The following is a 279,684-nucleotide window of genomic DNA, read 5'->3' as shown; positions in this document are numbered from 1 at the left end:
ATCCTCCTCTGTGGCTCGGGCAATGCAGGGGAGGTGGTGGTGGTGATGGAGGTAAATGCACCCGGGTCCAGAGCCCAGGGCTGGGGAGGAGAGCAGGGATCCTGCTGGATAGTGATTTGCACCCTCGTAAGGCCACCCAGGGCACAAGCTTGTACAGCATGTCCAAGTGAATCCTGCTCATTTTTTGCCCTCTCCATGGAAATAGCATGTATTTAAAGCCGTGATCCAGAGGGAGGGATGGACAATCTCACGAGAGCCATGGTTGGCTGCTGTGCGGGATTTTCTCGATTCCTTCGGGATGACTAGCAATATCACAGTCCTTCCCATGCAATGCAGGCAGGCTCTGTGCTGGGTGGGAGCCCTGATTTTGGATTTCTCCTGCCCATAATAGCAAAACCTTCCTCAGCCCCAGGCATGGCCTGAGCATTTCCTGATGACTCAGATTGGTCCCTTGGCTCCTGCTGACCTGCAGATTCACAAGCGAGTCACCAAATGTAGGGACTGGTGTGAACCTTCCTTGCTCTTGCTTCTGGGAACTGTCCTGCCTTGCTGTGTGGAAAGGAGGAGCAGATTTTAAGCCAGAAACCCCAGAGCCTAGCCACAGGGCAACCCTAATGGCTAACATGAACATCCCTTGCTGCAACCCTTGACTTTGGCCCTCAGTAGACATGGAGAACAGCTTATTTCCTTTGTATCTGCAGAAATCTTTGGGTGTTTGAAGACTATTTTCATATCCCTCGAGTCTGCTTTAAGTTGGACTCCTGTCCCTTCAACCTTTCTCCAAGGACTGTGTTTCCAGTGTGGTTTTCATTGCTGTCTTTGAACCACCACCAGCCAGTCCCTGCCTTCGTAGTAGTGCAGTGTGCTGGTGGCAGCGCTGCAGCAGAGCTGGACCTGGTGTCACCTTCCCACCCTGCTCTTCTTCATGCATCCATCCGCCTCTTCTAAACAGCCTGGTCCTCCCCAGCACCCCCGTTTCTGCAGGCATGGGGCTTGCTCCACTCTGCAGACGTGCGTGTGTGCAGCTGGCATCTTCCTGCCCTCGCTCTGCACTTGTTCCCCCACTCGCCTTTTCTCGCTTTCACACAAGCGATCCAGTTTGCCAAGAGGATTTTGAACAACCAGTCAGTCCTGCAGCAAATTCGCAGCCTCTTTCTGGCGGGTATCACCATCGCATTTAATATGCACACACTGTTTTCCATAGTGGCAGTCAATAATTGCAGTATTGATGAGTGCTAGAGCCAGGACAGACACTTGTGCAATTAATACAACCTCCTCGTCTGGCAGGGAGACAGGACAACTGCTCTCCGAGCCGTTCTTCCAGCCACTTCTGCTCATCTGTCGGGCTTGAAACAACTTTGGTGTATAAAACGCTTTGCACTGGGGTTGGCTCAGGTCTGTCTCAGTTTCCTCCCTGTGAAATGGGGCTGATCTTGCTTTCCTATTTTTTCCAAGCGCTTTGATACATTCTTGGCAGAACTGCTCCAGTGTCCGGCAGCCTGGTCTGGGCAGCCTTTGGGGATGCACGGTCACCTGCCACATCCCGGAGAGCCTGGCACACTCCTCTGATGCTGGGGAGAAGTGACCCTTGTTCTTCCACATCCCACCCAAGCAGCCCACAGGAGCCAGCACAAGGCAAACGGCCCTAAAAATATAAAGGATTACTATTATATATGTTGCGCTGCTCACTCGCCCTGTTCCTCCTCCACTTCTTGGCCTCTAAAGCCTTTAGGATATTGTGTCCTTCCATGGTCACTGCCACAAAAGTGACGATCGTGCTTCGATGCCTCTGCAGGAATGACTCCGTTCAGGGCAATAAGAGAGGTCACATCTTTATTGTGTCTGTTTGGGAAGGAAAAGGAGAGGGAGGCAAAATAAACACAACCACAAGCAAAAACCTGGTCATAAACATCCCAAATTAAGCTGGCTGCTCAAGGAATTTCAATTAAATGGCAGGCAGTGTCAGCCAGGGAAGAAATGCTAGCAGCATAATGAATGCTTTGCTTCTTTTACAGGTTAGTAATCCTGTTCACTCATGAGACGGGTTTAGCTTTGTAGCTGAACTAATCGTAAATGTTGACTCTTTCACTAAACTTTGCCGGATAAAGTGCCCACCCTTACATTTCTGATATTACCATTCAGGGCCAGGAATGTCCCCAGTAAAAGCCAGATTACCTTGTTGCTTGCATTGCATTCCTCTGGGAAATACTTGAACTTAACTCAAGGCCATAACCAGTCTGTGCTGTTATGAATTTTCTGGGATTGGTTTTTGTTTGTTTGTTTGTTCATTTTTTATGTACTAACTGTATTTGTACTAGAAAATTTTGGCATATGAGATTGAATCTGTAAGTATTCTTCAGTGTAAATGTTACATCTGGACTGTGGTTAGAATATTAAACATTGGTCAAAAGATAAAGATACATCAATCCAACTCTTTGACTGGCTCTTCCATGTCCGTTACTAATAAAATGGAATAAAACTTACATTTTGTTACAGTATGCAAAGTGTGCGGTGTTTTCATGAGATGGGTGCTGAGTGTTGATGAGAAGAAATTCTTCTCAATCTATTATTCGCCTGTTTTAGCCACATAAGAGCTCTATTTTCCCAGATACGGTTATAAATCACTGCAAAATATTTTTGCCTTAAGAAACAGTTGACCTTCTGGTTGTTTGGGGTCTGTTGTCTCTCTGTGTGATGAATCACTGCCTACGATTCCTTCAGGCATGGAGCTGAAACCACTTAGAGGAGCCTGTATTTCCAAAAGCAAGGCAACTTTGCAGAGTACACTGAGTTCCTCAGAATTTGAGGGAAGTTGATGATTCGAGCCGAGTGAATGATGGGAAAGTGCTTGTGAGAAAACCTGCCTTTCCGAAAGACCTCAAAGTTTGTTCGCAGTCAATGGCAGGAGAGCTCATTCACAACCACTGGGAATCTTCAGGAAAGAGTCTTCAGGAAGCAGTTAGAAAATCCGGATGGAAGTATGCATTTTTCTCTGTTTCTCTGGCAGTTTTTTTTTTGGGGGGGGGGGTCTACAATTTCTTTGCAGGACCAACTGCAACCAGGAAACAGGAGCAAGAGCCTGTAAGAAGCCTGCAAGGAACACCAATAGTCCAAAGTCCTTTAGCCTCTCAGCTCACATGCCTTGCAGTGCTAAGTGAAACCCCCAAAAAGAAAAAGAAGCTTTGTTAAATAACAAGGTGTCCACCAAACCAGCAAGCACTGACGAATAGGGTAAATTAGCCCTTGCAGAGCTGTTTGCTCCTGGGTTGACACCTGGACCTACTTGGACGTACAAGCACCACTGGGTGGCTGGCCTTGCCTTGATACCAGGCATGGCCAAGCAGAAACGAATCCTGTAGTGAGTCTCCTCACTAGTGACCTTAACCCCACGCTGTCCTGCTCGCTTGAGGTCTCTGTGTCCCGGCCTGCACGTAACCACGTCTTGCCCCAAGGACTTGACACCAGCCCAAATCTGCTTTGCTCAGGTCACCTCCAAATCCCTGCTGATGGAAAGCTGCTGCTTGTGACTGCGGTGAGGATGGTGTCCATGGAGGGAGGGCAGAGTCAGCGGGTGATGGGGCCCCTTTTACTCCCAATCCTGATCTCAGCAGAAGGAGGAACAGCCAAAGCTGCCTCAGTCTGCCTGTATTTGGGGAACATGCAGAGCCACTGCAAAAAACTCATTTCTTTAGAAATCCAGGCTAAAAATACCAGTGACTCTCCAGAGTCCCTTTCTCTCTGGGATTACAGGATTCATCTTTTTCATTAGCTGCCCCATGTTGCAGATATTATTCCTGTCAACAGCATCTCACTAGCTCTTAATCACTCCCCTCCAGGAAACTGTAATAACAGCTTTACCTTCATTTTCAGCCTCACTAGCACTGCTCAGCCGCTTCTGTGCACAGGCTCACTCCTTGCAAACTCTGTCTGGCAGCCAGGTTCCCCCAGCGCTGCCTCTTTGCTTTTTTTGGGAGGGTCCAACCTATTCCCCTGGCAAATCATCCTATCTTCTGTAGGCCTCCCTGGCTTTAACGTTGTCCTGTGCTTCCTCTACCACGTGCCGAATAATAATTGCAAATGGATTAGGGCTTATAACAACCAATGTTTTTTTAAGGGACTAGACAGAGACTAGATCAGATTTCTTACCAGCAGAGGATTGCCACTGTAGAACAAATTTCCCTTAGGAGCAGCCTTATTGGTTTTAATGCGGTGCGTGTTAAGCGTCTCATTAGGGGTGCATTACCCAATTGCCCTGGATCGCAAGGGACCATGTGCAAGAGCTTGTCCAGATTCCCACGTAATCACAGCTAGCTCTGTGCACGCAGTCCGGTTTCTTTAAACCAGCTGCAACCTGTGTTTCCCCTTCCAAGGCCAGGGGAGATCGTCTCGCCCCCAGCCGGGGACCCTGCCAGGGTTTACTGCAGCCCTGAGTCCCCGTCGATGGCGGCCTGGGACAGGAGCTCCTGGAGTGCTGCTCGGGGAGTATTTAATGCGCAGGGCTGGGGTTGCACAATTGCAGCTCCCGTGGATTTGTGGAGGAGAGTTCATGCACACTGAGAAAAAGTTGGAGAAAACGAGTTTTCATACCAGTATTAATCCAGAGGGCAGGCAGCTAAGAGGCAGCAGACTCATTCCTGATTTATGTTAGCGTAGCTGAGACACAGATGAATAAACACCGAGGCCGAACCCTCGCGGGCGGCAGCCACAGGCTGCTCTGCCGCCATGAGCCGGGCGGCCAGCAAAGCAAAGCCCGACGCGGCAGGGTTCGAGGCGGTGGGACAGCAGAGAGCTGCTGGAGCAAGCCGCCCACCGCCGCAAGAGGCTGCCGGCAGCTTGTGCAACCGTCCTGGGATGGCTGAGGAACAGAAAGAGCATTTCTGCCCTTTTTCACTATTTTTGTAGTTGTAAGAAGCGTTTCTGCTTTGCCCTGATACTCCTACCTGGACGTGAGGTGTATTTCAGTGGCAGGGGGTGGATGAAGGGCTTTGGGCTTAGCTGGGGACACCACATCACTCCAGGCACAGCCCTGGGCGACTGGCTCCCCTTCCACTAACGCAGAGACCATGGGGAGAAGAGGCACATTTAAGGTGCAGTTCGGGTGACTTGGTTTACACAAGGCTTCAGGATGAAACAAAGCACCCTGGAGTGGTCTTTCCCCTCCATGATCTACAAAGGAACCCACTTGGGATGTCCTCATTTGCGTAGAAGAACCTCACGAAGGAGAGGACTGTTTTCCTGGTTTAACATCAGATATTCTACCCCAGAGAATTTGGCAGAAGCTGACTGAATATAGCAGAGAACTTGTCTTTCAAAATTCCCCACTGCGTCTGTCAACCCCACTCAGCACCAAGGTATTCGGATGGTCCTAAGCTGCCTTTGAAGTGTGGACATGAAGAAGTGAACTGAGGACACAGACTCCTTCCCTCACGTTTTATTTTTCGCGCGGTTGTTGAGCCGAGACTGTGGGCTCAGGCGGCGGGACGGAGAGGGCTGTGGGTCAGGCGGCGGGACGGAGAGGGTCGGCGACTGCGCCTGGGAGCTCTGAACGCAGCAGAAAGCCCATGTGGCATCATGCCACACTTGTCGCTCGAAGCGCAGCAGGTCAGATGCAAACTCAGCATCAAATGTTACCAGCAAGGGAGATGACATTACTCAGTCTCACACTATTAATCCTCCAGGAGAGTATTAGCCAAGTAAGGAATTTATTGTCATGAATCAGGGCAAGAGTATTTGACCTTTACAAGCAGTGCTGAGCAGTGCAAACCCCTACGAAGATAAAATCTTGCTGGCTTCAGAACGGGCCAAGAGCTTAGAAAAAAGGAGAGAGTTCACCAAAGTGCTTTTTTCCCCATTTTCTAACTTTTTAAAATTCATCTGGAGCTGAAAAGCTCAGGCACACGCTGTGAGATGAAAAATGAGAGGCGGTGGCAGGCCCCACCGGGAAGGACAACGTGCTCTGCTCTTCCCTGCCAAGATCGTGGAGCAGCCCTGGCCGTGAGGAACGACAAGGGTCACTGGAGCAAGCTGTCCCCGCGTTTGGCTAAATCGGAGCAATCGGCTCATTCGGCCCCACGCGTTCACAGCAATTCTCGTGTAAGCTGCCTGCTGGAGACGCTCACTGAGTCCTGCTGCATTAGCGGGGTTTAAAGTCACTGTAACTTCATCCAAATGAAGTGTTAAACCACGGATGTGGAGGAGGGGGAAGAGGCCGGCAGATGAATTTTGCCAGGCAAATTCTCTGCTCTAGTAACCCCGTGTGTGCCAAACTCATCTAAAGGAAAGCTCCAGGAATCACGTTGTGCCTGTGACTAGGTTTCAGGTCACTGACATTTAGCTAATGTGCGAAGCCTTCAAGTTCATCATTTATACTCGCTTTACAACCACTGGCACAAAAGAGGCCTCTCGAAGCACAAAGCATATTATCCGTGGGTAGATCTCTAACATACTGCTGCTGGGTTTTATTTTCTGATATTTCAGAGAGTTAAACTGGCTCACGGAGGGGTCTGGCACATGCTAGGTCTGGCTGAAAGCAGCAGGAGCTGTGGGCGGTCAGGAGTGCAGGCATGGCAGCGAGGAGGTGTCCCCTTTTCAGCAGCAACCAGTCGCTGCGTGGGCTCGCCTTGAAATGAAACCTGACCCCGAATCCAGCGTCAGGTCTTAGGATCAGTTTGAAAGCACCGCAGCCACCTAATGTGAAGCGCTGTCCCTCTATCAGCTTTGTGCTGTGGATAAAAATTGGGTAGAGAGACAGAAAGAAACGAGCCAGTTTGTTGTGCTGCATCCTACAAGTCCGAGGTTTTCCTTTTGAAAGGCAACAAGGAACCACCGGGCACATTTAAATACTACTTTATGGGCAGCATAACTGTGCCAAAAGGAAAGAGATCCCAGAGGAAAGTGAATCAAAGCTGTAAAAAAGGAAAAAGACTCAGAAATTGCCTTCATGGTTCTCTTCCATTTCTACTTGTCTTTCTATTGCCACTCAACCCCTTTTTACCCTCCTGGGTAGACAGGGGCCAAAGCTGGATCCAGCTGTTGGATCCAGCTGTGGGTCCTGTTTGTACACAGCGCATTTTAGACCCTGGCGTTTCAGCTCAGTTGTAATTCCAAATATGTGACTTCCCCCCCTTTTTCTGGATGTCTAAAAAGCAAAGAGCAGTGCATATTCCTGTCACATCCAGGAAGAGAAAAGTCTCTGCATCTTCAGCCCTGGTTTAAAGGAAGACAGGTTTCCAAAGCCCCTTTTTTCGTATGCAGCACAGAGGGACGATGCAACTAGCTTAAGGCCACGCGGAAAGGGCTCTAACTACCGGCGTGTCCTGCCAGCCGCTTCTTTCATGCCCTGCGCGCGCCGAGCAGCCTCCGCACACGTGCCAGCAGCCGGGCAGAGCGTGTTTGCATGCCCGAGGTCACCTCAGATCACATCCGCTGCCTGTTTTTAATCCCTCCTCCTGCTCTGTTTACGCAGCTGTCCGACAAGCGTTCCCTCTGAGCCGTGGACAGCGCCGAATTCGGAGTCGGCTGGGCCGCGCTGCTCGCCGCGGGGCACCGCCGGGTGCAGACCTCTTCCCGCGCCCCGAGATGGTGACGTGTGACAGCACACGATAATTTTATCACCGCTGGTGCACACGGAGAGCGGTCCGGCCCTGCCTCGACGGCCGGCTGGTGGAACGTGCTGCCTGCTGCCGGCGAGTTTGCAGCTCCCCAAAAATGCGTCCCTTTGCTCATAGTTTTACATGCAGCGGCCCGCGGCTCTGTGCTGGCCCTCGGCACCGGCGTTGCCTTTGAGCAGGGTTCGTTTTCGGCCCGCTGATCTCTCTGCCCACACAGCTGTGGGAGCGCTGGTGGTGGCAGCAGCAAGGGGGGAGAACGGGCTTAAACGGGCTCAGGGCACCTTGCTCCATGCTTCTAACGTGGGGCTTTTTACCTCAATGCAATGCAACATAATAGAAATTCCCACTGTCAAACCTTATAGTTTATTCTAGAACAAAGCAGTGACGACTTTACTCTGTTAAAAGAGGAGGGGGCTGCAGAAGGGTCCTATAGAAACAGAAGAAGCAACAGCGCATGAAAATAGAATGGAAAAAAAGAGCCTTTGGCACGGCAGTGCTTTCCAGTGCGCTGGCCAAAATATCACTGGAGGAGACTGGGTATGTACCCTATCTACCCTTAGTTTCCAGAGGATTAAAGGCTCAGCAGAGAAAGGAATGACTAAGGGGACAGGCACGCCGCAAGCAGCCAGAAGAGCTGCGGCGAGGTAGTCCGGGTACTCGCCAAGAAATCAGACAATAAAGAAATAAACAGTAGGCTGGTTTATTTTAAGCTGTTTCCTTTACTTCCTTCAGAGCTCAGGTCATATTTCTGCTCGGGGGCGTTGGCAGGTAAATAGGATCTCAACCGTATTTCCAAAGCTCCGGAGAAAACCGGTGCAGCGGTGAAGTGATCCTGCCAAAGAGAAGCGCTCCGCCTACAGAATCAAAAGCGGTGACATTTTTATATTGATGTGCCTTAAAGCCCCGGGTGACACACAGGAAACTGTCATTTCCACAGGATACCCAGGTTCAGAGGACACCCCCTCTTTATTCCTCTTTCTGGCCCCCACACAACTGTCACAGGCACCCGAGGCACAGCGGGGAGACGCCGCAGGGGCACCCGGTGCGGCCCGCCGGTGCGGAGGGCAGAGCTAAGGGTGCCCAGGAGCAGCTTGGCAATTTTTTTCCTAAACTCTTCCGGCTCAAACGCCCCCACCCCGAGGCGAGGGGCGTTTTCACACAGGACAGCGCCGGGCTAGCGGAGCTGCGCAACGCGCCTCAGGGCTGGAGCGGCCGGGGCGGGGCCGGGGTGGGAGAGGGGCGGGGCCTGCAGCGCCCGTGCGCCGCCAGCAGGCGGCACCCTGACCCGCTCGGACACACACAAGATGGCGGCGGCAGCGGCTGCCGCGGGGCCGCCGTGACGGAGCGCCGGCCGGCCTGCCTTGCCGCCATGTTGGTGAGGGCGGGCGGCGGCGCGGCGGCGGGCCTGCGCGGGCTGTGGCGGCGCGGCGGGAGCGGGGCCGGGGCCGGGGGGGGCGGCGCCGCCTGCTCCTCTCCCTCCCTGCCGGTGGCCACCGCCGCCGCCTGCTTCCCGCTGGGCCGCGCGCTGCTGCGCGTGCGGGGCCCCGAGGCCGCCCTCTTCCTCCAGGGGCTCCTCACCAACGACGTCACGCAGCTCGCGGGGGGCGGGCCGCCCGCCGCCGCGGCCCCGCCGCGCGCCCTCTACGCGCATGCGCTCAACGCCCAAGGCCGCTGCCTCTATGACCTCATCCTCTACAGGTGAGACCAAGCGGCCGGGGGGGGGAGCCGGGAGAGACCACGGCGAGGCGGCGGGGGAGGGGGGGGCGGGCTCGCCGGAGGCCGCGCTGTTGCCATGGAGACGGAGCAGCCGCGGCCTCCCGTGGTGGGGGGCTCCGCGATCCCCTTTCCTCCCCCCATGGCTCTCCCTTTGCTTCCGTGCTTTGGGAGAGAAATCCCCCGTGTAAAAAGGATATATTTGGACTATATCTGAAGCAAGTGCTTCGGGTTTTCCCCTGCCTTACAGTTAATATAGTCATTTACGTGACCGCAAGCTAGGCAGGAATATAATAATTATATGGTGCGGCCACTTACCGCGTAAATCAGTGCAACATCAGGCTCTTGCCTGTCGTCAGCTCACTTTAATGCTGTGGTAACTAGTGCGAGACGCAGCTAAACGAAACACTAGGCTTTGTCCAGTAATAGCATTGCCAGGCCCTTCCCCGAGCTGCTTTCAGTCAGGAAGGAATAACGGGTGGGTGAGGGGGAAAAAAGGGCACGTCGCTATTGGAAAGGGACAGTAATATCGAACGTGATATTTGAAGCTCTTCAGCATCGCTCGTCAGTAATTCCAGCTTTCCCCCCTCTTTGAAAGTCAGATTAGCGCCAGCGCTAGCGAATAAAGCAGGGAAGGGCTCAGTGTAAAATACGGCCCGTTTCTTTCGTCGTGGGAGGTGGGGGCATTTTTTGTTAGAGAAGAGCAGAACTGATGGCAGAAAAAGTAAGATTCGGGTATTTTACTGAAGCGAGGTTAGTGCCGTTCCCGCGCGCGCCAGCAGCGTTCAGTGTAATTCCTCGGATGGCTGGATCGGGACCGGGATCAGGATGAAGAGCGCCTGCTCGCTCCGTGGCGGAGCTGCGGCTTCTGACCTGTGTGCGCGTTACTTTTCTAGGCTCCACGAGCGGCCGGAAGAAGAGCCGCACATCCTGCTGGAGTGCGACAGCACCGTGCTCGACGCCGTACAAAAACATCTGAAACTGTACAAGATCCGGAGGAAAGTCAGCATTGCCCCCTGCCTCGACCTCTCTTTGTGGGCCGTTATCCCCAGGGAGCGGCCTGGAGACATTGCCGGTTCCCTCAACAAATGCGCAGACCAAACTCTGGTTTTAACTCCCGACCCCAGAACAGAAGTCATGGGCTGGAGACTGATTACAAAAAAAGAAGCAAATCTACTAGATATTATCCCTGGAAGTCATATTGGAAATATTCAGGATTACCACAGGCACAGGTATAAACAAGGTAAAGCCAAGTCCTGTTTTACGCTCCGTGTTATTGGATTTTGGAAAATAAATTATTATGAAGAATCCATGCTCTAATATAGGACAGTGGAAGAAATTATAAAAGCTGCAATGATATGCCCGAATGTTTAACATGTTCATATGTTCAATAATTGTTTACTATTTTGAGGATAGAATTGATCCAATAGTTACAATTTTATCTTGTGGCAGAATCAATATTTGAGTACAGTTTCCCATTACAAAGGTTATGGGACTGTGGGCCAAGAACACTAACAGGAGAAAAAACAGGATTAGTCATTTTCTTAGAGTAAAACTTCCTTGGTTTGTGTCATCATGATTATTTTTGGATTACACACAGCCTACGTGTTTTCTCTGTTGCTAAGGAAATAAAAGGAAACACTCTTAAGTTACTTCCCTAAAAATATGTTGTTGGATTCATGGAGTTAATTCAGAAGCCGAAGGAGTGTTTGATCTGAGAGGGAACCTGACGGTGAGAGCCCCTGTGCCCATGCAGGGCTCCCATTGCTCTTACTATGTCTGCACAGATAGTGGATTAAATTAATTGGTGGGCTGAAAGATGATGGTCCTCCGCACATAAACACTGATTGTAAGCTCAGTCTATCTGGTACAGAAAAGCAGGGGAAAGTTTGAGCAACTGTTAATGGGCCAAACCGGACTTGACCGTGGTGGTATGACACCTTTCTGATATACCAGCGCTAGTCTTGCGTGCTGCTGCAGAAAGCTGGGTCCAGCGGTCTGCTTCGAAAAACTAATATTGTTGTGGTGTTGGTCAAAAAAAGTGTGCAGTTGTAGCTACTTACGCAGACATTCATCAAGGATCAAAGACTGTGTGTGGATGGGGGTGATACCCTGCACGTGGCCGCACTGACATTGGTAGCGGGGAAGCAGCTGGACATGTGTTCCTCACATTGGCAAAAAACCAACCAACCAAAACTCATGCGTTTTTGACTATATAAGCACGGGAAGAGGGAGTAAGAATAAGAGTGTATCTTTTATCTCAGCATCTCATAGTGTATATGCATAGAATATTGTTCACAGTTGGCATCCGTGCTTTAAAAAAGATATGAAAGAGGATGTGAAAAAGATGCCCTAGTGATTTGAGGAACTGAAAAAATCTTATAGCTGGCAAGGTGAGAACCTTGATAAGGATTTCATGAAAAAGATAGATGGTCACCAAGTCCTCCTCTTGTATAGGAAGAAAATGCCAGGTTTTGGAGGGCTTTTTAAATTCCCAGGGAATGGGGATCAAGAAACAATGGTTGGAAGGTAAAGACAGACAAAACTGTATTCATATTTTCCAATTTGCTCTTAGTTCTGAGAGGGGGTTTTAGAACAAACTACCCGTGGAGAGAAACGGGCCTCCATCAGCTGGTATCTTCTAGCAGAAAATAGATGTGTTTCTGTAAGCTGTGCTTCAGCCAGACAGGTTATACCTTGCCCAAATGCTGGAAGTGTAATGGGCTTGATAGACTGGCAGTCAAACTGGATGATCTAATGGTCCTGTTTCATCTCCGACCATTAGGAACCCATGACTAGAGGTTGGCCTCTGAAAACATTAAGATTTTGAATTTTACGGTTTCATTATCCAAGCTAGCCCTTAATTTTAGGTTTAATCAATAAAAAAAGAGGATTTGGGGGCTGTTATTCTGAGGTTCAAAGTGTCTGAAATTTTGAGAAATTGACACTTGCTGATTGCGGAAGATGATGAAAAATAGTGTTTAAAGCACTGTTTTATCCAAGAATTTTCTGGTTCTGAATTACAAGGAGCATCACTTTCAGTAGATCCACCATGTGATCCCTTCAGTAATTCTACAGGACGATATGCTTATTTTCTAACAAAAAATAGTGACCATTTCATAAAGCTGTTGTCTGTAGTTTTGTTTTTAAACCTTTCCTGTCCTCTTTCCCATATACTCTGAAATTTAGGATAAAAGATAAAATTTAGTATTGTTTATTACTACAGAAGCAGTCACAGAAGCATTTGTAGTTGGCCAACTTATGTTCATTAGACAGCTTTGAATAAAATAACTCTTACTGCCATTAAAGTCTATTTAGAGGATGTGGTGAGAAGAATATTGCCATTGGTATTAAATGTATGTTGATGCCTTTATATGTGAGTCCACATAGTTCTGGGTGCTTTGAATTTCCACTGGTACACTTAGGAAGTGCTTTAAGCCTCGTGAAATTAGGTTCTAGTGCAGTTTTCTGTTTACCTTTAAAAATAATCTTTGCTAGCCGTGATCATTCATGGCTAGTGATTTCATTTAGGCCCAAACTGGAGTACTGGAAAGCCCATTATTTCACATTGCTGCTTCTCGCTTACAGGTTATCTTGGTTTTATAACACACAGAGGAGACATACCCCTGAAATCTAGAATACTGCGTATCTTACCATATTTACCTGTTGGTTTTACTCTTTTCCTAGGAATTCCTGAAGGTGTGAAAGATCTCCCTCCCGGAGTAGCCCTCCCACTGGAATCAAACCTGGCCTACATGAATGGTATCAGCTTTACCAAAGGTTGTTACATTGGACAGGAGTTAACAGCCAGAACCCATCACATGGGTGTCATTCGCAAACGTCTGTTGCCAGTTCAGTTTTCGGCTTCTCTTCCCCTGCAAAGTATTCCTGAGGGTGCCGAGATCTTAACTGAATCGGGAAAGTCAGCTGGCAAGTTCCGCGCTGGAGGAGATGAACTTGGTATAGCTTTGCTGAGGCTTGCTAACATAAATGAACCACTTTGCCTCAATATGCCAGGTGATAAAGTGAAGCTCACTGCAACTATACCTGAGTGGTGGCCAAAACCCGCTGGTAAATAACTGAGGAACCACTTTTTGCACAGTTGCCTTATTGAGAATATCTTTTTGTCTGACGAGCTTTTCGAAGGTAACTCTGCCTTCAGCTTCTGTTTGCAGTGTTTGAGTGGAGAGTGTATTAGCAGCATCCTTCAAATCAGGACTGAACAGCAGGAACCCAAACCAGCAGTGAGTCGCTGATGGAAGGAGAATAATCTGTTAACACTTTGTGGAGAGATCCTTGGAGGATAAAGCACACAGGGAAGCGTGTAAAATTCAGTTTCTCTGACTGCTCCATTAAGAAGTGTAGGGGTAAGTGGGACTGGGCTTTTCTAGGCAATGAAACGTGGAAGATCCTTGACTTGACCATAGCACCCTCATGGTCCGACCACTTTCTCTAATATGCACAAAATTACCTCTGAAGGAGGGCAGAGAGAGGCTGGTTACTGCTGCCTACACCTGACATAGGGAAAATCAGAGTAAAGCTCGTTATCTTGGTACTGGTTCCCCTTGCATACAGCAAGATTGCTTAAGTTATTTACAGAAGAATATAAAAGACTGGACTACGCTGGCATCTAGTGGGGATGTTCAGCAGGCTAGCTTTATGTCAGGGTGCCCGATATTTATTTAGATGGTGCCGCGTGCTGTTGGATTGGACTCCTGCTGAATTTTTAGTCCACCGTTCACTAGATCGAATTGTATTCTGAGTATGGTGCTGTGTGTACTGAGACACTGAAAGAAGTGATAGGAGTTTCGTTATTGTACGTACTGAATGTTTCTGTTCAGAATAACCATTCTGTGGTATTACAAATTATTTAATTGAGAGCATGCTTGCTACACTTATGTTTGCATAAGATACATCTTTATCATACTCAGGCTAAAGTGTTCATTGCAAAATACTCCTTGCATTGAGCTTCTTATTAAACTTGCTGGTTGGATGGATATTTTTTCCCATCACTATTGCTGCCAGTTGTGTTCAGGGAGAAGCAGGCCTTGTACTTCACGTTTCAGATCTCGCTTTCGATACCTCACCACGCTGAAAAACGCGGGAAAGCCCTCAAAGGTCCCTGTCCATTTCCCTGCTGCGGGGCCAGCAGAGGGAGCACAGCCAGCAGCAGTCTGCAGTGGAGCTGCACTGCAGTTCCTCATCTTCGTCTTGCACACACCGTTTCCCCCTCTTTCAGTGAGGAATGTGATATTTTACAGAAGTGCATTGGTACATGTCCCGCAGTGACTCTATTATACTGGTGTACTGGTGCCTGGCAGGAGTAAGCTATTGCTAGAAGCAGCTTCCCTCCAGTGTAGCTAATTCAGCTGCCAACAACAGTCGAGGGGGTTTGTTGGCATCCTCCTAATTTGGATGTGTGCAAGGTTACCTAGGAGGAAAGCTTCCTTGCACAGGGGATTGCACTGTTTTATTTATGCCAGCACAGCTGATAACGAGGGAGGTACCGAAATAAAAGTGTTGTGATTAAAGGCACGAAACACTAGGATGACGTGCTCTGAATCTTAAGAAAGATCCTTGAAGCCTTCAGCAGGTAGGTTACATCACTTTTTCCATGTAACCGCTGCAAAGCTGGTGAAGGGACAGCACGTCCCCATCTCAATGTGAGATGCTTTCTGCTTCCTTTAGTGCAAGCTGCAGTCTCTGGAGAAGTGCGTGCTACTACTGAAGGGCACAGCGCTGCCCTGGGTGAAAAGCAAACTGGAGGATACCAAGCAGAACCCGTCCAGGTCCTTGTGGGTCTCATGCACCCTTTTCACAACCCTGTCAGCATCTTGCTTTTTGCTTAGCTTGGTGTTCCTGACTGAGGGTTTTCTCCACACTCACTTTTCTGGCTTCTTCACTGCCACTCTTGTTCTCCTAGGAGCTCTCTGCGGCCTCCACACGAAAAGGCTCTCTTTGGCCAGTCCCTGCTGCTGTCTCTAGCTGAGGTTTTCTCCATCTATCCTCCCCTGTGGGTATTCAGAACAGCCCAGTACTTCAAGATTTCTTTGGCTGCTGCTTTTTTTTCTGGCTCCTGCTGCTCTTCTGTCTTTGCACTTGTTCCTGCTTCCACAATCAACTTATTCCTCTCTTTGCTCTCCAAAGCCAGCCAGCTCTGTGCCTCCTCACCCTGTCAACCTGTGCTAATTTATAAGTATTTTTATATTATAATAAACCCATTATGTGTCCAGTGTTGAAATGGTATATGTGAAGAAGTGGGTGATGAGAGAGACGAGTAGCTGAGATCCCATTCTGGCAAAAGAAGAGTTCTTGTATACATATTTGTAATAAAAACCACCCAAAGCACATTCTGTCACTGTATTGCTGTAGCCATTACTGTGAAGGAAATTTATCTGTGAAAGATGCTCGTATTGGTCAAAACTCCTTATGCTTGCTGTAAAATGATTCTGTGGAATATCTCATTAAAAGTTGATTGTATCAGTAATTTTAAATCTACATGTCTGAAAGAAAAGAGACACAACCTTTTATTTACTTAGTGTGAAGATATATAATGGAGTAGTGGTGGTTTTTTTGTGTTGTTTGCTGACAATAAACACATCCCCAAAGAGCTTTAGCTCAGGATATTTCTTTAGACTGTGTGTTACCTCTTTGTCAGGTTTTAGATTGCTAACAAAGTCTTTCTGCTGGAAAAAGAAATTAAACTGTAGTGCTTTGCACGTTCTGGATCCTCTGACTGTGACAAAGGCAGGACTGTGCTGCCTGCGTTCACGCTGGTCTGCCAGGAGCAGCTTTTCCTCCCAGCCGCCCATTGTGCAAAGTCCTCGCAGAATAGTTACATTGTGCTACTATATATGCAGCATGAATAAACACTACATTTCTTCCATTTGGGGAAGCCATACGTATCTTTTCTGCTGCACACACATTTCTTTTGCCTTCCCAAGTATTTGAAAGGCTTTTATGTTACCAACAGCTGCATTTTTCAGGGTGCAGGATGCTTAGACCCAGGATGCACATGCAGGTTGATTTTTTTTTCAGAGGTACTAGATGACTTCTGGAGGTGAGAAAGGATGTAGCAGGTATCGGAGGGGCAGCCCCGATCCACCCTCTCCTGTTTTATCTTTATTCTCCCTTCCAGCCTGCTCCATCATTCATGTATTCAGCTGTGCTGGGGCTGCAAGGTCAGGGTATCAGTTGTCCTGGTCTGAGGTTGCCGTGGCGTATGCCTTATGGACAGTGAATAGTGGAGTAAATCACGTTCAGCTAAGGTGGACTGAATGAAGTGCAAGAAGAAATCTATTGCGGACTGAAGGTATGAAAGGTAACCTAATTAAATGCTAAGTGGAGCTATTAAAAATGGGGGAAAAGACCACTGAACTTCTTTCTGTTAGTCACATCACCTAAACGTTTGCAATGTCCTCAGAGGCACTTTTAATAATCTCCGCAGGAATGCGGAAAACCTGTAGAGAAACAAACCACTGGAGCGCTATGGTTTGCACGGCCTGACACCTGCACAGAGCCCAGGCTAAATATTAAGGATTGCCTCACTAAATGCTCTTTTCTCAATTGCTGATATCCTTATCCATCTTTAAATGCTTGCTCAGAAACTCCCAGCCAGATGGAGACAGCAAGAAATAGAGACATCTGCACTCGACCCCTTACCGTCCCTTTGCAGCCTGGGGAGAGAAGGAGCACAAGGATATTAAGACTTTAAAGACTAAAAGCCCAGGGTAGCGCAGCTGCGAGCATTTACCGTTCAGACACCAACGGGTAGGTGAGGCCAACCCCGCACCAGGTGTTTGTCTCAGACTAGATATCACCAGCCCATCCTCAGCCAAAACGGTTCAACATTTGTAAATAGGAGGTGGAGGGCAGCCTCTTGCTGTGACTTGCTTTAAAGGTGTTGAAGAAATTGCTGGGCTTTGCGACCTGGAGCAGGGACTTGAAAAGTGCCCAGGAAGAGGGGGAGGAGATGGTGTGTCATTTCTGTCAGAAAAATGTCCTTAAGGGGGGTTAAGTTGTAAATGCGTTGTCAGCTCCTGAGCATTTTTCCCTGGGTCTCGGAGCCGGGCAACGTGTCTCCTGTGCTGTGCGCAGGCAGCGTAGGAGTTGGAGCCGTGCTGAGACGAGGAGTCACAGGGCAACAGAGGTGGCACCTGCGACGGGAAATTGGGAGCCTGGACTCGGAGGAGAAAGGATCAGGCTGGGAGCGACAGGTATTGTCTGCCCTAACCCTCTCGATTTGCCACCAAAATGAACGTGTGCTTCACGCCTTCACCCAGCCCTGCCTCAGTTCCCCTCTGCAAAAAGGCAATAGCAATGTTCCTCATTTTCCCCCAAGGGCACGATAAAAATAAATTGAATAATGTTCATAAAGCACACGAATATCGCTGTAAGGGGAGCTGTGGGATGGCTGATGAGCAGATTGACATTTCTGCCTTCGGAGAGGGTTTGAACCGCCCGCAGTAAATAAAGCTTGGGGCTGCACACTGAACAACGAGGAGGAAAATAATGGTTTAGTATCTGGTCACTGCCACACGTCTTGCGTGCTGAATGAGGCAAGGTCTTGTGGAAGAAGCGCTGCATGACTACGTAATTAAACATTATATATAATGGTTGTGCACAACAGGAGTGAATTAGGGCCACATGGAGAACTTTAATTCCAGTATTTAACTTTTAAGCGTTACAGCCTTCATTATGTTCTTTATAGTTACTGCATATGTTACTGAAAATTAATAGTGCACCGTTTTTGTGCACTGTTTGCTTTAGGAGCTTTCCTTAGTCCTTCTGTTAAGGATTGAGTCCGGCACGCGTTCAGGAGCGTTATTCCCCGAACAAACACCACAAGAGGAAGCTCCAAGCGTGCCCGTTTGCCTGGCAAGGCCAGGTTTGGGGGAAGAAACGGTAACTTTCACGAGAAGCAGCGGCGACCTTAGGGTCGGGCCGGCGGCGCGCAGCGCTGCCCCTCGTGAGGTAACGGCTGCCTCCGCGCAGGGCGGGAAAGCCAAGACCTGAGTAACGGCTCCACTCCTCCCCCCGCCCCGCTCCAGAATGGTTTCTCCCCCCCCCCCGCAATGCTTCACCCCCCCCTCCTCCTCGCCAAGTGGTTTCTCCCACCTATGGCCGTTGACCGAGCCCCCCCCCCCCGCCGCCTCTGCCGCCGCGCGCCGGGCGGGGCGGTGCCTGGCAGCGCGAGCGGGAAGCAGCGCGCGCTCGGAGCGGGGCGGGGCAAGGGGGGGGGAGGCTGCCGCGCTGCCCCTGCCCGCGCGCGCCGCGGCCGTTGGGGCGGCTCAGCGGCCAGCGGGGGGGGGCGCTGGCGGCGCGCGCTGCCCCTCACGGGGGTGGAGGGGGAGGGACGTGAGAGGGAGAATAAGATGGTGGCGAGTAGCGCCCAGCCTCTGGCTTCTCGGCCTGACGGGGCTTCCCGGTCAGAGGTGAGGCGGGGGCGCTGCCGCCCGGAGCCGGGGGGTGAAGGGGAACGATGAGGCGCTTCGCTCCTGAGGGGAGGAACCGGCCCTTTCGCTTGTGACGAGCGCCGCCGCTTTGTTGGGCTCCCTTGAGGCGAGGGGAACCCCTGTGGCTGCTGATAGAGCAGAGCGATGTAAATAAAGAACGTATCTGTGAAAATACAAGGCTGTTTTTCCGTTCCGCTTGTCTGTCACACGCACCTTGTCAGAGAGCTGTGCGCACTCAGAAGTTAAAGAGCTGCGAGCACTGTTGACACACCAAAAATGACTGATGTTTCTGAAGAGAGATAGCAGGAGCGAGCTGCGAAGTAAGCAAGTATTATAGCTTGAAATCCCAATAGGATAAGACAGGAATCGCTTTCTGAGACTGCTGAGGGGAATATATTGAAATGTTTGGTTTCAGGAGAAAGAAGGATTTTTTTTTCCCCCCTAATTGTTTCTGGAAGCAATGTTTGATTTTTTTTTTTCCCCCTTTTTAAATGTTTTAATTTCTTGTAGTAAAAAAAAAAAAAAAAAGTAAAAATTTGTCTTGATGTGGTGAGGGGTAAGGTATCCAGGAAAGTGAGTGCTATTACTTAAGCCTACTATACATACAGATGTTCTACTGTTATTAAAATGACTGCAATCTCCTATTTTAAAGGCACCATTAACAGAATGAGTTCACAGTGCAGTGGCCAGATTTATGCTAGGAGATTGCATCTGAGCATCTTTTTCTTTACACTGAATTATTTAAAGTTAGTAGATTTTCTTTTAAAAGACTCCTAACAGGTATTTGTAGCTTTATTAATATTTTGCATATATTGGTTAGTTGGTTAGCTGTTAATATTTTCCTGAAAACTTTGGTGTCTTTGGTGTATTAGGTGATTGCACAGATGAGTGTCACAAACACAGTGCATTCTTCAAAGCCTGTGATGTTTCTGCTTTTGTAGCAGGCGCATATTCTCCAGTGTTTTCAGTACAGCGTAATTTGGCAGCTTCTATTGACTTTTGCACAGCCATCATTGATGAAATTCAGCTCTGCTTAAATGCTTCTATATAGTCAGCAGGGGCATTTTGCATGTTATTTTGAGATATGGGTGTAGGTGCTAATACTAGTGACTTTGTAAAAATATTGTTGGGAGCCCATTTTTTTACCAGATTATGACTAAATTTTGGCTTCAAGCTATTCTGTCAGGCATTGCCCTTGTGTCTGCATTGTGTTTTGCTTTTACTTAGATAGCAAGTCCTCCAGAAAATACTGTCTTTCTGGAACATGCCGTTCTTAAGCTAGCGGAAATATTTTATGCCTGAACTGTTTTTGTGGACTCACATCTGGATTTTCTCTCTCTCCCTTTCTCTTGCCCAGGTCAAAGAAGTACAAAATTCTGCTTTTAGACTTCATTTATGGCTATTAGTGCCTATCTGCATTACTAAAATCAGTGCATGTTTTTCGGTATTATGTATGCTGTTGTAATGCTGGAAAGGTTTGAGCTTTCTCTGTTTCTTTAATTTCTGGTCAGAGCATGGCTTGAGGTCATAATTCTTTAAACACTTGAGTGCAATCCGCTTTATGGTGTACGTTGGTGTAAATACGCTATCGCTAACTAATAATGCTGTGTCTGATAGAATCTGTCAAAGAGTGTCAGTGAAGGAGGACCACGTTTGTCATCTGTGTGGATGAAAACATAAATGCGAACTGTCTACAGAGTTGCTATATTTTGGTGGAATGTTTAGCTGGATTTGCAAAGACAGGGTGGAGAGAAGGTGGGAGACAGTAAGGAAAACACATCTCCAGCTTTTAGAAAGATACTTAAAAGTCAATTGAATGTTTGAGATCTTAAACACTACTTGTGAATGTACTATAGTTTGAAATGTCTGGTGGTGGAATAACTGACTTACGGACTTATACTGCAGCTTGGAAACCCCTGCTTTAGATGTACCATTAATACAAGCATGTAGGTAGAACCCCGCTTTAAAAACAGCGAAGTATAACAATGCATCATCAAGAAGGAAGAGGCCTTATTCCAAAAGCCTAAATGTGGAAATTGATGTAAAAGCTTTCTACGCCATGTTTATGTATGTTGTTAGTCTTAAATGATTTTTGTCTACGTAAGACTTTTGGAGAAGCTGGAGAAGGACATTCGTGCTCTTTGAATACCTTTGCAGCTTCATATAGATAGTAATCAAAGGGAGAATAAGAATAACATTTAAACAAGGGCTGAGATTTTAGGAATGGGTGACCTCATTTCCTATTTACTGCTGTGTTAGAAAAGCTATATGGAAACATTTAAATAACATTTTGGGAATGTTACTTGCTGTGTGGCATTCTTTCTGCGGTGTTGCTTTTAGCAATGTTTTCACTGACACGAAACGTAGAAAATACTTTGGGAACAGACGATAACTTTAGACAAAGTCCTTTTTTCCAAAAAAAAAAAAAAATTTCATTTTTAGTCTGCTTGCATTAAATTGTTCAAGAATTTAAGACAATGATTTTTTGATATCTGCTCTAAATTCTAGCAGTCACAGAAGTTTTCTCTTGTTCTGTAAGATGGGTCTGTAGCATGATAAACACTTCAGTTTTACTGTTCAAGGCTAAGAATGTATGTTTTAGGTTTAACTCAACTAGCTTGAGTGTATGTTGAAGGGTGGCTTGAGTTTCTAGAAAAAAATAATCAGAGCTTGTTAGCTCTATGCTTTCTCTCTCATTCTAGTCCTGAAACTCTATAGAAATACTTGGCTAAAAACTGATTACCGTTCCCAGCAACCAAAATGTTTTCATATTATATCCGTTTTGGCAAGTTGATTGCTTTTGTGTTGTTTTCTTTGTAAAGATCAAAATAGTTCTCTTCCATTATCTCTGTGGACCTCTTAATTTACTTAAATTATATTATTTCTTTATTCTTGTTATAGCTTAAGAGTATGGTAGTGTGAGAGAATGTTCAGGATTCACTATCTGTCTGAATTAACAAGGCAAAGAATTGTGGGAAAATGATGGTGTTATTATGGAAAAAAGATGTGTAAAAGGTGATAATACGTGATAATGTAAAAGGTGATAATATGCCTAAAGAGATATATGACTGATAATGGGGAGAAGTTAAGTCAGGTACAGCACATGCATATTAATATGCAAGACAGCCTTTAAGTAAAATAATTTTATTTTTAATTCTTGTTACAGGAGCGATAGGGCAAATTGTGCAAGTCTTTCGTGGTTACTTAGCTAAGGTGAGCCAAATGATAGTTTTCAGTGGGGAAGATAGGAACAGCAATGGCAGTTCCATCATGACCACTGACAAAACATATATTTGAGCGAATTATTTTTTCATGTGGAAATGCCAGAACCCCAGAGGTACAAGGGACAAAGAAGTTGTTAGAGGAACTTTTGTGCATTTAAATACAATGCTAGAGCGCCTCATAGGTATTCATAGTTCCTCAGTAGGTAGTGCTTCCTGATGATGATTTTAAGTTAAGGTTTTGGAAGTACATGATCACCTGAGAGGAATTGCTTAGAAATTACTGCATGTGTGGGAAACAGAAGAAGGTGCATTTCAAAACCTTCGGTACACTTTTCTTCTTTCCAATCTGAGAAACAGTTCCTGGGTAAATTAGTTCGGATGTATTTCACGGGCAGTTCCCGTAAGCCTCTGTGTTAAGCAGACTGTTTCGAAGCCTCAGAGCTGGAGTCCTGGACCTTGTAGCTATTGCACAATAGAGGAAAGACTACAATTCCCATAGTACTTCCACATACTGGTACTCCAGTGACATCAGACATTACATGGCTGAGACTGGTTGTAAAGCAAGAAGACCAAAAATGTAAGCTCGGTGTTTCTTTCACTTCTGTAGCAGGGCCTTTGGCAGTGTGAAATCTTTGCGTGTTAGGGGAGGTTTGCAGGTGCTGCAGAGGTATTTAAAATGGAGTGTATCTGAAGAAAACATGAGGTGACATTTAAGGGCGAGCAATTTGTACTGTTTCTCTTGGTGTTAGTACAGCTTAGAGACTCCTCTATCTAGGAAAAGCTATGTGGAGTAATTGCTTAATGCCAGCGCTGCTATTTTGTCTTGAGGGGCCTTTTTCTTTCCCACAGCCTGAAATCTGCCTGCTGCTTTCTGCTGTTTTTGTCCTGCAGCTTCAGTGGGTGGAGCAGAGACGCTGTCCAGAGCCTGGCAACAGTTTCTGTGTGCGTATAGTAACTGAGGTGTGTAGCGGGTGTCCCATGGCAGCAATGTTAGGGAAGGTAAACGAGGTGCGGCGGTAGCACTGCTTCAGCGCTGGCTAGGCTACGCCACTGGACTCGAAAGCACCGGGATCAGCTGCTGCCGCTGCTGCAGTGCTTCGGTGTGTTCAGTTGGCATGTTTCAAAGCCTGTGCTGCCTTTGCTCCCTCGGTGGCCTGTGTCGGTGGAAGGAATGCATGCGGGGAATGGCTGGTGGTACCATCTGTGCGGGTTTGTCTTGAATGGAAGTTGATTCTCACAGTGGGAGTTGAGATTTGTGTGGAATTTATTGATCAGGTGAGATGCTTGCTGTCTGAAGTAACACTGATATTTTAGGAAGCTGGCAAGCAATTCGGCAAAGCAATTTTTTTGCAGTGTAATATTTGATAAGGGTGCTATAATGCTGTAGTTTAAAGTAACTGTGATAATTTATTTGCCTGACAGTGCCCAGCTTTTCACATGATTGCATATTATGAATGCCTGACACAGAAACATAATTCTCCAAACACAAGTGTCTCTTAGTGTTCACCACCAGAACCTTCTGATAGAGACAATGATGAGAGACTTACGAAGAGGATAGGAAACTTGGGAATACTTGCTGTCATCCCTACTCCGAGTAATTTAATAACTTTTCAACCAGGTAATAGTTCCCCCTTCGTTTCTGTGTTTCTGCAGTTTAGATCTGTTAAATGGTATTGTGACAGTATTTACTTAAGTCTGCAATCTCTGAGACCTCTATTACTGGAATTTCACAAGCTGAGGAAGTGGTCAAGTGGGAAAAGTAGCTTTATATCTGATCTTAGCAGTCTAATGAAAATAAGATAAAATCTCTATATAATGATATATAGTGTATATAGATCTTTGTACAACTGATAAAAATTCTATTTACTTGATTTGTAACTTCAAAGAGTTTGTTTTTTGTAACCTCAGAGTTTGTTTTGACACATTCAGTAATTGGCAATTTCATCATTTTCATGTTTGTTTAAAAACAACTTTAAAAATACATTTGGAACTGATTTTTTTTGATTTAGTGGAGTTTAAATTGTACTAGATAGTCCATCTATCAAACTGAATCTGGAAAAAATATTTAGTCAGTCACCAGTTGGAATTTTATATTCCTAAAATAAAAGGTTTACTGATAATATATTGAATCCTATTCTGAAGAAATATATATTTGAAATGATGTAATCTACAAATTGTGATTGGTTTTAATGCACTTAAACAGCTTCTACTCACTTTAAAAAGTCAAATAATCAGAAGGTAAAGTTAAAAACTCAGTATCTGTTTATTTAATACTCCCTTGTGTTTTCTTGCTCTACCAGAAGATAACGGAATGTGACACATGTTAAGAATTCCAAGGTGAGGGTGAATATATGCAGGTAGCTAATATGAAGTTCTGTTATATTTCCATGGAGCCTGCAGTGAATATGAAATCTGCTATTCACATACTTAAATATGTATTTGGTTACTCAGAGTATTTTGAATATTGTAGGCTGCTTAGAGATAAACATGTTAAAGTGGCTGTTTTTCCCCACGTAAGTAAAACTTCCCGTCATTAGTCCCAAATTTGAGCTTTTGGGTAATGGCATTTTGCACCTGACTTGGTCATAGTTCTTACAGTTGGTAACTTCATGTCAACGTTTCATGAAGGTGTTTTTTTATTATTATTACTATTTTTTAAGTTGGGGACTACTCCTTATGATGTCTTATAAACAAAAACCATGTGCTGAAACTCGAGAGAGTAAGGGCAGCAGGCATAAGCCACTGTTGCGGGAAAATGTAGTTGAAAATAGCAGGGCTCCAGTATTTGAAGTACTTGTGACTTTGGGCCACGGTTACAGTTTGTTTATGATTAAAATCAGCATAAGTAACTTTTTTTTCCCCTTAATTGAAATGAATTACAGACGAGGGCTTTGTTTCTAAGCTACCTGCTGGCAAATTACTCCTTATTTTTTCAAATTAATAAAACAAAAAACACAGTAAGTGTAGAGGTTAAAAATCTGAATTTCTGAATTATTAACTTTAGAAAAGGTTGAAGCTATAATAATGGCGCACGCTGTGTTCAAGGGTAATGCTTTCATTACCCCTTCCATAGGGGGCAAAGCAAGTTGCACAGAGGCACCAAAATCAGTAGAATGACTACAAGCGCTGAGGGGGCTCACTATTTACAAGTTAATTTGAAGTTTCTAGTGTTAGCTTTGAAAAGTGTTGAGGGGAAGATGCATCTTGTGGACATTCAAAATTTTTTATACTTTGTGTGAAGGATTAGGAGGATTTTTTTTTCCTCCTTCGGGGAAAATGAAGGTTAAATTGTTGAGCAGTCTGTCATTCCTCCTGTAAGTTTTGAACCATTGGTCAAATTCACTTAAACTGAGGGAGAGGCGAATAAATGTCTCGGCGATGATAAATTTCTGTAAATGCTGTAGAAGTAGACAGATTCACAGAAGGGAGGTCCAGATAGTGTCCTCCCGGAGAGAAAGGCCTTGGCATGGTTGTAACTGTTCAGTGTGGGCTGCTGGTCAGCACGCAGCTAAAACCAGTCCTGCCACAGTGGGCTCTTAGCTGATGGTCATTAGGACAAGCTGGGAGGGAGCGGAGACACTGGTGAGGCCAAGCGGATGTGGTATGGAAACTGCTGCTGGTGTGATTAGCTTCGGATAAGGCATGAATGCGTAGGAAGCCAGTTTTCCCTGCTGGTTGATCTACTTGTTTTCTTTTGGTGATGCTCTTGTTGCCATTCATCTCTTTGCTCAAAGTTTATTCTTGATCAGCATCAAAAGAAAAAAAAGAAAAAAAAAAACCCAAACTCTTTTGAACCAGTTAAAAAAAATTCAGGACATGACACTGAAGTACTCGATGAGAGACTTTTTCATTTAAGTTTGTCAATTTAACAAAATGCAAGCTGGCAGTTTTTCTTTAACTAAAGCATTTGCTTCTATCAATGCTATAATGTAGCACCTCATATGCTTAAGATATCCCAAAAGGCTTTTCTAGGAATGAATTATTTACCAGTAGCGCAATAAGCATGCGTTTCTATCAACCCCTAAAAGCTAAGTAACAGCTCACGGAAAGTGATAATTGAAAATCTATTTTTCTGAAAGAGGGCATGTTGGCTAGCGAGCAGAGGTAGAACTCTTATCTTTTTCAAACAGCTATGTAAATTTTAAATTTCGGTTGGACGCTCACATAGGTTGTGAAGGCTAATACAGCATCTGCACTGCTTTGAATGTTTCCCATGATTTGAAGTAGTACCCATTTTAATTCCTATTCCGAAATATAAACGGATTGTTGTTTGGGGTTTCAAATTACAACTAATGCCTTGTGCATCCCTATTTTAAAGTTGCAAAGTCCTTATTCTTATAAAGTACCCGGTGTTACTTTGTGTCACTGATGTAGTGATTAGCTAATTGTGTTTCATTAAGTTTGCTTTGACAGAGGAACGGCTAATAAATCGCAAGTAGTTAAAAGATTTGTAAAGGTTGGTGGCTTAGACACGTGTTGACTGAAGAAATAATCATAGATGGTATAAAAATCTTACTAGCTCTGAAAGGAAACTGTATACAGTAAAATTAGCACCTAGTAACAATTGCGTGCACCTGAGTCATTTCGGTGCAGAACCCTGTATCTTAGATTAAATATAGGGTGCTTAACCTTTCCATCTGTGTGGGCCACAGAGCTTTCTGTAGTGTTGAGAGGGTGGCGTTACTGCGGCTCCTTCCTCGTTAGAAGACTGGTGCGTTACACACGCGTAGAGGACCGGCTCGTACATGAGTGGCAAGCCCGGCACTTCCCAGAAGCATCATGGTTACCGTACAGACATTTCACAGAACTCTTCTGCAGCTTGCTCCTGCCTACAGGCTTTCCTGTCTGTTGTAGCATGTTTTTCCATTGCATGATGATGGAAATGCTGTGGGAATCTTGAGAAAAGCGACTGTCAAGAGTGCTTTGACCAATTCATCCGGCTCTTAATCTGCTTTCAGCAGGCCCTTGGAAAAGGGAACAGCACAGACTTGACTGTGGGCTAAATGATTTATTGCCGCAGACTCTAGACTGGGCATCAGCCTAGGTAAATCCTTAGCTTCAGTAGGTCAGAGTAGGTCAGCCAGAGTTGGGTGTGGGTACAGTTTGACATTATCTTGTTACTTTGCGTAAGTGCAAGTGCTTTTTTACTTTTTAAGAATTTATCGTGATATAACTGTTGCAAATTTTATCTTGCTTTATCTTGATCTGAAAGCAGCCGTTCCTGTATTCATTGCTTCCACCAAATAAAACTTTTTGTCAGTGAAGATGAAGCCTTACGTTCACATAGTGCACAGACTTGCTAAGCTTGGACGCTGTTTTGCTGTATCGTGCAATGTAAATGGGTGAAGTTGGAGAAATGGCACACGTGCAAACTGCAGGCACGGCACTAGGCAGTGGCAATTTGATAATCCGTTTTTCCTTAAGGGAAGCATACGACGTTAGGTTGTAACGCATGTAAATGGATGTCCAGAGAGCATAGAAAAGGATTTGCAGAATCAGCATATTAGACTTCCTTGGAGTGCTCCTGGAAACGTGTTTTTTTTTCACAGCTGTTTTTGGATAGCGGCGTGTGGTAAGAACTACTTTGCCGTTGCCATTGACAGAAGCTATGAGTTTGTGAAGGTGCAGGAGAGTCCTTAAGTGGGCGCGAGCCCACGTACTTGTTTGTCCTACCATGTAATGGGGGTGGATGTTCTGTTCTGTGTGGATGCGTGCCTGCGAGTGGGATCGTGCGGTGAGATTATATACTTGCGCGGCAGATGTGCACCTACGTGATATATCCGTCTACGTATGTGAGGGGACAAAGCTGAAGAGAGGAGACTGTCACTGGGCAGTACGCCCCTGCCTGCGTGATCCCAGGTGCAGTGCAGTGCAGCTGCCTTGCCCGTTCCAGGACTCCGTGTGACCTGTGGTCAGCAGATCTCGTATCAGATGAGCTGTTTTGTCATGTGGGATCTCACAGCGATAAAGAAACATCGTCACTGTTCTGTGAATGTGTGAGATGTAGGTGGTATTGGCATGGCTGTGGGTGGTGTGACGTGGAAAGGAGGTGGGAGGAGCAATGGGGGGCAGCTAGAAACGAGTTTCATGCATAATAAGTAAGACTTTGACGGTCCTGGTAATTGTTGCTTTTTTGTGTTTAACTTTTTTTTTTTTTCTTTAAATAGGCTAACTCTGTGCTTAAGAATCTAAATTGCTGCTCATATGGCAATGCTGCATACTTCAGAGAAGAGAACTTTTGTACTGATAGCAAGGACATGGTCAAACAAAGCGCCACTCTTGGTCATTACAAGCCACAGGTGAGTCCAAAAAAGTGAGTTTGCTTAGGTAAACAGAAATAAATAACTTTATGATCTATTGCTTGTTCTAACTAAATGTGTAAAACAACCTATAAAAGAAGTCTGGAGAGAATTCTGCGCTACAGATGGAGCAGATCTCTCTATTTTGTGTTTGTACGGGAGAATAATCCTCTATTCCTGGAAGTCAGCCGTTCCCCATTCCGTCTGGCTTTGAGTGGCTCTTGTCAAGGGCATTTGTGAGATTGCTACCGCAAAGCCTTCTAAAGAACAATTGCCAGAAGTTACCTGGATGAAAATTCTTTGGCTACCTGAAATGAACATATTTAGATGTTACTGTTTTAAAAAAAACACAAATAAATTAAAAAAAAAAAAAAAAGCAATGCCCCAATAGTCCATAAGTATTCTTGATAGTAATTGTGCTATAGAACCCATATATCAAATAAGCATCTCCAAACTGTACATTTCCCCCCCTTTTTTTCCCAAAAGTGTAGGGTTTTTTTGTTTTTTGTTTTTGTTATGTCATTTTGACCCTGTTGTCTGAGTGAGGTCTTGCAGACTTGATTCCTTTTTCTCAGACAAAAATTTCCTGATTCTTTGGGTGTTGAAAAGCAACATTCCCCTCTCCTGCTCTAGTAGGTCTTTTAAGATATTATGAAGTTCTGGGATATAGAAGCAAGTCTGCAGTAATCTACCATTTTTGTATCTTTCTGTCTGTAGTATTAAGAGAGATCTTAATAGCTGATCTGTTCTCTCCCCCAGGTTTAGTTTTCATTTGTCCCCATCACACATTTGCTTCTCCTGCTGGTTAGTTTCCCAGGTAACACAAGAAAGCAGCTTATAGAATTCTTATTATTTTTCCCTGGTTTCAGCTTCAGAGAATTAATAGCAGTGCATCCTGAATGGGTTAACCAATTCCAGTGTGCTTTAGGTTAAAGTGGCTATGGGTAGGAATTATTAGAAATCTCAAGTCAAAAGACAATACAAGACGCTGCTTTATCTTATGTTTAGTTTATCTTGTCAAGGAAAAACAAGAAATGTTTGTCTTGCCAAGAAATCAGAAAAGAATATACTCAAGGTAGAAGTAAAAATGCTGTGCAGTGCTGTTACTCATGTTACAAATAAGTTGTGATAGCTATTTATAAGGAGTATCTGGGAGCAATACTCTGCAGCTGTGAGTTCCTGCAGTTTTAGGATAAGTGACTGTAAAAGATCTTTTATATTAATTTAGCTAAAAGTTTTTTGGGGGAGGGGAGAATCATGTACTTTCTGTTAGCTAAGACTTGTATATAGGGCAATACAAGTAATTTCTGCTAATTATTTGTAAGGAATGAAGCAGAGAGATTTAGCTGTGATTATGTTATATTTTAACTTAGAATATGTCCTTTCAGAGAATTGCTTTAGTATTAGATACTATTGCTGCAGCCTTGTATAGGCTGTATACTGTTCCTGACTCTAAACAGGAAGATAGCGACACCCTGTTGAAATGTTTTTAAACTCCACTTTCACTAATGCTGTAGTTCAGCAAGATACTCCAGATCTCCCTAACTTCATTGCAGACTTTTCATATGATTTTTTTTTTTACATGATGTAGTGGTCTCTATGAAAGTCCCTAAAACTTTTCTGTTCTGTTTGAGGGGCCTTTGCTAGTCTGTCAGCAGCTATAGCTGTCTCAAAATGTGAGGTTACAGTCTTGAACTGTGTTTCCAGTGCTTAGCTGGAGAACTTACTAAACAAAAAATTTTCAGTAATGAGGAAGAATATCTGAATCTTTTACTCTACTCCCCGTGCTGTTAAATCTTTGGACAAAGGATCAGAGGATTTTCAGAAGCTTATAGATGTGCATCTCCTGGCTGCCTATCTCAAATAGTGATGGTGAGGCAGAAACCTCTCTCTAAGGAAAATGTATCCTGTATTTGTAGCACAAGGTAGTGGGGAGGCACCCTGGGATTTCTGTGCATCTTCTATCCTGCTCATCCTTGGAGATACCCCAAACTCGATGGGCCAAGGTCCTGAGCAGCTTGCTCTAGTTGACCCAGCTTTGAGCAGGGGAAGGGGTTAACTGGATGATCTCCACGTGTCCCTTCCAACCTCACTATTCTGCGATTTCTCTGCCATGTAGGATCTTCTGTTCGCAGTACAAATTACTCTTTATCGAGTCCTTTATAGAGATCTGCACGTCTCGTCTGACTGCATGCGTGGCAGCTGTGCTAGCTGGGCACTTTATTGTGGAATGAGACGACAGCAGGAAGAAAAATATTGGAACAACAGCCTCCCTTGAGGTCCTTTGCTCTCGCTGCTGCAGCAGTGAGACCACGCAGATAGTAACAGCAAATCTTTAGGAAGCAGCGTGAAGGAGACGGAAGCGCAAAGAGGCCAGGTGGCAAAAAGTGAGCCAGCTTGGGGTTAGGAATGGCAGTGTGCAGTGTCACAGATACCCTAATAATATCGATGTCTAATAACTTTGATACTGTTTAATTTCATATATATTTATAATTGCATAGTTACTGTTACGCTGACAAAGTTCTGTTGGTTTGTTTATTCCCAAATAAACTTTAGAAGAGCTTCTGAATGTGATGAGCAGTGTGAGGCTTTTGGAAGCGGTGAATGTTTTTTGATAAATGCTTGTGTTTGTGTTCACTCCTCAGTTATGAAGAACTTCTGCAGGAAGTTAAAAGCTCCTCTGTGTGCATTTGAAGATACGATGTGACTTAATAACAGTGGTAGATGTCTCAAAAAATATATATATATATTATATATATATATATGGTCAGGTATGTTTGCAGGGAGAGAATTTAGCACATTCACATTTCCATTTTACAAGAACGAACAGAAGCTGTATCCTGTTATGCTTTGGAAAAAAAAAAATCCACTAAGGCGATGTGTCTAGGTTTTAGATGTAATAAGGTTTTTTTTGTTGCTGTTTTGAGAGGTAATTTAGTGAGAATACTGGCTATCCGTGATTTGCCGGGTGGGGAGAGTGAAGTAAGAGCTCTGCCGAAGACTGTGGGAGTTGTCATTTGATTTTGTTGGAGATAGCATTTCATTCATTCGTTTAAAGTTGGAGTTCTGACTGAAACAAGTCTGTTCCTCTGCAGGCTGTCCTTTCTCCGTAAAGCCAGTTATTTAGGTTATCGCTCTATCTGAGATTCAGTGAAGAATTTTGAAACAAAAGTACTACTGTAAGAGACAGAATAACGTTTTATCTCTTTCTTTTTTACTGTAACTTGCTGTTAGTTCATATTTAAAGCACAGATGAGAATTTCTCAGTTATTTTGAACTTTTTTTTTTTTTTTTTAACTAGCTAGAATGAGTCTCCACTGTTTTGGAAGTGCTGACTGATGAGGCTGTATCTAGGGTACATGAAGTACCTCCTCTCCTGAGCTTTAGTCACATTGTCCTGCACAACTCACATTAGCAGTGACTAATGGCTCTGAAAATAAAAGATAATCCATTAGTTACAGCTCCTGTTTTTAAGCTCTGCAGAAGTATTTTATACTTTAGCCATGGAGCATAATTTATATGTTGATTTCCAGTAGACTAAACAAGACCGAGGCGCAGGCACGTGATTGTCAGTGTTGCTAAATTGTTAATACAATTTTGGCCTTGGTCAGCAAAGGCTTTCCCAAACAATTCCTGCGCGTGGTTCAAGAGTTAGCACAAGCGAGGAGACGTTTGGAGTAGGTAGTTTGGATACTGCCCTCCTGATCCGAAGGGGTAAAAGTTCAGCTGTATCACGCGAGCACCGCGAGCCTTTTAGCCTCCGGGCGAGGAGGCGTTCTTTCTTTTTATTTACTGATACACATATAGACAGCGTGCCCTTACAGAATGTTACAGAGTATGTGTCCAGCCTTTCTATGGTTATACCACCTTAATTTATGTTATTCGGTAGGAATTTGTTTGGATGTGTAAAGCAAGTTTATAGAAACTGATTAAACCCTCAGTGTAAATTATTTTTATTTTTGTTAAAGTACCCTACAGTGTCAAAGATTTGTTCTGTCCAGGTCAAGGTAGGAGCACCCTTTGCCAGGTCATACCACTTTACTTCTTTTTCAGCCCAAGAATGAGGAAGAGAGATCTTTTGGGTCTATGACAGCTTTCACTAAACCAAATTCAGGCCTAAGATTTGTAGTAAGCAAGGCTTTATTGTTCTACCTTTGAGAAAAGGGTCACAGGGAGAGAGAAAAGTTCAGGTTAACATAGCATTTTCTCTTTTAAAAGGATGGGGCATGAGATAGTGGAGTGACCAATATCAAATTTTTGTTCTTTTATGCTATTTAGGTACAAATAACTTTTGAAAAGCCTGTCAGTGGCTCTTGGTGGGCTTGATGCATAAGGCTACATTCAGACACTGAGCATTTCTCCTAAAACCTCTATTTTCTATTGGCTTGTTCTAGGCTTCAGAGGTATTTCTCCAAAAGCAAGTACCAGTCTCACAGAATTAGCTAAACTTTAGGCCATATCAATATGGTTTCTAGTGACAATGTAGTTTTTATATCAAACAATAAAAGGAGAGTTTGGTAGATCAGTTTAATGTTCTTAAGTATGATGGCCCAGTCTTCATGGTAGCACTATTTGTTCCCGTCATGTTCTGTTTTTAAGCCTTTTCAGGATTTTAATAAGTACATGGTTAAGGTCTCTCTGCAGTTATTCAAAAAGGGTTTAGCAAATTGTTTGGCTTCTTCAGTCCAAAGCTTGGTTGACCTGATGAAAGTATTTTTTAGCTAGCTAAAAAGTGGAGTCTCACTTTTTGTACCTATTCCAGCTGCATTTACAATAAGCAGTATATACTTTGATCCTTCGTGTAACAAAAGTGGTTTGTTTGTTTGTTTTTAATTGTCATAGTCTTAAAGCTCTTGATTTCCATCCCCAGCAGCCAGGTAGCAGGATTTCAGCAAAGCTTCTGAACGTTAGGGTCTTGCATTAAGCTAGCTGTACTTTTTTCGGTGGTGTGTTCAGAACTCTTCCTGCTGCCAGACTGTATATGCATCCAGAAGCAGCTCTGAAAATTGCCGTTTCTTAACGTCCTAGTGCTGTGCCCTTCTCTGGTCTGTAATTGAGGTCCTGGAAAGAGGGACAAATCTGATTACTAGAAGGGGTTTGCTAGATAATTGAGATGCACGACCCAGTGGTGCACGGCATAGGAAGAAGCGGAAAACATGGTTTGGGCTGCGTTAGCCCTTAGTGACTGTGTATGTTTATGCTATAAACATATCAGTCAAATACTTTGTCGTACCAGCTGATCTGAGGAGGCTGGGTTTTCAAGCGTTTTTGGTAGTGTGTTGTAGTTCAGATCTCTGCAAGAACCTTGGTAAAAGTCTGGCTTAGTTTGTGGGTCATATAAGTTTGTAATTGTGCCTTCACTTAATAGACATCTTTATATTTCAGGAGTGGTTATGAGTGAATGTTTTATTTTTTCAGCAAAGCACAGAATGGTTTCATCATCAGAATTTCCTGTAGTGATTATGATGTTTCTGTATTTCTGTGTCTTGCACCACTTGGGTGAGATTCAGTTAGCAGATTTAAGGCATCTAAACTTAGCTGTCTACATGTTGCTAGTTGTCTGAATGCCTGTTACACGAAATGATGATCTGGTTGGTGCTATCAGTGGAGCCTGGAGAGCTGTTCTTTTTACCTGCTGTTGTTCTGGTTCAAAATGGATGGTGTACAAACTTCTTCCACTCCCCCAGTGTGATGTTCTGTAGAGGTAGATGTACAACCAAAATTCTTACTAAATGTTCTTTTGAATTTGAATATATATTGACATAAGTGTATTCCAATATTCATTCTGTCTTTTACCCCAAGTCATGTGACATTCCATGGAGTCCAAACTTGTTTTTTTTGAAATTCTGGCCTTTTGCCACTAAAATAGAAGCACCTCATCAAAGAACTCCATTTTTTTTTCATGTTAATCAATTGCTTAGACCTTTGCTCTCCAGAAGCTATTGAAAATAGTTTGAAGTAACTATTAAGATGCTCTGTTTAGGGTTTGTGCATGGTCTGAGAACCAAGGCTTGAGTGGTGTACTTGCAGGACTGCTTTATATGAATTGGCTTTGACACTGGCTCTTCTCTTTGTAGCCACATTGCAGAGACGTGGAAGATGAGGTGGGTGAGAAACTGGCTGGACCGTCAAGCTAACTGGGTTGTGGTCAGCGGTAGAAAGCCCAGCTGGCAGCCAGTTGCTAGCAGCATCTCCTGGGGATAACTGCTGGGGCCAGTGCTGGTTAATGCCTTTGTTCACTGCCCTTGCCCCACTGGTTACCCTTGCTAAGGCAGCCCAGCGTTTGGGTGGCCTTGCTTTGCCGCAAGGCCACACTGCTGACTGGTGTCCAGCTTGTCCACCAGGACTCGCAATCCTTTCCTGCAGAGCTGCTTTCTAGCCAGTCGCTCCCAGGCTGTCCTGTGGTATGGGGTTATCCCACACCAGGTGCAGGACTCCATCTTTACTTCCGTTGAACTTCATGAGGTTCCTGCCGGACCATTTCTCCAGCCTGTTGAGGTCCCTCTGAACAGCAGCCCTGCCCTCCAGAGTGTCAACTGCTCCCTCCCAACTGGGGCTGCCCACAAACTCACTGACAGTGCTCTCTGTCCCATCATCTAGGTCATGAGCAAAGCCACTAAATAGCATTGGTGCCAGCAGTTTTCTCCAGGGACGCTGCTCGCCAGTTGGCCTTCCCCAGCAAGGGGACAAGCACAGGACCTGGCAGTGCCAGGAGATGCTCGTATGTGGGGAGTGGGGCGGGACAGCCTTTGACAACAGGCATGGACACAAGTTGCATCTTGATATCAGTAATTTTCTACATCTCCATCTGTGTGTGTGTGTCATGTATATATATTTTGAATAGGACAGCGGTCAGCTATTAGAACAAGTTGCCCGGATAGAAGGTGGTGAGATCTCCATCCTTGAAGATACTGAAAATTCAACTGGGCAAAAGCCTGAGTAACCTGATCTGATTGGATCTGCTCTGAGCAGGGAATTAGACTGGATGACTCCAGAGCATCAAAGAGGTTCCTTCCAGCCTAAATTGCTCTCTGATTCTGCCTAAACCTTTATAAATCACAGCTTCTGTTTAGGCAGCTCCTAGTTCAGATACGGATTTAGGTACAGTCCTTCATTGTTACTTAGGCCTCTGATTGCCCGTTCTTTGAATGGTGATTGTCAATCATCTAACTGTAATAGATTTCCTGAAACAAAGCTTAAAGTGAGAAGAGAGTTTACTTCTCTTAAGTGAATTTTGCTCCATGGAATTCTCAAACGAATGTTCTTCCCTGCTTACGTGGAGCTCTTTGCAGGAATATTTTGTATGTTCAGGGGTATAGCAGGGATAATTGCTCTGCTCTTTGTTTTCTCAGAAAAGATGTGTATGCCCGTGGCACGTGCATTTTCAGTAATATAGGTTGGAAGAGTCTGAGCTTGTGGATTTGAGACACAAACACCCACACTGTGAAATCTGTAGAGAATTCCTGTAATTTTATAGTAAAAAAAAAATATATATATATATTTTATATATATATATATATATATTTTTTAAGCAGATACATAAATTTCTTAGGCCAAAGAAAAGTGCAAATTTTAGATTGTATCCTTGTGTAATGCCTGCTTAATTGGTATACATTTAATTTTCCTGAAAAATCATTTAGATCAAGATATAAAAGGAAGGTCGTACTTTACTTTGTTGTCTTTGCTGCTCGTTTATATAAAATCGAACATTTAAAATTTTTTTTCTTCTCTTTTCAATGTAGGTAAATAACAAGAAACAGAAAATGGACACTCAATTATTCTCCCCGTTATTAGGAACAATTACTAATACGCCACCTTCACTAGAATCTTCACGTCTATATAGTGACTGGGCTGCATGTGGAGATGATATCAGCGCAAAAACTTCTTTTCAAGACTGCACAAAAAAAAGGTATGGACCTCCTTGGTATAATCTTATGGTGATATTTTAGAAAACTGAAATTGTTACTGGGCAGCACAAGTGGGATTCCAGGTCTCTTTAGAAAGAAGTTATGGGATAACTACTTTGCTAGAAACTCTATAAATTATCTTTATTCTATAATATTTCTTATAGAGCTTGTGAAAAATGGTAGGAGGTCTGTGTGGGTTTATATTTATATATTTTGTATAAAATTAAATGCATGTATATAAACATTTTTTATATATATTTTAAAAATTGATTAAAAAAATACTATTTTTAGGGAATGAAATGGGAACCTGTCATATGTAATTGAAAACTGCTTTAAAAAGACCCCTCTTCTTCCTTACCTCCCGTCCCTTGGTACTATAGATCATTTTGATCCTGCTTGATGATTTTTTCCTGGAACATCAATAATACAGAGTGTGTTAGACACAGGACAGATGTGAGTGGGTAGCCCTTTGCCACTGACAGCATAAATATGTATACAGCTACTCTTGAAAATGCATCAGCTTTCTATAATATCCTGCCCTTGACATAATGCCTTCAAGTATGATTTTTATATTCAAAAAGCTTCATATTTTCAGAAGCTTGAAGAATGCAAAGGGTCTTTGTTATTTGAATCATGCATTACAAATACATAAGTGAACTTGTTTGTCACCTAAAAATAGCTAGTTCAATAAATGATTTATGTAGTCCAATAAACTTTTTGGTGGAAAAGATCAACACTCATTTCTGAGATTAAAAACTGTATTTTCCCTATAATTAAAACAGGCAACCTTGGAATGCTCCCTAAAGAGAGAAGGATCACTTTGGCTTTTCTCATTAAATTGTAATGGACTTTCCAGTCTTGATTTTACCTGGATTCCCAACATTAACACCCAGGTTACTTTCTCTCTTCAGCCTTCCCTTGGTCGTCTTGTGGAGTCCTCCATGATAGATCTTTGAAAAGTTCACCTCAATGCTTAGTATTTGACAGAAGGGCAAATAAGGTGTTGAGGTTTATCAAAAAATAAATTAAAGACAAAACCAGAAACATTTTTATTACACTGGAGAAATCTACTCTGACCAAGTCTTGACTATTGCAAGCATCTGTGGTTTCTGATCATCCAATCTTAATTATACCTTTAATAATTCTACTGCGTTAGAGGAGGGCAACAAAGCTGGATAAAGGTTTGAAAGCTTCCGTGTTAGGAGAGAATAAATAAAATGACTCTTCAGCTTTGAAAAGAGACAGCTATGCAGGGGTATGACCTCTATAAAATCATGAGTGATGTGATGACTATGAGGAACAGGAAATGATTATTTCGCAATATAAAAATAAGGGTTGAAAAAATCAGGTAGCAGCTTAAACTAAAAGAACGCTTTTTCACACAATCCGTAAATATGTTTTGTTACTTCACTGTCCAAGAAGCGCAGGGATAACAAAAGGGAACTAGGCAAATTCATTAAGGGTTGGTTCATTGACTACGTAAATGCAAAGGTTTGGAATATTGTGCGGCTCAGAAAACTTCCAGCCTGTTGACTGCCAAGCCGAAGGATATTCTAGGAGAAGGATCGCTCTGTCCTGCTCTCCAGACTTTTGCCGCTGACTGGTACCAAACGTGGAAGCGTGGACTAAATGGAGCTTAGGCGTGATCTAGGTATAGCAGTTCTCCTGGCTGGTTTTGTGATCCACTCGGTTAGATTTAAGAAATTCTTGCTGCAGCTGCTTGCCACTAGACTAATTTGACTTGGTGTGTTATCTATTCGTTTCTCTCCTTGGGGTCACTTTCATACTCTTCAGAATTTGCTGCTTTCTCTTTTATATGGGTGGGTGTTCTCTCTCTTATATTGGTTATTTAATGGTTTGTGTACAGTAACTGAAATAATGTTAAAACTCTTCCAGCTTTAGAAATGCATAAACAATAATTTAGTGTTAGGCATCCTGCTCTCTTTTTTTCTAACTTAACGTCAAGTCCTGGCAGTATAATATTGCCTTGTTCTGGGGGGTTGGTTGATGCTGATTGGCACAGTAGTTTTTGACACTTGATACTTATGACGACTTTATTAGCATTTCTAATATCAATCTCTTTTTATTATTATTTTTTTAATCAGTTACCTAATAAGAAAGAGGAAGTTTGAGGTGCCGAGAAAGGGGAGTCCACTGGTTCACAAGAGTTGAAAGGGGACAGTTAAGAAAGATGCATGCATTGTGAAGAAGCTAAATGCTGGGTTTTTTGCTAGTCTACATCAGGAAGAGTGTTGCAGAGATGTTTATTTTGAATTTTGTTTTGAGTAAAAGATCATATATCTTTATTAGTAGCTGTAAGTGCAGGGATGTTTATTTTGAATAAAAGATCATATATCTTTATTAGAAGCTGTAAGTGCTAAGCTTAATCTCAGAGTGGCAGGCTGCTAATAAAATATACAATCTCTTCTTAAAAGCAGACTCTAAATTATTGTAAGACAGCAAACACAAGGTAGCTGAAAAAAAGCAATTCAAAGACCTAAACAAATAAATGTTACTTGTCTGTTAGTGATAATCCACGTGTACACTCATGCTGAGAATGTAGATATGCAGAATTCCTTGAAGTTGCTGTTTTTTTTTCTTGTAATATTTTAGAGTGCTTGGTGCCTAACTGTGTTAAGTGTAGTACACCCGTATCATTTTAGTTTCTCTAAACGGCTTGGTGAGAGTGACTAGTCCATCACTGGATATTTCTTTGCAGTGTAACTTTGCTTGTGCTTTTGTCCTTTTAATTCTCATCTATTTCATCGCTGAAATTATTTCACACAATAAATTCAAGGACCCTCAGTGCCTTTTTCTGTGCATTGGCCTTTTGTTAGACCAGTATTCTTGTGCCACAAGCTTCCCTTGAGGGTTGTCCCTTTGGAAATGCATCCTTATTCAGCCCTAGGTTGGATGAAGTTATTTGCAGCTTTGAAGAAATCAGGCATATTCTCAAATGTAGTATCTCCTGAAAAAGGTGACAGTTCCACTTAACTTCTGTCTTTAAAGACTATGGATGTGTCCCAAGTTTCAATTCTGGAGTTATTCACAACAGCCAGAACAGCACAAGGATGTGCCAAAAGGTACTACTACTATTTGTTGCTCTTCTGCTCATCTTCTACAGCCTACTCCCCCTGTCAGTCCCTTGGAAGTTTTGCTGAGGAGCTGTAGTTCTTAGTTCTTGTGTCCTCTTTCTTGCTCTTCCTCTGTCTTCAGGGACAGGCTTGCTCACTACCACGAACTCAGTGTCAGGTTGGATGTTCATACTCTGTTTGGTATAGTTACAAGCAATTTTATTTATTTATCTATTTATTTGCTCCCCTGTGAGCCAGCCATGTGTCCTTGTGGCCAAGAAGGCCAATGGGATCCTGGGGTGCATCAGGAAGAGTGTTGCCAGCAGGTCAAGGGAGGTGATCCTGCCCCTCTCAGCCCTGGTGAGGCCACACCTGGAGTGCTGCGTCCAGTTCTGGGCTCCCCAGTACAGGAGAGACATGGAGCTACTGGAGCGAGTCCAGCAAAGGGCCACTAAGATGATTAAGGGACTGGATGGAGCATCTCTTTTATGAGGAAAGGCTGAGAGAGCTGGGCCTGTTCAGCCTAGAGAAGAGAAGGCTGAGAGGGATCTTATCAACGTGTACAAGTATCTGAAGGGAAGGTGTCGAGAGGCTGGGGCCAGACTCTTTTCAGGATGAGAAGCAATGGACGCAAACTGAGGCACAGGAAGCTCTGTCTGAACATGAGGAAAAACTTCTTCACTGTGAGGGTGACAGAGCACTGGCACAGGTTGCCCAGAGAGGTTGTGGAGTCTCTTTCTCTGGAGATAATCAAAAAACATCTGGACACAATCCTGTACAACGTGCTCTAGGTGACCCTGCTTGAGTAGGGGGGTTGGACTAGATGATCTCCTGAGGTCCCTTCCAACCTCAACCATTCTGTGATTCTGGCCTTTCCCATGTACTGTTTATTTTCATGGATTCTTTTCATGTTGCTGTGCCTTTTTAGAAAGTAGGATGTCTTACAACGCTGAGAGACAAAGATTTGACCCCTTGATGTTGCAAAATCAAGAGATTTTACAGCAAGTATTTTCCGATACGAAATTAGAAAGGATAATAGCAGCTTGCCATGGTCTTGAGAAAATTGAATGCCTTTAAGACTGAGATTGTGACTTTAACATGAATTATCCGACTTTTGGTAGAAGATATTTTATTTTGAAGCCAGAAGACATGAACTTAATTGCCTTCTTTCATGTATGTGTCAGTGAGGTTCATGGGAAGTATGGATCAGGATGGGTCAGGATTTTTAGATGGTTCTTTGACATGTTACAGTACCAAGAATTTTCAGATTGCTGGTAGTGAAAAGTACTTGCATGAGACACAAGGGGGTGTTTCTAGTTCGGCGTTTGAACAACTGACTGATTTAAGAAAAAAGGATTCACGAAGGTGCAGATTCTCTTGCCTTGAACTGTGTTGTAGCGCTTCTGTGCGCATCCAGTATGAAAGTCTCATCTCACTTCTGCCACATCTCTGAAGTCTGGGCAACTTTAGACTTAATGCTAGCCTGTACTTGGTCTTTCCTAGGAATGTTTAATTCTGCAGTGCATCCAGCTTCCTGCTACTGTCCTGTCCACAGTTCTAAAATGGTCAACAGTTTGGGTTTTTTTGTTTCCATACCACTTTGCCAGTGGTCTCTGATTACTTTCCCTTACTTACTGATAATCTTCTTCTATATGCAGCTTCCACCTATGATCTCCAGTTGGTTGCACACCAAAACCAAAATAAATAGGCCTTGTTCATAAAAACCAAGAGTTCTGTCTGAGAAAGATACAGAAGAGGTCTAATTATCCGATACCAGTTCACAGTTCTACATTTCATTGTAAACAGCTCTATAAAGATCTCATTTTGAAACTGAAATAAAAGACAAAAGTTGGGATTGTGTAAGAAAAGTGATGGTTGAACACCTTTAGAGTTTATCCAGAATATTTAATGCTGTCTTGAACAACTGCTTTCAGAAAAGAGGGTTGAAAAATGATTCAATTAATGCCTTTTAAGTATATTTAAGTAAGATAATATTTTTAAGATTAAAATAATCTTCAGTATCAAAACTGAATAAATTAGAATCTTCAAGGTTTAGAGAAGACTTATCATATTTACCTTTATACGGAGACAGAAAAGATAAAAATGTCGTATCTGTGTAATATTAATAGTTCAAAGAAAGTTTATTGGAAAGAGAGAAGAATCTTTTGTTGCTCCCATCTCTTCACAGAATGCTAGAGACATCTCCAGTGAAGCAAGAAGGTGGGAAAATAGGAAATGATAAAGGAAAACTGTTCTTCTACCTGTTTTAGCTATAGAACTCACAAATGCACAAAGAGTTTTCAGTTTGTGTAGTGCGAATACGTTAAATGCAGAACATTTTACTACTATAATAAATTAAAGCTAAATTCATGTTATATTACTCCTGCCTGTTTTGTAAGCTCTTATTTATCTAGGTGTTTTATTTTTTCAGGGCACAGATAAATCTTTCGTATTCTGGTAATGGTCCCGATATGTTTGGGCTGGTGACAAGCATTTTAGAGGAGCCAAACAAACCGGAACCAGTTACAGATTGGTAAGTTTATTCCGAAAGTTCTTATGTTACCTATCTTTTTTTATTACATCCTTTTGTTACCAATGTATGACATGCATTTTGCATGATTTCTTGGAATTGAGTGACAAAGGACTTATTTTTATCATTTAAATTCCCTTAAAATGGTAACTTTTTTTTTTACTAGCAATTGAAATAAACTGTTAGAAACACAATTTTTTATAGTCTTCCATCAGTCTACAGCATTTGGGGAAAAAAAAACCCCTCCTTTTAAAATAAACAATGGAGAGTTAACTATGAATACAGTTGAACTTAAAATAATTAATGAATACAAATAAACTCTGCAGTCTTGAATATAAATATTATAAACAGTCCTGGAGCTGATATTATTTGATCACTGTAGCTATTATCACTTTGGGTGGCAAGCTGTTGGCTCACAACAGTTTTGTATAATAGCTTATAGGTTATGAAAATAAAACATGAGTATTATCCAAATCAAACTATTAATATTAGTTAACATGTCTGTGTCTCCTACCTTTTTAGCCTCTAAATCCGATCAGGGCAAGGGTCAGGTAGCTTAACGTTCTTTGCATGGTATAAAATTAATTGGCTTGTTTTCTTGCCTTCCTAATTTCAGTTTATGCAGCATTATTGAAATTTGATAGGGGGAACCATGCGCCTTACTTTCTAGCAATATGAACATAGCAGAAATTCTGTTTTTTTGTTTTTTTTTATGAGAAAATGATTAAATTTTAGTGAAAAATGTACATGTCACTTCACTTTTTTTGTTTTGTTTTAGTGGAAGGTAATGTGACAGTGTCTTTATATTGGCATATACTGCTATTATATTATCTTGAATTTTGGTGCCTTTTTGAGAAGTGTAATACCCATAGCATCAAGCAAGTCTATGATTTGGAACTGAAAACAGAGTTTGTATAGGAAATTTGGAAGAATTATTTGTCTCTTAATACAAAAAGTTTTGGTTTGCTTGTTTTGAATTGGAAGATATAAAATGTAAGGAATAAGTGTCTGCAAAATTATGCTCTCTTACGGATTTCAGGGATCTGTGATACTGGATGGTAAAGTTAATATCCTCTTGCTTGAATTTCATTCAACTTGCCCTGAGATGTATGGAAAGGAAAACTTCACAAGGATGTTTAGTTATTCCCCCTTCATATGAAAAAAAACAGGCTCTTGAAGTTCAGTCAAATTGCAGGGATTTTGATGATTTTTGTTAAACCTATAATATCAAAATAATTAAAGTAGAATGGAGTGATAGTGATATATTAGAATATTGTTCTTTTTCAGTTCTCATTTTTCTCGTCTGAAACTCGTTAGACATGCAGGTGAGTGTTAGGGTGATCACAGGAATAATATAATTATCTGGTAGCTTACAAATACTGTTGGAAATCAAATCAGATGATATGTGCTTTGCAAGTGATGGAAAAAAACCTCCACGTTTTTGTCGCATTTTTCTCAACAAGTAGCAAGAGGTAGTAAGCGTTACAGAGCCTGGCACTACTTTTATAATAGTAGCATTTGGCTGAATTTTTCTAAAGGATACACTGAAATTTTGGGTTAAGTGTGTGGCATAAGTTCACATCTTTGTTTTATTCTTCTGACATTGCGCCAATAAATGTATTTCATAAATGACAACTAGAAGTAAGAGGCTGTAGTATTGTAACACTTTGGCACACGAAAGTATGAGAGGGAGCCTAAAATTGTGGTAGACAAAGTGATTAATATTAGAGAACAGCACTGGCAGTCAGATTTCATATAGCTTTTACTCACTGTAGCAGCCTTTTTTTCACCTTAAATTTTGTAACAAAGCTTTATATGATAAGCCAAAGACGTAACAGGGATTTAAACATTTAGTGTGGGGGGGAAATAACTTTGAAATGTGAACTGTTTTAGCGTAAGAAATGTGTTCAGTGATTCCTGAAAGTTTGTTTAATTTTGTTACAGGAATTCTCTTTCAAGATTATTTCCACCGATGTGGGCACCCGATCTTGGAAACAGTGGTGAATTCTCAGGGCTTTCATCTAAGCACTCTGTTGAAAGTAAGGACTTTTCAAACCTGATTGGCACGCAGAGCTACTATCAAGAACATTTGCAGAAGTCGCACGATGTGGAGATGTTACACAGAGGATTTGAAGATCTTCATCTCATAGAGTCTTGGCTTTCTCCCTCTGACTCTTGCACTCAGCCTGATAATATCCTGAAGAACAGTTACCCTGAAAATTCCTCTTTCCCAAATAATACTGTAATTCAGCAAGAAGGGTTTTCGTTTCAGAATGTGGACTATAATCAGCATGTGTGCAATTATGACCATATGAGGTTAAACAGAGACTATGAAAAAATCAGTTCCAATTTTAGCACCTTTTCTTCTCAAAACAGAATTAAAGAAGGCACTAACTTTCAGAAAGAGTATTGGAAAGCTGAAAGGTCAAGAGGCAAAATTATGAAAAACGATGCACAAGAACAAACAAAGTACTCCCCTGAGCTGTCTAACCAGCCTGTTGATGACCCTTGGGATAAAGTATCCCAGGACAACCACTTGTTTTCTAAAAGATATGAAAACTTTACAGCTACTCATAAATCACAGTCATCCGTTCATCCATCTCTATATTTTTTCAATCAACCACCTAAAGAAAATCATTTTTCTGGAGGAGCAAACAGAAAGCCACAGGAAACCCATGTGCAAAATGGTCATAATACCTTTACTTTGGGGGATGCTTTTAATAATAATGAATGTACGATCCATATTAATCCTAAAGAATGCTCTCGTAAAATTTCGGAATATGATTTATCTGTAAAAAACATTGTGCAGAATGGGAGTTATTCATTATACCATGGGCATTCGTGGCTGGATGGGAAGACTGCAAGTCCCACAGCTGTGTCAGATATCACTTATCGAAAACAAATGGTAACAAGCCCGCAGTCATCTTCAGGGGTTTCAACCATGTCTGGTGGCTCTCCCACCCATCAGTCTATAACACAGTCCTCTTATTACTCACAGATCTCACCTGTCCTCTCTTCAAGGAAAGATGGAAGGTTACAAGTATCAAATGGTGTTTCTAATAATTTGGCAGTTTCTAATTTCATCTCAGAGAATCATAAACAACTGAAACCCACTGGACGCTCCCAACATGATTCCTTGACTAGTAAGGAGGGGCAGTACCGTGAATTTCCCATTAATTTTTCATCTGACTGGTTGACACGGCAGAATTCTGTAAGTGAAGACTCTGAAAAGTACCACAGATTTCAAAAAAAGCAAACCCAGGAGAACAGTAATAAAGATGATAGAAGAGGCAGAAGGAACTGGATTCCTCATTTTGGGTACACAACCCAAAATCGCCAGCCATTCAATATGTTCCGAAAAAAGCAAGAACAGAATGGTGGTAGCATGTCAGATTTCATCAGTCCTTCTTTTCTTCCTTCTTTCCCATTAATGTCTGATTTTAAGCAAAATCCCAACTTTCCTCCATTTAATCACCATCTATTTTCATCAGCAAATAATTTCAATTTTCCTCCTTCACCATTCCCATTCTCAGACCTGGTTGACCTTTTTCATTATGACGATTTTAACCACTTGAACCCTTTCATCAATGATCTGTTTTGTGGGGAAATAACTGCACCATACTTTGCCTTTCCAACACCATTCAACAAGTATAGACCTCCAAGAAATCGCAGTGGACCTGCCAATGAGCTTCATACACGACTGGAGGAGTGTTATGAGCAGTGGAGAGCTTTGGAGAAAGAGAGAAAGAAGGTAAAACATAACTGATGATAATTTTCCATCTAAGGTGGTGATTGCAAGAAGCAGTTATAGACATTAGGTATTCTGGCCTGTCACTCCTTTTTGAGAAGGAGAAAATCCTATTGCTGCATTAAATTGGTTTCAGATATTTAAAACACCGTGTGCAACATCTGCTTTGAATATAACATTTGCGCTGTTTGGTACGACTGCTTTTAAATCATGCATGTGACTTTGGGGTTCAGTTTCTAATGTCTCTTTCCAGTGGGATAGGGCGTTTCTTTCTATTAACCGAAATTTGATGTGAATGTTTGCTACAACAAATATGATAAGAGCGTCACCGACCAAAGCACTGAATTGTCTTCAGCTTGGACACTGTTTTTGTATTTCTGTGGTCAATACAAAATCATTAGCTAGTTGTTCATCAATTCAGTAGGCTTTTGCTATGATTTGAGAGCTGTCAGTCTTGCATGAGGATACAGCAAGGCCTTCACGAGCCCAGGTGGTTCTTCAAGTACTGGTGTAAAATGCACCTTCGTGCTCTAAGTGTTCTGCATCTCTTTCCTTCTCCCAGCCCCCTTATGCCCAACTATATCTTTAACTGAGGTTATCTGAAACCCTGCATTTCCCCCACAGTCATTTAAAAAAACAAAACAACCCCCCCCCCTTTTTTTAACTGTCACCAATCTTCTAGTGTCTTTCCCTTATTCCTTTTGTTTTTGTCTTACTAAATTTTTGGTTTAGTGCTGGAAGAAAATAATCCTGTTTGAGGCTGTAGAGAAAAACAGTAACAGTGTCTTGAGTGGATGTGACTTTTCAGAGGAAGCTGCAGTTTATACCCTTCTCATTACAGTCACTTTCCTGCCTCAGCCCCTCTCGTTAAGAACTGTTGTCCACGAGGAGATCATGCTACTAACAAGCATGTTACCACTTGAGAATTAAAGCTCAAAAGGGGCAGGAGATACGTCCCCAGAAACAGTCAGACCTCTGAACTTCAGATCAGATCTTTGAAGCTAGGATGTTTTCTTGATGATTCATGGTCCTATTTTACGTTGTCTGAATGCCTGTCTGCTTCTTCCATGTTGGAGAAGCCTCCTCGTCAGTGGAGAAGGAGGCAGGTGTCTGACCAAACTGTATCTCTGGAGAGCACCTTTTTCTTTCCAGCATCGACCCTTTGCTCGGAGACCTTGTTAACAGCCTTTTGGAGATCTAAATAGAATATAAAAACTGCCTCTCCTGTCTGCTTGTCGATGCCTTTAGACAGTACTAATAGTTTGTGAAGTGCAATTTCTGTATTAAAAATGCTTTTTTATTTGCCAATATCTTATCTATTTAATCTTTGTTTGCTATAGTTTCTACTTGTTTGCCCAATACAAATGCCAGAGCTGATGTTCTGTAGTTCTGTTGTTCTCCATCTGGGACTGTATTTAAAAATTACTCATCTTTGCCACCCTCCGCTCCTTTGGGACCAGCTTGGTGTTAAGCAGGAGGTCATATGCTACAGTTCACTTACTTCATCCCTGAGTTCCTTTAACACTTGTGGGTGAATATCACCTTGTCCTCACATTTCCCCCCACCATAACCTCTTCATGCCGGGCAGCAGTCTCTGGGTCTGCTGCATCCCACCATCAGTTTTGTCACCTTCTCTTCCAAATTCCCCAGCAGTTCTGCACGTCGTCCCTTCTGCTTCATATAGAATGATTACAAGTGGGAGATCAGAACAATGTCTTTCTCTTTCAAAAGCGAGGGTGTCCCAAGACTGATTTTTAACTTCAAATATCAACAGGAAATAACAGGTCTCAAGTTCTACGTTTGTTTGTATCCAGGATCCCCTTTAAATGTATTGCTGATACTGTCCAGTCTTCTACCAAGAATTCTCTGTATGATGAGAAAGGGTGATGATGGTTTTTGCTCCAGTGTGTCTAAGACAGTAGTGATTTCAACAACTCTTCTGCTTTCTATAATGACAAAGAAGTCTCTTCCAGACCTGCTTTTGCAGGATTTGGGGAAATTAAGTCATATGGAAAGATCGAAGTCCTCAGCTCATAATATACGTTTCATATGTATTCATCATTAAAGAAAGCTTTTTTTGATCCTTGTTCTATGATGTTCTTAGTCAGAATGATGTGATCAGTGAACTTGTTCTGGTCCATGCTGCCTGACCAGACTTTATCCTAGTGATCTACTCAAGCTACAGACGTTTTCGGTCCTTGAATTGTGTAGTTACAAGACTGCATCTGTAGAGAGTTTTGAGTATCCACTGTTCTCAGTCCCCGAGGCCAACTGCCGTAGCACGACTCACATTCCTACAGCTAAAATACATATTCCTCTTGCCTTGAGATTCTCGCCCTTTTGAGAGTCGCACCCTGCATGAATTTCTTGAGCGTAGAGAGAATCTCCCTGCAGTGGAACCGACCTGTGTTTAATTTTAGCCTGTCTAATCCGTCAGCCATCTGAGCTCTCAAACCTCTTCGTTCCTGCTGCTCTGGAGTTCTCAGTAGCAAACAGTGAGCTTCCGTGTTTTCTTTTCTAAATTTTACTCCCCCAGGGATCTCTCCATTAAAGAATTTCTACTAATTGTATTAAGTGTGCATATAGAATAGCACTGAAATAAAGAAGTGTTTTTTAGCTGTGATTCTTAAAGATGTGGTATCTTTATGTAAATTCATGACCCTTGCTCCATCCTTTTTTTTTTTTCCAAATACCTTCCAGGTTTTTGAGTTGAAAGCAATTGAGCTCATTCAGCTCCTACAATTCATGTTAGGTGAGAGCAGAGACTAAGTAATATGGATCTGTGTAAAGCAAAAATAAAGTCTTCAGCACAAATTTCAAATGTGAATATGCGTAGTATGAATATCATAGTATGAATGTGCTCTTAACTTTACCTTGAACTGCTACTTGGTCTATATATTTAAATATATAGTTGTACACTTTGGTTCTAAATGTTGCTTTTGAACGTTTTACTTTGAGGTACAACTAAATGAGAGGCGTATTCATGTTCTTACAAGAGCTGGCTGTACATCTGGATACAGATATTTGGGGACTTTTTTTGTAAATGCAATCAGAAGAAAAGCTAGCAAGCACACCTCTAAAATATTTGAAAACTCAAAACCCCTCAAAATTGTACATTGTAATATAGTACTGATTACTCATATTTAAAATAGCTATCTATTTGCTTTTCAGACTGAAGCTGACCTTGCAAGAAACTTTCCAGGAAAGCGCGTATCTAGCTCAAATAACACTCCTGTGTCCCGACTTCCGGCTAACCCGTCACGAGTTGATCGTTTGATTGTGGACCAGTTACGCGAACAAGCCAGAGTAAGCTTTCTTGAAGTATTGTCTCGTGAGTCATAATACCAGGTGAAATATTGTGTTGTTTTTTTATGGAGAATTATAAATACCGACTGATTTTGGTGTTTTCGATGTGTCCGGTAGGTACTCACCTTAATAGGAAAAATGGAAAGGCTTCGGGGCACCCCGGTGCATGGTAACATATCCGCTACTTTGGAACATCATTTGGAAGCCATTCACGTAACACAAGCGAGGCGCAAGGATGAGATTGTTAATGCTGCTAATCCACAGAGACAAGGAGCACCACGCTATAATAATGAAAAAGGTAAATGATTTCTATTCCTGTGGTTCTAAAACTTTTTCAAATATCAATTGTGAAAATACGCGATTTGAAATGTGCAGCAAATTCCAGTTTTATTTACTGTAACATCAGCAAAAAAGGTTGTAAATCTAAAATAGTTAAAATAGGAGTCAGACTTTTTAAGAGTTAAAAAGATCTTCTCTCACCTAATTTTTCTTTTCTGTTTCTCTCTGACTGGTTTAAACACTTAGAAACTTTCTTCTCTTGACTAAAAAGTAAACCTAAAATCACTTTTTTTTTTAATATATAACCATAAGTAATTCTCTTTTAAGTCAAAATATACTCATTTTTAAACAAATTTAGTTTCTTTGTTAATGATATTTGGCCAGTCTTTCACTTCTCTTTATAATAAAGTGAAAAATATGCTTGCTGCTGAGTTGATCTGTGCTGCCTGTCTACCTTATCTAAATTAAAAAAAAAAAAAAGTCAGAAATAGTGTTTTGTGATTCCCACCTCATGTTGACATATAGCAAGAATGATGTGCAGCACAAGTATAGGCTTCTGAAGAGCCTTTTCTTGTGTGCTGTTCGTGTAACATATGTTTATTCTTACCTAGCACAACTGTAAAAGATGAATTTCAAAGATGGACCCTAAATCTGCTTTTTAATTATGACTTTGAAAGCATTTTAATTGCCAGAAAGTTAACAAATTGTCGCTCATTATATTATTATAAATAATTATTGGAAAATAATCTTAGAAAAGAGCCATGTGATATAAAGCTGAAGAAATCATTGTTTTGCATGTTTATTTCTTTTCAAAGTTGGACAAAACTTTGGACAAAACTTTTGTCCAACAAGTTGGACCAAATTAAGTAACTTCTCAAAGTTATATATTAAATGGCAAAAAAAATCTGCTTAATTCATAGCAGCTTAATGTTCCATGTATTTTCATCTATTACTAATTCATCAATAAAGCAAAACTAAGACAAACTGCATTTTGTTCCACTAGCGCAGGGTAAGTGGTAGCTGCTATTCACTATAATGATTGTACAGCCGATACGTTTAGGAATTTGGGTTTTGAAAGTTAAGAACATACTCTTTTTCTTCAGACTAGACTTATTTCTCAGAGAGAGATTTCCAGAGAGTAACACAATTTTTTTTCTTCCCCTTTCCTCTTTTGGATCCTTATTGAGCTATGTCTTTTATTGCCTCCCTGTTGCTGCAATGAAGCCGGCAGTGTGTAGTTCTTTTGACTTGAAGCAATGTAATAGGATCGCTCCCCTTGCAAGAGGGGAAAGATAAATTGTAAAAAGAGTCAAAATATTTTGCTTTCGCAAGTTAGGTGACAAGCACCTTTTTAATGATGTTATATACTTAAAAGTAATAGTCCTGTAGCCAAATAAACTTCTCCAATTAACCCTAATTAGCTCAACTATAGGTCAAGAAGTAGGTAGTCATCATCTTAACAAAAGAAATGTCCCACAAGCCATGGTTTTGATGAACTCATCTTCACTTTGCAATGAAGATACTTGGAATCATTATGTGAACCATCGGATATGGTACCTATAATTAGAAGTACTGCAATTAGTCTTTTACGGGTAATGGTGACCGTTCTGGTGGGATTATGTCTCTGAAGAAGAGCTATGCTGCTTTTGGATGTCTAAGCACAATCTAAACCACATATGGAAAAGCACTGAGTGTTTTCCACAGTGAAATATTTGTTTCTTTGAGTTCCACTGTCGACGAATATGTATCTAAACATCAGTAGCGAGTCTTTTCTCACTGGGAGGCCGGATGCGTATCAGAGCCACTGAAAGGGAAAAACTGTTTCTTGAGCAAATTTTGCATATGAGTGATGAGCTTTGAATGAATTCAAAACGTTTTTAATGCATTAATATTATCAGGCTCGTGTATTAGTTTTACCTGTAACATGTTTTTTTTTGTTGTTGTTGTAGATGTTCTGGCTCTGGCAGCTGCCATTAGGGAGTTGGCCGCTTCCACGCGCAAGGCTCGTACCGCTTTATGGTGTGCGTTACAGATGACTTTACCAAAAACCTCCTTAAGCAGTCCAGAAAATCAAGAAGAAGTTGAAAGGGCATTGCAAGAGCTTTGCCCTGCAAACACAAGCACACAAGAAAAAAGCAACATGGAGCATGAAAACAAAGGAAGCAAAAAAGAAAAATCTGAGGAATCAATGAGGATTCTGGAATAATAGCAAAAAAAGTAGTAGTAGTAATAATAAAAGGGAGGCAGAAGGCTGAGGAAGGAGGGAAGGGGAAAGTGGCTTGCATAGTGCTATGGAAAATGTTTCTGATAGGTTATCAAAAAGCAAAAAGTTAACATAACTGATCAGTGCTGCAATTTTATTACTGTGATTCTGGTGTTGAGAGACACGTCTTGTAATAGTGTTAATGCAATTTTAATATTGCTGGTATTGCAATGTCTGCTACATAAGAATTTTATTAATAAGAGGAATTAAACAATAGCTGAGCATTTCCTTGTCTGCTTATCCAAAGCTATGTATCAGCTGTGACTGAAGCCATGACCTGAGAAACCAGTGAGTGGCAGAACTTAATTCTCCTTTCTTTGTTAATTATACAATTTATCGCACTTAAATCCATTTGTAAGGTATTTCATAATTGTTCAGGGTTTTTTTGTTTGGTTGGGGTTTTTTTGTTGTTGTTTTTTTGCACCATTCTATAGTTCTTTTAAGTGCCAAAGTGATCACTAAATAGTTTGCATCCTGTCACTCCGTACAGACTCATTCACACTTCTGTACTGGTTTTGTGACAGGGAGTCGGATCGTTCAGGTAATTGCTAACAGTTTGGCAAGAATAATCAGTGTTTAATTGTTGGTTGCGTGAAACGCTTCAGCAGTTGTGCTGCCAACTCAGTTTCCAGCTAAAGCAATGTAAACCAAGATTTCCTATAGCGTAATCCGTGTAACAAAATGTTTTATGTGAAAAAACTAATTTAAGGAGTTTGTAGCTTTTCAGTAAGTACTATGTTGGAGTACACATTAGCAGGTGATATAAAATTGTCACTCAGGATTAGAAATTAGATTTAGTGATTCCTCAGTGGGTTAAAAAGCAGTAACTATATAACTTAGTATGCACTTAATTAAAAAAAGTTATGGTTATTAATATAAGTTCATGGTACTATAATTTTTGAAAACATTCCATATTTATTTTAATGTGTTTTTTGAATGTTTATTTAAAATTCTCTTTTAGTAATATACAGTTGATCTTTTGCCAAACCTTCCAAAAAATCAGATTTAACGATTTACTCAGGAAATATGTATATTATTATATAAATATACACATGGTATATAGGGATTTTTTGGGGGAAGGGATGTTTGCAAAATATTTACACAAAGCTAACTATATACTAGGTTACCAAAGCTGTTTAACTGATTTGTTTTAGCATGCGAGGATTTCATATATTTAATTGCTGTTAACTAGTCTCCATTCTGTGGCTTAGACAATCAGAAGTATTATGCATCAGTGTGAATGTTTGGGGTGAGAATTAGAAAAGAATGAGTAATTCCAGTTTTGTTCGTAGAGTACTTACACATATTTTAATGCTTTGACAACTGTGTCTTAATGTTAGATTATCTCTTAACACGTACTAATAACCAACTAAGGTTCTTAGGTATCAGTATATTAATGAATGGCTTCAGAGGGCAGTTCTTATTTTAAAAGCAAATTCAGTTGGGATGTGAGGAAAGTTCGAAAGACAAAACTGAAGATTTAGCTGTGCTTCATAATGTTTGATGTTGAATTCGACATTTTGTGGATAAATATGTAATTGTTTCCGTATATACGTACTTGCAAAACGTTCCAAGAAGAGGTCTGTCGTTTTGGATCTGATAATGTGTCTAGAACAAACGTATTCTCAATAGTACCATCGTTAACTGCAACGAGGCAGTAACCACATAACTTCATAGACAAAAGTTACAGGCGCCTCATTTTAATCCACGGAATAAAGTTTAAAAATGGGAGTTGATAGAATTCAGAATCTTAGTATAGTAAGATCCTTTCTTTTTCCTAAAGAAAAGTGAATTCAACTTAAATGTTTTCAGCCATAGCCTAAAAAAGTGAGTACTGAAGAGTTATTTTAGTGCCGTGCGAGTGTATGTGTGCATGTGCAGTTCATTTGCACAAATTAATTTCAGAAGGTTAAATTTGCTTTTGTGAAACTAATTATACTCCATGGTTTTAAAAAGAAAAACGGAGTCTACAGTATTTGAGTTCATGGCTAATTTTGTTTTTGAATTATGATTACTATGTTGACGGGAAATCAGAACCTGAGTCTTGATTTGCATTTCTGTTTACAGAATAATTGTAGTCCTGCGGGATCGTTTTGTAGTGGTGAACGTATTGGGCCCGGCAGGTCCTTACCGTATCGTTTGCGTGTTGATTATTATTGCGAAGGAGTGTGGTCTTAATTGGCTCACACTGGAGTTAATGTGCCTTTAACAGTCTTATTTTTCAAAACCAGTAAATAACTGTATGCTTTCAATTGCAGTCTTAAAAACGCATTTAAAAAAGGTTACAGTTTGGCTGCATTTGAGTATTGCTGACCCCCCCGGGGTCTTCATACAAAAACGTTATGCCCGTTGTCTTTAAATCCATTGCTTGTGGACAGCGTTAGACCTATAAAAGCAAAAGCCCTTTCAGAGTGCTGAGGTTCTGTTGCTTTGTTACGTAGCCTTTTATAGTTCAGGAGAAATAATACTGTATTTTGTAAAATAACCGATTCGCAGCCAGTGTCGCAGTTGCACTCTTACAGGCGCAAAATATTTTTTAGCTGACTAGCGTTTAATTTGGCAACGAGGTACAAGTTCTGTGAGTATTGCATTGAGTTGTTGGCCTGGTTAAGCGTAATGCTTCTGTTTTTAAGGGATTAATTCTATTCCCAGTTCATTGACTTCAGTGGAAGCAGAGTTGAGGCACCACGTTACACTTAAGCTAGAGAGGTGGTTTTGCTTTGGAGCTTGATTTCTGAGTTTTTCTGTTTGTGGAGCAATGAAGTAAAATTTTGCTGATTTTTTTTTTGTTTGTTTGTTTGTTTGTTTCAGAGTAGCTTTGCTGAGATTCATCTCTTTTCTTCTGGTTTGGTTTATGCAGTTTGAGTTTTTGTGTGAGGTGAAGGAGTTAGCAGAGTTGTAGCTGGTAGTGGCAGCAGTGATACTAGATTGCTCCATTTTAAGAGAACAGGATGCTTAAGAGTCCCTTTTCAAATCAAGATTACGTGTTTTGATAGATATGAGTGAATCTTAAATGCTTCAAAATCCCAAACTGGTAATCCAGTATATCATAGATTTAAAAAAATATGTGTAGATAACTGGAGACTTCTGGTGACTTCACCCGATCGTTTCTCAGGAGAGGGGCTGCTTCAGAGTAAGAACCTTTTTTTTGGTCTCCCGATGGGTTCAGTATCTCTGCTTTTCTTCTGTATTTACAGGGTCCCTATAACTGTTAAGTTACTCTGGTGGTATTTGTGTAAACCAAAGCTAATGAACTGGTATTAGTTTGTCGTGACTGCTGTTAGAACAGCTCGTGGAGAGGTTGTCTAGCTTTCTGATGCTTGTGTCGCTGAGCCTTTTCAAGAACAGGCGAGTCTCTAAGATTCTGTGAGCTCCCAAATGACTGCTGTTTTTTCCCCTAAACTGGATGCTCTTCTTTGCTGTTGGTGTTTGCCATTGCTATTAATCTTTTCTGGGTACCTGGATATGTATCATTTGGAAATGATTTGCCTCACAGCTTGGGAACTGATGCTCTAGTGTTCATAATAAGTCTCTTCTTACTACTCTCAGTACCTTTTCTCTTTGATGAAGTAAGTGCGTTGTAGAAGATGGAGAGTATACAAGTGGGAGGCTTTTGGAGGTACTTGCTGGTATTTTGGCCTTTACTGCCTTACCAGGCCGTGTGCTGTGTTTATTTCTTGCCATCCATGTTAAATGGTGCGAGTTGGCATGTGTGTTCTTCTGCTCTTTGAGGCATGGGACACTCGAATGTCCCCGTTCCCCCCCACCCCCAACCCCGCACCCCCATCGCTTTCTTACAAACTGGGATGAGACCTGACAAAGAAGGGAAAAAAAGGAAGGCCAGGTTTATTACCGACGGCTAGGGGTAATTGAGAATCAAGCAGACAAATAAGAATTACTCTTGGTGTAGTTGAAATTTAAAAAAAAATAGGTGTCTCTGCCTAGGAATGTCCTCTCTTCAGAGAAGTGTGAAGATATTCCAGAATTTTGTAGAAGACTTCCTAGCTTTAGTCCTGTGTGCTTTTCCTGTGGAGACCATGAGCGCAGCTTCCTGGGATTATCTTTGATCTGCTCTCCAGGTTTTCTCCCATTCTGCTTGCAGAAATAAAGAAGGAAAGAGGAGCCATAAGAACCCCTACTTGCTGTGGATAGGATCGCTCCTCTTAACAGCCATGGCTCCAGTAATCAGTGTGAGCCTGAGGGTCCAAGTCTTTCTCTGTCTTTCCTTCAGCTGCGCTTCCCTTTTTCCACCTCGGCTGGTCATAGAGGCCGCCAGTGTTCAACCGCTGAGACTCGTGGTAGAGTTGACTTGTGCCAGTCGTGCTCTGGTAGCTGTTCTTCCACCCTTAAATGGTGTAATCATGGAAGCAATTGGTGCTCTCAACTACGTACCAGCCTGAGGTGGCTAGGATATGGTTTGGGAACAGCTGGATGTGGTCCTCCTCTTAGAGCAGGTTCACCAACTCTTGCCTCTCCACTACTGTGTCCGTCAGGAACAAGAAAGAAATAGGGTTCAAACCATCTTTTCTAAATGCAGTATAGTTCATAGAAATAACAAAGGTCCCAAATGACAAGGAAACATCTAGCATAAAAGTTGCATTGAACTGTTTGTTTGGGGGGTTTTTTGTTTGTTTTCTTGAGATTTGTTCTTCCTAAAATGATAGCATTCAGCTTTGCTCAGCATGGTATTCTCAGATACAAATTTATATTAGTTTATAGCTCTGATTCTGTTGGATGTTGGATTTTTGTTTAATTGCTGTAAAGATTATGCAACAAACAAACCTTAAGCCTATATGTATTTTTAAAAAAGTTATTTCCTTATCTGCTCTGAAAGCTGATTTTATTCTCTGTTCAGGAGCTGTGATGTCAAAGCGCTGCATGTTGGAGCAACCCAAAGCAGTAGGGGTCTGGGGTGGGTTTTTGGTTCTTTGTATCTTTGGTTCTTTTGGCAGTGTGTGTGACCTTAGTTGTAAAATTAAATTTTTAATTCTATTTTATATCTACAGTATTATGTAGATATAGATATATATATATATTTAAATAGAGTCATTAAGGTGGAAAGTCTTGAGTTCAGGATTATTTTTTTAAATCTTCAAGATTGTATATTATATTGAAAAAGAATAGGGAATGTATGAGAGGAGTTAATGTTCAAATATACTTTTTTCTTTTTTTTTTTTCTTTTTAAATAGGTGCATTTGCAATTAGGCTACTGATGAGCTAGGTGTGATCCTGCTTCCATTGAAGCCAGTAGCTTTAACAGGTTTTGACTTCAACTGGCTCTGTTGCTTTACTGGCATGACATCTCAAGTTATGTGGGCTCTTTGTAAATATGAGCTTAGTAGTTCACCTTGAACAGTTGATATAAAGAAACTCCAGAAGGATGTGTTCCCGACCTTTTTTTATAAGGTTTCTCCCTACGCCGACAACTTGGAATTAGAAGGATTATTTTGCTTTCTTTCGAAGCTGAGGAATATACCTACTGCAAAAGCTTTGGCCGAATTAAATCTGTGGGTTTCTGAGAATTTTGCACCTTGTTTTATCCTGATTTGCATGGATGGAAATACAGCCTTAACCATGCAAAGACCTTGATTCATTTCCTCTGCGGTTTACCTGTCTCAATCACCAGCACTTTTTTGTTGTGTAGAATATTATATAAAAATTAGGCATCTATGAATTTATTTTTTGTTATAGATTGCTTTATAATTTGTTTAAAAAAACCCACATTTTTCCTGTCAGTTCTATCAGTTATATAATATGAAGGGTCATTATTTTTCTTCATTAGCAATACTGTAATCAAAGGTGCAAAAATAAGATGCATTTGATGTACGTAGTCTGTGCTGTTAGAGGTTGAAAATACATGGGATTATGAGCAACTTACTAAAATATTGAGGAACTGGAGCTATAAATCCTCTTTGCTGCTTGTTTGCCAAATAAGCTTTAAAAAAGGAAATCATTTGCATATAGTGTGTAAAAGCTAGTTAGACCAGAGTCAAATTAAAAAAAAAACAAATCATTGCTAGGCAAAGGTTGCTTTACATTTTTTACTGTATAAAATACAACCAGTTTAAAACTTGTTTATGCACAGTAATAACTTAATGAGCATAGTTTTTTCACAGAATTAGGCTATTTCCAATATATATGGGAAAAATAAGTTTCCTTTTATTTTTTATGACAGATATACAAAGATTAATAGTGTCTATATTTTAATATAATATTTGGTGTCTGAAGTATATCTTTTACATGTTTGTTGGTCAAACTCATTTACTTAAAGCAAATTTTACACCGCTGCTGAAATATTACCGAAGGAGGGTTTTGTGAGTTGATCCATTTAGTACACCCAACAGGAATATGTGAAAGTATAATTTAGCTTAAAAAGAAAAAAAAAAAAAGTCAATTGTTGATTATACAAGATTTTAATCAGTCAGTTTGGCTTATTTAAGTATTTCCGTCAAACAACTGTGGATATTGAATTAACGCTGCAAAAATCTTCCTTCTACCTCCTGCATAACATTCTTAAAATTATACTTCACAGATCTCTTTGGGGATATATGTTATTACAGCAAGCTGGTCCACCTGAACTCGTGGGTTCCCTGTGCTTTTCCTTTCCTCCGTTCGTCGTTTTATGTGGAACACCGGGATGCCTTGTGGCTGAGGCTCGATTACGTTCACTCGTGCAAAGGGGCTTCAGGCGAGCTGTGTACGCTCGCGCGCGGTTTCTGTTACAGCGGTCGGGAGATTGCGAGGTTTGCGTCACGTGTATGGAGGTCTCAGATGTGTGAGAATTCTGTAATAAATCATGGCCAGTGTGATTTTTTTAGTATATTTTTATGTATGCGATCGATTCCTTTTATTTAAATAATCAATTGTGTTGTATGTATGTCCCTAATAAATAGTTACAGCTTGTTGTTTCATCTAGTTCGATTTATGCTGGTAATCGGCTGCTGGTCTCCATGGGAGATGTGGGGTGGGTTTTTTTGTTTTGGTTTGTTTTTTTGGTAATTCAGCACTGAAAAAACAAATCTTATGTGTTCTGGGTTAACACAGTTACAAAAATTAAAATGCTTTATGACACCGATTTTATCACTTTAGCAAATTTTCTGGGAGAAGAATTGGAACGTTTCCCATAGTTATCCCTAGACGGCATTTGTTGTACTTGGGCGTTAAGGAGTTTCTCTTACTCTGAACGCAAGGTCACGCGCGGAGGAGACTTCCTCTGAAAACGTAGAACTGCGTTAAATGGCTGAAAACGCACAAAAGGAAAAAGCTTAAGTGATTTCAGTAAGTTGCGCTCATCGCTTCGCCCAGCATTACCGGGGAAAAGCGGTCGGGATGAACGCTCCCCACGCGAAGTAACTTCGCAAAGGGTCGTAGAGCCCGCTTTGGTTGGAGTGGAGGTTAGCGGCTGCGAGCAGGCGCCTCGCTCTGCTGCGCTGAATGTCGTAGAAGACGCTGAAAGCCGGCGCGCTTTCCAAATCGCTGCCCTCGGCAGAGCTTGATTTTTTTTTTTTTTTTTTTTCAGTAAGAAGAGTTCACGCAAACCTCGGGTACATGCAGACTCGGAAGCTCTGGAATCCCACGTAGCCGATGAGAGCGTCTCCGCGTATGCGCATCAGGTAGGTTTAGGCAGTGAAAAAATGATGTGTGTTGCTGATATATTATAAATTCTTGTTTCATTTAATTCATGCCATGCATAAGCCACCCTTTGTAGGCTTTTGAAAATGCCTTCTATTCTGCGTAAAATAGCTAAGCACTTTATATACCCCATAATCTTTGAGGGAGGTTCATCTTTATAATATGTAGATATGTAACTTAGGTCAAGCAGGTTATGCTCTTAAAGTACCCATTTTTTTTCCATTACTTACAGATGGAGCATAAACTGACTGCCTCAGCTGTTGGTGACACTGTTCATGTGATTAATCCCATCCTGAAGTGTTGGCGAATGTATGGCTGATAGCAAGTCATATGTTGTACAGCTAGCGTAAGAATTCAGCTTGTTTGTCTTGTGGAATCTAGTGTGGAATTATTTCAAACTGGGGGAAAATATTTCTAAGCAGTCTCTCTTCCAGTGATATAAAGGAAAAAAAGAAATCAATTAATTGTTTTTCCTTAGTGGACAATTTTATACGCTTTCATGATGCTTGAATAATTTAAACCTTTGATTTTTCAAGCAGAGCATTTCCATATTCAATTGATTTATACATCTCAAGTATCTCAATGTGGAATTGTTTGAGCTCTTTTTCCATACCTCACTTTTTCCTGGCATTCCTCTCAAAGCCCAGCCAACATTTTTGGTTCCCTTTTCCCTTCGTTCCCTTCCCAAACCTGCAAGTATTTGCATTTCCTATATTGCATAAGTAACCAACTCTTTGAGTCCTAGGAAGCATGGACCAAAACTTTTGATGGCTAAAAACCACGGGGCGTTCGTATTACACCTCAGAGAACTGACAGCAGAAGTTGTGTCAGGAATGGTCCAACGGAGGAGATCGCAGGGGCTTCCCGACGCATCCCACCGCTCCTGCGTGCGGTTGGGTTGTACGTGCTCTCGGGTTTGGGAATGATCAACGGATGTCACTGTTGGCAAGCCACAGGAATTTAGGTTACCAAATAGTCCTCAGTGCCGTCACGGCCCTGCTACGTCTTGCGATAATGTAAGAACCAAATTTGAAGTCTTCCTATAAAAACGTGTAACTAGGATAACTGAAGCAGACCAGATTTTTTTTGTTAGTTTGTGGACCTTAAATGTATTTGGCTACTCTGCAGGTTTTGGTTGTGGTTGCTGCTTTGTATGCATGTTTCGGAAGTTAATTTTGGGGCACTGCTAGAAACTTTTTTTTTTTCTTTTTCCTCTCAACCTCTTCCCCCTCCCTTAGGTAGCGAACAGGATTCCCAAAGCACTGTTATTTAGCAGATCGTTAGAGATGGAGCTCTCCACTGATAGCACTATTCCCTGCCTCGTGCCTATGTAGGGAGGAAGGGGAAGTTATCTGTGGTGCAGACCATGCTGGAAGTGAAAAAGAGCTTTACTACAAATTCATTTCAGCCTTTATTGTATGTAGAGGAACTAATATAGGGGCTTATTTGAGAGCTTTAAATAAGAGCTTTAAATGAGAGCTTTAAATATCCTGCCCAAGATTAAAGATCACAGCACGGTAATCTCTTCAGCAGTGGGGATATCGAAATTTAGCCTCTGGTCCAGAAAACCAGAAACAAGAGACGCTCTCGGTAGCATGCAGCACGTGATATTTTTGTTACAAAAGAAGCAGAGCGAGGAAAAATGGCCAATATGCATGCATAGTAGATATTAATAGAAATATTAAAAAAAAAAGACATATAACACTTTTATTCAAATACAGTGTGGTTGCTTTGATACACGTTCCAAAACACCTGCAAAGAAATAGTGGCACCTATTTTAATACAGCTATGCTGGCAGCTTGCCTGCGAAGATACTTTGGAAATTAGTCACAGTGAAATGTTTTTCTCCTCGTCTATCACACCCTGAATTAATCTGATAACATTTGGTCTCTTGCATTGATTTTTTTTTTTTTTTTAATGATGGTAGTTGAAAGTATTTGGAAGACACATTTGTTTGATAGCCTGATTTTTGTGAAGCCCTGCAGTTTGGTGGTACTGCTCTGATTTGAATAAAAGTTCCTTATCAAAATGAAAACGCTGCGTTTCCACAGTGCTGGCTTGTTAAGGTTACTGAGAAGACCTGTGATATTAGCTGGTGAATCATGCTGTGTATGGGTATCTATATTTCAAGAGTGTAAGGTTACAAGAGATGCAAAGCTCAGTAAGTAGGTGGTTCGGTCAAATATTCCTGAAGAATTATTAGTAGAATAACATTCCTTTGCACAGCTTAAAGGCTGAAGGTTGCTGGATTGTATTTGTCTGAAAATTCAGTGATCTTGCAAATGGATTATAAACAAATGTAAAACCGAAATGCTTATTTGCTTAGAATCAGTGGGTGGAAAGCAAAAGGTGAACGTCTTAAACAGAGAAAACATTTAGCGTATACAGATCTTAGTCTAGCTGTTAAAAGAGAAGTAATGATCAATTAAACTAAACTAACAAGTGTTTATATGTGTCATTTTAACTTGCTCACTAGTGTGTTGTGCTAGAAACCTACCTTATCAGCTGTTGCAATTTTCGTCCTCATTCTAGAAGTCACTGACAGCCTTCTAGATTTTAGGATAAAACACTATCTTAGACGGTGATTTTGGGCTATATTATTGCCTACCAAGTAGATTTCTGCTATTGTTTGCAGTCTGAATCTCACAGATATTTGTGGTTTGGGTAAGCAATTACTGAAGATAATATGTGACATGTAACTCAAAAGCAGCTTTTTTTTTTTTTCCTTCCATGTTTGTGACCTTACTAGTCTGTGATGGTGCCTGAAGAATGTCTGTCATAGCAAACGATTAATGTTGCAGGGTAAAATAGATGAGGATCTCTCACAAACGGCAAACCTGAACATGAGGTTGGTAGATTTTTGCTTTTAACTTTGGCTTTTAAGTCACTCTCATGGGTTTATTGTTTCCCTTCTGGTGTTTCAGGAGAACTCAACCCTCCCTCTCCCCTCCCCTGCCTCTCCTCCCCCAAAATAGTACAGAATTTAATAGTCTTATTTATTTTTCTTTTCACAGATCTGCTTGTAAATCAGGTGCCAGTGTAGTTCCTACTATGATTTTTTCATGACAGCAGTAGGGAGATAGATGCAAGCAGCAGGATACGTGCTCCAATGGTAACGTTACAGTATTGAGAAAAACCTATTTGAATGCTTTGAAACTTGTGCTCAAAAAAACCCCATACACAAGAGTGTGTGTGTGTGTGTGTCAGAACAGATGTGAACAACTGGCTACGAAGGGATGGACAATTAGAAAATACTCTCTAAACCCGCTTTCAGTGTCAGTTTTGCATGCTAAATTCTTCCATTGTTTTCCCACCACCACCCCAGATATCACTGAGGCTCTTCCACCTTGCTGTGATACAAACCTATTGAGTGAAAGAGTTCCTCTGGATTTTCATGGGTTTGAGGCTGACTTGTTAGTTCCTGATGTAAATAGGGGAGGAGAGAACTCAAGCTCCGCTTAAGTCGGTATAGTTGTACGAAAGTGATAGTAGAAGTTCGTGGTTATACCCGATTCAGGACAGGCTGTAATCAGCGTAAAATATGACTGCTGAAGATGCAGAAGCGTTGTATGGTTGACTTCTTGCTACGTGAAGGTGTAGAATGACAGTGTAGAAACGAGGTGTAAAAAAGCTCAAAGACTTCTGAAAGTGCTTTCAGATTTCCCAGCACATTATGTATTAAAGGCAAGACGTGCAAAACCAAAACAGCAACAAAGAAGAAAAAACTGCTGATGAACTATTTTGTTTTTCTTCACAAGGAAGAAGAAACGTTAGGTTTAGAGAGCAGCATACAGGAAGAGAAAGTCTTTCCCTTCGTGAAGACGTACAGCCTTGAACAAGGATGAGTAGGCAGTTAACATCAATGGTTTCAGAGAGGCAATCTAGATGAACTGGTGGGGTGCCACTGTCTTATTTCTCTGCAATCCACCAGTCCATTTTCAACAGATTTTTAATTAGCCTGTTTATTTGTAGATAATAAATTATGAAGCAAAACATGCTTTTAAGTTACCTTGTCAGACCACTGACGTAACAAAGCTTATAGGGCAATTACATCAAAATTCGATGTCCAGAAGTGCAAACAATTTAATAGGTAGGAGGGATTAGTCATAGAAAATTGCAGTAAGAATGAGGAAGACAAGATCTGTCTTGCTAGTGTCTGGGGTTTTTAATCAGAAGACTTGAGAGTGAATGGCGTATTCAGATATGACGGCTATCTGAAGAAACGGAGATGGAGGTGTGGCTAGAATTTACTCAACGAATTGTTTACTCAGGCCTCATAAAGTCTTTATAGAGTGAATTACTGCATTCTTCTTGCAGATAAGCAGTTTGCATTTATCGGTTGATTTTTAACGGGACCTTTAGCAAAGCTTATCCGCTGTGACTATCTTGATTCAAATGCACAGGGAGATGATGGTGCATGAATGGCTCTTGTGTATGGGGTTCTTCTAATGTTTGGGCTACTGTTGCTGTCCAATACAGGCTAGAGTTAGTACGGTTTAACTTAGACCTCCATAAAGCTGAACGTATACGCTAGTAACAGCTTCCTTTTCCCTGTGTCCGGTGTAGGGATCATTTAGCAGCAAGCGAAGTTATATTCCATTTTAATCAGAATTACCTCTAAATTCAGTCCTGCTATTCAAATGAGATTTTTGAAGGCAGAGATAGATGCTGGCAGCGATTATGTATCAATCAAGATAGTGAGGAGCGAAGCTGGCCTACGGATTTATATGTTTGTAAGTGCGGGCTTTCCTCTTTTATCCTGGATGCTTTATTACCTGGTAAATGGTTCACCTGGGTTCCAGCTCAAGGTAATCTAATGACTGAATTCAGTTGTGATGTGGAAATAAATTGCTTTGCTGTGATTAGAAATCCTTTGTGCAGGCACTCTGCTTTTTTCTGTGGTTACGCCCTTCAGTCCTGTACGTGCCACTAACTACAACCAAGAGTTATATAAATAGCTGTCATTAGGCAACTTGCAAAAAATTTTGCCTTGAAGTTCAATTTAAAGCCATTTATTTCTGTGGCCTAGATTCTGCACTCTTGCTTCCATCTCTTTTGAGTTTAATGAGATCTTCCTAGGAGGCCAGCTTTTTGTTCCTCAGGAGGCAGAAAATGATACAAATTTAGTCCTTTACACTTTGTTGTAGTTGCGAACAGGCAACAGTTAAGGTACAAGAGCCAAGCTTATGCTAGCATGCAGATCAAAGGACACAAAATCCTCCCCCCAGATATTTTAGAAGTGACTGCAGGAGTCTGTAAATCAGATGACATGCGTACCCGTTTCACATCATTCATTCTTTTCCCTAGAGAATGATACACTTTCCATGATTTTTAGCATTTAAAACAGGAAGATTAAAGATTATCTTCATTCTTAATTTTTGTAAGGTGTGCAATGTTAATGCCTTTTTTATTCCAGTACAGATACGTTCTTATTATCTGCCTATGTTTGTAGTAGGAAATATTTCCACTAGTTATCTTGTAAATGAAATTGTCCTTATAATAAGTCGCCTTCAGAAGAAAAGACATGAATATAAATTTTGTGCTTACTCCTTCCTTCTTCCTTAAGAGACCTTCCCATTCCTTCCAAAGATTTTTATAACCACTTTTCCTTTTAATTCAGAGCTGGGAATATTACATCTCTTTCAGATTCAGCCTTTGACACAGGTATTGATCATGACTGGAATGTACTCAGGCAACTTGGTGATAAGGGTGTTGGAAGGAATGAGAGGTTAGATATCAGTTTTCTTTTTCCAGCACGTCCCAAATAGGCAGTAAGTAGGGCATGAACTCAACTAGATGGATTAAGCTCATGACAGCAGAAAGCACCACACCCAATAATAACGTAGTAATGAGTTTTATTTTTGAGTAAAACATTCATTATCTTTGATATTACTGATGTGTCCAGGCAACCACATTATAGGGCACTGTATTAAGCTGAAGGAAAATGCTGTCCCTGCCGCTGCGAGCTCAGCCGATGACAAAGTGCAACAGATGGGTGAACTGGACAAGTAGAAGAGAGGATGAGGTAAGAGTCAAACGAGCATATTTCTTGGGCGCCCATCTAGCCTTGTCGGGCCGCAGTGTTCTGCAGGCAGTGCGACAAGCTGAGTCATCAGGCAAGGTCTGAAGAAGGCTTTGGATGAGAAAATGAGACAGTGTTATCAGTGTTGATGCCTCCTCCTTAACTGAAAGCGCTGAAACCGAGGAAGAGATTTATGCATACGACTAGCTTAGAGTATCTGACTAGTCCCATTGACATCAGTGGTGCTACTCAAGCACTTACCTAAAATAAAGGCAATTCTCAGCTTTCTGAAATGGATTAAACTTTTTGTGTAAAAGACATTTCATAAGGTAAATTAGCTTCTAATTTCTTCTGATATTTTGTTACTATCTCAATATGTCATACTTGCATTTACATACAAAAGCTTCTGCCCTGCTTCTCAGTCTCTTCAACTGACTCGGTGTGATTCAAGAGATATCAAGATAGTTTGCATGTTAAGATCTTCACCACTCAACAAAAAAACCAGATTATTCACAAGCAAAAAGCACCTATGTCAGGATTAAATCCTAATGTGCCTAATATAATTTTTAACCTTGCTGTAAAGATGCTGTTTATCTCGGGTAGCAAGAAAAAAAACTAGCAAACTACTGACACTCAGCGATACAAAGCTTGGTCGGAGGAGCCTCCTGTGGAAGTGCTTCTGGGTTTAAGACTTCAAGAAAATTAGAGTTGCTCAGGAGGGAAGACTGCTTGTAAAAACTGTGTGCACTTCAAGAATGCACATCTTTCTGAAAGGAGAAAATACTTAAAGATACGAAGTTGTAACAGAAATGAAGTGATGGAAAAGAGGAAGCAATATAAAGGAAAATACACACGGGAAGATATAGTGAAAGCTTAAAAGCAATGGAAGAATTTTTGAGAAACAATTCTATTAACAAAGTGACTATTTTCTACAAAGAATGTTACTTAGCTATGACAACTGCACTACTGTCCACAGTGTAAGAGAAGAAATAAATCTAGTGTTTATTTCTAGCAGCATAATTTTTTTTTTTCCATGAAGAGAATGAATCCATGGAAGAAACTAGTGAAGCCTTTTACTTTATTTTATTTTATTTTTTTAATTCCCTTTACATCCGAAACTGCTGCATTTCATTCAATAAGTATTAGACAGGTTTAAGGGGAAAACCTCCAAGGAACATATTCTAAGAGAAGAACTTATCAGCTCATAGACTAAAGTAGCTAGGATTGAAAGGGACTTCTGGCATCTTTACCCCAATCCCTGCTCAAAGCAGGGCCAATTTCAGAGCTCAGGGTCTTGTCCACTCAAATTCTGAATACCTCCAGTGATGGAGATCCCACCGCCTCTCTGGGTCTCTGTTCCAGTGGTGCACCACTCTCATAGGGAAGACTTTTCTTCCACCTAGGTGGGATTTTCCTTGTGTCTGTCACCTCCTCTACATGCTGCATACCTCTGAGAAAGGTCTGGCTCTGTCTTCTTTATAACCTCCTCCCCTTAGCTTCTGGTATGTGTCAGTAAAGCCTAGGAGGAATATTAGATCATGGGATGGAAAGTAGTGATGAATGTTCCTTCAAAAAATTTTTTGTTTTCATTTGCTGAGACTAATGGGAGCACTCTGCATATAATTATGTAGAAAGCAACTATTCAGGCTCAAATGTAATTCCCTCTTTGTCAGGAGTCTGGGGAATGGAGTTCAGACGTGTATAATGGATGGGGCTGCTGCACGCAGCTGAATTTGAGTTGCTTTCAGAGACATGCTGATGTCCTTGCTCAGAGTGGAACCGAGCCTACAGGAAAGGAAGATACAGTAGTTAAGGAAGCTTAGTGGAAAAAATAAACTTGCCTGTACTTTCATCGTTCTGACTGGAGGTAGGTGCCCTCAAAGAGGGGGTGTGCCTGAACTGGGCTGAGCACGGACAGGTAGCCGAGTGGGATAGGTCAGAGACAGCATGATCACACGGGAAAAAAAATGGGAAAAGATAAGGCACAAAATGAGATGAAAATTGCAAGTGCCTTGAAGAAAAAATTGGTCTATACTCAGTAGAGCAGGAGAGGTGTCAACAGACCCCCCCCCCCAAAAAAAAGCAGGCTGCAATAAGATAAATATCACAGTTAATACCTGTAAGAAAGGGGCTAATAGATCTATTTCCAACAGGGAGTAGGTTAGCTAGCTTGACTTCAAGTCCCAATAGATATTGGAACAAAAAAGTGAGACTTGCTCCATAAGCACTGAGAAGAGGCTAAGGAGGGGAGTAACAGTCAGTATAGCTATGTGAAGCCGTGGCAGCCCAATCTGATTTCCTTGTACAACAGTGTTACAGACAGAAAGGAAACAAGAGAGTCATGTAAGCTGACCTTTTTTAAAAATTTTTGTCACCATTTTCCATGACGGTCTCGTAAATAGTTTTGAAACATGGTCTAGGCAAAGTACTCTAGAATGGGTATAGAGCTGATTGGAAAACCTTACTCACCGTGTAGCTATTAAAGGTTGCTCGATACAGCCTTCCATTTTGACAGTAAGAACCAAACACTGCTGTTTGTGCACTGATGCTTAGCAATTTTAATGAAAAATCTGATTTTGGCAGGGTCTTCCAGGATTTGGTAGGGCAGGCTTAGAAATCCATGATCACAAACTGGAGAAAATACATGAGATTCTGTGAAAGGGAAAGAGTTAAAATAATCTAGTGCACAAAGACAGCATAGGAGAGAGCTGATCAGGTGTAGTTCTGTGAAGAAGGATTTGGGCATTACTGGGAAGCGCAAGCTGACCATGAATCACCAATGCCAGACTGCTCTGAAGCAAGCAGAATCCATAAGTGGGTGTACGAAGGGCCTCTGAGCTGCAGTGTGTCTGAAGTAGTCCTCCTGCTGATCCTGGTCCATCCTGGTACGGCAGCAGCTGGAGTGCTGTGCCTTGTTTTGGGCCTCTTCAAACGTACATAGACAGCTGGAGTTGGTCCAACGGAGAGCAATGAGAATGATCAGAGAGTCAGAAATGAATTAAGGTTGTTCAGTCCAAAGAAGAGAAAACAGAGTCAACAGTTTTCTTTTTTTGGCAGGAAACCTTTACATGTTTGAAGGGCACGATACATCTTTTGTATTCAGGGTGCGTGGGTTTAAACTATAGGAGGGCCGATTCAGGTTAGCTGCGTAGAAAAAGGTCTGATGTTAAGGACAGTAAAGCACTGAAAAAGATGATTGAAGGAGCTTCTGTAAGCTTTTTTTGGAAGCCTTTAATACCAAATCAGGTTAGCATGTGTCAGGGATTGGGTAAGTGAAGGTGATGCTGCTTTGACATGGACTAGATGACCTCTCGAAGTCTTTTTGAGGTCTATGAGGGTAGGATTGGCTGGGATTAAAGACAAACACCAATGTTTGCTGAGAAGTCTTCTTATGCTTCCTCTGGTTTTGCCTTAAAGTCATTTCAAAGTTTAAAAACAAGAAAGAAAAAAAAACACCTTTGCCTAAGGTTTTCCCCAAACTGAGGTATCCTCACTGTTTTCCCATAAGGATTTTGTGATGTCAGACCCTAGTTGATTATGTCTGAAGAACATATCCAACCCCTTTACTATCCTTCTTGGATCTAACTGAATCCGCCTGCTGGTGTGGACAGATAGAGTTGTCTAACACACTATTATCCATTCTTTATTGTCTGTTCACAGTTTAATTTTTCTCAAAATTCTGAAGAGCTGCCTTTAAGAAAATTTAATCCAGCACCTCAGCTCTTTTTTTTTTTTAACCTTATACTTAGATTTGCCTTTGTAATAGAGTCAATCTCTGTGTCCCTCTAAAGATCTAGCTGCTAATTAATATTGCCAGGCTTTTGTAATCTTTTTTTAGGGAAATGCTCTTTTAAATTAGGAGCCCCTTTGGAAGTAGGCCATCAGTGCTAGTGACTGGAAGATATTTAGCACAGAATAGGTGGTCCTGTCTGTCAGAATTAGATGTGGTAGAAAAATATCCTGTATTGGCTGTGGGTTGTTGGCATTTAAGATTTTTATTTGCATTGATCTTTTCTTTTCATGAAAGATTCTTAGCAATAGATGGGGAGACAAAGCCTCAGAGGGTTTTTATGGGGGGTAGCAGGGTTCAATAGAAACTAATTAAACACACCGAAAAGAAAAAATGGTGACAATTTTTAAATTTTCGTGCAGTATTACATGAAGAAAATCAAATGAAATTCTCCTGTAGGGAGAAAGAGAAATCATTTTTGACGAAAACCTGCATTTTTATGCAAAAGTTCTAGTACTTAAAAAGGAGTATTGAAGCCGGACATAACACCCCAAGCCTTGCTAGTTAATCCAAGGAATTTCATTGATTTCTTTGAAGAAAAACTAGCAAAACCCAGCTTCTTTCAGTGTCTGGAAATCATGGTTGAATCAGTTTGGACTCCTTTAAAGTTTCAACTTGCATGAAGTTTAGATGAGCAATTTTGGAGGTTAAAGATAGCAAAGCTTTCAAGCAGAAGGAAGGATTTTTCTGTATTTTAAAACCTCATAAATAGCAGTTGCTATTTAAAGCACAGTTCCCTAATGTTTGCGGGTGTAGAGGTGGGGAGAGAAAACATACTTAAGGAAAAGCTGGCTGTGGGCTTCCAAGGACAAAAAAGGAACAGTAACAGGCCTGATTACGTTTCATGTGCTTTCATTCAAATGCAGGTCCTTTCAACCCATTCATCATTTGCTCTCTAAATTTAAACCTTTATTAACTCAATTTCTATAGCTTTTCCTTTTAAATTAAACCTTTGACACTTGGAAATTCCTGAGTAGATAAATAACTCATTGCTACTTTAGATACTTCAGCCCGTCTCATTTTTAGTGACCTTCTTTCAGAGTACCTCAGGCAATCCACTCATGTCAATATAATTAAGGCAAGTCACACAGAGTCCGAAAAAGTGGCTGACGGTGTGAGAACGTGGAGAGATTATTACTTGTTGGTGTGGTGCCTAGGAGGTGCCAGTCCCGAGTACTGGCAGACACAGTAAGATGAGCTCCAAGGAGTTTACGGTAAAATTATGAGATAAATGCTCCGTGAAAGTAGGCCAAGCTGGAGGGCAATCCCGATAAGGATCCTCTTTCCCATTAGGTAAGTATGTGACGATTTGCTGGAAGGTTAAATCCAGTTTTGCTGCTTTCTCCTCTCAGACTGTGGGAAAGATTGTTCTCCCAGTGTGAAAGGATTACAGAAATTTGCTGACTAGAGTATATTTAAAATCCTTCCTTAAAATAAAAATAAATAATAAAAAAAAAAACATCGTATGCATGTCTCTCTTTGCATGTCTCTCTTTGCATTGAGTTCACTATTTCGATCAGGAAAATCCCACGGAAGTCTGTATTAAATAGAGAATTTTACAGATGCTCTGTCAAACTTAGCGGTCTGGCAGGTATGACTACCAGAACAAGGGATACACAGGGCTTCTGAATTGTGCACATCTCTGGGGACTTAAACAGAGGGTGGAGAATTCTCCTGGTATGTATGTATGTATGTATGTATTTATCTTTTTTTTTCTGAGAAGGGATCAGCCACGATGGGTCCAGCAGAGTCATTGAGCTGTTAATCTTGACAGTAGTAAAAATAGACCTGTCATTACTTTGTAATTCTAGTGCATATACTTGGCCCCTTATGTATATCACAAAAAGAGTGGAGTGCGTAAAGTGCTGTTTCTGAGCTCTTCCTTAAAGAAAACCGGTTGAATGGAAGGCAGTTTTTTGCTCATTTAATCCTGTAAGAATCCACCTCTTATGCCTCTGGCAATTTCTGTTCTCTACAACTTGCTAGATCTCATAGTACAGGGAAGCGTAAGCAAGGTTGCTTCATGGGGGGATTGGGAAACAATTATTTGGTTTGGTTTGCTCCACATGGGGCATTGCTGTGTTCTAGGTTTCAGATTGGAATAGACCTTAAAATGAAAAGCAAGACTTGAGAGAAAATAATTTCTCTCATGTTAAGCTTGTGGAAAATTACAAATTACCCTGTCCAGAAATGAAACCACACGGATTCAAACCCATGCTGAGTTTTCAGTTACTAACAAAACTTGAGCAGCCTTTCTGTGTCTTTGGGAGGTCACTGTAAATATGTTGCAGAGTGCTTTTTGATAGGCATCTGCTTTCTTATAACTTTGAACTGTCTGCGCAACAGAGGGAAGAACCGTGCAGAGTGGCCAAAATGAGTTTCAAAAAATCGTGGTTAAACATCAGATAAAACTACAAACTGTTCATAGCGAAAAGCTTAGTACAAACCTGTACCTCTGTCTCACAAAGGAGCATTTGCTTTGGCAAATGATATGAATTAAGCATGACTGTTTCAGACTTTCCAAGGATTTTGTTCAGTTGTGTAATAAGGATCGAAAGGGAAGGACAGTAAAATAGCATTTTTGTGCACCTGAAGTCTTCTGATATGTCTGAAATAGAATGCTCTTACAAAACTGCGGGAAAACAGGCTAAAACTGAGGTTGTATGTCAAATCAGAGATGTTAGTGTTGTCTTAGACTTTGTCTTTCGACTTATTTGATCTTCTGTTCATAACAGAGGATGGGAAGTCCTGAAGAAAGCACCTCCTATGAATGCGGCTTTATGGCACTGAATGGTGGCACTGATCTTCCTGATCTCTCAGCCAATGCGTAGGAAGTTCAGAAGTCACTGGCCTGAGCTCTCCTTTGGGTAAGATATAAAAATAAGATCCAAAGCCCTAAGGTGAGTAAAGATCCCTGTCAACCTTTTGGGGGTGGCTTGGAGACCCGTAGAGCTGTAATGTACTGACCAGCACCAGCAGAATGCTTTTTGTCATGTCTATTTTAATTCTATTAACTGTTTCAACTGGATATCGTATTTCATATCACTTTCTGTTGCAAACAGTCACAAAGTACTGCTGAAGGTGTGCCTTGGTTTAACTGTTGAGTAGGATCTGGTAACTTGGTTATTCAGGTTAAGAGTTTGCAGTTGTTTGTTATGTCTGGAATTGCTTGTCTATATAGCGGAGAGCAAGTAAATGACTATTCGTGAGATTGGGAAAAAAAAAAAAAAGGGATCTGGAATCTAGTTCAGAAAAAGTTGGTCAGGCTGCCTAAAACTGCTCTCAGTGGCTGGTAAACAGCACCAAACTACAGGCACAGTAAAACCTTGCAGAGACCCATCTAGTTCCATGGACTCCATGGCTCAAAATCAGTGTCTGAATCCTCTTACACAGAGAGATATAAAGTGTCTTCATGGAGTCACCAAGGTTCATCATCCTGTCAATAGCACCTCTATCCATAGCAACTGATATAACTAAAGTAATCACTATGAAGCAAACTAAGCATACACAGGTCCCTATGACCAGATGGGATGCATCTGAGGGTGCTGAGAGCTGTCTGATATCATGTCAAAGCAACTCTCCATCCTCTTTGAAAGGCTGTGGTAACTGGGGCATGTTCCTGAGGACTGAAAAAGGGTAAATGTTATGCTTCCAGAAGGGCATCTTCAAGAACAGCAAAAAAGAGGATCTGTGGAACTACAGACCAGTCAGTTTAACCTCAGTCCCCAGAAAGATTGTGGGGGAAGTCCTCCTTGAAACCATGTCATGGTACATGAAAGATGAGAAGGTGATTGGAAACTGTGGTTCTGTGAAAGGCCAGTTGTGCCTGACCAGCATGGTTGCCTTCTATGATGAGATGACAGGATCTGCAGATGCAGGGAAAACAGTGGATGTGGTTTACTTTGACTTTATCATGGCCTTTGTCATGATCTCCAGCACTATCCTTATAGTCAAATTGGAGAGAGATGAACTGGATGGGTGGACTGCAAAGCAGGTGGAAAACTCTCTGGACTACTGGGCTTAGAGGGCTTTAGCAGTTCACAGTCCAATTGGCAGACTGTTCATTTCCTCTTCTATCAGTAATGAGGCCTTCCAGTTTTACTATACTTATCTCCTGAGGCCCAGCATTAAGTAGGTGCCTTCTCCCTTTTTATTTTTCCTGCCATTCCTGATCAAACTGTCTTCTTATTATTGATCATGAGCTGTATCATGAACTGAGGCTCCTAGTTCCTCTGATTATTCTTATACTCCCTGCATTAATTAGTGTATAGTTGTCTAAAATGTTTAGCGGATTGAACAACCCTTTTACTATTATGAAGATTCCTTTCTCTCTCTTTAAACTTTTTTTTAATTTTTTTTTTTTTACACTTATCAACAGGCTTTTGTCTACAGTACCAGTATTTCTCAATTAGATGCCTCCTCATTAGGTTTACAAACCTGTGTCTAGGTCTGTTTTTCCCCTTCTTTGTGATCTAAACACCATTCCTTCTTAACTTTTCCTGGTTCAGCAATGCAAAGCTCTTCCCATGGTACCATAAGCCATGCCGTCATCTCCAGGATGTGTCTGTTTCTGCCTAGGCCTTCTCTGTTGACCAGAACAACTGGGGAAAACACCACCTGAGATCTAGGTACCTTTTCTCTCAGTCCTGCAGCTTTATAGCCATTTCTGACCTGCTGCAGGTCTTTTCTAACTGTATTCTGACTCAAAATGGATGAGGAGCTTGAGGCAGTAACATGCTACCTCCCTGCAATGTCTCAGATTTGATCACTGGTGGGCAGCATATTGCTTATGGTTAGATTTGGGAGATTGGTCCTTCCATCTCCCTCATCAGGGAGTCACCACTCAACCACCACTCTTTATTTCCCATTTGGAAAAGGATGGTATATCTTATGCTTGCTGAGACACGTGGCTTTTTTCTCCTCCATCCGTGTCACTTCTCCACAAGGTGCCAACCCTGCTCTCACATGGGATGAAATACCATCTGCTTCCACAGCAAATCAGTGCCCAGCTTTTTCCTTGCAGAGGAACCAGCTGTACTTGTACTGCTGGGCTGCTTTGATGTCTTCCACTGGCCAGCATCCTTGTCTTTGGTGGTTCCATCGCATCAACTTAACATTGAGTCCTCCTGATCTGATTGCTTTTCAGCCTTGTCACCTCCTCCTGGAGCTCTGCCCTCGGCTTTTAATGAGATCCCATTAGCACGCAGCTCACACTAGATGTCTTCCACATTCTAGTTTTCAGTGACCAAATGCCCTGAAACCATGCAAGATCTAGGCAGATGCTTCAAACGTTGAGATTCCTGTTACGAGCAGCTCTCAGTTGTAGACCAAGGCAGAAACGACCTTGATAATGTGATACTTTAGAGCCACCATGCTTCCTTTTCTTGGGGGTGAGAAGAGTAACAGGGATCCTGCTTCTAAAATCCCTAATAAAATTCCCTTTTGCTCCCCTACTATTGTATTTGTCCTTCTCCTGAAAAATGACTGAGTAAACAAAACATACTGTTGTGTCTTCAGCTGATCCATGGCCTCAGACTATGCACCATGTTATCTGTTTTGTTTACTGCTAAAAATAAGTATATCTTGTAGTTCACTCCTGATAGCTGTGCAGAGCCAATGTAGTTGTGGGAGAGTCTGCTGTATTCTTTTCTGGCTCCTATAGCGTTAAAGGAATTGGCTTTTAAATTCAAAAAAATTCACACTGGTGGTGTGAATGACTGGAATGCAAGATGTATTTCAGGAAATAGAAAAATAGCATTCTTACTGGTGAACAGAAAAAAAGATGATCTAGAACCTGTGAGTACAACTCTACTATGCCATTTTTGTAGACTCTGCTTAGAACAGATTCATGCCGCAAAAAGATGGTGTGATGCGCTTGGTTTTATTCGCTTGCTATTTAATCTCCATTGTAACAATTTTTTTGTGGAAGGTTATTTATAAACCTACTATTGATCTGATGCCTGTGAAAAGGAATTCCTCTCTTGTGAGGAGCAAGCGTGTAATACTGATAAATTGGCAGCTGCCTGTTCCCGAGTCCCTATGTCACGTTTATCTTTTGGCTCTGGGATTGACCCTTGAGAAGCAGAAGTGACCCACCCTGTCACCGCAGCCTGTCCCCCACACCACCAAGCTCTGATATTCTTCCCCTGTGGCTGGACTGTCCATCCCAGCGAGTCCCTAAAACGATGCCCTTTGCCTCTCTCCTGCGGGAAACTTAATCTCCCCCGTAAGTGACACCCAGAGCTATTTTGGAGCTGGGCTGCAGAGGGAAAGCAAAGCACGTCAGCAATTTGACTGGAGGAGGACAACGGAGAGGAGGGGTGGGGAGGGGGGGTGGCACAGCCTAACCCCGAGCAGCAAAGGCACTGCAGGGGGACTTGGGGGACCTTCTGCTGTGCGTCCCTACCATCGCTGGGGTTTCTGTTTTATTTTACCGGAGGGCAAAGGGGGGAACTGAAACCAACATGGTGTCCCCATGTCCTCTGTTCCCCTTTTCCCCCTTCCCCCTTGTGTCATCTCAGTAGGAATCGGCTTTCTCTTGCTCTGCCTAGAGCTTTGTTCCTCCTCAGACTCTGACAAGACTCCAGGTAAGCCCTAAACCTTCCACTACAGATAAGGAGAGTTGGGGACTTTGGTAGCCAAGAGAAAGTGGAGGGAGTTGCTCATAGCTGAGGGAGGGGTGCGATTATTTCTATGTCAATGTTCCTATGCTGGGATATGTCTTGCCGTGTGAAAGAAGATGGAGCTGAAGGTATTAATTTTCGTCCTTCTGGCCTGAACCAAATATGGATTACTTTGCTTAACTACTTCTGGACACGTTATCCAAAGAGCAAAGAACAGCCTCCAAAGGAGAGGAGAAAAGAGAGTAAAAACAGGTTTGAAGCTGTTGGTTGTACATGATTGTTTTCAGCCCCAAATTGTGGATAGCAGTGTGTGTGAAGAGCCTGAAGGAAAAATGGTTCCTCTGGAGAAGTGGCAGCAAGGAGTGGTGTGTTTTTTGTTTTTTTTTTTTTAAGTTTAAGGCATAATCTCAGTGCTGCTTTTCTCTTCAACGAGGACTTTTTTTCTCTGAGCTTCTCTCTGCTCCTGTGTCGATGCCAATTCAAACTGCAACCCCCCACCCTGCTCGCATTTCTACAAATGGCTCTGATGAGAGATGGAGAGAGATGGAGCTCGACAGCTGAGGCTATTTTCAGCCCTACAGCTCAATGGGGTGGAGTGGCTGTAATGATGGTGACGTTCACTTGTTAAAATACAAGCGTTCAGGCTGGAGCCTTGCAGCTAGTTGTCACAGAGGGAATTCTTCATCCTTATGGGAGCTGTGATCCTCCAACTGCTCGCACAGGAAATCACACTCACTAAAACTCAGGGCGGTGTTACTAGCTTGAGATAAGCAAGTTTGTTTTTCTTTTACTGCCGCTGACAAAGGATTTAAGAGTTGGGATTATTTGGTTCAGTGCTGGTAAGAACCTGTCTTATTCATGGCAGTGTGTGTTTGAGGGAGAGACAAGAGCGTGTGTGCAGAGAGGTAACATATATGGTCGCATAGCTATATTATAGTATGTCCAGCCTCAGATATGTAAAACTTCTAAACCATGAGACCACTGAAGTAAAATAAATCAGTGTAAATTCTTTTTTTCTTTTTTCTTTTTTTTTTTTTTCTGACAGCTTGAGTCAGGTGAGCTTTAAAGATTCAGTCTTTGTAATCTGAGCGCAGGCACTAGGGTGTAACTAAAGCTGGGATTTTGCCATAGCAGCTCACCTCCAGCTGTGTTTTAAGCAAAATCCAATTTATGTGAAATCTGTGGTGAAACCAGCCAGACCTGATAATACTGATAACAGTTCCTGCAGACCCCTGTCCCCAGCGTAGCCACCCCAGAATTTGTCTTCTCCCTCTGTTCATGTCCTATATGCTCATCCCCGCAGACCAGGAAGGCATTGCTATATGCGTGAGACCTCCCCTGTGTTGTAGCTGTTTACACACTGTGAGAGCAGCCTTGGTAGCCTTAGGTTCAGAAAGATGATAAAAGGACTAGATCATTTATCATCAGAGGGACTCATCTGAGCTGTCTTAGTCCTTCAGAAGTTTCTGGGGTTGCTTTGTAGCTCTGTCATGGGGAAAATCCCAGGTGAAGCTCCTACTCTGGAGCAAAGCCAGAAACTACTGATGTGTTAGAAGGAAAGTGATTGACCAGATGGTTAATAGAGGGATGAGCTTTATGAGAAATAGCTCTGTCTCTGCAGCAAGCAGGAGAAATAAGTATATGCTTTAACCATGTAAGTCATCTAATTGTTTTAGGTCTCCCATGTTTTATATTAAGAATACACTTATGTGACTGGAGAGGGATCTGAGTGCATTGCTCTATAGTGCACACAAACCATGTGAATGGCGCTTGTTTCCTGCTGGTATTTTCTAACGATTTGTCTGATTTTTTTTGTATGTTATCAGTCACTGGAAATATTCAGGTTACTGATAAAGGGTTAATAGCAAGAACATGAGGTGATGGAAGTCCCTTCCTAGATAACTGGTGCATATTTAGCCCTACCCTGAAGGTCATAATTGAAAGACTGTTTTGCTTTGAGCTTTAGTCATCATTTTGTTGAGTGACACTCAAAAGTTTACCACCACTTGTTGTTAGCCATTGACCAGCTGCAAAATTTCCCCTAACATCTCCTGTGAACTTTGGCTTACTATGGAGGGAATAGATGAGCCGTGTTCTGAAATGAGTTAGAAGCTTATTGCAATAAGGTGAGCATATTGCAGGTTCACCGAGTCCTCTGCAACCGACAGAACTCCTCAGAGTATGGAGACAGATCCCCCAAACCACCCCAGAAAGCTCTTTCATGTGCTCATCAAATGACCTTTGAACATGCCAGAATCTGTCGTCCCTCACTGACGTGGAATTTAGAGTAGCCCGAGCTAAGCTCCGAGTCTAGCTCTTCAGTGACAGATATACTTCTTCTCTGATGAAATGGGCGTCAGATAAACTGCCATCTCGGATTAGTGCATCTGTGCAAATCTCTACTTATAGCTGATTTAGAGATGTAACGGGCATATAGCACTGGGTGTGCTGGTGTGCATTTCACCCTTGAAGCCTTCTGTCTCGTGTAATGGTTTGTAGGCATCCATCAGTGCCCAACTGAGTCATCCAGCTTGCAGCTGGCACAGAATACATTAGCTATTTGTTTTTAAAGTTGGCCCATTCCCTGGGAGACTGAGAAATAATAAGGCAGCTGGATTATTGCAGTTTGCTCTTAGCAGTACTTCTGTGAACATCAAAGGAAATCAGCACTTCCCATTTCATGTCCATCAACTTCCCTTCCCACCCACAGGTATTTCATGCAGTTTCCTGGTGTTTTTAGATGGAACAGCACATACAGTTATGTCATGTAAACTACAGTAATAACAGTGCTGTCTTGATTTTTATCTGAAGCTTTCTGTTTTAGCAGTTTTCTTCGAAAGGCCCAGGTCCTGGAGTCAGGAGGTTCCCTGAGATTCTTACCTTTCATCTCAGGAGAGGGAGGAGTGTAAGTTTGTAGCAATTGTCATTATGCAGAAAGTCCAGGTAACAACTCTAAAAGTGAGAAAAAGACCCCAAACCAACAACTTGCTGATTTGGCAAAGAAAGAGTAAAAACTGACTGAGAAAATAAGCAAACAGGCATATGACTGGTCTTATACCTCTAGGTGGTGTCTGAGAGAACTTCATTATTCCTGATTTGTATTTAGTCTTTAGTAGCCTCTTAGATTTAGGCATCTGTCCTCACATGTGCTTTATATCCTCAAAGTTTTAGGATTACACAATTGTGCTACCCATGGTGACATTTGTCTTGGGAACATTTTATGAGGTGGATTGCCCAGTGTTTTTTGCCCTTTTCCCAAAGTCGTGGTGGACAGGATTTCCCTTCCAAACATTAAATTGAAAGGCCTTGACAGAGAATAACCTGCAACCTCTGTCCTCCTTCATGCCAAAGAGCATCATTGCAGGCTGCTGGCTGCTACAGCCTTGAAGCCTTAGAGTTGTTTAAGGCTTTGCAGACACACTCAAAATTGGTGAAGCAACGTGTTACCAACCTGTGCATCACAGGAGGTCAAGAGACTGATGACACTGCCTGTACGAGGGGTGACATTTAATAACCAGAGCAGTGCCTTGCTCCAGGGGCTGAGAGAATGGATAAGCTTCAAGTAAGAGGGAATCATTCCATGAATAGATCCAGAGTCTTTCTGCAACTCTTGTCAATGGTGCAGCAGGCTAATTTGCCTCTCCCTGAGGTCTGCTGTTGGCACTGATGTCAGCAGAGTGGCCTGAGATGAAGTCTCACTGAAACAGTCTCCAGGTGCTTCCAGGGGCTGCCAGGGGCTTGCTCACTTGCCTGTGGGTAAAGCAGGTATAGGGCAGAGACCGAAAGCAGTGCGGAGAGGAGGCGTTGACTGGCTGCGCGGCCGTGAGTTAGTTTCTGTGCAGTGATCTGATTTATTTGCGTTATTTTGACACGTTTGTTCACTTGTACCTCTTCCCCCAAAAGGCTTATTCATGTTTTGTTGTCAGTCTGACTACTTGCAAGACAACTGTCCTGGCACTTGCAGAGAATTACTGTTTTGGGTTTTTTTTTGAAGTTTGTAAGTACACAGAAAGAATCTGAATGAGTTTATTTGCTTAGTAAATTGTTGAACAAGTTACACTGTAGAAAATTAAATCTTGTCCTTTCAATAATATTTCCACAAGGCCGTCCTCTCTCTCTGGCTCCTAATCTGTCTGTTTATCACAGTCTAATCCACTATGATGTATTTTATCTCAGCTAATCTATAAGATAGGTTGGACTAGATAAACTATATCTAAACTGCATGATCTGCCTAGCTGTTACGCTTACTGTGGTTTCATCCTTGCAGCATTGGGATTTCATGCCTGTTATTGGATTTCATGCTCTCAGCGCCCCAGGAGGCAATGTTTTTACGCCCTTTTTCAGACAGGAACTGAAGATACAGGGATTTAAATGTCTTTCTCGTGGTTACAAAAGTAAGCAGAGGAAGGAATAAATCCCCTTTTGTTTTCCTAACATATTAGATATTCATATAAAATAATACTGATGAGCACACTGTTTTTGCTAATCCCTGAATTTTCCTTTGACATCCTGGCTGTTCATAGTGGCATAAGAGCAGTTGGGTGCAAGGGTGCATGGCAAAAGCTGGTAGACAGCAAGATGCAATGTAGGTTACAGCATGGGGTCTTGACCTTGCACCAGCAGGTCTGTGTCTGCTGGGGCACAACAGCTTCTTCCTCTTGGAGTGAAGAGAGAAGTGAGATGCAAACATCGGAGAAGTGTTTGGGAGAAATGGGAAAGGGAAGCTGGAGCTCAAGGCTATGGGAAGAATGGTCTTGGATGGATGTGCTACGTCAATCTGGTTGTGGGAAAAGGCGATAGGCACCTGATGACACCCTTCAGGATGCAGCAGCTTCCCTGTGTTTTAATCATCCTTGACTATCAGAGATACCAGTGAATGGCTGAAGGCTGCTTGGGCGCTGTTTGGAGTAGGGACATATCCAAGCAAGCAGGCTGTGGGTGGAAGGAAAGCGCCGGCAGGGCAGGCGAGGCAGATGCACAAGAGCTTTAGGAAGTGAGAAGCATTCTTGTGCTCGCGCCTTGTCTGTGCCTGCCGCACGCCCACAGAACGGAGCTCTTCTCTAGCCGTGCACGTGTCTCCTCGTGCCCGGGCGAGGAAGTCTGTGCTCAGGCACCCAGGTGGTTCGGGGGAAGTCGCTGTTTGCTGAAGGGTCACTCGCTGGCGCCAGGTCAGGCAGCTCTTGTGTCCCTAGCTGTCTGCATGCTCCACGCACTTCTCCATGTTATGCAGAGCCTAGTTTGAAGGAGAAGTGAGGCAACTTTTTTACTCTTTTTTGACACCGTGGATTTGAAGCTAGAAGTGGGTTGGTGTGACACATCTGTCAGAAACTACCAGGGATCTAGGAAGGATGAGACATGGCAGTGCTTTCTGAAGAAAGATCCAAGTACTTTGCTGACATGATGCAGCTTAAAATTCAGGCTAATGGGTGGGCAAGATTAGGATGCGAGTTCCGAGTCCATTTTTGATTGTTAATTCTTAGTTGCTGTAGTGATTGCTACTGCTGGAACCGGAATCCCAGCAGCCCACACAGAACGTTAAAATGGTCCTGCCCCAAACAAGCACAAGACTCTAGTCTTCAAGGAAGACTTCAGTGGAAATTTCCACCGAGTTCAATGCACTTTGGCTCAAGCCCAAGGCCTATATGTGCATCTTCTAACCATTCATGCAGCTTCTGTTCTTGCAGTTTTGCAAGTGCTTATGGAAAATATATTTTAAAATAAGTGGAGACAGAGGCTGAATGACTTGCATGGAGACAGAGGCTGAATGTAGTAAGAGTGACCGGGAAGTGCAAACTCCTGCATTCAGATTTATAGACTAGTTTGAGACCAAGGGAAAAATACTTTTATATTTTTCAACTAGTAAAGCTTATGAACAGAATGCACTGTGTGATTCTCCTTAGCTTCTTTTTAAGAGTTTCATATGTTTTTTGGAGTGCGAAGGATAGGATAGGAAATAGTGTGTATTTTTCTTGGTAAGTATAAAAAGACTACACTTTTTTGGGCTTATATATAATCTGTGGCCTACATGAATTTTGAAGGTTAGTTCAGTCATACCATCCTCAATGATAGTAATGATTACAATGAATACCATGCTGGATTTTTGTACCAGCACTTTCCCAGTATTTAATTTTTATGGTGACTTGTGTGTCTTTCAATCCCCAGCGGAGTAAATGGAATGGAAAATTATCTTACAATTTTTCACTCATGGTTTATCCTATACTCCTGCAAATATGTTGTCATATACACTGTGCATATCATTATTTGAGAGACTGTGCCTGTCCTGATGTGAAGAAGACAGGGGAGGGAAGCCAAGGCACAGGGAAAAGAGGCAGTTTCCCCAAGGTCATAGAGCAGGTCAGTGGCAGAGCCAGCTCCCGCTCCCGTGCGCCATCACTTGCACATTAACGTTAACACGTTGCAACAGGAATTGGAGGAGGATGGAAAAAGTAATGAAACCACTGCCCAAATGGTGAATCAAGAAATGAAAGTGCAGGGTTTTTGGCCTTAGTGATTTCTGCTGGAGGTGGAGGGAGATTGTGAGGGCATCTGTCATTGGGTGAGAGAGTGGGTGGATGTGTGGCCAGCAGGGAAGCCAAACTGCTGCAGGATTAAGAAGGATATTTCTGTCGCAGTGACCGGTTATTATTTCCTTTCTGAGCTCCTTACAACATGCAGTACCCTAGGCATTTTGCTTTGTGTGCCACTCTGAAGGTGAAAAAGCACAGACGTGAGAGCAGCAGTGCAGACCACCCCCAAGGAGAGAACTTCCGTACAAATTAGGGGTGCAACTTGCTGAGATAGGAGTGTCTGGCATTATAAGGCCAGGAAGATATAGTAGCTTGGTGAGAGAAACGCCGATCAAGTCACCTGAGTGAGACTTCCAGAGAGGCTTGGAGCTGGGAAGTTTGCTCTCCTTGATGAGCACTCCTGTCAGGCCTAATCCTCCTCCCAAGGAGACTCTGTTACTGGTGCTAACGGGGTCAAGACAGAGCCTTTAGCTGTGCTGTACTCATCAAGCTAAATACTAGCCAATGCACAGAAAAGGGCTTCTGCTCTTGGAGGTTTAGAAGTAGATTCACCCCAGCAGCAAGAGAAAGGACAACCAGGAATCCAGGTCAGGAGTAGTGAAGCCCCGTGAATAGTTTTGTGTGCTAGGTGCACTGTAAGTGCAGCGCTGTCCGTTGCGTTGCTCTCCAGCTGCTCAGGGACCGGGAGAATGTGTGCGCGAGCGAATGTTGCTGTAAAGATTAGTGCCAGCAATCGCTTTGACTTTCTCGGGACATAAAACACAAGAATTGCCCTGAGCTTTAATTTTGAACACAGCTTAAGCCACGTCCCCGTGGCTGATCCCTGCTGTCAGACAGCTGCAGGCTGCTGAACAGCAAGCTCAGAGAGCAGCTGAGAGTAAGCGGGTAATGAGAAATCTTTCCTGTAAGCCCTAAGCCACGTGGTGCTTTTTTTGGAGAAATCGGGCCCTGTTTGGATTGCAGCGTGCGTTCCCCCGTCAGTTCCTTTGCACTGCCGTGGGCATGAGCAAGAGGGAGAAGGTGGGGGTCGCGAGTCAGCTTCGTCCTATGTGGTGTGCGCGCCCCAAGCCATACGTGTGCACAGACACCCGTTCCCACTGCAGCTGTGTCTGGTCCGGACTGTCCAGACAAGGCTGCCTATAAGTGATGGGTACTCATTGGCTACCATCTGAGGGAAAGCAGCTATAGCTAAATTTGTGTTGAAGAGCAATTAGAAATAAAGAGAAGTATCATCAGTAATATACGACAGGCGTATCTGCATGTCCTCCTGAAGGCTGGCCCCTAGAGGAGAGGGGTTTACCACAACCCTGTGTGAATGTGGTGGTCTCTGTCATGTGGCGCTTACAGAGACAAGGTCTAGGGATGGGCAACGACCAGAGAGGAGTACAAGAGGAGAGATGGAGAATGGCATATAAACAGAATTTAAAAAAAGCAAGGAGAAAGAAAAATTGAAAAGGGTAAGGGAAATGAAGTGGAAAAGAGAGATGAAGAGGAGATGAGTATGAAAGAGAAGGTGTCTTGATGGGCAGACGCATCCATCAGAATATAATGTCTGTCTGCTTCTCCATGATTACAGAACTAGCCTATATGTTATATAGCTGCTCCTTTATAGTATAGTATAGCACTATTATATAGTGCTGCTCCTTTTGCTAGTGCCAAGTCTTTAAGGCTGAAAGGGACCATTATGTTATTTCCGTATGAACTCCCAAGGGTTGTACTTTACCCAGTGATCCTTGTGGGGAAGTGAGCTACCTTCTCCTTTAGTGGATTCACATCACTGAGCTGAAATCTAAGAAATCTGTAAGACCTAAAATGTTCCAAGACCTTTTCACCCATAATAAGAGGGACAACGAAAATATCATCCAACTAGATTGTTCTAGATGACAAGCATCCTGATGCCATGGAAGTGTAGCAATTCTTTGCCTCCACTATTTAATCTGCTTTCTCTTGCTATTTTTCTTTCTCATTCTTTAGGAAACCAAGATGGATTACAGCTCGTTTAGTGGAGTCCCCCGGTTCTTGACCCGGCCTAAGGCCTTTATGGTCTCTGTGGGGAAGGATGCCACCTTGAGTTGCCAGATCATTGGAAACCCCATTCCAGCTGTGAGCTGGGAAAAGGATAAACTTCCAGTCCAGTCTGGAGGAAGGTTTAAAACCGCCGAAGATGGGGATCTCTACCGGCTAACAATCTATGACCTGAGCCTAGAGGACAGTGGCCAGTACATCTGCCGGGCCAAGAACACTATTGGGGAAGCTTTTGCAGCTGTCAGTATCAAAGTTGGAGAGGAGACCACAGTAACAGAGTCAGCCCCATACTTCATCCAGAAACCCACCTCCATCAAAGTAACTTTGGGAGAAGATGCTATGTTCAAATGCAAAGTTCAGGGCAGCCCGCCACTCTCTGTGAACTGGGAGAAAGATGGGAGACACCTGCGGAACCGGAGTGATGCCAACCGCTTCCAGATCGAGTCTGCTGGGGAGTCAAATGCGCTCACCATCCAGTGTACCCAGCTCGGAGACAGTGGCACATACACGTGCCGAGCAGAGAATCCCATCGGCTCTGCCAGTGCTTCAGCAGCGCTGGTTGTGGAAGGGCAGGGCTCTCACAACCCGGGCAGCAGCAGCTATTTTGATACCAGCTGCGGCAAGACTGTCTCCTTGTTGTCTCACTTGCAAAAGAGGCGGGAGGAGATCAGGAAGACGGATATTGCCCACGGCGCTCTTGATTCCTTGTCCGCTCAGTCTTATTCCATGACGGAAGGGCTGTCCGGCATCAGCTATAGCCTCTCCCGGGATTACGAGAGGGCAGCGGGCCTCACCGCCAAGGGGGCCCGCAACGCAATGTTTGGGGCGCTGGCACGCGCGTGCAGCGTAACTGAGGGGAAACACGCCAAGCTGAGCTGCTATGTGACAGGGGAGCCCAAGCCAGAGATCATGTGGAAGAAGGACAACGAGGTCATTTTGGAAGGGCGGCGGCATGTCATCTATGAGGATGACCAGGAGAACTTTGTGCTGAAGATCCTCTTTTGCAGACAGGTGGATAATGGGCTGTACACCTGCACAGCCTCCAACCTGGCAGGCCAGACCTACAGCTCTGTGCTGGTCACTGTCAAAGGTGGGTGGTTACCTTTGCAAACTGGGGTGGGGAGCCTTGCACGGAGACAAAGTCAATGCACTCCCGAATTGGCGTGGGAGTGTCAGAGTCCAATACTCTCTGACCAGGTTCTTTTAGATATTCCACACATGGAGGGTGTAATATTTAATGTCAAATTCATGCATTTGAAGATTTTGATTTTTTTTTTTACTTCAATTTTAATATCAATACTGATTTTACTTATTTGAGATTTTGATTTAGTGGTGTGATACAGCAATATACAGTGATACAGCAAAATCACAGTGCACGTGTAAGTTAGACTTAGCAATAGATAGCAATTACAATACACAGTTGAGTCACAACACAAATGTGATTTTCATTACTGGTTTCTATGATGTGCTCACCATCACGATAGTGGGCATCCCCAATCACCAGGAAGGAATACATGGGTTGAAACCAGCTCAAGCCCATTGCCATCTTCAAAATTCTTTCCGTGAGTTGTTTGGTTTTTATACTCTGTGTTGGGCTGAGCCATGTCCTCACTCCCTCCATGCTGATCTGGCTAACTAAGGGAGACATTCACAATCTTTTGATTAACTCAGGGGAGAAACATTTACACCACCATTGGTCCACTGTGATGTAGTCAGTTGATCTACTCAACTGATGTAGCTGTTTATTTAAAAGAGAGGTGCTCTCCAGTCTCCTTTGTACTGACATAAATTCAGCTTTTTTTGCAACAGCTGCGGTCAGTCACTCCCTGTTCTTCCCTGAGCTTCATGGGCTCATGGTCTCTGCCCATCTCTTCTGAGCCTTCTTCCTTTGCAGGAGTTTATCGGTCGGTCACAGGGAGTATGAGCAAAGCTTCTGCCACAAAGCTGCGGCAAGGGAGATGTGGATTAGATGTGAAGAAAAGTCCTCTTAGCTGTAAAGGGTGTTAACCACTCGAATAGATGACCTGGGGAGAGGGAGAGCATCATCACTGGGGATTTATAAGAAGGGCGTAAACAAGCGTCAGTGAGGGTTGGATGATGTAGAACTGGCCTATTGTGGGGCAGCTGGGATGGACTAGATCTTTAAAGCTCTCTTGCAGCCTGGTCCTATAGTAATCTAAGAAATCTGTTACCATCCTTTGGTTCAGTGACTGCAAAAGCCCCATCCTACCCTCCAGGGCTTAATCAAACCTCACATGTGCCAGTTTAAGCAGTAGTAGGGGAAACTCCTCCCTGCAAGCTGTGTGTGTCAGGCTGCCTTAGATCCCTTGGGGACCTACTCCAACTCTGATCGCAGCCCCCCTCAGTTCTCCTGCCCACCAGCGGCCTTGCTTTCTGCAGGCCTCCTCAGCCTTTTCCCAGCTTGTGCCAGTTCCAGGGTGCCTCTGCCCATTGTGGTCAGTAGTGATAAGGCAAATCTGAACTTGCCTTCAGAGAGTCCTCTGACTCTGGCGGGGGTCAGACTGAGTTCTTCAGGACTGTGGGGAAAAATGTGACACAAATATTTTTACAAAGGAAGTTCTAAATTTTTTAGCTGCTCTCCCATTTGGCAAGGTTTCAGGCAGCACCTATAAATTAACTTTCGGATGTGAAAGCTTTGCTTCTGTAATGGAAGTGGTAAAATAGACTTTTCTGACTGACAGCAAAATGTTTTAGAAATCCAAATGAGTAGGAAGGCTCTGTGTCTCGTACTCATCTTCAAGAGTCTCATCTTTTATTTGCTTTTCTGTTTTCCCTGTTCTGGACCTCTCCTTTCCCATTCACTGTCTTTCGCATCAGTGATTCATTCCCTGTGTCCATCAGAGACACCTAATCCATGGAGCTCTCTGGCAACAGTCCCACTCATTGCCATCCCTGGGAGGTGCTGAGTAGTGTCAGGAAAGGCATTTGGCCTCTTCCATAAAGCTTTGACTGCTTCATGAGCCGGGACTCAAAGGAAAAGACTGATCCTGGCCCTCCGGTGGGTGTTCAGTCTGAGGATGGCTCAAGCGCCATTACTTGCCCAGTACCTGTCTTGCAAAGACAAGTTTCTCCCCAGGGCCCGTGCTTATTTGACTGCACCAGTGGGTGCAACCCCTTCCAAAGGAGATGGGGCAAGCATGCAAAGCAGCAGGTCCGGGAGCAAGCAGCACGGGAAAAGGTTATTTATCAGTGTCCATTGTCAAGAGACATCTGTGAGTCAGAGGGATAAAGCAGAAATGTTTACAGTCTGTTTCTTTGCTACTCTATAGCCATGTTGGGCTTTCTGATCAGGCCAAGGCGGCATGGAAAAACTGTGTTTGTTGGTTATAATTAGGCCCTGGGTAATGACTCTCCTTTGTGCCACCAGAAGTCCTTCTCAGACCTTCAAAGACACAGCTCCAAATGATGTAGCCATGAAGGGAGCTTTTCATCTGCTATTTATGCCATTGGTGATGTGTTATTAGCTCATCTGCTGTCATGTTTTTGGGGGTAGGTCATCTTGCCAAACAATCTTCTCTTTGCTCAGTAATGCAGAAGAGGCTAAATTCTCCAAGCAGCCACCTTCTGTCAGCATGATGCTGCTGCATTGGTCTTTATAAAGGTAACAGCATATTTATAGAGCCTGTGGTACTGCATCCCCAGCAAGCATCTATAGATGCAGATACCTGGGAAGACAAGCTTCACAGATTTAATACTCTGTAGGATTCTGAGTCACACACAATTTAAACAGAAGAATCTGAGGGTATCTGTGGGTGTGTTAAAGGTAAGAACGCAAAAAAGGCCATGCAGCCCAGCATCCTGCCTCTAAGGTGGATATTAGCGGCCTCTCAGGTATGGGACTGAGCACAGGTCAGAAATCCACTAGTCTGTCCTCCGATACTCTAGTCTAGCTTCTAGGCCTAGGGGCCCCAGCACATTCATAAGCGCTTTGTTGAACCCAGGCCTTCCAGATCACTGAGCTAAAAAGAAGAGATTTTTGAGCTGTTCCTAAATGAGATGTAGTGAATCAGATGTGAATCTCCAAGGAGAGGCTACAGGGCAGATTGTCATCTCACAATTAAGGAAAACCTAGAGTCAGTTATTCCGATTCAGAAATGTGCTGGATTCTAGTGTTTTCAGCAGGGATAAAAATCACATGCCATGTGCTGAAATTCAAGCTGCAAAAGAAGTTACAAAATGCTTCCAAAGAGTAAACCACCTCTGACAAGTCATTTCCAGAAGAGCAGAGAGGGTGGCAGGAGCATGAATAAATGACCTGAATTTCATGAAGGCTTTGGTGATGTCTCTAGGCTGTTTGTAAAGTTAGCAAGAACAGCGTACAGGTCTCCACCCTTGCTCCTGGGCCAAGGAAGGTTCATCTGAGTAATGGAATTTGGGACTGGGTCCCTGAATTCAGAGGGACTAGTTCAGTAATCAGATACTGTATGTAAAGGTTAAAGGTTGCGAGTCAAGTAGGATAAAGAATGGAAAAACGGACTAGTACTGAGGCCAGTTCTTTCTTCCTCTGCTCTGAAGTGATTTTAGGTGACCACTGACTATCATGGCAGTGAGATCTGAGATCTGAAAAAGAATTGAGACATGAGAAATATGGAGGCACAGGGGAAAGCTGGAAACCACCATAAATGGGAAGAAGACCAAAGGTTGCAAGCTTGTCTGTACCCCTTTAGATTGCTTCCTTTGAAAAGATTCTCCATATTCTCACCATCATTAGATCATTTTTATTTGACAGAGGGAAAATTTGACTTTGAAGTAATAAATGGCCAGCCCATGGGAAGCCCAGGAGCAGGCAGGAGGAAATGCAGGCAGATGAGAAGACCAGCTCGGAGACAGATGCCTTAAGAAGGTTGAGGAGACGCTGGCTTCTTTGCAGCCTGCACCTGTTCTTAGCAAAATATGTGTTAGCAGAACCTGCTTTTGAAAAATAACATCATCTCATTGCTAGTTTGGTTGGTATGGACCAAACAAAAGTGTATGACTCTCTGGAGAAATATTTTCTCAAGACAAGCAGCCAAATTCATAGCTGGTCTAAGCTCTTGCAGCTACCCACTAACTCCATGAGCTGCTCCTGCTCTACGCTGGCTCTGGGTTTTGCTTTGCTGTTTCCATCTCACATTTTTCCCAATAGGCAGACTTTTGTAGATCTCTTATTTTGCAAGTACTTCTTTAGAAATTTTATTATTGGCTTCATTATATGCCTTAATGTGCATTTCTGCTTTGGCTAAAAACAGATTATAGGAAAATGTGTACAGTTAAATTGCAGAGAACTCATCATTTAACAAAAGAAATGCTATTGATACTAGAGATGAATTTAAATGACCTCTTGGGGCACTGTGAGTTAATGAAAATGAGTCATGTGCTGTTAGAAAGCAAAGCAGAATTGCCACCCAGACTGAAACCTCTGAGCTTTCATGAAATTACCTGTTTCTACAAATGATTGGTGTGGAGTGATCAGAAAAACATAGTTTCACGCTTTGGATCTGATTTTGTATTAAACTGCATCCACCTGAACTGCTCTGTCAGCTCTGTCTAAACTGTGTCTTCCATGCTTCGTGACACTCGTTTTCCTACTGTTGTGAGTGGTGGTGACTTGAGCAGAGATGAAAGTGCTTTTGTACTGTGGCAGATGCAGCTCAGCTGGGAGAGTGCCTCTTAGGAGAGGACATGGTCATGAAACAGTGAAACCATGGCTTCCAGAAAGTCAAAATGAACTGAAGAAAAAAGATTTTCTTGAACGCTCCTGAATATTTCAACTCTTGTCATTGTGACACAAATCACTTAGATCTTGTCGATGAAAATTCGAATAGTTGAATTTTGAGCATAATCAGCATTTTGCTGTGGAACATAGAGATGTATCAGAAATCACCTTTCTCATTGAATGTTAAATAACTTCTAAGTAGCTCTGATATTTAAAAGAACTATGTATGGGAATTGATGGCACTTCTGATCTGAAATGGAGGATTCCAGTGAGAATTATGTCTCATGTAACCTCAGCTGAGTGCACTTTTTGCTTATCTCCCAAGGACATTTTCAGATGTTATGAAAATTTGAACAGTAAGGAAAGCAGTAGATAGCCAAATGGTTTTAGCTTCTCTACTACATACTTAACATGAGCTGCCATTTATAATTACCTTGCAAAAGGGTAATACATGATTAATAGGCATTCAGAAATGAGCAATCAATAGTTATGGGATCTGACAGATCAAATATAGTTATCTGCAGGAACTCTTCCTGATGTACCTATGTTAGTCGTAGCACAGAATATTTCTGTATCATTTTCTACCCCTTTATGAATGGGAACTTTGAAATATATTAATTCCAGCCAAAGGTCAGAATACCGACTGTGCTGGGTGCTGTACAAATAGGTAACAGAGTACGCCTGCATTAGAGAGTTTGCAGTGTAGCCTGTCAAGATAAGACAGGCTACAGACCAACATGGGATGAAAGAGAGTGATATGGAGCTCTCCGCTCAACTCATCATTCGGGCCAGTGGGAGAATGGGCATTTTTGTTTATTTTCGCATTTAGCTAGTAATGTTGATCATCTTTAAGATGAAAAGCCAGTATGAAGTCTTAGGCTTCTTTCCTCAGGACATAGCTTTTTCATGTAAATATTATATGGTTATATAGTCAGACTGTGTTTATTAGTCTCCTAACAAGGAAGATCAACCAGCTACCTTTCATAGATCTTTCCTTGAGATCTTTCCTTGATTCTTCTGTGTTTGTACACTTAATAGCTTTTTCTTAGAGAAGCTTTTTTTTTTTTTTCCTTTCTTTTTTACTTTAGATACTGTTGAGTGACTGCAAAGGGGCAGGGGTTAATGATGTGGCTAATTGTTCTAAATACGGAAATATGCTTGTGTGCTTCTCCTGCGCGTCTCGTATTTCCTTCTGGCCCTTTGACGTGTCAGGGTGTCCTCATAGTCTGCTCCAGATTCCCTTGTATCTCATACATCACCATTGTATCCAGTTCCCTGAGGCTGGCGTCCTTCTGATAAATGCTTTCTTGGTCTCATCCTCTTTCTTGGTCCCATGGCGTGAGAGTTGCATCCACTGCATTCCCCTTGACCGCATGCGGTGTTTCCAGAGGTGATATACCGGATTGCAGGGCAGGAGTCTGAGCTGCATGTTGGTTAGAGAGAAGAGGAAAAATAACATGCCAAGGAAGGTCAGAGCAGGTCTGTGTTACTGTAGCTGAAGGCTTTTTTGGGAAAGACTTTAACAAGCCTTGAAATGAGGCACGTTAGGGCAGAACCTTTTCAAGAAAATAACCAAATCAACAAGATAAGTTAGTGGCAGGTGCTCATTTGGAGCCACACACCTGCTCTTGAGGTATTTTACAGGTTCTCAGTCAGGTTTTAATCTCTGGATGACAAGTGAGATGGCAGATAGCATTGCTCCCTGCTGGTGCCTGGGTGCCTGACAGGACAGTCCAGGCCGTGTTCAGCTAGAAATGATGGGAGTTGTTTGGGTGACAGCTGCAATCTTGGCTGTGCCAGGGGTGGGATGAGGGACCTGCAAAACTGAATGTATGGCTTTCCAGGGCTTGAGTTCAAAAGAGAACTAAACAGACCAAAGAGAGCCCTGCTCCTGTAACAGGCTCCTGCTTCCTAATGGTTGGGACAGGAGGGGACAGATGACGGACTCAGTTTTACACTGAACTGCCAAAAGCAGGAGAAGCCACTTTTACACCATGCTCCATCCGACTGGAAGTGTTGCGGGCTGGGAAGCAGGTTTTCATGCTGTGTGTGTGCATGAGCCTGCGTGCACATCAGCCCTTCTTTCTCAGAAGTAAGGGCAGTTTTGTGCCTCCTCTGCTTTTCCCTACAGCAACATACCCACCACACAGCTCTCCCTTTTGTAAAATGTTTTTTCCTGATTGCCAAAGCTTAGAGCTGGGATGTTTGAGGGCCTTGATTTTTGTTTTTCCAGACTCTAGAGCAGGGTGACTCTGAGCGGGATGTGCCACTGCAAGCATGGGATCAGGAATTTAAGAGAAATTCACTTCTGTCTGACGTTTAGGCTAACGCCTAGCATTACAAGCTGCTGGTGAGCATGTGAAATTATCTGCCTGGGAGTGGGTAGGGAGAGGGAAAAGGGAGTCATAAGAAAAGACTGGAAACGGGTGCAGTAGTTATCAGAAGATGAGGGGTACATGTCGGGATGTGATCTCTCACCAAGTGTGAGCAGTGATGCCTTAGCACTGGCTAATCCAGGTTTGCTGTGTGACTGTCCTGTGGCTGTGACCAGAAGCTGTCCTGTTTAGTTCAATTCTTCCTTCTCTATGTCAGTGCTGGGGTATCAGGATGCTCTCACAGCTCAGCTGTCACTGGATTTAAATGATATCTATATTGTTCTGTTCATAAAGTGTCCTCCATCACTGCCATGCGGCTGTTTCGCATGTTTGATCTACGCTCTGGTTTCTCCCTAAGCTGGAGCAGTGCAGCCCAGTTGCTGAAAGAAAGATGTGGCAGGTGGGAGACATGGGCTTTTTCTCTCTTCTTTTTTTTTGTTGTTGTTGTCATTGACAAATCTGATCCAGGGACTTTGGTGCTTTTGGGGAGAACAAAAAACTTCTCCATCAGTTACTTCTGTGCTTTCCCCCATGACTTTCCTGTGTGCACAGCTGCCTCTTGTCTTTTTGTGCCCTTTCAGATCCCTCCACTAAGCTCACTTCTGCTCCCAGACCCATAAAACATTGGTTCTTGTAGCAGCTGACCACCTCAACTGCTCACACTCCCCCAGAATGGCTTCCCTCTTTCCTCTCCCTAAATGTAGCTTGTTTGCTATTTACCCACCCAGAGAAACTAGTTTTAATAAAGGCTTTTACGCTGAAGTGAGGTGGCTTGTGCTACGTAGAGGATCAGGCTGGATGGTCTCTGCCCTCCATCTTGTTGGCCTATGGGACAGAGTGCAATGCAGAGAAGTTCACTGTGGAGGACAAGCAGGCCAGGAGAGCAGAGTCTGATAACCTTGTGCTGCACCAACGCGTTCATATTTCTTTGGATTAGAGCTAACACCTCTGTGTGGTGCTGTGTGGCAAGTACCATGGCTCAGACTGACACTTGTTCACTTATAGACAAGTCCCGTAAAATAATTCTGCTGGGATCTAGGATTTTATGGGCTAGAATGGCTCTTTTCTTACATGAGAGCAGAAAACTACTGCAGTAGGACTTGATTCTGGGTTTGGATGGTAGCTCAATACAAAACAACATCATTAATAAGGAGCGTTAGGTTTTTCTACCAAGTTACTTATTTGCACATATCTTATCCCAGACTCTCACAAATTCTTGTTTCTCCTTTTTTTGTATTCCCTTAAGAACCCTCAATACCCTTCAAGGAAAAACTGAAGGATCTTGAAGTTCGGGAGAAGGAATCCGCCACCTTCCAATGTGAGGTGCCTGTTCCTAGTACAGAGACGGCTTGGTTCAAGGAGGAAACCAAACTCCAGCAGAGTAAGAAATACAACATCGAAGAAGAGGGCACCTATCGCCGGCTCACTGTCCAGGATGTCACCACAGATGATGATGCTGTCTATATCTGTGAGATGAAAGAAGGGAGCAGGACAATAGCAGAGTTGTCTGTCCAAGGTAAGAAAGAGTCTTGCTACTGCAGATGATCCAGGTCTCGCCCTGAGATTCGCACATGAGGCTCCAGACTCAAGCTTTACGATCAGCGTTTGTCCCGTGTGTGCAGACAGTACAGCACAGTAGGCTCCCTTGCGGTGTGTGCAGATGAACCACATGTGGCTGGTCAGTGGGTCCCTGGGATCTCCTGGCAGGATGCATCTGGGATACAGGCTCACAGAGCTGGAAGAGATTGTGTTGCTGCACGATGACTGCAAATACATAATGGAAGGGGGCCCTGTGCTTAGGGGGTCTTCCTGGAAGGCAAAATCCTTGAGCTGTAACTTAGCATTGCTGCCTTTCCTTGACATGATCCCAAGTACTGAATGTATCCCCTTGCGCACTCTCACGCAGATCTTGGCAGGTGTCTTGGGAACACAGCGGTAAATCCTGTCCGGCAGTGGTGCTGAGTACACTGGGAAGTTGGCTTAGCAGCTGCATTTCATGGTCCGATGTGTGGTGCAGACTGTAGTCAGCATCAGTGTGATTTTGTCAGAAACAAGACCCACATTCCCTGACATCTAGAGCTGTGCTCTGGGGTCTGGAAAAATGAGGAGTTGGGGCAAAATGTGGATGTAGATCCAAGTCCAAGTTTCCCCAGAGTTTTTAGGATTGGAGTAGATCCAGGTGTAGGCTCTGGTATAGCATAGGTGTTTCACAGACACACAGCCACATCTGAAGGAGCACCTACCAGTGCAAATCCAGGACCTTCAATGCTGCTTATGCTGGTATTATTGACACGTAACAGGAATTGAAGACCTGTTGCAACAGCTCAGGATAGCACTTGCTTTGTCTCATTTAAAGCCTGTCTTTACAGCCACTGAAACCAGAAGTTCTCCACTACATAAATTGGTGTAAGATAAGAGAGCTGTGCATTCCTGATACGTGCTTGTGCACATTTCTTTTTTGTACCATTAGCAAGCAGACAAGAGTGTACTTGGGAGAAGACCTAAAGGGAAATTTAGCCCAAAGACATGAGAGTTCAGACAGACATCCTTTTGTTACAGCTCTGCCAGGAATGAGCCAGCCAAATACCGTAAGCCTTTTTGGCCCCAGTAGGACAGATGGTATTTGTTTTACTTGTTTGTGTTATGATACTACAACATGTTCCATTAAAAAGAGAGTGACTGAGTCAGGTGGAGCCCTCAGGAGGGAAAGGAGGCAGAGCCTTCTTGTGGGAGCCCTATGCCTGCCCCGGGGGAGAAGATTCGAGAGAGCAGGGTGGGGTAGGGATAATGTGAGAGCTTGGCAGGATGCACAGCTCCATGGCGCTGCAGAGACTGGGACACCGCTGAGGGCACCAAGGAGCAGACACAGAGCCAAGTTTAAGAAAGGATGAGCAGGGACTTTCTGGGGACTGCAGAGAGTCATCTGCAACCTATGAAGGTGCTGAGTTGTGGCCTAAAACCAAGCTTGAATGAAAGGCCCCATCTCTGAGGGCAGATTTTTTTTTTTTTTTTTTTTTAGAAACTTGTTTTATTTCTGTGAATTTAGTCATTCCCAGCTTGCCTGCTCTGATTTTTGATTGAATAAGACCTGGCTCTGAAGTTTCAAGTTTCAGTCCGCATGAGGAGCTCACATGAGAGACAAAGTCAATACAAATCATGCTCAAAGCTCTGGTCAACATCGGTCCACTAATACTTTTTAGAGGGCCCCACCTGTGGCTAAAATAATGACACGAATACTTAAAACTTGCAGCCATACAACAATAGTCATTTACATGTGTAACACAGCTTCATATTGTAAGACAAACAGGTCTTATGTGGGCATTGGAAGGAGTCTTTTCTTTCCAAGGTCATAGCATGGCTTTGTTATTTGAGAGCATTCTGGTTTGGAGTTGGGGTACTGAATCCTAGTGCCGAAAACATGTGCATGATCTGTTATTTCACAAAACAGTTCAGCATTGCTTCTCATTAAATAGCTTTGGGTGCTTTGCCTTGGTGAGGGCGCTTTTGCCTTGCAGGGACCATTCCTAGGGCTAAAGTGAGTCTCTATCTGTTGGTAGGGATGGTCTCCTGATATTCTGTCCAAACTTACCTGTAACTTTGAGACTATTCTAATAAGTCATAATCATCCGAATAACTTGGTAAGGCTACCAGTAAGTGAAGTTCATTCCATGCGAATTTCTGGGTTTGCTGTAAAAAGAAATCTCCGAAGTTCTCAGTGTATTTTCTTTTATGGTCAGGAGACCAGTATGTTTGGACCCTTGGTTATGTAACATGTTGGTCATTTGATGGAGGCAAAATCCTGAAGACAGCAGAGGGACCTGTCTGGTTTTAGACTGACCTACTTTAGCAAAGTTTTCATGTGAATTCCCAGTATATGCAGACAATAAAAGCCACATCAGTGTCAAATCTGTCCTTGCCAAGGCCACATACCTTGTATTTATTTAACACAAGATACTGCATGTTAGGCTAGAAATGTGGGTGACCATAGTCAAATAAAAGATTGTTTTTCTCTCTTTGAAGGCCAAAACGAGCCATTGGCATTACCTGTTCCGACTTGCTGTATAACACAGAGTCCAGAATTTCATTTAGGGATGTCTGCGTAGTGTCTATAATGTTTTGATTAGGTGAGAGCAGTTGGCTGGTTCTGGTGTAGTCTGGCTGGTCCAGTGTTACTAGAGACTTTAATCTGCTATATCTGCTATTTGCTGATCATAATTGGTTCCTCATTTGAAGGGAACATCATTAAAAAACTTCCGCGAAAGACTGCAGTCCACGTAAATGATACAGCCGTCTTCTGTGTGGAGCTGGACAATGAATGCCAGAAAATCCGCTGGCTGAAGAATAAAGAAGAAGTGAAACCCAGCGATCGAATCACCATCACATGCTCCGGCAAACAACACACCATGATCATCCGAGAGTGTAAGATGGAAGACGCTGGTGAGATTGCCTTCCTGGCTGATGAAAGCAGGACTTCTACCCAGTTCACTGTGACTAGTAAGCTTCACTTTTATTCAGCCTTGCTGTTGTATTTTCCCCAGCAAGCAGGTGCTCCCGTGTTAGTAGTGTTCTCTCCAAATACTGCCATGGTAAGTTGTGTGTTGGCCAAAGACAGTGGAAAGTTCTGTGTCTGCCACAAAAGGCTCGCTACCTGAAAGGGAACTTTGTAAGATTTTAGGGAGAGATCAAAAGAAAAAAGACAAGTCCTGGGGAAGAGCATAGCCTGTATGTGTGTTTTCTCCATACTGGTCTGGAATGAGTATAAAATGATGACTAAGTAAGACAGAGTACGGGCTATGGGACTTCTCCCCACTAGGAGGTGCCTAGAAAACAGTTTGTAAGTTACATACATGGCAGTTGTCCTTCTTCGTTGCACACACAACGCTGTGAATGTCCTAAACACTTACACCAATGTATAAGACAAGCTCTGTTTTCCAAAAGCATTAGGTTCTCTGAGGGGCATTTACCATTTCCCATTGGGGGGCTAATGCCTTTTCCAGAAAACAGGGGCTTCTCACTTCTCCCTCTCTCCTCTTCACTGAGGATTTGGAGGCGAGAGTTGGCCAGCATTCAGTTCCTTCCCTAGGCTCTGAGTCTCCAGAGACGTGAGGGTCTCTGATGAGTGCGTTGACTCTTACTGGGAAGTAGAGAAGGCCCCAGAGCATTCTGTGGGGAGTGTGAAGTTTATTTGTATTCTAGCAAGTAAAAAACTCTGTGAAAGAACATCTACGCAGGTACACACAATGCATTTCAGGTGCAGTAAAGTGTTTAACAAAGCTGAAACGTTTTGCTTTGATTTTAGCTTCTTAAGCTGCTTGCTTTACAATAAAACAAAAATCCTGCAAGGAAAAGGGAAGATTCTTCCTGCTAAAAAGTAATTTCCTCCCTGTCACCAAGACCAGCAAAGCCATGTCATTTCTTTTCCCCTCTTTGACACGAAGGTGCCGACAGATCCCTATTGATGCAGCTATACTGAAAAAAGAGACCTTTGGCTTGTTTAGCTTTACTTGGGAACACTGATGTAATAGGCAGGCTGAAGAGTTCCTTCAGCTGGCAAATCTGATCTGAGCAAGGGTCTCAGTTGACAGAGCTGTAGCAGCAGGTGCAGTGTGGTTGAGACAGGACCTGAAATGAAATTTTTGGTGAAATTGCCGTAATTTTATTAAGTTGCTCCTATTTTGATGGCACTGCATTTCCCAGGCAAAAGCTGCTTCATCTGAGAGAGAGTGCTACATTTGGTTTCTAGCCCTGCTGCAGTTCCTATTTGCATATTGGAAAAGTCACCAGCTGTAGTGTTTTTGTCACCTTTTCTCCCACCACCACCTCTGAATTGTAATTACTCAGTGGTAATAAATAAAGGCTTATAATTGCTACATGACCTCAGCTTGGTTGGGGCATGCTGGTGCTATTAAGCTACAAGTATTAACAAGGAAAAAAGATCAGGCTTGCACTTAGCATTGTGACAGTCTCGAAGGTATTTGGAAAGTTGTCACATCCAACCAAGCACTCTGTGATGGGGATGACAGACAAAGTCTCAGTCAGACTTCTGACTCTGCTGTTCAAGTCATGAAGCAGGAGCCGATTCATGTAACTGCAAAAGTTAAGCTCCCTTCTCATACGCAGGTATTTCTGAACAAAATATTACATTACATTTGCTGATGGTAAGGTCAGGAGATTTGATTCCAGTGTCTAGTCTTCAGCTTAATGCTACACGAGTGGGACCTTTGGCATCTAGCTCTGACCAGCAGTAACTGACAGGGTGGTAACTGTGCACCCCAAAACATTTAGGTCTCTGCTTATGTAATGAAGGAAAAGTGCATCATGTTTTACGCTTCATGTATGCCTAATTAGCTCCTCGAAGAATCCCATGTACTATGTTCATGTCTTTTTTGATTAGCTGGTGTTGGCAGATTTAATAGCATTTATGAAACAAGCAATATTAATATTGTGTTTGCTCCGTATCTTGCATTGTTTCTATGCTCATTTTACAGATGGGCAAACTGAGGCAGAGAGCAGATCATTTGTCTCGGAGCTTGGCTTTTACTCTAGGCTCATTGCACAGATCCCTCTAAAGTCAGGAGTTTCTAAGTATCTGCAATGTGCAGTTCATGTCACCTGTCTCACACACTGACTTTAAGCTGGGATGAATTTTGCCCGAGAGTGCTTTTCTGCACAGATTATAGGGGAATTCTGGGTGACTCTTGGGAGACAAAGCTGCAAAGGGCCTTTGAGTGGGGATGGCATAAAATTCAGAAGCAGGACAGAGGAGAGATTTTCAAGTGAAATTGGCTGAAGAGAAAGGCCAAGCCTGCGTGACAAGCAACTGAGGCGTCCGTAAAGGTGTGTGACCCATACGTTGCTCATTCATGTCTACTGCATCCAGTTCTGGGCTCCCCAGTACAAGAGGGATGTGGCACTACTGGAGCAAGTCCAGCGAAGGGCTACAAAGATGATTAGGGGACTGGAGCATCTCTCTCATGAGGAAAGGCTGAGAGAGCTTGGACTGTTTAGCCTAGAGAAGAGAAGGCTGAGAGGAGATCTTATCAACGTGTACAAGTATCTGAAGGGAGGGTGTCGAGAGGATGGGACCAGACTCTTTTCAGTGGTGCCGAGCGACAGGACGCGAGGCAATGGGCACAAACTGAAACACAGACACTTCCATCTGAACATGAGGAAAAACTTCTTCACTGTGAGGGTGACAGAGCACTGGAACAGGTTGCCCAGAGAGGTTGTGGAGTCTCCTTCTCTGGAGATTTTCAAAACCCGCCTGGACGCGATCCTGTGCAATGTGCTCTAGGTGACCCTGCTTGAGCAGGGGGGTTGGACTAGATGATCTCCAGAGGTCCCTTCCAACCTCAACCATTCTGTGATTCTGTGATTCTATCTTGTATCTCTGAAATGTCCCAGTTGTACGATGTTTAGCTGACCTCTGTTTAAATCTGTTGAGGATCTGCGCTGAAATGTTTCAGTATAGTGTTGGGGCAGATTCTTGGTAAGAAATGGAGCAGATGGACTCCTGGCACCAGGGACCTTTTAGGGAGTAGATTTATATTGCTGCACAGGATGCCACATCAGTGTGTAAAGCATTGCAAAATATCGTTACACTCCTCCTTGATAAGAAGATGCATGTGCCACAGGTTGGTTCTTACAGGCACATCTACATTCTTGACTGCAGGGACTTATACCGTTGAAATTCTGGCAGAAGGTTAATACCAGGAGACTTGCAGTATTAGTGCAGATCTGTTCTTTGCAACTATCCCTGTGCAATGATGTCTAGTAAGCAGGTGGATGAAGGGTTTACTTTGCCAAAGTAAGCCCACTGATGTCTCTTGTTTTAGCCTGGATTCACACCGGGGAACTGGAACAGCAGTTTGGTGCATAGAATTCTGAACACCCTCTGGTGGTGGCTTACCTGTTGTCCGAGTGAATATATCACATTGAATGTTAATCTGCTTTGCCCAGGAGCCATACAGGAAGTGGTATGGGTCTGTATTTAGCGCTGAAAAATTAAGCCTATGAGTTGTTCACAGTAAACTCTTTGTGCAGACAATCAGTAAAGCTGTCTAGGAATCACATACGTTTAGCTATTAAGAATACTGTACGTCTTTGTGTAAGGGGTATAATGCAGTCTGGAACTACCTTTTACGGATTCCTTTGCTTTTCCATCTCGCATCAAGGTTTTCCTGAGGTTCATTAACCCTCAATGTGCTTTAGACCCGTGCAAGCTCAGATGATTTTCTTCTGTGAGATACAGTGGATTTTCAACTCTGACACAAATTTCTTGTCCTCTTTTTATTCCTGTGCAGCTCCCAAAAAACCTCCCACGCAACCCCCAGTTGACCCTGTGGTGAAAAATAAAACAGAAACCTCAGTGATGCTAGCATGGTCCCCTCCAAAGATGGACCGTCCCCTTCCAATCGATGGCTACGTAGTGGAACGCAAGAAGCTAACTGGCTTTACCTGGGTGAGGTGTCATGAGTCTCCTGTGCCTGTCCCCGAGTTCACGGTGAGCAACCTGTCAGAAGAGGCTGACTATCAGTTCCGGGTATCTGCAGTCAACACGTATGGACAGAGCCCATATCTGGAATTCCCAGGAAGCATGCACCTTGGTGAGCACAATGCCCCCTAAAAATGGACGGGTCCGTGCTGATCTGCCATGCCAACTCTTTAAAGATATGACCATGACCATGAGGAGGAGAGAGCAGTAGCATTCAAAAAACTCTTTGCCTTTACTGGTAGTTCTCCTGTCTCCTTTCAACCACTGACCACGCATAACAAAAGGGATGCAGGGTGGGGTTGTGTGCTACAACCAAGAGGATGCTTATACTCGTCTCTCGCATCAGACTGTGAAAGGCAGAGTACTTCACAATGAATCTTGAGCTTGCAAGTGCTTCTTCCAAAGCTGCTGTGAAAGGAGAAAGAGAGACACGCTTAATGATGCAATCTTCAGTATAGAAACGACATACTGAATGTGCAGCTAGAGGATATTTCTGTGATGATAATACTGTCAGGAAAAACAAGTTCCAGTCTCTTTAATCGCAGAGTTCCTAGGAGAAATATGGGGATTTTGCTTTATCTCAAGGGCGCCAATGTGTGGGTAGAATCACTGTGTGCAATGGGATTTTTTTCTTTCTTTAATTCATTGCACAGAGCAATATTTGCTCAGCCTTGATCATGCTGTGTCTTGATACTGTGCAATCCTTTTTCCCAGCAGTCAGAACATGGCTGTGTTTTCCTAGAATGTCTGGAAGTGGCTAGTGGGCTGGGTGACCTCCTGAGGACCCTTCTGAAATATGAGAATAATACTGCTTGATAAATAAATAGCACACTTGCTATGGATCCTAGGTGGTTCAGGCTTGCTATGCCCTTAAAAATCTAAGGAAAAAATAAGTCAAATACACCCATTGTTCTGTCCCTGCAGAAGCAGGACTTAAACTAACACCACAGGTCAGTTATTTGCAGCTGTAGAAATCAAATCCTGTTGAGTGTGTATTGCCTTCAGTCCATACGAATTGTATAAGGGCTGAAAGATTTTTTTTTACTTCTTAATTCCCCGTTTACCCCCTGAGAACTTTGTTCCTAGGAAGGACTCCTCTTCAGCACGGCAGCCTTGTGTCCTTTTTTCTCAGCCATACGTGTTGTTGTTCTTCCCCAGCACCAGTCCTGGCTGTGAAAACCCCACTGACAACTGTTGAAGCTGTAGCTGGAGGAGAAGCCACGTTTACTGTTGACCTTACGACGACATGTTCCGGCACTTGGTACCTTAATGGTAAAGCCTTACAGGAAAGTGAGACCTGTGTCATCAAGAGAACCCAAACTACTCACACCTTGATCATAAAGAATGTCACCAAGAACGATGATGGAGCAGAAGTGAAATTTGTCGCCGGTAATGTTGATGCCAGCACGAACATGAGAGTGAGAGGTATTTGCTTTCATCTCTGCCCTACCTCCAGTAAAGGGACAGTTGCTGTGACATGACGATTAGAGTCAGGGCTGGATGCCCTCGTTGAGCGGGGCCTGCACTGCAGGAAGTACCCAAAATCACATTCTGTGAATTAGCGTGGGTCCTGGTAATAACCTGGCCACGGCAGGGCGAAGTTCAGAGTGAGTTGCTTACCCAGCTGCTCGGTATCTGGACTGCTTAACATCAGCTCAAGAATTTCTGTGGTATGGGGCCACCAGTCAGTGGATTCTGTGACCAGATCTACCACTGAGTCAACGTGGGACCTTAGATCGGTAATTTCAGCTCCAGGTTTGGCTAGCCTTTCTGACTCTAGTGCATTCAATTCAATTCAGAATTAAAGGATCATTAATTACTAGTGAAGGCTTTCCTTGGAGATTTTTTGATCTGCCACAGACAAGTATGATACGCAAGTTAGTATTGTATAACTCGATGCAGCATTGAGACTTAGGTGCCTTGGCTTTCCTCTAAGAAATGACAACAATATCTGTATCTACCTGCTTTGCAAGGCAAAAGGTAATAAATAGGCATTCATTCTGGAAAGATACGTTTATCTCTGGGTGAAAATCTCTGCAAAAGCATTTTAAAAATATTATTAATCAGTAAAAGGACGTCCATGTTTTTATCTCAGTGACACTGGCAATAAAACCAGATTGAGTCTCTTGAACTGGAAAAAGCTGCTGTATATTAACGTGATTATGAGAGCAAGAACAGGACCTAATACTTTTTGAAAGATCCTGCGGTCTGCAGCAAGACATATCAGGGAGACATTAGTCTGACCTAACTTGAATTAACAAGGCCTTTGCTCCTGACAGGTGCTCCAGTGAGATTTACCAACAAGAGCAGAGATATAGAAAAGGTCTCTGCTCGACTGCGCGAGGAAGCCAAGCTTCAGGCTGACCTTTCCGATGCAGATGCTACTGTGAAGTGGATGAAGGATGGGAAAGAGCTCAAGGCCAGTGAAAAATATGAACATCAAACTGTGGGGAAGCGACACGCCCTGAGAATTCACAGCATCGCAGCAGAGGATGCTGGACTTTATGAGTGCATCTGCGAAGGGGATAAAATGGTCTACCAGCTTTCAGTGAAAGGTATGTGACTCTCTGGACTACTCTGCATTAAAAGCCCATTCCTGCCCTTAGCAAGCAGAGAGGACAGAAAGGGAGTACTCCAGAGGCAAGGGCATGAGCCACTGTAGCAGGGAGTGGTTATTGCAATCAAGACCCAGCATACTGATCTCGGAGATCAGAAAGAAGCTTCTACGCTTTCAGAAAAATAGGTAGCTGGAGGGAAAATTTAACCCTCGCTCTACATCTGTTTAAGGAGAGGGAAAAAAAAAAGGCCATTATAGAATGATAGCTGGGTAAATGCAGTGTTGACTGTATGTATGGTCATAGAGGTGGAGAGCTTGGGAGTGACTACAAGCCCTTACACCCATCTCAGTGATCAATCTGAGCGAAAATACAGCTCTGTAAGTCTGGAAAATCCCCAAGAACTTGGTGTTATTTCATGCGCTTGAATTGTGGGTAGCGAAAAGATGCTCTTGTGATGAGGAAATTCAGCCTTGGAGGCAGGACATGACACACATGATCCCATATCTGCCCTGTATTTGCTATGTGATAGTAGACAAGTGACTTAGAAGCTAGTTCAGCTCTGGTTAAAGCTGATGGACCAAGGTCATATTGGACTTGGGTTTTTGTGTATTTTTTGTTTGTTTGTTTGTTTTTCTTCTGTCAGTACCCTGGGGATTAAGAACAGACTTTTCCAGAGGACGTTGAATAGCTTTTCTCATTCCTTTTTGCAAGGTATTCCGATGGAGAAGGTGTATAAACCAGCAAAACGTCAATTATCTTTTAATGCTTCCTGTTTGTCAAATTAGGGCCAATACAGTTTTACAGCTGCTCCCTTGTACAGCTCTTCTCTCTTTCATGGCAGTCCCTTCCTTCATGATTGCTTCATATCTGGCTGGCAGGCACTTTGACCACACATCCACACTCGGAGCCAGATGTTGAACCTTTAACCTTTTCCCTGAAAGCAATGGAATTAAGCCTCCCTCTTATAAGCCTTCCCATCTGTGCAAGATTTTATGAACTAATTTATAGGAGTGTTTCCCCTGACTTGAATAGGACCTGGATTTGGCTGAAAAGCACCAGGGTATTCCAAAATCATTCCCAGTGGGTGTCATCTAGGTAACTGCTGAGGTTCAGAGTCTAAGACCTGACTCCAGGACAGTCTCGCCTGCTGTCAGACATGGTTTGGGACGTGCTCAGTAGCTGTATTGCTTTGGACTGGCAAAGGTCACTTTGTAGACCTGGAGCATTTGGTATCCGAGTTCTATCCTGTAAAATCCCTCTCGGATTTCTTCAGAAAGGGTTTTGTCAAGGAAAAGATAGGAAGAAGAGCAACATAGCCTTTGCCTTCCTCCTGTTCTCTCAGGATGGCTATGAGGGAGGATGTAAATAGCCTGTTTACAACAGCGATCAAAAACTTTAGAGAGGAAGAGAACTGTGAAGAGTTACAGGAGAGTTTGCCCAGCTGCCATTCTGTAATGGTCTTCGTGCACCTTCTTCCCCGCGGTGGTGGCACTGTTTCTGCACCGAGTACGTGTGAGGCTCCTCTGCGCTGCGTTCTGCTGGCTTGTCACCTCCTCAGCCTTTGTAGAAACAAGAGAGCCCCGGAGTGATGTTTGTATTTTACACACGACAACTTACCTGCTTGGTTATTCTCAAAGAGCAAACTCAGAAGAGGCACGAGGACAGCTGAAAAAAATCATTCAGAAATGTAACTAAACTTATGCAGGGATGAATTTCGTTCTTAATTTTGCTTTTCTTCTCTCTCTCTCTCTCTCTCTCTCTGCCTCTTTAGCATCATCTTTCTCACTGACAGATCTACCCACCTATTTAATTGAATTAGCTGAAGGATGTCTCCGTGCGCTTTTCGCTATGATATGACTATCAAATGAGTAATCAATGCTATTATTTCAGAATCAGTGTTGGCAAGTTGCACCTTAAACATCTGCTGTTAGTAGCTTGGTTACTGGAGAATCAGCTTTGATAAATCTCATACTTGGAGTAGGAGGCTTGCAGAACTGATTCCCACAATCATGCTCGCCCAGTAATTCACCTTTCAACATTACCACCTATTTTTTCTGTTCTTCTATAAATCAGACACAGTTAGCTGGTGAATCATTTGATCTGCAGGTCAGCTGTGTCTGGCACATGGGCATCACGTGGCTGGCGAGAGGCCACTGCGTCGAGCTGCAGCCAGCGGTGTGTCACTCGCTGGGCCTTGTGCCCGAAGGAGCCCCGCTAGAAAGTGCACTTGCCACTTGCCTCTGCGGTCGCTCCTCTGCCATGAGACTTCACGTGCCAGATGTCCTCTGACACGTGACCGCATGTGTTGAAACAGGACAGCTGAGAAGTTTCTTTCAGGCTGCTGTGGCTGTGTTTTTTACTCTAGTTTCCTAAGGAAGTGAAAGGTGCAGGAATGAACCATCTTCCTTCCTTCCTTCCTTCCTTGTAGAAGTCTCACCAGCAATCAGGCTCTGCAGGCTTCATGAGCTAGGTAGAGGAGAAAGGCGACATCCCGCTGAAGGAAAGGCTGCGCTATGACCTCCACTGTTCTGAGTCACCAGGGAAACCACTGGAAACAGGCCCCAGGACACAAACCAATAAGAAATGGGGCTTCGTTGGCTTAAATGCTCGTGGTATGACTTGTTTACCCGTAGAAATTGCTTTAGCAGACTCAGTGGGCCCTAGAAGGCAGGGCTGGGAGAGACCTGGAGAGGTCAAGTACTACACAAGGCAAGTTTCTGTCTCTGCAGAGGTGGTGATTGAATGGAATCACGTGAGGACCAGAACTAGAGAGGCCCTTGACTGCACCATCTAGTCGTTCTCTTCCCTTTCCCTGTTTATTTGCTTGCTGGGTATTTCTCAGCCCTAGATTGGGGGAAGATTTGGAACCGAGATTTTCTTTTTTCTTTCTTGCCTGTGCACTGTTTGGCAAATTAATCCACTCTTCATTTTTCAGGTCTCCAGACCTTGCCACTGTACAAGCTGGTGAATATTAGGTCCCTAGCAAATATTTAATAATCTGTCTGTAATTAAAAGCACTGCCACAGACTTGGAGAAATCTGAATAACCCATGGAATAGCTAAAAGCAAGGAATCCAAATGCAAAATCCATCCTTGCGGAGAGGGTGTTTTGAGGTCTCTGAGCTAGAGAAGAGCCCCCGTTTGTTGCACCAGGGAATAGCATTGATAATAGCACTTTCTGAGGCTGCAGCTTGCAGGGCAGAAGAAAGTCCGAGAGAGTCACACTTAGCTCACCCAGATCAGGGACTGTAGCTGCTTGTTGCAGTAGCAGCAGTGCAAGCTAATAACTGCTTTTGGATGGACTGGGCTAATATCCAGCAGTGGTAATGGGAGTGCTGTTAGAAAGAGCAGTTATTGAAAAATAAATGTTTAAGTCTGACAGAATTCTAAGAGGGAGTTAAACTTATTTTCCTCATCTCTCCTATTTCAGATTTTTTTCTTAAACCTCTCTTGTCTAGAAGTCCCTCTGCCCTTGGTTCAGCACAATGTGTGATGCATTTCCTTTGGCTTTTGAACATATGATGACGTGGTGTAAGGTTTATAAAGTCTGAAAATTTGGAAGCTTCTGCACTGAAATCTAATAATTAGATCCCTAATTAAGCATGCATATTTGGCCCTGTGATAAATTAATACCTAATGTAGATATAAGTGTATGTATTTATTCGTGTCCACACAATTCCTCAAAGCACTGTGTGTCCGTATTTTGTTTCAGCACTTGCAACTTTCATAAATAAAGAGAAAACTGGAGGAATTATCAGAGTCATCACTGGAAAACAGGCTGAATTTGTTTCTGAGACCTCTGAAGCTAACATCATGGTTAAGTGGTACAAAGATGGCAAAGAAATCACAGCAAGCAAGAAATTCACTTTGGAAGATAAGGGCAAACTGCATAAGCTTGTGGCTTCAGCTGTGGCGAAAGAAGATGAGGGAACATACACCTGCAAAATTGGAGATGACACTCTTATTTTTGATTTAAAAGTCTCAGGTAAGTTCATGATCAAAATTTGGGATCAGGTTGTATTACACACTCAGGACTTGGCTCATTATACCTGTTACTTCTTAGATTACCAGTTCTTTGGGCCAGGATTGCATAGTACTATTTCAGAGGCTCTAACCCTATTCAAATCCACAATGCAGGCAAATAGTATAACCACGCTGTTATGTATTCAGGTCAGCTCAAGGCTTTACTAGGGTTGGATTCATGACTCAAACCACCTCACTTGTTGGACAGGCTGAGAGCCATGTCTGGCCTGTATTCTTTCAGTTTAACAATTGCTCCACCATTTACGCTGTCTTTGAACCTCCTGACTGAAGTGGTACTAAAGTCTTACTGTGAAAGTCCTGTGTCCTCCTTTGACAAGCTTAACTTCTGATGCAGACAGTCAAGCACCTCCTGTTATTCCTAAAGGACACTGTGATCTCTGAGACAGCTACGTATGCTCCCTTAGGTACTGCAAGTGAAGCCATTAGCTGATGGCATGTGCCCATCAGCATAAAGCACGTGTAAAGCACGTGCCTATCAGGTCAAGTCCAAAAGGGAAATGCCTGCCACTGATGTATTCCAGTGCAGGACAGAGCCGGAGTATAAGATGGCACAAGAAATTCTTTGAAATGCAGTATCTGTGAAATTCAGCTGATTCAATTTGCGTAGCCTGGTGGGAACCTCTCCTCTAAAAGTAGTGTTCTGGCTTACGTTTTCAGCCTAATTTTTTACCAAGTCTTAAGATACACATTGAAACACCAGTGAAACTTTCTCACAGTGTGTCTACGTGCTGCAATGCAATACAATTTAAGAGAAGTAACGGTTGAGTGTCATGCAAAGCTACGTGCTTGTGACCTGTACATCCATATTACTATGATGCTCTCCATAGATTAATTAGAAACTCAGCAGGGCTGATTGATCTAGCACAGCACTGGACTTGAGAGATTGCTAGAGGGTGTACTGAGCTAGAGGAATTGCTTCCAGTTTCCAGCTGTTGTTTGCTCAAGTATTCACGTTGCATCATGCCTCCAGTTCTCTTTGGTTGAGAATCCAATACTTTGCAATTTCACTTTGGGTGTAATTCATAGTCCTTGACTTTACTTATTGGAAAATTGCTCTAAAATAGTCAGCTAGGATCCATCTGAACTGGTTGATGCAGAGTAAAGGTACCCCCAGAGGACAATGTTTATGATCTGATGAGAGGTATTTAGGACAGATTAAAAAATATATATATTTTCTGGAACTGCCTTTACACATCAAGTGTAGAAGGAGTTTGCATGATTACCTGAAACAGGGTACCTAAATTTTTGATGGCTGAATGTAGGTTCAATGAATCCCCCCTATAGCTCCCATTACAACACATCACGTGGTTCAGACAAATAAAATCAATATCTGCAAAATATCTGTGAATCCCTGTGAACTTCTTGGTGAACAGGGGTTGAACTACAGCCTGTTAACAACACTAGCTAGGACAACTTCCACCTTGTTTCATATTTCACCACCAAAAGTTTCCAGAGTGCTGATAAGAAGCACTGCACAATCAAGGAAGGAAATTAGGGCAGGGAAGTAATCTGCCTTTTATGGTAATGAGTTATCCCATTAATCTTGAACAGCAGGACTCTGGAGGGACTATCCTTCCTTGGTAATCTAATTTTTTAAAATAGATTGCTCCTAGTGATTACAATTTTTAATGAAATATTTGTTCCCTGATGCCACATGCCTGGCATGGGTGCAGCATACCAGTTGTCCTTGGGATACTTCTTAGCGACTGAAAACAACAGTTGCTGCAAAAAGAGATGCAATACTAAGCTAAGGTTGCTTATAACTGATAGCCTTCAGCTTGCTCTTCAGGCAAGCGCTGGTGTGGTGGAGTCAAGGGTATGAAATACCTGACATGCTCATCAGATACTGCTCGTTAGTGAGTGGCAAGGTGTGTTGGATACACTTTCTCACATTTCACAGACAAAGTACCTGTCTCCGCTTAGTTGCCTTCGCTTCTACCTTGAGAAATACATTGGCAAAAAATTAAATGGATAAAAGTGCTGTATCGTTGCTGCATACATGATGCATGCTGTTTGTGTGTGCATATGCACAGCTCATATATATGAGCGCCAGCCTATGCAGCCAGCAGGATGTGAGCTGAGGTATCAAAGCAGGAATCTCTACCGCTGGAGCTAAATGAGTTGTGAGCAGTTGCGAGTTCTCTGCTGTGAGGATCAGTTTCAGCAGGCAGATGTGACTCACATATTACTTGGTCCTCTTGAAAGTGGAGAATGTCTTATCAATGAGATTACCCACATGTACCCTGATCTGGTCTGGGGAAGAATTTATCCAGTGGGACAGGTCATGTGAACGAGGGGTTGCAGATATGGGCTCCGAAATACGTAAAAGAAGGTTTTTCGTCACTTTTAACAAGCTTCTCAGAGACTTCTTAGATCTTCTCAAAACTGTCTGTGGACTCGAACGTCAACACATGTTCCCTAAAGCTTGCTTGAAATCAGAAACAGTGAGCGGTGATTAAAGTGTCAGTAACCTGAATGCATCTCAGCTTGATTTGAAAGAGCTGGGAAGCGGGACAGAGGAACGAGACTGAGCTGTTACTGAGAGCAGTTGTCTAAAGATGAGAGAAGGAGCTTGTAGCATCTGTCAGAAAGTTGGGGCATCAACATTTATGTTTGTGATGACACAGGAGCTGTGAAATAAAGCAGAGAGACTTCACCTGTGAGGCTTTATGATCTCGTGATGTTGGGCCAGATTCTGCTCATGGCTATGTGTAGATACAATTCTGTTAGTAGAAACCACCTTGTCTATGCTCTGTAGCAGCATGCATGCCTGATTCCCAGACAGGAGGCAAGAAATGACCGCACATTAGTTAGGTGGATTTTGGTTATGACTGCAGATAGGAATAGATCCACATCTATCTAGAAGCTATTCTCTTCTGACATAGGGCTAAGTATTAATGTCACAGTGTGCACCTGGTAGGCTGGTAGCTTGTCAGGGTAGACAGGAGCAGGGTATCAGGAAGTCCACTTGCACTGTAGCTAATCACCACTTCAGAAGAATGAAAATACAATTACAAGCATTTTCCAATTCCGTGTATTTGACCAAAGCGTATTGAGTGTTATTTGTATGAAATTACATGTCGAGGACTGATTCTCCTGCCATTTTACTCATGGAAACAGTCACACTGAATGCGGTGAGGTTTATCATTGTTAATAAAGTATTCTCATATATATATATAAATGTGTGTGTGTGTGAGAGAGGGATACACACACATATATACGATAGAATAGTTTATTCATATGTATACATATATTAAAGGCCCTAAAGAGACTATGAGCGTGAATTTCTGTATCCCAGACTTCTTTTTTATCAAGGCTTGAGGCAGCTTTTTTGCCTGGATTCATCCATACCCAGCTCCCAAACAGGAAACCAACAGATACCAACTCTCTGGATGATTTAGAACTTGGACAGTGAGTTTCCTAGTGCAGACACCTCTGCTGTAACTTGGAGAGGATTTTTCTGGCTGGTAACCGTAGTTCGTTGTCATCATCACGCTCAGCGACATCATCACGCTCAGCATCATCGATGACACACTGTCATACTTACGTTGCAACAGCACCTCCCCGCCACCCGTGCCTATATACATTTACTCCTCCGGCGCTGAGCAGTCAGCATGGTGATGTGACTAGCAGAGGAGTAACATCTTTCTTAGCCTTGTGCTGAGTAAGGCTGAGTAAGCCTGAGTCAAAGCAGAAGATGTTTTCTGCTTTGTTTCTTCTTCTTCTTCTTCTTTTCTTACTTCTTTCAGAGGAACCTAGGAAATTTGTAAACAAGCTCCAAGCGACTCTAGAACTAATAGTCAGTGCTTATGAGAACCTTGAGCTGCTATGTGAGGTGTCAGCAGCAAATGGAGCTGTGGTATGGAAGAAGAACCAAACTGAGATTAAGCAGGACCAGAAATTAGTAGTCACCTCTCAGGGAGCACAGTGTAAGCTCACGATCTTGAACGTGACTCAGCAGGACCAAGGGAGCTATAGCTGTGAAACAGAGGATGAAAACCTAACATTCCAAGTCAAAGTCAGAGGTGAGAAAATGTTAGAAATGGCAAAGATAAAGGAATGCGCCGTTTTGGATAGCACCTTACCTTCAGGGGGTCATTTCACCACCTCTCTGGGGTGAAATATTTCAGCTGTAGTTACTTGATTTTCAGCCAAGTGTCATACCAACATGTGTTTGTTTTTTTTTTATACACACATTTTTTTCTTTCATGACTAACTGCAACTGCAGCAAATGGTGGGCATGGAGGCTAATATCTGCACCTCTCGCAATCACCTGATGTGTCTGCAGAAGCACTCCTGCAGAACTACAGTGAAAGGCCATAGCAGCGATAGAGGGGTAGATAAAAAGGGAGGGGGAGGTGAAGAACTCTGGAGGGGGAATCACTGAATTTGAGTGACCCAAATAGGCAGAGGGGACAGCTGGACTATCAATGAGGAATTTTGTTTCGACATAAATTAAAATCTGATAGAGCACAAGTGGTAGATTCTGCAATTAGCAGAGAGAGATTGAACCTCGGAAACAGGTTGGGTCTGGTACATGGGAGAGCCATCTGAAGCATGGTCCTTGAGTAGCCTGGTACTTGAGGTCATAAACACGTTGAAATAGGAGAGAAAATTTGCATTTGTACCAATGCTGGCTGTACCTTCTTTGGATGTCATTTCTTCTGTTAGACTAAAACAATTTTATATTCACTTTTTCTTCTGGTCAAAGTGAGGGGTAAGATGGCACCTTCTATATAGTTTTGCACAAATTCACCAAGCTTGAGGCATTCTAGATGCTTGGCTTGAGAACTGCACAAGTGCAACAGGAATTGGTGAAGTCTGTGCACCAGCTCTAACCTGGTAGGTGTGCAATGGAAGTGGAGAGCAGCTCTTAAATTGTGTGAAACTGAGAAACTGTCTTTTTAACCTAATTGACTGATACAACTTTGTTTTATTGCATTTGCTTGATCAGCAAAGAGGATTCCTCTAGCACATAATCTGAAGTGGGGCATCATAGTGTGGGTCTTCAGAATACTGAGAAGATTGAGAGAGAGGGACTCATCCTTCTCTCCTGCCCCCTGTACCGCACTCCTAGCAAATACATTTTAGGCTGCAATGAGAGTGGTGTCAGTGTAGCAATGTTTCTTGGTCCCTGGGTATGAGGGCTGTTCCATTCTGAATCACTGGCAGCTTAAAGAGGCACCAAAAGAGAAAAAAGAGAGATGAGGGAGGAGGGTTCAGGCAGAGGGTGGTGGTGCCCTACGTCCTAGGTTCAAATCTGTGCTGAAATTGTACACAGATTTCTTAAATTTATCGCAGAGCATCCCATATGATTTTGGGAAAGTCACCTATTTATTTCTCCTCTGCAAAATACAGATGAACGTACTTTCCTGTATTAACAAGCCATCATGGTACTGACTATTGGGGCAAATATAGTGAAATAAGGGGAACTTTTGTAAGCACTGCAGAGCACTGCAAAAAACCACATGCGACTATTCTGTCCTCATTGCAGAGGCAGAAGAGGTCTTTGCAAACAAGCACAAGGTGCAGAAGACGACACAGACGGTCCTGAAAGAGAACGCCACGCTGAGCTGCGAGGTGGCCTGCGAGGAGACCAAGGTGAAATGGTACAAGGACGGGAAGCTGATCACCTCGAACGAGAAGTTCAAGGTGGAGTCGGAGGGCACATTGCGGCGGCTGGTGTTGAGTCAGGTGGAAAAGGAAGACGCTGGCGAGTACACCTGTGAGACTGCTGGCCAGAAACTGAACTTCAAGATTCTCATCGCAGGTGGGAGACACATTTTGATTTACATTTCATCGCCTTTTCTTTGTTTCTGGGTGTTTTCTCATGTTCGCTCTGTCAAATTACTAGAAATGCTGGTCTAAACTACCAGGTCAGAGAGATGGTGCAAGACTGGGCAGATCTATAGTCACGTGTCAGTGCTGTGATGTCAGACCTCGCCTCACAGCTGTGGGTCTCCTGAGGCTCACATGTCGAAACCAGAGTATTCGTTGTCTTCTCATTGCTCCTTATCCATAAAAGTCACTGTTTTCTCCCCTCTTTGTGTCATCTTTTCTCTGTGGAAAGCCCTCCCTCTCAAAGAGCTGCTTTTGAGCATTCCACAATCTGGCTGTGCAAACCCATGTGTGAACGCGCCCTCAAGACTCAGTTTGCCATGAAACATTTGTGGATCACAGAATCACAGAATCGCTGAGGTTGGAAGGGACCTCTGGAGATCGTCTAGTCCAACCCCCCTGCTCAAGCAGGGTCACCTAGAGCACATTGCACAGGATTGCATCCAGGCGGGTTTTGAATATCTCCAGAGAAGGAGACTCCACAACCTCTCTGGGCAACCTGTTCCAGTGCTCTGTCACCCTCACAGTGAAAAAGTTTTTCCTCATGTTCAGATGGAATTGTCTGTGTTTCAGTTTGTGCCCGTTGCCTCGCGTCCTGTCGCTGGGCACCACTGAAAAGAGTCTGGCCCCATCCTCTCGACACCCTCCCTTCAGATACTTGTACACATTGATAAGATCTCCTCTCAGCCTTCTCTTCTCCAGGCTAAACAGGCCAAGCTCTCTCAGCCTTTCCTCATAGGGGAGATGCTCCAGTCCCCTAATCATCTTTGTAGCCCTTCGCTGCACTTGCTCCAGTAGTGCCACATCCCTCTTGTACTGGGGAGCCCAGAACTGGACGCAGTACTCCAGATGTGGCCTCACCAGGGCTGAGCAGAGGGGGAGAATCACCTCCCTCGACCTGCTGGCAACACTCTTCCTGATGCAGCCCAGCATACCATTGGCCTTCTTGGCCACAAGGGCACATTGCTGCCTCATGCTTAACTTGGTGTCCACCAGCACTCCCAGGTCCTTCTCCGCAGAGCTGCTTTCCAGCAGGTCAGCCCCCAACCTGTACTGGTGCATGGGGTTATTCCTCCCCAGGTGCAGGACCCTGCACTTGCCTTTGTTGAACTTCATGAGGTTCCTCTCCGCCCACCTCTCCAGCCTGTCCAGGTCTCTCTGAATGGCAGCACAGCCCTCTGGCGTATCAGCCACTCCTCCCAGTTTTGTATCGTCAGCAAACTTGCTGAGGGTGCACTCTGTGCCTTCATCCAGGTCATTGATGAAGAAGTTGAACAAGACTGGACCCAGTACTGACCCCTGGGGGACACCGCTAGCTACAGGCCTCCAACTAGACTCTGTGCCACTGATCACAACTCTCTGAGCTCTGCCATTCAGCCAGTTCTCAATCCACCTCACTGTCCACTCATCTAACCCACACTTCCTGAGCTTCCCTATGAGGATGTTATGGGAGACAGTGTCAAAAGCCTTGCTGAAGTCAAGGTAGACAACATCCACTGCTCTCCCCTCATCTACCCAGCCAGTCATTCCATCATAGAAGGCTATCAGATTGGTTAGGCATGATTTCCCCTTGGTGAAGCCATGCTGACTACTCCTGAGCACCTTCTTGTCCTCCACATGCTTGGAGATGGCCTCCAGGATGAGCTGCTCCATCACCTTTCCAGGGATGCAGGTGAGGCTGACTGGCCTGTAGTTCCCTGGGTCCTCCTTCTTGCCCTTTTTGAAGCCTGGGGTGACATTGGCTTTCTTCCAGTCCTCAGGCACCTCTCCTGTCCTCCATGACCTTTCAAAGATGATGGAGAGTGGCTTAGCAATGACATCCACCAGCTCCCTCAGCACTCGTGGGTGCATCCCATCCGGGCCCATGGATTTGTGGGTGTCAAGTTTGCTTAAATGATCTCTAACCCAATCCTCCTCGACCAAGGGAAAGTCTTCCTCTCTCCAGACTTTCTCTCTTGCCTCCAGGATCTGAGGTTCCTGAGGGCTGGCCTGAGCAGTAAAGACTGAAGCAAAGAAGGCATTCAGTAACTCTGTCTTCTCTGCATCCTTCGTCACCAGGGCACCCACCCCATTCAGCAAAGGGCCCACATTTTCCCTAGTCTTCCTCTTGCTGCTGATGTATTTGAAGAAGCCCTTCTTGCTGTCCTTGACATCTCTCCCCAGATTTAATTCCAAACGGGCCTTAGCCTTCCTCGTCACATCCCTGCATACTCTGACAATGTTCCTATATTCCTCCCAAGTGGCCTGTCCCCCTTTCCACTTTCTGTATACTTCCTTCTTCTGGTTGAGTTTTGCCAGGAGCTCCTTGCTCATCCATGCAGGTCTCCTACCTCCTTTGCTTGACTTCCTACTCATAGGGATGCACCGCTCTTGAGCCTGGAGGAAGTGATCTTTGAATATTAACCAGCTCTCTTGAACGCCCCTTCCTTCTAGGGCCCTAACCCATGGGATTCCTCCAAGTAGGTCCCTGAAGAGGCCAAAGTTTGCTCTCCTGAAGTCCAGGGTTGCGATCCTACTTGGTGCCCTGCTGCCTCCTCGCAGGATACTGAACTCCACGATCTCATGGTCACTGCAGCCAAGGCAGCCCCCGACCTTCACATCTTCCACCAGTCCTTCTTTGTTTGTTAGTACAAGGTCCAGCAGCACACCTCTCCTCCTTGGCTCTTCCACCACCTGTGTCAAGAAGTTGTCACCAGTGCTCTGCAGGAACCTCCAGGACTGCTTGTGCCTAGCTGTGTTGTCTTTCCAGCAGATATCAGGGTGGTTGAAGTCCCCCATGAGAATCAGGGCCTGGGATCGTGAGGCTACTTCCAGCTGTCTGTAGAAGGCCTCATCGACTTCCTCATCCTGATCAGCTGGCCTGTAGTAAACACCCACAACAGTGTCACCCATGCTAGCCTGCCCTTTGATCCTTACCCATAAGCTCTCGACTCGCTCTTCATCCACCCCTAGGCACAGCTCAATACATTCCAGTTGCTCTCTCACATAAAGAGCAACTCCACCACCTCTCTTTCCTGGCCTGTCTTTCCTAAAAAGCACGTAGCCATCCATGACAGCACTCCAGTCATGTGAGCTATCCCACCATGTCTCTGCAATGGCAATGAGATCATGGCCCTGCGACCGCACACAGATCTCTAGTTCTTCTTGTTTGTTCCCCACTGCTGCGGATGATGAGCAGAGACAGTTACAGACATGTTCAACTGGATTTGGGTTGAATTTAACAGCCTTTCATCCAACTCTTCCCCAAACGTTTCTTTCATCAGAAGCTGTCACTGGATATGGAACTGTAGTTTTCAAGCCGCGATAAGTGGTCCAACGCTGGTCTACTGAGTGATATTTACACAGCAGCATTTAGAGGAACCCTATTTTGTTGTGTCTGTACTGAGAAAGTTGGGGAGTTGATAGGGGTGTATTGTCCTAAAAATTTTGAAATAGCTGCGCTAGATGTATCCGTGGCCTGTCGAATCCAAAGGTGATGACTGTTCATTGCGAGTACTGTGTTTGTAATGACCAGTAGTGCGTCCAAAAATGCTTCTTTGTATTTTCATTATTCTCTTTAAACAACTTGATTTGGAGTCAGAGGATTTAGGCCTTTCACTCTGACTACAGTGGAGTTTCCTTTTGTCTCGGTATATTTTTTGCAAGATGTTCAGAGGTGCAGTAAACTTTATCTTAGGCTCCAGATGGCTATGGGCATGTCAGATACGTTCTGAGTGGTCATTTCTGAATTGGCTGATAAGAAGGGCTTTTTGTTTGTTTTATTCAAAGTAATAATACTGTGCTGCCTTTGTTTGTAGGCCAGATGCCTCCCTGTAAACTTTACAGTTCTTGTCTCCAATTCTGACGGAACAGGGAATCTGTTCTCTCTTCTGCTTTCCTATGGCATCAGGCACACTGGGAGCCTAATCCTGGCAGAGGTCTGGCACTTTGTCAGCTATGTAGAGGAGCAACCGCACTGGGAATCTATTGACTTTCCTGCTTGCCCGCATGCTAGAGACCTGAAGTCCTTGCAGGACATAGCTCGCGTTCTGTTCTCTTGTAAAGGTTGCAGTCTTTACTGCTCTCTTAGTGCCTTGGGGCATCCTGCTCTCCTCGGTCTTCTGTGAGCAATATGCAATTGCTCCTGTAGCATAATGCTTTGCTGCTCCCCGTAGCATATGCTATAAACCATCAGCTGTCAGGTGTCCCCACGCTGTGCGCTATAGACAGACTGTGAGTTGGGGACCTCAGGCTGTTTCTCCTGAGTTGCACAGCTCATGCTTTTGGCTCTGGAAATTGCCAGCTTCAATGCAGGATGGATAACAGCGAGGATAGGCTTGAGAGACGTCATTCAGAGAAAACGCAAAATGGGCATTAATAGAAAGAGCACGGCACGGTTTGGAGGGAGCTAGGTTCACGCTCAGCTGTTGATGCCAACTTGTCCATTAGTCCAGAGGTGTAGGGGAATTCAGGGTTGTTAGATTTGAATTTCTCTATCTGAGGGCTATTCTTAGCTGTCTGCCTCAGAAACCAAAGGTTTTCAGTTCTCTTTCAAACTGGATGACTTCATGGCTGCGCAGGGTAATGTAACACCTTTCCCCCTCTGTCGTAAGCGGAGAGTGCTTGCCTAGCTACAGTTGCTGTATTTCTCATGTGTACGACTGTAACATGACATGCGAGTCCCGCAGCTCATTGGAAAATGATCTAGTGTGAAAATCAAGAGGGATTATGAGTACTCTTTGAGTGGCTGGCTCCTTCATGCAGAAATCCTCATCTTACCAGGTTATCCCAAAGTGCTGTGGCTTTCCGAATCTTAATTTATCCTGTTACCATTGCGCTCGGAGAGCTTTTCAGAGCTCCTGTGCTCCAGTGTTCCACTGGTAGCACAAAACCTTCCCTTTTAAAGGACAGCTTGAAGGTTAGATGCTCAGTATTGAGTGCTGGGGGTAGCTACTGGCCCTTTGATTTAATGTAGGAAGAAGTGAATGCTGCACACCTTGTGGGCTGAATTAAATATGTGGCTGAAAGAGCTGATTCTGCAAGCTCATTATCTTGAACGTTCACTGCATGCAGTGAATTGCTTTTAAAATCCTTATATGAAGCGGGCCAAAGCTCTGGGGCTTGAAATCCTTTTTTCTCAGTGTTAGTGGAACTTCGTTAACCACTCCCACCTAAGACTTGGAAGTGTCATCTGCAGTGAATACTTGCTTAGCTTGAAAATAGATTTCTGAGGCAAATTAATGATTAGTGGCAGTCATTTGAAGTCAGTCGTTGTTATCTTTGAGATCAGTTTGAATCCAGAAGAACTACTAATCACAAGTCAGACTGATTAAGCTGATTAAAAGATTTAGTCGCATTTTCTCTCATTATAAAAATGTTTAATATTAAAGGAGGAGAATGCAGAACACAAGCAAGTAGCCTATCTGGAATATTCCTGCCCTGCTAATCTGTCATTTTAAACACAACACCCATTTACGCAGACTGATTTGGAACTCATTTGGTTAGTGTGCCATACATGTTCGTGGTCCAATTTGTAGACTGAGGCTGAAATGTTAATATTTTTGCAGCCAGTTTTGCATGCAAACCATGGTGTGCGCTTGAGGTCTTTTAGATGTCTGAATGCGGCTACAAGTCAGCTGAAATGTCCCTTTGGGGAGTTTCACATCACCCACCACAGGCCACGTACTCTTGCCTGTTAATGAGCAAGCCTTGTGGTCTCCAACAGTCCTCCTACAGTCAATGCCAACAGAGGAACTCCTCCGGTTCAGAGCACGTAAGCTGGCTTCCTGCTGCGGCATGCTCCCTGCAGGACCCGTCCCTCTCTGCGGACGGTGCGATATTGTCAGTGAGCCTATGGCGTGGATCCCGGGGTTGCATGTACTGCCGTGGTCAGCAGCATAGGAACTTGACCTGAACTTACCCCACTCCTTACCCTCCCAGGCAGCTGCTGCCACTCAGAGTGCAGACATGATAGAGACAGCGTGCAGAGAAGTGGAAGTCATCAAGGAGAAGAAGAGGATGGTGCTAGGAGGCTGCAGAGAGTGGCTGGGGGGAGGAAGGCAGTGGCAAAGGTTATGGAAGAGGCTATGTATTGGCTATTTTAAAAGGAGAAGTGTTGGGACCTTGAGGTTCTTGCCCAAGACCGCAGAGGAAGTGTGCTGTAGAACCAGAACTGGAAAATGGATCTTCTGACCCTCTTCTGACCCTCAGAGTTCTGTGATCTCAGATCACCTGTCTTTTTGCCCTGCTGCTAATTAAAGATACAACCGAGTGAGAGCACCAACTAGACTTTGTGTGAACAAGTAGTATTCACCCAAGGGAAAGTCAAATGAGAAACTGAAACCTCACACTGAAGGCAGTTGTCTGCAATGGAACCATAACATGTGAACTTAGGAGTCACTCATTTAATTTTAGTAGCTATATAACCTCTATTGGTTTGTTTCTGCAGGCAAAATATCTACCGTAGGCTGAGGGTGAGGTCCAGAGGGAACAAATTAGCCTATAGGAGAATATTTTCTAGGAATTTGCTAGTTGTCTTCAGAGGTGTGATACAAAGAGCTCTGAAACCTGAAGCCCAGCCTCTTTGCATCATTGCCCCACTTCTTTCCTTGCCCACTTCTGTTTCTAGTGTTAAAGGATCCCCTGCTATCTATTTTAACTTCCTTCGCAAGCCTGGATCCAGCCTGACTTTTGGCAAATCTTGCTTTACCGCTACAGTTCTTGACCTCAGAGACGTAGTTTTTTTGCAGAGCTGTGCTTTCTTCCATTCCTTATTTGTGTTTTGCCTTATAAAGGATTTTAGAGGATAGTTCAGCGACTTTTTAGCCGGCCAGTCCTTTCCTTTCTGTTCTTCCACTGTGATGAAGATTTCAAGGATATCAGATCCCGCATTGAGTCTTGAACAAATAGCTCTTTTCTTCACTGATCAGTTCTCATAATTCAACCAAGTTTGCCACTTTTAAATAAGTGTATTATAAAGATATTTTTGTTAATCCCTCCGTTCACTTTAAAGTAGATGGTCTTATGGTCACTAGATCCAAGGTTATTTCCTATGCCCAACTTTTAAAATGATGTCCTTAGGATATACCAAAACCAAGACTAAAACCAAATTACTTTTGTTAATTCAATGTCTGCTTGGTAGAGAAATTTGCCAGTTATTACATCAGGAAATCCAAAAGGCTGTTGGAGCAACTCCAGTGGAAGCCTCCATGATAATAGGGGGTTGGAGCACATGACATATGAGGAGAGGCTGAGGGAACTGGATTTGTTCAGCTTGGAGAGGTGGAGGCCAAAGGGGAGATCTTATTCTCTAGTCGTGTAATGGGAGGATGTAGAGACCATGAGTCCAGACTCTTCTCAAAGGTGCACCGTGATAGGACAGGAGGCAAAGTACACAAGCTGGAACATGGGTTGTTCCGATAAGATATTAGGGAAAACCTTTTCACCATGGGAGTGGTCAAGCACTGAAATGGGAGCCCAGAGACGTTGCGGAGTCTCCATTCTTGGAGATACTCAGAACTTGACAGGGCCCTGAGCAGCTTGAGCTAATTTGGCCTGCTTTGAGTGGGGAAATTGGCCTGGATGACCTCCAGAGATTGCTACCAACCTGAATTATTCTATGACTCTCTGATTTTATCCTGTTGTTAGTAGCACACATTTTGTAGAATATATCCTGGAAGTTACGCTGTTCCGTAAGGACACAACTCCATATAAATCTTTGTGAAGGTAGTCCAGATGTTATGCAGCTATTTCATAACCCTTACCATTTTTTCCAAAAACAATTTAGACCCAGGTAGGGGGACAGCGTTGGCAAATGAATGATCCTGTCTGCAGCAGGTGCTGTTTGCTGTGAACATGCAGCCTGGTCTCTTCTGCAAGTGAACAGAATGTGTCGTTCTTCCCAAGAGTGCCCACCCTGCTTGGCTTGCGGAGACTGACCCTGCACAGCATGTGCAGGAAAGCTGGTGTACACCTAGCGATCAGGCACCGTAATTCTGCTGTCAGCCTGCTTGCTGTCCAAGTGAGCAGCAGCCAGGAACTGTGCTGTTTGGAAGCAAACTGTTCCTGCCAGTGCTTCCACAAGCATTTTCTTAATAAGCCTTTTTTTCGTTTTACAGTTGGTTTATTTAAATCATAACCTACCAGACAATCTCCCATTGAAAACCCCATACAACAGGAACTTGGAGACAAAGCTTTAAAGCATCATAGGTTTCTTAAAATCTACCTGCAGCTTCACTGAAATTGTTTGGAAACATGTCTAACCTTGCATGAACTCTGTTCCAAGGTGGAAATGAAACTTGAAAGCCCATCCTGTCATTCTTTTATGCAGCCCTGATGGCCTGGGTGTAATTTTTCCTTCTTTGCAATCTTGCAGATGATGTGTTTGAAGATAAAATGCAGAATGAGGTGAAGGCTGTCCTGAAAGAGAATGCCTTGATGAGCTGTGATGTGACCCAGGAGAAGACTGAGGTGAAATGGTACAAGGAGGGGAAGCTGATCACCTCAAGTGAGAAGTTCAGGGTAGAGTCGGAGGGCAAAGCACGGTGGCTGGTGGTGCATCAGGTGGAAAAGACAGACGCTGGCGAGTACACCTGTGAGGCTGCTGGCCAGAAAGTGGTCTTCCAGATGGTTGTCACAGGTGAGAGAAAGTTCTTTGGTCCATCCTTCCTATTTCTTGAATATTTAGGAAACTGATATATATATATATATATATTTTATATATATATATATAAATAAAATCTTTGTGTGATTAATGACAAAGCAGCTAAAAGATTCTTTAAAAAAAAAAAAAAATCACAATCCACATGTCCTTCCGATAGGTTTAGATGGACATCGTCAAGCCAGAGAGGTGGTTTCCAGTATTCCCTGTAAGCTATGATACAGAGTTTAGGAAACTTCAGCTCAGGGATGCACTTTGAATTAATCTCTCTTTTCAGAGCCAGAAGTTGTGTTTACAAACAAGGACAGGGTGCAGAAGGAGGTGCAGGCAGCCCTGAAAGAGAAGGCCACGCTGAGCTGCGAGGTGGCCCAGAGGGGGACCGAGGTGAAATGGTACAAGGAGGGGAAGCTGATCACCTCAAGCAAGAAGTTCAAGGTGGAGTCAGAGGGCAAATTGCGGCAGCTGGTGGTGGAGCAGGTGGAAGAGAAAGATGCTGGCGAGTACACCTGCGAGGCTGCTGGCCAGAAACTGACCTTCAAGATTAACATCACAGGTGAGAGAAAATTCTTTGGTCCATCCTTCCTATTTCTTGAATATTTAGGAAACTGAATATCTTTCCATAAGAATCTTTCCTATTAGGGTTTAAATTTTTGGAGAAAATCATTGGGATGGCCTAGCTCTGGTAGGAAAATGGGCCAAGGAGTTAGGAATACAGTTCTCTTCATATTGTTTATATAAAACATTCTACAATCTTTAGGAGAGGAAGCTCCATCCTTTAAAACGTTTGGGAGCTAGCCATCACTGTGCAAACAGGGCTATAAAAAGTACTGATTTTTCCTCTCCATCCCCACACCCTGGTACAGCTAGGACAGCTCTGCAACTCGGCTGATTCTCAGGAAGTTTCAGAGCAAGGGCGTAGTGGAGAGCCAGAGGGTATCTGCGGGGTGCACCTTTTGTTCCTCTTGAAAGTGCTCATTTCAGCCTGGAGGGGAGGGTAGGAGACAACAGAGGAATGTAACAGTAGGCTTTTATGGAAGTTCAGGTCTCTAAGGCATCGGGCAAATGGCAGATAGGGGAAGAAAGTGGCATGGAGACTCATTCAAGGCGAATCCCTGCACTGGGACTCCAGAATGAGGGGATGGATTCAGTTTTCCAGCTCGCTCCCTACCTCCTAATCCTCTTGCTAGCAGCCTAAAGTAATGGACCTTCTGTAGGGGAAGGGATTTCACCAGTTGGATGTAAGGATGAGAGGTGGGCTGGGATTTTCTCAAGGTCGCATTGGAGATAATGTGCAGTCTTGAACACTTAAGTCCTGGTCTCGTGCCCTAAGTACTGTATGAAATGACCTAGTGCCAAGCCTGTGGGACAGCAGAGGCAGCAATCTGGAACAAAAGAAATCAGAGATATGGGGCTTTGACACAGCAGGAGGCAGTTGCTGCCGCTAAGAATTCATATGCTTTTACTCAACTTCAACCAAAAGAAATCTTCCCTTGGCTGGGGCCTGCCATCTAATGCTACTATGAACCATCCATCCAAAGTCCTAGCTTGCTGACACAGATATTATTAATCTTTGTGTGATTAATGACAAAGCAGCTAAAAGATGCTTTAAAAAAAAAAAAACACCATCCACATGTCCTTCCGATAGCTTTAGATGGATATCGTCAAGCCAGAGAGGTGGTTTCCAGTATTCCCTGTGAGCTATGATACAGAGTTTAGGAAACTTCAGCTCAGGGATGCACTTTGAATTAATCTCTCTTTTCAGAGCCAGAAGTTGTGTTTACAAACAAGGACAGGGTGCAGAAGGAGGTGCAGGCAGCCCTGAAAGAGAAGGCCACGCTGAGCTGCGAGGTGGCCCAGAGGGGGACCGAGGTGAAATGGTACAAGGAGGGGAAGCTGATCACCTCAAGCAAGAAGTTCAAGGTGGAGTCAGAGGGCAAATTGCGGCAGCTGGTGGTGGAGCAGGTGGAAGAGAAAGATGCTGGCGAGTACACCTGCGAGGCTGCTGGCCAGAAACTGACCTTCAAGATTAATGTCATGGGTAAGACTGATACTCTTTTCAAAATTTCAGTAGAGAATAATAAAATAATAATTGTGGTTCCATATTACACAATGACCCAATTGCAATAGTCTGGGCTCTACTGCAGTCTGTAAAGTTTATCTGATTTGCTGTGTGCTGGGTCTGGTATATACTGAAATATTTGGTTTTATCATGTCACAAAGGCTTGTCACATTCTTAAGTAGTCTATATAATAATAATTGCAGAAATGAATAGAATAGAAATAATAGTCAGCATGTTGTTCAAATCTTTCCCATTCCTGGGATCCCAAAGGGTGATTCTTGTGCACTGAACCTCTTGACAAAGACAAGCACGTGTGATAGGAGTGTACATTTTGCATGAAGCATGTCAAGGGAGGAGTAACATGAGCTCCACCAAGCAGCACGTTACCCCATTTACAATGCCGTTGAGTAGGAAGTCACAATCAGATAAGCGAGTCTGACATTCATTGTGTGAGGCTTGATCGGTCTGTATTGGAACTGCAAGTAAAACAGACTATCTGTAAAACACGCAAGGAATAAAGGATTGGCTTTGCCAGCCAAGAAATGGAGGAATAACTTAAGAACCATCAGTGTGAGGACTAAAGACTTTCAGAATTTTCAAAAGAAATTTGGAAAGAGAGTGATGAAGAGGTACTCACCTGGGCTGTTCCAGCCACAGGCATTTCTGAGCATAGTGCTGGACTAGCAGTGGTGAGCCTGAAACCAGTTGAACTGTGAGAGGAATTGCTGAGGCTTGATGAGTGATAATCAGTAAAAAAGTACAGATTAAATGAAAACTAGCCCAGACTGTTAGAAAACAAGGTGGCTAGTTAGATAGCAATTAAACAGCTTTTTTTCTGCATTCTGCTTCATCTGTTTCTTCTGCATCCAGCTGTAAAGCCTCTAGTTACCACAACAAAGTTCTCCTCAGAAACATATTTTCTGGAAGACACAGAAGTACTTGGTCATGTGCTTTTCTGTTGTAGTATTTCAATCCTGAAATGAAATTCATTCAAAAATCCTTTCCTTGTTAGATTTCCACACCCAGTTCTAAAAACTGAGAGGTTGGAATGTGTTCTGCCATTTGCAGTTTTAACAGCAGAATTTATAGAGGTGGACTGAAAACTCAGCACTTTTTTGAACTCATGCTATTGTGTATTTGAGGTCCTAACCTTCTGAGATGCTTGTAACACTTCTGCTAGATGCTAAATGCCCCTTTGTCTTGAAAGATTGCTAGTACTTGGTCTTTTAGAACTGGATTCAGAAGGTTCCCAAACTGTTCTAAGCGTGTGATGTTGAAGGGAGTGTTGAAGTTGTAGACATGCTTGAGTACCTTGCCGCCCACAGTCCTGGGCTAACTGACTGCTGTAGGGAAATTGTATTCCTTTGTCATTTTGACCGTCACATTTGTGACAGTGGAAGAGACTATGAAGAGTGTTCCAGAAGCCAACAGTACTGTGTTGGGTTAGGATGGACAAGTGAACCAGGAGACCATCATTTCTGCTATGACATGTTACAGTTGTGTCCTTGATAATTCACTGTAGGTCTTAATGAAAAGATATTGGGGGGGGGTGTTGGTGATGTGCAGGAAAGATATTCTGTGGAAGTTTCTGAATTTGACATGTTTTGCATGCTTGCAGTCGTGGGAGTGGTCCTTTCCATTCCTGGACTCTTACTCCCCTAATTTCCACGTTGCAGTTTGCTCACACAGAAGGGTAGATACTGTCCAGTGAAGACATTTGGTTTTAACATAAGTGGTAACCTTGATGTTTTCCAGGCCTGTGCACACAGATGGCCTCATTTGAATCCCTCTGTCAATATTCTCTCCTTTTTCTGCACTCAGAGCCGACACCTGCGTTTATAGACCAGGAGAAGGTCCAGAAGGAGGTGCATGCTGTCCTGACAGAAAGTGCCAGCCTCAGCTGTGAGGTAGCAGAGGACACAACTGAAGTGAAATGGTACAAGGATGGAAAACTGCTCATTTCCTCTAGAAAATTCCAAATCGAGACTCTGGGCAAAACCCGTCGTCTGCTTATAGAGCGGCTGGAGAAGAAAGATGCTGGCGAATACATCTGTGAGGCTGCAGGCCAGAAGCTGACCTTCAAGCTTGGAGTTACTGGTGAGTTTTCACTTTGGGCATGTTATGCAGCTTTGCTGGGTGGCTAAGATGAATAGTGATTATTCTGTACCTAATGGCCACGGTGCAGCTACGATCTCTCCTGGAGCAATATCTGTGAACCATGCTGCACATGAATTTGGCCATTTGAATTTAGCAGTGTTGAGGAGGAGAAACTGGTTGGAGACTCCTTGGCTAAAGCGATGCTAAATAGTTTTTTTTTGTTTGTTTATCATCTCCTTCACACACGTTATCATACAACCTTTTCCAGTGATGGGTAGCTGAAAATGAGCTGGAAGTGGGAAGTTTTAAAGCACAGAAATAGAGCTGTGGGGAAAGGCTGCTAAGAAAAACTAGATTGCCACTGTGTGCGCCCTGTTCTGGGGCAAAGCATTGTACAAGGTAGAGGAGAATGGGAGTAAAGCAAACAGATAAGAAAAGAGGCTGTAAATTCAGGATTAGCATATTAATATTTCTTCTTAATTAGATCTAGAATCATCCAAATAAGAGAAGAAAGATTATATAGGTAATTTTACCACTAAGAAAGAAGCATTTTATGAGTGGCAGATAAAATGTATATTTGCATTTCCTTTTCTTGGCTCCTCTTATAAGCAGAAGCTCTGAGTTACCTGACAGATTATTTTCTCAGCAAAAGTTTATACCAGTCACAAATATTCATCCATATTTCCTGGGTTGTTACAGATTATGCCATGAACTGGAACCCTATTGTGAGAAGAGACAGTAACTGAATATTGCTGGGTTAAGGACCTGGAAATGAAGCTAATAGTTTGTCTTTTTTAATGCCTTTCCTAGAACCAGAGGCCAAATTTGAAAAGAAGGTTGTCCAGAAAGAGCCCCTCATTGTTCAAGAACATGAAAACATCACTCTGACTACTTCAGTAACGCCTGAAACTGCTTCAGTCAAGTGGCTGAAGGATGGAATAGAAATCAAGGCGAGCAAGAAGTATGAGATCAAGAGTGAGGGGGCTTCCCGGACCCTGACGGTGAACCTGGCTAAGAGCACGGACACTGCTGTGTACACCTGCTGCACAAAGAATGACAAGCAGGAATTCCAAGTGAAGGTGCAAGGTGAGCAGGCAGCTGCCCCCAGGTCGTGTCCCTGCCTAACAGCTCCGTTTCCCTCGCGGGAGGATGGAGGTGAAGGAGTCCAAACTCCCCCTAAAACTGCTCTAGGCTCAAGACCTGAACTGCTGTTGCTGCTACTGTGGCTCCCATGCCATGGGCTAGCAAAGCTCCTCCTGCCTCTAAAGACCCAGTTGATGTCCTTTGCTGGGCTTTCGCTCAAGGGAACAAGAAGGCCTCCGATGGGCGCTTTTCCTGGTGTTTGCTTTCCACAGTCATCACAGCATTCCTATCACCTCCTATCCTAGTGGCTGGGGAGTGGGCAGGGCTTTAGCTCTTCCCCACTCTGTCCTCCAGCATGACAAAGCTGATGAGGAAGATGTGCAGGGATGTTGTGTGAGGGTAACGTTTGTAAGCTGGTCCTGTGGGAGGACCTAAGCAGGGCCTAAACTGTCGCCTCTGTTCCTGGGACAGTGCACAGGGTTGCTGCTCCCTCATCAAGGCTAAGGCTTTAAATTGACTGTCTCATCAGAAGGATGGGGTGCAGCTGGTGCTCACACAGAGAGGAGAGGGCTGATGTCCAGGACCAAAGGGCTAATTGGGCCCACTGCTGCAGTATCTGCCCCCAGGCAATAACTCTATATCCCTTTACTGTCCCCAACAGCAGAGCATCATAAAGTCCAGCCAAAGAAAGGAAGGTGCTGTGCAGTGCAGTGGCAGAGAGGCACACAGGCTAGGGTTCATCTCCTTTCTCCTCAGACATCCACACAAGATGTCTACAGCTGGGATGCACCCCCTCAGCTCTCTTTGGAGTCAGCGGAGAGGAACGGTTGCTAGTAGGTCAGAATTCGTCCGACCTATTGAAACATCTACTTCAGGATGAGATGAATCACGCCCTGGATTCGTTTAACTCCACTGTCTGTGTCTCCAGGGACGGAAGAGACAAAGGTGGATGGGGCTTATGCCTCTACAGATTTTTTTATCTAGTCAGGCAAATGAAGCTCTGATGTGAAAGAACAGATGATCTCATTTGGTAAAAGATGAGAAAGAAAGAAAGGCAAAACCAAAGCCTGTTTAAGGCACTGTTATTGCTCTACAGAATAATATTAATAATAACAAAATTCCGTGTCAGAGGAATCTCCCTAAGTTTCCACATCTCTGGTTTGTCTGTCTCCTCTGATCCCCAAATGTGGTTTTTGTTTGTTTTTAAGTCAGCCAGAACAGGTTTCTCATCTTTTCCTTTTTTATCATTTTTCCTTCTTCTGCATCTCAGAAATCCCACTGAAGTTTTCCAAAAAACTGGAACCTATTCACGCTGAGATTGGAGGCAATGTCTCTCTGACCTGTGATGTGAGCCATACCAAAGGGAAGGTGGTATGGCGCAAGAATGGAGTTGAGATCAAGCCTAGCAAGCATTTCCAGATTCATGAGGATGAGGTAAAACGAACGCTGACAATAACAGGGATCCGGGCAGAGGATGAGGGAGAATATTCCTGTGAGACCAGAGATGACAAGACCAGCGTTATGGTCACCCTCAAAGGTATGTCTCTAAAACTGAAGAGTGAAAATGTGAAGGGATTCTTTTCTGTCTTTCTCAGCTGTTACAGCCCTGCAAAGTTCAGTTTGTTCATGTGTCTGTACTGTCTCCTGTCATGAACAATGACGTATGAAACTCTGCTTCCTCTTTAAATGTCAGTGGAACCTCTATTTTTGAAGGTCAGAATGGTTTTGAGGCCTATTGAACTCAGGTCTCTTGGTATGTGGGCAAATTGACCTTGATATTGCATCTGAGGCTGAAATTAAGGATCTTAAATTTAAGCCAGGATTTTTTTTCCTCTGTGTTTGCCTCTTTCTTCTGGCACCTTTATATATAAAACTTGGGTCAGAGACAGAAAAAGTGGTGACCCATTATTGTGATCACTTGCTGTAAATGATATACATTGATCCTTTTGATAAAATCATTGAATCTGCCTGCTTTGTGAAAGTGTTCACCCCATGTCTCAAAGACATGCTCCTAAGTGTTTTCTTCCTTTCCATCAGCTCCCCGAGTGGTGAAATTCATTACGAGTCTCAACAGCGTGGTCTCTGAAGAAGGAAAAGAGGCTGTGTTCAAGTGTACCGTCTCTCCCAGTGATGCTGTGGTTACATGGCACAGGAATGGTGTCAAGATTGAAGCCAGCAAGAAGTATGTGATCTCGCAGAGTGACACCAACCACAGCCTGACGATCACTGATCTGACGGTGGAAGACGCAGCTGAAATCTCTGCCAATGCTGAGGGTGTAGAAAGCAGTGCCAACCTCAGGGTGCGAGGTAAGAGACAATAATGTCCCTTTGACAGGCTATCACTGATGCTGTGATCTCTGCTTTATATGGCCTTCCCCTTGACGGATTATATTCGTAGTAGGGGATTGCTGCTTTCAGTTTATTAAATAAAGATGCCCAGAATGCATGGGCCACTATTTTAATTCCTCCCGATAGCCCGTTTTCTGGATCCTGCACGTTTTTGCTAATATCTTTCTCCTTTGGCAGAGGCCCCAGTCTCATTCAAGAAGAAACTGGAGCCCAGAACAGTTGAAGAGAGGGACACAGTGATCCTGGAGGTTGAGCTGACCAAGGCTGCAGAGGTGAAGTGGATGAGGAACAAAATTGTGCTGAAGCCCAGTGAAAACATAGAGATCAAAGCTGAGGGAACGAAGCATATCCTCGTGGTTAAGAACATCTCCTTCGCAGAAAGGGGCTTCTACTGCTGTGAGAGTCCTGATGACAAGACCCAAGCCAAGATCAATGTGGAAAGTAAGTTGAACGGTTTCCCATTCTGTAATTCCCCTGGATAGGGTTTGGAGATGGATTCTGGTCTCTTCCATGACAATTACCCGTCAAATGACTGAGAGAAGGTGGAAGCAAGGGCAGTACGAAAGGAGCAACTGGCTGCTTTTTGTTGCCTCCATCTCATTGCACCAGCTTTCAGTCATGCTGTCGACCATTAAGCCTCCTAGCTCATTCTTCTCCCTCCTCTGAAATTTCTCCCTCTCTGGTTGACTCTGTTTTCTCCATCTTAGGGCTTTTAGCAAGCCATTCCCTGTTCAGCCATCTGTTGCCCTAATTCTCCTCTGTAAAGCACCTCTTTCAGAATGTCTCTTTATAGTCAGTCAGGGTTAGAAAAACTACAAGAGCAAATCTTCTGTCCGTGGGTGCTGCCCTTTCAAGTAAACGAATGGTCTCTTGGCTGTAGCTCTGTACTTGTATCCTCTTTCCTACATCCTTTTGTCATGATTGTTACAGGATAAATGAAGACAGGATTTAAGCACTTAAGGGCTCTCTAATTTTGTCTTTAAAGCCCCTGCCACCAATTGGTGCTGTCTAAGTCATAAATAATAGGTAAGGAAGGACTTGATAACAGACTTCAAGTACCTAAAAGGCTGTTGTAAAGTGGAAGGGAACAATCTGTTCTCCATGCGGAAATAATGACAGGAAATAATGGGCTTCAATTGCAATGAGAAGGATCCAGGTTGTACAGTAAAAAAGCTTTCTGTTGGTTGGATGACTGAATAGAATCATCTGAAGAGGTTTTGGAGCCTCCATCATGGGCTTAAGAAAAGGTTAGTGAAATATCTGTCTGGAATTACATAAAGAGCTGAGCATGTCCTAGAGCAGGGGAGAAGGGCTGGATGATCTTTCTAGGTCTTTCCAGCCTTATGTTTTTGTGATTTTTTTTTTTTTTTTTGGATGGTGTGAGTACACACCTTTACACAAGATGAAGAGACTGATTTGATGCATTGGTTCAGATCTTTGTTTTAGATTTTCATCAGTGCACAGAGGTCTAGGGCAAGGTTAAAATAGGTTAAGTTCTGAGTAATTGTGACTTTGCACTGAAATAATGGGGAATTTTTGGATTTGGGTGATTCAGCATCATCTTTTTGTTGTTTTGGATGTGGTTAGACCCAGATGAACAGGAATCTGAGCCCAGGAAAATATAAGCAAAAACTTCTGCAAAGTAAGCAAACTCTTGTAACTCATCTCTAATCTGCTTAGCTCTAGAATAGCCTTACGGTTCCCCTCTCTAAGATTTCTTGTACATACCGACTGCTTAATTTTAACTCCTGCTGCAGGACTTCTCGTGAAATAATTGGTAAGAGTCTCTCATGAGGCTGGAATCTTTGCCGTTGTCCTTTGCTTCGTGACTCTGTGCAGCTGCATGTGCCCTATAGCTAAAAGCTGCTTTTCCTTGAGGACACCTGCGATTTCCTGTCATTCCTCAAGTTAATCCACCTTAGTCTTTCTGCTAGTGCAGATGTATTTTGGTTATGCCCCTGCTGTGAAGTGTCTTTCTCTACTGGCTATTTGAGGAACCACGGGGGACTGAGATCCTGATTTAGAACTAGACTTAGGCTTACTGTTTCTGTTAAATGGGATGAACTGGGATTGTAGAGCGTAGAGCAGTGTAGCACTTCCATGTTCACAATGTCTTACTCCATCCTCTTTCACGTGTTGCACCCCAAAGCATTTTTTCAGACTCTGGGTGATATCCAGTTTCCTCCCAGCAAGGTATTTCATCACCACTAGCTGTAGCTTCGGTTACTGCTGTTTGTAGGCACTGGCTGTTGCTATAGCCAAGTGTAAAAATGAAAGTGATGGAAGAGTGTTTGTACAGAAAGGAATTGGTTAATCCTGATTGCTACCAACAGTGTTTTACACTGTTTTGGATAAGGTGAGTCGTGTAAGCATAAATGGGTATCTGACTCTGGTTTAGAAACTTCCCACTCTGAGGGAGGAAGGGGGAATTGGTACCAGATCATTCTGGGTCTTGTGCTTCCCAGACTTTCTTATCCCTTATGCTTAGTGTCACTATAAAAGGTAGCTCCACTGATCGACTGAGACTGTTTTGTGCAGTGACTGAAACTCAAGGTGATCTGAGATGAACCGTGAACACCTCATTGCATCAGGGAATGTTCCTGTCTAATTAATTTTATGTCGGGGACAAAGAAGTCCACGGTAATGGGCAAAAGAGATTCTTTTTGTGGATGCAACAGGAAAGGTGGCCATATGCAAGAATATCATTAGAACATATGCATTCTATATCCAAGTCCTCCAGAGCTCTCGCTCTGCTTTACAGCACAAGCAAAACTCTAAAAAGTATGAGTTTAAAATTATGTTCCATTTTTTGGCATTTAAGACCATGGCCTATTTCTTTTAGATGAATACATAAGAGCTTATATTGAGGTCAGCAGAAGCTTTTTAAATGCTCACAATCTGGGGAACTGGGCTACTATTACTTGGTGCTTGGCTTTGGACTGAGAAGCCTGATTTTAGATGACCTTTTTTTAAACACCAGACTGGACTGATACTCTTTGGCTTGAGCCTGCGTACAGTGCTAGGTAAACAAGGAATAATTATGTGAAACTATGTTGATTTACTCCAGTATAAAAGATGCTCAATCAAAAAATAAGGCTCTATCCTGATCTTAGGATGTCAGGAGAGCCTAAAAACAACTGAGCTGATCAAACCAACAGCCTGTCTGTGTGAATACTTTATTTTCAACTGTGAGAAGGAGGAGATGTTTGAGGAAGGCTTAAGTATGTAAGTCATGGGTAAAGTGATCCTTCCTCTGATATACCTATAAACATTCAGCAGGGAAAAGCATAATTAGGTTAGTTAATTATAGCAGAAATTATACTGAGAACATGGGTATGAAATTTCGAATCCCTTGACATGAAATACAGTCTATTAAATCCGGTAAAAATTCCATCATTCCCCAACTGTCTGCTACTTTATAAAAGACAGACCTTTGCAAAAATGATTTTTTTTCAGTCCTATATACAATACAAGCTGAGGCTATACCTAGGAGGTAACTTACTGAGTTAGGAATTGCTATTTATTTACTTGACGTTTTTGAAAATCACTTTCCCTTCCTCTCCAGAATAACTGCAGTTTGATCCGCAGCCCATTCACTGTTTGAAAGGTTGGAATATCTGTTAACCGAAATGAAAGGTTAGACTGTCACAGGTAGACTGTGTTTAGTTTGGTGATCAAGGTAACCGGGAAGGGTCAGGGACCAGCTGCTAACTGAGATGAGAAATCGGGAATGGATGCAACTTCAAAGAGAAAAGCCGGAAGAGTTGGTGTCTTAGTTCGGGAAGGAAAGAACGAGCTTCTTCCCGCATTTGTGAGGTTCCAAACACGTTCTTGGGGCAAATTTGTGCTTACGCAGTTGAGGCCCGGGAGGGGACCGTGAACGGGGAGCCAGTGTGGTTTCCTTGGGAGAGGAGTTGGATAGGATCCCGCAGAGGATGCCTGTGCTCCTCTGCAAACCTGCTGTGAGGCGGAACGGAGCGAGAAGGGCGGACGGGAAAGGCCCAAGGAGCTGTCATTGCGTCAAGTCTGCGGCCTTCTTCCTGAGGCGATTGGTACTGTGCCGCTGTAGCACTTCAGGGCCTCCATCTATCGACATAGATTCGGTGGTCCCCAGAGATGTTCACAGGCTGAAAGGTCCCCGGTGTGGCTGGGAGCTAGCTGTAGTTTGGGAGCGAGAACGTTTCTGTGATTGCTCTCGACAGGCCGCTTTCATGCAGGCCCCCTGTTTTGGAGGCTAAAATAGCTTATAAGCGTGGACAAGAGTTGTTCCAAGCCAGGTGACCTCAATGCCCAGGAAGGTTCCTGGGTACAGTTCAGTCTGTTATTAAAAGCATAGCCTGAGTATACCACTGCCGTGGAGCCTCTGGAGGAATAGTCCATACCCCGCTGCCCACCATGTACCGCAGGGACAGGTGCCAGAGGAGGCTTTGGGCTTCAGAGACGGAACTTGGTCCAGACCAAAACCACACAACACAGCACTCAGCTGGCCTCCTGATCACGTTTGCATTCAGATCCAGGCCTGAACGGTTTGTCTGTGGACAATCTCTGCTAAACACGCGTTAGGAAGGTTGGACTATTCCCAGGAGACCCGTGGAGATTTGAAAGTTTTCATATTTTGTGTCTTTGTAGGGATTAAAAAATTTTTTTTTTAAGTGGCAACTTAATTTTTATCAAGGGTGAATCAAGCATGAACACTAAATCTGTTTCACTAGCTGATAGGACACTAATTTCTTTTACTGGGAACAGGTGACATCCACCTAAAACTCAGCTGCTTTATCCCTCACAAAAGCTCTTTCCTCCCCCTGCAGCTTCCCTCCCCTCCCTCCCTCATTTTATCCTACATGAAGAGCTGAACAATATTGTTCATTCCTTTGTGCTTCTCTGTTAATCTCTAGCGATGATCTTTCTCTTGAATCATGCCTCAACAGTGAGTATGATCAGTAACTTTCCTCTCTTTGTACAGCACAGGGAGCCTGCTCCTAATATAAAAATAATATGGGGTTATATATTAACTTAAATAAAGGGTTAGCTTCTTTTAGAGTGTTTCATCCTGATAGTTATTGGTGATCACCTCACCCAGAACAGGAATGTCTCTACTCCTATGTATGTGTGTGCAACTTCAAAGCTTATTTCTAGCATTGCCAGTAAGTGAATGGAGGTAAACTGGCTAGAAAAAAAGCCCTGCTCTGCTTGGCTGGCCTGTTTGTCCCAGCTGATAGCATGCATTTAAGAATAGCAACCATGATAGCAATATGGGCAGGTTTTCTTTTTTGCAAAAGTCTTTTTTAATTGGGAGATATTGTGCCTTTGAGAGGAACAGGGGAAGAATCTCTTTTGAGGACTTCTGAAAGTCCTCGGGTTATTTCACAGCAAGTAAGGGGAGAATAACCCCGGCCTTCACTGTGAGATCTCCAGCTTGTCTATGTTGTTTTCCAGTGAGGAAGATCAGTCTGATAAAAGGTCTTCAGCCTGTCAAAGTCTGTGAGAAAGGGACCGTCACCTTTGAGGTGGAGGTGTCGCACGAGGACGTGGAAGGAATCTGGCAGAAAGATGGTGTTCGGCTGAAGCCTTCCCCAAATGTCCGTATTGATGTCGTGGGGAAGAAACATTCTCTGACTCTCTCTTCTGTGAACCTTGAAGATGCAGGGCTCATCTCCTTCAAGGCAGACGGCATTCATTCATCAGGGAGGCTTGATGTGACAGGTACACAGACCCCAAAGTCTCAGGCTCTGATTGGTGTGGGATGTGGGTCATTAGCCACAGTGGGATCCCTTTGGACACGTCTGCGATAATGTGTAACTACGAGATGTTTCTGAAGCTATGCACATCAGTGTGTTCTGCAACAGAACCACATTTCCCTTCGTGCATTGTACCTGTTGTTTGTAATCTATTATCTGTCATAAAATCCTAAAAGTGTTCTCAGTACTGAGCGAATCAAAAAAAAAAAAAAAAAAAGGAAAGGTACAGGTCCTGTCTTTCATGAAGAAGCTGCTCTAGCTGTGCTTTCTTCAAGTGCCTTCTGAGGCCTCACGTTTCCATTGGCAACTACAATAACAGTCCCTCTGTTATTAACAGGATTGTTGTAATGTAATTGTCAACAGCACAACCAATGATAGTGTGCTCAAAAGAACAGGATTTTGTTTTTCACTTAGAAGTTACGTTAAGCATGTAAGATAGGCTGTTATTCCTTGTGCCAGATGCTTCTAGCAAATCTAATTCGCCATTAACTGGACTTCCTTTTCTTTTTGCAGAACTGCCTGTGAAAATCAGCAAGCCTTTGTCAAGCATGAGTGTAACTCAGAAGGACAAGGTCACATTTGAGTGTGAGCTGTCCAGGCCCAATGTGGATGTTAAGTGGTTCAAGGTACAGCACTTAATGGACGGTGACATTTTCACTTCTAATGTCCCTGGAAGTCAATGAGAGCCTTTTATTTCACTTCCAAGAGACGTGGGGCTGAGCCTTTGCTATTTAGCTCTTAATGTGGCTCTCTTGTCCTTATATTCCTTTACTTGCACAGTTTATCTCTCTGTGGGTTATTTATTTACCAGATCATTTTGAGTGCATTTATCAGGTTAAAAGTTAAGCTCCTCTTGAATTTATAGTGAACTCCTGAACTGTTGTTGCACAGAGTGGGAGGCCTGCTGTCGACAGAAGCACAGTCTTGGGATTCACTTCACACGTAGCAGTTCTCACCCAGGATTTTTAGCCAAGTTGGGAATTGAGGTTTAAGGTGAAGCCTTGATTCCTTTTGCACCTGACAGTCTGGAGATGAGCTCAGGCATTACACGTACCTTCCTTGTAGCTCAGCTGATTCTTTGTTTGAGTGGAGATAATAGCATTTCTTCAAAGTAATGTCTTAAGGGGCTAATTGCCAACCCTGTACAGTGCCGTGAGCCTGCAAACAGGTATTTCAGATCAACCAATAATTGATGCATGTTCTCTAACCATTCGTGGTTCTTGAAAAATTTGCACCATGCTTAAATTTTGGCATATGCTGAAGTTACGTTAAGCACAATCCCACTAAGTCCCTTGAGACAGGTGAATTAGGCAAAGATCTGAATGCTTGCTTTGCTCAGCGCAGACATGGAATAGCTGATGGTGATTTGGTTTGGCCTTTTCCCTTCTAGGATGGGAAGCAGCTTCAGCAAAGTAAAAACGTGGGGGTTATTTCCCAGGGAACTAAGAGAAGCCTTATTATTCACAAGTGCGAATATGAAGACCAAGGAACATATGTATGTGAAGCAGCTGACGACAAGACGTCAGCTACGCTACAGGTTCACGGTATGTTTGACTGAATGAGGAAATGACCCCTAATGCAATATTCGGCTTCACAGCAAGAAATGCTTCATGGGCAGTTTGTGCATTTCTCTGTTACTCGTTCTGAGTAACGTTCTCTTCCTAGTGCGAAAATATTGACAGAACTGTCCTGTGCTTGTTTTATCCCTGGATGAGTGTTTTTGGAAGAGATGCTAACGGAGTTTTACATTTGTCCTGTGTTCTACTCTCTGGTTTTAAGTTGTTTCTAGATTGGCAAGTTAACAAATAATAGACGGCCTGGCACAAAGCAGGGATCCGAGGGCTGGCATGCACACAGTTTGGTTCAGCCTCTGCCACTGTCACACCTGAGTAGGAACTGGACAAGCTCTGGGTATGATCTCAAGATCTGCCCCAGTTTTTATGCTGTAAATGCTAAGGTAGAGTAGGAAAGTGTCACGATTTCTTACTGCATCTCTGCTTTATGCTCAAGACACTTTTCCCTCTGTGTACTGTGCTGTGCAGCTGTTTAGGCACCAGATGGATTTTCTCACCAGCCTCTGAAGCGCCAGAGACAAGCCAGTGCTGAAGGCCAGTTCCTGAATGGATAGGTCTGGTATTCCCTGGCAGATGTTACTTTCCAGGGAGACATCTGAAAATATAGACCAGCTCTTTCCTATTCCTTACTAGATGCTGTCCTCCTGTGGCCACTTGGGTACAGCGTGAGCAGTATCTTCATGAATGTCCTGTCCTGTTCCATTGCTCTGCTAAACTCCCTTTTTCTCCCTGCCTTTGTGGTTGGGATGGGTTGCTGTTTGAGTGCTGTCTGGTTTACGTCCGTTGCTGATCCAGGGTTTATCAGGGCCTTCCTTTCCGAAAGGGGAGGGCTGCAGTAACAAACAGAGGCTGGATCGGTTCTGACACAAGTAAGTGCAGGGCTGTGGAGTTAAAGGGGATCATGCCCAGCTGAAGGCGCTCTGAAGCAAAGCATCTCATGCTGTACAACACCTGGCTGAGGTCTCTGTGGCCCTAGGAGATCCAGGTACACCGGAGAAGGTGTGAGAGGGCAGCATGCAGAGAAGGACCGAAACCATGCTGCCGAGGGCAGATAAAACCTCAAAGCGATTGCGCTAAAACATCCCGAGCTGCTTTAAACCCCATATCCAGTTATCTGCCACTCTCTGCTCTATGAAAAGTGCAGTTGCTGTTTTTAAGAAGATAACAGAAGAGCAGCTTCAACCATCAGCCCAGCAACCAGTTCCCAGTAGTGGCCCGTGGTAGATGCCTAGGAGAAAGCATAAGGTTTACAGTAACACCAGAGGTTGGAGGCTTGTGTTTAATTTTCCTTGGTGATTATCTTCCATGAATGTGTTTAATTTCTTTTAAAACCCATATAAGTTCTGGCATCCCCAAAATCCTGTTGCAGCAAGCTCCACTGTAGCTGGTAACTCTACCTGCAGATTCAAGGGTAAAATGTATTTACTGTGTTGCAGAGAGAAACCATCCGGGAAAGGAAGTTGGTTTAGAATAAAACACAAGTTGTTATCCCATTTTTCCAAGCAAGCGTGCAGAAGTTAAACATGCTGCACTCAGTTATGGACATGCCACAATAAATATTTGTCACTATTTCACAGCCCGAGATATCAAGATTATTAAGCCACTGGAAGACGTGGAAGTGAATGAATACGAGAGTGCCTCTTTTGTCTGTGAGATTTCACACGATGAGGTCCAAACCCAGTGGTACAAAGATGACAACAAGCTGAAGGCTGCTGACAATATTAAAATGCGTCAAGATGGTAGGGAGTAAAAGGGGGGTGTCATTTTTGAGTGGAGGGGATTGGGGTGGGTGCTGGAAAACACTGAGAAAAGAACTTTTGGTGTTGGATGCTAAGCACAAAGGGCTGACCTTCAAAATCCAGTTAAGAAGGTCCAGCAGGGAGTTGTCCTATGTTTTAGGGCTGCAGCTAAGCTGGACCTCTGACGCAGTGGGAGCTTTAATGAAGGGAAACCTGACATTAAATAAATAATTAGTGTGTGCACAAGAAAAGAAAAAGGCTCCTGGTCGGTCAGTTCGATCCCTCTAAGGCACAGGAATTTGTATTTGCTGACAGTGGGAGGGGTCCCTCTGTTTCAAGTACTTTCCAGTTGGTGGCAACCACAGTCAGTCCATCCTTGGTGGAGCAGAGGCTCGGTTACTCTTTGATGCGGGCTTAGAGGAAGCGGTCAGCCTCGCTGCCGTGAAAACAGGTGGTGATGCACTGAAACCAGACGGGCAGTGCTCGAGCTCGCAGCATGCCTCGGAGGATGACGTGGCTTCCTCAGAGGAGGATACATGTGCTTGTGTGTCTGTTCTCAGGAAAGACCTATTCGCTGACTTACATGCGTGTCCAAGTCGAGGACGCCGCAGAGATCAAATTTGTAGCGGAAAAGGCAGAATCTTGTGCCCACCTTACAGTGAAAGGTAATTGTACTTTTGATGACAATGGTGCTTAAACTGTCTCTTGTTACAAACTAAGCAATTTCCCTCACTTTTAATGGAAAGAAAATTGAGCATCACCTAGAGTTTTCAGGGAAAGAAGAACTCTTACCTACCTTTCTGCGTATGAAATATCAGCCTCACTGTTGGGGATTTCCTTTGGCTAAATAACACAGAATTTATTTTATCAGAAAGGAGATGGTGTTTTTCTATCTTTAGACATTAAGAGTCATGTTTAAAGTCTGAGGGAAAACACTGCAGTTTGACTTTCTCTTGCATTCTCTCTTTTTTATGTTTAAATAGAATACAGCATTTTTTGTGTTTAACTTAGCGTAATAAAAAGAGAGAGAACAAACACTTTTAGATTAATACACTGAAGAACAACCCAGGAAATCTGAGATCAGTCCCTGGCTTTGCTGCAGCACTGCCGTGTAATGTTGAATAAAAGTGTCTCTGCAGCTCAGCCCTCCAAGTGGTAAAACAGAGATAACAAAGACTTCCTTTCCTGAGCTCTTTACTTACTGTGTGTTAGTTCAGGGCTTGATAAAGTGGGGATTCCTGCCATCATCCAAATAACTGATCGGAAAAGAAATATTGCTAATGAGTTTTCATTTGGCAGCCTTCAGTACAACTGCACTGACTATTGCGTATTTTTTAATTCCTTTTAGAGCTGCCTGTAAAAATTGTGAGGCCTTTGCGAGATAAGATTGCTCTTGAAAAGCACCGTGGATTCCTAGAGTGCCAAGTGTCTCGTGCAAGTGCCAAAGTCAGATGGTATAAGAAGGATGTTGAAATTCACCCTGGTGACAAATATGAAATTGTCAGCGATGGTGTCTATCGGAAACTCATCATCAATGATGCAGATTATGAAGATGAGGACACGTACACTTGCGATGCCTTCGATGACAAAAGCAGTGCTCACTTCTTTGTTGAAGGTAGTAAACCATTTTTTCCCTCCAGGATACATTGGAAGAAAAATTGGTTGGTCCAGAAAGCCTTCTTCACTTACCCTAAAACAGGCACTAATTAAAAGTATTTTAATTAAGTGGTGATTTTTTTTCTGAAGTCCATTGGTATTGCTTCCTTTTAGAATTATGAGAGCAGGAACATCCTGAAAAATGAATATATAGTACCTAAGAAAAGTGATGAAATTCCTGTTCCGGAGAACTTTACCAGATGTACTGGAGAAAGTCTGTTGTTCAGAGAAATGTTGCTGTAGCTAACCAAAGACTTTCTTGTTATCAACATCTGCATTTCAGTGAACTTTCTATTCCATCTTCTAATGCCTCGTGTTTGATATCAGGATAGGAAGGTGGCATTCTGTTTTACAAATAGGACGGGGAATCAGGAGATCTGGATTCTCTGGATGCTGTGTCACAGTCTTACAGTCTGATCTGTGACCAGCCCTATATGTTTCTTTATCTAAAAATGGATGTTTTAAGGCTTATTGAGGTGATAAGTGCAGTATTCAAGTGAAGTAAAGATGATATGAGCATGCAGGATGATCATGAAAGAGTCCTTTCACGACTCCTAAATCCCCTTTTTCTCTTGTTCCCTCCTTCATCCAGAGCAATCCATTAGTATTGTAAAGGAGTTGTGTGATGAGGATGTGACTGAGCCTGAAGAAGCCAGATTTGAATGTGAGATATCCATTCCATCTGTGAAACCCCCGAAATGGTCTCTGTGTGGAGAAGTCTTGCAGGCTAGCAGAAACATTATCATGCAGCAAGAAGGCACCATCCACCGGCTGGCCCTGCTGAAAACCTCTGCTGATATGACAGGCACCATTCAGTTCTCAATTGGCAAATCAAAATCCACAGCAAACCTGCTTGTCAGAGGTAATATGTCCTAGTTTGAATTAGATCATGAGAGATCCCTCCTTCTCCCCGTCCCTGGAAAATAATTGTTCAGGCTTACTGTTTAATGTGCACGCTTCACTGCTTGGGGGCTTGGAAATGTATGTATACCTGGACGATCTGCTTAGTCCCCAGCTGGTTGTTGGACGCAATGTCGGATGCTCTAAATGAGACGACAGTGTCTCAGGAGGTGTCTTAGATTAGATGATGAGTTTGATGTGCTTGGTTTTCAAATCTCTTGAGCTAAGACTAGTTGAGTCACAATAAGATACCATAAAATTAAAGACAAAAGAAGTGCCTCAGGTAGCAGGGAATTGACTTTTGAGACTTTTGGTTGATGTTTTTTATAATATTCTAAATTGTAGCATTAAAAAATATAGAATTTGTAAGTTTATTAATACCTCTAAAATCAAATCACCGTAAAAATCAAGGAAGAAATACCTTAAAGAGTTTGCTCCTTAAAGGGAGCAGTCATAATTCAGTTGAGTGCTATCTTTTTGTTCCTTGCTCTATTATTTCTAATTTTTACTCACTAAAAGTGGTTTCTGCTTTTATTATTATTATTATTATTAACTATACCAAAGTATTCAGAGCAGATTAAATTTGCCAGGAGAGTTTCTTTTGTCCCATTTCTGAACTAGAAATGTTTGATAGCACATTTACTGAATCCATTTTGTCATTGATTTGATCTGAGACAAAGCTTAAAGTCTTTCTGTCTTCTGCTGTCACCGTGGTAAATATCTCCAGTCACCTCCTGAAGTTCTTGTTTTGACTTTAATTCATTCCTATTTGAATAAAGTCCTCAATTAGAGAGAAGCTGAATAAACACAGAACGAGAACTTGACCATGCATTTGATAGTTAATATACAGTATTTTCTTATAGAAGTATCAGCAGCAGCATTCCCTATAGATTATCATGTCCCTGTAGCTTCAAACTGGCCTCTCAGCAAATCAGCCCTGTGACAGGAACTTGTAGCATCATCTGAACGGTCCCAAAACAGTGGCCTTTGTATTAATTGACATGAAATAGAGATTTGAAACTTTTCTTCAGCTTGCCCTCATCCGTTCTTCTTTTCCAACCCTGCTTTGCAGATTGCAATATACAGATCACCAGGAAGATGGAAGATAAGATAGTTTTGGAACGTCGTTCAGTCATCCTATCATGTGACTTCAAGCCTTCTCCAAAGGTTGTGAAATGGTTCAAGGGCCAAACAGCCATTGAGCCCTCTGAGAAGTACAAAATCAAGCGGGAGAAGCATTCAGCAGAGCTCAAGATTCTCAAGGTGAAGCCTGAGGATGCTGGTGTGTACATGTGCAGGGCGGGAAACGCAGAGACCGAAGCCATGCTGACCGTTGAAGGTACGAGCAGTTTGCAGCAAGCAGGCTGGCCTGTTGCATGTCCTTTCTGATTTAGTATTTCGCTCTACGTTTCTCTTCTTGAATTGTGGTCGATTCCCACAGTTCTCTTCTAATTTTATATGAATGTAATGTTTTAAGTGCACTGACTATTTCTGATGTGCACTGTGCTGATATTCCAAGATCCTGAAGTCCAGCACTTACCTGTCAAAGGGATTATGTGTGTGGAAAGGCAGTATTTGGGAGAGGTTTTGGCAGTAGACAGAAGTTCAGGCATCTTTCTCAAGACTTTATTTATTAGTCTCAAGGCTTTCTTTATCTCAAGATTCTTTCTCAAGACTTTATTTTCCATTTCATGCTAGGAACTAGTACACTCTGGTAATTCTAGCTAAAAATGTTCTTTTTTTTTTTTTTTTTTTTGAGCTGCTACAGGCCTCTGGTTTTGATGCAAATGCTTGTGGTTTTCATTCAGACCACTGTAGTCATTCGCTGACCACAGTGGTATCTTTTATCACCGCTATATGTTTATTAATCCTAATGGTGTTCTGCCTCATCCTGGTATGGCAGTATTGTTTAGCCAGTTTTTGACCTCTGGAAAAGCTATAAGGAAAGATGATCATAGTGTCACTTTCCACAAGACTTGTAGGTAAGCCTCAGCATCGTTTCCAGAAGTCCATTGAGCATCTCTTGCTAATAGTTTGGCCTAGAAGAGATTCATTCAAATGACCAAATGATTTAATATTCCCAAAGCCTCCTGAGTCAGTCGGTCCTATGAAAAACAGCATTTTTTAAATAGAGTAATTGCAAAGACAAACCTGTGGCCAGTGACTGGAAAAGAAAATAATTCAGTTCTTGTTTCTCCTTAAACCTGAGCAAATTGCTTAATCTCTTTATGCTATCTACTTGTGACTGAAAACATAGTCTTCCCCTCATCCTCCGTAACTATTTCACTGGTGGCAGAGTCAGAGACAATTTAGTTATAACGTGTATACGTGCGTTCAGTGACTAGCACGCAGGGACTTGGAGCTCTGTGGGATATTTCGAGGTCACTGTAATGTTGTTAGCATTTTAGAAAGAATTATTTATTTTTAAATTTAAAAAAAAAGAACCGTTTTATGTGGAAAAGAGAATAGAGGGGGCCGGGCAGCATAGTCTTTTGTAGTGGATGCTTTTTTGCTGGACTGTGAAATGTAATGAGCTGTGATGCACAGGAGATCAGACTAGACCGTCTAATAAACTCTCAACACTATGAAATCTAGCTGTGGAAAGAGTACTGATTCATGATAACACTGATGATGGTGCATTTTGGTTTCCTACAGCCCGCAATGTCGAAATAATCAAACACCTGCAGGATGTGGAAATTGAAGAAGAGAGTTCTGCCGTCTTCTCATGCGAACTGTCCCACGATGACGAGGATGTGGAATGGTTCCTGAATGGCAACCTCCTCTATACCAACAATTTCAATGACATCAAGAGTGTTGGCAATTGCTACACGCTGACCATGAAGCAAGTCAAGCCTGAGGATGCTGGCACAGTGATGATGAAGTCAGACAAGGTGTCAGAGAGTGTGTGTCTGAAGGTGATAGGTGAGTCATGACCACGTTCCTTCTGAAAGCAAACAAGAGATGGAAGGGAGGCTATGGTGTTATTTACCATACCCATGCCGCGGTCCTGCCTCTAAGCTTCACCTCTCTGGGGCGAAGTAATAAGGGTTCAGTTGCTTTCTTCCAGTGTAAGTTTCTACTATAGCTGACGATTTTTCTAAGGAAAATTGTTTTGGTGTCCTGCCAAAATTTTCCATAAATTATCATCGTCCTTTTACTTGTTGTATGGACAGTTTCAAGGGCAATTTCCTTTACTTGTAGCTCTCTTCAGTAGTATATTGTCTATATAGTGTTATTACTAAAGATTTTGATTGCAAGGAGCTGAACTTCAGTGTAGCTTTAAGGGTAGCACATACCTTTCAATGCATCTGTTCCGAGTTAGATGGATTAGACAATAAGAACACACTTCGTTACTGTCCTTAATATGTCTTAGAGCTTCATCACACAGCTGAGTTACTGTGCTTTAACACATTCTCGTGCATCAGCTGAGTAAGTCATGTGAATTATTTTAGGGATGTTAAAAACTTTAGGTAGAACTCTCTTATCAGAGTTTCAGTGAATGCATTTTCTTTTGCCACACACGTGTACATGCATGCTCAAGTAATGCTCAAGTAATTCACCCTGTCCACTCAGAGAGCCCGAAGGATTTGCTCTTCCTGCTGTCTCTGATATCTGGTCAAAATTTTTGCCTCTATACACAAAGAACAAATGTCTTCTGGATCAAATATATGTTAAATTTTATAAAGGGAAGCAACAAAGCAAAGAGACGAGAGGCAAAATGTTTAAGAGAGAGTGTACAGCATGTCCTTTTATTGCCGCTGCCCACTCTGGTGAATTCTGCTTCATGAAATGGCAGTGCTGGCTGTCCAGCTTTGGAAGAGCTACATCCCAATTACTTCCCTTCACGCATTTTTCTTACAACTACCTGAACCCTTTTCAGTTTTAGACTGCTGCGAGGAGAGAGGACATCCCTAATGAACCTTCTCTGCTTCTGTGGCATTATGCACGCAAGTGCTCCCAGAACGCAGCTCCCAGAGGCAGCGAACAGACGCAGCAGTGTTTGGGCTCTGACTAGAACCTGAGGATCTTGCTGGAAGTTGTGGGCTTTCTGAGGACCCCCGAGGAACTAGAACTAGAAGGTGATTGCTGTGAAGAGGAAAGGGGAAGCTAGGCAAGGACAACTGCAGGAGGCCTTGACTTCTCCTGGGAAAAGCTCTAGCTAGGAGTGGCTGCTGCTAACGAGCTCTCTTGGTTGCCCCTGACCAGAGGGAGTTGGGGCCTTTGGTCCCGGTGGCCCTTGATTAGGGCGGTCAAGCACCCTCTCAGCCAGTGCTAGGGAGAGGCCTATATAAGAGCCAGGCCTAAAGCACAGCTCCCAGAGCGCAGTGAACAGAGGCAGCAAAGAGACGCAGCAGTTTGCGCAGAAGGGACGCGCGAAGGTACCTTCGTTTCTGTTCCCTGTGGTGTACGCTTCCTCAAGTATGGTCGTGACACGCCGCACAGCGCGTTCCCCAGTGGCTGTTGGAGTTGCTGTGTCAGAGGCTGGGACCCAGACTGACCCTCTGACGGCAGATGCAGCCCTCCAGGTCTCAGGCCGCAGGGAGTGCTTGGGGCCTCTCCGGGAGGCCTGGGCTGGCAGCCAGCTCTCCTGCAGGAGGTGTGCTGCTGTTGGCGAGCTGTGTCGTCAGCTAAGGGAGTTACGGGAGGAGGTCAGTAGGCTGCGCAGCATCCGAGAAGCGGAGCAAGTGATAGACAGGGTATTTTTGGAGACTGTGCAGCTTCGGGAGTCCCAACCCCCCACAGCAGTGGAGTTGCCGGAGGGCTCTGTGCCGTGTGAAACGGTACATCATAACATCGTAGAAGAAGGCTGGAAACTGGTCACTGCTCGTGGGAGGAGAAAGGCTCCTACTCCTCCCGAAGACCTGAAGCTGAAGAACAGGTTTAGTGCCCTCCAGGATGAGGAGGAGATGGGCATGGCTGCAAGAGAAGTACCTGGGACAACAGACCCTGTGCCTTGCCGGAACGCCCGGAAGAAGCGGCGGGTGATTGGTGGACACCAGGTTAACCATGAGGCAGCAACGTGCCCTTGTGGCCAAGAAGGCCAATGGTATGCTGGGCTGCATCAGGAAGAGTGTTGCCAGCAGGTCGAGGGAGGTGATCCTGCCCCTCTACTCAGCCCTGGTGAGGCCACACCTGGAGTGCTGTGTCCAGTTCTGGGCTCCCCAGTACAAGAGGGATGTGGCACTACTGGAGCAAGTGCAGCGAAGGGCTACAAACATGATTAGGGGACTGGAGCATCTCTCTTATGAGGAAAGGCTGAGAGAGCTGGGCCTGTTCAGCCTGGAGAAGAGAAGGCTGAGAGGAGATCTTATCAACGTGTACAAGTATCTGAAGGGAGGGTGTCGAGAGGATGGGACCAGACTCTTTTCAGTGGTGCCGAGCGACAGGACGCGAGGCAACGGGCACAAACTGAAACACAGACAATTCCATCTGAACATGAGGAAAAACTTCTTCACTGTGAGGGTGGCAGAGCACTGGCACAGGTTGCCCAGAGAGGTTGTGGAGTCTCCTTCTCTGGAGATATTCAAAACCTGCCTGGACGCGATCCTGTGCAACGTGCTCTAGGTGACCCTGCTTGAGCAGGGGGGTTGGACTAGATGATCTCCAGAGGTCCCTTCCAACCTCGGCGATTCTGTGCTTCCTTAAACCTAGTCTGTCTTGTTGAGTATCTGTGCCTCAGAAGTATGAAGTTGTCCCTCTGGCCTTCGCTAAGACTCTTCATGCTTGCCCTCGGCCCTATTCTCTGTGACTACATCTCCCATGGGATGCCAAGACCCTGTATCTGAGAGATGCTGCAACGTAGAGAAAAAAGGAGTCCTCGCAGTCTCATAGCTGCACAGTCATAAATTACAGCACTGCACCACGATTACAGTGCTGAATATCGCTCCCACTCCATGGCCATGCAGGAGGCCTTTCCTGATCCCTGTATCCTCCCATTAATGAATTCTGCTTTCCCCCAAACTCATTCAAATCATGAGGTATGAGAGGTCCTGTACTGGTGTCATCTGCTCTGGTAGGAGTTTACTTAAGCCCTCTTTAAATGCCTGGTAGCAGCTGAAAACGTCTCAACTTAAATATCCTGATTGTTCTCTATTTTGTTCCCGTTAACCTTCAGAGAAGCCTGCTGTCTTCATGAAGTCCTTGGACGATGTTTTTGGTGAGGAGCGAGGTGTGGTTAAACTGGAATGTGAAGTCTCCAAAGAGAAGGTCAAACCCCTTTGGAAAAAGGATGGTGTGGAGCTCACTTCTAGCAACAAATATGAGCAGACGCAGTCTGGGAAGACCCTGTGCCTCCTTATCTGTGACCTCGAAAAGACAGATGCAGGTTTATACACGTGTGATATTGGCACTGATGTTGCCAAGTCAAAGGTTGGCGTTCAGGGTGAGTACTGTAGTCAATGGTGGCCAGTCGAGGGGCGCTGGGAATACGTATGGGTTTGGTCACTTTGTCTCACACCTATTCTTCCATGAGCCTCAAGGGTCTCCACTGTAAACCGGTGTTGCCAGAATTATTATACAACACAATGACGTCTGAACACCCCTTGTTATTCTTCTTTTGTAAGTGTGCCTGGTGTTTTAATGAAAATCACTGGACATATCAAGAACATGCCAATTACGTTTCTTTCCTGAACACCCCTAAAATGGAGAAATGCTCCCAAGAAGAGCTACTAATTTCTTAAAATAAAAGAACCTTGTGTTTCACATGTTTCAGCTATTAGTTCAGTCAGTTGTGGGAATGTAAAAGTTAGAACATTGTCTGTTAAAGACCCGAATAATTCCTCCGGTCCTTTAATGCTTGTGGCTGCCTGTTGGAAGGAGGAGTGTTCAAGGCTTTCAAACTCCTATTTGGTATTTTTTGAATTCCAGTTTTGAATTCCAGTCCATTTTGAACGCCAGGAGGGGTTGGACAGTGAGAAAATAACAAACACAAACATCCCATTTCTCGGATCAGCATGGGCAAAAGCCTTTGTTTCACACAGCATCCCAAAGGCTTCCTAGGTCTGATAGCTTTTCCCCTCTCTAGCCTATTGAATCTTGACTCTGTTCCCCGGAGCAGGCTGTTCTCCACACAGTCATTCCAGAGTGAAGCCAGGAGATTCACATGGTTCTTTTCCTATAGCCTTGCGGTGACTCTGAGGGGAAAGTGTCGGAAAAACTCTTCCCCACGTCAAATGCATCAGTAAGGAATGCAGTGCTGTCCTGCAAATCCTGTAGATAAACGAGCCAGATGAGCTAAAAATGATAACACCACTACTCATGTCAGTCTTTAAAGCCTTTTCTCGTTATAATCATTGTATTAACCTACTTTTTGCCTTCCAGAATTAAACATTGGCATAACCAAACGGCTGAAGAATACTGAAATCCAGGAGGGAGAAGATTGCACTTTTGAGTGTATTTTGTCCCATGAAAGCATCGATGACTTCCACTGGACACTGAATGGGAGCAAAGTGGCAAGCGGTGGGCAATTTGAAGTATTTAACATGGGTCGGAAATATACACTCAATATCAAAAGTGCGACTGTTGCTGATACTGGAGAAGTCGTTTTCACTGCCCGTGGTCTAACCTCCAAGGCCTCTCTGGTTGTGAAAGGTAATGAGATCAAACTGATTATGGGGTCTGAGTGTTTTCTTTTCATAGCGTATCTCAGTAAACCATGAGGGCAAACTCCTGACGTGATGGAAGTGAACAGCAACCTTCCCTGTGAGCCCAGAGGCACTGAGAATTTCCCTGAAAAACAAGCGAAAGGCTGAAACTTTTTATAGATGTTTGAAGAGTTGCAGAATGCATTGATTAGTGTTGCAAGTGCACTTCTCTCTACCTCTAGCTCCATTAATAATGGACCAAGAATGATCTGTTCAAATAACTGTAAATGCAAATATCCTTTAAGTCTAAGCTGAAGGGATGGTCTTCATCATATCTAACTGTACACACAGCTGCTACCTAGAATGTGTGCATCTGAAATAGTCCCCCAAGGCTCCCTGGGTAGCCAGCAGAGAGAAGAAATGGGTAGCTTTCGGACATGGTTCCTCTGCCACAGTTGGACATATTTAGGACAGAATGAACTGTTGCCTGAACACCATTGCCTGTACTGAGTAGATCACTGCTGGCTATAAAGGGGACCTGGAGTGGTTGCCTCCACAACATATCTCCATACGGTTGATGTCTGCATTTGGTGAGGTAAATCGCACCCTAAATGCACATGCCAGTAAAGACAAAACGACAGCCTCTGATGTGAATGCCATCCAGACAAGTCTGCAATTCCTATAAATGATCACTACTGTTCACTGAGAGCCCATAACTGCAATGAATGTGCACTAAACAAGAACGCTTCTATTTCCCTCTGTTCCCATCATAACCTGAATCATTCATTGGGCAACATGAAAATTTATTGTATATTTTAGTTGAAAAAACAACAAAACTCCCTATATTGATCATGATTGTAGATTTTTATTCAGGACTCTTTTCTCCTTCAGAAAAACCTACAGAGGTTACAAAACAACTGGAGGATAAAACAGCAGCAGCAGGGCAGGACATCTGCCTGAGCTGCGAATTGTCAAAACCCGATGCAAGCATTCGGTGGTACAAGGATGGCAAAGCAATCCGAAAAAGCCAGAAATACGACTTGCAGCAAGAGGGAACACAAGCCGTTCTGATCATCCATGACTCCACAGTCAAGGACAGCGGGGAGTACACCTGTGAGACAGAGGTCTCAAAAACGAAAGCCAGGATCACGGTGCAAGGTCAGCAGAAGGGCACGCAGGGGCTGGAAAGTATAAAAGTTGGGGTAAAAATTTGCAACCTGCGGGAGATGTTCTTCTCTCCTGTTTCCCTAAACAGGACCAAATTTGGTTTTCAAAGATTTCTATGGATTAAAATTTTTTTAAAAATTCTGCAAAAAAACCTTCTAGGTCCTGAAGAATCTTTTGCATTAATTGATGAGCTAATCAAAAATGTCAATTTGTATTAATTTTTTTTGAATATGGGCATCAAACATTATATGCAGCTTGCCAGATGAGATCTCACGATCACCTGTACAATGTCATTAAGCTTTCCAGATATCTGATAATATTTTACCTGGTACATCCTATGGCAGGAAGTGGGCTTGGTGATCTTCTGAGATCCTTTCCATCTCTGTTTTCTGTGATTCTACTAGTTGGGGACAGAGGAGAGTCAAGATTGCGCTGTTTATGCTGAGGACTTGTTGGGTAACAAATTCTCTCTTCTATTTTCTTCCTGCAGAAAAACCCAATTACTTTGTCAAGGAACTTTCAGATCTGAAAGTCAATGAAAATGGAGTTGCAGTTTTTGTGTGCCAGAGTGAGAAAGCCGCATCCTCTGTGGTCTGGAGGAAAGGCATAGCAGAACTCAGGGCAAGCAGGAAATACGAGATCACCCAGAAAGGCAAACTCCTGCAGCTGACCATAAATAACTTGGAGAAAAATGACAGTGACACTTACACCTGCGACATTGGGGATGCCCAGTCCAGAGCGAAGCTAGTCGTACAAGGTAAAATGGGAGGAACATGACTATACAGCCTGTTTCTCCAGCAGGAAGTGTTACCTTGGTGGAACTTGTACATTTATGCCAGATCTCTGAAACTCCAGCAGTCTGGTCTCACCAGCAGCTCTGTGCATGACCTGTGTTGACAGACATGCGGAGGGCAAAACACCCTGGGAGGGAAGGAACTATACAAACTAGCCCAGTGCTTCTGGGTGGCTGCATGGCCAGATGTCTAAATGCTGCCACCTATGCGTAGGCAGATCTATTTCTCAGCGTACGGCCACTGATTCCTGGCTGTATCTGACTCATGGTGTGTATATACAGTGCAGGACGTATGGGCAAAATCTTAGCAACACTGAGAACTGCACTTGCAGAGCAACCTGTTGATCTGAAGCGTTTACACTGGGAATACTTTAGGTCTGATTTAAAAAACAAAATGCTGATGTGAGGAGGTGCTGGTGTTTCTTTCTGGATATATGATTCATAAGATTCGTGGTGCCTGCTGCTGGACAAGGGAAAACTTATTCTGCCTCTAGGCTTTTTTCTCCATGTCTCTTGATGCCCCTTTCCAGTAGTGGCCTCTCAAAGACGATGAGTAGATGAGTGGTCCGGTGCTCGTTGTATGTTTTTAGCATCCCTCTGTGCCTTAGAGGCGAATTGCAGCCTCCACCTGAAAAGCATAGCCCAAGCAGGTTTTGTTTGATGTTACATGCAGCAAACAAACTGAGGAAGGGGTGAGGTGGCCAGTGCAGATGGCAGGGCAGTACGTACAGGGAATAAATGAAGTTTGGTTGTTACTGCTTCTCACAGTCCACTCGTCACAGCCCCATTTGGGAGAAACTCTTGAGATGAGATAGATGAAGCAATGAAGAGAATAGGAGGAACAATCTGAGAACAGTCACACGGAGCTGCAGTGGCAGCGTGCTGTGAAGTTATTAAAGACTTGGGGGTTAAGGCTGAGTCCTGCACCTCTGACCATCTGCCACTGCAGCTTTGAGAAGCAAGGAGGTGTGCTTAATCCCCCTTGTTGCCTCAGGATTTGAGCCGTCTGAATTTGGTTTGAGGTTTCTGACACTTACTTTTTTGGGTGAAAAAACCACTCATCTCTGTCACAGAGCTCAAGATTATTTGGCTCGAAGAGGTAACATGTAAAATAAACATAAGTCATGAAGAATATGGCAGCATCGTACTTACGGTTCAGTAAAAACTCCGTCTACTGGTTTTGTAACTAGGAGCAGCATTAGGTATGTCTTTGTGTACAGTGATAACCTTTTATATGTACACACACCCACACACATTATATATATGTATATATATACACACATACACACAGTTTTTCAGGGCTGTTTTGTATTTCCTTTTATTAAAGCTGCACCCAGACAGACGCTCCATTTCCCACTGTGTTTGTGTTCGGGCTGAGCTCAAAGAAGTGGGGAGCTGAGTGGTCATATCCCATAGAGAGAAAGCTATATTTGCTCCAGAAAAATACAATAAGCAGAGGTAGTTCTCATAGGCTCACTGATGTCTAGGACACAGTGGCACTCAGAGCCTCACTTTGTCCCTGTTCCAGGTAGTTCCTTTAGGAGAAAGGTTATAATACTGGGTTTACAATGTACTGAGTACTTGTTCTACTATACGTGTTTTATTATTTTGAAGTTGTCTTCATCCTATTTTGGTGTGTGTCCTGTAAATATGTATATTATCTTCCTGTGAATAATTGTTTTGTTCAGTAACAAGAGAGTTATATTTCAGACTTCTTTATCATGATTCTGTTGTTGTTGTTGTTGTTGTTGTTATGAAATACTCGTGCAAGAAGTCTTGGAATTTTCCGTACCAATTTTCATGTTAGAAGCTGGAGATTCCAGTAATAGATGTATCTATGTTCCTTTCAGGCCAGAAAGTGCTAATAACAGAAGACCTGGAAGATGTCAATGTGTTAGAAGGAGAATCTGCCATGTTCAAATGCAGAATCTCTCCTGTAGACTATAGCAAAGTGCAGTGGTTTTTGGATAAAACCCCACTCCATACCAATGAACTTAATGACATCCAGTCTCAGCCTGGTGGATATCACTTGCTAACCTTGAAAAAACTCTCACTGAAGGACTCGGGGGTCATTACTTTTGAAGCTGGTGATACGAAAACATCCGCCAGTTTGGTTGTTAAAGGTAATTCAAGCATCAAAACTGCAGGAGAGTTTAGAATAAGTAGAAATAACTGCTAGATAATGTGGATAGGTGAAAAAAAGAGCAAAAATGCTACAAATTAGGCCTCATCGTATGTTTACCTGTGTATGTTCAAGAATAGTGTTAGGTGTATAATAAAGCTAGAGTTAGGGAATTAATGTTTTGTAATCCTGGAGAACTGCCAGTGTGTTTGTTGGACCTTAGATGGGAATATTATAGTATGGGGATGGTTCACTGCATACCTCCGCTGGTTTTCCTTGAGCAGAGATAGGATGGCACGGCGATGGTCAGGGAGAAGACTTGCGCGTTCATAAGCCTGTACTAGAAGACAGCAGAAGACAGCAAGAAACTGTTCTTTCTTTTCACGACCTCAGTAGAGGTTTCTTCCTCCTTCCTCTTCCACAATAAGTGCCTGCTCTACACTAACTCATCTTAAAGCCTGGAATCCCAGGCTGGGATAGAGCCTGAATGGGAATCTCCACCGGGACCCTTTCACTGGCAGCTCTGCTTTCCTCTCTGTGTCTGTTCTGTGCTGGTTTTTAAGCTTGTCCTTCATGTCTGTTAAAAATATGTTGTTGGTTCTCATAATGAGAAATTAGTACCACTGGTCGTGTCAGAAGATGCTTTGTCGTTTCTTTGTGTCCTCCGTGTTATGCATGAGATCGCCTCGGTAAGGTTTTGCAGCTTTTTGTGTCTGTGGTCCAGTTCCAACCAGCAATCCGCAACTCAGTTCAGTGTCTCCCATCCCTGACCAACTTCTGAGAATTGTATCACCAGGAGCTTCTCCAGAAGTTGGTTCGCTGATGGCACTGACCTTTGTTGTTCTGTGTCTTCTCTGCCTCGCTCCATGGATCTGGCTGTCATCCCGGAATGATATGTGGAAGCTGAAGGAGGAAATTTTCTCTTAACGCCTGGGCCCTGGCAGAGTCTCTGCGTTATATTACACCATTTCTGTTTTCCTTTCACTGCTGAGGGCACAGGGAATCAAAATTCAAATAACTAAGTAACTGGCCACTGCTTAAGATCTTTGAGGGCTGAAATTTCACGCTATTCTTTGGAGTGCTGAAACCAATTCCATACTGTTTGTGTCATTAGTAGCAACAGCAGTGTTTAACGCTAGTGCTTACAGTAACAACAGTAATAGTGGCAATGTCTTGAATAGTCCGAATAGTAGTTAAAAGAAAAAAGTATATGGTCTTAAGCATTTTTTTGCTGCTGTGGAGTGCTGAATTGTAAAAAAAAATCTGTTTAGTTTGCTTGCTAGTTTTTTTTTTTGTTTCTGTAGTTTTGTATCTGAACAAAAAGGGTTGAAACAAAAAGGGAAAAAGTGATTTCCAAGCTCATGCATTTCCTTAAACATTTGCAATATTCCCTTTCAGAGCAACCTGTTCTTTTCAAGCAAGAGCTCCAAAATGAAGAGGCTAAAGAAGGAAAACAAGTCAAGCTGACCTGTGAGCTCAGCAAACCTGATATGCCAGTGAAATGGATGAAGGGAGACACTGTTCTCTATGCCAGCGAGAAGTATGAGTTTAAACAGCACGGTACTGTGGCAGAACTCATTATTCGAGATGTCGAGTCAGTAGACGCTGGGATCTATACCTGCAGCGCTGGGGAACTGAAGACCACTGCTCGGGTGAAAGTAAATGGTAGGCAGACTAGATACGTGGCAACACTTTCCTAATGCATTGTGTAATAGAGTTGCTATAAAGAAACAGCACTTCTTTATTGCAGCAGTGCCATCTGTGAATTCATGGTTAAAATTTAACAATAATATGTATACTTGTAAGTACATTTATGTATTTCTTGAATGTGGTTTCACATTATGTTTCTGGGATTTTAGGTCTGTAACTTTGGGGATTTTAGGCCTGTAACTTCCCACTGAGGTGGAAATAAATGTTAAGGTTTCGTGTTCTATACGCTGCATGCCAGAGTTCCCAAACTATTAGCTATTTTACATGGCTGTGGTTAAGACTGGAATTAGAATTGGAGACCTTGAAAAGTAGTACATGCCACAGAGGAAAGCAGGAGAGAGAGAGGGCATGAGTACTGTCACAGAGCCCTGCAGCGGCTGGGGATTTGATAGGTGAGGATGCGCAGAGGACCGTGAAGTAGTCCCTACAAAAGATAAGAGAAACTTCTCTCATACCCCAAGGAATCCCTAATGATCTGATAATACCTGGGAGAGAGTTTTCTTCCTGCTCCCAAACAGAGTGACATGGTTGGGAAGAAAACTCTCTGCTGCTGCCTATCCCACTGCTCTGCTCTTATGAAAGAGGACTGGCTGGAAGTGTGTTAGTTTTAAGGAGTGACAGCTGCCCTGGAGTGCTTATTGCACAGCGGGAGAAGAACAGGAGAAGGTACGTGCCATACCTGATCTCTGTGTTTCTGTGCTCTAGCTGTGCCTGTCCTCTTCAAACAAACCCTGGAGAGCACGGAAATGGAAGAGGGGAAAACTGTCTCTTTGCGCTGTGAACTCACAAAACCTGACGCACCTGTGGTATGGAAGAAGGGAGGAGAGACGATCCAGGCAAGTGCCAAATATGAAATGAAGCAGAAGGGGACAGTGGCGGAGCTGGTGATTCATAATGCAGAGGCAGAAGATGCAGGAAGATACACCTGTGACACTGGAGACCAGCAGACCACAGCCCAAGTCAAAATCCATGGTAAGAATAAGATACCGGCTTGTGACTATTTGTTGTTGTTTTTGCCATGGTCCTGCTAGGTCCTGCCAATCAAATATTCCTGGTCTGGTAAAATATCTATCCTTGCTTCTGAAATAACTATTCTGTTTTCTGCTCTGGACAGAGACACTTGTCTGAGCTCTAAGCCAGGAGGTAAGAATGGCCTCGGCTATTTTGTTAAAGACTGTGCAGTTCTTTCCTTCAGCTACTGAGCCATTTTTTTCATGTGTCTGTGACCAACAGTATTTGGGCAACAGAGGAGTTCTTACTTTGATATCAAATTATTGTAAAATAATTATCTTGTTTTTATTTCCCTTGATTTCATGGTGTGCTAATATAAATGCAACTAAAGTCCTGGAAGTGCAGGTGAGTCGCAGTTAATTAGCTGTATACCAAGGGAATTGTTTTTGGCACTGTTTAAGTCCCTTATGAGGTAACCGATTGGTACCGATGCCCCTTAAATAAAATGAACGCTTCATCCCTCAGCCATCTGTGCACTCATCAAAGAAGATCTTAAGAGCTTGGAAGCTTTGGAAGGGGGGACAGCCAGCCTACGCTGCGAGCTGAGCAGGGAGGCCCCCGTGGAGTGGAGGAAGGGGCACACTGTTCTCAGACCAAGTAAGAAGTACAGGATGAAACGAGAGGGTGCTGTGGCTGAGCTGCTGATCCACGATCTGGACTCAAAGGATGCTGGAGACTATACTTGTGTAGTGGGAAACGAAAAAACCACAGCAGCCTTATCAGTGAATGGTAAAAAGTCAGAAATGACCCGTGAAACTCTGGAACGTTTTTGTCCATCCCCTCCATCCTCCTTTCTGCGTAGTTCCTAACAACACCTATCTTTATGTCTCGCTTCTACTTTTTTCATCCTTATTTTTCATGTTACCATGTCACTGCTTTCTCCATTCCCCATCCAGCATCAGCGTTCAGTGTGCTCTGTGTTGCATGTATGTGTGTTGTGCTGTCTTCCCGGAGACCTTTCTCAAATGAATGCTGCTGACGTGCTTGTGTGTTTTATTGAATTAGTATGGAAACATAAGTTACTTTGGGATTTTCTGTTAAGGAGGGCTTAGCACCCTTAATGATGAGGATAAGTTTGTCAATAGTATGTGTGATCCAAACCAAATCAGAGGCTTTGATTCCCAAAGAACAGTTCACTTAAGGGTTTTTTTCTTCCAGCCAGAGAAATGGCAGGATGTGTTTGAGGATAAGAGTGTTGGAATAAGGCCTGGGTAGTTACGTGATAAATCACAGTTCAGCCTTTTACCGGAGGTGCTGGGGTAAGGCTTTGAGTTGCAATGCCTGTTCATTGTGCGTCTCTCAGCCCTGCCAGTTCGTTTCAAAAAAGAACTGAAGAACGAGGAAGGCACAGAGAGCGGAACGGCCACTCTGCAGTGCGAGCTGAGCAAGGCGGTTGACTCGGTCGAGTGGAGGAAGGATGAGAAGGTGCTGATGCCAAGCGGCAAATACAAAATGAGACAGGAAGGCCGTTTTGCCGAGCTGGTAATCCAGGATCTGGAATTGACGGATGCTGGGAATTACACTTGCGTGTGCGAAGACCAGAAGACAACAGCTGCTTTGCGAGTGAACGGTAAACGTTCTACCCCTGTTTATCATTTAGCCCTTCCCTGAAACTTCGTGTGTTGGACGCTCGGTGTTTTCTGATCTTCTGAGGACCTGCCAGTATGGTTTCTTGGAGAGGTTTCATGTTCTTAGCTCTGTGATGACTATGAATCACCCTGCTAAAGGACATTTCCCTGTGCTTTTTTGCTTTGACGCAGCATAGCTAGGTTCTGTGCTGTTTTCTCTCATTTCTTTTCCTTTACTGTAGGAGTTCTCCCCCTCCCCCCCCAAACTTACCACTCTATTCATCTAGCAGTAACGCATGTTTAACTAAATGTATATGCTGCAGTCTGGTAGCTCACGGAAAAGTCCAGGTCATTTCATTCTAGCTCTGATTCCGTCTCTGTTGGTATTGCGTCCTTCAGCCTTGCCTATCCTCTTCCAAGAAGAACTGGTGAACAAGAAAGCTACGGAGGGAGAGGCAGTCGCTTTGCAGTGTAAACTCAGCAAGTCAGCCCCGGCCGAATGGAGAAAGGGGCATCAGGTTCTCAAGCCAAGTGAGAAATACAAAATAAAACAGGAAGGCCCCTTTGTGGAGCTGATGATCCAGGATTTGGATTTGACAGACGCTGGCGATTACAGCTGCGTGTGTGGAGATCAACAGACTACAGCTGCGTTGATAGTAAATGGTAAAAAGAAATCTGAGGCGCATGCCCCAAGTAAACCTGTATATTCCAGACACTCTTCCTCTTTTTCTCCTATTGCATCTTTTTCCTGTATATTTTCCAGCTCCTCCATTGCTGATTGATTTTCCTTTCCTGTTTTCCTTCTCTCTCTTTTCACCCGATCTCTTCTTGATGTGCTGTTTGTCTTCCTAGATGCTATGTTTAAACAGCAAATGGAGTACAGGTTCCCAACTCAGTACAATCTCCTAGTCCAGTGTAGCTGCTTGTTTAAAAGTTTTCCCACAGGAATTGTCCTAAAAGTGGGACTAATATTTGCTTTGTGTTACTTAGAACGTTGCTCCCAAGACGAGCAAGCTTTTGTCGGTATATGATGCTACACACTGACTGTCTTAATGAAAACGCAGCCTTTTTATGCTCCTGCAGTTCCCACCCCTTTTTTGTCGATTGTTTTTTTAGTCTCCCAAAGCACGTATTTTATCTCTGCAGAAAGCTGGCAGCCTGTTTGTAACTGTTCTATTTGAAGGAGCCCTGTTTATAGAAGTACAGACAGTGCAATAAATCAGGCATTTCTGTAGAACCGCTGGTTCTCTCAAAGGAAACAAAAAGCTTTAGGCCTCGCATTGAAATGTGGCCTCTGGTTTTATGCCTATACTTCTGTTGATGCATATAATAAAGGGTGATGACTCGATCTTGTCAACTAAGGCTGCAGATAGAAAGACAGGCTTTTGAAGCAGATTTTAAAGGGTGAGGACAGGAAATTAAAAGGCAAACTGAAATCTCTTGAAATGCTAGAGATTTTAACACAGTCCTGAAATGTAAAGGTTTTATGGCATCAGTGACATGCAGCTGCAGAGAAATAAGAAAAGAGAGTAAGTTCATGGGTCAGACTTTCTCAGCTTTGATGCCATGTCCATATTGCATTTACTCTACAGTCCTACCTACTCTTTTCATCAAAGAACTGGTGGATGAAGAAGCTACGGAAGGTAAAAGCGTCTCTCTGCGCTGCGAGCTGAACAAGGCTGCCGCTAACGTGGAGTGGAAAAAGGGACTCAAGACCCTCAAATCAAGTGACAAGTATAGAATGAAACGAGAAGGTGTCGTTGCTGAGCTCATAATCCAAAACGTAGACACGGCGGATGCTGGAAATTATTGCTGTGTGTGCGGAGACCAGCAGACTATGGCTGTTTTAACAGTACATGGTAAAACACGCAAACCCAGAAACGTGCTTAAAGTAACTGTAGTGTTTCCTCCGTTCATTTGGATGGGCACCCAGTGCGCCCTGCCACCTCCTTCACTGTGACTTAGCGATTTTTAGGTTTCCAAAAATTCCTAGAAATTAGGTTATTCCCCGATAAGCTTTTTTCAGGGAACTTGCAATCTTACTCCCATACTTCATTCCTGGGACAACAAGGTGCTTTTATACATACGGGCCAGTTGTCATTGTATTCAGTTAGTCTCATGTGTAAAGCAAGCTGAAACCTTCTAGCTGCCAGTCATTCTCAGTGAGAACTTTGATTTTTGCTGAAACGGATGTGTTTGAAAGAGAATGTCAGTTCAGGTAAAAATGTTCGTTTTCCCACCATGTACTGAAATGAACATTTTCATTTCAAACTGACATTTTAGAATGAAACTTCAGTGTTTCATTTTTTATGTCGAATGTCTTTTCATTTGCTTAAATATGTGAAGGCAGAGCGAACATCCTCCTTTCATTTCAGTTTAAAAGTTCATATGAGAAAACCAATTTTTTTCAAAAATTTCAAATTAAGATTTATTTTTTGCTTGAAATTTTACAGGAAAAAATTGGGTTTTCTACTGATGTTTTCTACTTCTGTCTGTATTGATCTGTGACTCTAAGTACATGTAAAATATCTCTGTGTATTACTGCAAATATTGAGTCCTTGCCTGGTGATACGATTTCTTTCCTCATACTGATTCCTGGAGGCTTGTGACAGTTTATGTTCTTGTATTGGCATATCAGTTCAAGATAATAGGGACAAGGAGGAGGATGTTTAATTTTAACTCTTTGGAGCATTACGTCTCACTGCCCATCTTGCTGTCTCTCAGCTTTGCCTGCGTTTTTCAAAGAAGGGCTGAAGAACAGAGAAGCCACAGATGGTGCAACAGCCACTCTGCGCTGTGAGCTAAGCAAAGTCGGTGTCCCGGTGGAGTGGAAAAAAGGGGACAAGCTTCTCAAACCGAGTGATAAGTATAGGATGAGACAGGAAGATACTTCTGCAGAACTACTGATACGAGACCTGGAGGTAGAAGATACAGGAGAATATACGTGTGTGTGTGGAGATCAGAAGACCTCGGCTGTATTGACAGTCCATGGTAAAGAAACCAATTCTCGCTTATGGTAGCGGTATCTCAGAGATCCCCCTTTTCTTTGAGATGTCCCTTTCTTGCCTGTTTTGATGTTTTGATTCTGCAGCCTTTTCTTGGTCTTCAGGCTCATTTTAAAGCGAAAAAAGCACCCATATGTAAGGCCAGAAGTGACTAGGCCTCTCACAACGTGTTTGTTTTCAGAGAATTTGGCACTCACGTCTCACTTGCATCAGTGGATTTCAGTGCTTAACTTGAAGGAAAGTTTGTTTTAAAAATGCTGAGCTCAGTTAGGAAGAGGTGGTTTTTTTTTTCGTTCAGGAATGGATGACTGTGCTTCTTCCTTGCAGGACTGTGATACATCCTGCTGATGGGGAAGAAAAACCCAAACCATTTTTCTGAAGGTCCTGATTTAAGGAGTAGTGAGAGAAATTTTGTTCCTCCCTCTGCCATGGTGAATAGTGTAACAGTCTTGGTTATGCTTTAGCAGAGGCAATTCACATGTAGTTCCAGTAAATGAAAGACTTGTTTCCATTTGAGATGTATCTTAATGCTGAAATGCTTTTAAGGACATGGACAAAACTGTGGAGGCAAAACTCTGTCTTCTCTCAGATTTCTCTGCATGCTTTTCCTTCCTCTTCTTTATCCTGATCAAATACACTTCTGTTCTTCCCTTCCTCTAAACTAGCATTTTCTTCCCTGTGCCAGTCACTTGCTGAAAAACCTCCCCCTGCCCCCAGTTCCTGATATTAGAGCCATTATGCCCTTGGAAATTATGGCTTAAAGGTGCACCTAAAGTTAGTTTGCCAGTTTTTTTCTGATCAAGAAAGGTAAATTATGATATCGGGGAAGGTATTTCCTGTAGAGATCTGCAAAAAACAAGGCTGTCATCAAGGGCAATGACTTTCAGTCAAGTGATTAGTGTTCAGGACAGATGGACTCATATGGCAGTAGATACAGAGGACTATTGGAATCAGCTGGGAAATGGTGAGCATGCTGCATAAGTCAACATTAGAAGAAGGTTATTGTGACAATTATCCCTCTAAGGTCCCGCAGTAGTTTTCTAATAGATGCAATTTTCAAGATAGTGCAGGATCACTGTTGAAGGAGACTGTGATTTAGTTTGCTCTAATAGCGAAGGACAGGGCTCAGAACCTAGTCCTGTGCTCCTCAAGATCTGATTAATGGTTTTGATGGACTCTTTGTTTATATTACATCCCTTAGCTTTGCCTGCATTATTCAAAAAAGAACTCATTAATATGGAAGCCACAGAAGACGGAACAGCTACTCTACGCTGTGAGCTAACTAAATCTGCTCCAGTGGAGTGGAGGAGAGGGCAAGAAGTCCTCAAGCCTAGTGACAAGTACAAAATGAGATTGAAGGATTCCATTGCGGAGTTGACAGTCCATGGCTTGGAGGAGCAAGATGCGGGAGATTACACATGTGTGTGCGGAGACAAGACGACGACTGCGTCATTGACAGTGCATGGTAAAATACATGGGTTTAATAGGGATTTTCTGCATTGTCATCTGTGATCTCAAGCAGGATCACAAACTGATCTTGATTCCATCTATTATTTTAAATTTTATGACAGCTGTACCAAGCGCTGGGGATATCTTTCCCTCACTTGGGGCTGATAAATAGCATCATACAGTCTTTTTAGTCCCTGATTTTTCTTGTTAATACAATCTGGAGGTAGATAATGAAGACCTTGGTGAAGTCATAAACAACACTTTACGTATTTCCAGAGAATTAATTTCTCTAGGTGTATCACTGAGATTTCATTTATTTTTTCTTGAATGGAATTAAAAGGTGATTATCCGTTGTGATAAAATAGAGAAAGACAGGTAGGAATGATACACTGTGTCTTGGAGGTTAAGTCACGGATCGTGTTCATTTTAAGTGTTCATCTAATCTTAGCACAGGCTAGAGCTGTGCGTAGTTCCTTGAAAGTTCAGGGTCAGCTTTCTACTATTTATATCTTAAAATGCCTTTAAAGCATATCTTCTGATACTGAGTTTTGCAACACTGATTTCCAGTTCAGTTGTGACAATGCCAAATGTGGCCTATTGGAAAGCAAAAGGCAGGGATGCTCCTGAAATCATTATAATTTGCCACTCAGGTACCGTATATTTTAATCAAAATTTTTAGAGCTTAAGGGTTTTAATCCAGTGGAGCAATCAAGATGCAGTATTTCCTCATTTTTAAAGTGCTCTCTCTTAACCTATGATCTTCAGTCCTTCCTCCACATTTTAAGAAAGAATTGAAGAACATGGAAGCCACAGAAAGTGGCATGGCCACTTTATGCTGTGAATTGAACAAGCCTGCAGCTTCCGTGGAATGGAGAAAAGGTGACAGAGTCCTGAAGCCAGATGAGAAGTTCACCATAAAACTTGAGGGCTCAATTGCCGAGCTGATGATTCGTGATTTAGATCTGACAGATGCTGGAGATTACACATGCCGCTATGGAGATCAGGAAACCACAGCTGCACTAAAAGTGAACGGTAAAAAATATATTCCCATTTCAGTGCATTATTTTCAACCATCTGTTTTTTAAAAGCATGGTAGTATCAGCTTCGAAATTGGAACCCTGTTTCTGATCAGTTTAGAAAACTGGATGGACATAGAAATAAGGGCCTGAATGTGCTGGTCAGTATCAGGTACTGGTCAAGCATTCACTGCAAAAATTCCAGGTTCCGTTGGGATATTCGTCTTGGTTCCAACTCACTTTGATGTTCATGTTCAGTAGTAGTTCCTAAAAAAGGACTATCATATGTCATCACTATGTTGATTGTAATGACGTTACAATCCTAAGGCAGAGAATATTACGATTTAATGATGGGATATTTTTGAGATAGTTTTCAGCCTGGTATTAAACATTCTTTGAGAATAATATGACAGTTAAGGTCTACTTAACCATGTTCTGAGGAGACATCTCATGGAAAAGTGAGATTGATGCCTCAGATAGCTATCATTTACAAACCTTTTTAGAAATGATTTGCATTGCGATAGAACAGACGTTCCAGTTAGGCTTTATTTTCTGTTTTGCTAGGCAATAGCCAAAGTAATGCAGGACTCAGTCCTGCAGAGTTTGAAGAAATCGAGACTGGTGTGGTTCTCTATTTTCCTTCCAAAGACCAGTCTGTAAGAAAAACCTCTGCCTTGTGAGCAAGGTGTTCTCCACCTTTCTCAAGTCACCATCATGTGGTTCTCAGAGTGATCATTAATCCTGCGTTATTAGGGAAAGCTTTGCTTGTCACATGTAGTCCATGGACCACAGATAAATAGTTATTTGGATAGCTGCTATGGTCATGCATTCTGTTCATTTTGAATTCCTCAGCATTGCCTGTACACTTCAAGGAAGAAATGAAGAATGAGGAAGCCACAGAAGGTGAAACAGCCACACTCCAATGTGAGCTATCTAGGGCTGCCTCTGTGGAGTGGAAAAAGAAGCACAAAGTGCTCAAATCAAGTGAAAAATACACTATGAGACAGGAAGGTACCACTACACAACTGCTGATCCATGCTTTAGAAGTCAAGGATGCTGGGGACTATACCTGCGTGTGTGGAGACAAGAAGACTACTGCAGCACTGATAGTGCATGGTAAAATACCTGAATCAGAAAGTCAGATTTTAATGTGTGACATTTCTCTTACCTCCTCTAGAAGCCTCAATACTGACTCAAAATGAATTCTTTCTCTTGCCACCATTAATTGTTTTTATAATGTGTTTTCTTGCCTTTTTTTCTGATTTTCATCCATTTCTAACTAGAATTCTAGTTTCATTGGTTATACTAATATTCTTCTCTGTTTTCCTCTTCCTGCTCTGGTTGATGCATGGTTACACTGCTTTATATCACACTTAAAGCTGAAGGATTCCACTTGCTTGCATTTTTTGTTTTGCTTTACCTGCTTTGGACTTGAGCGGGGAGAGATGGAGTAGCTGGTGCATTCATTTTTCTTCACTTGAAATCTAAGATCACTTTATGTTAAGATTTGACAGATAATTTTAAATAACACAAACAGAACTTGATTCTTGAACTTGACAGCGAGGACAGCAAGCAGTAGAGTTACATCCATCTTTCTCACCTGGAAAGTCAACGAATCAGTTTCTTTGCTCTGCTACCAAGACCTTTTCATCTTGATATTTACCAATAAAAAGGATGATTTCAGTCTTGAACCCCCAGTTTAACTATAGAAAATAGAACTGGAAAGGATTCTGCAGATTATCTAGTCCACCCTTGAGCCCCAAGGCACCTCTGCCTAGCCTGTGCTTAAAAACCTCCAGTGGTAAAGAATCCACAATACCTTCAATAACTCACTCCACTGCCTGACTATCATTATTGCTGGAAAGTTCTTCCCAGTGCCAAACCAAAATCTTTCTTAGGTTGGCTTAAGTCATTACTTCTTGTCCCATTTTCTGTGGACATGGAGAAATATTTATTATCATTCTCTTTCTGAAACTCTTCTACAGATTTGAAAACTTTTGTCATGTCTCCATTTTATCTTCTCTTTTCTGGCCTAAGCAACTTCAAGTCTTTTACTTTTTCTGCATAAGTCATGTTTTCTAGACTTTGGCCCACCCTTGTTGCTTTCTGGACCATCTTCAGTTGATCCACATCTTTCTAGAAGTGTGGTGCCCCAAAATGGACAAAAATGCTCCATCCGAGGTTTTACCAGAGTGGAGTAGGATGAAGGAACTTCGTATGTCTTGCATATGACACTCCCGTTTATATATCCTATTATGATGATTGCTTTATTCACATCGAAATTGCACTTTTGACTTGAATTTGCTATGTGATCTCTTGTTAACCCCAAATCCCTCTCTGCAGATCTGCTCCCTATTGCTCCCCATCTTGTACTTGTGTTGCTGACTGCTCCTGAATATATTTTGCACCTGCTCTTGCTGAATTGCAGCCTATTTTTCACACCACTGTTTTGTCAAGATCCTCTTCATCCTAATCCTCTCGCAAAGTGCTTTGAGCTTCTCTTCCTTCCCAGCTTTGTATCATCTGCAAATTTAATAAGACTACTCTGAATTTCATTGTCCACATCACTAAAGAAAATCCTGAATAGTACTGAACTCCAGACAGAGTCTTGAGGAACTTTGCTCAATTCATTCTTCCACTGTGAGTTTCTCCCTCCCTTTGCCCATCAGATGACAGAGCCCAGGAATGAGGGACTGCCCCTGAACTTCTTGAGACATGCAGGGTACCTGGCCTTTCTCATTTTGGCCCTATGTTCTGTAATAATTACTTCACGCTCATTAATATCTCTCGCATTTTATAGGTCTCTTGAGTTTCAGGCCATTGAAGAATTTGTGATTTAGGCAGGCTATTCCTGATGTTTCCTTGAGGAGGGATAGTTTGTAGTTAATATTGTAATTATTGCCCTTGATATTGTTTCTTCAAGAAGTTACCACTTTCTCACACTGCCTTGTCCTGTAAGTTTGTTTCTGCTTGGTCATAAATAACAATTCTTGCATTTATTTAATCTTGCTTTCTTGCTGCAAACAGAAGTTTCCTTTTGTTCTTCTCCATTATTGCTATTTCTAAAAACCATGAGCTCTTCTGCTTCATAATTGGTGTGAGCCCAGTTATCCTCTTCATCCGTAGTCTCAAATATTTATTTCTTACTAGTCAGAGTCAGAACTTGGAGAGCCTTCTCTCCTGTTCTTTCCTACACATTCTATGTACAAAAGTGGTCTTCACGCCATTCCAAAGATTTAGCAGACATTGTCCCATCCTATTGCTTCCCCAACTAATATTACCACATTACCATCCAGTCTTATGCTCCGAATGATTGTTAGCTGTTTCAAAAGGGGGATAGGTATGAGGATACACCTGAACTTCCTGCTGTGATGGCCTTTATCAGATGTCCACAATGGAGACACCCTTCCTCTTCTTTTTCTTTTTTATTATTACCCAAGCACTTTCGAGAGGTCAGTCCAATTCTGCTCCTCAGCTTCATTCTGACTCTTGGGCTAGTTGTGTAGGTATCCTTAGCACATAAGGCAAAACCTTATATATTTTTTCTTTAGCTTTTCTTCCTGACCATGGTGTAACCGGCTATGTTATTTTCTCAGACTGAATTATACTGAGGAAATTAGAGCTTTGTCTATACATGAAGACTTCCTCCCATTCCTGCTGTTTATTCTTTTTGTTTTGGTGACCAAGTACAGCATGTCATGAAAATGTTTGCTTTGTTCTTAGCCCTTCCTGCTCTCTTCAAAGAAGAATTAAGAAATGAAGAAGCTACTGAGGGTGGAGTAGTCACTCTGCGCTGTGAGTTGACCAAAACGGCTTCAGTGGAGTGGAAAAAGGGATGTACGTTACTCAAACCTAGTGAGAAATACAAAATGAGGCAGAAGGATGCCAGTGCAGAACTGGTGATCCATAATCTAGATGAGAATGATGCTGGTGATTATACTTGCGTGTGTGGGGACAAGCAGTGCACAGCTTCCTTAGCAGTATACGGTAATAACCATTATCATGTAGATGTCCTAATTATCAGGCTTATGGGTTGGATTTGTTTTGTTGCCTGTGTCCGTTGTCATCTCTGCATAGTTTCTCTGAGTCTGACTTTACATGTCATGGTCATGAGAATTAATTCACATTTTATGGTTTATTTGGAAAGACCTGCACCCCAACTCCTAATGCAATACATATATTTAGGACCTGATCCTCTTGTGAAGTACATGCAAGATCAGGCCCTAAGGCAGCTCGCCACTCTTCCTCTAGCTTTTCCTTCCCCCACCCCTGCCCTTCACCTGGAGGTTGTGTTTGCTGCTCCATTTTAACACTCTGTCCATTACATCCTCAGCTCTGCCTGCAGGCATCAAGGAAAGCCTGAAGGACGAGGAAGTAACAGAAGGTCAAACAGCCACTCTGCGCTGTGAGCTGACCAAAGTCGCTCAAGTAGAGTGGAGAAAGGGGAGCAGTTTGCTTAAAGTCAGCGACAAATACAAAATGAGACAGGAGGGCACGGTCACAAAGCTGCTTATCCATGATGTAGAATTGAAGGATGCTGGAGAATACACTTGCGTGTGTGGAGAACAGGAGACAACAGCTGCCTTGACAGTGCATGGTAAAAACCATATACATCTATCTGTATTGTCAACACCGTGTATTTCTCTACCAGCTCATCTGCTATTTGTTGTGTGTTCACCTGTGGTTGAATTTGTTTCATTTAACTTGTAAGCTGTCTCTAAGATCTGGTTGCATCCAGGCTGATTTTCTTCTTTGCCTATTGGTTTGTTTAATGTCCTAGAATTATGCGGAAACTGTTCCCACCGTAAAGTGTTCTCTGCTTCTGTACCTTAGCAAACTTCTCCCTCTCCCTACCATCAGCTGTGTGGATTTTGTCGTTTTTAATGTCTTTGTCCATTCTGTGACCTTCAGCCCTGCCTGCAATATTCAAAGAAGAACTGAAGAACCTGGAGGCCATAGAATGCCAAACAGCAACTCTGCACTGCGAGCTGACCAAGGCTGCATCTGTGTCATGGAAGAAAGGGAACAAAATACTCAGAGCAAGTGAAAAATACATCATGCGACAGGATGATGCCGTTGCTGAGCTCGAAATTCGTGAGCTAGATCTGCAGGATGCGGGAGACTACACGTGTGTGTGTGGGAACCAATGCACCACTGCTTCTCTGACAGTGAATGGTAAATTCACCTTGCAGATGTGTGTTTATTTTAATTTGCTTCTCTGAAGGATACTAGTACTGTGTAAATCATTCAGCTACCAGCTTTAGACTTTTTCCTAGGAATTCGTGTGTGCAGGAAAGGAGAACTTCTTGTTCTGCCATCTTAATTTGGTCTGATATCCCTGCAAAGGGAGTAGAGGAAATGGCTGTTTCTCCATGCGGACAAGCTGCTATCCTGTAAATTTAAAGGAATAGTGCCTAGGAATGCTGGTGTTAGACCAGCTGAGATATCCTGCCCCCATGGAGGGTGGCCCTGAGATACATTCTCTAGGTTACATCTTGAATCCGTCCAGCCACTTGTATTTTGACACAGTTCTTCTTTCAGCACAGTTCTTCTTTTCCTGCTGTTACTGCTGGGTTCAGTTTTCCAGATCATCGTAGTGATAACCTCAACCTGAATGGCTAGACTAAAGTCCCTGACTTGGCAAGATTTAAACATAAATTAAAAGGGTTCCTGATGCCAACTGCAAACTGCATAGGTCTTAGTTTAAATACGCTGTGTATTGACTTTCCATTCCCAGCCCTGCCGGCGCTTTTCAAGGAAGAATTGAAAAATGAAGAAGTTACAGAAGGAGCATCAGTTTCTCTGTGTTGTGAACTAAGCAAAGCAGCTCCCGTGCAGTGGAAAATAGGGTCCAAAGTGCTCAAAGCAAGTGACAAATATCAAATGAGACAACTTGGCACTACTGCAGAGCTGGTCATTCATGACCTAGAAGTCAAAGACGCTGGAGATTACACCTGTGTTTGTGGTGACCGGAAGACAACAGCAACCTTAACAGTCCATGGTAAAAAGGCACTATTAAATTAATAACTAGCTCTATGGATAGATATCACTCTGAAATTCAGCTCTTTCAGCCCTGGATCAGTAACCTGCCTTTGCTTTTTCCCTTTGTCTTCTCTTGTTCTATGCATAGCTCATTTCTTTCTGAAAAAGATTTGCTCAACACAAATTCGGGGGCATTATTAATCCCTCTCCCCCCAAAAGGAGGAAATGAGATGGGTTTTTTTCTTTTCTTCTCAAGCTTCCTGTTCTTGGGCACTTACATTTTCTAGCTTGTTTCCCCCTCATCTCCTTTGTTTCACTTCCTCACTGTTCAAACAAGTAGTGAGGGATGGGGAAGCCCAAGAGGGAGGAGAGGTCACTCTGCTCTGTGACCTGGCCATGGCTGTTCCTGGGGACTGGCAGAAAGGGCACCAGATTTTTAAAATCATAAATGCAAAATGTGATAAGAGGTGCTATTTCAGAGCACTTTATGCTATTTCATAACCTAGGTTTGAAGGATGTGGGGGACTAAACCTCTATGTGGGGACCAGCAAAGTAGAAACTACCTTGACAGTTAGGAATTAAAAAAAAAAAAAGACAGGTTTTCAGCAGTTACACTCTTTATTCTACCAGCTCCCAATAAACCAAATCAGAAATAAATCCTTGTTTTATGTTAATAATCTCATTACCTGATGTTCTGCTCTCCTCTCATTAATGGGCATGTGTTTTAGTGCAGGAACCTTCCTTGGCTTTGAGGAACTGTGGTCAAAGGGACCCAGTTCTGTCCCCACCAGCTTTTTCCAGCAACTTCTAACTCTCTCCTGGGCTTTCCTGAAACATGCTTTTTTTCTGACCTGTCTGAGAAGTGGTCTGTGTTTGCACTCCCTCCCCATTAATATTAGCTGTGCACAAGGCAGGTTTGTGGCTTAGATGTTAAGAATTAGTTTCTTTGAGGTTAATGTTCCTGTAGTTTGTTCTTCCTTCGGCTCAGATTTCCAAAATGGGAAAGTGAGAACCTGAAATTCTCCCGTGGCATGTTATGGCCCTTCAGACTTCAATTTCAAAACAGAAATAGGTTTCTTTTGAACTCTGGATGCTTTCATGTATATAGTTTTCAGTCAAACAAACAAAATCGCTCTACCAGCCTCCTGGAAATCATACCTGTCTAAGTAAAATCATACCTATGTAAGTAAAATGCTACTGTATCCAGTAGAACTGTGTATCTCTGTATTGCTTTTTCCCTATGAAAAGCAGCAGACAGTCAGGGAATTAATTGTTGATGGTAAGTGAAACCATGCTCGCATCACGCTTGAAGAAGGATCCTTTCAGAGTTTCTGAACTTGGCTATTGCTAAGCAAGTTTAGAATAGGGTGAAAAAGGGAGGCATAAGGGGAAATAATCCCAAGTACCAAAAAGAAATTGGGATTTGAATTCTGCTTTTCTGATGACCACTTGTCCGTGTTGCATCCTTTAGCCCTGCCACCACTTTTTAAGGACGAGCTAATGAACAAGGAAGCAAAAGAAGGTGAAGATGTTGTTCTGCACTGTGAGCTTACCAAAGCTGCTCCTGTGGAGTGGAGGAAAGACCAGCGGATCCTCAAAGCAAGTGAGAAATACAAAATGAGGCAGGAAGGGACCAAGACAGAGCTGATGATTCGTGAAATAGCTGAGAAGGATGCAGGAGACTACATCTGTGTGTGTGGAGAGCACCAGTCTACAGCTGTGTTAACAGTCCAGGGTAAAAATTATCTCCTCTTTCCTGACTAGAAAAGTCTGTCCTCTCCTATCAGGTGTTCTGTTTTCTATCTCTGTTTGTCCAACCTTATTAACTGAAGTTCCATTTATTTGAAATAGTATTCCTTGTCTTTGATGATCTCCAGGCTGTGTATACCTGAAAATATTGTTCTGTATTCTCCTGTGCCCTCCTGCAGATCTGTAGAAGACCTCTTCAGTGATCAGGACACGTCAATTACTTTTATAGTTGGCAAAATCTTCTGCTGCCTTTAGGTCTTAGATTAGATGAAGCCTGTACATACTTGCTGGCCAATGTGACTTCTTGAAATCAACAACTTTGTTCTGCAGATATTCCTATTACCTCTCAGGGAAAATAACCTTGTAGTTTGGATTTAGAGCTTTGATGTTTAGATCCATCTGCAAAAAGCTATTTTGGTGTTTGCAATTTCTTTCTATTTTTTCTTTCCCAAAACCAATTTGCAGTATGTTGCAAGTTATGTTTCTATTTCATAGCCCTGCCGGCACTTTTTAAACAAGAGCTTCAAGATGCCAGTACAGAAGAAGGTGGTACAGTAACACTGAAGTGTGAGCTTACCAAACCCAATGCTCTAGTGGAGTGGAGGAAAGGAGATATTATTCTCTACCCTGGTTTGAAATACGAGATGAAGCAGCAGGGCTCCACTACGGAGCTGGTCATTCATGACTTAGAACTGAAAGATTCAGGAAAGTACACCTGTGACTCTGGACATCAGCAGACAACGGCTGCAGTCACTGTGCATGGTAGGCAGGCAGAGTGCTGACCCTTGACTCAGTAAACACGGAGTGAAAGGAGCGTCTCTCAATGATCCCTACTGCTGTTTATTTGCTTTGTTGCTGGTCTTCGATAGCAGCATACATATTCGACTTGAGCCTGACACATGGTCAGGGTAGAAGGGTTCTGCTTATAGTATCTGGAATGATTAATCAGCATCAAAACAATTAAACCTTGCCAGGATGTCAAAATATAATGAATCCTTATGCCCTCTGAGTGCAGGGAGTTTGGCTGCATATGGGAATTTGGGGAATGATTGTTCATGGCTTTGGTAGGCCTAAGGGATGCGACGATTGGGCAGAGCTGTGGCTAAAGGATTTCTGTAACATGTTCTGAATGCGCAGTATTATTACTTGAGGCTTTGAGCCTCACGTATGAACTTTGAGTGTAAACTGCTGTGTCCTCATGGGTTTTCCTCAGCCCTTTCTTCCAAATTGAGCAAGACCTTTTCTGAAGTCTGAATTTCCCCTTCCTCTTCCATTTGTTGTCTTATTTTCATCTTACTGTGCTATCTATTCCTGTTCTTGAGTGCTGACTTGGTCTTTTAGATGTTGGCAGAAGTTTTATTTGGGGATCAAGTCTGTCAGCCAAATATTGCAAACTCACAGATGTTTATTAAGGAAGAACAAGGGTCCATGTAAGAGAAAGAGCATCCCGCTGTGTCCCCGTGTTCTTTGACTAAACCATCCCTAGCTGGCATGGAGACACTGGCGTGGAGACCATTCGGTGGACCACTTTGTGAGACCAACTGTGTCCCTAATTTCACAATCTGTCCTCACCTCTTGTTTCACCTAATGATTCAAGAAGGATGCTACCAAGAAAGAGAGCTGCAAGGATTGTGGAATCAGGAGAACAGACCGTTTCTGAAGAACGATGGTAGGATTGGGTCCGTTCAGGAGTAAAGCACTGTTAAAACACTTACCTCTCACATTTTGCAGCCCTGCCTGTCACATTTAAACAACCCCTTCAAAATAAGGAAACTGAGGAAGGAAGTACAGCTACGTTCTGTTGTGAGCTGTCAAAACCCAGTGCCGCAGTGGAATGGAAGAAAGGAGGAGTGGAGCTGCAGCCCAGCCAGAAATATGAAATGAGGCAGAGGGAGTGCTTGGTAGAGCTCTTAATACATAATCTCAAATTAGAAGATACAGGAGAATACAGCTGTGATAGTGGGGATCAGGAAACAAAGGCATCTTTAAATGTGAAAGGTAGGTGGTGTGAGCTGATTCATAAAGCAGTAGATATCATCCCACACAAAGCAACAGCTTGAATATGATTATTTTGAAGTGCATAATATTTTGCCCATAAATACTTCCCTTTGCATCTGATGCACCCGGTTTTTGTTTGTTTTTTTTTTAAACGAGAATGGAAGAGGAAGATACTTTGTTATTCCAGTGCTGCATTGGTGTGTTGGGTTATAAGAAGAAACACTTTTTAGCCTTACAGCTTGGGAGAGATTAAAGGAAGAACAAGGCTTTAGCATAATGTCTGGACATTTCACGTGACATGTGACTTATGTATTTAAAAAAGGATTTTCTTCCAGATCCTGGAAAGAGACTCCTAACTACCTTTCTGATTTCTCAAGGCTGTCCGTGGAGTTTTCTGTATTTTTTTTTCTTTTGAGATCTTTGAGATCAACCAAAGGATAAGTTCATTCAAATAATTCAGCCCTGGAAAGGATTTGACCCAAGGAATACAGGAAAGAAACTTTTTAGGTGCAGATGTCTGCTTCTGTTGCGGCAAGATCTGTTACCAGCTCCAGGCAAACTAGAAAACGTGGATCCTGCCTGGGAATGTAGCGCTTGAAAATCACAGTAACTTTGTTCCCCTGAAAGTCAGTCTAGACATGGTAAGCAGGACATGACTCAGGCTCCTGTTTTTTCTTTTTTTCCCCTTCTTTTAGCCTTGCCAGTCCTTTTCAAAAAGGAGCTCAAGGACAAGGATGTGGAAGAAGGAGCTGCAGTGAAATTCCAGTGTGAGCTGACAAAGGATAAGGCAACTGTGGAGTGGAGGAAAGGCACCATGGAGCTCTTCCCATGTGCCAAATATGACATTAATTTAAACGGTCGCATAGCGGAACTCGTGATCCACAATGTAGAACCAGAAGATGCCTCCGATTATACGTGTGATACAGGAGACCAGCAGAGCACAGCAGTCCTCAGAGTGAATGGTTAGCATTGCACCAAAATGGAGCAGAGGCTAGAAGGGTTTTGTGCAATTGTGTGGTTGATATTCTGTTAAGTCCTTCCAAAAGTAAGATAAAGAGCCAAGCAGGTGCTCAGTGATAAATCAGAAGATGGAGAAATGAATTTTATTGGAAGGGATTCAGAGAATGTCTATTTAAGTCTATAAGGCACAGTATCTAGGCTCATTCCTCTACTATTAATAAAAGCAAGAAACTTTGCATCATGGGGATTTTGAAATTCTAATAGATCTTTATTTTTGGCGCTTTGCATTAATTACTGGTTCAGCTGGATCAATAATTAATCATAGGCCAGTTACAAAAGTGTGTTGTTTTGTATTGCTTTCTGTTTTTCATTGTCCTCTCATGAAAATCCTGAAAACATCGTGCATTTAAACAAACCAGGAATAATGTGTGTTGCTAATCATGGTCTGTGAAAGGTTTGTGACTGTCTCATTTGTTGGCTGGAACTTGTGTTTTCGATCTGAGCCACAGCTTTTCAAACTCCTGGTGGCTGAATCTGAGCCATGAAAGCAGCTGCTGGCTCACCTAGGAGTCCTGTGCTTGCTTTAGATATATCGCAACAGGAGCTAGATAGGAGAACCACAAGCACTGAAATTCCCCTTTTCTCAACTGCTCATGCACATGGGATGGATATTCCCTTCTCGCTTTTGTTGATGACAAGCTGTTGTCTGAGCCTGGTTTGAATGAGCGCGGTGCATTTATTTGTCCATGCGCTGGAAGGACTTACTGTTGACAGTCTAGGGTCTTGGAAAGACAGCAGCGAAATAAAGCATTTGCTTACATTGTTTATAGTGTTGGAAGTGAGGAGTATCTCCATAACATCAACAGATTTAGACTAGTTTTAGTCTAAATTCGTTTTAGTCATCAAGTACCAGATTCTGCTTAGACATGATCTTGATGATCTTCTCTGGAGATATTCAAAAGCTGCCTGGACGCGATCCTGTGCAACATGCTCTAGGTGACCCTGCTTGAGCAGGGGGGTTGGACTCGATGATCTCCAGAGGTCCCTTCCAACCTCAACCATTCTGTGATTCTGTGATTAATCCATTTGAGAATTTTCAGGATCAAGATAAGTTGTGTGAAAGGTACTGTTACAAGGTGCATGCCCTTGCCTTTGAGAAGTGAACACATCTGAGGAGCTGTCTGATCCGCTCCTTTTCTAGATATACAGAATAAAAAAAATTTTTTTTGTCATTATCACGTAATCACCAAATGCACATTTGTTCTGCAGCTTCAGACCCCAGGTTCCTTGTGCTGAGCTGGGCAGAAGCCACATTCGTACATTCAAGCTAATGGGTTGTGCATTAATTGCTCTCAACTTTGCAGCCATCAAACCTCGGCTGAAGCAACAGCTGAAGAGCGAGCAAGTGGAAATGGGAGGAACGGCCAGGCTGCGCTGTGAGATCACCGTAGGCAAAGCAGCGGTGGAGTGGAGCAAAGATGGAGTCGTGCTTCGCCCAAGTTCCAAGTATGAAATGTGGCAGGACGGCACCCTCCGCGAACTGCGTATCCACCACTTGGAGCCTAGCGACGTCGGAGAGTATTCCTGCAAGGCTGGGGATGAGACAACCTCTGCAAAGCTGACTGTGAAAGGCAAGAGCCGTTTACTGGGGCAAGGGGATTTTCAGTTCAACGTGCTAAGATTTTGCAACATGTTACTGTTGTAATAAATGCACCCAGAGTACAGGAGGGGTATCATGAAGCCATACAAAATCTTATTATGATCAGTGAATAAATGCACTGGTTTGCTTGGGGGCCCGGAGAGGATGAGGCAGCTGTAAGTTTCTGCTCATGTGGCTTTGAGCGTTTGCTCGACATCATGTGAGTGATCAGATGGGTCGTCCCCAGCTTCCAGTCACCTGCCAACTGCATCTGGCCCTAATTCATTACAGACAGAGCTGTCTTTCAGACTGGGTCACTAGTGTGGAACAATCACTTCTAGCCACTCTATAGGCTGCTCTATATATTATGGATGCTCTATATACTATGCCCAACTGCACCCCTTTTCACACGTAGGGTGACCTCCGTTGTATAAATCTCTATTGTATTTGCTCAAGTGAGGACTGTGTTTCTTCCCCTTCAGTATTGCCCACGAGATTCAGGGTGTAGCTTCTGCCTCGTTGCAGGCTGTGCGATCTTTGCACAGATCTGCAAGTGCCCAGCTGTGATAGAAGCAGGACGCAAACTGAAATGCAAAAGCCCGTTGCTCCCGCTGACCCTGTTGGCCCTGCTGAGGGCACGGTGCCTCCCTGATACCCAGCCAGACTGGAGCACCAGCACAGTGGGATCAGTTTTTGATGTGATTTTAATGTGTTTAACGTAATCTGAAGATGCCTGAGTGCAAACAACAGATATCCGAATCCTGAACTTGGAAGCTGGTATTCAAGGTCTATTCGCCCAATTACAGGATCAAACAATAAGTAATTAAAAAAATAAATATGGAACGAATCTCTGAGAGAGAGGAAGAAAGAGTGAGAAAACCACTCCTGAAAGATATTGGCTATGTCACTGAAGCCCCTGACTGAAAGTGGTCACACATCAGAGTTCAAAATATGTAATTTGAGAAGCTGTGATCTCTCCATCCTTGGAGATACTTAAAACTCTGCTGGTCGAGGCCCTGAGCAACCTCCTCTAAGTTGGCCCTGCTTTGAGCAGTGGTTGGATCAGGTGACCTCCAGAGGTCCCTTCCAGCCTATGTTATTTTATAATTCTATGATTTGGTCCACATTTTGGCTTTCGTGGCTTGACTACTGAACCCTGGACTTTTTGCAGAGCCTGACGTGACCATTGTGAGTGGCCTAAAGGACATGGTGGTGTTTGAGGGGGACGACGTGACTTTTCAGTGCCAAGTTTCTCATGAGAACGCAAGGGACGTTGAATGGAAGCTGCAGGATGTTGCTCTGCAAAACAATGAAATGAATGAAATCTCCGTGGAAAAGGGGAAGATTCACACCCTGACGTTAAGGAAGGTGACTGAGCAGGACATTGGGGCTGTTGCTTTCCGAGTGGGACCACACACATCTACAGCAATGCTCACAGTAAAAGGTAAGAGAGAGGAACAGGACTGGAGAGAGTAGGCAGCAATTTGATTTTGCGCGTGCTGGCAGTACAAGGCCCAACCTGTCCATCGTTCACTCCTTGCTAACTCACCGTAGTCGGGTGCTTGTGCTTGAGCTCCAGAGTGATTTGGAGGCAGAAGAAATTCTCAAACGTCCTTCTCCTTCCCTTTTCGAAACTGCTTGCCTGGTCAAAGTCCCCATGCCATCTGAACTAGACAAAATATGTGCAAAATTTTTTATTAGTATTTCCTTAACTTCTAGAAACATCTGCCAATGGCTTTCATTCAAAATCCATTCACTTGTTTTAACCACCCCAGTATCTTACACAGAAGTTAAAGCTTTTTTTTAATACTTAACTGTTCAACTGTAAGTTGCAACTGTAGGGAAGCAAGATATGGGTGACTGTAAATTCACCTCTGCTGTGTTTGTAATTTCAGTGCCACCTCCAGTCTTTAAGGAGAAATTACAGGACACAGAATTGCAGGAAGAAGAAACGGCCATCCTTCACTGTGAGGTCTCCCAGCCTAATGTCACGGTGGAATGGAAGAAGGGCTCCCAAGTGATTTCCCCAGGCTCCAAGTATGAAATTAGGCAAGAGGGAACAATCCATACTTTAAAAATTTATCATTTAAAACCAGAAGACTCGGGCAAATACATCTGTGATAATGGAAACCAGCAAACAACAGCCACTTTAACTGTTAAAGGTAAGTTGTTTTGTTTTGTTTTTAAGAAAGACTTATTCCACTTTCATAACTTAGTACTAGCGTGCGGGTGTTATCTACTGTCCTTGACTTCCGATGAACTTTGCTGACAGACAGCAGCTGAGGATGCAGTCTTTTTGCTTTCAGAAGTTATTTTAAATCCTCTAGTAAGTGTCTTCAGCAATGAACATGGAGAGATGCAGGTGTAATAACTGCTTGCACAGTTCTAGATCCCAGGGGCTTCTGTCTGAGTGACCAGACAGACAATTTTGATCCTTAACCACCTCTGTCCTTTGAGCTGTAGTCCCGCCTGGGCAAATGGTGCTCCAGAGTCCAAGTGCTCAAACTTACCAGGGCACTCAGCTGCAGCTGAGAAGTGAGCCACCAAAGTACTTTCAGTGTCTAGGCTCCTAAAAACAGGTGTAACGTGTCAGTTTGTCTGCTTTTAAAAATCCACCCTGATCCAAATACAACGTTAATGTAGCTTTTCCTGAGATAAAAGATCGACTAATGTAAATAGGGGCCATGAAATTAATGTGAAATGCTGTCTTTTAAAATATCCCATGAGGTCTCTCTCGTGAAGGGCTTGTACCTGCCTGCTCTCACACTAGCTCCAGGATCTAGCAGTGCCTGAATATTTGTCCTATAAGCAGCTGTACTGAGCGTATCTGTCCTTTTGTGTCTCTGTGTGTGGTCCCAGCCATTCCAGCAGTCTTTGTAAAAAAGCTCCAAAACCAGGAAGCCAAGGAAGGCTCTACGGTGACCCTTCATGCTGAACTCTCAAAACATGATGCGCCAGTGAGGTGGAAAAAAGGGTCGGTCTTGCTCCAAGCCAGCAACAAATACGAGATGAAGCAGATGGGCTCTGTTGTAGGGCTACTCATCCACGAGCTACAGCTGAAGGATGCTGGGGACTACGTCTGTGATTCTGGCGATGAGCAAACTATGGCATCCTTGGTGGTGAAAGGTGACAAAAGGCTTTCACTTCACCTTTTTGGTAGCTCTGTGTTAGTTTAAACGTTCCATAATGTACGTTTCAAGGACAGAGTGGCAGAGAGACTGGTCCCGTTCTGTGATGAGGATTTCAGGCACTTGGATGCTTAAGAATCCATACCAGTGACAGCTCCTGCATAAAATGGAACTCATTTCCAGAGATGCTCGGGGTGTGCAGTGCCCAGAGATCAGTGGGGAGCACGAAGTGCTTAGTACTCCTGGAAATCCAGCACTTTCTATCATTGCTTGTTTGGGTTTTAAAGACCTTGTAACTGAGATTTGGAATGGTGCTACAGTTTTACTACATGTACCACTTAGGGCTTTAGCAGCCTTTCTGCTTACTGATACTAAAGATGGTACAGAATGGATTCACTTGGTATGGTCACATGTTATCAATATGTCCCGAAAAAAGATTCATATATTCAGAAGCATAGAGGGAAAAGAGCAAATCAGATTACAACTGTGAAGCAGGATCAAGTTCACATGAGTGAATTGGTGAGATACAGTCAGCAATGAAACTTAAACATCTTCCTCTGATTATCTTGGTTTAGCTTTGCCGGTGATCTTTACGCAACCCCTGCAGAACCAGCAAGCAGAAGAAGGAGGTACTATCACTCTGAGCTGTGAAATCTCAAAAGCAAATGCCACTGTGCAGTGGAAGAAGGCTGGGACAGTGCTGTGGCCAAGTGACAAATACAAAATGTGCCAAGATGGTTCTGTGGCTGAGCTGACAATTCGCAACTTGAGCAAAGCTGATGCTGGAGAGTACCTGTGCGACACAGGGGACCAGCAAACCACGGCGGCTGTGCTTGTGAAAGGTGGGACTTCAAGCGGGGAAGGGCTGAACAGAGTTTGTTTCCATGGGAGTGGCACACGATTAAGTAATTTGACACCTAGAGTATGTCCTGTGCCCAAACAGAACGATGGGGATTTCAAAGAGATCAGAGTGATTTCAGAGACGTCGGAACCGGGCCTTAAGTCAATGATTCTGTGGTTTAATATTAATATCACCCACTACAAGCTGTTGGCAACGTTTCCACAATATATATATTGCCTTTCAATGTTGTGTATTAGATATTTCTCCTGTGTGCACACAGTACAGTATAGCATGCATACTTTATAGACTCTCACATGTAATGTGTATGTGCCTAATGTGTGTATAGGCACACACATTATGCATCTGTAAGTATGCAACATCACAAATTATGCATGCACATAGATATAGTGTTTAGTGCTTTGTGGACATAAGTTCTTTCAGATAATGCAGTATTGTCAAGAATGAGCATAACAAAATGTTTAATCCAGGAAAATAGGAGACATCATTTGAAAGTATTTATCAAACTCTTTTGACCTTTCCATAAAGAACCAGCAGCAACCATAGTGGAGACACTGAAGGACGTCGCTTCATATGAAGGAGAAGATGCAGTCTTTGAATGCAAGCTGTCCCGGGAGACAACTGAAGATGCCCAGTGGTTCCTGGGGGATGTTCCCCTGCAGTCTAATGAAATGAATGAGATCAGAGTTCAAGGGAAGTGTCACACTTTGATCCTGAGGAAGGTGACACTAGAAGACTGCGGGCCCATCAGTTTCAAAGTCGGGCAGCATACCTCGGGGGCACAGCTAACGGTCAAAGGTGAGCAATCCCCTAGAAAGAAGGGTTTAGGAGGTACTGGTAAGCCCTGCCAATACTGCTTGAGTTACTGGAGAGGTGTACGTGGGAGGAAGGGCCTCTGGAAATCTTGTGTGAGATTCAGATAACTTAACTGAGGCAAGAGTTAGATATTTATGTCTGAGCTAGTCGTTTTAGTCCTTTTTATAGTCTGTGGAGTGAAACAGGCTCTCTTTGAAGACTATACATCTCATCCTGAAACAAGCATCCAAGATATGTCAGAATCAGTGCCAAAGAGTGTGTCAAGAATATGCTCTGAATTAATCTCCCATTTATGATGTTTTGGGGATCATCTTTGCTTTTCTTTTAGAAATTCTGAAAAAACATCCATTAAGCTCTATAGAATGATTTTAAAAGATTGGCCAGAACAATAGCTTATATTGTTTCTTCCTCTCTGATCTGGTTCAAAATGTAGATATGTAGATATAAATTAAATGTAGACATGTAGATACGTAGATATAAATTAATACTGCTTTTCAGTGCTGTATGTGTATAAACAATTCAACATGATACTGTTTGGGTGGTCAGAGGTTCTTCCAAACATTACGTTTCATCGAATCAGTGATGTATTAAATATTTTTACTCTGCATTGGCTTAAAAGCTTACTAAGTCATTAAATCAGGCCCATTCTGATGTCCAGAGAGCCAGCCAGTGATATATATGTGCTGCAGACTAGAAACTGTTACCATGTGGCAGGACTGATCCTGCAGACTTAGAACAAACTGAAGTGACGCTGGAGTTGCCCTGGCACCTGCATGAGATCTAAATTTGTCCTGGCCTTTCTTCTAGCAACGGAACAAAAAAAAAAAATCTGACAATTTGACTGTGACATGTTACGATTTCTTATGGTCACCTGTCAGAGAGCTTTTGGGAGTGATGCTGGATTATGCAGCTGCATCACTGTTTGTGTGCTTTTTCCCCGCAGTTGCTCCCGTCACATTTGTAAAGGAGCTCCGCAGCTTGGATCTGCAGGAGGGTGGCACAGCTCACTTGTCCTGTGAGGTCTCCAAGCCTGACATCCCGGTGGAGTGGAAGAAAGGCACATCTGCAATCCACTCCAGCAAGAAGTGCAGCATCAAGCAGGAGGGGAATGTGCACACACTGGTCATTTACGATTTGAACCGCGAGGACTCAGGGGACTATAGCTGCCATACAGCTGATGGGAAGACCACTGCCAGACTAGAGGTTAAAGGTATGATTTCCTCTTTGCTCAGCAGTTGTGAGATCACAGCTGGAGTACTGTATCCATTTTGGGGGCTCCTCAGTACTAGAAAGACATTGAGGTACTGGAGTGAGTCCGTGGACACCACGCAGTTTGTCAAGGGTGCTGGAGCCCATGTAGTATGAGCAATTCCACCTGGCTTAGACCTAGACATTCCTGCCCCCAGCAGCTGTCCTTCAGGAAAATACAGCAGAATTGTACGTGAACTTCATGAATGCCGTTACCATTTTGGTTCTTAGCAGTACCTTAAAAATAAAACTTTCCTCCACTTTCTGTTTTTGTTTTACACTTTCTTTTCCTCTTTGCACTTCAAGCGGTGCCTGTGCTTTTCAAACACTGGCTGAAAAATGAAGAAGTGGAGGAAGGCCGCACGGCCATGCTGCACTGTGAGCTGACAAAACCTAATGCTCCTGTGGAGTGGAGGAAAGGAGATAAGGTGTTGCAAGCAAGTGACAAGTATGAGATGAGGCAAGAGGGGACATGTGTTGAGCTCTTTATCTATGGTGCTGAGGCTCAGGATGCTGGCGAATACACGTGTGACTCAGGGGATCAGCAGACCTCTGCATCGTTGCAAGTCAAAGGTAAGAAGATGACCCTTGCTTGGGGGCAGAGAAGTTTTGTCTGTGGCTGTCCTCCACAAAGGTGAAATGGAAGCCTTATTACTGCATTATCGTTAATGCTCTGTGCCTGGGAATTACAACAGGACAGGGTTTGATCCACAGTCCGTTCTTCAAAGAATCTAGTGTCTTTTAAACCCAGTTCAATTTCTGCAGTTGCGATTTTGATCTCACTGTGAGAGTTGGGAACAAAACTGCAGCTGCTGCTCATGGAGGGTATGTACAAGAGCATTTAGGAAACTTGCCTGCCACCTGATAATAAGAGAGACTGGAGTATTTCTCTATGCTTAGAATGGGCTTTTATATAGTTTTATTAGGTTTATACTAAGAGTACGGTGTCTTTTAACTCAGGCGACAAGATCTTGCTTTTAGACCCTGTGTTGAGCTGTCACAGCCGGTGTTCTGCTCAGAATGAGTGGTTTCAGCAATTAAATGTCCAAACACTGTGATTTGTGCTGTTGTCCCTCTAACTGGTTACACTGAAAATTGTGGGTGTGCGCACATGAAGCCCTTTAGATGGCCTGTGACCCACAGCGATCCTAGATGAAGCAGCAATGGTGTCCCATCACGGTGTCAGCGGCTGATCTCCATGAGCGTTTGGCCGCAGCAGAACTCAAAAGCCCTGCCGCAGACGTGGCGTTCCCAGCGGGCAAGCTGTGGTTCAGAAAGTTGGGACCTGCCAAGCCGGAGGAGTTGCAAGCGTGTCGCTTAGCCCTGAGTCACTGCTGTGTCTGCTTCTCCATTGCAGTGCTACCGGTGCTGTTTAAGGAGGAGCTGAAAAACGTGGAATCCGAAGAAGGGGGAACGGCTGTCCTGCACTGTGAGATCTCCAAGCCGGACGCGCCTGTTGAGTGGAGAAAAGGAGGGACGGTCATTCAGCCCAGTGACAAATATGAGATGAAACTGAAAGGCAGCATCGCTGAGCTAATCATTCACGGCGTGGAGCCTGACGACTGCGGGGATTACGCTTGTAGCACCGGATACGAGATCACCACAGGTTCTGTGTATGTACAAGGTAAGATGAAATGGGATGAAAATGCTCCGACTTCTCTGCCAGAATTTCTCACTCCGGTATCTTTGACAGTAACAGACCAAACTTGTCTCAGGTGGAAACAGCTGAAACTCCATTCTTTTCTCTCCTGATTTCAGGGAAGATGTAAATATTTACATCCATGCTGAGGTTGGACCAGCGTTTATAGGTGAATGCGGTTCAAAGCACTGACCATACTGTGTACAATAGCAGATGGTGCTGTTGAAATACTATTTGTTTGGAGTAACTGTTATGAAAAATACTGAATTTCTTGTTATGATTGATTATGGCTTCAATTGTTGTTGATATTTCTGTTAATCTTTTAAAGCAGTTTAAATAAATACCCCATTTAAATCTTAAGCTAGCTTTCTGCCTGCGACTGCATACAATGTCAGTGCAGATGGCTGCGACACACAGGACAGTCAGGTATGAACTAGTCATGAAATATAGTGTTCTTTCAATGAAACAGTGTTTGCAGACAAACAAACATACTTCATTTGCAAGCAGGTGAAGGATGGAAGGTGTTTTTTAAACCCTTGAAAGAAATGTAAGGTCTTTTTTTCCCCAGAACAAGCATTACAAATTTAATTTTCCTGGACAACTTGCACTGTCACTTAGGTTATTTCTGCTGGAAGGAACGTGTGTATGTTTATGCTTTTGTTTTCCTTTGGCACCTTCTCTTGCTCTGTTATACAGAAGAAGCAGCAGTCATAGTTTCTGATTTAAAGAACACAGACGTCTTTGTGGGTGAGACAGCCACGTTCACCTGCGAGCTCTCACGCCCGGGCGTGAAGAATGTACAGTGGTGGCTTGATGGATCTCCCCTTCACAACAACTTTGTGACAGAAATCTCTGAGCAGGACGGGACAGTCCACACTCTAACCCTAAAGGATGTGGCGTGCCATGACTCAGGCACTGTCACCTTCAGAGCGGGGTCCCTTATATCTTCAGCTAAATTATTAGTCAAAGGTATTTCATTGTGAGAAGACACAAATGGCCACCTCCACAATTGCTCAGTGTGCTAGTGCTTCTGCCTTCCTGGCTACCCTTACTAAATGTCTCCAAAATTCCTCTTTGACACAGCAGTCCTGCAGCCTTCCACCCGTACTCATGTCTTGTAGGTACAACCACATCTGCTTTTTGGATGATGCAGGTGAGGAAAGGTTGCAGGGTCAGGGCTGTTGCTTTCACCTGACATCTCAGTAGAGCTGGACCTATTCAGGAGAAGAGGCTGTGCTTTGGTCACTGTGCAGCTACCTGATTCTCCCACCAAGCTGTTTTTATAATACCACAAAACACATGGCCAGAAGTTCACATAATTCGCTATTGTGCTGTACCATAGCTTGGATACTGTCACTATATACTAAGCTCAACATATTCCCAAGTCAAGATCTTGGGCTCATGCACTGGTGGCTCCAGAGCTCCTCTGGAAGCCGCTGGTATGACCGCGGAGTAGCACGGTGGCAAAGTGGGCCCCAGCAGTTGATTGCTAATGGTTGAATACTAACAGTTAGCGCTGTGCTGGCAAAGCTTTGTTGTCTGTTGAATGAATATTTTCCTCATTTGGTAAGGGTAGCCACAAACTGCAAATAACACTGAGCTCCAGACTTTATGGTAAAGCAAGCTACTTCACATCCAGTCCTTTTATAGCCATCTGGAAAAGCTGTTATTTTTCAGACCAAAATAGCACTTATTCCTCACTTGGGAAAGGGATTTGTATATTAGGTTTAGTATGTAAGGAGGCATAAAGGATGAAATGTTCTCTTTGTTCAGGTCTTCCTCTGTGTTATAATTATTCACCGTAGCATGGATTGTCCACAATGTGGAATTGTAGTCAGGAATTGTTATCTGCTTCTCTGTCAGTCTGATGTGTCCCTTGTTGGACCTTCAGAAAATTTTGCTCTCTGAGGAGAAGAAATGCCAGATCATTTATATCTAATATCAGAATGGTGCAGCAGCGAGACAGTGTGTAAATATGAGAAATCACATGTCCATTTGCCATCAAATTTGACTTCAGTATTTCCAGAGACAGAATCTGGTTCTGAGCGCTGTAGGCAAAGAGCTCCAGTGGATGTAGAAAATAAATTAAAGATAAATGCGCTGTTAGATATTCAGCCAAATAAAGGGCTCCTGAGAAGTTTTAATTTCATAGAATCACAGAATTGTAGAGGTCTAACACCCAAAGCTCATGCTAGTACAAACATGTATGTGGATATATTGTGCTTCTGCTGAAGTAAAGATTTTTTTTTTTTTTAATGTGAACCGAGTCACAGTTTTATATGACTCTAACTGGATTAGGATGAGGAAGGCCTTTAAAAAACACCCCAGTTATGGTGCTCTGCTCAATAACACTTGATTTAATAGGAAAGTAAAGCACTAGTGAAATTCTAACTGTGCTTGTATTAACAGTCAATTTCCTGCATGGCTGGGCAGCGGGGGGAATGGAGAAGGTTGGAAGAGCTGCCCTCTCCTTCTGACCCCCTTGAGCAGGGGTGAGGATTACAGGCCCCAGTGTACCCCAAGGCCCAGGGTGCTTCCTGTCATGCTGAGGGGGAGAACAGGGCCACCAAGCTCTTAGCTCAGCGGTGGGGCAGTGAGAAAAGGACAGTCTCCTTCTTTTGGAACCAGTGGTGACACTGACTGTGAGGAGCATATTTCTCCATCTTATGGGGATGGTGGTGTAGTCCCCCAATTGCACAGAGATCTTCTTGCTTCTTCAGTCCTTCCTGGAGTCCTTCAGTCTCCAGGATCTGCCATCGATGCCTCCTCTCCATACACACACACGCACACACACAGGGTGGCAGAGGGAGCCTTAGAGAGCAGGATCAAGCCTTGCAACGAAATGCCGAGAGACGTTTCCCAAGCTATCTTTGCTTCCCAAGGTCTGCCAGTAACATTGGAAATCCCTCAGCCCAATGCACAGAGCTTCAGGAGGAGCATTCCAGACAGATGTCTGATCTACAGATCAGCTGGTGAAAAGGAAAAGCTTCTTATTTTTCCCAAAACTGTGCCTCTGGCAGAGGGCTAATTAAAAGAGCAAGTACCTCCTCCCTGTGCAGTGCCCTTCCTTGTTAGAGCTGTCCAGGAGCTTTGCTCCGCATGCTGCTGTGAGTGGGCTCTCCGCTGGAGCTTGCCTTTTCAAGCCCCTTCCCCCAGTCCCACTGAACAATGCTGATGTCTTTCTTTTGCCCAAATCAGTCAAGGCAGCCCATCATCCACTGCGCTCCTCCATCTCAGACTTGCGCTCTTGAAATGTTCTGGGAAGCAGAAGTGTTTCACATCCAGCACCGCTTAGGCTAGAGAGTCTCACCAGGGCCGAGAGGAAAACGAATGATGGCAGGAGTGCCAGCAGATGTTCTGCACAGAAGTTCGTGGTCAGGACTGTTAAAGTGCAGGCCTTAACTGCTGCTGGTCCATTTTCCGGTGTGCTAGTTACATTCTAATGCACCAGTTTTGCTTTATCCTGCTTGCTGCTGACCCAAGCAAAGACTAAACCGCTAATCCCTGGTGTGCCCGGTCGGCTTCTTGCTTGCACTCTCCCTCGGCCTGCTTCCTCCAACTCTGTACTTGTCAAAAATCTCCAGGTTGCTATTTCCTTGAGGATCCGCTAATGCATGTCCCTCCTGACGTGTTGGTTGACAGATCCAACCATTGAAGTGGTCAGTCCCATGCAGGATATAACTGTTGATGAAGATGGCACAGCAGAGTTCATATGCCAATATTCTAGGCCAGTGCACGCCATATGGAAGAAAAATGATCAGGAAATACATGCAGATGGGCAGCGAGTCCTTATCGTGCAGGACTGGAATGTAAGCATGCTAAAAATTAAACCTACGGTACCAGAAGACACTGGCATCTATTCTTGTGAAGCTGAAGGCACTAAAGTGGTGGCTGCACTTGATGTTCAAGGTGAGGTCTTCCAGACAAAGAGGAAGACTATCATGGGTCCCAAATATAAAAGGTGGAAAAAATCATGGAAGCGTCTCACAATAAGCGACACGTCAGAACCCGTTCTTTGGTGTTCGCTCCAGTATTGATAGCAGTGCTAAAAATGGATGGGAGTTAATGGGAACTGAATAGGAAACTGCGACACTTCACAGAAGCTTAGTTCTAATTAATGCTCGCTTATTATATCGATTATGTATCATATCTCCTCTCCGATGAACCGCATTTGGCTCCATCCTCAGTGCAATGGGATGTCTTGCTGAGTTACTGTGATATCGCAGATATAATGCTGGTCCAAAGGAATAGTGAGAATACTTTTTGCTGTTACAGAGTGGTTTTTACATGCACTGCACTTTAAAACCAGTCGCTAATGGAGAGAGGGGAATTTAATGTTATTTTCAGTTATTGTCAACTGCAGCTAATCTAGTTCGGTATTTTACTTATTTCAAACACTGATCACTCAGGAAATACCTTCCTACTTGTAAACAGCATTTGTGAGGGCCCCAGAAACAGCAAGTAAAAAAATAACAATAGTTATATATTTTATACGGGTGTCTAATAATTTACTTCTGATGTCTGCATAAGGAATTTTTGTTTTCAGTCACCAGGTGAACTAATATGATCAGCAGTCATAGTGGTTCTGGTCTGATTTCTGAATTATCATGGTTTGTTAGGCAAAATTGTTCTTTCTGCCTAATTGATTGTGAGTATAGGAGCAGAGTATTATTTATTATAGTATTTTGTACTTTGATAAGCGCCTTTCATTTTAGGAATTAAAAACAGCTAGCAGATATTAATGAGTATAATCCAAAAGAGGAGACAGGATCTGCAATTATCCACTTTTTATGCATAGGGAAACTAGGACTCAGAAAGTACTCGAAGAAACAGCTTGGATTGATCCTAACATACTTTATACATTCTGCAAGGGGTTGAAAAACCTTTATTGTTCTCCCTAAGTATTATAAAATATGGAAATCTTTTTAGTAACTCATACATTTTTTTATTTTTTATTTTTTTTTTGCTAGGGAATAGTTCAGCATTAATTTTCTATGTTTCAAACAGTTCCAGACAGTGGTTGTAGAGATCCTGAGCAGGACTATCTCCGAGTGTTGGTTTATATTATCGATCATGACCATTTTATGGTGTTTGTGTCAGTTATATTTATATGCACATAATCTGTGCATGTGCTTGGTGTGACACAAATTTTATCCAGGTGCAGCAGCCCACATTTAGTTGTGCCCCAGGCTGATTGCTTATGTACAAATGCCAACCAATGCATGCAATTGCAGTGACTGTGCATGTTTCTGGCCACATGATTCGCCTCACACATGCAGGAGAAAATAAACCTAATATATTGTCATAAGGCTTTTGTAATAATTCAGAAAATAGAGTTTACATAGATGTTGATTTTTCATGTGTTTCCTAGAAGCGGACTGGCGAAATGGTTTGTTAACTTAGTTGGCAGTCCCTATAGCTTTGCCAGCTGTAATATTCTCTTGATGCGTTTATTTTGCATGAAAGGTAGGAAGAATTTATCATAAGCTGTCAGTTGATTCAAATTTCCCCAGTTACGATGTTAATTGTGCCTGCCTGGGAGACCTGAGGGAAATGTTTCCTGTTTGGGGACAGAAGGAATCTGATTATGTCCCCGTACTATCACTTCCTGTTGAATATTGGCTTGATTCGTATAAACACCAACATTTTTTTTCTTTATTCATAAAGACAGAAGTCAGGTTTCTGGAGGAAGCCTAGATGAAACGCTAGAGCTTCTAGAGGTTTTTCATTATTTTTAAGCTACCTCACAACTGAAAACGGTTTTGAATATAGCACTGTGTTAGAGCATGGTTGAAATTAGCAGCTAAAGCCGCAAGCATACTTTATCACATCCATATCCTTTCCATCAGCTTTCCAGCAATGGGAATCAGCAGTGCTCCAAGGCTTGTCAATATTCAGCTATGCATAGCCACACAATTAATATTGTTGATGGTTCTCCTTCTCCACTAGCCAAGAACAGCATCGTCCAGGGCCTGGAGAATGTGGAAGCAGTGGAAGGAGGTGAAGCCCTCTTTGAATGCTACCTTTCCAAACCCGAGTGCTACAATTACAACTGGCTGATCGATGATGAGCCTGCCAAAACTACAGAAAACACGGAGATGGTTTACTTTGAAAATGGGCGCAGGCATCTTCTCTTGCTGAAGAACCTAACTCCCCAGGACAGCTGCCGGGTGACTTTTATGTGCAGCGACGCGGTGACCTCCGCCTTCCTGACTGTGAAAGGTAACGGAAGTGGTCTTATGGGGAATCCTAAATTTTTGATTTGCAAGGGCAAATGACCCGGAGAAATGCGATGAGTGGCAGAGAGGAAAAGTTGCATAAGCTGCTTGCTTCATACCCAACTTCTTATTCCCACCCAATGAATGGTTGGTGGCTTATATTTTCCTTTTTTCTTATTGTTCTTTTTGTCATGACCTGGATATAAAGAGCATCATTTAGCAATGAGTTAGAAGCATATGACTGTCTTACAATAGTGGTGGAGTTGACTTTTCTAGGAACTTATGTTGACTAAGAGAAGCAGCACTCTGCGTTTTTCTTGGCTCTTGACTAGAGACGAATCCTTCTCGGATGTGCTGATAGCTTCTTGTGTCTGCCTCTCATTTGCATTCCCATCTTTCTGACTTGCCATATGTGCAAGCATTACATATCCTATTTAATATGGCCTAATCACAGAATCGGAAAAAACCACACTCCTGTTTCCACTTCCTTTCCATTGTACTGCTTTCTGGGATGTTTTCTAATTGTTCCCACCTTATGCTCAGAAGAGTCTCTTGACAAGGATTTTCATTCTCAAGGAATATTTCCATTTTTTGGCATAAAAGATAACTTCCCATACTTTTGATATCAGTTGCAGAATACTGGAGGTTTGGCTTGGGCTTTCTGCTTAGTCACATTTTATTAAATCTATCATTTCATTAAACCCATCTGCTTGTACTGATAATTCTGAGATCAAATGGAGGCTTGCTATGAACAGATATAAATCTTGTCAAACCTTCGCAGTTGCATCTGATTGCATCAGGAGTAGATTTAGCTCCGTTATTTCTTGATGTTTTTGTTATGGTCTATTCTCCAGTCCCGGTGACTGGGGCGCACACCCATATATACACTTCGGCACTAGTTATCCAACAAGAGCACACTGCACAGGCAGCATGAATATTCTCTGCCTCTGTGGTGCTGCAGTCTCTGTCAAATCCACTTACCTCATTTACTTCCTTAAAAAGCGTTGCCAAATTAGGTACAAAACCAATAGCAATTTGTCTTAGACCTCTCCTGTTTAACTTAGTTCCAAAAAGAAGCTGGTTTGTGATACAGACATTCTGGTGACCCTTGGGAGTTCATGCAAATGATAGACACATTCTGGTAACTCTTGGGATTTCATGCAAAAAAGTGATAGCTAGAGAATCTGGGTTTAAAAAGGAAACCAATTGAAATGCCTTTCATGACTCAGAAATGTGCAAAGCGGCAGGCTGAGGACCTAGTGTTCTAGGGTCTCGGGAGAGTTTGGACTGTGGTTTGACTAGCACTTGAGCTCTGAGGACCAAATCCATCTTTGAGTTAGTATTTTATTCCATTTGATTTTATAACTATGGTTACTTCATGGTGCTATTTTTACTTTGTGTTATTTTTGTATTTTTGGAGAAAGGGGGAGGTAGCTCTTCCTTTATGACCCTTTATGGAGGTCAGTTGTTTCAGTGCTTCTGGGTTATGCATTTACCATTTACATCAAGGAATGAGAACCAGGATTCACCTTAGGTAATTGCAGGCAATTCTGTGAACTACCTAAATCTACTTGTCCTCGATTCCTCTTGTACTCTGTAAGGAAGAGAGGCATCTTCGGAGTGTTTGCAAATGCTTATCTCACTGAGATACTGAATCTAAAGGGCAAAGGCTGCCCTGTTCCCAGCATTTTTGTGGCAGTGTTCACAAATTGTTCAGTAAAGAAAACACAGGAAAGCAGCGGTTTCCAGTCAGAGATATGTGACTCTCAGTAATGAAAGCTCTGTAAGTTCATTTAAGTTTCTCCAATGTATTTTTCTGCTACTTGGAAAAGGAAGACATTTCTGGATTGGTTTTCACTCCTGAAAGTATCGGAAAGTTGCAGTCCCCAAGGATACCATCTGTTGTAGTGACATATGTAGCCTCTCTATTAATGGTCTCCTTGGTCTCGGAGGCCTGGCTGCCCAGAGATTCAACACAAATACTCATACCTCTTACCGGCATTTATGTCAGTACCTGAGGGCTTGATTACCTGTTTTTATCTGCAGGGTGGCGCTTACGGATCTTGCAGCCTCTCAGAGATGTGGAAGTCTCTCCAGGGGACAAAGCTACGTTTAGCTGCGTCCTGAGTGAAGCGGTGCCGATTAATGAAGTTACCTGGTATTCCAATGACACAGAAATCCAAACAAATGAGGACTGGGAGGTACAAGCAGATGGAAATAAATACGAACTTATTCTGAAAAAAGCCCAACCACATCATTCTGGGGAGGTGACCTTTGCTTCCAGAGAAGCAATTGCATCCGCCAAGTTGGCTGTGATCGGTAAGTTCATACATTGTTTCTGTCTTTCTAGCCCAACGGCACTTGAAATCTCAGACTTTGGTATTGAGGTACTGCATCAAATTTTCTAAGCTTTGTACTGATTTGTTTCTCATGTCCCAAGCTAGCATTCTTAGGCTGAGAAGATGCTGCTCCTGGGCAACTTTGTTCTTCAAACAGAAAAAGTTCACCTCATCACATGAAAATTAGATCAGGCTAGAGATGATCACCAGGTTTCCTTAGCTGCAGTCTTTCATAAAATGTAACATAGAATCTCATGAAAATCAGATTACTGAGAGTTCAGCACCACCCTCTGCAAACATGTGGGTGCTGGAGGGAGCTGAACTAGAGTTCATGTGTATGGAAAATTATCAGGGGCAGCAGAGAACCCTTTGAGGTGTGCTAATCTACTCAAGTAAAAATTTGACTGTAAATAGAGACAGGAAGCTGTGCACCCAAGGTTTGCATGTGGAAAGAAATGTTTGGGGTCTCCAAAATTAAAAAATAAAAATAAAGAAGGACAGCTGTTGACCTTACTTCCCCATAATTTGTTGGATCATTATAGTATATGATGGCAGGTCATTACTCAGTAAATGCCATACACACATCTTGTTTTCAGCTGGGTGGGAAAAAGTAGCGGGAAAATGTCATAATAACGTGTGACATAAGTATCTGAGATGGCTCTTGGAAAATGACTATTTGTCATTAGTAGCATAGATAGATCGGTCCAGCGCAGGTGTGTCGTGGTCACAGGCAGGTAGCCACTCAGCTTCATACTGAGACGGGTGCCGAATGCGTTGCACTTCCTTCTTGTGGCTTGCAGAAGCCTCTCAGGTTGTTGTAGCGTAAAGCACTATTGCTCATGTTATACATCCCTGGAACTTTGTTGTGCCCTCAGCCCACCCTGACCCCCCCGAAGAACCAGAAGTTTTAAGTAAGAACAGTCACTCTGTAACTCTGTCTTGGTACAAGCCGCTGAGCGACGGTGGTTGTGACATCCTAGGCTACAACGTTGAAAGGAAAATCCCAGGTGTTGGCTGGCAGTCATGCAGCGAGGGCATGATTCCAAACACGGAGTTTGTGGTGGACCATCTCACCCCGGGCGAAGCCTACAGATTCCGCGTCTCGGCTGTAAACAAAGTCGGGGCCAGTGAGCCGGTGCACTTCCCTCAAATGGTGCAGCTAGGTGAGAAGGAGAGGTGCCCCCAGGAGGACTGAGAGCTGCTGTAGACCTGTGTTTCGCATGGCATGCCTGCTTCACCCGCTCCAGGGATCTCCTGGAAGAGTCCACTCTGCAACGTGTTTCAGTGCTTTGCTGCCAACACAGAATAGGAGAACTAGCTTGGAAAAATTGTTCTGGGCTGCTGCAAAGCAAAACTTGCTGCATTGTTAGGGCTCAACGTTTATTTTCCCCAGACTGCATCAAGCTATCGTGTGGCCTGCACTGCATCCGTGTTTTGTCTGGTGACCATGAGTTTCTTTTCTGGTGGAGGTCAGATGGAATGAGGCAGAAGGGGCATGCTGGAATGCGTCTGGTGCAGCTGAGGCCCTGGGTGCCTACACAGTGGGTGGGCGGTGTTGTCTTCTTCACCCATCTTTCTCTCTCGTTCTACTATTTGCATATCTTTATATAATAACCCCCATGAAGGAGAGTGCTGGAGGAGACAGTTCCTTTGGTGGCTGTTGGTGAGACTTTGGAAGTCACAGTGAGATGGAGAGCCGCTCTTCCAATGTTTCTTTTCTTTTCTTGCGATGCCATCTGTGATATCAGAGTCCCCAGCAAGTACCTCAAAGGGAAGAGACTATATTAATAAAAAAATAAATAAATAAAATCCCTTTTGCTTGGGGCTCAGGCACACGGTGATGTTTTTGCAACATAACAGCTTCCAGGGTGTCAGCTGCAACCTGATAACTCTGCATACGCTCACTTTGTCTACAACAACTCCAAGGCGTTTTGGGCAATGATCCCCTCACCCCGGTGAAACGTGCAGAGGGGCAGGTGACGTTCGGGACTGTGCTCCTTCTTGGGCGCTCAGCTGTGTGCTTTAGGTCCCCATCAATGGCAGCTGAACATCTGCACGTTTCATGGATTTGTCTTGGCTTCATTTGGAATATCACTGTCATACAAACAGCACATCATTGGCAGGGCTCCTTCCAAAGTAAAGAAGATAGAAAAAAATTTTAGAGAAAATCTTTACACTTTTTGAGAATTTTTAATTCTTCAGGAACGAGAGCAAATACTGTTTTCTTTTACTTTCAAGATTGGGATGAAGTCAGCTTTTAATAATCTCTTTTATTCTTTTTATTTTTTTTCTTTATTGTGTCACTTCTTCAAAACTTCCTCATTCTAAACATTACGATCTTCTAGGATATCTAGGGCTGCTTGAATGTTCATTGTGCTGGATAAATGAAGATCACCAAATACAGAAGTAGGAAAAGTGAAACAACTTCTGCATGTATATATTTATCTGAAGTTGGTTTAACCTCTGGGAGAGCTTGTGCAATTAATTTGGTATTATCTTTGGAAGTTGTGAACTTTGGATGCTGCCAGTCACGTTCTTTGATTGTCTGCAACAGTCAAAGAATCTATAAGTTAAGGATGGGATATTTAGTTATTCTACAGAGTGATCTGGAGCACCTTAAAGCCAGTTTATGATATATTGTGTTAATTCTTGTCCCTTCTTTTCTTTTTTTTTTTTTTTTTTTTTTTTTTTTTGTGATTATAGAGCCTCCACTTACAGTCACTCATCCTTTGGTGGGAGGATCAGTATCAGAAGGGGAGGTGGCTCGCTTGGAGTGCAAGTTATCAAGTGAAATCCAAGAGACAGCGACATGGCTCAAAGGAGAAGAACAAATACAAGCTGGAGGGAGATACGAAATCCTCTCTGATGGAAAAAAGCAGATACTCATTATTCATGAATTTAAACGTGAAGATCAGGACACGTACACCTGCATGGTTTCTCCAGAAGTCAAATCTGTTACCAGCCTGTGTCTTGAAGGTACAGAGTGCATTCCTGTGACCTTAAATCAGTTCTGCTCAGGGACATCTCAGCAGTTTGGTCTTGAATTCATTTTCCTTTACAAGTTGTCTCTCAAATCCACAAAGAATCGTTATCCCTGTTTTGTGTTGCCCAGTATGTTTCTGAATCTGTAATAGCTTTGAGCTGTTCAGATAAGATTTTCCTGATATTTTCCACCTTAACAAATACCCATTGTCACCAAAGTCCTCAACGCTTCCTAGCTTAGAATAAAAACAAAACTTTGAAAGAAGAGAGAAAATTGCGTTAAGTTGGAATAATACAGTCTTTTTATAATGCACTGGGCTGAACTCTGACCAAAACTAATCACTACGATTGTTTTGTATAGCTCTTTGTTTCCGTAAGCTTAATAATGATCACTAGATCATTATTGCTATAAGCTCACTGGGAGGCAATTTTTTCCCCCCCCGATGTTTAGGCAACTCACTGTGTCCCAGAGAGTGAGTCAGACTTAGACATTTGAGCATAGGTATCTCCAGGCAGATGTTTCCATGTGAGATGGGTGTCTCAGCTCCCATTACAACCAGTGGAGAACTGTTCAAGACAGTCAGTGGAGCCCTGTCTAACTTTAAAATAGGGTGAGCTGAATTGCTTTCCGTGCTCCACTGACTGTCCTAACTAGATACTCAGCAATTGCAACAGGAGCATAGGTGCGAGCTCGTGGGAGACACTTGCAGTTATACATCTTTTTCTACACGCTGGATCTTCTTTCTCCTTTGGCTACAAAAGGAACCAAGAAAATTGGCTTATACTAAATGTCTGGTTTTTAGTTAGCTACAGTTAGGTTAAGTGAATCACACTAATCTCACTATGAAGAGAAAGACCTGACAGTACTGGATAGATTGTGAATGCAGCTGTTTGTTCATTCTTTACAAAACGAGCTTAATTGGTTAAAATGCATGGGTAGATTAAGATACCTGAGGAAGAAACAGTGATGGGTAGATTTCTTAAAAAACAAAAGCAAAAATCTATGTATTTCTGTCGTGCCCTCACTTGAGATCAAGAACTTATTGAGGTCTCCCATTGAAAGACTATCAGTGTTAATCTAGTTGTGTGTGTTATTTTCCATATCCAAGTGTGAATCATACTCTTTTGGGCTGGATGATTATTATTTTTAGCAAAAGCTTTGGCACTTCTATTGTTCTCCATGAGAGTGTTTATGTATTTCACAAATAAAAGACAGCTGCAACAGAAAGGACAAAGCCACTGTTTTTTTACGCAGAGGCTTTAGAGATCAAAAACTTTACTATGTGGTAATTCAGACAATACACAATCAACATCGCATTTCCCTGGAGGCATTAGTAAAACTGAGAACTCATCAGGAGATTAAAAAATAGTGTTTGTTTATGTCTTTGAAATTGAAATATTTTTCTGCAGCCCTGGGCAGATGTGTAGAGTAGAATGAGGGAAAAGACATGGAACTCCATTCACTTCTCTGCCTCACCTTGTAGCTTGTGCACTTCCGTGGGTTTTCCAAGGCCAAATTGCAAGCTCTTGTTTTCAAAACATGAGTCTAGCCAAATGCTGGATAGCTTACAGTTTTGGACTATGACTACATACAAGAAATGGAATTAGACATGAACATAAAGAGCGACAGAATTTGGTTTACTGGGTTCAAATGCATGAGGAAGAAAAAAAAAGTTGATATTTGGCCATATTTTATGTACATGCATAGAATCCTAAGATAGTTGAGGTTGGAAGGGACATCTCTAGATAGCCTAGTCCAATCCACCTGCTCAAAGCAGAGTCAGCTAGAGCAGGTTGCTCAGGACCTTGTACAGTAGGGTTTTGAGTGTCTCCAAAGGTGGAGACTCCACAACCTCTCCGAGCAACCTGTTCCAGTATATTAAATTTATATTTTGTTCCCAACTTAATGTTTAATTAAGTGCCACTGATATTCTTCTGTCGAGACTTTAGTATGATATTTCCATGTGCTTTCTCAGGGCTTAATCATAGACTTTGTCTTTTAACATCTCACCAATCTAATTCTCCTCAGTTCCTACTGTAGCATTGCTAAAAGAGATTGCCAGGGAAGCACCCAGCGCAAGCCAACCGGAAGAGCTGGTGGATGGACATGTCCAGCCCAGCTTGCCCCCTGAGGCTGCTCAGGAGGGAGACCTTCACCTGCTGTGGGAAGCTCTGGCCAAGAAACGCCGCATGAGCCGGGAGCCCACCTTGGATTCCATCAGCGAGGTGCCTGAAGAGGATGAGAAACTTCAGAAACTGAAGAAGGAAGAAGCGGAGATGTCTCACTGTTACTCAGAGGAATACTCCACATGTGACGAGCTGGCTAGGACTGGAGAAGCAGATTTCTCTTTCACAAGTTCAGATGATGAGTCTAGAGCTGGGACTCCTTCACTAGTCAACTACCTCAAGAAAGCTGGGAAGACAAGTGTCAGCGTTACTAGCAAGGTTCAATCGGGCTCCACAGGCAAGTTATGGAAGCAGTGGGAGAAATCCAGTGTGGAGACTGCTGTGGCGGTCCCAGCTGCTAAGCCAGCTGAACCAGAAATAACGGATTTAGATGATCCTTCCATGAACAAGGCAGCTGTAAAGATCCAGGCTGCTTTCAAAGGCTACAAAGTCAGGAAGGAGATGAAGCAACAGGAGTGCCCAGTGTTTGCTGAGACCTTCAAAGATTTCTCTGGTGAGCCTGGAAGCACTCTCCACCTTGAGTGTGTGGCCCACAGCAAAAGTGACATGAAAGTCTGTTGGCTGAAAGACGGGGAAGAGCTTTCAGATGGTCGCTACTATCACATAGACAATTACAGTGATGGGACCTGCTCTTTGATTATCACTGGCCTGGATATGAAAGATGCGGGTAAATACACCTGCGAGGCATCTAATAAATTTGGCAAAGTTTCACACAGTGCTAAGGTGACGATCGGCAGTCAGGAACCTCAACTTATTCGTAAAGAGAAGCAAGTTAAACATACCACTGACAGTGAGACTGAGAGCTCGTCTGGCAGTGAGCTGGATGATGCTTTCCGTAAAGCAGGAAGGAGGCTTCACAGACTCTTCAAGGCCAAGATCTCAACGGAGATATCTGACGTGGAGGAAGAGCTCTTTGTCAGTGCAGATGAAGGGGACGTAGAGGTGGTGGACCATCAGACGTATCGTGAGGACGACCAGTACATCTACATCAAGTTTGAAATCTTGTCTGAGGCAAAAACTGCAGCCACTCGATTCAGAGAGATGTTTGGTGCCCTGGGAATCCCTGTAGAAATTGACATTTTGGAACAAGGCCCTAAAAAAATGGAATTGCGTATTGGGAAAGCAACACCACCCGCCGTCGGGAAGTTTGTACCACCAGTAGCAAGACCTCCCCCACCTTTACTGACTTCTGATACAGGTGAGTAAAGCAAGCTCATTCTTTCTTTGAAAAAGGTATCTGGAGCAGGTCAGGATGTTATTTTTTTACTTGTGAATAACTTAAACCTTTGTTTTTCATTTCATGCAGATATTTTCTGGAAATCTTTGCACTTTTGAAAAAATAGATGAAATTTTTCTTTCTTTTTCATTTTTGGGGAGAGGAGGGAGGTCAGTGCTGGGGCAGGGGGTTGCAAAATTCTCACTTTTCTGTAAAGATGCTTTTGTAGTAGCAATTTCCACTATTATAATAATATAGCTATAAATGCTTTTATTGCTATACTTAAGTTAATTAAACAGTTTTCAGAACAGCCCTTAAAGAGGGACAAAAGACATTTTGTCAAGGGGAAGAACTGGGGTGATATATAGTTTGCAGCTGTGAGATTTCAATACTTTTGGCAGTCCAGGGGAATTTTTTCTTAGTGTTTGTCAGGGAGTTTCTACTTGACCTTTATTGTCATGGAGAAAAGATATCACTCTGTTATTTAAAAACCTGCAAAGCAGAAGTCTTCTGGCACTGGGCAGAAGCGCTCCTAAAATACATCTAACGCAACCCAATTTTTCCTTTCTTCTCCCCTAACTACTCTGGATTTAGCCCCCATGTTCATGACTGAGCTTCAAAACCAAGAGGTCCAAGACGGATATCCAGTCAGCTTTGACTGTATTGTCATTGGCAAGCCTCTCCCCACGGTTCGCTGGTTCAAGGATGGGAAAGCAATTGAAGAAAATGACCATTACATGATCAACGAGGACCAGGAAGGGTGCCATCAGCTGATCATCACGGCTGTGGTCCCTGCTGACATGGGTGTTTACCGTTGCCTTGCTGAAAACAACATGGGTGTTGCTTCAACCAAAGCTGAGCTTCGAGTGGACTGTAAGTCTCAAAATAACTGTAGGAAAGCCAGAGGGAAGGGGTCATGCTTAGAGGGGGATAAATATTTTTTAAGAAAAATGCTATTTACATTTTTTTTAAAAATGAACCTCTTGGGTTCCCCCCAACAAATGGGGGGGAAAAGCCTCCAAAATTTTCTTTGCACCAGAAATGCAGCTTTTCAACTGAGTCTGGTTCTTAGAGTGCTGTGGATGCCCTTTTACTAAAGAGCATATATTATTCTGGATTGGCTGACTGAACAGTTTCTACAAGCAAAATGAAGAAATATGGAAGTGCTATCAAACTACTTTTTAAAATGTTTCTGCTAGGATATTGTAAATGTGTTAATAAAATGATAATGATGGTACAAGTGTTAATTATAAGGACAACGTGGATGTCACTAGTATGGGTGAGCTGCTCAGTTGCAGAGCAGAGCCCAGTTATTCCTAAAGGTCAGAGAAGCATCTTACTATAGACCATACCCAGTTCGCTGGGATTTCTCTGAGGCTCCGAACACCAGAGAGGCGACAGAGAAGGTGGCCTAGATGTTCCCCTTAGGAAGCCCTTCTGACTATCTCCTGAAGCATCCGTGCTGGATCTTGAAAAGAGCGATAGTTAGCTACCTTTGGAAACACTGCCATGGTGCAACGGTTGTGTAGGTGAAATAACGGATTTTTAATAAGGGAGATCAGCAAAAACTATTCCTCCGAGTTTGGAAACTGTTAGCTCTAATTGCTGTAATTATTATAAGATGAAATAGTTTCAAACTTCAGATTATCTAAAATATTTTTTCTCTTTAACAGTGACCAGTACTGACTATGAGACAGCAGCAGATGCAACAGAGACTTCCTCCTACTACAGTGCCAAAGAGTATATTTCAAGGTAAATCTAACTCTAGTTCTTTGTAACTTCTGACTCGGTAAGATCAATATATTTCTGTAATGTTGCTTTCTGCGTGGAAATACTGAGTCTGTTTTTGCTGTACCTGGCAGGGCCAGTTTAATGTAATAAGGAACAGTCAGATGAGATGAGATTCCAGTTAGAGTAACTACTGCAGCTGGACATTTATCATGGGCTAATTTGCCCTGCTGCTTTCAAGCGAGCCTGGGGATTTCTCCACTGCTTTTAATGATATATAGTACTGCATGTGCTGTTGTGATGACAAAACACACAGAATGAATTAACCTGAAATAGGTGATCCTGATTTCCTTAACCCTTTGCTGTCTCGGTGACTTTCTTCTTTCTACCTCTAATTGCTTCTTAGCCGCGAGCAGGAGGAGTCTACCACTGAAGAGGAGCAACTGCCTCAGATCCTCGATGAGCTTCATGATATTCACGTGGCACCTGGAGCATCTTTGGCAAAATTTCACCTGAAAGTGAAAGGTGAGGGGAGGCCACAACACTTTGTGTTGTTCCAGGTTTGCTGTCGGAGCGAAGTGCTGGACAAGGTTTTCTGATGCGCTCTTCCGCAGTTGTGCTCCCAGTCTGTTCATCTTGCACCATTTTTGCATAAGCCAGCTAGAAGATGATGTATGTGCTGATGAACCTTGGGTTCTGCAGCGGACATAGGCAGATAAAGTGGCCTATTTTGTGCCCATATCTGCAGGCATAATTACAGGCATATGTTGCTGAAAACTGAGTCCTGTAATTCTCTGAGCACACTAGTTATGCAGAAGCAATAAGGAATGAAAAAGCGAGAATATCTCTTTATTCACTTTAATAAATGAAACAGTCCTGGGCTAGGAACTAGTGATGAGTCCTAGACTCATCTTCCCTCTCTGCAGCATTGTCTTACCCTGTTATGAGGGAGTCGCTGCTACAGGCTAAAAACTGCAAAAACTTCTTTCTGCTCTCAGTGGTAGGGAGAGGTAGGGATTCTCCTGCTTTTCCTATTGCTGCCTATTAAAATGGCGAGAGCTGTTTTGCCTTCAGTGTCCTTGGAGCGGGTGTTGAAGTTGTGATACAAACCAAGGGTGACTTAGGTCCACATTTTGCTTCGCTAGGGATTTCAGTGTTTGGCTTTGTGTATGTTGCAAATCGGGCCTGAGCATTGCCTTTCCAACCTGGAAAGTATTTGGATATGCAGCAAGTACAGGGAGTGTCAGAAAATGAAGAGAAAGGAAAAAACCTTCAACAAACAAATAGAATTGAATAAATTTGGCAGTGATTTCTAACGGGGCGAACCCTCAAAACGATAGCACTGGGCAGATCTGAGGTTTCCTCGACTGTTCTGAAGCATGTGGTTGGGTGGAGATGCTCCAAAATGGTCACTGCTAATACGTTCCGTTCTCTGCATCTGTAATTGCTGCCTGCAGGGTACCCAGAGCCTCGCCTCTATTGGTTCAAAGATGGACAGCCACTAAGTGCCTCGGACCGTATCCTGAAGATTGATAAAAGAGAATTCCACTCCCTGGAAATTCTCAATGTCACCAAGGCTGATGCTGGCCAATACTCAATATTTGTCATTAACTCTGCTGGTTCCGCATATTCATCAGCCAGGCTGGTAGTCAAAGGTAGATTTTTTTGGCATGTCCTGGCTCCTGATTATCTTTATTCCAATGACTCACTCTGTTTTATATGGTGGTTGTTCTTGAAAAAGCCTACCAATGTAAGTCAAGGGAGATGAGGAAGTCTGTGGTTAAAACATGATGTATCTTATTCTTAGTTCACCTGTAAGTTTACAGTGTACCCCTAAGGTTAGACATGTCGCTTCTCCAAGGCCTGATTGTGGTCTCAAGTACATAGATTTCGTTCCTGCCTAACTTCACCAACTTTAACGGTTAATTTTACTAAAACTGAGGGCCTTCTGCGAATCGAACTTGTGGCTGTTCCAGTAAGACACTGCAGCAATACTAACAAATTTTGAGAGTTGTGGAAGTAGGTGTTTGCAGAGATGATTATGTGTATTTGTATTTATTAGCATAATTGTTCTGGAATTACTAATTAGGTGAGCTTGGTAGGGGTGAGTTGTAGTTTATGAAAATTATCTTTGTAAGCATGTGTAATATTAGTAATGGAAAACTGAAACAAAATCCATTCCCATGCTATATGACTATTCTTGGTATTTTTATTCATAAATATACTTTAGAAAAAGCATAACATTTTAACAGAACTAATATTTCTGTGCAGTGTGTCCTGCGGTTAGTAATCCCCTGGAATCACGTTTTTTTCTTTGAAACTCATGGACAGAAACATATTTGTAATTTTGTCTTTCTTCCCTGTTTCACAGGACCTGATGAGAAAGAAGAACCACCAGAAACAGGTGAGAGGCTCCATAGCAGATGGTAACAGAACCCCTAGAAATTTTTCAGGTAGTCTTAACTCACACAGAAGGTGTAACCATGTTTCACCAATAATGTCGTTTTCAGATGCCCATGAGCAGCTGATACCACCAAGGTTCCTGGAAAGATTTACTAATAAAAAGGTTAAGAAAGGTGCAAGCATCACATTTTCTGTAAAAGTTGAAGGTAAGTGGTCTAGCTACATAACAATTAAATGGCATAGTTTCATGACGCATTCTTGTCTCTCTTTGGGCCAATTCACTGTAACTTGATCTAGCGTATTGAATCTGAAGTCCGGGGCGCTAGTCCCGACTTTGTAAGAGACTTCGTGTGCCTCATAGCAAAGCATCCAACTCAACTTCACTTCCATTTTCCTATCTATAAAAACAGGCATAATAATAGTTACTAGTCTTATGAAGATATATTGGTTAACTGGTTTTATACAGTGCTTTAATGTCCTTAGAGGAGTGTGCTGTAGAACGGTATGTGTTCCTTCATTGTATACCGTGACTGTTACTGCTGTAAAAGGATCACAAAACAGGTCAAAAGCAGCGTTTGTTACAGCATGGCTCTTGAGGCTTGTAAGAAAGGAGTAACACTGTTAGGAAAATTAGAGCTCCTTGTATTCGTTTTCCTTTAGGATATCCACTGCCAGCTATCACTTGGCTGAAAGAAGAGTCTCAGGAAGACATCCTTTGGATCAAACCCGACACTCCTGGGTATAAACTCGCCAGTTCAAACATGCATCACAGTCTAATCCTGTTGGATGTTAAAAAGAAATACAGTGGGCCGTACACATGCATTGCTACCAACAAGGCTGGCCAGTCCATCTGCACTGCCACCCTAGAAGTTGCAGATGGTAAGTCTTTCTTGCAGTAGAAGCACATTTTCTGCGTTGCCTTTCATGCAGTGGCTAAGAGAAAAATAAATGTGACTGATAAGGAAATGACACAAATCGTAACCTAGCAGGGTGGAGAAATGCATCTGTATGGACAGGGAGGGGAACGAAGTGTGTTTGCATCATATGAGTGGGAGTTTGTGCCCTGGGTCAGGAGCTGCTAGCAGGACAGCTTCACTACTCTGGTATTTCCAGGAACCCATGTCTAGAAAATGTGCCCCACAGTAAATACATAAAAAAATACTCTTTGTTTTCTGTCCTCTAACGATAAACCCTGACCTTGCAGTGAAAGAGGCTGAAGTTCTGACCCAGGAGCGCGTGATGGTATCAGAAGCCATAATGACCACCCTGGGGTAAGTGTTTGTCTGCCCAGCTTGAAGCACGTTCTGAAGAGTGGGATCCACTTAAGCACACTTTCACTTCTAGAATATATCCAGCCTAAAAGACTTGACCGGACTTCTGGAGCCAATGGAGAGCGATGGGCACTCCCAGAGGATGAATTTCCCTTCCTAAGGGTCTGTTTGCTCTCTGGAAGTGTCCGTCTGTCTCTCTCTCCATTGCCTACAAAAGGATCTTAAGTGAAAACCAGAGGAAATTAGTCCTACTTGGCCTAATTGGCACTAGTCTGTACTTACCAAGGGTTTATAGCTGATATTACTCTACAAATGTTCTGTTTGCTACAATCTTGATAAAACTTGGTAGCTTTCAACCGAAACGTTATTTATTACAGCATCAAGCTTGCCTGTTAACATTTGAGTTTTATGGCTGATTTGGGGGACTGTCTGCATGGGGAATTTGCTATGAAGAAAGCTCCAGTGTGAAATCAGCTCTTCCACTGCAATCTCGCACATGGATGTACCTGGCCTTTATTAGGCACATTTGGAGATATGTAATTTATTGCTTTGTGAAAGTGGAGTGAGCTTCCTCGTGCTTCCTGTGTACTGACAGCATTGTGCAGAGATTTAGGGCAGATAGCTTGTACTATGAAAATTTATACCCTTGCTGACTTTGTAGTAGTTTCTTCACGTAAACAAGCTCAGATGTCCTAATCCTTCTCTGAAAGTTAAAGAAAAAAAAAAAAAAAAGAGCGCTCAGATGCTATTTCCTTAAAGGCCTGATATAAATAAATAATTTTTAAAGGTCATAAATCCCACCCAAATTGCCATGATTTTTCATTTTAACTTCTAATCCTGCTTTACTCTTTTTTTTTATTTTTTTTCCTTTTTCCAGAGCTGTTCATCCCTCTGAAGCAAGAATAGGTAAGAGAAGCTATTTTATATGAACTACTCCTACCTTCCATATCTGCAGCTCGGATGGTCTACATATTTCATTATCACCACCTATTTTTGTTCTTTTTCCTCTTATAAGTTCCTGAAATATTGGAACTTTTCAGGACTGGTCTCTGTTCAGGGGTGAATTATTTAGAGGAATATGAGCAAACACAGGTTTAGAAGCAGGAGAAGTGAAGAAAATTAGACTTTCCTTCTAGAGAAGCTTTTGTTATTTAAAGAAGCTGACTTTTCAGTGAAGTATTGCATGCTTAATAGAAAGTTCTTTCTTTCCCAGGAGATCTTGATGGTGTAGCTGGTAAAGAAGGTGTACCCAAAAGCCCTGTTTCCTTAGCCGATGTTGGGACAGAAGAGTTCTTCCAGAAACTCACCTCCCGTATCTCAGAAATGGTATCTGCAAAAATAAGTCAAGGTAAGTGACCTGGCAAATGCAATTGAAGTAATAAGAAAATGATGCAAGCTCTTTTTAGGTTTCATTTGATCTTTAAATATCAGTGAGATTTGTGAAGCGGGTTCTGAGACAGTCATCCTGCATAAGTATTTGTGAATGTTTAGGTCTGAGAATTTTTAGCCAGAACCTATCCAAGCTGCTACATCTTCACCCACAATTTTGAACGAAAAAAAAAAGCTCTTAAAATAAACTGACAAGGCTAATGTTCTTTTTAAACATATAGTATTTAATTAAATAAGCAGGAGTAAATGTGAACTTGAGGTGGAGGGCAACTGTAAAAATGGAAGTGTGTTTTGTGCATCTTGGGTGTTTCGAGTTGTTAAGTTAATGCATCACTGCTGAATCTGAAAGCAATCCTGCTTTGCAGGCTTTCCCCATCTTAATTTGAGTTGTAGTTCACAATGGGATTTTAAAATCAAGTCCAGGCTGAAAACTGTGTGTATAGCTGTGCAGTAAACTAATGATTTGTTAAATTAAAATGAAAAATTCCGGTTTGTTTCGTATATCGTAGATTGATTCTCTTGTAGTAGGATTTTATCTTGAAGCAAAGATGAAGTCATACCTCTTGTACAGATATTTTTACTGCGATAAGCATGTAACCTCATGCATTAAAGCATTCTAATTGTTTATGCAGTCCTGAATATCGATAGGCAATTGCACTAAATGCTGCAAGTGCTCTTCTCAGCAAATATTTAATTTTATTAAATTAAAAGTTAGTATAGACCTGACTCATGTTCAAATACAAGAGCTGCATTTCACACTGCCCTGTCGCTCTGCTTTTCAGCCACACTTCGAGTACCAGGTGCAGATAGTGACGATGAATCCAAAACTCCCTCTGCATCTCCTCGCCATGGTCGATCCAGGCCTTCATCGGTTGCTCAGGAGTCCTCCTCTGAATCTGAAGATGGGGATTCCCGAGGGGAGGTATGTTATCTTTATGGACCAGTTTGATACCAGGAAAAATGGTTATTTAGAATGCTCAATCGCTTGTGTTTTAAGGATCTCCATCCTACTTTATGGGATCTATCTCACTTTAGTAGAGACTGGTATTTAAGTATGGGCCCTGTGATACAGAGCACAGACCTAGCACTGGAGAACAAGATTCTGATGCTCACTATGCGATCTTGAACAAATTGTTCAAGTCAATATGGTCAAAACAGAGCCATTATTCAGCAGTTGTTTCTTTTTTTCATGGCTTAGCTTCAGAAAGTCAGAGCTTGATTTTCTGCAGCCTCAGATAGAGTTTGTCAGAAGAATTTTATTGAGAAGTTGTTCCTGTGAAAAATGACTATTTGGTGGAAATCTGAACTTTTTTAGGTGTTCATTTCAAACAGTTTTTTAAAAAAAATTAAACCTTTAGCAATGTTGACCTATTCTGACATTTTCAGGACCACTGTTTGTTTTGACTTGGGAGCAAAATTCACTGTTTCATGATGTAAATCCAAGATACTGCAGAATGTTTTGAAAATATGTCCAGAGCCTTTCTGAGACTTAGTTTGCCACCTTGTAAAAAGTAAACAGTGATTCTCTGCCGTACAAGGGTTGGAGAATAAAACATTAAACGCAGATGAGCACACTTAGGTTCTGAAGGCGATATGGTATTGTATTCCCTTTTCAGAGCTCAAAATAACTGTCATTTCATGCGTGCAGATCTTTGACGTCTACATGGTCACCGCTGACTTTGTGCCTGCTGCTCCTGACAAGGAGGCCATCACTTTGAAGGAAGGGCAATATGTGGAAGTCCTTGATTCAGCTCATCCACTGAAGTGGCTAGTCAGGACTAAACCCACAAAATCGAGCCCCTCCCGACAGGGCTGGGTATCTCCAGCTTATCTGGACAAGAAATTAAAGGTAATTGATCGTCCTATGTTTATTTTTCATGTAAAATTGCTTCTTTCTCCTGCAGTTTAGAGCCATCCCTCTAAACTGAAGTGAAGGGTGAGGAGGTCATTGAAGGGGTCTGTAACATGATGGGGCTTTTTCATGTTTTGATTAGACTATGTTTTTGTGTGTGTGGAGGGGTGCCTGGGCTTGAAAGACCTAATCAGTCTCCAGCAAGCAAGAAAGAAGTTTCACACTGCTGCATTAGGGATTGCTGAGGGATTAGGGGTCTTTGAGGGATATTCCTCTGTGCGTATTGGCAAAAGCACTGTTAACCGAGAAGAATAACATGTCCTTTCTCTTGTATTGTAGTTGTCACCAGAGTGGGGATCAACAGAAGCTCCCGAATTCCCTGGAGAATGCGTTTCTGAAGATGAATACAAAAGGAAGCTGATGTAAGCACTTGTCGGATTGTACAGGCACCGCTTAGCCTTGCTGCTGTTTGAACTAACATGAATGTTGGTGTCTAGGTCCCTCCTGAGTCACCCTTTCTGTATCACTGAGGCCTGCCATCTCCCTTTTCCCTCACTTGATTCTCGCAACTTTTGCTTTGCCAGTGATTTCAGCTTGGAAAAATTTCAGCCAATTGAAATCATACTGGAAGGTGGGCTTGAAAGGAGGATTTTCCGTGATGTCCTTCTGGAGGCTCTCCGATTTCACAAAAATCTTAAACTTGTGTTGTCTCTTTTAAGTACCTCTGTACTTTGGGATGCTCTGGATTTGAGCACGATGTCTAAAGAGGGAGTGGAAGTGCTCTAGGAAGACCAGCTACAAACTTGTATTGCTCAGCTGTGTATTACTCCCTTGCAGTGCAGCGCGCTACTGAGTGTGCTGTCATAGAGATATTTGCCTCTGTAACATCTTGCTGGTTCCATAACGTGCCATCTAAGTTGCTGCTGTCTACTCTACATAGGTCCTCCTGTTGCTCGCACTCAGTTTCATCTGGCCCAGCTGTAGATGTCTGTAATGTAGGTGTCTATCTGTAAGCAGAGTGTCTAAAATCCCTTTATAGTCCAGGGAGATCTAGTCAACCTACTCAAAGGAGTCCTCTGACCAAATGTTCATCTCTGTTTTAGAGACATGTCAAAAATAATTGTGCTGATTGTTCTGCGCTTTCTTATCACCTGTTTGTCTCCCCTTCAGCATTGTTATTCAGGAGTTGCTGATCTCAGAAGAGGATTACATTCAAGATTTACAGTTCTTCCAGACTCATCACCTCAAGTACACTGAGACCTGTCGCAACGTCCCAGGAGCTGTTTCCAGTCAGAAATCCACCATCTTCAGAAACATCGATGATATTGCTCGTTTCCATTCCAGGTGGGCATCTCTTCATTTGAGACAGAAGGATAGCTTCTGTACCTGGTGTCAGAGCTACAGTAACTATGGAGGCTATAAAGGATGTGGAGCACTGACAGTTTTGGGGTGTAAAAGAGTCGATGGGCATTTTAGGATGAGATATGATGGCATTGCTTAAGTCAGAGCACAGGGCTGGGACTCCTGTAAGAGTCCCCAGGGCTTCAAGACTTCTCATGTCCTGCTTATTTCTTACCCTTTTGAGTGAATTTAATTGAGAAGTGTTAAACACGGCAATATCCTTCATTCCCTCAGTCCTTCCTTTAATCTGTATTAACCTGAGATTGCCTGGTTTAAAAGTCTGGCTGCTGGAACGGTGTGCTAGCCTTATTCCATCACCTGATCCTCAGAGGTCTTTTTTTTCCCTTCTGCAGTGTCTACCTCCGAGACTTGCAGAAATGTGACACTGATGATGACGTGGCCACGTGCTTTATTAAGCACGAGGCAGAGTTTGATAAGTACATCCAGTACCTGGTGGGGCGGATACAGGCTGAGTCAGTTGTTGTCAGCAAAGCTGTCCAGGATTTCTACAAGGTAAAACAGTAGCCCAAGTACCTACCGAACGTGCATCCGATAACCCACTGTATCGTGAAATATAGGCATTAATTCAAATATGATCCCAAAGAGGATTATTAAATATTTTCATGGGAAATCATTGTCAAATACAGTAGTTTTGTATTTACTGTCTAGCTCTTCCTAGTAGACACAATCAGTATGTCCTTATGAATATTATAAAGATTATATAGATATGAATATGTACATGATTATGTCACTGTTAACAGTATATGATGAAAGTTATATTAAATATAGGAACTTGAGGAAATGCTATTAGTCATATAAAAAAGTCAAACTCTAAATTTTAGTTTCTCTAAAACTTTATCTCAATCTTTCCTCATTCTTGTATATATTTCTTTAGAGATATACAGATGAAATTTTAGCTACGGAAGATCCTTCGCAGCCACTTGTCCCACCACTGCAGCACTACCTGGAAAAACCCATAAATAGGATCCAGCAGTATCAGACTATTATCAAGGTAGGAGCTTTTGTTACACACTTTTATCTAATAGGCTTATGTTCTGCTTGGTGTAGCCTCTGAGGAAAAAGACTTCATTCTCCTTTCATATTCTCTGCGTTCATCCTGTTGTAACTCCGCTTGAAAGATGCTTGAGTGAGAAGGACTGTAATTTTGACCAGTGATGGTGATCTCTAAAGCGTTCTGTAAATATGAATTCAGGGAGAGGTTCACAGTTTCCAACTCCATAAAGATCAACAAGCTTTATCCGAATGAACTTTAAATATATGTATGTGTGCGCGCGCAAATGCACATACACATAAAATGTTTATACACGTAGGTATGGATATGTGCATACATATACACCCATGTATATATATATATATGTATGTATGTATGTATATATCCATAACAAGGAGAAATTGCTACACACTCAGCAACAGATCTGTTATAAAAATAAGCAATTTCCAAACTGTAAGATACTGACTTAGCAGTTCCCTCCTTGTATTTCATATACACGTTATGGTAAGATTAGACAAAGTTCTGTTTTCTGAAAAGCTTTACACCATTTTACCGTCATGAACTGTTTCACCTCTCACAGCTTTCATCTGTCCTACAGTTTCAGGTTCTGGCCCGTACCACAAAAAAACACTTTTCAAAATAACATTTTTATAGTATTTTTCATGGGAAATAGCATTAGGATATCCAAATATTGGAAAAGTGCCAAAATTGTTACGTGTTCTAACTTGGATCATTTGAAGAAGGTTCAAATTAATTTTCTAATTTTGAACCCCTGCCCCTGAGCACAAACACCAAAGCTAATGGTCTCTTGGAAATGAGAGCGAGCATGGGAGCTTCCCATGTCGCCATTGCTGAGAGAGGACAGTAGGAACAAATGTGAGAAGAAATAATGCCGTTTCCTATTTTTTCCATCCTTTCTTAATTTTACCAAATATCTATTGTGTTTTTAGCACTGCCACATGAGTTGCATGCCTCGTATCATCGGCAGGGTAAGGGCAAGACAAATACAATAGATACATTTAGGATTGCTTTGGGGGTTTTATTTATTTATTTATTTTTTCAGTCACTGAAGCGTGTCTGGTATATGCTTCAGCTTTGTCTTTGTTCAGTATCAATTGGTGCAGGGAAAAGCTAGGATGGATAGTCAGGGAGGCCCCAGAATGGGCTGGAAAAGAGAGGATTTGGTAGCTAAAGAGCACACAGTGAGAGAATGGGGTAAAAGTTGCTCAGATGCAAGAGCTGGAGGACAGTTTGATATCTGGGAACCTCTTCTGGTATCAAGGAAATGCTCCCCCCTGCCCCTTTTTTTTAAAAAGAAACATCTGCCCTGTAACATCGACTCCATTCATCTACAGGAATTAATCCGAAACAAAGCAAGAAATAGCCAAAACTGTGCCTTGCTGGAGCAGGCTTATGCCGTTGTATCTGCACTCACCCGAAGAGCGGAAAACAACCTCCATGTCTCGCTCATTGAGAATTATCCAGGGACCTTGGAAAGCCTTGGTGAACCTATCCGACAGGTACTTGGAATTTCTCACTCAGTTTTATTGCTGCATGTGCCTTCAGTAATTTCCAAGTAGCCTTTGGTCCTAAAAGAAGCTCCTTTACGAATTATATCTGAACAGAGTATTTCCTTATTGCCTTTTTTATTGTTCAATATGTGACGCATCCCTATACGTGTGAGAGATGTCAAACCTACTGGTTTGATGAAGATTTGAAGTACCAGAGCTTATGGGCCACTTCACACATAATGTAGTTATTTGCCTTTGCGAGCCACTCACCCGACAGGAGGAGATTTGGTTTGGTCCATACGTGATTTTTAAGCATTTTATTTATTGCCCCTTCTCTCCCCTTATGGGCCAGGTACATGGTCCAACTCCTGAGCTTACTGGCATCAGTGGGGTTTTTTGTGTTGATTGCTGAGGAGTTAGATGCTCACTAGGCATTTTCAGTATAAATTTTCCGTTAGTATCAGTACTGGAGGAGTCTGCCTACCTGAGACAACTGGACTTGAGTTCTGTATTTATCTGACAGGAAAGAATATCATTTAAAGGCCAATGTAGTGATGACCACTGTGTGCCCATGTCTCAGTGCTGTCAGTCTCATGCATCACCCTTAGCATTAGAAACAATCTGCTGTGTTGTAATGAAAATAAAGTGCTTAAGATGAGGATGTAACAGTAAACATTTGTTATCTGTTGGCTGGAAGATGATGGTGAGCCACCGCGGTAATTATTCCAGTTATGGCTAAGCGGTCTTCCTTCTTTTTCCCATCAGGGCCACTTCATTGTGTGGGAAGGAGCTCCAGGAGCCAGAATGGCTTGGAAAGGACACAAAAGACATGTCTTCCTCTTCAAGAATTATATAGTGATCTGCAAACCAAAGCGGGACACGAAAACAGACACGTACAGTTACATCTTCAAGAACATAATGAAGGTCTGTTCCTTACCTCCTCACCTAGAGCATCTCTCTGTCATTGAGGACTTTTATGTCCAGCTTCTGGTCATCTAAAACTAGAACATTTCACTAATTCTTTCAAACTATGTCTTTGTTTCTGAAAGCCTGTGAAGCGCAAGTAAAGTCTCTGTCTGTCCCCAAATCCCTCAGTTAGCACTGTTGGAAACATGTCAGACATCATCAGAAGCCCAGGCAGATTTTTACTGTGCAGCAATGAGTTTACAGCTAAAGTGTGTTAATTAATTACATGAAATTGATGTGAATTTTGGTTGGGGTGCTGTCTATAGCATTTGCTAGAGTTCGTAGATCTTTGGTATTCGCAGTCTGTAGGATTGGTAGTAAACTGGAGAAAACGTTGTTTCAATTATATGCTACATTTCCACTAGCTCCTCTCTGCTGGTTACGTCCTTTCCTGAAGCCAATTCCTGTTTAGAAGTCAATGCGACCAGCTCATCTTCAAAAATTCAGGGCCCAGATTAAAACTGTACGAAATTGCACATAGAGTTTCCCTAGGGCATTAGATGCTCAGCTCCAGTTAAAACAAACAAACAAAAAAGTGGATTTCTGGACCTAGCCCCAGTCAGGGCCTTCTAAAAATACTTACCACTGTCATCACTGATATTCACAGGCTGTTCCTCCCGTCCCCCCTGCAAAAAAGGACGCTTTGTCCAGAGTGCAACTGCTGTGTAATTTCTTTTCATGTAGTGCCCGACTGTGGTGTTCCTTGGTGCTGATGTCAGCCCAACAGTGCTGTGCTCTTGGAATACCCTTTCATTCTGGCTGTTGTTTTCCTGAAATGTGATAATTACTCCCAGATGGAAAATGGGAGAATGTCTGTTTGCTATTCGGAAAGCCAGGTATACTGGAAAAAGGATTGCAAAGAAATCCTGATTGCTCTTCGGCCACTGCCACTTTGCATCGCTCGTGCAGTCTGAAGAATCTTTAAAAGCAGTGTAAATTATCACTATTTCCCCTTTTGCTGTTGGAGCATCTAATATAACTTTAATGGGACTTACGCGTGACTCAAGTCCACTGAAGGGAATATATTCTGGAAGCAGGAGACTTGCTGGTGTCAAATAGTTATTTCCATTTTAAACTTTTATTGAAGATGGTTGTGGTCCACAAAGACTAGGTCCGGATCTGAACTTTCCTGAACTCTGGGATTACTGTGGGGAGCGAGGTAGTGGCCAAAAATCGTCTGTAAGTAAAAAGAAAAAAAAAAAGGTGTTGACGTTCTTATGCTCCTGTTGTTACACAGCTGAACAACATAGACGTGAATGACTTTGTGGAAGGAGATGACCGGGCATTTGAAATCTGGCACGAACGAGAAGACTCAGTCCGCAAGTACCTCCTTCAGGCGCGTACAGTGAACATCAAGAATTCCTGGGTGAAGGAAATCTGTGGCATCCAGGAGCGGATCAGTCAGCCTGTCTGGAGTGAGTACAGCCCGAGATGGCGTGAACCTCCCAGTGCTACCTTGGGGATGTCTCCCTGACTCAGGAAGGCGATTTTGCTGCTAGGAGGGAGAGAACCTTCTAGGGTCATCTGCCACCTCAAAAACTAAACTAGGGTTAGAGGTTTTCCTTCAGTCACATCACAGACTGCCATAAATAACAACTCACATGACTAGGCAGCGAGTGTGCTTCAGGTGGAACGATCATAGCTGCTTCACCTGAGCTGGGGCAGGCACCTTTGTCAGCATAGGACAACAGTGTGTTTTAGAAGTTTTAACAAATTGCAGAGTTGTCACTAGAGAGGCATTTGATCTGGCAGGGATTGCAGAAGGGTAACTGACGACAGAATTTGGGGACAAAACCACAGTCCCACTCCATGAAAAGCATCAGACTCCAGTGGGAAGAGTCCCGAGACCTGACCCAGAGACCTACTGGTACCAGTGTGATTTTGTTGGGTATTGAGTCCTCCATTCCAGAGTTCTGGCTTACATTGTTTTATCGGGACACATGGCTTTGCTTTGGATTTTTATTTTGTCATCCAGGCTGCTTCATCCTCACTGTCATTTAATACTACGCCAATTTTGTGTCCGCAGAATTTATCAGGAGGATATTAAATCCATATTGTCCAGATAGGAGCTAGAAATTATGTCCTTTACTGCATAAGTCAATCTGGCTTCTTAGAAATCTGAAAGAGATCTGTTTTTGGTGTATATGCACTGAAAACAAGTCTGGGCAGTTTATTTTTAAGCTCTTAGTGCGGTGTTCTAATTAGGAAGACTATCAAAATAATTTTACATAGCTTCTTGTGGTAGGAATAAATCAAAAGTCTCTTAACAAAGCATAGACTTTGCTGCATACAGAGCAACAGAATATTGGTTTCGTTATCAGCGGTGCACATTAACTGGGGAATTAACTTAACTGTGACAGCTGTGTGGTGTCTGAATAATGGATGTGCTTATTAAAATCATGGCCTAAAATACTTCCAGATCAGCAACAAATCCAGGATTTTTACGTCCCATCTCTAAAGCCAACAAGCAACTTTTGGCAGGCTCAACTTATTCTCAAATAAGCAAGAACAGCACGTCACCTTGAAAGTCATTACTTGCTAAAATTTTCTTTTCTGGTTCCCATTCTGAACCTCACAGTTCTGCAAAAATTCTGCCTATTGTTACTTTATTTTGCAATAGGCATTCTGTGGACGGAGCCCCCTCCTCAGGCCTGACATGCTTATTCTGATGTTTCAGTACCGCCGGACTTTGAGGAAGAACTGGCAGACTGTACAGCTGAGCTGGGAGAGACAGTCAAGCTGGCTTGCAAAGTTACAGGAGCTCCCAAGCCATCCATCTGCTGGTATAAAGGTATAAGCAGCAAGTCATATTGCCACGAAATGCGTATTCCAAGACTGTGCTCTGTGCATATTGCTCTTTGTGAAGTTGTCAGTGGATAATCTGTAAGCTGATCACTGGGAGACACCTGAGTCTGGCTTTAAAGAAGTTAGCTACTAGGCAACCAAGCTGCAGTAGCATGGACCTGCCTGTGACTTAATGTACCCTGCTTTTCAGGTTTGCAGATAAGTCCCTACGAAGCCACATCTTGTTGCAGTTAAACAACTTCTTGGAAATGAGTAACTTGTTACACTAGCTCGGACCCTTCTATGCGATAACACAGGCAGCTCTGTGGACACGTTCCTTTTCTCAGCGTAACTATATTGCAGGGGAAACAGCTTTGCAATAAGTTCACACCTCGTAAAAATATGTTCTGCGTGCTTGCAGTCTCTTTATAAGTGTTTCTTTTACTGCACTTGGTAGCAAGTAAGAGCTTCAACTGCACAGCACATACTTTGGGAGAGTTTCATTTTTAAATGAGGATTGATGATGAATGAGATCCCCCAACAGAGCAGAGTGTGACTTGGAGCAGTGCTTTGTTCACAGGATGTACTGCAGAGAGCTGGAGGAGGATGAGCTCGTTGCTCAACTACCAGGTTCAGCTGCAGAAAACAAATACAGCTCTTGGACCTCTGACAAAAGAGCTGGATGCAATTCCTAGGGAGAAAACGTAATTGATACCAAACTATTTACTAAGACTTTTTTTTTCCCCCCTGTGTCTTTAAGATGGGAAGCCAGTGGAGGTGGATCCCCATCACATTATAATAGAAGATCCTGATGGTTCGTGCACACTGATCTTGGACAACCTAGCAGGCAGTGATTCAGGACAGTACATGTGCTTTGCTTCCAGTCCTGCTGGAAGTACCAGTACGTTAGGAAAGATCCTTGTTCAAGGTAAAATCCTGCACAGATGCATTGTTTCCAAGGGGTCTGTTATGTAATCCCCTAAACATGAATATTAAGGCAATGAAGAAGTTCGGTATAATATATGCAGTATACTCCCTTGAGAAAGTTCTTTGATGGTACAGTAGTGAATTGTTCCTAGAAAATGGGGTCTTTAGGGTCTTGTGTGGAAGAATTATCTGGTCGGGGGCGCATCCCTTGCATCTGTCAGGGTGTTGTCATAGTTCCAGCTGTTGGCTACATTTATCCTTGCTTTGCAGTGCCACCACGGTTTGTGAACACGGTTAGAAATGCTTATTACATTGACGGCGAAGATGCTCAATTTACCTGTACTATTGAAGGAGCACCTAGGCCTCAAATCAGGTCAGTTCTTTAGAAGTCGCTTTGGAACAAATTCTCTTTTCCCATTTTCGGTGGTCAGAACAGTCTCCTGCCCTGTCCTTCAAGGTTATGAACCCTTCATCTCTGTGTCCTCCAGCTTGTCCCCATCCCAATCCTGGCTTTTCCTGGTCCCAACATTCTTGGCATTCTCATGCAATTTATTCCAGCAAGCACCTGAAAAGAAACACCTACAGAAAATACCTGATATAGGACTGTATCAGATCTAATGCCTTGACAACATTTTATGAATCCTTCATGTTCCCTGCCCTACACTTGAGTTGATTCTATCAGCAACCAGTCTGGGGTATTCAGATAAAAAGCTCAATATAGCTTCTCGGGATTGGGACCACTGCTCCCTGCATTGGCTAATGAGATTTCTTGAGCGGTATCTCATAGGCCTGATGAGTACAAGTATCCGTGTGTGATCTATCTGTAGCTCTGTCTGCCAGGAAATTAAAGCCAATGTGGGATCCAGACTTTTCTCTAATGGTTGACTCTTGAGATGTTTGCCTACTGGCCTGATAGGTGGATGAGTGAGCTGGGGACTCCTTGACACTGCATATTTTCTCCTGGTTTACATTCAGTATTTTCCCCATGCAGGTGGTACAAAGATGGTGCGCAGCTGTTGGACACATGTAAATACCAGACTTTCAGTGAACCACGGAGTGGCATGTTAGTCCTGGTGATCAAGAACCCTGCCAGGGAAGATATGGGATACTATGAATGTGAAGTAAGTTCAAAGAGATGTAAAGATCTGCTGTCTGACATGTCATAAATAGGAGAATTCCTTTTCCTCGGAGAGATTGTATGAGATTAGTGGCTGATTAATTGTTGTTGCATGTCATGTCAGAAAAGCTCATCATAAAAGTGAGGTTCTCCTGAAGTGGGCCTGGTCTGTGATCATCCCAAAGCTTCAGAATATTCTGATCTGAGATTTTGGTTGTTCAAATAAGAACAGCTTATTCTGGAGCTTAAAGACAGATCCAGACCTCTAGGGCTACCTCTGTGCAAAGTTTAGGAGCAATTGGACATGAAATTTTGTTTCTGGACCGTTTTTAAATTAAGAACAGATTCATGCTGCTGCAAAGAAAGCATCCAAACCCCAAAGAAAAAATCAGATTTCAATACAAGTGAAAACCACTGGAATTCCTGTTTATTTAAAAAGTATACCTGGAAGCATCTAAGAGACTAAAATATTTTAAATGTAATACAAAAAAATCTTTTAAAAGTTAGTCACAAGTTATGCATTCATTGTAATAAAATACGAACAAGCTCTCAGGGCTCAGGTATAATAACAGTTGACCATAATTTATGAACTTATCATGGGTCAGCTGAACGATGGTAAATGGCTCTTAGCTCACAGCAGCTTCAGTTATTCTGCATAAATTGCTAGGTAATCTGATATAATTTAATGACTTCTACTAAAAGTTTAGCAAAATTACATTACGTTGCATTTGTGATAAGCTAAGATCCCCAAATCCCTTATTTCCTGGGCTGAATAAGACTTGGTGGACAAATGGCTGATAAACAAAAACCCCTGTTTGACTACCATTTAAATGGCAGATGATAGGAATATGTGTCTGTTGGTGGAGATAGAGCCACCTCAGGGCAGAGCCACAGGCTGCAGAGCGACCTGCAAGTAACTGTAGGTTAGCCGACGTGCTGTAACTTGTCTGTGCACGAGTCATTTGTGCTAAAGCATTATAATGAACTCCACTGAGCAGCAACGTCTTCATTCAGACCCTAGCTTAGGTTTTGGGGTCACGTCTTCCTCCCTTTCTGCTGTGAGTTGCAATGAATTTCCTAACTTAGCTGCAGTATCGTATAGAAGAGTTGTATCGTATAAAACCATCCTGCATTTTATTCAGTACTGCATGATTCTCTTTAGCTGGTGAACAGATTAGGGTCAGCGAAAAGTGGAGCAGACCTTTATCACCACAGTGCAGCAGCCCTGACTCAGGAGAGGAGAGGAGATCAAGCCATTACCATAGAAGGTATGATCCTTGACCAGCTCTGTGAGTATGTCAGTGATTTACTCTAAAACCATCTCACTGAGGATCGAATATGTTTGCCACCTTATCCATGTTGATTGTCGGTGTACACGTATCTGTATGTCTATCGAGAGGTGCATGGGTATGTTGCAGCTCAGCTCTACAGCCATCACCATCTGTTGATTTCTAAACCTGGCAAATCAACTTCATCATATAATGCTCAAAAGTGCATTATATGGAAAAAGAGGAGCAAGTGAAGGGTATGTCACACCGCCGCTAATGCAAGAAAATGTTTCTCTTCCCGTTGGAGTACTTGAAAAGGTGTGGGTCAGTTTGGCAGAACATGAGTTAAGGGTTGCTGACAAAAAACCAGGGTCCTGTAAGTAAAGCTGCAGGTGTATTGTGATCTCTTCCTGAAATACCACTGAGCAGCATCTGGAATGACTGAGAAAGCAGAACTAATAGCTGTATGTCCTGAGCAATATTACTTCACCCGTTAGCAAGGGCTGTTCAGGTATTACACCCCACATAGTCGTAGAACCTATTCCCTTTTTTCTGCATTTTTTTTTCCAGTTGAATTGATAGGGTGATGTGGACTGATCTTACACCCATCCAGTGAGGCATCTCTTTCTTAGCACTTTTACGGTGCGACTGCTTGAAGTTATCTTCTTATTCAGCATGAATTCAGACTGAGTTTAGATGAGAGGCTTCATCTGAGTAAGGACTGTTCACCGACATGGGAAGCTGGTTGCTGATACTAGTTAGAAGTGTGCTTGGCCTACTGGGCATGGGCACAAGCACTGTCCTTGTAGTCCTTTATCAGAAAACCATCAGAAGTTCAAAAGTATTGCAGGGAGAATGGTGTTAGTACAGCAATACCGTAACCGTCTCAGTAGGATAAACCTTGAAGTATTTGAATGCTTTGTCCTTGCTGTGACCTAAAGAGAGAAAAATAAGTTGCACGCAAGACGTAGAGGAACACAGACAAATTACTGTTAGGGCAGCATGTCTTGATGAAGTTTTCTTGTACGGAGGCAGAAGATGTTATAAAAATGAACAAGGGTTGTAAAACAGCATTAGAAGCATTGCTCAGCTCTCGGGGTTTTAAATATATACGTTCAGCCCTGAATTACTCATGTGCTGTAATACCCACAGCGATAAAAGATTTTGTGAGGTTGATTGAAGAAACGTGATCTGGAGATTGCCTGGAAGCTGTGGAAGTGTTAGGAAGTCATTTGTGATAGGTGCTGTGCTGTTGCCCAGACTTGGCTATAGGGAAGGAAATGACTCATCTTCGCAGAGGAATCGAGAGCGAGCTGGTTCAGGACGAAGGGAGCAAAGAGTAGTGCTGAGCCAGGCTCACCCATGAGACAAGATGATTGTTTTGAGCAGAATCACATCAGGGATGAATTTGGCATAATGCCCTTGACCGAGGAGGCCTTGACCTTGACCGATTTGCTGCTTTCTTGACAACCAAGAACCAGCCTCGATCTAGCTATCGAGGAAATCAGGTTCATCTGGCAGAGAAAAGGAGGACAGATGGATCTCACGGAGGCTTTCTCTTTCCATCTTTATAATCCTTTCTATTTTTGAAAATAGGATTATTGGTAGCTTCACCAAGAAGACAACGTTACTGCTGCATGGTATTATTCCATTAGAAAATAGTAATACTGTGTCTGTTTTGTAGCTCACCTGCTAGACCTTAGTGGGTCTAAGTTTTACCTGATTTCTCCTTGGTTCTATGAAGTGGTTACTGCTGGAGCCTCTTGAGGCCCCCAAGGGGCTTCAGTTGCAATTATTTTAGTTTTTCGTCTCTTGTCTTTCTGTGCTGTTTATTATGCTGAGCAAAACCTATGGGCACAATTTGAAATATCGTATTAGTCCAGTGGTTTACAGGCCCCGACCTGCAGTCAGTGGCAGGGTTTTCATGTCCCGTCACCATGAGTCTGCAAAACAAACCTGTTGTCATTAGATTTAAATTCACGGTATGGGAATTTGGACACCCACTGGAAGAACCAAACCCCAAAAGGATGAAAACCACTGGACTAAGGAATCCCTTTTGTGAGCAGCTGGCAACTCAGGCTGCAAGCCTGAAACGCGGAGGTCTGCCTTCAGGTACGCCTGGTCGCTGCGCTGAAGTCAATGGAGAGTTGCTTTAAAAATCCGCTTTTGGTGGATATTGGAAGGACTTTAGACACTTTAAAAAAAAAAAGTAACTGAAAGAAGATCCATCTCTTTGACTTCAAGTTGAGTACGTGCTTTGTGGGCAACCGTCTTGCTGCTTCATCTGCATACGGCAGATCTGTCCTGACATGGGCTGGCTTGCGGTGGCTCTGGCATTCCTTTTTTAACGTATTAACATTGTGATCGAGTACGCCAGGTTCACTAACTTGTGAAAGTCCTGCATTCCTGAAAGGCGTTGAATTCTCATCCAGGCTGGCATGTCCTGGCCGTACAACGAGACAGTCAATGGTGAGGGAATGGGTCGGCACCACAAGTGGAGATGAGCAGAAGCTTAGAGAAGAGAGATGCCCAGAATATACCATTTAGAGCAGGGAAACAGGAATCTCTTCGTAGTTCTGCCTTAGTTCTCCTTGCAGAGCTTTGGACAAGTTACTTAGGACCTTATACCTCCGACTTTTGGTAATATCGGTCTCGCAGGATAAAGCTAAATATTCTGAGGCTTTCAAATACAACATTTCTTTAAGAGCTAGAGAGACATTGTATCTCTTAGTGCTACCCTCTTACTGAAGAAATGGGGAATATGAGTTTGTCCCCCTGACCTTTTTAAAGTTCCCTGGTTGGGGTGATGATTAGGATCGTTTCCTCATTGCTTTTATTCTGTTATCGTTCTTGGTTAGTCTCAATTTTTGGCTGGTCGTATGTTTTTCAGTGCATAACGTGAGTGAGCACAGTCTGTCTTTAGGATCATCTCAGTTGCTGCAAGAGCGAAACATTTTTTTTTCCCTTTCCAGAGAGTGCAAAACATTGACATTTCTTTCGTGCAATTTAGAAAACTGCAGTGTGTCCACAAGTTGTTCAAATTGAAAATAGCTTCAGCAGTTGATGCTGGATTAAATATATCGGCCATCACACGTTAAGCACTGAAATGTAGCAGAAGAGGGGTGAAAGCAGAGCAGCGTTCCTGTGGTTTCCGCAAAGGAAAAATAGATTTAGGCTTCTGTGAGGGGAGAAAGTGGAAGGTAGAGTTTGTAGTAAGGGCCATGCTGGAAACTGCATTTCATCCGTTCACATCCACCAAGAGTCGACTTTCATTCAGAGTTACCCTAAATGTTTCATAACTTGTGAGTCGATCATTTAATGCATTAACCAAAGAAGAGTCTGGTCCTGCAGAAGCACTGGCTGATCCTAATGCTTACAGCTTTTAACCTGCTTATCAGGAGCTCCTGCTTTGCAAAGCTGTTTTCCTAAAATGCTCTCAAACAAGTTGAAATGATAAATCCGGTGCAAAAACCAATGCAGGGTGTTTTTCTCTCGGAAGAGGCAACCCAAATTACTCTCATCCTACTTTCGTGTGGTTCTGTCCTTCACATAGGATTGCTTAAATCCTCTCTCATACCTTGGGTCGTACATATAAAATTCCTCTGTCATGCACTAAACTGCAGGTCCTCAGGACGCCTTTACTCTGTGCCGTTTACAGCTTTCTCGTGCCCAGGGCTGCTGAACTTTTGCATACTGAATCCCTTTGACATCTGCTGCATATGGAAATACTGCAATTGATGTCATTTGGATGGACGGCAAGAACAGGCATTAATAAAGCAAGGCATGCAAGAGAATTCCTCTTACAGACACTGAGGAAGTTCATTAAATGCATATTTAATTATCAGCTAGGTGTAGCTGCTGTTAAAACAACCCTCTAAAAGCCCTTTGTTTATGTATGTAATCAAATTAATGAATGCCCTATTTACAGCAGGACTGATTCTCTTGCTGCTTATGGATTCATCTCGTTACGTTATTTGATGAGATTTTCTAAAAGTTATGTTGTGTATAAGTTGCACAATATTGATTTAAAGGTTTAAAAATTCAGTGAAAATTTCTAACTTGGGTGCAGTGAGTTATTCGAGCGCTCAGCTCATCTTCCATCACTGAGCAATACTCATTTCATAATTAAAAAGAGATGTTTTAAAGTGTTTTAAAATTATGATCTAATGATAGGTAAAAAAGGCTATATTGTACTTGCATTCAGAGATAAACATTTGAAAACAATCTTGTCCTTTACTTACCTGATAAACTCTAATTCCCCAGATTATTTTGTTTAAACCTACGTAGCTCTGGAGTAACATGCCTGAGTCTATTGGGTTTGTTCCAGATTTGTACACACGTAAATAAGACAAGGCTCTGCAAAGAAAACTTCAAGCTCTAGGTCAGATATTAACATCAGTATTTGCACAAAATTCTCCGTAGTCATGGTGGGATTTCCGGTTTTACTTAGTGGTAGCAGAGAGCCCTTGGAAGTTAAGTTATATCTAATACTGTAAGTATTTTTAATTTCCAGTCAGTGCAGTTTTTGGCCAGTACTGCAAACATCAGCATTTACCATAAGCTCTATCAGAGAAAACACAGATACTACAAGTTCCCTCTGCAATAACTATGATTTTATGGAAACAGCACAATAGCAAGTTTGGTAAATGTTACTTTTTTGATGGCCATAGCTGTTATCAGAGTGAGAAAGACTAGGGACTGCAAACAGATTTCTTCTATTTTTTTTGTTTAAGCTGCATTTCACTTTTAATTGTACCAACTAAAAATTTTATTTACTATATAGGGTGGTCTGGAAGATTGCAAAACAATTGCTGGAAAAACACTTTGAGATTAAATTAATTTTTTTTAGGAACTTTACTAACTTAGAATTAAATAAAAAGTGGGTCATGCTGCTGTTTTTTTCCTAGGTCCCAAATAGACTCAGCTGTTCAGAACATAATCAAAACAGTCTGGTTCAAATGGTGCCTTAATTTTAGGCCAGCAGATAGGTTGGGAAACTGCTGAAAATCTTTATGAAGCCTTCAAATGTTACCTTTCTTATTTTTAAAATGTCCATTTTAAGAGATGTATGAAAAATCATTACTTTTTTTTTTATTTTTTTGGTCTTGATATGCCTCAAGAACTTCCAGTTCTTTATGAGACAAGAGCTAGAAAAAATTGTAAATGATAGCAAAAGCCAGCTGCAGTAGATGTAAATATATTACCAAGCTGCCCCTGGATTTCCTAGGGATTTTGTGATGCTGATTTTTCTGTGCTGATGATAATGATTTTAGTTTTCATTGTTATCAGTATGGGGTTTGCATCTAGTCTGCAAAAGCCTGGAAGCTGACTGTTGAGTGTTTTGGGGCAACTCTTTTTCTGATAAAAGCTTCGCAGCTTAAAGGATTTCAGCTCTCCAGGATTTTCCATAGCAATGTTTCTTAAACCATCACCATCTTATTACAGGGGGAAAAAAAAAGGGGCAGAAAAACCCCTCCGTGTTTTCTAGCTTTGATCTTTCAAACAAAAATGTCAGGATCTCATGGTAGAAAAAACAGTATTTGCAATATGGATAGCCACAAAACAAAAAACCTGTGCAAATCTAAATTCTTCATTATTCAGGCAGCACCCTGAATGCTCATTCTTGGTCAGAAACACGAAAGGTGATGCTGGAAGTAACCACAGAAAGCATGGATGGGATGGTACAGGTGTTTTTCTTCACTCAAGTTTATTCTGATTAACTAAAAAAGTTAATTTAATCATTTCAGCTTTTGCCTTATTTAACCCCATGCTGTTCATACTGTTTTCTTTGTAGTCACTGAGCAAGAGACTAAAGTGCCCAAGAAAACCATCATCATGTAAGTGCTGACTTTTTTTTTTTTTTTTTTTTGGTAACTTCTGTGTTTTGCCTTGCTGCCTATGCATGATCCAATAACAAGCTTGTGTTTATTGGCCATGCAAGTGTGTTCATTCCCATCCCACCAGATCTCATGTTATTTTGTGTTACGCAAAGTCACAAGCTGAAAAATCTTACCGTCCCTTTCCAAAAATAGCAACACTGGTGTTAGACACAGCCTGGGCCAGTTTTTTTATGATATTATGTGAGAATAAATTACAGTGAAACCTGCAGGAGTCGCATAAGAGCTCGAGAAAGGCAGGACCTGTCCCAGTCTTGAAAGGAAGCTGCTTCTGAGCTCTGCCCGCTCAAAAGATGCACAAATACAACGAATATCTCATAGCTTACGATTATTTCCTCCTGCTTCCTGTTTTAAATTCTTAAGAAAAGCCTTTTATGATGAAGCAGGAGGAAGTTTAATAATGTTGCGCATTTCTCCTCTCTGTGGGTCTATATTTCTAATATGAAGTATCATCCTGGTAGCGACTTGGGATTTTTGGATACTTTCAGCCTGGTTTATGTTGGGTGCCTGTAATATATAAAGATAAATCAGAGCAAAATGAGTACTTTCTCAGTCATATGTAGACCAGAAGCTAATCGGCCATTGAAATCTTACAGTATCTTTTTAAGTATCATAAATAAATACGTAGTAGAATTGTTTTATGTGCTGGAAGGGGGACATTGTCTTTCCATGTTAGGCCTCCAAGCAGAGCTATACAGACCACATCCTAATGGTGAAAGGTGCTTATGCAATGATATTTTGGGGAGACACATTCCCACAAGAGTCATAACTTTGCTACAACCACTTCTCGACTTTGACATGATTCTGATAGTTGACTGTTTTTTAAATTTTTTTAACCTTTGTTAAGTGATGAGGAGGATGCGTGAAATGACAGCTGAGATATGTTTAAGCAACGGCTCTACCTTTCATCTCTTACTATTTTTTATGATGATTATTAGTTATTATCTGTGCCCTTTGCCCATTTTGAGCTAACAGTCTATAAGAACACGTCCCTCCTCCTAGCAGCCCCGAGGGAGGTTGGTACATTTATGAGTAGGATCACAAAACAACAGAAATTCGCCTCCTTTTGCTCTGGGGTCATGAACTCAGTAGAGTGGACCTCAGCTTGAAGTGGGACAGTGATGGGATACAGTTTGGGAACGAGTGTGAAAGGGCACATTTCAGCTCTCCTTCAAATGAAGCAAGCTGAGCAACAGAAGCAGCTTTGAAACTTTACCAGCAGAGTATAAATTCATGAATAATTTAGAGACGGGGGTGACCAAAGTCTAGATATGCAAATCCTAGACCTTAGGAACACACCAAAAAAGCATTTTAACCTTGCAACGTAAAACAAAGTCTTTAGTGCAGCTATATTCTCATCTTTTTCAGCAGTGATTTACTCTCATGTAATTCAAAATGGCACCATGGTAGTTATAAAGGCTGTAAAAAAGCCTTCAAGCCTTAAAGCTCTGTAGCAGTCAGACAGCAGACAAGCCCAACGTGGGCTGGAGGAGTAGAAAAGTGCTGATAACTTGGAGGAAAGAGTGAAGCAGTAGCAGTTCTGGGAAGGGAGTGCTCTGGATTAAAGATAGTCTCACCGTAGCTGATCCAGTCCTGGACTTTACTGCATCCTCAAAGGGATGGATTGACAGTGAAAAGAAGTCTGGTCTCCATAGGAGAAGACAATACCAGGCTGGGTCTAGTCTCCAAAGATGAGAATGATAAATGAGAAAGGTTACAAGATCTCTAAGACAATTTGTCTTCCAGCCTGGTTAGACAATGGCAAGAGGACAAAGAGGTTGTCCTTTCACAAGGACTCTTTCCACCCTGCCCTGTAGCTCTGCTCTGGAGCCAAAGCAGAGATGGCTGGAGAGCAGAGCTCTTGGCTTTCAGTGGCAGAGTGGTCAGACTAGAGCATGAGGTTGATGAGGAAACGGAGAGAAAGAGAGGAATGAAAAAGCAGCTATTTTGATTCGTAAATGTTCCTTCTTGATTCAGGCCACTGTCTTTTTATCCTTTAGTTATTCCACTTTTTTTATTCTCTGTGGCTTAGAGTTAGAAGCAGAATCTCAACACAGAAACAAAATTGGCTTTACCTGTTATTTTCACTGAACCAATTACCTCTGCTGTAGAGCATCCGCTTCCATCTACCTCCAAAGCAAATACCATCTTTCCCTTTGACTTTTTCCGTGAAAAAAACATTGAAAAATCTGTATGAAAACCTGTGTGTTAAACATGTAAATTAAGATTAGTGTAGTCTGGGTTCACAGACGTTCCTGTCCCCAAATTTTAAAGCCGTTTAATGCAGTTTCATCTCTAGCTCACTTAAAGTCCCAGCTTGTCCTGGGATGGGAGCAGAAGTTGTGTATATCTATACAGGGATGCTGAGAAATCCCAGCTGCTTTGGATACCCCCAGAAATCTAAAGAAAGACCAACAGAATTATTCTGAGAAATAGTTATCATGCATATCAGACCAATCTGGTGCTCCCGTATCAATTGCTGGTAGCAGGATCAGGCTGTGTCTGCAATAACAATATTATGGCAAGTAAGAACAGGTACATTTTGGCATGGGTGACTTCTGCAGGAAAATCTTCTAACTCTCTTTTCCTGGCTTCCACAAATGCTTAATGCCCTTTTAATATAACTGTTCTGTGTGTGAAAATGCAGTTCTCTGCTTCTCAGAAACACAGATAATACTTCCTCTCAAAATACTCATTTTAATCAATAAAATAGAAATATAGATAGATACATTTATTAAAAAAGAGGGGTAAGCTACTGACCCTTCTGAAATAAAGGGCATTTTGCCATTAAGTTGGATAAAACTGGGGTTTTAGCCAAGAAGACTCAGGAAAAGATTAAACTCCTTGAGTGTTGAAGATCTTCGGGTGAAACTGCTATATGGGTCCGAAGTAGCATAGCAAATGGTCAACACAGGCAAATGATATATAGCAGCATCCAGAAGAACATTTCCCAGCTGGACATACTCATGGTGTGTCCGTGCACTCAAGGAGGCTAGTGGCACTTGGATCCATGTGGGAGGAATGGCTTTGAGGTTTTGCCTGATTCAGAAAGTAAGCTGGAGATGGGCATGTGGGTGTGCGTGTGGGTGTGCGTGTGGGTGTGTACCCCTTCCAAAATGACACGCTCTTCACAACAAGCTGAAGTGCTTACAAAACTAACACCACTGTAGTGCCTTGATCAACCATGGCATGTGCTGACACGGAGTGTGGCTCCCAGAAAAGTCTTGTCTTCCTGCCAACTCCATTTCAACCATTTCTGTCATCAGAGAGGAAACAATAACCACTGTGGTGAAGAGCCCAAGACAAAAGGGAAGGGTTTCTCCTGCACGTCCTTCTTCAGGTTATTCGCCTTCCCGCTCGCCAAGAGCGGAGCCAACTCCAGAACCAGTTTATGTTTCAAAGATCAGACAGCCAGTCCACAGACACGAGCAGGAGGCAACGCCAAAGTCTGCTGTCCCCGTGCTTTTTGTAACAGAACCAGAGGACAGGCAAGGAGCAGCAGCTAGAGATATCGTCATAGAGACCCAGGTGGAAGAGCAAAAGCCCAAATGGGTTGAAGTCGAAGAAATAATTGAATTCAAGATGAAAAAATCACCAAAACCTATGAGGAGAAGAGGGTCTTCCCCAGCAAAACAAGAAAAAGATGACTCGGGGGTGTTAACATTCACTTTTCCCAGCTCTAGGCCTAGGCGTTCCCCAGAAGATGATCCAAACACAAACAACTCCAACAATAAATTAGTGGAACAGCCAAAATCTTCTTTGCCCAAAGACAGTCTCTCTGATGTTGATATCCAGCCCCTGGCATATGCAACCGATCAGGAAGGACCTCCAGTCAGCAGTGAAGACAGGAGTTCTCCGTGTGGATCTGAACAGCTAGGAAGCAATTCATTTATCGATTATGGAACTGAAGGAAGGGGATACACTCAGGAAACAAGTGCTAACTATGTTTCAGAAGTCACTTCCCCGTTGCTTGCCTGTGGGGGTGAGCCTTTGGTCTTCAGTTTTGAGACAGCTGCTGCAGACAAGCCTGAACTTCTGTTCTCACCAATGAGTGCAGAGGTTAAAGAAGAGGCAGACGAATTAGACGCGTCTTGGCCTGCTGGAGAAGAGGTACCAGAAGTAACGCAAGATATGCTTCCGGAAGAGGATAATGTCATTATAGTTGATGAACCAGAGGAACTACAGACAGATGACATTAGCACCCGGGACCGCAAAATCCTAACCCACAATGGAAAAGTACTAACTTTGGAGGATCTTGAAGATTATGTTCCTGAAGAAGGTGAGACCTATGGGTGTGATGATCAGAGCCATACGGCAGACAAACCCTGCGAAATCTCTGTGCTCCAGACAGAGATTAATGAGCCAACGATTGGGAAGCCAGTGCTGCTGAATCTGGGGAGACGTGTTGTTTCCAAGCCAAGGCAGAGATTTTTCAGCAAGTTTGAGGAGCACGTTCCGGGAGGCGTGTTTGTGTCAGCCTCCAGAGTAACTGGCGTGCAGTCTGTAGGCCCCTCAAACATCTCTTTCCACGTCAGCGATACCTGCATGGCAGCGACGCCTGGAGCGCATGCAGCAGCAGCAGCAGCAGCGGCTCCTGGTCCCTCCTTCACAGTGAAACCGTCATTCTGCACCGAAGTCCAGCTCTCGGCAGACAACGGGCAGTCAAGCTTTAAAACTGAAGTTTCCACAAGAACCCTCAGCTATGGGACGATTGGCGAGCCTGTTACGTTGCATATCAGCACAGAAGACCTCTCCCAGAGCTGAACAGATACAAGCATAATTTTAAAAACAAAAGAAAGCAGCATTTAAAAAAAAAAAAAGAAAAGAAAAAGAAAATGTTCTAGGTGAAGGGAATTGGTGGTGAGGATTGCAAGGAAACATGTGCGAGGCAATACCTTTGAGAAAATGTATTTAAATATGACATGTAGAGCTTTTCCAGTCTTAAAGGGAACATGTGTGTCAGATCAGTTTATAATTTTAAAAGCTTTGATCAAGGTGAACATATATCATTCCATAGTGAAACAGTGATGGTAGGTTTAGGAAAAGCCTGATTCTCCTGCCTGTGACGAAAATATAAATGACAGTTTTGTCCATGAACTTAAAAATGATTTAAAGTGCTAATTTGTAAATTATGGTGTAGCAAGAAGGTGAAAGTATCTAAGCTTTTCAACATCTTTCAGCAGCCAGGGTGGGAGAAGTGTTTTCACCTAAAGCAATCTCCCGTCACTGTGTATGCCAGAAGGTCATGAAGCTTCACACTGCTTTGACTTTACTGTACACTTTTGACACCAATTAGCTCTACCAAAAATTCCTTCATAAACCTTTCAACATGCACAGTCTGGTTAAAATTATTCTAAACTTCTACTGCAGAATGAAACATAGAGAAAATACTGCGTTTACTAGGAATGTAAAGGGCTGCTCAAACCTTTTGGTTGAAATCCTGATTTGACTGAAGTCAGTGGTCAAAGTCCCACTGACTTGAGGAAGACAAGGATTTCACTACTCTTTTCCAATTTAAGTAAAAAAAAAAAAAAAAAAAAAGCTTTTTAAAATTACTCCTATTTTCAAGTCCACTTCCTAGTTGTCTAAAGATAGAGGTTTCATTATTCTGCATTTGAGCATTGTGGATTTATAAACCGTACCTGTTAAGATACAGATTTGCCTAATGTGCGCCAAAAGGCTAAAGGACAGCACAAAATGCTTACTGCATCTATAATCAGAAGCTAATACACATAAAGAATGACAAATGTGGTCTTTGTGACGAAACATTAGAAGGATAAACCAGAGTATTTGATCTCCTGTACATGCCAGTGGTTAAACGGTACTGTTAACGGTTTGATGGTTAATGTCTCCTAAATTTGCTAAAAGGAATCTGCCACTGAGCTACAGCAAAATACAGGAGCACAAAGACAATAAAAAAAGAAAAAGAAAGAAGAGAGAACTTTACCACAAATATCTGGTTGAAAAATACACCTGGTTGTAACGTTATAATGAGTTGGGCTGCTTGGAAGCACTGCCAGTTGCAATTGCATCGTATTACTGTAGCCATGTGTGTTTAGCTGTGTCGTAGAGGTCACCCCTCCCGCGCTGGGTTGGGTTGTCTTGGAGCTTTGCCACGGGAGTGCCAAATGCACGGGGAAGGCTAGGAATATGGTTAAGAACACGGTCCTTCAAGGGACTGAATGCCACTGAGATATGCTGAGCATGGCCCATTCCTGTTGGCTTCACCGAAAACGGGTGTTGCACAGACCTTCCAAAAGTCGCTCAGTCCTGGAAAGAAATGGGCTCATAGGTCCTAGTATTGGCTCATAGGCCCAGCCAAATATTGGTTGAAGTCAGCTGGAGTTTGTCATTGCTCTCAACAGGAGCAAGCGCTGGCCCTGTCTATCTGATGGAGGTATGAGGCGAGAAGTCCAACGTCTTTTCCCAGCTGAGCTGTGTGCAACAAATGTTTTCTTTTGGAAGGTGCAGGAAAACCAGAAATGCTCAGGCACGGTTGAATTTCTAACTAGCCTGAAGGGGTTTGAGTGAGTTTTTGCCTTGGAAATGTTGGTGTGTGATGGTCTGTCTCGGTGTTTCCCAGCTAGGTAATATCGTGAAACTTGTTCTAGAGTCCTCCAGGGGATATTGCCCCTAACGGGGATTGAATTTAAGAAAGGTGCTTGTAGAAAAGAATACTTTTTTTTTTTTCCCCTCTCTCCTGTGGCTGCACCTTGATTGTGTGGTGACTGAAATGAATGCATTAATTTTGCAGCCTTTTTCATTGCAATATCTGGACAGAATATTATGTGTAATAACATGTGCACTACCCTCATGATACAGGACACTTTTCCAGTGATTACATGTGGTGAAAGAAATCAAGCCTCTTTAGTGTTACTCTTCTGTTTTTGATAGCAACTCTTTGGTTTATACTGTTCATTTTATAATTAAGCAATACAATGGATATATATTAGTGCTTTTTCATATATTGCACTGTATATTGGAAAGTAGCAGACATACAACACGGAAATCCCTTTGAAACTGAAAATATTTCTTTCTTATTGGGACTGATTCTGATCTCAGGTATTCCATTATCAATCCCGAATAATTCCACAGGACTAAGTGGATTTGATTCAGATTTACATAGATGCTGCTGAGAAAAGAATTTGTCCTTTAATAGTCTTTAAAAATAGAATATTCATCCATAAGGCTGATCCAGATGTATAAAGGAATGTAGAGGTTTCCTCCTGATCTGATTGATGCTCATTTTTTGTTTTTTTGTTGTTTTTTGTTTTTAAAACAAGCTGGAAAATTGTAGTTCAGATGTCATAGAAGAAATAACTATATTTCAATTCATCAGTCCAAAGCAATTAACATCTGTTTACATTTTCTTTTGAAATTTAAGCAAAAGAGAATTAATTTAAAGGAATTTTTAAAATCCTGTGCAAGCCTGTTCAAAACCTGAAAGGTTTATGAAAAGTCTCTTACATTTATTTTCAAAATATTTTCCTAGAGGTTAATAATTATGCTTGTAAGTGATTAAACTGTGTAGATAACTAATGAGATGTGTGGGAATTTATTTCGTGTAGATGAAAACATACAGTTGTATTAAAAATTTTAATACAAAGAATGTTTTACTATAATTCCTGCAGGTAAATTAAAGAAGTGGAAAGCTCGGTTGGCTTGAGATACAAAACAGCAGGACAAAAAAATCTGAATGCAAGATCTGTTAGCTGCTGACTTAATATCAATAAATGTTCTGTATCACCGGGTTTCTGTGTTTTTGTTTATTAACGGCACTCAGTGCTCCACCAGCTAGTCCACTTCTCCCATTGACTTCAGCAGGAGTTGGGTTGCAACCCAAGAACGTGACTCTAGGTGGGCTCTAGCTGCAGTTTTTAGGGACAGTTTCAGAAGCGTTGAAGCAAAAGAACCTATTTTTAGGGATGCTTCCAACTCAGATTTCAGACTGGATAATTTTGAGCAATGCTCATCCCCTTGCATGCTTCTTCAAGGTTGAAGTGGAACTTCAAAACATGTGTCGGTGTCGTGTTCCTGGGTTTTGGCCTGAGAGAGAGCGCGGGCCGAAAGGTTCCCATATAACATTTTGGAACCGGGAAAATACCTGTCTGCCACGGGTGTGTCCTCACCGCAGCGTTAGTTTGACTTAACCTCAGCTCAAATTCAAACTCCTCATTTTGGTAGCTTGATTCTGTGTGCCATCACTAAACAGGGAGGAAAGGGGCTGGATGAGCAGCATGGAGGAGCTCTGAATGCCGCAGTAGCTCGCGAGCCAGAAGTGTTGGAGAACCTCTGCCTCAGCAGTCCTCTTAACTTGAGCTTAAAGCACCACTGGTTCGAGCTAGAGGTGCACGCGTGTGACGCAGGGTTGACTTTGAACGAAGCTGTGCTAGCCCCGCGGCCACCACATGTTAACAACTGTCAGGGTCATCCTGCAGGCTCGCATCTATTCCATGTAAAACATCATTGCCCAGTTCTGGTCACGTTATACCTGTTTGCCCAGGGGACGAAGGGCGAGTATATTCATTTGCAAAAAGAGCGTTTAATTGATTTGACCATGATACCATAATTAAATTAAGCCTGGTTAAACTGAAATATATTTTCTCCCCAAGAGATACTAAGAGTGCTTCCTTTATTTCCAAATAGTTCACTTATTGGCAGCTGCCCAGCTCATAGGACAGCACCAGGTGGTGGCAATCGCAGCAGGAACATCAAGGAATCGCAAGATTTATCTAGAGAAATATTTAAGCATCTTCCATCCAGATCAGTGCTGATGAACAATGACGGGCTGGTGGGACATGGAGTGAGCAAGACTTGCTTCTTCCCTCAACAAACCCGGAACTGAAATCTTGCTCATGGGAAGGATATTAAAAACAAAAATCCAATGAGATGTCTTCAAAGGGGGCTGATGCAAATGCAGGCTTCAACTTTCGCCTGCTGAGGTCTGTCACGAGAATTTATTTTCTCAAGGATGGGAAAGGAGCAGAATCAAAACAGCTACAGGACTTTCCTCTGTGTGAATGACATCAAACAAGTCAGGGCCAAACCTAAAATCAGGCGAAGGCTGAGGGAATCAAGCCCATTTTTGAGGCAGAATTTCTTTTGTTTTTTCATTTCGAGCTTTCCTTTGCGCTGACAAATCCTGCCAAGGAAGAACATCTGATTTTTTGTCTTTATTAAAAAATCCCAACTTCAGGGAAGATGTCTGAGCCTCTCACAGGGTAAGGATGGACAAACTTAGGAAAAATAAAAAACAAGGAGAAGCACATGTTTTCTGAGATAGTTCTGTGTAGGTTTGGACTTGCAGTATAGTCATCATGGCTATTTGCCGCTAATTATCATTGCTCCTAACAGCTGGAAACTCACTTTATGGGCATTTCAGTGGACATCTGCAAAGTGGGAATTTCCTCATTTGTATGCAAGTGCTCTTATTTTTTTCTGTCAGCATGATACCTGCTAACTCTCCTTGCGAATTGGCTCAAAAGGTTGCAGAGCTGGGCCTTTTGGCACATGCTCAACCCTGGGGCAAGGGATTTTATAGGCTGCCAAAAAAACAATCAGAATGCTTTTTTACTACCCACGGGGGTAGTATTTGTTTCTTATTCCTATGGGAAACATTTTTAAAATACTGAAGGTTTAGGCACCAAAACAGGGTGTTTTAAAATGGAGCTTTTTAGCCAGTTTTGTCGTGGCCCAAATTATGGTTTGGGTTGGCACTCTTGCTTTGCAAGCCACATCAGGGACATGAGGAAAAGTCTTAATCTGGCACAGATTTTGTCTATCTTGATAAGTAGTTGAGGATATTGCTAGATATTGTCTGTGCCTTTGTTGTACCTTGTCGAGATTAGTGGAAAGAGTCTTGGGCAGGAGATTGGACTAGATTACCTCTTGAGGTCCTTTCCAATCCGAATTATCCTATCCTATCCTATCCTATCCTATCCTATCCTATCCTATCCTATCCTATCCTGCCAGCGCTGACTGGGAATGAAACCATGTTATTTGTCTACGGGGTAGTTGTTCTGCAAGGACATGAGCTTGAGAAGCCATTTATATGTGTGAAAAGCTTTTGTCTTCTCTCTGCCCTCAAGACTTTGAGTTGTCTTGAGGTCGGAGTTGCGTTTTCCTCTGTGTAATGCTTCTCTGTGTACAACCTCTGTACATTACTTCATCTGTACCCACCAGCTGACCTAGCCTCTACAGTGCCTTGCAGTGGCACAGTCCTGTACAAATATTTAAATTTCAGCTAGTTTCCAGTGCAGGGCCCAGCAAATCTGGTATTGCAAAGTAGGACAAATACATTATTCTGTAAGTGGTAGCTTCACGGTCTCTTCTGCCGTCCTCTCAGGTTTATAAGCTCATTATCAGCCCTGTCATCCTTCCCCCTCCCTTCTCCAGAAGCGCTGGTCAGTCTGGTACCTGCTCACTCCTCCTTCCCCTTCTCTGCAGGAATAACATCGTTCTTGCACATAAGGCTCCGTATCGGCACAACAGGGCACAGCTGGGTTCATCCCGCTGGTCTTAATAGAGGTATTTTTGTCAGAGCAGCCCACGTAGAGTTGAGCTTGGAGCTGGCCTCCTTCGTTCGTTGTTACCGCCCATGTTCTGCAGGTCATCTGATGGGAGGCTGAGTGTGTGCGCAGTGCGGTGCAGTGATTGCAGCATGGTGAGAAACGTCTGCCAGGAGCTCGGTGTGCCGAGCTCCTTATTGCGAGTCCTAGCTAGGGTCCCTCCTGCTGGGATTTCGGCATCAACTCCCTGCTCTAGGGCTGGGGAGAAGGACGCAACTGCAAATGTCTCCTTTGGTTGTGGTGGGTGGGGTGACACTGATACGTTCCTTTTACCTTGAAGAGAGAAAAGCTGTTCTTCTTGTCTATAGGAGAGACTTCCCCACAGTCAGAGACGGAGACTTCTGTCCAGGCCTCACTCGAACGTGCCGATAAGGAGATCAAGACGGCTCTAAGGAAGCTTGTGGATTCAGCGTCACTGCTTGTGACTCTTCCGCCAGGCGCGAGAGGAGGAGCTGGTGGTCTCGGCCTTCTCGAGTCCGTGCCTTCTGCCTGCTCAGAAAGGGGAACTGGGCCTCCTCTGATAGCTCACGAAGCCAGTACCCAAACCCAAATTGCTGCAGGGCATGGTAGGTCTGGAATTAAGCGGGAAAATGTCCTATGGAAGTCAAGAGAGACAAAATTGCTGAACTCACCAATAATGATTTTTTCCTAAGTTTTTTTGTTCCTTTGTATTCTGAACAGTTGCAGGTTAAGAGAGAACATTCAGACACCACTACGCATGGGGCTATAGGCTGGGGACACAAGCTTGGCTTCATATCTAAGCGTAGTTTTTAGTCTGCCACCTCTCCAAAGTGGAGGCATAGAGGATTTTTCCAGTTCTGGACTTGTTTTAATGTTTTGAGGGTATTTTTTTTCCATTGCAATTTCAGAAGTTATTTGGTTTTGGATTTGCTGAGATGGGGGAAGGAAGGTTGCTTCTTTTTTCCTTTTGTCTCTCTCTTTCTCTCTCTCTTTTTATTTATTCATTTATTTTTTTTTAACTCTTTGCCATTAGCAAGCTGGAAATTTCTTTAACACCCCCTTACTGGCTGCCATGGATTTTCTAGGATCTTGGGCATGACAACTTCACTTGCGTTTCACTGGCACTGGAGACTTAATAGATTACTCAGCAGTTGCCCTGTGATTAAAACCAATGCTGTGCGTGATTACGTCTTGCTAGGAGAATCTGGCTTTCATGCGTGCGTTGTTTTTAAAAATATGAGTGGGCTGCAGTCCTTCTTCTGCTTCTCCTTATGCTTGCTGCCATAACAACTTGTCTGAGTGGTCACTGTGTCAAATCAGAATAACTGTCCTTAAACCAGTGTGACCTAAAAAGGACACTGTCAAGCAACCTTCAGCCTGCAGACTCCAGATGCTGTTTAAAAAATGGGATCTTTTTGTCTAAAACTTAACAAGAAAAGATGGATTTCATGGAATCAGACCCAACAATCCAACATGAGAAATGAATGGGCTTTAAAGCCTCTTCTCCTTTTTAGGGGAAAATTATCCATGAAAATAACCTCTGGTAAAGCGGGATGACTCAAAAATCATCAGAAGCAGATGCCAAATAGGACAGATTATTTACTTAGCTGTAACTAAAGAAACGATGGAGCAGTGAATAGCAAATGGAATAGTTTTTCAGTCCTTTCACTTTAAACAATTGAAGGTGTTATTAACATGGGGAATTATTTTAATAAATTGGAGACTTGACAGCTGTCCCTTTTATCACGCACTTTGATTGAAAAAGAGGCAAATATTTCAACAGTGCTGGCTATAGGAAAGCACAAGTACGTTTCCTATCCACCTGTGCTCTCTGATCCTACCAGTAATGCTGTGAATAACCATGTTTTCCGTCCTGGGAGAGCTGTCCTATGCCGTTCCTGAAAGCTGCTGCTTTTTTTCCAAAACCAGCCATCATTAAACATTCCCAGAGCGCTCCGCCAAAGACCTTTCCTGCTGGGAAGATGATGTCTCTCAATTTGACGTTTGACTCCTCAGATGAAAAAGGGGCTGACGCTCTTTATCCTAGGAGGTAGCTCAAACAGTCAATATCAAAGGACAATTGGTTACTTTTGGAATGGAAGATCAAACCAATTTTTGAGGATGCATCTGGTAAAATAATAAAGAATAAGACTATCTAAACTGCCATCGAGCACTGGGCATTTCATCATATCCACATGGTGGAAGTCAAACACACTTAAATTATCTAGTAAAATGGATGCATTGAATAGACATTTTCCTTTCAGTTATCATGTTTCTTGTTGCGTCCCTATTGGCTGCCTTTCCTATTTGTGCCTGTGTGTGTTTCCTCAAAAAAAAGTTAGTTTTGCCCAGTCACCGGTGTTCCATCATTCAGCGTCTCAGATGTTATTCAATCCCTTTGCTGCATGTTGTCTTCTCAAAAGGGCCAAATCCTCCTCTTAGCTTCAGCGATTGCTCTTGGCTGAAGTCAGATGGACTCGATCGGAGACTGGTTTCAGGTGTGCCTTCATCAGTGACGTGTCTAACTTGCCTTATTTCTGCTGCCAGACAAAGCACGAAGCCAAATTCCAACTGAAGAACCAAGTGCAACAAAACCCAGGCCTGGTCCTTCCCGCAAAGAGACGGCTGCTGGAGCGGAAAGGGCTCAGGAACGCACAGTTCCCATCACCAGGTAAATACAGATCCTGCACACAGATTTCTGAACACGGCAGACTTTGTCGTAAGAGAAACAAGTCCTAGTTAAGGAAGTAGGTGGTGACTCAAAGTGATTCTTGTGGGTTTAGTGGAATCCTTAGAGTCCTGTTAACTTGTGTGTCGTGCAAGAAGGATGGAAAAAGTTGGGGAGAAATTAATTCCCCAAACAAAATCTTCTTGTATTAAGTTTAAGTAAATAATGGTAAACTTGAGAGTCTAATCCTATATCTCCGTAGTTGTGTGTGACTGTGTAATGATATTTACTCTTGGTCTTCATGAAAGAACATCACCAGCCACGGAGGCAGGAGACTGGTATAGAAGAGAAGGAGATGTGGTCTGGGATATGCACAGTGAAGTTTATATTGAGACCACGGAAAGAACTCGTGTGTATAAGACTGAGGAGAAGACCCCAACAAGTAAGGAACAACCTTGTTTTCCTCTCCCTGGTCCCATGATTGTCCCGTTGTCTTCTCCTTCGGTGATATCTCTCGGTGTCTGTTTTCTGAAGTACTTGTATTTCTCGAGCAGTAACTATTAAACAAAAAATAACGCATAAGCCAGCAAACAGGAGGGCTAAAGGTAATGCCAGTGAAAATAAACCCATATATGATGCTGTGATATCTCTTGATTTGACATTCAACCAATGTCACATCCTAAATGGCCAGTCCTGGAAATCCCATTTGAGTAACTCAGCTTTCATCAGCAGACCATGAATAAATTTATGGTATCGTGATGGCCGCAAACCCTTGTGTCTCACCAGGTGCACCCTACATGCAAGTGACAATCGAGGATGTGCAGGTGAATTCTGGGGAGCCTGCCAAATTTCAGGCAGTTATTGAAGGAAACCCTCAGCCTACTGTTTTGTGGTTTAAGGTGAGTGAAGATGTTTCCCTGACAGGGAATAAGGACCACAGAAAGGATTACAGAGCAGTATTTTTGTGGGGAATTTCTTTTATTCTTTTATCCTATGCCTCTTACACTGATTCGGGGTCACGTCTATAGACTGTGATACAGAGATTGTCAAATCAGCTTCAGCTGTCTCTGGGACCCGCAAATGCCTGTTGGGTGTTGGAGATATTTTTTCTACCTTCTCTTTCATGTTATCAGAGAATAGTTGAGGTTCCAAGGAACCTCTGGAAATCGTCTAGTCCAACCCCACGGCTCAAGAGCTAGAGCAGGTTGCCCAGGACTCTGTCCAGTTGGGTTTTGAATATCTTCAAGGATGGAGAATCCAGAACTTCTCTGGACAATCTTTTCCAATGTTCAACCACCCCCACAGTAAAGAAAGTGTTTTTTTCTTATGTTCAGACAGAATTTCCTGTGTTTCAATTTGTGCCCAGAAGTGCCTTTTCATGAGAGGACAATGTAGGAACAGCTGTACTGGTTCACCACAACCATGCACCTTGACCTGTGTTGTCTCCAGTGTCACTGTAGCCCCTTCAGCAGGGAGGGGCAACCAAGACGGTTTAGGAGACCAAGATGCGCAGAAAGTGGGATCGGTGGCTGCCGGAGACCCACCAAGATGTGTACTGTAGTTTTGGGGTCAGGGATGGGCTCAAGAACGGTTTGTCAACATGACTTCCACGTACTGTATCTTTTCTATAGCAAGTTAGTAAAAAAAACCAGTGACTAATGACCTTGAGTATCCCATGGAAAGGAAAGAGAAATCATTTATTATTCCTCAGAATACTGATGTGCCCCTGAAGTGAGCAAGCATTTTTCAGTAATGATTGCCTGTAACTCTCCTGTCCAACAAACTGGTTTTGTACACATAAGTTTTATTCCAGTTTTTTCTATCTTCCGTCTGGAAAGTGCAAGGATGAGCTACTCAGAGAAGTAAATAAAATACAAAAAAACCCTTAAAAAACAAACAACAAACCAAGAACCTCCCCCTCACACACGCACACACACACACACACGGACAGCTAGGAAAGAATAGCACAAGGCAAGAATATATGATATACCCTCTTAATGCTCTCCCAATCTCTGACATTTTCAGCTCAGAGATATCCTGAACTAGCTGAATTTTATCTATTTACTGACCCACAATGAAGCTCCCTTCCACATGTTTATGTAGACTCCCCTTGGAGCCACGTAAGCTTCTTGCAAGTACAATCTTCTTTGGCAAAGAGTTCGATCCATCTACAATGTGTTGTGTCCTTCTGGTTGTTCTGTGCATATCTGCCACGAGCTTCACGTGGTGGCCCTTAGTTCTTCCACCAGAAGCAGTTAATCCCTGCCCACTCTCTCCAGGCTATTTGTGATTTTGTAGAGCTCTGTAATATCGTATTGTATCATAGAGCTTCCTTCCAGGCTGAAGAGTCCCAGCTTGCTCCATCAGTCCTCACGTGGAAGCAATTGCAGAAAGTGCATTGCCACATCAAGCACCCGTGGCAAACCAAGGATTTACAAGATGACGTTTTCAATCTTATTCTTCATTTCTCCCCTAATAACTTGTAACCTGTGGTATACTTCTGACTACCACCAAGCACTGAGCTGATGTTGCCACGGAGCTACTGTAGCCCAAAATTTTGTTCCAGTGTAATAAGGATCAGCTGTGAGCCCAACATTTCATACGGGAAAATAACGTAGCGTCACTTTACATTTATCTGTATTAAATTTCATCTGGAATTTTATTTCCCACTCAGGCAGTCTAATAGGATCCTTCTGCAAATTGTCATAATCTGCTGTGTAAATTGTGTCATGCACGCCCTCCTTTCAGATCATATATGACTATATTAAGCAGCAGACGAGCCAGCACAAGCTGGAGACCAGGCAGGAGTTAAGCAGATGTTCTTTGGGCTCCCCTGGGCTGACTGCCTCTTGCCTAGGAGAACTGAAGGGAAAACCAGCCCTGGTGATCTCTCCCAAGCCTTTTTCCCTATGAATGGGATGTTAAACAAAAAATGCTAATGAATAGCGTAGAAGCTGAAAAACATTTAGTCGTGGGGGACTTTGTCAGCCAGCGTTTTATTATTGAGGTTTGCTAGCCTAAATGCTTAAAGGGTTTGTGTTTTAGCCCTGCTGGTGTATCTCATTCCTTGAAGAGAAGGAACATCTATTTCTGTCTTGATTTTCAGTGCCACAATATCATTTCTTTCCCTCAGGGCACTTCCTTGTTGACAGACAGCCACAGGCTCCATCAAGTGAAGGAAGGAACAACATATTTCTTAGTCCTGGACAATGTTGTCTCAGAAGACGGTGGTGTTTATACCTGTGTTGCCAAAAACGCTGGAGGAGAGGTTTTGTGCAAAGCAGAGCTTATTGTACATGAAGGTAACTTAATTTTTTCAGCTCCATGAGTTGCTTTCAGTGCCATTGCAAAATATATTCTGTTGCAGTCTTTTTCTGGTATGGTATCTCCCCTGTATTCCTGCTTGGCATTTGCATGCTACCAACATGGTAGGATCCCGTGAGGGTAAATGGTCTAATGAACTACATCTATGAAGAAATAAGCTGGTTTTTTTTCGAGACTAGATGATGAACTGATGCAATGGACCACAGAAGGGGGGGCCATACTTCCGATGGTGTTCCGCTCTTTAGCATGGCTCTTCTGATGTATGTCAGATGAAGATACAGCCCCAAAGTCCATGTTGGCAGGCTCTTTCATCAAACAGCTACACCTAATTGTGTGCAGAAGCTTAGAGAAGGACCCTGATAATTTTCCCTGCCTTAAGTTGTCCTGTGATAGTTTTGCGCATTATTTGCAAGGCATTGTAATCTGAATATTAATCCTTACCTTTTCTTTCATTGCCAAAGCTAAGAAAGACCAAGCAGCGAAGAAAGTGGCCACCCGGAGAAAGCTCCATTCCCTCTATGAGGTTAAGCAGGAGATCGGAAGGTAAATAATTTTCCAGCTTTATAGCGTCCTTGCAGGGAATATCTAACTGCCCGTCTGAGCTGCTGCTTCGGTACAGAGCAAGTCGCTGTCTAAAGAGTCTGAAAGTAAGGAGGACCCATCCCAGCTTTCTGAGCAGCTTGTGAAACAGTGCTGATGCTATCTAGGCAAAGCAATACCCAAAGGGTACCCAGGGAAGGGTGCCCAAGACATGGACCTTAAGTACTGCCACTGGGAAAACCCAGCAGCTTCCTTGGAATACCTGCATTTGCCTGGTGGGACAGCAGCACCCGTTCCCCACCATAACAGATACCTGGTGGCCTGCACAGATGAGGCCAGCATCTGACCCCTCCTCTGATTTCCAGCCTCAATGGGAATAAACAGCAGCTAGAGCCTGGCAAGACAGCTTCTGTACTCGGGGACAGCCCTGTGACCAGCAGGCTGCCTTATCTGCTGGTACCAAACGTGTTCCAGTGGGTCTCTGGGTTGTGATGGACCCACAGCTGCACCCTTGGGTGATATCAGCGTCACAGCCCCATGGCGACGTACGTACAAGCCCCACGTCCATCCCAAGGATCCAGCAGCAAGCCTGCATCACCTGGAACAGCTTTTCACTCCGTAGAAGTTGGTTGTTTAGTTTTGGAGGCAGCCAGGAGAGGGCAATATCACCTCGCACAGAGGAAAATCAGCTTGTGGTGTTGGAGAGTTTAAGACCTGAGCAGTAGGCAGCCGTCAAAGGCTGGGACCTGGAAAGGTCTGCAGCTGCTGCGCAGAGGGCTTTGAACCAAGCCTGAGCAGGGCTTGTCCTTTGATTTTGCACAGGGGCTGCTTCAGCTTTGTGAAACGAGTTGTGCACAAAGGGAACAGAGTGTCCTGTGCTGCCAAATTCATACCTCTGCGAAGCAAAACGAAGGCTCGAGCACATCAGGAGAGGGATATTCTTGCCCCCCTGTCCCATGATAGAATTACCAGGCTGCTGGATCAGTTTGAAACACGGAAAACCCTGATTTTGATCCTGGAGTTGTATCCTTTTCTGTGCTGCTTTTCTGAGGAGGCTGGGAAGTACTGGGCAGACCTCGCTGGTAACTAACTGAACAAATAACGATATTTAGTTTTTGCCTGAGGTGAACAAACACCCAGTCTTCCTCCACATTGCAGCATAGCATGGCTCTGTGAGCTCCTCAGGCATTATGGTCACAGCGGTCACTGAAGTATCATGTTCCAGCAAAAGTCCGGGCACTTGTGTGCACAGTGTGAGTGAGTTGTTAAGCACCAAAGCTCTTTTCTGAAATGTCCGGGAGTGAAGGGCTCTGTCCCAGTGAGATCCAGTCTGGGTGAGCACCGGGGAAAAGCCCATACTCAACAGGTACGTTGTAGCACGTGTCTCATCCCTACCATGCCCTGCCTGTGGGGAGCACCAGTTTAGAGCAGGCCAATGCCATTGCACTTCTGCGAGGACACTTCTGCAATAGAGGCCTTCAGGGATCATGTGCGTGTCGCGCTGCCTGAGATACCTTGTGAATTCTGCTCACTCTTACTTCAAACTGTCTCGGTTGGGTGGAGATGGATGCAAAACACAAGTGAGAATTTAACCGTAGCTGCATTTTCCCTTAATGCCACTGCAAGATGCTCCAGCGAAGAGCTCCTCGACCGTTTGTTCAAGAAGGGTGTTGTCACTGAAGCAGAGGTAATCTTTCTCTCTCCTTTCAAAGTCCCAAATTGGTGGGTGCCACCTTGCTTCTCCTTCTGCAAAGAGTAGCTTCCCGCTGCATTTTGACTATCAGGAATATCTTTATGAACCAGTGATAATCTATCAAAACAGGGTCGATATTTAAAATGTATCCCCGGCAGCTTTCATTACTAAGTAAAGTGTCTTCAGGCAGTGACTAGAAACAGCCAGAGGTTTTGAACACCAGCCTTGCATCCAGCCTAACGTAGACTGTACTTGTTCTATCAATATTACCATTTCCTTGCCCTCTGTCAGCTGGAGCTCCTGTATCTTGGCTTTTTTTTGATAATGCTCTGTCCCCTTGTGACTTTACTTGTGTCTGGTCCTTTGCAGTCTCCAAACCAAGGGCTGAGATGGTCGTTTCTAAAGTTTTTCACGATTCTGTGTGCTCAAAGAGCAAAAGGCTTCGCATGGCCCAAGGTCTAGTGGCCAGCTCTCCCATAGTTACTGCTAAAATGGATTTTTCTTCAGAAATACTCTGGGAAAATGTCGGTTAACACTATAAAATGTCAAAGCTAGAGGAATGTCAGAGTTGAAGCGAGCTGTGAATCTTCACACCTCGTTCAGGTTTATTTGTATTTGCTCTACACGTGGTCAAGAAAAATGGGTTTACAACACAGTTTTAAAATGTATTTGCTTTTTAAGTCTGTTTGCCTGATTCATATCAAGCCAGAGATGAGTCTGAAATCTAAAGGTAAGGTTCATCAAAGCTGGGAATTTCTGTATCTCTTTTTAGCATGTTTCTATTTTTTTAAGCAAGGGCTTCCTCATATATAAATGGCTCCAGCAGGATAGTGTGGTTGCACACTGGGCACAGCTTCATTTGGCACGGTAATATTTGGTTCACATTTTATTTCACCTACAAGGGCTAATGTAAGAAGTTCATTCCAATTTTAAAAATATTTCTAGTTCAACCTCTGCTTCCTCACACTTATGAAAGATGGCTGGAATCAGGAACCTTCTTTAATTTTAATTATTTAATTGTTTAATGATTAGTTGTTGAATAATTGATTTAATTTTTAGGTCAAATTGTATATCAAGCAAATTTTGGAAGGAATCAAGTACCTTCATGACAACAACATCCTTCATTTGGACATTAAGGTAATGTGCAGCGGCACGTCTAGTTTATAGCAGCCACTCAGTCAGGGAACGTGTGTTCTTTATTTGAATTATTCTTATTTACAACATAAAAGATTGCCCTCTTTCAAGGGCAATTGCCCTCCTTTTTGTTTTATTTAATAGCCTCTGAATATCCTCATGGTTTATCCTGAAAGGGAAGACCTCAAGATCTGTGACTTCGGATTTGCTCAGAAGATCACGCCATATGAGCCTCAGATCAGCAAATACGGGTCTCCAGAGTTTGTTGCCCCAGAAATCGTCTCTCAGTCACCAGTCTCAAAAGCGACTGATATCTGGTAACAGGCATCTTTGAAAATAAATTTTGTGCTAAATAGCATGAATTTGAAGCCTCCAGGTTAAAACAGATGTTTCCTTAGGAATATGGCATTGCATTGCATTGCAGGTGCGTTCAGCCTTAGGGTAATTTACTGTAGTGTGGTACAGAGAGTCTGTTGTGCAGAAATATTTCTACTGATCATATCCATAATGTTTGCAATACACCACATTCTTACAGGTATAAAAATGGCATTAATGATTGAATTATGCTGTAGATTGATAAAGCTGGTGCAATTAATAAAGCAGTCTCCATTTATCATTTCATAGATAAATGGAATAATGATAATAACAACTGGAAACTGAAAGTGAACATTGGGAATCCAAGACCCATCAGGGCTCTTTAAAGCTCCTTCTGTCTGTTCTGGTCAACCGTTATTGAACTCTGACAGCTAATTAATGCCAAGGAGCATCTTAGAGAAGGTGATCTTTGTTGCAGAGGCACCAACTAGAGAGGCTGTTCCTAAGAGGGTTTTTTTTAAAAAAAAAAAAAAAACAAACAAACTCCAAAAATACATTCCAAGTCTTTTATGTGTACTTTGAAAACAGAGGAATACTCGAGACCAATTTTTAAAAATGCTGTTCTGATCACAGTGAAATGTTTAATGCTATATAGGTGCAATTTCAGCTAAAGGGGAAAAAAAACAAAGCCAGGGTTAAAGCAACAGCTTTGGGGATTTATTTTCCTTTGAAAGATGGGCAAGTGGCAGGAAAAGGGGGCTGTGTGTTTGCAAAGGAGGGAGAAGCAGTGACTGACATCTGACATCAGTGTTCCCTTTCTCCTCAGGGCTGTTGGAGTCATCACATACTTAAGGTAAATAAACCTGCTTGGAGAGACTCATTCAATATCCCTTAGTCCCGCATCAGTCAGAGCCTCCGGCACCTTCAAATGAGGGATTGGAGTGAGTGACGCATGGAGTCCTTCCACGACGAGGGCAATTTCTCTTGTCGTTTTCTCCTTTACTCTTTCCCGTTTGGCAAGGACTTTGGTGATTGTCTCTGCTTAGAGACTTCACAGCCACTCTCATGGGTTGGCTTCAGTCTTCTTGCCCATTCGAGCAACCATCCTCCGGTAGCTGTGCAAAATCAAGCCCTTAATTCCTTACGTGCAAAACAGGAATAAATAATTCAGTCAAGTGCCTTGTCATGCTGGGCTGAAAGATGCTTGGGAGGTGAACGCACCGTTCGCCAGCATTGCGTGTCCCATGCATGAGTCCCTCAGGCATTTTAAAGCTCTGTGTAAGCATTTGTGCTTCAGTCAGCTGAACAGCAAATATGAGTCTAAAATCTATATCTGTTTTTATTTTATGGTGTTAAATAAATAAGCCTAACATGCAAGTCTCCATTTGCTGGAGAGAACGACAGAGGAACCCTTCTAAATATCCAGAACGGTGAAATTTCATGGACCCTTCCTGATTTCGTTCACTTGAGTGAAGACGCAAAGGATTTTATAAAACGGATCCTACAGCAGCGCCCCGAGTAAGTGCCTTTTTGTGCTTCCTACGGACAGGGTGGAAAGACGGTGTCTCGGCAGCCAGGCCTGAGCTCAGCGGAGCTGCAGTGGTTTTAAAAAGTGAAAAGCTGAGTGAGATGAGCTGCTTTATGCCCTGATTCCAGCTCTTCTTTATTCGTTACGTGAAAAACACTTGCCTGTAGTTTCCAAAACAGGTCTGCTTCTAGTATGGTGATCGCCTTACTCCCAAGCCCCTCCAGGCAGATGAGTTTCTGAAATGTTTTGGAGAAGTGGGGAGAGCATTAGCAAATACCTGAAGTCGAGGGAGTTTTGTAGGAATTAAATAATATGAGCCACATTGGTTAAGCACTTTCAAGTGCAGAAGGAGGCTTGAAAGCAGGAATGCAGGCGCTCACCTTTTAATTTCATTTATATCCTTTTTGCCTGGTGCCAAAGCTATTTTTGCTCTGGTCACCTGGGGAGTCAAGCTCACTCCTAGGGCTGCTCTTGACTCCCTTAAAGAGGCTCTCTGCGAAGGGGGCCATGGGATCCTTCCAGGCAGGGAGCCTCAGCGCAAGAAACCTTTCCAAGACTGAAAAAGAAGGGTTGTTCTACCTCATGGGAAGAAAACGTTGGATTGAAAGAGTCTTTCTGTCTGGCTTTTTGGTTCCAAAACAGCAGCAAAAAGTCATACCTAGATGTAGGTGTGTGTGCATGCGTCCACGCAATGCAGGCACTCTCAGGAGAATCTTGCCGTGGTGGTTTAAAGTGCCTTGCTCCTAAAATGATCATCTTTTCTCTTACCAGAGCCAGGCCTAGTGCTTTGGACTGTCTGTCCCACAAGTGGTTCATGGTAAGTTTGTCCTGCTTCTTTATTAGAATCATCAAATAATTGAGGTTGGAGGAGACCTCCGGAGGGGCAGCTCTCAAGGCTACGCACCCTGGTTGTTAACCATTTCCTGTTTTATTTTTTCTCTTGATCTCCTACCTCTGTCCTACACAGAAGCTCAGGCCTGGCTCTCCGGAAGTAAAAGACACCTCGATGTTTTCTTGTTAGGATGTCTTTCCTTTCAAAAGATAAAGATTCCTACTGGCATGAGCAGATATAATACGTCTGTGTTGAGAGGAAACTGTGGCTTTGCAGAGAAAATTTGTGGTTTATATTCAAATGCCTGGAATCTCTAATGAAGGAAAGGAGTTTAAAAAAAATGAACTGAATTCACATATGTATTGGACAGTGTTTGCTTTTGTTGCTGAGAAGCTGTTTGATGTTGTCTTCAGTTTAGCTATGAGGGGATTGTGGATTGGTCTATTATAATGAAACAAGTGAGTACTTCCCTAAATTAAACAATTCCAGAGTGAGGGAATCCTAAAAACTTCTCAGCATATGAAGTCAGGATTTTTTAATCAAATTTTTTTTTTGCTCATTCTACTTTTATTTTCATTTTTGACAGCATAATCTCCCCCTCGATGCAGCTCATTTCATTAATACCAAGCAGCTCAAATTCATTGTGGCTCGGAGCAAGTGGCAGGTGAGTAGACCTAAACCTATGTTGTTTGGTCCTTCTAGTTGTATTTTTTTTTTAACTACATTTGCATCTTTTGAAGTCTACTGGGGTAGGACAGTGAGTGCAGCAGAGATCTTCTCAGGTTGGCTCTGAAGGAGGAATAAGCCCAGGGCAGAGTGGTCAATGGGTGTGGCAGAAGGAGATTATCCAGGCTCTTACTGCAGTCGTGGGTTGTGTACTGAGGTCTTCCAGCAGGCGCTGAAAGAGGACTAAGACACCTTCATTTAGGTGTGTACATGTAAGCTAAGTGGGTAAAGTCCTGCTGACATCAGTGAGACCAGTGTAGTCAGCAGAGCCTTGGAAGGGTTCAGCTCACCCAAAAGCAGATGCCTACTGCCAAGGAGCTCAGTGCCTGTATTAGCCACCTCTCCATTGACTATTCTGGAGGCTGTCTCACCTGCAGACAAGTCTGTGTAGACACAAACAAGTGCCTTCATGAGCAAGCTGGATCTCACCCCATGCTCAGCTGACTCATGATAACCATTTGGATGTCCCTTGGCTTAGCCCTCTTCCACTGAGTGGACTAGGAGTCCTCCCTCTACACTATTAGCAGCACACCCATGGACCCAGCGTGGTCGTGTCTCGGCTGACATGCACTAGCTTGTAAAGTCATGGTAAGTCGATCGTGTGTCACAACTCTCAGTGCACGGGGCACAGGATTCTGTGCCAGTGATTTGAATCTTGGCATTTTAAAGTTTCTGTAAGTTTGGTGTGAGAGTAAGGCTGCAACTCGCATATCCATGCACGCAAATCCTTTCTCTGAGTTAGTATGTCATTGTCAGAGTCCTTGACTCTCCTCAGTTATCAGATGTCCTCAGATAACACCAGTCCTTTTGCCTACTGTGGATAACTCTGGTAAGGTCATGAGCTAACGTTTATAAAAGTCCTCTTATGTGGTAAGTGCTACCAAGATACTTGTTATTTATAGAAAGCGCCCATAAACTTGTCATGAAAATTTGGCTTTTCTTCTGTTTTTTGGTATTTTTATGATGTTCATGGACTGTGCCACTTTTCTTTTTAAGCATTTTGTTTCCTTTCTAATTCCTATAATAAGTACTCATATGAGAGCAGAGGGATTTCACAGAAATATGCCAGTAGAGTGTAAAGTAGGATTTTGAAGTCAAAACGACTGAAGAACATACATGGACAAAATCATCTGTCCTAATGAAAGTGCCCATAGGATACCTAGTTGTGTCTATGTTAGCTAGCCTAGCCTGTCCTTGTAATCGGTAATGAATTATAGACAGGTCCTAAGAAGATTCCTCTTTTCCTGAAAGTTGTCTAAAACAACCAGGTTTATTGCCTTCTGAAGATGCCTGTTTCTCTCTGTTGGCTGTGAAGGAAGACCAGCTGCTCAATTTCAGCTGAGATGTCTTATACCTCAGAAGTTAGAGCAGATGAATCCTACCTCCTCCAGTGTGTCAGGTCTTCTGTTGGCCTAAGTCATTATAGGTCATGCTGCAGTCAGTGGAACTAAGGCCGTTCACTCCAAGTAGGCTCTCATCTGATGTGTTCAGTTAAAACTCAGATAGTTATGTCTCATCTTTTCCCATCTGCTTTGAATGGCCAAATATTCTTTGAAAATCTCAGGCAGGATCCTGATTCTCCATTCACAACAGGAAGTATGTTCCCTAAAGATAATATAATATGTCCCCCTAAAGATAATATAGTTTCATCTTTGTGAATAAGAGAAGGGGCAGATTCAGAGAGCAAATAAGGCCTAAACCTACTCTATGTGTTATTAAACTAGTCTGTGTGGTCTTCAAGAATGCAGAAGATAATTTTTGTATGTTTGCTTTTACCATACTCACACCATGCTTCCATCTGATTGTGCTGTATTTTGTTGTGCTTTTTCAGCGGTCTCTGATGTGCTATAAATCCATCCTGGTAATGCGATCCATTCCAGAAATCCTAGAAAGGACTCACGACAACACCTCCCTGGCCATCTCCCGACATCTTATTGAAGAAAGCACTTCCTCCAGTACGAGCGGTTCCTCTTCAGACAATGAGAACTCACACTTCCCCAAGAAGAGACACTTCGGCTCTACCCCTGAACTGCACTTGTCCATCTTTGATGCACCAAGCAGCCAGGAACCTCCAAAACATGCAAGTGAAGAGAAGCACTCCAAAATCTTGGTGCCTCCAGTAAAACCCATGAGGAGGAAGTATGCTTCAGTGAAGAGTGAGGTGGGGGACAAATCACCTACGGAAAGCAAAGAGCTCATGGCAAGTACCGCAGGACAGAAAGAGAAGGAACTCCATCCCAAAATTCGAGATGAAGGAGCAGAGCAGTCCCCAAAAAGCAATGCAGCTGAACCTTCGTCAGTGAAGATTTCCGTAGATGACACATTGGATCTACATCAGAAAGAAAAAACAGACACATTTTTATCTGATAAGGACAAAACTGAAAAGGTTGGGGATGGGACAGAAAAACCACCTATATGTGTTCCTAGAGAGAGTGTCATTAAAAGCACTTTCTACAGCCAAGCAGCTGAGCTTCCTGCACGGGGCTCTTCCTCTCCGGGCAGAGAGCTCAGAAGGCACTTGGACAGAGCCAGGAGGACTTTCCGGAAAGCTGGATATTCAAAAGTGCCCCTCAGTGGTCTCCGTGAACCCCTTCTAGAACAGTTTGAGCTGGAAGAAGAAGAAGAAAGCAAGTCTGATGATGGAGGGCACAGGGAAAGTCTCCTTGGTCCCTTGACCAAATCAGCTTCATTTGATACTGCAAGGAAACCACCGCATCCTGCCATTGCTGGTTCTAGCCGAAGCCGTTCACTGGATGATTACAGGCTGAGGGCCTCAAGGTCAGTGTTGGAACAAGAAATTTTGGAAGAAGACTATGATACAATATCACAGGAAAGTTGCCCTGAAGGCAGTCACCACTGCGACATTTCCGCTGAGCCGGGCAAGGGATGTTCTGTAGATATTTCAAAGCAAGAGGATGCTAGCAGAACCAGAAGGGATTGTTCAGGAGAACAACTCTCTGCTTCCATGCAATGTGAGGGTAATGGATGCCCAGCTGTTACTGTGCAAAGGTTAGAGAGACTTCCAGTATCACCTCACAGGAGTGAGAATAGGAAGCATTTACTTAAGAAGTCAAAAGCTGCTCACATGGAGGAGGAAGCTGATGATTTAGAAGGCAAAAGCCCCATTCTGACTGCTCAGCGATCAGATATACCCGCATCCTCAGTTCAAAAGCATGAAGGCATTCAGGCTAAATCTCTCCCTGGGAGTGCTTCTGAGACAGCTCTTCAGGGGGGCGAGCAGTCCATTTCAGCTCTTCCACAGTCAGCGACCACCTCCAAGTCAGCCCCCGCAAGTAAGGGAGAAGTGCATCTGCAACAGGAGTCAAAGCCCTCTGCTGACAGCACTGACAGCCATCCTGATCTAAAAGGTGAAAGCTTCCTTATTAAAAGGACTGCTTCAATTCCACCCTGTAAAGACAAAAGCCAGCAGCATTCACTTCAGAAGCCTTCTGCTCACAGTGACGCTAAGTCTCATCTCATGGAGCACGATAGGCCTGCTGTTTTAACAAGCCCACAGACAGAAACAGATTCACCTCCAGTACGTAAGGACAAAAGTCCGGAACTTTTTGATCAAAGCGTTCCAGCAACTACTGTCTTGGAGAGCAAAGAGCCAGGTTTCCGAACCGCTCTGCAAACAGCTGACAAAGATACTCACCAGAAGCTGAAGACCTATAAAGATGTGCGATCTGCTGTCTTGGAGGATGAAGGACCAGGGATTGCAGGGATTGCTCCAGTATCAGACAGTGATGGTGAAGGCCAAGTGCACAAAAGGCCCTCTGTTCATGTAGGCACAGCATCAGCAGCTCTGAAGGGAAAGAGTCCCGTCGTCCTGGAAGTCCCACCACCGAAACCAACGCCAACTTCCGTCTCCGACAGAGCACACCAAGCAGCAAGGAAACGGCCGGCTTATAGCAAGGAGAGGCTTGCTGCTCTGAAGGGCGAAGGTTCAGCCCTTGCAGAGGCTGTTCCCGTTTTGGTCCATGAGGCTGAAATCAAGGGAGCTGTGCACTGGAAGGCTTCTCGGAGCAGTGGCACGGTGCCTGCTGTTCTGGAGGGCAGACCCCCAGCTGCAACTGTTTCGCCACAAGATATTCGCCTCCCTTCAGTGTGTGAGAGTGAAAAGCAAGAACATCCACAGCTAGCACTTCGTAGTGAGGTGAGATCTGTTGTCTCAGGAAGCGGAAGCCCAACTGCTGGGCAGCCTATGCCTGCTTCTTTCTCCAAGACCGAAGGTCAGGCATATGAGCAGCACAAGGCTGCATATCACAGTGGCAAAGCTTCTGCTGCTCTGGAGGGCATGCATCCAGGTATTTTAACTGCTTCGCAGCCAGAAGGTGCCCCAACTTCAGTCTATGAGCAAGAACATGAGGAACACCCAAAGGTTTATGGTGAGGGAAGAGGTGCTGCTTCAGGGAGTGGAAGCTCTGATGCTAGAAAACCTGTCCCACCGTTGCTCCGTGGGAATCAAAGTCAGGAGCTCTCACATCACAGGTCGTCTTTTTACAGTGATGAGGAGTCTGCTGCCCTGGAGGGCTTAGTGGATGAAATGGTTTTGCTGTCTGAAGAGATGGATGTTTGGGCAGAGTCAGTTTCTGCTCAGGAGGAATGCAGAAAGCACATCTCTTCTCCCACAGAAATGTTCTACAAAGAGCCTGGTGGCCAAGCATCCATGGAAAGTCCCTTTCCTTCTGGTCAAAGCAGTAGAGGAGGAGAAGTCTCTGAGCTGGATGATATCACAGGACCCTACCTTGCTGTGCATGAGGAGTCAGATTTACTGAAAGGACAGGAAACACAAATGGCTCCTCATGAATGTGAGCATCTGGAGGACTTAGCGTTTGAAAGCCCCAGTTCTGAACAAGTAAGCATTTCCCAGACTGATAGCTTGGATTCTGGAAAAAAAGCCAGTCAAGTGTCAGTGAACAAAGACACTGGTAAACAGCCAGAAGTGTCTTTAGTGAAAATCAAAGATCTGTCAGATGAAGCACCCAGTCTTGGCAGTGGAACTCCAAAACTTGACATATCAGAGGTAGAGCCCGCCTATTTGAATTTCTCGGATTTGTATGACATTGTCTATTTTCCATTTGAATTTATGAACTTTAGGAAGCCTCCACCCAAAGCAACTGGCAGGCGATTTATACCTTTTAGTGAAAGGGCAAGGTCACCTCCTGCAGGACATTTGCATCAGGATAAAAGACTGTGCATCAGAGAAGAGGCAGACGAGAGGAACAAGCAAAACCATTTGAAACTATCTGAGAATTCAAAGGCAACTAACCTCTTAGCCATGGGGAAAGGGTCAGAGAGTCATAAGGAAATGTACAGCTCCCAAAAGGAGCCGAGCGGTAAGCAGAAAAGCTCCTACAGCAAGCCAGGACTCTTTAAACCCTACGGCAGATCTCATTCAGCAGAGCGGTCAGTGGAGCAAAGTCTGAAGAAGAAAGTTAAAGCTTCTGTTGCCCATATTTCAAGAATGCTGAAAGGAAAGACAGCTGCTGAGCAAGAGACAGAGGAAGGTAAATATTTCATTTTGTACCTTCATAGATCTGCTGGTATAACTGGGCTCCGCTAAACCTGTCTTTTACGTTTTCTGCAGCGTATCTGAGGCCCTGGCTAGACAGTAACTGCAAAACTGGCAGTGGCAGGTTTGGAAATCAGCTGTCCTCAGGCTGTCCCCTAGCTCCCTGTTACTGCCCCTCTTCAGGGCAAAGTCAGCTGAGAGCTCATGGAAGCGGCTTGAATTCACCTGCCTTAATTCGCACAAAAGCAGAGCAGGGCTGGATGACCCAATGTCCCAGCTTCTACCCCACTGACAGAAGAGCAGCAACGTGCGAAGGTTGGGAGATAAAACACTGCAGTTACTTCTGCTGTTGTTGTCTGACCGTGGCCTTAATGACAAATCTTTAAAGCTAAAGAGACTGGGTGAAGTCGGTGAAATTACCGCAGGATGTATACCTAAGTTAATGGCATTCAGGTCTGGACAATACAATCTGTCCTTACTTCTCTGCCTCCCCTAGATATGCCCTGTTCTCCCGTTACATCGTTCTGTTTGTAAAAGCTGTCACAACTTTTTGTGTTGACTAAAGGCTCATTAATAAGGAGGCCTGTGACTGCCGAAATATTTATATGTGAAGTGCAGAACTGTTTGCTGTAAATGTATGCCGCGGGGAGAATAGTGGACTTGAATAACTTCTTGTCCTTTCTTTGTAACAGAGATTGGTGTGCTGGGAAGTGAAGCAGTAGAAAAAGAACCATTAACAGGAGCTGAAGGATCTTTGAAGAGGAAACCGGGACTCTCTTCATTCAAGTTATCAAGCCTCATGCCAAAGGAGAAAGGTATTCTTCATTGCCTAAGTCATCAGCTAATTTTATCATGAGATATCACTATGAATACAGCTGCGCAGCTTGAGGCCAGTAGCTAAGGATGGATCTGCATAGCTGTCCTGAGATAGTCCTGGACCAACCCGTACAAAGCGAGCCAGACTCCTCTGTTTATATCATTACTAGTGTCCCTGCTAAAACTCTTCTTGTGGCCATGCTTGCAAATTGGAGCCATTCTAGGAAGCTACTGCAGAGGACTAAACTCGACTTGTACGCTATAAAGAGAAGAAGTGGAGTGTCCAAACACCAGACAGCAGAAGAGGGAATAGTGAAGCTGATATTGGGGAGTTTCCTAGGCTCCAGTCCCGTGTGCACGTGTAAGGGCCAAACAAGCTGTTGCAGGAGACAGAGCTGTGAAGTGAGCAATGTGGGGGCAGCCCCCCTCAGATGTGGCTGCTCAGTGCTGGCTTTTCCTCCGAGGTCTGTCTCTCCAACTAGTCAGGGATCGTGGGCATTTCCAGCCACTGCCTCGACCCTGTTCCTGCAGTCTCACTCGCGTTCCCTTTATTCAAGCAGTATTCGGCCAGAGCCCCGACAAGGACCTGGGAAGGGCAGGTGTGCGAAGATGGCAATTAATCCTGGGCACTGTGGATTAACAGCACCACAGAGACACAGAAGAAACCCTGAAGTCTCCCTTTGCCATGGACACAGCAGATATCATGCTCTAGGGCTGTTTTCTCCTTCCACCTCCAGCTTTTCCCTCCTCCTCTCTCTTCCTGTGTTGTCTTGGTCTTGGTCTGATCCCCTCATCCTTGGGCTGTCATCACTCAGTTTTGCCCACATATATAAGCTAGGCCAGTAGAAAACTCCTGCTGTGGCATATATCTCCTCTGAGGGACTCTGCTGCCTTTGCTGTACCAGCAGGGCTGTGCAATGCAGATGTTCCTCAAGTGCCTTTCAAGGGTCAAATCTGCCCTACTGTCCAAAAACAGTTAAATACATAGTGAGCAATAAAATTCCCAGAGGAAGAGCGTGGTGCCTTTCCGCAGGAAAGTTTGGGACATCAGAGAGAGAGCCGTCTTGGTCATAGTGTATGGGCAGTCATGCTGTGTACGTGGGACTGAAGGGGCCTTCTTTATTTAAACGGAGCCCATATGTTAAATGTCCAGGGGATTCTCGAGAAAACAGTGGTCAAATGAATGCCAGAGCATGAACAAAATGTCCTCGGACTGGTCAAAAATGTTTTCTGATGTTTTGCGTGTAACTATTATCAGCATAGCTCTGCTGGCCTCTCTGAATAGCTGCTGCTCCTCTTCTTTGCAGCACCTTCATTTGTTGAAGAGCTCATAGACCAGGCTACTGCCGTAGGACAGTGTGTAACTCTGTCGTGCCGGACGGCGGCTCACTCCTCCCTGCACATCAACTGGTTCAGAGGTGACTTTGACACTCCTTTAGAGAGGTCCTAGCCTCCGGGGTAGGCTGGGACGAGGGCGGCTGAACGCAGGAAAATGTTTTAGCCTCCTCAGTATAAATTTGCACGGTTCTTAATTTTCATATCCTCTGCCTTTCAGATGGGATACCCATCCACAGCAGCAGTCGGATCCTCATCTCAGCCACACTCAAAAACTTCCAGCTGTTAACTATTCTCTCTGTTAATGCTGATGATTTTGGTATTTACACCTGTGTGGCCACCAACTCCCTGGGCTCAGCATCCACCTCTTGCATCATAAGAAAAGCTGGTAAGAGAGGAAGTAGCTAGATTTTTTTTTTTTTTCTGCTTGTGGTAAGTGGTGTATGCAGAATTGGTCAACTCTTGAGGATTTGTTCCTTGGTTTTCCCCCCTGTGCTAGCTGTGAGAACCCAACTGAAATCAGGAGACCTTGGGACTTGACAGTCAGAAGCAGAGTGGATTTTAAACAAGAGGACCACTGTGATAGCTAATGCAGCTGGCATTCAGGGGCAGGCACAGCAAGATAGATGCTGAAGGTTAACAGAGTTAGCAGACCTAGTTCAGTCTGGCAAGCAGGTTTGGAAGCTGAAGGTTGCCCCAGGTTTGGAAAACAACAGTACTTCTGGCCCTGGAAAAACGTGACTCCCTTCCATGCACTTGGGAGTAGGGTATCTCACCTGAGCTTTCTGTAGATAGGTTCAGGGGAAAGTTTCTCCTTTGCCTGCTCTAGTCCACATCCACAGCCCTTGCCGTTTGGTAGCAGGGCACATTTTGCACTGTGTTCATTCCCTCTTTTCCACTTTTTAGTCTCTCTCCTAGATTCAGAGCCAGTCAAGTAACACTGCAGTTAGAACCAGGTTTTAAAATCTTTGCTGTGTTTAAACTAGGCACAGTTAAGTTACTGTTCCAATAGGAATCATTTTTTAGAAATAGATTATCTGTAACAAAAAATGCCGGGTGTGCAGGAATATGTCACAGCAGTGCTATAGATAACAGTCATTTTCGTGCCTCCTCTCGACAGAAGTTCCTCCAAGCCCTCCACCCCCTGACATCGTGGAGGTCTACAAGGATGGAGTGCAGGTGGTCTGGAAACCTGTGGAAACCAACACCCCCGTCCTCTACACTCTGCAGTGCAAGAGCGAAGGTAAAGTGGAGCCTTATGCCTTACAGAGAACATCTCAGTCTGTATGATCTCTCCACCAGCTGGGTATTTTTTTTTTTTTTTCTGAGAAACAACTATTCCTCATTTTAGCATTCTAGTTTAGAGTTAGGAATGAAAATCATACTGCCATGCTTTAGCCACGTAAAAGTTCGATGCTGTGCTGGCTAGCCCTGCATGCAATATGTATACTTATGCATATACTTAAAAGGCTTTGCTAAGGTGTGAATCAAAGTAGGTCTCATGGAAACGGTGACCAAAAAGTGAACTGTCCGTGCAAGAATACGCATGGTTGCACAGGTGGTGCCAAACACGTAGTCCTGAGTAATCCTCTCAAATTGCAGTTACGACGGCATTATACATAATAGCACCCAGCAGCAGTGATTAGCAGTCACTATCATCCTTTACCTGGGTTTTCTTTGCAGTCAGTGGAGAAAGATGGCATCTCAAGAAGGCAATCACCCTCTACTAAATAGGCATACATTCTTTCTCCATTGACTACAAAGAAAGTTTAGGGTGAACAGCCAGGACAAGATGACAAAAGTTCGGCAAGACTGCGTGCCATCCTTTTGATGCTCTCTTCCAAGGCTTGCTCCAGAATCTGCTGAAGTCAGTGGATGTTTTTGCATTTAATTCCATGAACTTTGATTCAAAGCCCTAAGCCTGTTCTCTCTCATGGGACTGCTTTTGCAGTGCTTATTATGAATACCGCTACTAATAGTCATTTCTATTGCAGTCCTGCATACACAGTCATTTGGATTGAATGGTTCCATGTTGTTTCTTTTAATTCTCCTAACAGACATGCACTTCATTCTCGATTAACATGAGCATGGGCAGAAGCTTTCTGCCCGTTTACTCTGTGCTTGATGTCAGATGCTTTTTCTCCAACACAGCCTTCTTTATTGTTACTTCTTTTGAAATAACTGAAACAACACAGGCAAGACTTTGGGCAAGATGTTCCTATTAGGAAGAAAAAACAAGAAACAGCATCTGCTATCTTCACTCACATTCTGTGTATTTGGCAGGAACGTGCAAAGTCGTGCTTTTCCATATGCAGGCGGATTAAGATAAACAGAAAACAATTCATTCTCTTGTCCTTTATCTGACAATAGGTTTTTACGCACTGCCTCCGCAGGCACGTCTCTGATTCTGAGCCATGGCTGCTCCTTCTTACACGTGCGCACACCATAATTCAATTAGTACCCAGCTAAGTCCTTGACACCTTTGTTGTGGGTGGTGAAATATTGCCTGTGTTACGGCTTGAGATACTCTGTTATTTTCAGTGTTTATTTGAATGAAAGCATGGGCTTCACCTCAGTCGTGGTCAGGAAGTTTGAGTTCAGCCTTGAGCACGGTGCCAATGTCAACGTGCGGGACACAGCAGCGAGTGAAATGTTTGCAGGGATTTTCCAGCTCCCACCTTAGTCCCATGGGTAATGACTCCAGGACAAACCATCAATTTTATTTTCTTGAGAAATCACTTGAGCTTCATAAAAGTGGAGTAAGCTTGGCCCTGGTTTCAAATACTGGGTTTGCTAGGAGGATGTTAACGGATGGTTCTTTTGTGAAATCCTGCACTTCATGGTTTCAACAGGATTCAAGATAGGACCAAAGGGGAAATACAGTGCTTTTTGTCAGGGTTTTGTCTGGAGTTCTTCATGTATGTTTACACTTGAGGTTGGTGGTATGAATTAGAGAAACAGAAACTGTACAAGCAAGTTGCATCATTCCTCTGCGACAACATTGCCACATCTTGGACTGATTAAATATAAAACAGCTGGCTTCAGAAGAGAGGAGGTTGCCACATGCACAGCTAGTTAAAACATCTGCAGAAGAGGGCCATAACACACGTTTTCCTTCACTTAAAGATTGCACTGCTTTTCCGTATTTCTGGCACATGAATAAAGTTGACGCAAAGAAAGAGTGGCATGACCGTCCTAACCTCTTTCCCTCTTCCCTTGGCCAAGATGGGGAGTGGAAGACCCTTGCTACGGACATTGCTGACTGCTGCTACTACGCAAATAATCTCTCCAGGGGGTTCGTTTACTGCTTCAGGATTGCCTGCATCAGTAAAGCAGGAATGGGCCCTTACAGCGACCCATCTGACAAAGTGAAGATCAGTGAGCAAGATGAAATGGGTAAGCTACTTGGTTATTGGAAAGCATTTTGCTTTTGCTGCATCGAGACAATTGCACCTTTTTAAATACAGCTTCAGAAGTCAAGGGGGAGCAAATCAAGACCAGTTCCACTTGGCTCAGGGTGTTTTGAGACCTTGGCCTCTTTGGCTGTCTTATTCACAAGTAAATTCTTTCCTAATTCTGGACAGAATTAGCAGAATATCTGTGTAAGGCATCTAGAAAGTGTAGATCACGCACTGAAGATAATATGCTTGCTAGGCCTTTGGATACCACTCTGTTTTGAGGTGAGATCATGAGGAAACAGGCCTGGGACAAGAAACTTGTTTCTTGAGGCATTAATCTAATAATACGTGTCTGCCTCCAAGGCACCTATTGTCAAATTCCTTTTTGCGAATGTGTCCAGCATTTCCAAACAGATGCTTTAACGTGTCAGGGAATGTTTTAATATTTCCAGGGAGCACTCAGATAGAATTGCATGCCAGGACCAGAGCAACTTGTTTCAGCTGATGCCCTGAAATACCCAGCTGAAACAAATTTCTGTTCCTTTGGCAGCATCTTATCGTGCACTGATGACTGGTTATGTGAGAAGACAAGAACCAGTAGCTGAATCAATAGTCAGCAATTGCAATGAAAGGTTTGATATCATAGTCATAGGACACAACAGTCAGTCTCATACGGTCTGGAGTGATGACACCAGGGAACTGCTGTGTGGTCAGTCCAGGATTTGTTTGCATTAAAATAGGATTTGGTGTCACAAGTGGGAGACCACATGCAAACTTGCCTGGAGAAAGCTCTGCTATTGTAGTTATCTTTGTTCATAAAGAGATAGTGGAGGATGGCTCAGAGAGGCTGTAGTTTCCACACAGAGGTGTTTTGCTGTGTAATCCACATCATTTTTTATCGGCAGAGTTTCATGCTACAATGCAGGACTTCCCATCAACTGCTACTGAAGAAGAGAGTGAAATAATAGCACCGTCCGAACCTTTCCCAACCTACCAAACCTATGCCTTCCAAACAGAGATCAAAAGGTAGGTAACTTAACTGAGCGCTCAACTAACCAGAGTGAAATGCTTCATGTAGCTAGAACTTAGAAAAGTGACTTTTATAAAAGCCCTGCTCAACTACTAGTATGGTATTTTGATGAAAACGCCTCCAGCAGCAATGACATTGGACATAGAAACCTGAGATCATTGGCTGAGCAATCTTTGTTGTGGTTTACTAGGATTCACTCCTGCAATATAAAGTGGCTGTACAATTTAGAGGCAGAGGAAGGAAGTGCCGACTGTGACAATAGTTGCGATAACCCAGCATAGGGCATGGATGAAAAATATGCGTGGGATCCTGTTGACTTTAAAATGCAGAAGCTCCTGGCTCTTCCAGAAATAGCAGAAGTTTAACTTGCCTTTGTGTTCCTTTGTACCAGGGGGCGTTTCAGCATCGTCCGACAGTGCAGGGAAAAAGTAAGCGGCAAGACTTTAGCTGCTAAAATCATCCCTTACTGGCAAGAAGACAAACAGGCTGTGCTCCTGGAGTACCAAGTCCTGAGGAAGCTTCATCACACAAACATAGCTCAGCTGAAGGGAGCCTATGTCAGCCCACGGCACTTGGTGTTGATCCAGGAGATGTGCGTGGGACCAGAACTACTCCATTCTTTGGCGCTCCGGTAATAACACATGGAGGAACTCCTGGAGGGAAGGGTTTCTGGTCGGGGCTGGTGTCGGCAGCAAAACAGCTGTTGTTTTCATTTGTCATCTTCGATTATCTCTTTCCATCTGTTCCAGTGGGCTGTCATTGCTAGATTTGTAGTGCATTTGTTCTGCGACTTCTTGTGACACAAGAAGGTGCTTAACTTCCCTGCCTGGTTGGGGCAGAGGACAATTCAGGGTCATCCAGTTTAGAGGTTGAAAGCATCGTACAGTAGTTGATATGAAACTCTCTCTCCCATAACAAGGAGATTACTGTGGCTCAGGAAGCCTTGTTTCCCCTCCAGATCGTTTCTCATGATGGCTGCAAACAAATCTGCTGAAATCCTCTGATTAAAGGAGTGGGAATGGTGGGCATCAAATCTGCATTTTTATCTCTGCACCACCACTGCTTTCTCTGTAGTGCTGTTCACACTAGCCTCTGAACCTCTTGCATCCATAAACCAGACTCAAAAGAGGGACCAGCCTCTCCATATGTAGTAGATTCTCTAAAATGAGTAGAGTTGCTTTTGCTGGGCTCGCAAGGACCTCATGGGATTAGACTTCCAGGGGAGGATGACAGTGAGTGGAGACTGGAGCTCTTGAGCATGCAAGTAGGACACCTCTGGTTTCTATCCCCTTTCTTCTACCAGGCCATTCTACTCAGAAGTGGAGGTCCGAGATTACCTGTGGCAGATCCTCAGTGCGGTTGAGTACCTCCATGCCCACAGCATCCTGCACTTGGATCTCAGGTCTGAAAACATGATCATCACTGAGCCCAACCTGCTGAAACTCCTGGACTTTGGCAATGCACAGTTCTACACACAAGACAAAGTTATTACCATGGACAAGTGCATGGACTATGTTGAAACCATGGGTAAGTACAGAGTTGAGTCAGAGCAACCTTGGCCTTTATGCAGTCCATGGTAAATAGAGTCAGACTGGGCAGTTGGCCACGGTGACAGTTTACAGCTGGTCCCAGCAAGCAAGGTCTCCCTGGTGCTGCCTTCTGATAAAAGTCTGTGTCTGCAGGAATGGCTGGCGGTGACAGCTTTGTCACTTGCTGACCATGGGGAACACAGCCAGAGGTCATGGCCAGCGCCACTCTGACTGCAATCCATGTGCCCTGAGTTGATGGGTGTAGTGCCACCGTCCTCGCTTTGCCTGGCTGCCGTATGTAGGGCTCAGGAGGAACCACAGACAGCCTGGCATACCCAGGCCTGAGACTCGACTGGCAAACCACAAAGCTGACATCAGGGATGTCCCTGAAAGCCACAGAACCCCTTGTGAACATATGCTATATCCATAGGAATATTCATGCTCTAGCCCTCATATTCCCATTGGTGTCATGGGGTTGATAGGAGAGAAGAGACATCTGTTTTTTACCAGTGAGGAGGAGACCGGGCCCTCAGCATCCCCTGTGGGAAACGTACATGATACATAAAATGGGAAGTAGTAAACCAGCCAGATCAGGAGGTGCAAGAAACCCCAAAAAACAAAGCCCCTTAGAAATGAGCTCAGAGGTGCCCATTGGTTTTATGTTCTCAAAGTTTCATTGCATTTATGACCCATGGAGATGTCCTACCTCGAGCACCTGCCTGTGCTAGATGGTTTTTTTCTCCATCCTTTGGGGAATGTAGCAAAGTACAGAAGTACCTGCTGCTTTTGTGCTGATCGTAGTGCTGGAGTGTGGAACAGAGCTTGGTTCACTCGCATTTGCTTTTCTAGCTCCAGAACTGCTGACAGAGCAAGGAGCCCTCCCTCAGACTGACCTCTGGTCCATTGGAATCACAGCATTCATCATGTAAGTCAGTCTGCCACAGTAGTCACTTTAAAAGTGCAATTTCAGAGTCATCAACCAGGGGTGATGCATTGACTTGGATACCTCAACCTCAGTTATGTCTTTTCTCCTTGGCGATGCCACAGAAGGGTGATGGAGGGTGTGCAGCTGGCTGCCCCGTGCCAGGATGCTCATGGCCCAGAGATGTCTCCAGATGGAGCAACGAGCTGCCTGTATAGCTCCTTTATTCTAAAAGTAGACCCAGCAGCTGCTTGTGTTTCTCACTCAACTTCATTTCAAAAGCCCCAACTTTAACTGGAAAATTTGAATTACACCAAATGGCTAAGCATCCAAAGTCATAAAACCCACTGAAGAACACTGCATGACCTTCCTCTCACTGCTGGGTGGGAATTCCTGGGAGCAGAAGCATCTCTGGAGTGGCCTTTCATGCTGATTAGTTGTTCTTTTGGGTTAGGTTGAGTGCCAACTACCCCATCAGCTCTGACATAGCCTGTGAATTCCTGAGAACGACCAGGAAGGGGAAAGTGAAGCTCACGCGATGCTATGCCGGTCTCTCGGGAGGGGCAGTGTCGTTTCTCCAGAGCACGCTGTGTGCAAATCCCTGGTAAGGCAGTGTCTCCTTTCCCAACAGGACAGTTTATGCAGATCCTGGTTATTGCCCCTTCTTTCTCTCCATTTCTTAGGAGCTTCCTCACCCAGCATGGCTCCTTGACTGATGTTCTCACATTTTTGTGTCCTAGGGGAAGGCCATCAGCCTCAGAGTGCCTTCAGAGCCCATGGCTCCAAGAGACAGGTTTGGACAACAGACAGCAAGCGCTGGTTACCTTTCCCACCACCAAATTGAGGAATTTCCTCATGGAACGGGAAAAGAAAAGGGGCCTGCTGTGCTCCAAGTACGGCCTGATGATTGCACAGTGAAGCAGATGAGAAGACGCCGGTGAATTGTCTCCCTCCCCGCTTCTGCATTTAGTGTTTGGCACTAAAGGATACTGTCAAGTTACTGTGTATCAGCTGAGTTAGGGTAACTGCCTGGAGTTGTGCATTTAGCTCTCTGTGAACGCAGTTTAGCATAACTGTGAACAAATCCAATTCTTGCATTTGCCACAGGGTAGGAATGAATGCCTGGACTGTTAGTATGGCTCATCTGACTGATGGTAACTTGACAGTATGTGTGTCACTTGGCTCCAAGCTTCCTGGAATAACCAGGACGGATTTGTCTAGCCAGTTCTGAATGGGACTAGCTACCATCCCCGAGTAGCTTTGCAAATCCTTCCCTGAAGTCAGGAAAACTCCACGCATGCGAACACAAAGACTTCTGCCCCTTGTCCCAGGACGCGGCACCAGACACCCTTTCAGATGTTACTGCGCTGCTTGTCCCACAGTAACAACCGCAGCAAGGTTTGAGTGATGGATGGGCTTTCTCACCTGCCTGCAATCCAAAAGAAGTCAATAAACAGTTATGATCAGAAAATAGCCCTGAGGCAAGGAGGAGTTAGAGAAGGTGATAATTAGACTGTAGGATGAAATCAGAGTAAATATCAGAAAGATTCGCCAAGGGGAAATAGTACGAAGTGTAGCACCTGCCTCTTTTTGAGCTGATGGTGAATAGCAGCGTATCTAAGGGCTTTGGACAGAAAGGCCCAACCGGATAAAGCTCTGAGCAGCCTGGTCTGAGCTGATAGCTGACCCTGCTTTGAGCAAAAGATTGGACTGGAGAGCTCCTGAGGTCCCTTCCAACCTGACTTACCCCGTGATCCTTTGTATTTGCCAAGTACCAGACAAAAGGGTGGAGTGGTGGGACTCTGTCAGCATCCGTGGGCGGCTGGGCTCAGCATGTTGCTTGCCTGGCCAAGTACACAACCAGACAGCACTGTCCTCACAGGGCCTGACCCCGGCTTAAACACAGGGCTTTGCCACCCAAGCTAGAGGAGAATGCTTCTAGCTGTGAAGAAGAACCTCCCTGCAAAGGGAGGTACAATTAAGCGTTATGTGTGTGACAGTGTTAGCGTAGATGGGGGCTTTCCAGTAACTGATGAGTTGCATCTCTTCCTTTTCCTGATCCTGCAAGTGGCGATAGCTTGCTTGGCTTTGAGCAGAGTTACTGTTCTCCATGAACGCCCAATGTTCATGGTTTGTAAAACCATGAAGCTCTGCTTTTCTTTGGACAGGCATTTGAAGTCTCCCACTAGACCTTGAAGTAGACTTGCCTGTCACATGAGATCTTAAAGCAACCCCTCCCCTGTCTTTCTTTGTCTGCATCCATTGTCTTAGAAGTGTGTTAAAGAGCAAACGTGCAGACCTGTGAAAAACCAGCTTTGCCAAGCTGTGACTTGGAGTATGGGCTTCTCTAGGAAAGAAGTTCCCAGAGGAGGCAGATGGAGAATTTTAGTTGTGTGGCCTCCCTCACAAGCAGGCTAAAACGGGCCTGTGCAGCAAGCCCTTTCCGAGCACATCCGAGGCCGTTAGGCAGCTGCCAAGCCTGGAAAGCAGTGTGTGAGTGGGTTGCTGCTGTGAAGTCCCTGCCTTGCTTGGCTCCCCGTAGAAAACGCACTGTTGCACTGTTTCGGATCTGTGCATTCAGCCTGCCGCAGGATATTTCCACATGTGGTGTGACAGGGTGGAAGGAGCTTGGCCACAGGACAAATGCCTGTTCCCAGGCTTGTGGGAGATGCGAGGGATCCTCAGTTACATAGTTACGGTCATTTTGCTAAATGCCTGCACATTAAAAGCCTTCCTTTACTAGGGTAATTACCTAGAGCGTTATAAATTTTCAGCACAGCAACCGTGTTGTTGAATGAACTGAAGATCTCTGGCTAGAGGAAACCTGTTTTGACCTGTGTGGTCCAGGTGGTATCTGGATAGAACGTACTCGCTCTGCCATAGCATGTACAGCAACTCTTCTACCAACACGAGCAAAGAGAAATTGGGGCTGGGACTGACCAGCAATTGCACTCAATCATGTAGTAGTGCAGTTCTCACCTTTGCAGGCCACAGACAATAACGTGCCACGGATAACTTTACACTTCACTCTCCCTGTCAGCCTCGGTTTTAGATGCTGAGATTCCTGGAGTCTCGGGGGGGGGACATCAAAGACGCTTGCAGGCCGTGTGAACAGTGCGTTGGAGAAAAGTGGGTTAGACGGTGCTTTCGCTTAGGATGGCTTTAAATGTAATTGCACAGCAGTAAAGGCATCAGACGCAATAATGACCACGACCTCGTTATGCGCCGAAGATTTATGGCTAAGAGACCTTGGCAGTTGGAAGCGCAGCGGCTGTTTTCTGGGGGGTGCACAGGCACACCTATCCAGAGACGTGAAAGCAGTGCCGTGGGCAAATGCCGTATGCTTTGATTCTTCAGAAAAATCCAAAGCATCCTCAAGTTTCATGTACCTCTTTGTTCTTCAGAAGCTGCTGAAAGGCACTGCTTTCCTTTACCATGGGTGGTATCAGCTGTATAATTTCTTTGTACTTATAACCTCTGTGTTCCTTTGCGTTTCTGTGAAGTGAAGGATATATCTGTTGGTTCTGCTGAGTTCCTTGAGTTTTCCTTAGGAGCAGCGTGTGATAGGATGCTTTCTCAGAGCAGCAGCTGGCTGCGTCGAGAGGGAGGAGAACCGGAAATCGGTTCCTGATGTATTACGGTTTAATACCGTCGTGTAGAAGTGACGCTGTTTAAACAGCGGCAGCGCTTTCCATCACATTCAACCCCATACTGTTCGAAACCCGAAGCGTACAGCATTACGAGTCCTCTGGTATAGTACAGAAAGAGTAACTGAGATTAGAGGAGCTTTCACTGTGCTGCGCAGAGCAGACACGGATTAGACTGTAAAGCTTTGAATGTCAAAGTTATCTTGCCTTCATGGTGCACGAAAGAAGAGAAACCAAAGGTTTCAGGGCCAGACTCCATGCCCGATTCTCTGGGGGGCAGAGACATTATGGGAGATGGGCACTGTTATGAGATCCGGCCCATTAAACTTTTCAGAACCCCGGATTCCTTCGGATTTAACTTATTTTACGAATTCAAGGAGGTTTCCGTTGGCACAGCCTCGTTCTTTACTCTTGCTGGAGCACTTTGGGTTGGAAAGCTCAATGTCGGGGGACAACCTGCCTACGCGTAAAACTTGGATTGCCGATTAACTCACCTGGAGCTTTGACGCTCCTCTTTCTTGTATGACTCCAATTAAGTGATTTTTTGCTTCTCACATTTGCATGCACCTGAGCATGTCTGAAGTCTTTTATAGACTCAATATTGTTTTGTTAACTAATGCTAAATAAACCGTTCTGACAAAGAGGTAAAGCTAGATTTTTCTGCGGAACCGTTGTCGTTGTCATTATTTTTATATCCTTCCACAGTATTGTTGTACTGTGTTGCTGCCAGAGACCTTGGGGGTGTGAAACTGCACCCTCGCTATGTAGCTTCTGAATGGCCCAGAAAAAGCTCCTGCCTCATTAGAAATAGAGACTAGCTCTGGATACCGCTGCCAAAGGTACCGGGGTGGTTCTCTTTACAGCGTTTAAAAGGTTCTCTTTAAAGCGGCCATCTGAAAGTTCCCACGTTGCCGCGGTGTTGGAGCTCCCTGAGTCCTTCAGGTCATCGCCCAGCTCTGGGTCACCTCTCCCGGCCTTACCCCAGGGAGCTGCCAGGAGGGGAAGGCCCAGTCGTGCACTGCTAATGTGCCCTCATGGGGAATATGCCTAAGGAAAATGCAACGTATTATGTTGCCTCCATTTCCCAAACTCAGCCCGTGTTTGCTCAGGACCTGTCCAACTCACCCCGACCCAAGCGAGGAGACCCTATGCCATGCAAGTAATGCCGGCATGTATGCACCAGGCCCTAGCCATTTATGACCCTCATGCAAGCCAGCTGCACAAAAAATCCTCTCTAAAGCATGCCTTGAGGTGGGGATGTCACTTCGTCTTCCCTTCATAACCAGGACCCATATGGGGCTCCCGCACGTGTCTCGTGGTGAGTGAGAGGCTGGAGCAGTCACCAAAGGCTTTGATGCAGCCAGCGCTGGTGGCTGAGCGATGTGGAGTGGTGGGAGAGGTTGGTGAGCTGGCTCGAGCGCTTGGGACGTGTCACCTAACGGCACAACAGCCTCAGCTGGATGCCCACGGTGGCGTGATACGTCTGCCTGTTTCGCCCGGGGGCAGGTGTACAGGAGCTCTGAGGGTTTGAAGAACCCCCATCAAGACCAGAAGGTGCTTCCAGTCTCCCTGAGGTTCTTGCCGTCACTCCTGTCTTACGTGGACGTGTTTTCCTTCTCCCTATCTAATTTTCCTCTCTTTCCTCCACAACAGCCTGAAGATAATGCCAAAGGAAGGGCACCCACTAAGCGATACTTGAAGACAGCGGTGGGACAGAAGGCATCGCAGCCAGCCAACTTCTGCGCCAGTGCCACCTCGCAAGCACGGCTCTGCTTTCTGCCCCTCGCTCGGCATAACTGGATGGGTGCCAGCTCATTGCTGCGAGAGCGTCAGGCCAGTTTTTTGGATAACAGCATTAGCTTCAGGGCCTGACTCTACTGGGAAACGGGGCATTTTTATTTATCCTAGTGGTGCCCCAGGTGCTTGACCACTTCTCTCTGAATTTTCCAGCGCTATAAGGCCTGTAGTTTGCCCTCGAGATGCAGTTACAACATAACTCTGGCCTCCGGAGAATAAAGCCAAATTTGCCTTTGATGTTTTGACACACCTGAAAATGTTTGAGTTGGGTTCCTCGGTCATATGTAATCGCCAAAGTCCAAGGTTAGCATCGGGGTAAAACCAGTCTGCTGTCCCCCGGCAAGGCTGTGCTTTAACTCTTGTAAGAGCTGCTGTGACCGCGGAAGGGAAGAAGCAAAGCAATATTTGCAAGGCAAAGTTTTAGCTTTTATTGGGCTGGCTGTTACAGGTGCATAAAGCAGGGATGTTTTGTGGCCCAGAGGTAGCTGTGGCTGCAGCCCACGGGTGATCGAGGTTGTTATGGTCCTCGCTCCTGCCCCAGTCCTGTCTTCTCCTCCACCACTCCCCGACCGCCACAGCCCCCTCCGGCCATTGTGGGCTGCTCCGCTGCTGGAGCATGCTGGGGGAAAGAGGGGCCAATGGGAAGCGGGGTCGATGCACCCTGGTGTCCCCCGCTGTCCCCAAGGGCCCGGAGCCCTGGGATGAACCCAGTGTCTGCCCTTGCCATCGCCTTCCCCAAGCGGGACTGGCAAGAGGACAAGAGAACGGGGGCTGAGTTTGGCAGGGGGGAAGCCCTTGCCAGGAAGCATCTTCTGGGCAATGCCACCAGCCCATGGGGCTCAAGACCAGCTCTGCTGGTTAAAACCTTGACCTGGAGAAAATAAAATAAAATTTAATTTTAGCTACACTCTCTTTTCTCTCGCAGGAGGGCAGATCTGCTCCTGGCCAGCCTGCAGACTCGGACATTTCTGGGCACGTTCAACGAGCTGGACTGAACCAGTGATTTGGTTCGGTGCTGTGGGGGAACGAACCCAGCTGTAGGTAGCCACGCTCCAGCCGCGTTACAGCAGGTGGGATGAATCCAAACACACACACACAGATGCAAATACCCTTTTTATCCCCAGCAGCTGTGCACAAGACACTGGGCTTGAACGTGCACCCGCTCGCAGCCCTGGAAAGGCTTAAATCCACGTCTTAAATCATGCAGATGCATGAAAATGGTACCTTAGGTTATTACTGATGTTTGCAACTCCCTTTGCCTCCCAGTAATGTAGCAAATGAGACCAGCAAGCTCTCTCCTCTTCTTAGGTGTGAGCAGTTGTGTGTTGTGGGGGTGTCTGTGGTCAGTAGGTCCTACCTCTGCTCTGAGGGGCGTCTGTCTGGGGACCTCAGGGGAATGCATTTTAACCTGATGCCGAAAGGAGATGACAGGCCAGACAGTGCTAAGCCCACGATGAAACCCTTGCAGCTGCAGAGAGCATATTTATCGTTCTCCGACCTTTCAGTGCCTTTCTGAACGCAGTGAGACGTTTCGGATTGACAAGGGGAAAAGTGGGGAGGAGGGAGACAAATCCCCAGCGTGCGGGCTGATGCCATTCTGCCGCGGATATGCTTCACGCGGAAAATATGCTAGGATCTCTGCTTGCTTCATTTCATTTCAATACATCGTTAAGAGTCTGATAACAAAATAACACAGTCCCAAAGTTAAACTGAAGTAAAAACAATACAATAACCATAGACACAGAGCAGTGAAACGTGCAATGGAAATAAAGAGAAAAGCCACAATAACTGTTAAACAAGCGAGGTCATACCAGCATTCGCTCTCACGAAAGCGCTCTGCACGGATCCGATACCCGTGGGAGGAGTTTTGTGCAGTTTATTTCACCGACAGCTCCTAAACAAGCCAGGAGGCCGAACGTAACGAGGCTTTTCAAATTAAAAGCGCGGCCGGTATCTGAAGCGAACGTCACGAATGGGCTGCATCGTTCCAAATCCCCAGCGGCTGCTGTCTATCGGCGGGATCTCCTCTTCTCCGTCAAGCAGCTCCAAGTCATAGTAAGTCAGCATCAAGAACACAAACAGTTTCATTTCATTGGTCGCGAAGAACCGCCCAGGACAGATGGATATCCCTGCTCCCCAAGGCATGCTGAAATACTTCAGCTTTTTCCCATTCTTGTAGAAATCTTTCCTGGTGCCATCTGGGTTTAGGAACCGGTCATATTTAAATCGGTGAGGCTCGGGATGGATTTCTGGGTCCATCTGCACAGAGGCATGTGGGAACAAAGCCACCCTGTCTCCTTTGCGGAGAGCGTACTCTGTCCCGTCGCTCGTCTTAAGGGTCATGTCCTGCAGGACGGCTCTGATAAGGATTGGGGCTGCAACCAGCCGCAGGGTCTCCTCCAGAGCACTGTCCAGAAGAGGGGTCTGGTTTAACATGTCCCTAGTGACGTTAATTGGTGGCCTACCTGGCTTCACTTCCTGGCCGCTCTCCCTGGAGACTTTATCCACTTCTTCCTTCACAGCCTTCATAGCTTCTGGATGTTTCATTAGATAGAAGAGGAGCCAGAAGGCAGCTGGGCCAGTATTGCCTTGGGATGCCCAGAGGAGCAGAAACATGAAACGATCCCTCATGTACTCGGGAACACCGTTTTCTGCCAGGGACTGCTCTTGGTCACTTACCCACCCACTGATGTTGTCCTTCTGTCGGCTCTTCTTCACAGACAGCATGCTCCAGAAGAGCCTCTTGAGCCGCTCAGCTTCAATTTTGTCTTTGGGAGGCAACACGGCATAGGCCAGGCGAGGGAAGAGGCGGTCGTACTTCCGGAATTCATAGAACAGCTCATCAGAGTGAACACGATCGTGCTCGTTAGCTTTCTCCTTGTTGTCTGCCCCTTGGTGTGGCTCACTGCCGTACAAAGCCAGGTACCCAGCTCTGAAGATGATGTTGTAGCAGTAGTTGAAGAGACTGTCCTCTTGCCACGTTCGCTCCCTCTCTCCTGAGTTCATCTTGAAAAGCATCAGCTTCTGCAAGTTCTCCATCATGGCTTGTGTCATGACAACGAGTCCATCCCCCATCAGATGCTTCGTGCTTGATAGCTGAATAATCTTGTGGCTGGCTTCAACGGACTGGTATCCAAAAACCCGGCGGACCAGTTCGGATGCAAACTTCGTAAAGTCTAGTTTGGCTCGCGATTCCTTCACTATGGCGCCAAAGCAAAAGGGGTCCATCACGAAGGTGAAGTAATAGCCTCCGAGTAGCACTGTGAAAATATCCCCGTGTTTTCTCTGCATCCTCTTTAGAAACTCTGAACTGTCCTTTCTGAAATCCAGGGCGTAACCCAGCCACGGGATGTGACCCTTGTCCAGAGGGGGCTCATTGGCTCTCCTCCTTCGAAACGCTCCCAGGAGGTAGAGGCCACCAAGCAGCGATGCTACCAGGGAACAAAGAAGAGTTACCCAGAGAGCCATGAGAGCTCTGCGCCCGTCCGGGGTTTTGACCTGGCCTGGGGCAGGAGAAGGCTCTTTGTTCACATCTGGTCGCTGATAAGCTGAGGCACAGCTGACAACCTCAGTCCCTATTGGTGGCAAGTATTTACCCTTCCCCTGCAAAGCTCTGCCGCTTATACCTCCCTTTCCTTTCACTGAAGACAGATGTTTTTGAGCATGGAAAGAGCAGGTACAATCAGGGCAAAGGTACGTTACAGTCACGTTGGAGTGACTGGGCTGCTGAGCGAGGTTGATGGGTTTCAGCGTGTGCTTTGCGGGAACTTAAATTACTTTTTCCAGGCTAAAAGCTGCACCTGCATTGAGGCTTGCTTTTTGAAAAAGAAAAAAAACAGGGGGCAGAGAATTTCACTCTGTGATTGCTGCCCTTAACACCAGGCTATGGGCTGCTGGCTGAATAAAAGAGACTAAGAGATTGGAAATGCTGCTGTCAATGAGTTCAGGAGAGAGGAAGAGGGGTTAAAAACTGAACTGATTCGGTCTTGAAAGCCAAGAGGAGGAAAGAGCGCCAACATTTTGAGGTTCTCCAAAACCCAGTGCCCCATAAGTGTTCTTTTGGCTGTGCGAGCACTGCTAATCCGTACAAGGGCAAAGCAACGCAGGTTCACCTTCCCCAGGGTTGAGGAGGGTTTAAATCAACCACTGACCCAGCTCTGCCCTCCCAGTCCTGGCTCCCTCCCAGCCCCGATCTCTCGCTCGCGCTGCGCAGGCTTGGTCCCCTCTGTGGGTGTCCAGTCCCTGCTGATGTCCCTCTGCCCTCCTCCTCGCTCTGCGCCCCGCAGCCCCCATCCCACCCCATGTCCTGTGCTTTTACCCATTTTCCTTGTGCTTTTACCCATTTTCCCTGTGCTTTTCGGTCTCTCCTGCTCCCCATTCACCCTCCAGACTTTTCTGGGCTCCTTCCTTGCTAGCTCGGATTTTAGCCGCCCCAACTCCACGTCCCCTGCACCCTCCTCTGGCCCGTGCTGGTGGCGGGGGATTTTCCTCCCACGAACCATGTGTGTCGCTGGTTACCCTGCCCAGGTTAGAGGGCCAGCGCCCGGCACCGCACGCTGGGACATGCACGGTCCGTCCCCTTGCCTTCCCGTCCAGCCCTGCTCCCCAGGGAGCCGCAGGCTGCACGCCTCCACTGCGTTAGGCTGCAGCGCCCGGGAGCCCCAATTCGGCAAAAATTGCTTTTCTCTTTAACCCTTTTTATGCTCCAGGGAAGCTTTTTTTTTTTTTTTTTTTCCTTTCTCCAGCTTTCTCAGGCAAATAGTCCACCAGACACACATGGACCATCAGGCAAATATTTCACCCCCAAGCTCTCGGCTGGAGGATGGAGGTATCTCTGTTTTCCTTAGCACTGCTGCAAGCAGGGGAGCAGCCAGCTGCAGATGGAGGAGGGTTTTTGGAGACGTCCCAGTGGGGCTGACGTGTTCAGTAACGGGGAACGTGCATCAACGCAGCTCTCTGGCGTGTCAAGCCGAGGTAGGTCACCCCCCTCTCAGGCTGGGAGAGGAGCACGAGGAGTGTGAAGGGATGAACGGGGACACCCGTGGCCAACATGGGTGATGGGGAGGATGCCGCCACCGTAACGGAGCCTACGGCGGTGCGGTTACCCTTGGCAAAGCGGGCAACCAGCTCCGGAGCTGATGATTTTGTCCTCTCGCCTTGTCCTTCCCCTTTCCTCCCAGCCGTCCCACTGCTTTTGCCTCCACCCACAGCTCTTCCTCTTCTGTTTTACCCCAAACTCTCAGTTCCCCACTCCCTGCCTCTTTGTGCCTCCCGGGTTTTTACCCATTTTCCTTCTGCTTTTCTGTGTCTTCTGCCCACAGTGTCCTCCAGACTTGTCTGGGATCCTTGCCTTCTAGCTAGGATTTTAGCCACCACCGAACTTTAACTGTGATTAATCTATAGTGTGTTAGACCTCACTTATAGCTCATCTCAGGGAGGCGTAGAGCAGGTTGTTTATCTGAGGGGTCCCTGCTAAGGCACAAATTGTGACTTTGGTAGAGATAAGCCTTCTGGTTCACTTTAAAATATAATTCTACAGAGTGATCTTTTAATTAGCTGGTGTGTCACCATCAGGCTTCAAATTTGTCTGGCCAAAAATGAAACTCATTTCTGTGGCAGAGGCAGATCGCAGTGAATACCAGGCAGGTCAAGGTCTCTGTGCAAGGCAGACACAACAGAGGTTGGCCAATAAACCAGATATCTCAGGCCAAAGTAGCACCATCACTTCAGTCAGGTGTTAATCTGGACTGCCACCAAGAAGTAAGTACACTCCTGCCACCCGTCGCCTTCCAGCCCCTCGTTTTTGCTGAGTCCCTCCGCCAGCACCAGCTTTTGTGAGCTGGACTGGGGAGCCCTCCAGGCCGAAAACTAGTCCTCCCTTCCCATTCCCTGCTCGGCAATGGCAATTCGTGTCTTGCACCAATGCTGCAGATCCCTTCTGCTGTGCAGGACTGTGCTGTGACCTGCTACGCCGTGGGCAGGGTGTCTCCTAGGAGGGCTCCTTTGAAAGCCCCACGGCCCAGCCGTTCCTGCGTCCTCTTTCCCACCCCCATGGACAACGCGCCTGAGCTGCCTCCTGTCAGTTTAGCAGGATGAGCAGCTCTGCAGCCACCCCCAGCCCCACTCCCGTTGCTGCCACTTAGACCTCGCAGCACGCACCTGTAGGGCAGAGAGTGATATTACACAGCAAGGTGGTTAAGAAAAAGGATTTCATAAGGAGATGGGCTAGACTGTTGTGGTCGTGCACAGGACTCAGACAAGCGTGCAGCCTGGCGGCTGCTCACACGCAACCGGCTCCTTTTTTTGCTTCCTCCTCTCTATTTTCCCACACTTGCTCTTCCCTGATCTCCCCTCCCCGCTTTCCCCTCCTTTGGCCCTTCCCCTAAGCATCCCATAGTCAGTTTTGCACAGTCCCACAGGCCACCCTCAGCTACCCCATAATGCTCATATTAGTCCTGTTTCCTGCTTCTTATGAGTTGCAGAATTCAGACTGGCCCTCCCCAAGGTGCTGCTGGGTAGTTCCTTAATGGTCCATCAGTCAGTGGCTGAAGAGATTTGGTCTTCATTACCATCTCCGTTATCACCTGCTCCTTAGTGTTTATGTATCTGTGTGTTTAATTTAGCAATTTCCTTGTTACTTGTTATTTCCTTTATGCTGAATAGTCCTTACTCAGATAACGAAATGAAGCAGATGCCCTTTCCTCATTCCCTCATGATCAGATCTGTTGAGTGACATCCATACCAGATCATCACCTGAATAATTATTCTGTTTTATTTCTAAACAAAGAAGTCCCAGCCTCATCATTTTGCAAACACACCTGAGGAATGATGAGAAGAAAAATAACTGCTGCAAAAACAAATCTACCTTTCCAGATTAACTCAAAACCCCTCTCTGTCCTACCAGTAACTCTGTCCTACCAGTAGCTCAGTTCAGCAATAAAACTGAAAGAGTGATGAGGGTTTTCTTTCTAATTCTTAATTTAGTTTTGCACATTTCTAGTCAAAGTTTAACTGGTTTCCAGGCTAGAAAAGGTCCAGATAAGGTTTGACAGTGTTTGTGATGAATAGCATCTTTAAAGGCCAGCCAACTAATAAGCTTGAACTTTAAAACTACACTGGTTAATCAGAATTGGCTAATAGCTGACAGAGCTACTCTATTCAAGGCCATGCTGTCACTAGGTGATGATACAAAGCCAATATTTACAGTATCCACAGCTCTTTTTTATCTTGTCAAAACGTGTCCATAGGAACACAAAATACCTCTGCTCCTGTTCTGCTGAGAACATGTTTTTACTGTTTCTCTCTTTCTCGCTGGTTGTTACTGGTTTAACCTCTATTGCTTTGATGGTCAAACTGATCTTGAAACAAGGAGCTCTGCCTCTCCAGAGGTCATCATCTGATTTCAAAATGCAGCCCTCTGGTTACTGACATCCAGGGTGGAACCGAGCTCACGGAGGAAGGCATTTACTTTTTGGTGGCCCCAGGCGAGCTGGGTGTCTGAGCTCTTCCCATAGTCATCACAGAGCGGTGGGATTCCCGGAGCTGTTGGGTTCACCCAAGAGCAGACACCTATGTTTAGTCATCTGACTTGCTTCCTCGGCTCCACTGACTGCATTGACTAGATCCACGGTGTAATGGAGCTTGCACCTAGATCACTAGGAGATACCTAGAGACAAATGTCTCAGGCTGCAAGCTTAAACCCGCTGCTGAAATTTCAGTCTATCAATTAATTGTTCCCATTGTGAATCACTTCACATCTTTTGCGTGAGTTGTGTCGAAGCAATATTTTATGCAGCATTGCAAGGCTGAACACCTGCTCGTACTGGCCAGACTGTGTCCCCATCAGACTTGCACCCCATTTCTTTCCCCTAAAGTACTCTGTGTGTCTCCCTTTTCTTCTCTTCTGTTTCTGAGATCCAGCCTCCTTCCTTCCTTCCTAGTTAAATCCTCCCCTCGCCAAAGATGCTGAGGGCTTGATTTACCACCCCTCAGACACGCAATATCCTGCTCAATAGATTTGAGTGTGGCGCAGCTCATCCTAATGGAGAAACCCATAACTGGTTGGATGACTCAGAACTTAAAAGTGCCTAATTCCTCCCAAGGTGTCTATTGGTAGACAAAGGGATCAGCTCAGTTGAACACATCTATCTGGCAGATGCCAAAAGCCAGGGGAAACCCCCCTAGATTGGGCTTCTGGCCACCTGTGTTTGGCCTGATGGATGGCCACTGGAAATCCTTCCCCGCCACCTGTACCACGAGCAGTGGGCATCATGAAATTGCTCTCCTTGATCAGTCACTTCGCGATCTATGAGTGAGAATTTCTGCACAAGGTCTCAGGTCTGCAGGTTTCAGTGCACATGGTCTACATAAAATACTCCTTCATTCACTAATGCTTCACCTTTGACATACCCCTGACAGAAAATGGGCTTCTTCCATGACCATAAATGCTGGACAATCCTTTTATAATAACTCTGGTTACAACAAAAAAACCGCACACTTTTAGTTTTCCATTCTGAATGTGGGCAATCCTCATCCTGATGCTGGCTCTAGGATGAGATTTCTGGTTACCCAGTGCTGTGGGCTCACACCAACTCCATCGCATGGCCGGGACCAGTAAAATACATCACAGAGGACATACATGTTCATGCATTTCTTTCAGTGTAATGTAAACATTTATCATGCATTTGTGATACTCAACATTTCTATCTGAGCAGCATATCTGCTACAAGACTGACTTGTTTCTGAAAGCTGCATGTCGAGGAAACCACTTCTTCTCATAATGGCCCTAGGGATCTTCCATAAGTACAACCGAAATCGTTTCTTCACAAAAGCGTAGAGCAAGGGGTTGAGACAGCAATGGACCAAGGACAAACTTTCCGTGATCTGCGTGGCATAGTCCAGTTGCCTACTCCTTTCGCAGTTGCTGATCACACCGACATCTTGCAGGGAGTGAAGGATGAGGACAATGTTGTAAGGGGACCACAGAAGAAAGAAAACACCCACCAGAGTAAAGACTAAGCAGAGTGCTCTCCTTGATCTGGGAATGGCAGAAGTGGTGAGGACACACACTATGCGGGAATAGCAGAACACCATGAAAAGGAACGGAACAAGGAAGCCCAGGATGTTTTGAATGGCCTGAGAAACAACTTTCCAAAATAAGTGTTTCTGACCATAATCATGAGTGCACACGACAGTTTTGTTGTGGATTTGCTTGATGTTTGTGAAGATGCCATCAGGAACAGAGAGAAGTATGGAAAGGATCCAAACCACTGACAAGATAAGGATGGACTTCCTCTGCGTCATTGAGTTGCGAGGAGAGCAAGCATAGACTATCTGCAGGTACATGTCCAGACTCATGCAGCTCACCAAAAAGACACCACTGTAGAAATTCACAGTGTACATGGTGTTTAAGAGCGGGCACAACAGGTCCCAGGTCACCCACTGAGAAATGTATAGGGCCCAAAAAGGAAGGGTTATTAGGAGAAGGAAGTCTGAAATCACCAGGTTCAGGGGATACACCTCAGTCGTCTTCTTTTTCTTCTTGATGTACATAATCAGGACAATAAACAGGAGGCCATTCCCAGCCAACCCAACCAGGAAAACCACAGTGTAAAATGCTGGCAAGAATACTCTGCTAAATGAGAGCGCTTCTTCCTTCGTGCATAGGCCATACAGCATGTAATCTGCCTCGTCCAAGTACTCATAAGAATAGTCGCTCGAATTGGCAGGATAATCTCCGGTATCCAGCAAGGTTGCCATGGGTGTTGTTGCCACATTTGAAGTCACATTTGACAAGTGGCTGCCTGGGAACAAAAAGCAAGCAAAAGGGATCACTGAGGCATTTCCAAGCGTCGTTGCAAATCACATGTGAAAAGCAATCTTCATATGTTAAGTATTCATCATGGAGGCTTTTCCTCTAGTTGGTAGGTATAAATCTCTTTGAGCCTGACAGTCAAGGAACTCTGTCACCTTCTGATAACTATTTCATGTCCTGCACTCCTTGGGCTTTGTCTATGGCCTGGGGAGAGCTGTCTACATTAAAAAAAAAAAAAAAAATCACTGCTGGCTAGTTTCTGAACAGGAGGTTTAGTGTTCAATAGCCCTGAAGAAAGAGATCTCTCTTGACTAAGCTCAGGTAGCCTGAGACCTTGTGGGAAAGTCTCCTGCTTTACATGCTCTGCTTGAAAAGCACTTGAGACCTGAGCATGGTCCCTTGGCTGAGTGCTGTAATCATCAGACCACAGGGGTATATGGTTAATTCTCTCCTGGCTCAGACACACAGAGAGTTGGTGTGGAGATAATAAATTACTGTATGATAGCTGACCCTCCAGTGGATGCAAGCTACTTTCATCAGAAAATCAGACTCTTCAGTGGTGCCCAGCAACAGGACACGAGGCAACGGGCACAAACTGAAACACAGACAATTCCATCTGAACATAAGGAAAAACTTCTTCACTGTGAGGGTGACAGAGCACTGGAACCGGTTGCCCAGAGAGGTTGTGGAGTCTCCTTCTCTGGGGATATTCAAAAGCCGCCTGGACGTGATCCTGTGCAACGTGCTCTAGGTGACCCTGCTTGAGCAGGGGGGTTGGACTAGATGATCTCCAGAGGTCCCTTCCAACCTCAACCATTCTGTGATTCTGTGATTCTATCTTGTATCTCTGAAATGTCCCAGTTGTACGATGTTTAGCTGACCTCTGTTTAAATCTGTTGAGGATCTGCGCTGAAATGTTTCAGTATAGTGTTGGGGCGGGTTCTTGGTAAGAAATGGAGCAGATGGACTCCTGGCACCAGGTACCTTTTAGGGAGTAGATTTATATTGCTGCACAGGATGCCACATCAGTGTGTAAAGCATTGCAAAATATCGTTACACTCCTCCTTGATACGAAGATGCGTGTGCCACAGGTTGGTTCTTACAGGCACATCTACATTCTTGACTGCAGGGACTTATACCGTTGAAATTCTGGCAGAAGGTTAATACCAGGAGACTTGCAGTATTAGTGCAGATCTGTTCTTTGCAACTATCCCTGTGCAATGATGTCTAGTAAGCAGGTGGATGAAGGGTTTACTCTGCCAAAGTAAGCCCACTGATGTCTCTTGTTTTAGCCTGGATTCACACCGGGGAACTGGAACAGCAGTTTGGTGCATAGAATTCTGAACACCCTCTGATGGTGGCTTACCTGTTGTCCGAGTGAATATATCACATTGAATGTTAATCTGCTTTGCCCAGGAGCCAAACAGGAAGTGGTATGGGTCTGTATTTAGCGCTGAAAAATTAAGCCTATGAGTTGTTCACAGTAAACTCTTTGTGCAGACAATCAGTAAAGCTGTCTAGGAATCACATATGTTTAGCTATTAAGAATATTGTACGTCTTTGTGTAAGGGGTATAATGCAGTCTGGAACTACCTTTTACGGATTCCTTTGCTTTTCCATCTCGCATCAAGGTTTTCCTGAGGTTCATTAACCCTCAATGTGCTTTAGACCCGTGCAAGCTCAGATGATTTTCTTCTGTGAGATACAGTGGATTTTCAACTCTGACACAAATTTCTTGTCCTCTTTTTATTCCTGTGCAGCTCCCAAAAAACCTCCCACGCAACCCCCAGTTGACCCTGTGGTGAAAAATAAAACAGAAACCTCAGTGATGCTAGCATGGTCCCCTCCAAAGATGGACCGTCCCCTTCCAATCGATGGCTACGTAGTGGAACGCAAGAAGCTAACTGGCTTTACCTGGGTGAGGTGTCATGAGTCTCCTGTGCCTGTCCCCGAGTTCACGGTGAGCAACCTGTCAGAAGAGGCTGACTATCAGTTCTGGGTATCTGCAGTCAACACGTATGGACAGAGCCCATATGTGGAATTCCCAGGAAGCATGCACCTTGGTGAGCACAACGCCCCCTAAAAATGGACGGGTCCGTGCTGATTTGCCATGCCAACTCTTTAAAGATATGACCATGACCATGACCATGAGGAGGAGAGAGCAGTAGCATTCAAAAAACTCTTTGCCTTTACTGGTAGTTCTCCTGTCTCATTTCAACCACTGACCACGCATAACAAAAGGGATGCAGGGTGGGGTTGTGTGCTACAACCATGAGGATGCTTATACTCGTCTCTCGCATCAGACTGTGAAAGGCAGAGTACTTCACAATGAATCTTGAGCTTGCAAGTGCTTCTTCCAAAGCTGCTGTGAAAGGAGAAAAAGAGACACGCATTGTGGAGGAATGGTTAAGCGAGAGAGGGCATGATCTGATTGGGATGAGCAATCCCGTTCTCAGGGTAAGGGAAGGAATGTAGGCCAAGGCGAGCGAGCCTTGCAGCGGCCGAGCGAGCCTTGCAGCGACCTTGAGCACTACAAAAGAAGGTATTCACAAAACTGGTAAACAAGTCTGGACGGAACCAGGTTCCATAAATGTCGACGGAGCGCGGACAGCAACCTTGCACCAATCATATATCCGCTTTATGCGCGTGGACAGAAACTGTAACCAATCATGTAACTGTTGCTAGCGCATGCGTATTGCTTGTCGATATATATACTTTGTGTAAGCTCTAATAAAGGGAGAATGACCATACTCATATTGAGACTCCGTCGTTACTCCGGGCCCGTCCCCCCACTCCGACAATGGTGTGCGCTTGAGGTCTTTTAGATGTCTGAATGCGGCTACAAGTCAGCTGAAATGTCCCTTTGGGGAGTTTCACATCACCCACCACAGGCCACGTACTCTTGCCTGTTAATGAGCAAGCCTTGTGGTCTCCAACAGTCCTCCTACAGTCAATGCCAACAGAGGAACTCCTCCGGTTCAGAGCACGTAAGCTGGCTTCCTGCTGCGGCATGCTCCCTGCAGGACCCGTCCCTCTCTGCGGACGGTGCGATATTGTCAGTAAGCCTATGGCGTGGATCCCGGGGTTGCATGTACTGCCGTGGTCAGCAGCATAGGAACTTGACCTGAACTTACCCCACTCCTTACCCTCCCAGGCAGCTGCTGCCACTCAGAGTGCAGACATGATAGAGACAGCGTGCAGAGAAGTGGAAGTCATCAAGGAGGAGAAGAGGATGGTGCTAGGAGGCTGCAGAGAGTGGCTGGGGGGAGGAAGGCAGTGGCAAAGGTTATGGAAGAGGCTATGTATTGGCTATTTTAAAAGGAGAAGTGTTGGGACCTTGAGGCTCTTGCCCAAGACCGCAGAGGAAGTGTGCTCTAGAACCAGAACTGGAAAATGGATCTTCTGACCCTCTTCTGACCCTCAGAGTTCTGTGATCTCAGATCACCTGTCTTTTTGCCCTGCTGCTAATTAAAGATACAACCGAGTGAGAGCACCGACTAGACTTTGTGTGAACAAGTAGTATTCACCCAAGGGAAAGTCAAATGAGAAACTGAAACCTCACACTGAAGGCAGTTGTCTGCAATGGAACCATAACATGTGAACTTAGGAGTCACTCGTTTAATTAGTAGCTCTATAACCTCTATTGGTTTGTTTCTGCAGGCAAAATATCTACCATAGGCTGAGGGTGAGGTCCAGAGGGAACAAATTAGCCTATAGGAGAATATTTTCTAGGAATTTGCTAGTTGTCTTCAGAGGTGTGATACAAAGAGCTCTGAAACCTGAAGCCCAGCCTCTTTG

General features: G+C 43.6%; 5 protein-coding genes across 8 annotated transcripts; 3 read left to right on the top strand and 2 right to left on the bottom strand.

Annotated features, from left to right (window-relative positions):
- The first annotated feature begins 8,979 nt into the window (after positions 1 to 8,979).
- IBA57 (iron-sulfur cluster assembly factor IBA57) lies at positions 8,980 to 15,949 on the top strand. Its single transcript, XM_067292044.1, has 3 exons — positions 8,980 to 9,308; positions 10,220 to 10,566; positions 13,011 to 15,949. The coding sequence occupies exons 1-3, from the start codon at positions 8,980 to 8,982 to the stop codon at positions 13,400 to 13,402; spliced, it is 1,068 nt and encodes a 355-aa protein (XP_067148145.1). The 3' UTR covers positions 13,403 to 15,949.
- Positions 15,950 to 19,076: 3,127 nt separating this feature from the next.
- LOC106483824 (meiosis-specific coiled-coil domain-containing protein MEIOC-like) lies at positions 19,077 to 58,323 on the top strand. 4 transcript variants are annotated; one of them, XM_067292041.1, is made up of 10 exons: positions 19,077 to 19,098; positions 28,170 to 28,301; positions 36,044 to 36,210; positions 41,714 to 41,815; positions 43,757 to 45,563; positions 48,732 to 48,866; positions 48,984 to 49,164; positions 51,095 to 51,696; positions 56,264 to 56,320; positions 57,941 to 58,323. In XM_067292041.1, exons 2-8 carry the CDS (start codon positions 28,260 to 28,262, stop codon positions 51,349 to 51,351), a joined length of 2,691 nt encoding a protein of 896 aa, XP_067148142.1. In that variant the 5' UTR covers positions 19,077 to 19,098; positions 28,170 to 28,259; the 3' UTR covers positions 51,352 to 51,696; positions 56,264 to 56,320; positions 57,941 to 58,323. The 4 variants fall into 4 exon arrangements, with proteins under 4 accessions (XP_067148142.1, XP_067148140.1, XP_067148141.1 ...); XM_067292039.1 differs by lacking the exon at positions 19,077 to 19,098 and adding an exon at positions 22,563 to 22,579; XM_067292040.1 differs by lacking the exons at positions 19,077 to 19,098; positions 56,264 to 56,320 and adding an exon at positions 22,563 to 22,579.
- Positions 58,324 to 83,985: 25,662 nt separating this feature from the next.
- Positions 83,986 to 261,600, top strand: LOC106483823 (obscurin-like). Its single transcript, XM_067292221.1, has 115 exons — positions 83,986 to 85,117; positions 93,365 to 93,634; positions 96,352 to 96,612; positions 100,422 to 100,724; positions 101,771 to 102,037; positions 102,892 to 103,167; positions 106,882 to 107,154; positions 110,963 to 111,238; positions 112,708 to 113,075; positions 118,971 to 119,118; positions 121,405 to 121,668; positions 121,967 to 122,242; positions 123,452 to 123,727; positions 125,570 to 125,845; positions 126,656 to 126,931; positions 128,199 to 128,465; positions 128,966 to 129,235; positions 129,455 to 129,718; positions 134,714 to 134,980; positions 135,529 to 135,641; positions 136,406 to 136,559; positions 138,167 to 138,328; positions 138,889 to 138,993; positions 139,677 to 139,943; positions 140,577 to 140,846; positions 141,957 to 142,223; positions 143,540 to 143,806; positions 147,000 to 147,266; positions 148,205 to 148,474; positions 149,359 to 149,625; positions 150,125 to 150,391; positions 152,278 to 152,550; positions 153,948 to 154,214; positions 154,965 to 155,231; positions 155,736 to 155,999; positions 156,574 to 156,840; positions 157,238 to 157,501; positions 158,431 to 158,697; positions 159,563 to 159,829; positions 161,045 to 161,308; positions 162,058 to 162,324; positions 163,161 to 163,424; positions 166,032 to 166,295; positions 166,642 to 166,905; positions 167,220 to 167,483; positions 168,046 to 168,309; positions 169,762 to 170,025; positions 170,535 to 170,801; positions 171,771 to 172,037; positions 172,733 to 172,999; positions 174,362 to 174,628; positions 175,808 to 176,080; positions 176,532 to 176,798; positions 178,340 to 178,606; positions 179,152 to 179,421; positions 180,383 to 180,649; positions 180,994 to 181,260; positions 182,045 to 182,311; positions 183,023 to 183,295; positions 185,969 to 186,235; positions 188,276 to 188,548; positions 190,591 to 190,863; positions 191,759 to 192,046; positions 193,587 to 193,859; positions 195,895 to 197,250; positions 197,863 to 198,141; positions 198,942 to 199,020; positions 199,403 to 199,521; positions 200,454 to 200,651; positions 201,368 to 201,400; positions 201,507 to 201,605; positions 202,060 to 202,278; positions 202,604 to 202,670; positions 203,548 to 203,576; positions 203,884 to 204,018; positions 204,842 to 204,981; positions 205,708 to 205,908; positions 206,251 to 206,333; positions 207,082 to 207,255; positions 207,666 to 207,825; positions 208,208 to 208,324; positions 209,680 to 209,844; positions 210,601 to 210,759; positions 212,039 to 212,216; positions 213,479 to 213,592; positions 214,346 to 214,513; positions 214,783 to 214,885; positions 215,504 to 215,633; positions 216,792 to 216,897; positions 233,671 to 233,928; positions 235,871 to 235,994; positions 236,300 to 236,433; positions 236,778 to 236,890; positions 239,125 to 239,293; positions 239,777 to 239,858; positions 240,678 to 240,878; positions 241,482 to 241,542; positions 242,608 to 242,685; positions 242,827 to 242,999; positions 243,824 to 243,850; positions 244,363 to 244,515; positions 245,297 to 245,342; positions 245,944 to 246,021; positions 247,915 to 251,593; positions 252,291 to 252,413; positions 253,722 to 253,832; positions 253,970 to 254,137; positions 254,870 to 254,992; positions 256,975 to 257,145; positions 258,053 to 258,173; positions 258,569 to 258,808; positions 259,481 to 259,704; positions 260,556 to 260,631; positions 261,083 to 261,232; positions 261,369 to 261,600. The coding sequence occupies exons 1-115, from the start codon at positions 83,986 to 83,988 to the stop codon at positions 261,544 to 261,546; spliced, it is 29,202 nt and encodes a 9,733-aa protein (XP_067148322.1). The 3' UTR covers positions 261,547 to 261,600.
- Positions 261,601 to 267,935: 6,335 nt separating this feature from the next.
- LOC136991311 (5-beta-cholestane-3-alpha,7-alpha-diol 12-alpha-hydroxylase-like) lies at positions 267,936 to 269,555 on the bottom strand. Its single transcript, XM_067292030.1, has one exon. It carries the CDS (start codon positions 269,538 to 269,540, stop codon positions 268,008 to 268,010), a length of 1,533 nt encoding a protein of 510 aa, XP_067148131.1. The 5' UTR covers positions 269,541 to 269,555; the 3' UTR covers positions 267,936 to 268,007.
- Positions 269,556 to 274,691: 5,136 nt separating this feature from the next.
- LOC136991314 (atypical chemokine receptor 2-like) lies at positions 274,692 to 275,965 on the bottom strand. Its single transcript, XM_067292034.1, has one exon. The coding sequence runs from the start codon at positions 275,829 to 275,831 to the stop codon at positions 274,749 to 274,751; it is 1,083 nt and encodes a 360-aa protein (XP_067148135.1). The 5' UTR covers positions 275,832 to 275,965; the 3' UTR covers positions 274,692 to 274,748.
- Between the last annotated feature and the right edge of the window lie 3,719 nt (positions 275,966 to 279,684).

The sequence above is a fragment of the Apteryx mantelli genome, chromosome 2 (genome assembly GCF_036417845.1).
Source record: "Apteryx mantelli isolate bAptMan1 chromosome 2, bAptMan1.hap1, whole genome shotgun sequence".
Classification (NCBI taxonomy): Eukaryota; Metazoa; Chordata; class Aves; order Apterygiformes; family Apterygidae; genus Apteryx; species Apteryx mantelli.
This window is presented reverse-complemented; position numbering and strand designations above follow the sequence as displayed.

Bases quoted from the DNA above. Each gene is read 5' to 3' on its own strand.
- IBA57 (XM_067292044.1), top strand. From the start codon at position 8,980: ATGTTGGTGAGGGCGGGCGGCGGCGCGGCGGCGGGCCTGCGCGGGCTG. The intron at 9,309-10,219 runs GTGAGACCAAGC...TTACTTTTCTAG, and splicing joins TATGACCTCATCCTCTACAG to GCTCCACGAGCGGCCGGAAG. The intron at 10,567-13,010 runs GTAAAGCCAAGT...CTCTTTTCCTAG, and splicing joins CAGGCACAGGTATAAACAAG to GAATTCCTGAAGGTGTGAAA.
- LOC106483824 (XM_067292041.1), top strand. From the start codon at position 28,260: ATGGTCAAACAAAGCGCCACTCTTGGTCATTACAAGCCACAG. The intron at 28,302-36,043 runs GTGAGTCCAAAA...TTTTCAATGTAG, and splicing joins TTGGTCATTACAAGCCACAG to GTAAATAACAAGAAACAGAA. The intron at 48,867-48,983 runs GTAAGCTTTCTT...TGTGTCCGGTAG, and splicing joins AGTTACGCGAACAAGCCAGA to GTACTCACCTTAATAGGAAA.
- LOC106483823 (XM_067292221.1), top strand. From the start codon at position 83,986: ATGGATTACAGCTCGTTTAGTGGAGTCCCCCGGTTCTTGACCCGGCCT. The intron at 163,425-166,031 runs GTAAAATACCTG...CTTTGTTCTTAG, and splicing joins TGCAGCACTGATAGTGCATG to CCCTTCCTGCTCTCTTCAAA. The intron at 251,594-252,290 runs GTAAATATTTCA...TCTTTGTAACAG, and splicing joins TGAGCAAGAGACAGAGGAAG to AGATTGGTGTGCTGGGAAGT.
- LOC136991311 (XM_067292030.1), bottom strand. From the start codon at position 269,540: ATGGCTCTCTGGGTAACTCTTCTTTGTTCCCTGGTAGCATCGCTGCTT.
- LOC136991314 (XM_067292034.1), bottom strand. From the start codon at position 275,831: ATGGCAACCTTGCTGGATACCGGAGATTATCCTGCCAATTCGAGCGAC.